At 41.1% G+C, this 246,626-nt stretch overlaps 8 protein-coding genes across 10 annotated transcripts; 3 read left to right on the top strand and 5 right to left on the bottom strand.

The window, feature by feature from the left end:
- Positions 1 to 3,453: 3,453 nt before the first annotated feature.
- Positions 3,454 to 16,576, top strand: POGLUT3 (protein O-glucosyltransferase 3; the record flags this gene model as incomplete). The annotated part of the gene is made up of 8 exons (XM_079549854.1): positions 3,454 to 3,643; positions 9,091 to 9,288; positions 10,603 to 10,889; positions 11,320 to 11,536; positions 13,244 to 13,440; positions 14,282 to 14,476; positions 15,508 to 15,612; positions 16,451 to 16,576. The coding sequence occupies 8 exons, from the start codon at positions 3,454 to 3,456 to the stop codon at positions 16,574 to 16,576; spliced, it is 1,515 nt and encodes a 504-aa protein (XP_079405980.1).
- A 25,245-nt stretch (positions 16,577 to 41,821) lies between these two features.
- Positions 41,822 to 94,631, bottom strand: LOC306957685 (serine-protein kinase ATM-like; the record flags this gene model as incomplete). The annotated part of the gene is made up of 44 exons (XM_079549057.1): positions 41,822 to 42,005; positions 42,133 to 42,269; positions 42,916 to 42,979; positions 43,185 to 43,299; positions 43,405 to 43,491; positions 44,492 to 44,657; positions 45,508 to 45,657; positions 46,833 to 46,949; positions 47,546 to 47,686; positions 48,987 to 49,069; positions 49,439 to 49,577; positions 51,225 to 51,338; positions 52,277 to 52,484; positions 53,194 to 53,411; positions 55,570 to 55,737; positions 57,022 to 57,256; positions 58,817 to 58,921; positions 61,859 to 61,947; positions 62,321 to 62,431; positions 62,560 to 62,665; positions 63,659 to 63,803; positions 65,533 to 65,707; positions 66,220 to 66,396; positions 67,008 to 67,149; positions 67,559 to 67,730; positions 69,068 to 69,163; positions 70,115 to 70,247; positions 70,530 to 70,694; positions 71,305 to 71,479; positions 71,942 to 72,037; positions 74,196 to 74,314; positions 75,242 to 75,485; positions 75,773 to 75,942; positions 76,675 to 76,851; positions 78,230 to 78,350; positions 80,444 to 80,599; positions 80,707 to 80,789; positions 81,160 to 81,359; positions 82,514 to 82,685; positions 83,567 to 83,656; positions 84,696 to 84,827; positions 86,648 to 86,873; positions 90,645 to 90,808; positions 94,521 to 94,631. 44 exons carry the CDS (start codon positions 94,629 to 94,631, stop codon positions 41,822 to 41,824), a joined length of 6,378 nt encoding a protein of 2,125 aa, XP_079405183.1.
- A 1,615-nt stretch (positions 94,632 to 96,246) lies between these two features.
- Positions 96,247 to 98,608, bottom strand: LOC306957598 (serine-protein kinase ATM-like; the record flags this gene model as incomplete). Its single annotated transcript, XM_079549047.1, has 3 exons — positions 96,247 to 96,385; positions 98,339 to 98,451; positions 98,537 to 98,608. 3 exons carry the CDS (start codon positions 98,606 to 98,608, stop codon positions 96,247 to 96,249), a joined length of 324 nt encoding a protein of 107 aa, XP_079405173.1.
- A 2,976-nt stretch (positions 98,609 to 101,584) lies between these two features.
- NPAT (nuclear protein, coactivator of histone transcription) lies at positions 101,585 to 119,181 on the top strand (the record flags this gene model as incomplete). The annotated part of the gene is made up of 18 exons (XM_079535033.1): positions 101,585 to 101,621; positions 104,576 to 104,694; positions 105,039 to 105,099; positions 106,268 to 106,340; positions 106,812 to 106,852; positions 107,902 to 108,132; positions 108,603 to 108,687; positions 108,949 to 109,081; positions 109,692 to 109,783; positions 109,867 to 109,954; positions 110,985 to 111,081; positions 111,546 to 111,677; positions 112,418 to 114,118; positions 115,238 to 115,353; positions 115,453 to 115,561; positions 116,593 to 116,650; positions 117,064 to 118,219; positions 119,104 to 119,181. 18 exons carry the CDS (start codon positions 101,585 to 101,587, stop codon positions 119,179 to 119,181), a joined length of 4,407 nt encoding a protein of 1,468 aa, XP_079391159.1.
- Positions 119,182 to 122,068: 2,887 nt separating this feature from the next.
- ACAT1 (acetyl-CoA acetyltransferase 1) lies at positions 122,069 to 133,804 on the bottom strand (the record flags this gene model as incomplete). 2 transcript variants are annotated; one of them, XM_079549684.1, is made up of 12 exons in its annotated part: positions 122,069 to 122,189; positions 123,412 to 123,569; positions 124,213 to 124,277; positions 124,691 to 124,804; positions 125,430 to 125,525; positions 126,323 to 126,473; positions 127,436 to 127,579; positions 129,828 to 129,928; positions 130,460 to 130,555; positions 131,450 to 131,567; positions 133,325 to 133,372; positions 133,751 to 133,804. In XM_079549684.1, 12 exons carry the CDS (start codon positions 133,802 to 133,804, stop codon positions 122,069 to 122,071), a joined length of 1,266 nt encoding a protein of 421 aa, XP_079405810.1. The 2 variants fall into 2 exon arrangements, with proteins under 2 accessions (XP_079405810.1, XP_079405811.1); XM_079549685.1 differs by lacking the exons at positions 133,325 to 133,372; positions 133,751 to 133,804 and having other exon boundaries at positions 122,069 to 122,206; positions 123,408 to 123,569; positions 131,450 to 131,561.
- An 8,369-nt stretch (positions 133,805 to 142,173) lies between these two features.
- Positions 142,174 to 170,263, bottom strand: CUL5 (cullin 5; the record flags this gene model as incomplete). Its single annotated transcript, XM_079549073.1, has 19 exons — positions 142,174 to 142,368; positions 143,553 to 143,676; positions 144,615 to 144,733; positions 145,428 to 145,589; positions 145,706 to 145,881; positions 146,601 to 146,724; positions 147,348 to 147,479; positions 147,965 to 148,097; positions 150,538 to 150,602; positions 151,202 to 151,309; positions 152,009 to 152,139; positions 155,284 to 155,377; positions 156,547 to 156,627; positions 156,704 to 156,849; positions 157,476 to 157,617; positions 160,345 to 160,521; positions 161,781 to 161,880; positions 164,250 to 164,359; positions 170,240 to 170,263. 19 exons carry the CDS (start codon positions 170,261 to 170,263, stop codon positions 142,174 to 142,176), a joined length of 2,343 nt encoding a protein of 780 aa, XP_079405199.1.
- A 12,042-nt stretch (positions 170,264 to 182,305) lies between these two features.
- On the bottom strand, positions 182,306 to 189,665 carry RAB39A (RAB39A, member RAS oncogene family; the record flags this gene model as incomplete). Its single annotated transcript, XM_079538705.1, has 2 exons — positions 182,306 to 182,732; positions 189,343 to 189,665. The coding sequence occupies 2 exons, from the start codon at positions 189,663 to 189,665 to the stop codon at positions 182,306 to 182,308; spliced, it is 750 nt and encodes a 249-aa protein (XP_079394831.1).
- Positions 189,666 to 206,873: 17,208 nt separating this feature from the next.
- SLC35F2 (solute carrier family 35 member F2) lies at positions 206,874 to 224,521 on the top strand (the record flags this gene model as incomplete). Of its 2 annotated transcripts, none has more annotated exons than XM_079547778.1 (8): positions 206,874 to 206,923; positions 212,003 to 212,178; positions 212,716 to 212,843; positions 217,921 to 218,080; positions 219,297 to 219,453; positions 220,243 to 220,295; positions 220,928 to 221,082; positions 224,303 to 224,521. In XM_079547778.1, exons 2-8 carry the CDS (start codon positions 212,034 to 212,036, stop codon positions 224,519 to 224,521), a joined length of 1,017 nt encoding a protein of 338 aa, XP_079403904.1. In that variant the 5' UTR covers positions 206,874 to 206,923; positions 212,003 to 212,033. The 2 variants fall into 2 exon arrangements, with proteins under 2 accessions (XP_079403904.1, XP_079403903.1); XM_079547777.1 differs by lacking the exon at positions 206,874 to 206,923 and adding an exon at positions 207,805 to 207,937.
- Between the last annotated feature and the right edge of the window lie 22,105 nt (positions 224,522 to 246,626).

Raw genomic sequence — 246,626 nt, 5'->3', positions numbered from 1 at the left:
TCCCTCCCAACCTAAGCTGTTCTGTGATTTTATTATTGTTGGCAGACTGCTGCTGGTTCCAGTTGCAGAGGTTTACAAGGGTGAACCATTGGTCTGTCACACCACTGTAGGCAAGATGGCTGGAAGGCGGCAGGCCCTGCATCACACACACCGGGATGTGATGCTGCTGAGATGCACATCTTTGCCTGCTGTGGTGCTGGCTTGCAGCACTCAGCAGCTGATGAGCTTGTCAGTTACCAACTGCCTTTAGTCTCCTGCCATTCGATGAGTCTCTGGTATACTCTTTTCCAACAGCAATAGTATTTTTACAGGAGACACGTTAATGCCTTAGAGAGCCATACGCCTGTAGCTCACCTTTAGGAGACGATACTCCAGGTGGAGCCAAGAGTGGTGTTTGATGAGTACTTTTACAAGGCAATGAGATCCATGTGAAAAACACTTCAGCCAGAATTAGACCTTGCTGGAGACTGCCTGCCACGTGCAGCGTGATGGTGTGTGAGACTCACTGCTGACTGTGAACTTTAATTACTACAGCCAGCCCATGTGGTACCCAAGCTCAGTGACACCATCCCTCAGCCTGGTTTCGTAAGGAAACACAGTTTCTGTGCTACAGTTGTGTTTATGTCTTTATCTTGCTACTCCCTTTACATCACTCATATTGCCAGAAGACCTCTGAACTAACCAACAAATCCATGACACTGGAAGGAAGGGTCAGAAAGCCCGTGGTTTCATCACAGCAGTGCTGAGGCTGGGATGGAGTTCAGGTCTCTGGCTCAGTCTCCTGCTCACAGAAGCTCAGCTTTGAGGTCAGACCATGCTGCTCAGGGCAACGTCCAGCTCAGGCTTGAAACCTCCATGGATGGAGACAGTACTGCCTTTCTGGGCAGCCTCAGCCAGTGTGTCCCTGTGGGGAAAAAGCTTCTTATATCTGGGTCAGTCAAACATCTCATTTGGTTTATGCTTGTTGTCTCTCATCCTCTTGTCCTGCACCGCTGTGAAGAGCCTATGAAAGCACCCTTCCAGAGAAAAGTCCCTGCTCCAGGCTGAATTACCTACCTCCTCCAGCCTCTCCTCATAGGGCAGGAGCTCCAGCCCCACCATCTCAGTGGTCTCACTTGAATTTGATCCAAGTAATTGATTTCTTGCACTGGGGAGCCCAGAAGTAGCTGCAGCATCCAGAAGCACCCAGCAAGTGCAGAGTTGAGGGGATGACCACTTCCCTCAGTCTCTCATCACACTGCTGTTGGCTGTTACTGCTGCGAGGACTGACTACTGGCCCATGCCCCACTCACTGCCCACTGGGGCCCCAGGGCCTTTCCCTCAGAACTGTTTATGGTCAGTCACTCCAAGTCTGTACCAGCACAAGCATACCTTCATCACAGTCAAGGCACCAGGAGGCTCTGACCCTTTCTCTGGACCTCTCCTCACCCTGCCCACAGATCAGGATCCCATTTAAGCCCACCCAGGGCCATTAGTCCCTGACACAGGGACACCGTAGGATGTCGATTTCCAGCTCCCCACTGCCCTGCTGTACCTGGCCACGTGCCTAGCCAACTCAGGCCCCATTTTTATGCAGGCTGATGTGGCCCAGCCTTGGCCCAGCACTGTTTCCATGGCCCTGCAGCTGTCCTAAGGCTGGGTCTGACTCTGGTTCACCTCACCAGGCCTGGTCTTGATCTACAGATTGATGTCCGTACAAGGAGCCTGCCCTAGTTACCAGGCCTGATGAGCATCAGGGAGGGATGCCATGCCATTGCTGTCATTCCCAAGGAGCAGCCTACTCTTGTCACTCTCTGACACCCAGATGCAGGACTCTGTAGGATGTTCCAGCTGGTACCACCAGCCTGCCTAGGTCCCTTGGGATGGCATGCCCTGAACATGCCAACTGGTCCCAGGGTTTGGTGTCATCTGCAGACTCACTGACAGAGCATGCCATCATCCCATCCTCAGCCAGGTCCCTGTGGGACTGCTTGTTACCAGCCCCCAGGTAGAGATGACTCATCAACCTCAGCCTCGTAGACCAAACAAGCATCTGGACAAATTTTTAACCACCCGGACCATAACATCCTAACTTGGATACAAGACCATTATGTTAGCTAGTAAAGTCTTTGCTAATCTGAGGACCTCAAGTTGTGCCAGGGAAGCTTCAGGTTGGATATGAGGAAAAAATTCTTCTCAGAGTGGTGAGGCACTGGCACAGGCTGCCCAGGGAGGTGGTGGAGTTGAGGTGTTCAAGAAATGTGGAGATGAGGCACTGAGGGACATGGTTAGTGGGCATGGAGGGGATGGGTTGGGTATATGATCTTAACGGTCTTTCCAACCTTAATGATTCCATGAAATGCAAGGTAAATGGCATGTGCTTCTTAGCCTCACCCTCAGCCCCAGCCATTCCATTGCAGAGGTGGTTGGGTTGGACGGGCATGGTTTGCCCTCGGTGAGTACACACTGACTGCTGCCAGCCACCAGCTCTGCCCAGAAATGTCGTGGAGAGGGAAAGGAAAGCAGCAAGCAGGGAGGGACTGGTTGGCCAATAAGCAAATAACTCCAAATTAACACTGTGCGTGTTTTCTCTTGCCCGCTGGGACCGTCATATTTGGTATTCTGCTGGAGGTCTGTGGTTACCTGGGGTGAGAGAGCTTGGGAGACCAGAAACAAAAGCAAGGAGGAAACCAGGCTCAATAACTCCACTTCCAAAGAACCTGTTTGTCATGGTCTGTATGCATGGAGACTTGAGGTTCATGATATTCAAAAACAAGCAGCATTCATTTGTGCTCTCATTGTTTTGTATCTGAAAAATCCAGTCTGGCACGGAAGCTTCGTTTACCTTCCTTACAGTCTTATGAGCCCCACATCCACCGGCACCTTCACTTCCTCACAGAATCATAGAACGGTTTGGGTTGGAAGGAACCTTTAAGATCATCGAGTTCCAACCCATGCTATGGGCAGGGACACCTCCCTGTAGATCAGGTTGCTCACAGCCCCAGGGAAGCGCAGACGCTTCTGGTAAAAAACATACAACTTTAGGAGACAAACCATCAGGGGTGTTTCCCGTTTCCATCATGGTAAACTTACAGCACTGCTTTGTTTTGTGAAACTTTTAATTTTCTAGACAGCATTGCCACTTCCCCTTCCACCGCTGACGGGACCAACCGCAGCACGCAGAGGGCAGGAGCCCAGGGCACGCTCCGGCTCTGCCCTGCGGCTGACTTACAAACAACATCGGCAACGCGTTGCCGGGGAAAACAGACAGCTGCTTCTTCCGGGAGCCCCGGCTCGGGGCGGGCTGCGCTGCCACTCAGCCGAGGGCCTCGCCCGGCCCCGGCCCCCTCGGGCCGCCCCGCAGGGCGGGGGGAGCGGGCGGCGATCTCCCGCGGGGAGCGGGCGCGGGGCCCGCCCGGCCGCGCAGGCCCGGAGGAGGCCGCGGCCCCGGCCCCGCTCCAGCGCGGCGCGGCCATGGGCAGCCGGGGCTGCGCGCTGCTGCTGCTGGGTGCCGCTCTGCCGCTGCTGGGCTCGGCCGCCGTCAGTCCCGAGCGGAGCGTGGCGTGGGGCCCCGGGCTGGAAGCGGGGCTCGCACTGCCCGTGCGCTACTTCTACATCCAGGCGGTCAGCGCGACGGGACGCAACTTCTCCCGCTCTCCCCCAGGTACCGTGCGTGTGCTCGGGGCTGCGCTGCGGGCTGCGCGCCCTGCCCGGGCCGGCGGATCCGCGAGGAAGCGGTCGGAGCCGCTCGCAGTCTCGTCCCGTCCCCTCCCTTCCCCGCCTCGCTGCGCCGCCCGGCCGGGACCCGCAGCGCTGCTCGTCGCGCAGTTCTCGGCAGTGCTGGAGCCCAGCACGGGAATCGCGGTGCCCCGTGCACAAGTGCTAAAGCATTCTCCTCGCCCCTGCACACGCTAAGCTCGCTTCGGCTTTCTGCTCCAGCAGGCTCAGCGCTTCCGCTGTTCCACCGCTGCAAGGAGTGCTTGCCATCTCCCATTTGCTCAACCGCGGGGCGTGAGTTTTGCTGGCCGAATGCTTGCTGCCTTCAAGTTAACCTTCTCCTGAGGGCTGTCATTTAGGCTAAAAGCACTTCTGCATCTCGGGTTCCATAGTAAAGATACCTGAGATGATGACCAAACAGGGTTGAGGTGCTAGTCTGTACAGGGCAGAGCTAATTGACATTCATGGCCTCTCGAAGCCGTGCAGGAGCCTAGTTCTGCTCTTGGTAACCGCGTGTCAGAAGGCTGCTGCTTGGGAGGTCAAGGAATAGGCCAAGTAATTGAAAACAGCTAGCGTTTACCTGAAGTTTTCTCTCATGGCTGATGGTAGCACACAGCGCAAGAGCTGTGCCTTCAGCCCCACAGCAACCCAGGCCCCCAGCTCTGGCCCCTCTCTGGCTCCTGTAGCAGCATGGTGCTGGACTGCAGTGCGACTCTGGAGCAGCGCCGCAGGACCACACACTGACTGCCAGACCAGGGCTGGTCTCAGCCGTGCAGGACTTGAACAGCAGTTCCTAAAGGTAAAAGGTGCACAGCTCTGCTTGCTCTCCCTGCAAGTATGAGTGCTGCGAGAGAAGCAGCATTGAGAACTTTGTTTTGCCCTCTGTAGCCTGTGTTTATACTAAGGCTGTAGGGCCGGGTTCCACGCATGCTGTGGGCCTGCAGCCACCAGTCCCAGTGTGTGCGGGATGGCTGCGGGGAGCAGCAGTGCCAGCCCCACAGCGCTGCCAAGGGGCTCTAAGGAGAGCACCACGGATCCAGTAACACTGTGATGGTGCCAGTGGCCACATTCCAGTGCAAGAGCACTGTTTAGTGTACTCATGGGTTGCAACTTTCAGTTTTCAAATGAATTTTAATGTTCAAGTTCTATTGTATCTATCAAGTTCTATCTGTGTCTATCTAAAATGTCAGTCAGTATTATAATTATAATACTTACCAAGGCATTTCTTTTCAATATGAGCAAAATACTTCTCAGAATATCCCTACTGGGATAAATCTGCATCATCATCTCCATTGCATAAGCAACAGTACTGTGACCAGAGTGCTGCAGGTGAGGCTTCCCATCTGTAAAACTAAGCTATTGAATTGTGTTTTGCGTGGATTAGAATTTCGGTCAAGCTCAGTATTGGGGCCCAATATGACGCGAAAGACGATCAGTAGATTTCAAATGCTCATATTCTTTGGAATATCAAGTCTAATCACAACAACTAATGTGTGCTGTTGCATACAACACAATGATTTCAACTTGCAGCCTGCAAACTCTTTGAGCTGTCCTTTCAGGAAGTTGTCAAATGATGCAGAATTCACTCTTTCCCTGGAAAGAATTCCAAAGATAATAATAATTTAAAAAATCACTGCTGAAATCACAACTTTCAATGTATACTCTGTGGATTCTTCTTTGGATATGTGGGTCATAGAATTACAGCACAGTTTGGGTTGGAAGGGACCTTAAAGCCAACTCAGTTCCAACTGCCAGCCACAGGCAGGGCTGCAGCCCGCCAGGTCAGGCTGCCCAGGGCTCCACCCAACAGGCCTTGAGCACCTCCAAGGACGGGGCATACCTCCTGTGCAAGATATACCAAAGGAATAAAACCTGCAGAAAAGAATTTTCATCATCTGATTTACTGTAAGTATCCTATTTTAGTTGTGTCCACATCTTAGATTCTCTTCAGGATAGGAGGTTTTTTTCCTTAAAATGCTGCCCCAAACAGGTTTTCAGGGTAAAATGAAAGTACTGGTGGTAAGGATTCAACAAGGACACATTTTTCTTGTATCAACTCTTTCGATTGAGAAAAAGAGAAAAATGTAAGTGGAAGTACCCTGCAATTAAAAAGAGAAAAATCAGCAAAAAACTGTTATAGTTCAGTAAAGCAATGAAGTACTTAGAGGCATCAGCCCCATAGTGTAATGAATACTGTAAATCAAAAACAGAAATCTTATTGCCACCAGTGCATAATTTCTATTCAGTACTCAATCTCTTACCCCCCTCCCTTCTTTTGAGTGAGACTGGCTTTTTCCTTTCCCAGTGAGCTTTGTTATCAGGTCACCATTCCCTTATCAAATGCTTGCTGCATCTAAACCACGAGCAGCTAAAAATGATGTATGCTTTGGGGCAGATTTGCACGTCCTCATTGACCATCCGGTATATAACCAGCACAGAACAAAAACACTCACAGGTATTTCCTGTTCATGGGGATGAGGAGATCGAGCCAAGTAGTACTTCACTCATGATTTCTCAGTATTGACTCATTTTTATGATAACTGCAAACTTTGTTTTCTCTGGTAGTCAGTTAAAATGTTTTCTAAAAAGGGCAGAAAAGAGGCAAAGACATAAAACCAACAGAAAACGTTTTTTTCTGTGATTCTACTTCATGGCTTGCTCTGGATTTCAAGGGTTTTTCATCCAAGTAATACTTTGTGATAGTCATAATGAGAGGATGCCCAGCTTGGGGCATCTGCCTTTAAGGAAGTTGGAAAAGGTGGATGTGACTGGTAGTAGTGTGTATGCAGAGATGTCTGTTACTCATGGGATCTAGCCAAACTCAAAAAGGCAAAGATTCTCATACTAAGACCTCTGGCAGTGTTCAGATAAATCTCTGTGTTTTTAATATCAAATGTTTCATTGCACAACTTAATTTTGCACAGGTCGAAGATGAGCTGAAGGATACATTTAGAAAGAACTTGGCTACTGAAAAATTACTGCCCTGGGATTCTTTTGTTGGAACAAATACCAGCACGTTAAAATGTAGTTTAAGCAGCCATGGAAAACGTCTTCTAAAGGCTACTAAAATTATGTGTACAAGTTGTGATTTTTAAAGCCCCGTTGTTAGAAGTTTATAGAAGGGGAAAAGACAGTAAGTTCAAAAAATATTTCCCTGTACTCTCATCGTTCTTACTACCTTGCACTATGCATACCCGGCTTGGGGCAGCAAGACAAAAGAAACTGAGAAGACCTTTGGTTTAAAGGCTGATTTATGGTCCATGATCATACAGACATTCTTAAATTGATCAGTGCAGTTCTACTATGTGTCGTGTCAGAATGTAACTAGAAGCTAGATATCAAAAATACTTGAAAAGAAACTGTATTTTTCTTCTTTGATAATGAGGCAGTTCGCAGATGCAAATCATCTGTACTGCAGTACTGAATCAAACTGTGGCGCTCCCAAATTGTGAGTCAGTCTGTATGAGTTCTGCTCACATAGCTACAAGCTGCAGGGATCCAAGGCTGTGACAGACATATAGATTTAAACCAGTATAACATTCAGATAAATTGTTCTGGAGTTTAAGTCTGTCTGAGCTCCTTGATCTACTTGCCCAAGGAAATTTCACACTGCATAACTTCACTGCTAATTTATTTCAGCTTGCCACTTAAGCAAGAAGGGAGTTGGCCTCTGGCCCTTCCTCTGAGGAGTGGACGGAGTATCTGGGGCAACCCTACTGTTTGTCTATTTCTCAGAAGAGACAAATGCAATTTTGGAAGCCACTGTGGGTGGATAAATGAGGGCTTTTTGTGATGGAGCTGCCTGCTACCAAAGACACAAGATTCAGCGTTCCTTAATCTGTGGTAGTGCTGCTCACCACACTGACATTCCAAGAAAGATTGAGTGCTTACTTCATAATGATTTTATTTCCTCAGTGTGTTGTTAAATGAAGATATCCTGACTTGGTTTTTGGTATGTTTAGCTGACATGGACTTTGAATAATAAGAAAACTGAGGGATGATTACAAATAATTTATATCTTATATTCTTCCATTTGAATGCAAAGCAGAGGAGTGTGTTCATTCTTGAGATATTCTTCTGCTGGGAGACGTTGACCATATGCTAATTCATAGAGGGATCCACTCCGACACCTGAAAGAATCTGGGCTACTCAGGGTAACTGTTGTGAGGAACCATGACATCTGTTGGCAGCAGACACACAGCTGGAATCACAGGGATTCAGCCTAATTTGATGTGTGGACTCTTGCATGTGAACCGATTCCGTTCAGTTACAAGATCTAATGCTCTAAGAAAGACATGATTGATCATTAAGTGACTGTTGTACTTACATCCCACATCAGTGCACTATTTGTGGATGTAAATTATAGTCAGATAAGGAATGTATAGAAATAAATGTAACATCTCAGTCTTTGAATGCTGTTGGGACATACTTAGATTTTAGTAACAGCTTGATTTTACTTGGAATTTTTCAATTTATTTTCTTTCTGTATGCTAATTTGTGGCAATAGTCATTGCACGTATTTGGTTTGCAATGATTAAATCATCAAATGCTGAAAATAAACTGTCCTCCCCTTTTTTGAAGAACACCACTGGCAATGCTCATGTGTGGCAGTAACAGAGGGAAGTAACAGGTTTATCTTTATGTGTGCTCGTGTTGTCCACAAAATGTTCCATGCCCAGTTAAAAAGTGAGGGGGCATTAATGATGAAATGCTGGTGATTTTTAAGCACAGGTCAGACAGATGTCCAAGAAACATCTCTGCTATCACCCTCTTATCCCTGCTTTTCAGTAGCTGGAACTTTAGATATGCAAGACAGACAGCTGCAGCCCAAAGGTGAACAATTTGTATCTGACTCCTGCATGCTACAGCTACCTTTCCACAGGCTGGCAAGTATTCCTTTCTCCTATGCTCTTTTAGCTTGCTTTTCTCTCTCTCTTATTCTAGAGAAGATGATTGTTCTTCAGAACACTAACTGGAAAACATAAGATTAAACCTAATCTTCAAAATCGTAAAAACCACAAATTTCAAAATAGAATAGAATCATAGAATTGCTGAAGTTGGAAAAGACCTTCAAGATCATCAAGTCCAACCACAACCTAACCATGCTACCCTAACTGTTAGCCTTTCTTTCTGTGTTGTAATCATTTTTAACTTTTTATCTTCATCTACAGGTTTCCATTTTTTAGGCATGTCATGATCAAGAGAAATGGCTAGAATGGCATTCTGTCACTGGAGATGAACTTTACCAACTTGGTATAATCAAAAAATTTCTAGTGCAGAATTTAATTAAATGCTACGGATTTCATCCAGTTGAAGTTTGCTCTCACCTTATTTCATACATGGGATTCTAGTCACTTAAAGTGCTTTTATCTGTTTTTATTTTCCTACTTCCAGGAAGAACACAATTTAAAGTGGTAATTAAAGCACTTTCTCCAAAAGAGATCACCAGAATTTACACTCCTCACCCTCTGGATAGAAATGATGGCACATTTCTTATGCGGTATCGGATGTATGGGAGTGTCAGAAAAGGGCTAAAGATTGAGATACTTTATGGTGATAAGCATGTAGCTCAATCTCCTTACATTTTGAAAGGTAATTTTTTAAAATATATATAATGTAATGTAGCTGCAGAAATGCTGTGGGCTAATTTACTGCTAGAAGTGAGAGATTAGAGGTTTGGTTGCTCATATTCATATAGTGTCATCACAAATGTTCCCTTCATACAGCGAATAAGCAGTGACAATCTTTTTCACTGCCAAGTTACAGGATGTACACGTCGATTTTGGCTTCTGATGTTAAGTCTCTGTGTCTGGACACCTCGTCTTCACTCTTGCAACCAGAAATGGATTTCTCCAAATTTTCTAAGAGGAAAAAGAGAGGAATGGTACTTTTACCTTTTTTCAATCAGCAATTCACTTAAGCATTTTGTGATTTTAATCTGAAGTAGAAATTAATACCTGCAAAAGTGAGGATTTTGTGTTGTTCCCAATACTTCATAATGTATATGTCTCTCCATGATTTCTAAATGCTGTGATGCTTCATGAAAACAAAGATAATATTTCTGTAGCTAGGCTAATGTTTAACTTTTTTCTCATAGCACAGTTTAATTCAATGCAGGTCTGTACAGTTATGCAAGAGGTATTTAAAATCAGGGAAGATAAGGCAAATTTCTCTCATTCCAGATCTGCTTCTTTAACTTACCTCTGTCTCAAAAACAGATCTGTTCAGCAAATAAAGGGATAATGAAGTTACTTTCCTGGAAAGTCTTGTTTCTTTTTAGCACTTGTTCTTCTAACCAGAATTTGGCTATGTTTTATTTTTGTAAAATGTCTTAAGTACAAACTTTGGAACACTTTCAAGCTGAAATCAAACTGTCCTGAATCCTGCAGGTAGCGGTTTGTCTTCCTTATGCTGATGCGTGTTTACCGGCAGCCGTGATACTGTGACACAGGACAGAACGTGTTTTGAGTAGAAATCCATAAAGTAAGGGCTTTTATTTCATGCTCTGTGCGGCTCCTGTGTAAGCAGTCCTACTTCAAAAAGATAGAAAGGAAGGCTGGTGGTGCATCGATGGAAGTACCTTGTGGCCAGATGAAACTGCTGTGTCAAAGCTCGGATTTAGACAAAAATTGAAACACCTGTGCCTTAGTTGCAGACAAATAGATCAATTCTATTCTCTCTGGCTGGCAGGCAGCACAAGAATGGAGTTTCATTTGGCAGAGGATTTTTGCCCTCAACAAGTAACAAAAAATCAACTGTTTTCGTTTCTGAAATGGATGTTGTAGTTTTGTTGTTTCTAAAAAACTTCAAGCTGCTCTGATTTCTAGATTCCTGTGCCTGTTTGTTTGGGGAATTATGATTGATTTAGAAGCACAAATATAGACTCTCAGTGCTTTTTTTCTGCAGGACCTGTTTATCATGAATATTGCGACTGCCCTGAAGAAGACCCTGAGATCTGGCAGAATGTATTCTCTTGCCCATCCCAGGAGCCTCAGATTACAAAGGACTTCATTCCCTTTCCCACCATTGATCTGCAGCGAATGTTTAAAGAAATCCCATCAAAGTTCAGTCAAACAAGAGGTGCTATTGTTCATTACACTATTCTCAATAATCGCATCTACCGTCGTTCCTTAGGGAAATACACAGACTTCAAAATGTTCTCTGATGAAATGTTGCTGTCACTGGCAAGAAAGGTATCAGTTTTGATAATTTATGCAAAACTATAAATCATACTGCAATGTAACAGCACTGTATGTATTGTTATAACTTCAGATTTGTCATTGGTGTAGTGACATTTAATTTTTTTTTTATCAAGATGACAGTATCTCTGTAGGAATCATGCTAGAACTAATGTGTGGGATCAGAGTTTGGTGTTAATTAAATTGATAGAAAATCTGTAGGAGCTAAGACTCAACCCTGTAGACTTCCTGACCTCTGAAAGTTCTGTTCATACTTATTTGCTGGACAAAAATTTGAAATTAGAATCTTAAGATCATCTGAATCTGTAAAATCTTTGTTTATTATTGATTCTTCATCACATGAGAGCTGAGGGTTCTACTTAAGAGTGGCAAAGAGCAGTGTAATTATACCTGTGTTATTATACTTTCTTGGGCATACATTTAGGTTCATCTCCCCAATGTGGAGTTTTATCTTAATGTTGGAGATTGGCCAGTTGAGTACCGAAAAGCCAATGATACGCCTGGGCCTATTCCCATCATCTCATGGTGCGGCTCTGTGGATTCGAGAGACATCATCCTTCCAACATATGACATAACCCATTCAACTCTTGAAACCCTCCGTGGTGTCACAAATGATCTCCTTTCTATTCAAGGAAATACGGGTAAGTTAGAAGTTGGATTTAAAAAAGAGAGTTTTAGTTCTGTCAAAGAAGGAAGCTGCCTTTAAATAATGTTTGTTATAATCTTTAGTACACAAGTGTCTTGGGAGGTCTCTTAATAGGAACAGTGTCGTTTTCACAGAGCCTGAACCTTCCAACACTGCTACAAAGCAGGTGATTAATACAGATTTAGAGCCAAAATGTAAGAAGTCCAGTTCATGCTAATGGTGAATTTTAACTTAACAGTATCCAGAAGATAGCTGCTGAAATTGGCAAACTAGTACTGTGCTGCAGCCTCTTACAACTAAAAAAATTGTATAAAAATAGCTCAGAATGGGATATTCTGAATTGTTTTTCTAGCTTCAAGGGAAAAGTCAGCTGTACGGACAGGGTCTTTTTCCCCAAGACATTCGTGAATTCTTAGGGATGATGCAGTTGACATGAACAATAGTTAAGGAGTAAAACTCCTTAACTCCTATGAGGAGTTGTTTCTTTTTATTTGGATAGTTCATGGTCTTTTCTTTGTGACTTCATTTTTAAATTAGTCGATTTGGTTAGTTACATTATCAGTTTGAAGCAATCTGTGTTTACTGATTTAGTACGGCTGTTCTTCCAGTTACATGATGGTCCTACTCTACTCTGGTGTGCCTTTAAAGAAAGTCCCAGCAGAATAATGAAGGATATGTATTTAGTGTTTTTAAAAGAAAGAAGGAAGCAGATAGGAAGTTTTCCAGGCTTTACTAAATATCTTGAGGACACAGTATAGACATTTTTTTCCTTTGTAAATCATCAAGTGACTTCTCAAAGACCTAACTGGATTGCTGGGTGACAAAAGTGGATTTCTCTAAAGAAAGTTTTGTTACTGTGACAGTCTTTAGAGACAAATAATTACTTCAATTATTATTTTACTTACCTAATTTGATTATAACTTCTTATGTAGAAGAAGAGCTCTTGGAATGAGTCCAGAGGAGGACCACTAAGATGATCAGAAGGCTGGAGCACCTCTCTGATGAGGAAAGGTTGAGGGATTGGGCTTGTTTAGCTTGGAGAAGAGAAGGATCAAGGGAGACCTCATTGTGGCCTTCAGTAACTTGAAGGGAGCTTATAAACAGGAGGGGGAACGGCTGTTTACATGGGTGGACAGTGATAGGACAAGGGGGAATGGTCTTAAGCTGAGACAGGAAGGTTTAGGTTAGATATTAGGAGGAAGATTTCCACTCAGAGGGTGGTGACACACTGGAACAGGTTGCCCAAGGAGGCTGTGGATGCCCCATCCCTGGAGGCATTCAAGGCCAGGCTGGATGTGGCTCTGGGCAGCCTGGTCTGGTGGTTGGCAGCCCTGAACATAGCAGGGGGTTGAAACTCAAATGATCTTTGTGGTCCTTTTCAACCCAGGCCATTCTGTGATTCCTTGATTGTATCATATAGCTTTCAAGATATTTGCAATATTGTCAAGTGTAAAAGCAGTTCTCCACTTTCCTTTTTAAAAGTTTTTCAGTTTTCCAACCAAAAAATTCAAACCAGGACTGGGAGTTTAAGCACTGTGATTAATAAGTGATTATGTGTTGACTGTTAACTGAGAAATCATGCCTGTTTTTCCTTGTCTCTAAGTGTAATATCACTGCTATAACAAGTTCCTGTTCATAGCACTAACCATTTCGTAACTGTCTCATTACTGTTCACTTTCATCTTATCACTCAATGCTCATAGGCCCATTCTGGGACAACAAAACAGAACAAGCTTTATTTAGAGGTCGAGACAGCCGAGAAGAACGTCTCTATCTTGTCAAGTTATCCAAGGAAAATCCAGAACTACTGGATGCTGGAATAACAGGGTATTTCTTCTTCAGAGAGAAAGAAAAGGAGTTGGGAAAGGTTCCACTGATGGGCTTCTTTGACTTCTTCAAGGTAGTAAGCAAATTATAGTCTCAGATTAACTTTGCACTCAGATTCTTACTGAGTAATAAAACAAGGCTTACTTTGGCTAATTCTACTCAGTAAATGAAATAATTGTGCTGATCTGGGAACACTGGTTCTTGCAGGGTAGCTAGACCATTCATAATCAAGGTCATTGCCACTACCCTTTCTTCACGGAGTCCCTTTGATACTCCATACTTGATAGAGTTCTTCAAGATTATTTTTTAAATAAATTGAGAAATTAGTTTGCTCACCATCAGGATTTTTACTTGGAGTAAGTAAAACAATGAAAAAAAACAATGGACACAACCTGTGTATAAAAAGTAAAGGGGACAGAGTTCTGTAAAAAGTAATTACAATACATGGCAACAGAGATTCTGTTCCAGAGATCAATGTATCACAAGTGCTGGAACAGCCAAGGGTATCTGGCAGAGCAATGTACTCGTGGTTGCTCTTAGAATAATGTTTTAATTATTCTGTATAGTTTTAAGTGAGAATAAATTTACTCTTTTGAAGAGTAGGTCAATATTAATTCACTTACAGCTCTACTCCTTGTTCTGCCAAAGGACACTTAAATAGAATAATACACATCAGGAAAAGTCCATGTGACACCAAGGTTCTTGACTGTAAGTCTTGGGCTGAAAACAAATCTTCTTATCTTAATGTTACCAGAACACCATGAAACTGCATCTGCGTTACACTAACGCAGGCTTAAAGATGAGAACTAGTAAACACAACTGTGTCTTGCCTAGAGGAGGAACTTTTGTGTAGCCAGTGTTCCTATTCTGTTGCAAAATGTTTCACTTTTTGTTTCCCTCTCTTCACATTGCAGTACAAATATCAGGTGAATGTTGATGGGACTGTAGCAGCTTACAGGTTTCCATACCTCTTGCTGGGTGACAGCCTAGTACTGAAGCAAGATTCCCAATACTATGAACATTTTTATACTGTATTGAAACCATGGAAACATTATGTTCCAGTTAAGAGAAGCTTAGAGGACTTGCTAGAGAAAATAAAATGGGCTAAGGTAAGTTACATTACAAACTCAATAAATGAATGCATTACAGTTTATCTTAGTTCTCTTTTTTATCTTAGTACTCTTCTCCAGGTACATATTTTGCATGAGCTCTCTGCTGAGATCCTGGGATAAAAGAAGTACATTTTGTTGTTACTGGGGGGAGGTGAAGGCCATAAGTCAAGTAACTATCTCTATTCAGGGATATACTTGCAAATTAATTTTAGGTATGTGTAGAAGGGTTTTTGTGAGTCAAAGCCTTTGTATAATGACTAATGTGAGTACTTTTCAAAGAAACGCCCAGAATCCTACTTAATTAGTTCTATCACTTTTTTCAGGTTCTGACTAGAACAGAAGTTATTGCATGTTTATTCGAATGTACAAAAGAATCACTGCTCTGTATAATCACTGCTCAGAATAACAGGTTGGCATTCTGTGTGACTGAAAATGCCATTTGTATTTTAAGCTTAACTATTAGGTTAAAAACACGGAAAAAAAATTCTTTTCTGACAGTGCTTCATAAAGAATCAGAAGAGAATACTGCAAACTTTGAAATGCACACCTACAAAACTTGAGAGCAAGTACATAAGTTGAAATGCATACACTGGCATTACACACATCACTTTTAAATGTAAGTCAAACAGACATTTCTAAAGGGAAAACTTTAAATTGCACTACATAGAAGAGGCTACAGCTGCTTGTCTTCTGTGTAACTAATACACGTGGGAGATGTCGGAGCTGCTTTTGAAGAGGCTTGTGGCTTTAGCAAAACAGTGGAGCAACAGTCAACTTTGTTTTCAAAACTGTTCGGTTGCCCATGAGAGGTGTCAGCGATAGCCCTGAGCTACCAATGGGAACCATAAAAGCAATCCAGGATTTAAAAAAAAACACCCAAATTTAAACAGTGTCCCTTTGCAGCGTACCAGCAATTGTAAAGAATCAGGTTTGAATAGTCCCTTTGATAAAATTACTTATGCCAGCAAGGCTTCAAGGAGCTCACTGATTGTTCTGGTATCTGTTGCTGTTTCTTCTCAATTTTCTAGGAAAACGATGAAGAAGCACAAAAAATTGCTAAAGAAGGACAGTCGGTGGCAAGAGAATTACTTCAGCCTCACAGACTTTACTGCTACTACTACAAAGTGCTGCGGGTTAGTGCAATTGCTTGTTTTATTACCTTTCCTCAACTGCTACCGCTACTGATGCTACGCATTTCATATTCAGTCCTTACCTCAAGAGCAGGCATCGTTTATGTTATTCACAGGAGATCGGTGTAAAGAACTTTGCTAAAACCTGTTATTAAAGAGGCAGCCTGTTCTAATAGTTGTTTTGCACAATGACAGATTCATTTAATTTTTTTGCCCCCCTCCTCCCAGTCAGATCTGTTTTCAGTGTCACTTGCTATATGGTTTCTAATAGAGGTAGGACATAATCTGCACACAGCTTTCCTTCCTTTTTTCATTTGTATTTGTCCCCTCACTCGCTTCTCTGCTGTATTACATGACACTGAATACAGGGAAAAGAAATTCTGGAAATACAGCTTGTGGAGTGGTGAGGCATGAGTGTAGAGTTACTGGTTCCCTAGCAGATGCAAATCTCCAGTGAAACTTAAGTTTCTGCTCTTTGGAAGTACTAATTGCTTTTTCCTCCTTTGCTGTACGGAGTTAGAGCTCAGTTTCAGTGGTCATGGGTTGACACAACGTTTGGCATTGTTCAGTGTTATCTGCATGAAGTGGTTAGACACACAAATAATGACAATATTCAAATTGACATTAATCATAGGATATGGGAAAACATTAAAAGGTTTTCAGAGGCAATGTAGCCTATTAGTAGGTGTGTTAAAAAGACACCTTGTAAACAGATTGTAAACAGTGACATAGGGACTGTGGATTAAGGCAAGCTTTTCAGTGGAAGGGAGGAGGAAAATTCTGTCTCATGAATTACACCTTGGTGCTTTCAGCGTTCTTAAATGTTGTTTACATATTTCAGAAATATGCCGAACGCCAAGCCAGCGAACCTGAAATACGGGATGGAATGGAACTTGTACCTCAGCCTGATGACAGAGACTCAGTGTGCAGCTGCCACAGGAAAAAGCCTTTAAGGGAAGATCTATAACTGTACCGGATGGAGAAAATCACCCACTTACAATGCAAGAATTCAAATAGGATTTAAGCTGTGAAATCTAAGACACTTAGGCACTAGCAGACAGTCTTAGTTATGTATTCTTATTGTATTTACATATCCTTTTTCACACTGACTCTGGTCTGCAGCGTTGGTTCCCACAGTTTTGTCTCCATGACCTCCACCAGGCAGATACTGAGCCTGTAATGGGGAGCATTCAGGGGACTTGGTTTATGTATTGCATCATCACAGAAGAAGAGTGGAGTGCTGCTCATGATCCAGATGGGACCCAGATACCAAAGTTTTGTGAGGAACCAGTCATCCAAAAGAGATCTCCCATGAGTCAGGGCAAGTTAATCTAAAGGAGCATTTGCAACATTCTAAAGCAGTGTTATGATTTCTTCATAAAGTTTACCTCAGTTTTAGATTATTTCTTGTATACAAAACAATTTTCTAACTAGACGAAGAAGAGTAATATTTGAGATTTACAGATATCAAATCTGGTGTTGCTTTGAGATCATTTTGTGGTATATGACGTAATAGAATAGAGAACACGACTTAATCCTTAACAGTTTCAGTGGAAAACTGAGAGGAGGGGGAAAGCTCAGAATAGTATTTTTGTAAGCACAGAATTGTGAAATCAAAGGAGTTGGAAGGGACCTCTGGAGATCATCTAGTTCAACACCTCCCTACTAAACCAGGTCCTAGAGTTGACTGCATACAGTTGCTGTGAATCACCAAAATTAAATTCTACTCTAGATTGTGTAGCTATCACAACCATCACAGCTGTGCTCTGAATGCCAACACACCACTCTGAAGTTCTATTCCATGCTATTGACCGTGTCTCTGAATATAGGTACCGACCCATAGAAGGATTTAGAAACTTCAGGGACAGGGAAATATTAGTACAGTTACGGTCTACACTATTCTAAGCTACCTGAGTATTCATACATCTGAAATTTGTTAGTTTTAAACTACTTTGGTTTTACTTTGCTGTAGGGTTAAAGATGTCACTGTGTTTTTCACTTGGTTACATGAAATTTTCCTATGCCTAAGTCCTCAAATGGAGCTTATCCATTTTTCTGAATTTAGATAAAACCTACCTAATGTGAGAGCAATGAATTCAGTGGACAGCAGATAAGCTACCACTGTTTTGGTAGAAAAACCTATGCTGCATTTTCTCTGTAACAATCAAGGGGTTAGAGCCCATACTGAGCAGTGGGGAAGATAACTTTGTTCTCCTTGATTTGATTCGAAGATGAATTTCCAAAAAGTGCCTTAGGTCCAGACTGCAGACGAGTTCTTCAAGTCTTCCACTGAAGTTGTGAAGCCACCAAGATAATGATAGAAAATTCATAGGGCCTGAAGGAGCTGACAGTACTGCAGAGGTAAAATTCTACCTTCAGGTGGGATGAAGGAAGGATCCTTGTCCTAGATGCTGCTCCCATTGGCTCTGCCGATATTTACCCAAGAAACTGTCTTTTTCAGAGTGTATGTAAACAGTCTTGGAAGGAGAGACCAATGCCAAACCTTCCCACTCCTGCCATGGAGTTCACTGACCAACAAGTAATGTCTGGCTTTCAGACTCAAAGTCAGCTTGTAGATTTCTGGTAAAAATCCATTCAAAGTTGGTACATTAAACATTAAATTCAGATTACTTCTGAAATGTGGAGCTTTGAAAAGCAGCAAATGTTGACAGGAGAACAAATACATATGAAGCAAACCATGAGTTCAACTGGGCTGAAATCATCCAAGCAAGGTAAGCCAAAAGCCTCCTGCATCACCAAGCCCAACACCTCTCACCTCATTTGTAAGTTTTCTCCCAGGAGGAAAACACAAAGATATTTGGTGCTTGCACAGTGACCAAACTGCAGTAAGAAAACACAGATTTTCAGGTTGCCTCAGCTTTCTAACTGTGGCATCTGTGTTCTTCCTACTCAGCTACACTCATATAACGCCTTACTTGAATACCTAATTCTCCTTGTGCAAAAAGGAGTGGAAACATGATTGTGGACTTATCTAATTGCTTAGATGGCTGGAATTCAGTGCTGTACACTTCATACGGGTTTCATTTTTGCATATGACAACACTGCCAGTTACTCTCATAAAATACATGAAAAAAAATCTGTACTAGAATGAGTTTTTCTGCATGCTAAATGTAGAAAGACTCTCAGGTTTCTAAAGAAACTGTTCCTTGGTTGTTTGTTGCACTATTCTGGTTAAGAAAAATGGAAACATCTTGTTCTACCCATCAACATATTGTTCTAGTTCTAACACCGTTATAAATAGTGGTTGTATTTTTATTTGGAGTGGCAATCAGTTCTAGGACTTCATCCTATAAATATATGCTCAGCTCATCTGACAGAAAATTTCTGCATCAAAACTCAGAAACACAGTGCCATTGCTAAGGTGACACTCAAAACTGGTATGTGCTTCTCTTCCCTTCTCTCTCTCTTTACAGTCATTTTTATTGTACTATATGATCTGAGATGATCCATTATCTGCATTTTTTATTCATCACGATTTATGAAGTGTGCTCAGGAAAGGCAATTATGCATACCAGACAGCTGAAGCAAGAAAAATTTCCCCTTGCACACACATATTTCAAACTAAAAATCCCCAAATGATCTGTTTATATTCTAAAAAACATGAGGGAGTGGAAGGAGTCATGATACATCCGTTAGGGATCTTTGCAAACACCTGTGTAGGAAAACTTGCCTGGCTTGAAACATGAGTATTTCAAACTGGAAGAAGAAGCAGATGAAACCTACGTGGTCATGAATATTTTTTAAAAAGGTGAATATTTTGTCCTCCTTTTTTTTTCCCTCAAAGACAGGGGAAAAAAATCTTCTAAGTTCTCCCCCAAAAAGAACTCCCTTCAAAGCTGAGACAAGTTTTTGACAGAATGACTTAAAGATGTTTTATAGCTTACAGGCAAGCAATACCCTAACAAATATGAATACATTCATCTTGTCAAAAAACAGTACAGACATGACAGGGTAGAACTTTCATTAAATGTGCTCCCTCATTTGAGAAAATCTGGTGCAATTTATAGCTAGTGATCTTCCAAAGATAAAGGAAGGTACGGCCTCTCTTGTTTTCATTGGTGGTATTGTATGCAATTTCAACTGTAATGATGAGCAATCACAGCAATTGCCCCTCCAGGCCAGAAAGAAGTCAGATCTATTTTAGTTTGATGACAGGATTGTATTTACTGGCCTGGTGTTACAGGAATTGCTAAATATTCAGTAAAACCTGTTCATACAAGTAAAGTGTAACACAGATGTTGCACGGTATTTTAAGCTGCATATATACACTAGATTTTCTGCTATTCTCTAATAGTTCTTGAACAGCAATGAGTAAATATCTATTACACCTCACAGTAGCTTCATACAGTGAATACTCCAGAAAATTCATCCTTTTATACTGTCCTAATACATCTAAACACCCACATTTGGAAATACCCAACATCAATTTCATTTCGAAATGAGAACCAGTAAATCACCATCTGTTGACCATAGCTGAAATATAAATTCAGCACATTTTTAGACTGTTTTTTAAGATTTCCCTCGAGATAACTAATATATTAGTTTCGTGAAAGTGTTGTTCCAGATCCGCCTTGTAGATTAATAAAAGCCCTATGATCAAAGTTTGCCTGATGGAATGTTAGATTCAAGCATCCATCCTGGGAAGCTGACGCCCGACTTTCATTACATTAGAAAGTAAATTATTTAGTTAGGGAGGAGAGCTGATAGGGAAAACATACATCACCTGTTTGAGCACGTTTGAGAAGCTTGCAAAGAAATGATAATAACAAAAAGAAGCATTACATAAACCTAGGATATTATCAGCTCCTTTGCAGCTTCAGGTTTTCAAAAGTGTTCTGAAAGGGCAGTGATGGAGTACAAGACATTTTATGAGTACGTTTTAATTCACCAGATTTAAACACTAGTATATGTCTGATTTTTTTCAGCATTTTAATGAGATTTGTGTTTCAAGTGGTTGATAATGTAAGAAAAACTGTACCGTGGATGGTTATGGCACTCATTTTGTATTTTGCTGTCAGAATAAGGGTAAAGGAATTATTTTGCGTATCTGTTTGAATCATAGAAATATAGAATGACCTGGGTTGAAAAGGACCACAAAGATCATTTGAGTTTCAACCCCCTGCTATGTTCAGGGCTGCCAACCACCAGACCAGGCTGCCCAGAGCCACATCCAGCCTGGCCTTGAATGCCTCCAGGGATGGGGCATCCACAGCCTCCTTGGGCAACCTGTTCCAGTGTGTCACCACCCTCTGAGTGGAAATCTTCCTCCTAATATCTAACCTAAACCTTCCTGTCTCAGCTTAAGACCATTCCCCCTTGTCCTATCACTGTCCACCCATGTAAACAGCCATTCCCCCTCCTGTTTATATGCTCCCTTCAAGTTACTGAAGGCCACAATGAGGTCTCCCTTGATCCTTCTCTTCTCCAAGCTAAACAAGCCCAATCCCTCAACCTTTCCTCATCAGAGAGGTGCTCCAGCCCTCTGATCATCTTAGTGCCCTCCTCTGGACACACTCCAAGAGCTCCACGTCCTTCCTGTGCTGCCCCAGTCCTGGACGCAGTGCTGCAGCTGTGGCCTCACAAAGCTGAGTAGAGGGGGACAATCACCTCCCTCTCCTGCTGGCCACCCCTTTTTTAACACAGCCCAGAACACAGTTGGCCTTCTGGGCTGCAAGGTCACACCGCTGGCTCATGTCCAGCTCCTTGTCCACCAGGACCCCCAAGTCCTTCTCCGCAGGGCTGCTCAAGGACTTCAAAGGAAGTCAATTAAAGGCAGTACAGATCATGCAGATATGTGCAGGACAACCAAGGAACCCAGCCAGCATGGGTTCATGAGGTCGTGCCTGACCAACCTCATCTCCTATGGCTAAGTGACCCATCTGGTGGATGAGGGAATGGTCTCAAGGGGTGTTTCCCGGGGGTTGGTTCTGGGACCAGTCTTGTTTAATTGATAATCTGGATGAGGGGACTGAGAACACACTCAGTAAGTTAGCAGATAGCACCAAGTGTGCAGGAAGTGTCAATCTGCCTGGGATTAAGAATCTCTGCCCTACAGAGAGATGTGGACAGGCTGGATTGATGGGCTGAGGCCAATTGTATGAGGCACAATGAGAATAAGGGCCAGGTCATGCACTCTAGTCACAAGAACCCCGTGCAAGCCTACACTCTTGGGGCAGAGTGGCTAGAAAGCTGCATGGTGGAAAAGGGGTTGTTAGCTGACAGCTGGCTGAACATGAGCCAGCAGTGTGCCCAGGTGGTCAAGAAGGCCAATGGCATCCTGGATTGTATGAGCAATAGTGCAGGCAGCAGGAGTGGGGCGGGGAGGGGATCGTCCCTCTATTCTCAGCTCTGGTGAGGCTGCACCTCGAGTACTGTGTTCAGTTTGGGCCCCTCACTACAGGAAAGGCATTGAAGTGCCAGAGCATGTTCAGAGAAGGGCTGTGAAGGGTCTGGAGCGCAAGTCTTACAGGGAAGCTGAAGAAACTTGGATTGTTGAGCCTGAAGAAGAGGAGGTTCAGGGGAACCTTATCGCTACCTGTAGCTGCCTGAATGGAGGTTGAGGTGAGATGGTCTCTTCTTCCACATAACAGTGACAGGATAAGAGGTAATGGCTTTAAGCTGCACCATGGGAGGTTCAGGTTGGATATTAAGAAAAATTACTTCTCAGAAAGAGTTGTGAGGGTTGAAACAGGCTGCCCAGGGATGTGATGGAGTCACCGCCCCTGGAGGTGTTCAAGAAACATGAAGATGTGGCACTGAGGGACATGGTTTAGTGGGCGTGGTGGTGACAGGTGGATATTTGGACTAGATCATCTTGGAGGTAAATATTTGGCAATACTTAAATGTGAGTACTACAGATGTAAGATGCAGAATAATTCAAAGTATTTCTTATGAAATAGTATCTAAATTCTAATTATCTACAAGAAAGGAAATGTTTCTGTGAAAAAAAAGTGAGAAAGACCTTCCCAAAGATCCAAAAAACATGATTGGTTTGTTGTTTTTTTTTTTCTGACTATTAGCAGTAGCATTTATGTAGTGAATCATTCATTGAAATGAAGACAGGGGCTATTACTACTTACTCTGCTCCAAGATAGTACCTTTCACTCAGCATTGTTCCATTCTAGCGACAGAAATACATATAGCAATTGGATCTTTTGTTTCAAAATGAACAAATCCACAGGAAATTTGCCTCTTCCCTGTAAAACTTAATATAATCAACTCAGACAGGCAATCTGTCTGCTGAAGATCCCAAGAAAGTCTCCTCTAGGGAGAGTTACTGCCTTATTTCTGTTCACGCACCAAAGTGAAATGAGATCTTTGTGAAGTCCTACATGAACTCACAGCTGTATACTCTGTTGCCAAAGTCAACCATATACTTGAATTTGATGAGCAGTAGGTGCTCTCTCCTTTCCAGCCACAAGACAAATTACTGCAAAAAATTATTCTGCTCATAAGTGAACATCTTCCTTTTCTAGGAACTGTGGCCTACTGTCAAATGTGTTTGTTACAGTGGTTTAATATAAATTACACCCAGCTTTGATGACACACACTAATGTGTAATAGCTGCCAAACCGGATCTGTTAAGTAGGTTACTAGATGCAGTTGACATAGTTCCTTGATGGATTATCTTGTTAAGGAAGCCATTATAAAATCACTTCATATGGGGAGTACAAGCAATATACACATAGAAAGGTCAGTTTCTAATCCCATTAGAGTAAATGGCATAGAATTTTTGCTAAGTGCATTTATATTTGTAAAAAAAAATAAGGTCTGCAAAGTTACATGCTCCAATGAAGACTTTGAGTGAAAAGAATTTAAATAGAGAAGTGAAAAAAGTGGCACCGATATCTTCGCATTTGAGATGCAGGGCATCTTCTGGCCACACAGCATCCTATCTCTAATGACTTAGTACCTTGTGAAGCCGTCCCCCAAACTAATTCCCTTGAATCACTCCATCATTTGTCAACAGTAGACGACACCCTAAAGAAGTAAGAAGTTACATACAAGCTAATAAAGTATTAAAATTTCTTTCCTGTAGCTCAGCAATTTCACTAGAAATATTTTCTGATAAAATAAATACATTCTGTTTGAGTGCAAAGACTTAAAGTGGGCTGCCTAAGAAAGAAGACTGAACAAATTTGGACTGTCTTTCACGTAAGAAAGACTGTAATTCAATTGATTCAAAATGTATAAAGTTTTTTTCTCTTGCTTGAAAAAATAATTAGTTCATGAAGAAAAATTCTCCACTGACCGCTGAAACAAACTTTCATTTGAAATTATGAGCGAAGAAACAAATCCTGAACGGTAGGCTGTCAAATTACATTCTGACTTCAGAAGAACATTCCTGGCATAGGGCTCACGAACACTTGCTCTGCTAGCACCTCAAGACCTAACAGCCATGGCAACTCCCCTGGCATTTCACTATTCCCAAGCAGAATTCACTCACAGAAGAGAAACTATCTCCTGCGCTTTCAGCTGGGTTAGCACCTAGTAGGGGTCCTCTCCATTCTTTGAATGAATGTCACATGCTTATAATACATCTATAGCAACACATTTGTATAATAATGTACATATGTTTATATTCTTCCTGTATCATCAAATTAATATATGTCTGGATTCAGCTTTGCATTTTAATTTAATATGAAATTACACATAATTACTTTCTGCAGTACTGATGAAAGCCTCTGTCAAGATCTGGCTCTTCAAACTGGCCTGAGCACCTTCTGAAAGATATCTTGTGAGTCAGCAAACTTGGATCTTCTTTCAAAGAGAATTCTGTAACTGGCACAGCTTTTTGATCACTGTTTCAAAGTCTCGGTCTTAAAATCAAGTTATAATGACATCAGTAAATCTAGGATGGGTTTTTCCAGTCCTTTATGTCTTCTTCACTCAAGGACTTTGAAGCTTACTAAATAAAAGACAATAACTTAGCTGAAACTATCTATCTCCTGGCTTAACCAGAGCATGTATTCTTTGCTTCTGTGTCTGATTATGACAGCACTAACTATATTTTAAAGATTTATTTTTAAATATATTTCTTACATTTTGCACTTGGTGAATATAAAGGTTAATATGCTTTATGATGAGATGGATTAACAAATCAAAATTAAATAAAGTCTCTAGTTCATCTGACGAATTTTAAAATCTCTATTACAGTCTGAATACAGAAGTGATCTATCAGGTCTTCATGTTGTTGACAAAGAAGGTCAAAGTAGTGTGTAAGTTGCTACAATATTTAACTGATGATGAGATGAACTGTGCTATCCAGAAATAAAGGGACTGATGAGGTGATCTGATAACCTCTGATTTATGCAAAATGAGATTCTGAGTTGGAACCGAAGAGATGGACATGGTGTGAAAATATAAAGGCACATACAGACAGTTTCAAAAGAGCTGGTGCAGGCAGTTCCATTTCCCTGCTCTCTGAGCCCTGTCAGGCAGCTGCCCCAGGGTGCTGTTAAGACTTTCCCAGCTGGTGCATGTTGGGCCCACTCTTCCCTTCTTGCGTCTTAAGGAAATAAAGCTCTTTCTTCTTATTCTCCGCTTACAGTCCTGAGAGAAATTGGTACTACTGCAAGCTCGACCTTTAATTTGAAACAAGCGAATAAAGCTCTTACCTCCCCTGCTGGAAACCACTGTTCCTACAGGCTGAGTGCCAGGGAGGGAAGCTTTACCCAACAACAGGACACTGAAGTGGGCAAGCAGAGGCGTCGGGGCTCGCAGCCCCCAACCCCAGAGCAGGGGGCACAGAGAGTCATGGAGAGAATGGAAGGAATCTCCTCGACTGCCCCGGGGAGCAGGGTGGAAGGAGAGGGAACAGAGGTGTGCACATGGGAATCCTTTCCCAGTGCTTCTAACTGGCCTTAATGAAGGAAGCACTTTGTAATGTAGGGGCATGACTTTCTGCTTCTAGAAATACCTTTCCAACATAGTAAGGAGGTAGAAGCAAACACTGTGTAGAAAGAAATGAGTTCAGAAAGGCAGTGTGGCACTGGGATAACTTTCCATACTCTTAATTAAGCTTATTAAGAATTTTGGAGGAAGTATTGTGTCTGACAAACAAGAATCAGAGAATCGAATCATCAAGGTTGGAAAGACTGCCAGGATCATCTGCTCAGCCATCAGCCCATGCCTGTGACCGCTCAAGGCCATGTCCCTCAGTGCCACATCCACACGTTCCTTCAATGCCTTTAAAGACAGTGACTCCATCACCTCCCTTGACAGCCCGTGACAATGCCTCAACACTCTTTCTGAGAATAATTTTTTCCTAATATCCCACCTGAACCTCCTCTAGTGCAACTTAAGGCCATTGTTTTTTATCCTACCACTGTTACCTTCAGAAGAGCAGGAGAGGCCGACTGTCACCTCACCACAACCTCCTTTCAGGCAGGTGTGGGGAGCAATGAAGTCTCCCCTGAGCCTCCTCTTCTTCAAACTGAACAATTGCAGCTCCCTCAATTGCTCTCACAAGTCTTATGGGTGAGTAGAGGGATAATCCTGTGATTTTTCTATAAATGTTGAACTTTTGATATAGTACAGACACTTTTAAAAGAACCTTCTTTTGTATACTCAAAACAACAGCTAGAGATGAAAGCTGGAAGCCCCTGATTTAAATTCCAGCTTTCCCTCTTAGAGTATTTTTCATGCATTTGTTGTTTCTGTTTTTGTATACGGCAGAATTACAATCACATTTTATTAAGGAAGCAAAGTGAGTGTGAAGATAAAATAAATGTGTTGACTGAAATTGTGCCTGAGAGGAGATATTTTGATGGATGGTGACAAGCAATGCCCCAGGTCTCAGCAAGGTTGGTCACCAACAAGGAATACTCAGCATGCACGTCATCCAATTAGCATTTGGGAATAGTTTTCTGTAGTTATTTTTCCATCTTTTTCTACAGAAATATTTACACGTAGTAAAAAATCCTTTTTCCTTGCATAAATTTCTTGATCTATTGGGTTTTTCCCCTCACAAAATGAAACTTATATAAGTATCATCACTTATAAGCTTGTTCTTCACTCACCAAAATGCGTGATCTCATTCACAATAATGGAAACTCCGTTTATGCATCAAAAAAGGAAGAGACCATAAGTAGTTTAATTACAGCCCATTATTAATTGTATTGAGGCAGAAATGGTGATAGCTTTTTCTTTTAACCAGCGGCTGTGTTCTTTGTGTTACTACAGAGATCATAGAAGGTACATTCTATTTCTATGAGAATCGTAGTTGGAATATTTGGACTCCCAGAAGTCCTTATAACTCATGGATATTGTGCCACTGATCATGCAGATTTGCCCATTACTGGATATCTTTTCAGCTTGGTTTTTACATCCATCAGGAAATTTCTTGGTTTTCAATTTAAGCTTTTGCTGTTGTTGTTCTTTTTGCTTAGCTTTATTGCTGGTTTTAATCATATTTTATATTTTTCTTTAGCTCTTTTATGCACTATACCGAGGAAGATGTATACCAATTATGCTACCAGTAAATCTGTATATTATTCTTATGTTTCTATTTCAATCCTTCTGCTTGTTTTCAGAAAAGATGCACTCCTGCTGTGATTAGTTTGTGTGATATAAACCTCAGCCATCAGATGTGACTGCAGACAGGATCAGCACCACATCCAGCCCTATTTAACATAAGTCAGATTTGATTAAAAAGTGTGATAGGATTTTTTGTTCCTTTATGGGTAGGTAATCTGCTTTTTTGGTTTTTACTTCACTCTTGGCTACCAGCTTAATCTATGAAAAATAGCTCCTATGTCTAGGCAGTCTAAGCAGTAGACCTGATGATACATCTTGGGCAAGAAAAGAAGATTTTGAGCACCGTCCTGCTTTGTGAGTAAGGCTCTACTGTCCCAACCTTGATGAAAGATGAACTCCTGGAAACAGCTGCCTATTGTGAGTGTCCCTTCTGTTCATGGAAGAGCAGGTTCCCAAGTGGGTGTGTTTTACATGTCCTAATTACGATTGTCTCAATTTTTCAGATAAAATGAAGTCAGTGAAATGCTTACAAGGTTTTCCTTGTCTCTTACTGGATGAGATTGTTCTAGTTAATAGTTCGTTTATTCATGTTTCTTTACTGTCCTGTTGCTCAGTAACAGTTCAAAGACACTAAAGAAATGGTTTACAAAGACACTTGGAACTGCACATCATGTGTGTACCCAAACAACTTTGTTTGTACATGTTGTCATGGTGGAAGCCCATGGTAATGACTTGCTTGCAGTTAGGAACAAGCCTTAAAAAGTCATTATTTTGTTTCACTTTGTGTCAGCTTCTAACAGTGACAAGTACAGCAGGCATTAGATCAACTTACTGAATTGTTGGTAGCTGTGGGACAGAATACACTGAGCATATCTCCTGGTGAGAACTGTCTGGAATTGCTTACTCTGTCTTTGATTTTGATTTACCTACCATAGATTAGTTCTATGGCAGATCTCGAGGACCTTGCAGAATTACAAAATGCCTTTGGTTTTAGCATTATATCCACTGCTCAGAACTCACTGACAAGGAACAAGGAAGAGAAGAAACCAACTGCAAGCTCAGACTGCTTACGGTAATGTACTGCTCAGATGTGCTTCAGAACTACCCACTGTTCCATCAACAGACACAGGTTAGGAGTGTGTTGCACACCCTGCTGTCTGTGGTGGAACACCTGCTGTGGTATGGCCAGCTGTAGAGGGACAGCCCATGTCAGGACCCTCAAGAGTTCTGGAGGTACTGGAAGAAAATGTATCTTCAGGCACCGTGAGAAGTTGATGTTGGCTAGGAAGGGACTCCAGGAAGGATTTGGATATGATGGTCATATCTTAAGAAATAATAAAGAGGATGTTGGATAGGATTAAAACCACATTTGGAGTAGTTCTGCAGATCTAAACTGGAGAACTGAGTTTTACCCAGTTATTTTTTTCAGAACAACTGTGGTAAGTTGAGGGATTTGGGTATTTTGATATAACGGAACTAGTAGGCTCTACAGGAACAGATCCTTGTGTTCTGAAGTGCACTGACCCTCAGAGATAAGAGCTGCACTTAGTGCTGTGTTGCTGCTCAAGTTGCTCAGTACAGTGCAGAGCTGGGCACTTCTTTTGCTGTGCGGTGTTGTAAAACAAGGCTCTTTACAGTAATATAAATTAAACAATGTTTTTGATTGTCCCCAGTCTTCTCAAAGTCATGCAGTCATGGATGCGTTGTGGAGATGAAAGCAGCTGGAACTATGATCCACAGGAAACAAAGTTGAGCATCAAAGTAAAAACATAAAAAGCTGTCTTAGAAGTAAGTACAACAGGCTGGAACTCGTTTCTTGTGAGCCACTTGAAAGTTGTTAGAGAATATAAATATATTTGTGGGCCAGGTTGACTTCCTTTGCGTATTCCTGAGAGACCATCAATGCGTATTCTTTAAGCAGCTTTGTCTGCTTGCTAGGAGCCTCATTATGTGTTGCATATTTTCTACTGTCTCTAGCAAAGGACCCAAACCTGATTAAGAGTCTGTTTCTGCAAGTACTACCCTGTAGTTGAAATAGAGTAACCATAGTAGCATGCTGTTTCTGAGTTAGTTTCTCAGTAGGATGGAAGCACTGCAGGTTAGTGGTTTTCAACATAGTTTTCAACTGATGGACAGCTTTGCCAGGTGTTGCAGCAAGTGCTCTCCTCAAATTTAGACAAGGTACTTGAAGCATCATTTTGCAGTACTTGGTATTCATGGTGTTTTCATTTTGGATGCACAAAATCGCTACAGAATGAAAGCTAAATGTCTATTTGCATGAATTAACTGATTTCAGCTGAAAAAGACAAGGTGGATGGAACTAGATTCCCGAATCCACAATCCCTGCAGTGCTGAGCGTTTTTCCATCTTTCCAACTCAGAGATCCTTGGGCAACCCCAGCAACTCACTGTTAGGGCAGCACATGGAGCTGAGACATACTTAATAGAGTCATAGAATCATAGAATTGTAAATCATAGAATGGCTTAGGTTGAAAGGAATATGAAAGCCCCTCCAGTTCCAACCCTCCTGCCATGGGCAGAGCTGCCCCCTCTGCCAGAGCCCCATTCAACCTGGCCTTGAGCTCTTCCAGGGATGGGTCACCCACAGCTGTCTGAGCAGCTGTGCCAGTGCCTCACCACCCTCTGAGTAAAGAAATTTTTCCTCATATCTAATCTAAATCTCCCTTCTTCTAGTTTAAAACCATTTCCCTTGTGCTATCACTATTTGCCTGTGTAAAATGTCTCCTCTCCCCCTCGTGTTTATATGCTCCGTTCAAAGTACTGGAAGGCCACAATGAGGTCTCCCCTGAGCCTTCTCTTCTCCAAGCTAAACAAGCCCAGTTCCCTCAGCCTTTCCTCACAGGAGAGGTGCTCCAGCCCTCTGACCATCTTAGTGGCCTCCTCTGGACCCAATCCAACAGCTCCTCATCCATTCTGTGCTGGGGGCCCCAGGCCTGGATGCAGTACTCTAGATGGAGTCTCCTTGGCTTAGCATCTGAGCATTGCTCACCTACAGCTATAACAGTGGTGTGTTATCAGTGCACAGATCCAAAACACAGCACAATCCTAGCTAGGAAGAAGAAAATGTATGCCAGCTGAAACCAGGATACTGTTTCGGACTTCCTCCTCATTTATCATCGCCTTAGGAATAAAACATCATTAACGTGCATCACATCAATAATGGAACATCAGACACTATTCATTTTTCTGATCAAGTTGTAGTGAATAGGCCAGGGTGGCAAATCAATTTATTGTGTACAAGATAATCTCATTTAGTAAGAGCACGGAATTAACAGCACCAGCTTTTTTCTCGTTTACAACGTGATGGAATCATGGCAAAACATAAAGAGGAAAAATATGATTTGAACTTGTTGTATCCTGTCAGTTTATCTTGTATTACTTGTGGTATACTTACAGGAACATCTAATGATTTTACATTTCTTTTCCAAGGGATGAGGGAAGTAGATGTGATTACCTTTCATTAAAATAATTTCCATCAGGAAACACTGAGTCTCAGTACTGGGAGATAACACGTGGTGTATTTATCAGTGACTCCTCCAGTTTTCAACCTGCTCCCCATTTATATCACAAAGTGTTCTAAAACACGCAAGGAAAACCCTGGGATAAGAAGATAGCTGGAGCTTTTCAATATCTTTCTGTTTAGAGAAAAAATGATGACGGAATCAAGATCTCTAGTGCTTTCTGGCACCATGACAGATAGACCAGTGCTTGCTGGTTGATTACAGTGATTTTGCCAAAAGATGCATTGAATCAGATGATTGCAGTTACACAGTGAATTGCCAGAAGTTCAATTGTTTTAAAGAAGTGCAGAGGATATGTTATTGATCTGACTGCCTGAAATACGTACAGATGCCTCCCCTCTAATCCATTGAAGAAATACATTATGAATTCCCATATATATTGAATTTTTTCACAAGTTTATTAGAAAATCTCAGTGTTTTGTGTGTTTTGAAGAATATATCTGTTCAATGAAAGGAAACTGGATCATGTTCTAATGTAAATATTACTGTACTCAAAGATTTTGTGTAACATATTCACTCAGAGCTGTCACGTGTCTGCCAAAGCCCAGTGGACTCTGCAAAATGGCAGCTGTTGCAAGAGGAGATTTTTTGAAAGAGCTGGAAGAATGCTGGCAGCGTCTGTTCAAATGTATTGACAGTGACTTTTGGGTCTTCTTTCTGTCAGAGTTAGTAGAGAAAAGCAAGCTATTTTTTCCCCAGTGTCTGTTTTTCCTCACGTTTTCCCGCATGCCGTTTGGGACACATTCTGTGAAAAAAGTTGCCATGGATGAGATTTTGTAACTTATTGAAGGAAAATTCCATGCGCCATCTTGTGCAGTGAGCTGCAGAGTCAGATAGAAGGACCTGTGAATGGCACAACTTTTGTGCCAGTCCCAATGTGACGCTCATTTCTGAAGTTCACTCCAGACACAGGTGGTGCTCATCTTTAAGGAAATAAGCACATACTAATCGCCTTTATCATGACTTTTACTGAGAAACTGTTTCACACCACAGGCAAGTCACATAGGCAATTATGCCATGCACACTGCTCTATAGCAATATGTAGGCTGCATCCCATGCCCTTAACAGTCCTTTGCAGTGTGTTTTTAAATGTACCGCTGTTGCAGTCACCAAGATTGTTTATCTATAGTTTTGAATTACTCTGAAGGTTAGTACCTTTATTTAAAGACACAAAATTTTATTAGCATTTGGGATAACATAGTAAGATTTTCATTTATTGTTTTTTCCTGTTGGTATGGTTTTGTTAATCAAGGTTGTAATACAACAATATATGAACTTAAATAAATGTTATAGTTAGCTTATTTTGTTCTTGATTGTATTTTTTGAAGAACACTGGGCAATCTCGTAAGAGCAAACGTGGAACTTTTGTTCTCTGTACATTTACTGCTCTCAGTAGTAGGAGATGTGTGTCATCTTGCATGTGGTAAAATGGGTCACAAAGGCCAGGCATCCATTTGTAGGATTGAGCTTATGAATCTTTCATAAAAAACACCTGCTCCCTACTATTGCACAATGATAAATCACCTTGATACAGTAAAAAACCTGTAGCCTTCCACAAAAGGATACCCTAATTTTCTTCCTGATAAAACATTCTTTGGGAAATTTTAATTAGTTTATGGGAAGGCTTTGGAAGACCAATAGCGAAATAATGAGTTCTTCATAAAATGGATCTGTTGAATGCATTGCAGAAGCCAGCGTTCAAAGTAAGTGACTTACATTATATACTGGGCATGCTGTGACAGCCTCTTCCTCCAGCTAAGAAATCCATTAAATTCCTCAGTGTACAGATCACTTGGTTACAGAGACATTCGTACCTATAAAGATTAGTTGGGCAGCACAACGGAATAGAAATTAAAAAATATTTTCTCTTTTTATGCCATCAGATTAATTTATTAGCATGATTTTACATACATCCCTTTTTTAAGCGTTGTCTAATTGAAAGCAGCTTCAAGTGTGCCTTCAATCAAGCGATGAGTAACTCTTTTACAACAGAAGAATACAAAAAGACCCCTCAGCTACATCTGTAATGAGGCTTTGAAATCATCAGGACGAGGACTGAAGGAAGGAGTTGGCCAGGACAGAAGGAACGGTGCAAACATGGAACCCACAAGCTTACTTCTGTGTTCCATGCAATGTAAACCTTGCTAATTTGGAACTAAATGATGACGGGACACTGTTGCTTTATGTTATCAGTGCATATCCTGAGGAGAGCCGCAGTCTCAAAGGCCTTTGTTATCTTTCCCCATGTAAGATCTACCTTCACACAATACCTCATCTATTGCCATCGCCTTGCGAGACCTGGTGTGTAAATGACAGAACTCAGATGAACAGATAAGAGATGGTTATAAACAGTTGGTGTGTCACATGGCGGATTGCAGCCACAGTGCTTTTCACAGACCTAAATAAAAAGATTAAAAAGTGGTTTAATTACACTGGTAGGACTGCTATGTGCTGATAGGGCATCAGTCAGCTCTCTGTGTGTTTGGCATAGCCGAGGGGCTCTTCCGTGCGTGATGTAATAGGTATTGAGCAACGTCCAGGTGTGTGCACACATCACCGACTGATCGGAGTAGTGAGTCAATACAACACAGCAAAACAAAATCAAAGAGCCAGATGCTGTTCTCACTGACACTTACATAATTGAAAATGAGGTAATTTAGGATTCATGCTGCTGTCTGGGACAACAAAAGCCCAACAAACTGTGCTTAAAAGCCAAGCGTAGTCTCATCTTATGAGAAATATTATTTAACATCTGAGCAATATTAGGTAAAAAGGAGAGCAGTGTTAGCTGGTTAGGTGTTTAGTCTTAAGGACAGTTTATTCCAGCTTCATGTCTGTAACAGAAAAGGCATCCTCTCTTGATTTGACTATTTTTCATTTGATTATTTTTAAAGCAGTTAAAAGATTTGTAGCAGGTAGTAGTAGTGCTTGTTTAAAACCTAAACACCTTGACTTGCATTTCCAGTCTGCTGTTTAGCTTTCCAGTTTCTTAGTTACAGGGTGACCCACATCAGCTCCCAGATTCCAAACCGTAGCAGAATAGAAACTCTTCTTCCCTTTCTTCTAAGAGCAGCATCCCGTAAGTCTCCACATGAGGACCAAATGTGGCACTGATGAGTCCACGTGTTCTCTGAGGAAGATTTTTAAAAAATCAATACAAATTCTATGTGGTAGGTTTCATAGAATCATAGAATGGCCTGGGTTGAAAAGGACCTCAATGATCATTTAGTTTCAACCCCCTGCTATGTGCAGGGTCACCAACCACCAGACCAGGCTGCCCAGAGCCACATCCAGCCTGGCCTTGAATGCCTCCAGGGATGGGGCATCCTCAGCCTCCTTGGGCAACCTGTTCCAGTGCGTCACCACCCTCTGTGTGAAAAACTTCCTCCTAGGGTTTGCTGGTCTTTGTTTCTATTTTCTGCTTCATTGTGATGTGAAGCATAATTATGAATGAGCTGCCATGATAGCAGCTGACTAAAGAAGAACTGCCTGCCCAAAAAAGCACAGCTCAGCCACTTTGTAGTGAGCTCTGCTGCTTAGAAGCGTGTGTGACAGTGGGATCTAGATTTGCTTTATATCGTATTTGTACTATTTTTCCTCTTCAGAGCAAATTTCCTCAGAGCACAGCACAGAGGTTCCATGCAGAGGATTGTGTGTCAGCACTCAAACTTCATTCTGTAAGCTGAAAAAGTTATTACAAAGTGATTCTTAATTGTAGCACTGAGCACTGCCAGGAATTTGTATCTTCATCTGTTCCCTGCTGTTCTCAGTTCAGCGTGAGGAGGAGCTGTTCTGCTGCACTCAGCGCCACTCTGGGGAAGAGGAAGCCTAAGGAGGGCAACTGTCCGAAGGGCTGGCTCACAGCCTGCAAGAGCTGTGTAATTCACCTTGGATTTGGTTCTAACTAAAGTCTGTCTGTACTGCTAAACGAAAAAGGGGATGAGAAGCATGCCACAAGTTAAGCAAGCAACGTCCCTGATTCTCCAAAGTGCTTCATAACTATCTAATGCCTGCACTTCTTGCCAGCACCACCTTGCTCTCCCCGAGCAATACTTCACCTTAGTTTGCAAGATCATTCATTCCTAGAGCACCGTCTGAAAGGGAGGTGGGTAGAACTGCAGGGGGTTTTGCTCCTCCCAACCCCACACTGCCCCAACACGCTTTACATCCTTGAACAGCCGCAGATAACCTTGTGTTACATCCTGTTTGTGCAACACAGTATCCAGTGTCACTCTAAAACAGCCTCTGTAAGTCTTTCTGCAACAGGGGGCTACTTCAGAAATGGACCGAGCTCCTTGAGCAATGGGCCTAAGGCAATAATGCACATGGCACCCAGCAGAGAGCCAGACACCAACCCATCCTTGGTCTGAATGTCTGCTAGACAAAAAGTAAATTCAGACCCATGCGATGGCAAGCAGAGAAAGACACTAATGAGGCTGGCTAGATATTACTTCATGTATTTATGTCTGACTTTGTTTTAAAATTTTAATCATATAAACTGATATTAATTCCACATTAAAGATCTGCATAATGTAAGAGTTATTTCAGATACCTTGGCAAGCTTCATGGAATGACAATTTTAAACGAGGAGTACCAGTTTAGTCCTGAAGTGCCAAACACCTGAACGCAGCTCAGGAGCACAATAAGGTTCTTCTCTCCATGTCAGCACTTGATTTGGGAATTCCCCATGGGAAGTACTTACATAGCAAAGACTCTCCTGCTGACAAGTGGTCCTAAATGGACCCCCATGGCAGCTCAGGAGGCCTAGTATTAAGTGGGGAGGTTGGTGGCCCTGCATGTGGAAGGGGGTTGGAGATTCATGATCTCTGAGCTCTCTTCCAACTCTGGCCATTCTGTGATTCTGAGGCACACTGAGACCTGAGTGCTGACACTACAGCTCTCTGCCTGTGAACATTTCAGTTAAGCTTCCTGATAAATTCCCTCAGAGAACAACGGAGGTGGAGTGTGCATGCTGCAAGCACAGCCATTGCACAGCTATGGATGTACATTCACGTTGTCCTTTGACTGAGTGCATGCACATTTAGTTATTATTGGGCCAAAATAAACAGTGGATTATTCAAATGTAAGCTCGTGGGTACAGTGTCTGAAAGGTTTCTGGAAATTTCAGCTAAGCACAAGTACTTTATCTACTTTATCTTTTGTTTCTTTTCATATAGCCTGCAGTTGGTACAGAGCACTTCTGGATAAAGGTTTCAAAGCTGTCATTCTTTAGTTGCCCCACAGACCTGAGAAACCCCTACAAATATATTCCTTGTCTTCTATAAATGAAAATCCATCTCTGGGGGAAATCTGACGAATGCTATCACAGATAGAAGAAGATTTGGGACACAGTAAGTAGAAGCAAAGCAGTTCTTCTTATGGAAGTCTTAACACCTTCAGGGAGAACCTAAAAGATCCGTGTCCAGGTGAAAAACAAAATCACATAAAATCATTAATCTTCTCTCCCTCTATTGAGGTTACACATGCTGTAAAAATGCTATAATCATTAAAACAAACCAGGAATCCTAAGTCCGTGGGCTTATATGAGGGGCAGGTGAGAACTAAAGAAAGTAAAATCTGTTAGTATAGATAATTCTTTAAATGATTTTTTAAAGATGTAAATATTGTAAGTAGGTACCCAGGTAATACAACTGTGCTCACATACTGCACATGGGAAAACCAGGCAACCTCCCACTGCCCACCTGCACCAGAATCACCGTGGTGCGGCTTCCACGCACCTTAGGGAGCGGCCATTTTGGCACTTCAGGTGTGGACATCTCCAGCATCTCCAGCATCACAGAACTTTCCCAAATATTAAGAAATTAACCTCATGTGAATGAAAAATCCATTCCATCACGTTGCTGAGGGCACTGCAGGCTGAAGAACCTTTTATGTTCAATCTGTCCAGCTTTCCATAAAACGAGTTCCAGCTGCGACTCAGAAACACCACTACATTTAGGGAAATAGCTTTACTCCTTTGACACCTTTACTTCACTTCCAGAGCACGTGATTTCCTATCTTTAAGTTCAGTTTTCTCTGCTTTTGGGAAAGGAAACACTGGGGGGTTGAGTGGGAATGAAAAACGGGCTTTGTGTCAACAAATGAAGATACTGAGAAGTTTCTACAAGCCAAATACCTGTTCTCTATGGCAGAATTTTCCTGTACTGGTCTGTAGAATAGTGCTTTGGCAACAGAGAGTTGGTTTCTCAATAACCAGCACTCAGGATACGTGGTTTAGGACAGTCAGACTGCATAGCACCCATCACTGGGAATTGGAAGACTTTCTTCTGCAGCTATTAGAAAAGCACTCAGCCTCTCTCCCCACCCCTTCCTTCTCCCAGCATAATGCAAAGAAAAGCCCCAAACACCTGCCTGTCTGTGACAAACACAGCCAAATTCTGACACTCAATATCTAGGAACAGTCAGGCACCACTGGGCATCCTCACACTGCTTCAGCCCCAAAGTGGCAGGAAGGTGCATCACTGCCAAGGAGTCCTCGCAAGAGCACAAGACTTCCTCACAGCTCAATCCCCAAACCTCTATGTGGGGACCAAGGAGGTAAATCCCTCCCCACTGTAAGGGCAGAGCAAGTCCGACAGTGCCTCCTTAGACTGAATGAATACAAGTCTATGGGGCCGGATGGCGTGCACCCCAGGGTCCTGAAGGAGCTGGCTGAGGTGGTTGCCGAGCCGCTCTCCATCATATTTGAGAAGTCGTGGCTGTCAGGTGAGGTCCCGGACGACTGGAGGAAGGGTCACGTCACTCCCATATACAAGAAGGGGAGCAGGGAGGACCCAGGGAACTACAGGCCGGTGAGTCTCACCTCCGTGCCTGGGAAGATCATGGAACAGATCCTCCTGGACAACATGCTCGATCACATAAAGAATGAGCATGTGATCCGAGACAGCCAGCACGGCTTCACCAAAGGAAGGTCATGCCTAACTAATCTTGTGGCCTTCTATGATGGAGTGACGGCATTGGTGGACGAAGGGAAGGCGACCGATGTCATTTACCTGGACCTGAGCAAGGCCTTTGACATGGTCCCCCACCACATCCTCATCTCCAAATTGGAGGGAAGTGGATTTGATGGGTGGACGACCCGATGGATAAGCAATTGGTTGAAAGGCCGCAGACAGAGGGTGGTGGTCAATGGCTCTATGTCCAGGTGGAGGCCGGTAACAAGTGGTGTCCTCCAAGGGTCTGTCTTGGGACCGGTGCTCTTTAACATCTTTATTAATGACATCGATGAGGGAATTGAGTGCACCCTCAGCAAGTTTGCTGACGACACCAAGCTGAGTGGTGCGGTTGATACGGTGGAAGGAAGGGATGCCATTCAGAGGGACCTCGACAGGCTGGAAAGCTGGGCTCGGGTGAACCTAATGAGGTTCAACACGGCAAAGTGCAAGGTTTTGCATTTGGGCCGGAAGAACCCCAGGCACCCGTACAGGCTGGGAGGAGTGGTCCTTGAGAGCAGCTCGGCAGAGAAGGACCTGGGGGTCCTGATGGACGAGAGACTTAACATGAGCCAGCAGTGCGCTCTGGCAGCTCAAAAGGCAAATGGGATCCTGGGCTCCATCAGGAGAGGGGTGGTCAGCAGGGACAGGGAGGTGATTGTCCCTCTCTACTCGGCTCTTGTGAGGCCCCATCTGGAGTACTGTGTCCAGGCGTGGAGCCCTCAGTACAAGAAAGACAGGGAGCTGTTGGAGAGGGTCCCGAGGAGAGCCACAAAGATGATCAGGGGGCTGGAGCACCTCACAGAATCACAGAATTGTAGGGGTTGGAAAGGAGCTCCAGAGATCGAGTCCAACCCCACCTCCCCTATGAGGACAGGATGAGGGAGTTGGGCTTGTTCAGCCTGGAGAAGAGAAGGCTGCGGGGCAACCTCATTGCAGCCTATCAATACCTGAAGGGAACCTACACCCAGGAGGGGAGAAAACTCTTCAAAAGGGCTGACAATAGCAGGACTAGGGGAAATGGATCCAAGTTGAAGGAGGGAAGATTTAGGTTGGATGTTAGGGGGAAGTTCTTTACAAGGAGAGTGGTTAGGCCCTGGAACGGGCTGCCCAGGGAGGTTGTGGATGCCCCGTCCTTGGATGTGTTCAAGGCCAGGTTGGATGGGGTCCTGGGCAGCCTGGTCTAAATGTGTATGTTTGGTGGCCCTGCTAGGCAGGGGGGTTGGGACTACATGATCCTTGAGGTCCCTTCCAAGCCGGGTGATTCTGTGATTCTGTGAATCCTAACAGATGAACTGATTCAAAAGGAGGATCTTTTATAGGTATTTGCATTTCCTTGGTCCCTGCAAATATGAAGCCTAACATTTTAGTGAGCTCAAGAAGCAGCAGTGATGTAATGGGTGTATTTTATTGTATAATCAAGATGCTATAATCGCAATATAGTTGTTTAATCAACAGATATCAAGATGTTGTAATCACAATATAATCGAGAGAATCAAGCAAGGTAGACAATGATCACAAAAGAGAATAAGTGGAAGAGCTTACCCTTCGGCTGAGCTCACCAGAAGACACCAAGAGAGGGGATCTCCAGAAGAGATCCTTCCCCTCTGGTAGCCAGCTCTTAAATAGGTCTAGGAGGGGTGGAGCCTGGCTCCACCCCTTCCGGCAGCACAGGTGAATTGCCTTCACCTGTGCTCCTCTGGCTGACTCATGGCTCGCCTCAGGTGATTAATCAGAGGTTCAGGCCGTGACTCAGCACTTCCCATACACTTACAAATTCAGAGTTTCATAGTAACAAACAATAGTGACCTAACTAATTCAGTTACTGCAGAAATTACATTCAGTTTTCTTTATCCATAGGAACAAGCCCTATTTCCACTCACACAGATGGACATCCTGTTTTTTTCTAAATAGGATGCAGCTCCCCATGCAACCAGTTTGATGCGATTCCTATCCACAGAACGTTGACAGTGGAAAGTTTCAGTCAGGTTGTATCTTCCAAACTGCATCACCTGCTGACATCCACAGCATTGCACTGCATGCGGCTGAGGATATTTGTCCAACAGAAGTTACATCAGAAGTGGCCAATTTTAAGCAGACAGCTGTCTTCAACAAATCAATATCCATTGCAAACTTCACCTCCATATCAGATCACTGCTCATTTTTCTTAGAAATGACCTCTTCTAAATGTGTTTCACATTACTAAGACAATTTCCAGGAAAAAAAATAATACCAAAATGCAGCATAATGTGTCCTCCTGGGTCTGTAGCTTACTAAGATAGTAAATGCATGAGGCTCTCAACTAGCAGTCTGCCTTATCTTCAGAAGAAACATTTCTGCCAATGGTTACGTTGTTCAGAATTAAAGAGCATTTCTACCCAGGTTTCCCTTTTTCTACTCTTATACAAGGAAACTGTATACTTACAGACAATACAGTTTTGGAAACTATTCACTAATTTTGATGTTTAAAAATTAACGAATTACTGGAACAAAAATAATTAGCACAGTCTTTGTGGGTTACCATTGGTTATATGAGGCTTTGCAGAGGTAGCATGCCAATTTAGACACTAAACAGCAAGCTAACAGCACTGCAGAGTATTATTTCCTCTGAAGTTAGACTTTCCATAGACAATTGAATTAATATTAATGGTTTCAGTGTTTGTTTCAAATAATGAGGCTAAATTGCAGCCCAGCAAGATGAAAGTATTCCCTTTCAAGTGGAGCATCTGTAACTCATGAAGGAAGGACAGGATCTGCCAAACACTTTCATGCAATATTCATTTCAATCGGTGAGAGTGTATTTCACTTATTAAAAAATAAAAAAGCCAAAGAACTTCCTCTGTCAGAAGCATGAGAAAGAAACTTCAGGAAACAGGACAGGATTTTTTTAATCCCTGCTTAACAGTAAAAACTGTCCAAGCGTTTGTTATTCAGTCTTTTCCTAAGTTCCATTTCCAGAGAGCAAACAGCTGCACCCCAGCAGAGCGCCGTCACTCCTCAGTGAAAGGCACAGGGCACTTTTGGTTCCAAGGATCAACACAGCTTTATGTCAGCATCATGAAAACAAACGATTCCTCTCACTCTGTTAACATTAACATATAAAGCAAAGACACAGCGTCAAAATTGTGAGAAAACACAATTCAGTGAAACGTAGATTAGACCAGAAATTCGTTGCCTATGCTGCTGTAAAAACGTGCCAAGTGTAAAGTAGGAGAATGTGAGAGTACTTTGTTCATAATTTTAAACATAGGGATGATTTGGAAAACTTTATTAGATGTATGAATGAGATTTTTATTTGAGGAGATTCTTCTGTTATCAGCATGCACTGATGAGCCTTTTTATTTCCTTTTATTTCAGAAGCAGCAATGTTGTCTGTAAAAATGAGTACAATTACTATTGCTTTTTGTACTCAAAACATAACATCAGTGTTCCTGAAGGTACTCCAGATACAGAATGACTGTCTCAGAGGGACATCTTGTACACCAGTGTAGAGCCAGTCTCTTTTATCACAAGAGTTAGTTACAAAAACAAATATATATACACATATATTTTACAGTATTATAGTAACACTATAGCAAAATAGAAAACAAGTGATTTATAAAAATAAAATACAAGCATAATTTCACCAGGAAAAAAGCGGCAGTATTACACTTGGCTCAAGGGTCATATCCCATTTAACTAAGCTAAGAAAAATATCCTGAATTTCCAGCTTGTTAAACAGGAAGTTCTCTTGTTTTCGGTTGCACTTCTGCCAACTACCACTGTGGCATTATCTTTAATGTACGTTCCCTTCCCCTCACTCCTGAAATGTACTCCAGACACTTATTTCATCATGCCTGCTTTTCAGATTGTCCATTCTGCACAGCCATGTTACTATGCCAAATTATTACCTGCAAGACTCGATATCAATCAGTAAGACAAGTGATGATCCTCAGGCTTTAAGAACATTATGCATGAGCAAAGTCCCTGCAAGCCACAGAAAACAGCAAAGCACTGCTTGCTTTTAGGCTGTATTGCAAACATAAGTGGAGGAAGAAAATGTTTTCTTGATAACAAGTTAATGAAAAAAACCACCCAAAGCCATCCACCTAATACCGATACATATAAACATTTACAGTTCACCTGATCCAATGTTTAATATGCAAATAGAAATTTGAAATGCTAAGACATTTGCTGCTGAAAAATAATCTCTTCCAAAAACACACTGGATCCTTCCAAGTCACACCCAGGGTTTCCAGCCAGGAAAGAGGCGGCTCAGGTTTTTAGGGTCCATGGCCTGCTGTATCAGCAGGTTCACCTGCCCTCCCACTCTGAGCACCGTTCCTTCTTCAACGCCCTTCAGCTTCTCCTGAAGTCTCATCAGAACGCGCTCAGCCACCTTGTTAAAGCTCTGGTCATCACTGCTGGCAGAAAAAAGGGAAACCAGCACTAGACACGGATCCTGAACAGAACGAGCAATGCTGATCTATAGAACTGTAAAGCACAGCAACAGTGCAGTTGGCAGATCAAAAAGAAAAGTAAATCTGGCACCTGGCTTTCCTTTTACATGCTCGTGGATCAGCACTGAGAGTAGAGCTCATGTCAGCCTCGTCCTCTGGTCTCTGCTGCAGATATAAAGCTTTCAAAGGGTTCATGGTCCAGTCAAAAAGGGGATCATAGAGCAGCACCTATGTCATAAACAAGCATTCACTTAATTTCAGCTGTTAATTATGTCTAGTTCAGTGCTCTAGAAGGAAGGGAAACATTCAGTTGACGCTCATGCTAACTATAATATCCATACTGACTTACTGGGGGGAGGGGAAAAAATTGCTTAGCAGACAATGCAGCAATAAAACCACATCTAATCATGCCAAGTTCTTCATACTCGACTCAGTTTTGACATTCAGTCCCATCGTAACAACAAAGAGGTCTTTTTTCGTATTTTTCTAAGCACTGAATATCATCATTAATTTTGGGTGCACAGTATAGGCTGCTTAAGGGTTTAATTCTTTTCTTTGTGACTTATGCAAAGAGTATCTACTTCAGTTAGCAGCACTCGTGCAAAGAACACAGCTCTGTGCCTTTAAGACAGTCACAGGTATTTTAGATACAGGAGAGGGAAATCTGTTTGTCTGAAACAGTCCCCAAAGAAAATGCAGATTAGCTTGGGCTTGATTTTACTGAATTAGCATGAATTAAGAAATCTGACCAACTATACTAAGTGCAAATTCAAGAAAACAAACAAAAAACACGTAAGTATTTGGTACAGCAATCTGTTCAAAGACCAGAGATTGAAGATACTGTGGCAGTTTGCTCTTGGAAAAAAACAGTTACCTCCACAATAGTCAGCAAAGCTTCCTGAGAATTTCTCATGACAGCCATTGTTTTCTCACAGCATCTAGAAAATATTTTACTGTATTATTTAACAGTTACATCAATAACAGTGTGTGATTTAGAGAGCAGCACTTAGATTTGGATATCATCAATAGAAATTTAGGTCTCCCCTCAAGCACTGGGACTATTTAACATAAAACAACCAGAGTGCCTGAACTACTCTGCTGCCTTCTTGTGACCACACAGTGGTGCAATACAAGACCACTCACCTTCTGAAGACTCCTTCTACTCCAGTAATGCCCATTCCATCCACAATGTCCCTGGTTAATCTAAATGGAACAGTCTCTGGTGTGGGAAGGATTTTACCTTGCTCAAAAGCAACTCCTAAAATAAAGATCAAATATATGTTAAAAAAAACAAAAAAAACAAAAAAAACACCAAACACAGCTACAAAAAGAAAAATAAGGATTCTCTTATCTTTCCACTTACCCAAATCTATATGCACCAGTTCTGCAGTTTGTTCATCTATCAGGATATTCTGAACATGTCTGTCTCCAAGTCCAAGGATGTAGCCAACTGAAAGAAAAAGGCAAGTTTGAAACCCTAAGTACACACCATAAAAACCAGGGAAGATTTTACTGAACACTATTAGAATCACTTTAACACATGTAAACAAATTGAGACTAATTCTTCCCCCATGTTCCACTAAAGAGCAAATGCACTTCACAAAATTCCTACAAAATTCTGTCATTTAAATTCTGTTAAACTGTAGATTTACTTAATTTTTCAGCAAAAAAAGAGAGTGTTTCATTGATTCATAGAACGCCTTGGACTGGAAGAGACCTCAGAGATCTTCTAGGTCCCCTCCTGCAGGCAGGTTTGCCAATCACTAAATCAGGCACCAGCTGAGGCTGCCCAGGGCCCCATCCTACTTGGCCTTGAGCACCTCCAGGAATGGGGCACCCACAGCTCTCTGAGCAGCTCTGAGTGCCAGTGCCTCACTGCCCTCTCAGTTCCCCAGGCATCTGATTTAAATCTCCCTTAAACGTACAAGCAATATGCTAGTATCTAAAGCAGGGTATATTGCAACGTATGCAATATGCTAACAAATATATTCCAGAGATTTAATACTGAACTGAGTCACCCAGAAGTAATGCAGAACTTCTGTACATACACTTCCTTACTGAGACAGAGAAATCAAAGAAAAATGCCAGATTTGAAATCAGCGTTTCAGTCACTCCTAACGACAGCACTACAAGGAAATTAAAATATTAAAACATTTTAGGATACAGACGAAGTGAAAAAACCCTTAAAGCACAACAATAGAATTATTGTTTAAAAAGGACCTGAACCTAAACACATAAATACTCTATAAAACAAAAGAAGAAAGAGGAGAGGGGGGAAGAATCAGCAGCTTTAGTTAGAAAAATAGTGCCGGTGCTCTTGCTGGCATTTTTGCCACCTCCAACTCCCCTTTTCTGACACGTGACAAGACCAGAAGTGTCATTACCTCCAAAGTGGTAAAACTTTCTCCTTCCACAATCTAAAAAGCCAGGTTAATAGATCAGTGTGATACCTATAGAAGATGTAGCCACGCTGCGAGTGTACGCCAATCGCTTCTCAAACCACACAGCTGGGTCCCGGAATTTTTCCATGCAGAAATAACGAAACACAGGTTGAAAATTGTCACAGACCTTCATGAAGATGTTGTATTTCTCTTCAGAATGTTTCTTTTGTGCATCCTTTAAACACACAAAAAATGTTTTCTGTGTGATCAATTGATTTGGAAGGAAATATGTTCCTTTTCTTTATCCTTTTCCCCACCCCTCAAATGCTGTTCCCACCCCCTTCTCTGAGCTGTGAATGAATGTCTTTTAACAGCAAGTGTTAACACACCCAGCTGTCTGATTTACTGAGCAATTAAGGAACTGGACCTTTTTATGGCAACTAAGACAGTAATTCATCTAAACTTCATTCTAAAATCATATTCTTGTACTCAGGTATTTTGCTTTATTCCTAAAAATAAAGTATTTCTCAATGCAATGAGAAATATGGTGACTATCAGCTAATTCAGGGTAACTTCATATTGAATCTTGTGGGTCTCTGCAACGATTATTTTGAAATTCCAGTATATTTACATTCTAGAAAACATTTCACTTCTTCACAGAATCACAGAATGGCACAGGGGTTGGAAGGGACCTCAAGGATCACGAATCTCCAACCCCTGTTGCCCCACATGCAGGACCACCAACCTCCCCATTTAGTACTAGACCAGGCTGCCCAGGGCCCCATCCAACCTGGCCCTGAACACCTCCAGGGACGGGGCATCCACACTGTCTCTGGGCAGCCTGTTCCAGCACCTCACCACTCTCACAGTACAGTTCTTGTAGATTCAGTCATATTCAGTTCTTTCTTACAACAGGAATTCATTCAGCAATTTTGATTTTGCAATAATTCTTCCCAAGCTGCATGCAGAACAGTCTGAAGATCTATTTGAACCATGCCACAGGTCACATTCGTTATTACACGTCAAAAGCATAAAGGAACCCTCTTGGAATGGCAGAGAATTTTTCTTTAATTATTTTGACTCACCATCATTATCTTCTGGCACTGCAAATCGGAGTAATCGTGAGGCCTGTATCTCTTGTGGGCTCCCTTGTCAGCGTTCACAAGGAACTCCCCAATGGGGGTTGTTCCTGTGCACCACTCGAGCACACCGCTCCTCTGAGAAAGGGGAACTACCTGCACAGACAAAACCGGTGCTGCATGGGGGAGAGTTAAACACACACTCACACACACGTCTCCACAACCATGCATCCTGCAGAGCAGGGTGGATGGATATTCGCATTTGTTTAAAGATACACAAAACCAAACCGTACAGCAGACCACAACATATGATCTTAATACACAGGTGATATAAAAAAGTCATATACAATGAACACCAAGCTTTTCTAGCAAATACCTGCACATTTTTTTCTTAGCCCAGAGAACCCTCTACTACATACTTCAGTACAACTTAATTATTCTGCCCAGTTTCCCTGTTTGGACTAGTGTTCTAGAACACAGAATGGGCTTTGAGAACCAACAGTCTGCTGGCCTCAGAGAAACAGCTCTGGCCTGTTCCCTTCAGTCTTCTTTCCTTATGGAAGTCTCTTCATCTCATTATACAATCCCGCCTTTCTTCCTCTCTGTTCCTGTTCCTTTTTAAACACGTAAAACCACACATCTTTATTGAAAATTATTTTAAAATGTGCATCAAACTCCACCTATGAACTCCTGGACTACGCTGGCACTTCAGATACCTTTCCTTAGAGATTCTGGAATGCACAATTCTCACTTGTCAAAGACAAGAACTTCAACTTTTAGAGTACTTACTCAGGGCTCACCTCCACAGCTATTGCTGTAATCCCCAACATACAAAAAAGGAAAAGGAGAAGAAAATTTCTGTTGAAATGCTCTTTCTGCATTTACACTTAGAATTTTTTGCCATTCTCAATTCCAACAGAAACAGATCAGCAATTCAAATCCCGCAGGAACAGATTCCAGACAGAATTTCTGGATTCTACTGCAAGGAACACTGCACAACTAAAATTAACAAGAATTCATTAAAGAACTTGTATGCTCATGTTTAATAACTTACAATTCAAAGGCTGCAAATGACTTAATTTCAGTCATAAGTTCATACAAAGAAAGCTTTGAACAGTATCTCTATATACAGTGAGCAGCAGCTTTTTAAGGGTTGGAAAAAAATGGTCTGTGATAACAAATTTATTCCACGCTTTAAGGCACAGAGCCAGTTTTCACAACACACAAATAAATACAGTTTTATATTATCCTAGGGTCAAAAAGAGGAGACAATACACTTTATCATGTATCAGCAGTATTTTTTCTCTGCTGCAGCAGTGGCCCAGGGTTACCTTGTATCTTCGGATGGTTAATTTTCTCTTCCGCGTTTCAGTGTTCTGCTGGAGCAATGCGTTACACATCTGGAAAACCTGCTGCATAACAGCATCTTGCCTCAGATCATCACGGCCCTTTTGCATAAATAGGAAAAAAAGCGCACTTTTTCCAGCATCCAACTTCCTGTTCTGCCACTCAGAATATCATTAACTTGACAAGCTGCCTTTTTCTTTTCACAAATGCTATTCAATTAAGGTTTCAAACAACCTACGTACCTTAAGGTATCCTTTTGTTTTATTTTTTTTTTTTTACAAAAGTTGCCTTGTTCTCTGTTTGTAGCAATCTGACATGCAGACAGAGAGCATCAGTTGGTACTGCTATTGTGAGAATACAATGCATGCCTGGAGACTCCCATCTCTCCTTAAAACTTTTATGATTATCTAACTTTGAACCGCCAATCAGAATTCTCACAGCAGCTCCTGAATGTTTACAAGGCATCGGGGCCAGGCAGAAACCAACTGAGTTCACTGAGAAACTGTTCATATATAGGTAGGTGATATTTACAAAAATATTGTATGTTACAAGGTATTTTGTGATTTCCTTTACTAAAGCATCATTGAACAGGGAAAACTGAACTGTGTAAAGTTTGCTTATGGCACACAAGTGATACTATAGAAAAATAATCCGACAATTTAAAAATTGCCACTACAACAGAGTGGACAGAGCCTACCTTCACCAGCTGCCTTCTTTCTTTACCATCTGATCCTATACAATTGATTCTTTTTGGCAGATTCAGACCTCCTGCTAAGTGAAATTCTGGCTTAAAAGACCTTACTGTCACCAAATTTTCATATCTTCCTGTGGGATCCACCTGAAATTATAAATTGGCTTAACATCAATAGAAATAATACCTGCATTTGCCTCAGAGAAAACATTAATGAGATGTTTGCAAACCACATTTTAAATATTATTGTAAGTGTTCTGTCATTTACAATGATAATATCCTTAAAAGCTACAAAAATATGCTGAGCAAAGGCATGAGAGTAGTTCCTGCTTGCTTGCCTCACTGGTAGAGGGGATGTGGGGCTGTAGACTTCTCAACAAACAATGACACAACTTCATCTTGTGCCAACAAGCATTCTGCCAGAAATTATTCATGTGTGGTCGGAGGACATTAACCTTACACTGGGCTGCAAATGGGCCTCATCTATGATTCTCAAACTGTCCATATCTGTATGACCTGTCTCTTCAACCACCCTACATTTCCTTGTGCCACAAAGCAACCCTACTCAGTTAGCTGTAAGAAACGTTGTTTACATTACAGAGCACCTATTATTTCAAATCATTTGAACAGGGGAAGAATAAAAATGAAGAAAATAACAATTTCACCCTACAGATGAGCAACACGTGGGACCAAGCGGGCCCTACAAACAAGTGTGACTTAGTGTGAGTGGCAGTTTCACGCCTCTGAAGTCAAAGAGCCTAAAACAGTTCCCTTGCCTACCTGTTCAGCTGTATAGACACAGCCAGGGGGACTTCAACACAGGGAAGATCAGCTTCAAAATTTAAATTTTAGATGGCTGGCTCAAAAAGCAATTACATACTCCCGAAACTGCTAGGCTTCCTGGGTAAAGGAAATATGCCCACATGTTTGGACACCTAAGGATAAGTGCCAGTACATCCACCTATTTATGCTAAGGAGAATGGATCATTCACCATTACTGAATGCTAAAGCACATAAACTAGTCCCTTAGGAACAGCAGAAGAGGCAGACCTATTACACCTCACACCTTTCTGAACATTGAATGCTGCCCTAAAACTCTGAGCTAGCACCTACAAAATAAGAGATTCAGATTCCCAGATCTTCTCTGTGGTGTAGGGATCTCATCACCCCTTTAGATGATCAAAGACTAACCAGTGGCAAAATCATTTTCATAAAAGAAACCCCTATCTAGTAAAGCTAAGAACTTTGGGTCAAGGTCTTCTAAGGGCCTTCTAATGAGAAGGATCTCAGCTGGCATCTCCCACCTCACAGGGAAGTAATCCAGGTAAACTGACCTGTAAAGATCTCCAGAATGTGATAAAGAGATACACAGTCTGACTGTCATAAAAACTTGAAGGTAATCCTAAGATACAATATTGTAGCATATAATTATTTCAATTTCAATCACCTTAATTTCCATGGTAGGAACAACAACATCCTCCAGGTTCTTCAGTTTAATAATTGGCTGGTCAGCTGGAATACTTATTCCTCCTGTAATTAAATGGAATTCATACCTTTATACTTAGAATTATAAACATACATTCACGAAAAGCAGTTTACACTGCTTTTGGGACCCAAAATCCCACTGCATACTTCTGAGCTGATGAAGATGACCACAGCACAACTGGAGTTTTCTGGAGTTTAATACTCACAAAGTCGAAATCTTACAGTGTAAGCAATGCCTACAACCTTTAATCCAAGCTAAATTCTACATTTAAAAAAAGCAGGGCAAAATGTTAGCACACTACCTCCTTTAACAAAGTATCAGTATCTAGATTTTTTTTGTTGCTGAAAAACATGTGTAACACATATCTTCACTACTGAAAATGAAAACCATCAAATCATTTTTTCATGACTTACCTCTTTGGGCTCTCCATGGAGTAGCATCTACATTTGCTAACATGATGTAAGCATCACAAAGCGCTTCTACATCTCTAACCATGTGAGCTCTCCTTTTTCTTATGATGTTGATTATATTTCTAGCTGCCTCCATTCGGTCCTTAAATATAAAAATAGAAAAGTATAAAAATCAGGTATTGCAAATGACACTTTGTTCAACTAAAGATGCATAATAGCAAGCAGTTACTTAAGTACAATTGAGATCCATTGTATGAAAACATAGAAAATTGCAGTAACTGACAGCTCTGTTGATATGAGCTTTTTATCTCTCAGATAAAGAGAAAAATTGAATATTACTGTGGGCAGAAATGGAGCAAGTCTGTCCAGTCAGAGTGCAAGAAAACGACAAAAATTCTTCAGAAAAAAAGGGACAGGTGGTTTTGGATGTTCTTTCCTCATATTCCTGCTTCCATTGCTTACTCCCAAATGAAGTAGAAGCCTGAATACAAGGGAAGAAATATGACCACATGTCCCTTCTGTACCTAATGTTGTCAGACTTAGTTCAGTTTAGAACAGGCCTACTCCGAATGGTGGGATAACAAAAGAAAAAACAGCCACATACAAATGTGGTGAAAATTTGTATCAGGAGAGGGGTAGGAGGGTAATGACAAACAATTGTTACAGTGAAGAGGGAGAGAAAGGGCATTAATCCAGACATGAGTTGGTTCCACAGGCAGGTACCAATAAAAATTAAGTAATCACAAAATTATTATGAAGCTGCAGTTCAGCATTACATATCACCATGGCTTTTAACATTAACATCATATAAAGAAACAAAAGCACACTACATAAGGTTGAACACTTTGAATAGATGTTACCACTTAATGCTCCTTTCAGTATCAACTTTCAACAACAGATGTGCTCAAGCCCCTACTTAAATAACAAGTAAAGGACATTTATCACAAAATGCTATGCAATAACTGGGGGGTATCTATTGCAGGAAATGTTAACCTTGCTTTATTCAGCTTGAGTAATAGCCTATTTCAACAGTAGTAATCACTTCATATACAAAGAAAGTTCTACTGTCACAAAAAAAAAAAACAAAACAAAAAAAAACACCTTTTTTTCCTCTCAAATTTTCTTAACAAAAGTCAGCTGCTGAGCTCTACAACAAAATATTCATTAAAACAAATAACAGAGATATTTATTACAAGACTGAATGTGATTAATAGAATTTTTCACAGTTACCACATCAAGCTGTGAAATTTCTTTTGGTGCATTTTTAATTAACTTATTTATTCTTTTTGCATCTGTTTTTGTCAGGAGTTCATCTTTGTTAGCATTTGCCAAGGCCAGTATTATAAACAAAGTGTGATGTGGGTGATCCAGTGAAATCCTGGACATCAGCTGTCAGGGAAAAACAAGAAGATTCCATTATTGAAAAGCATATGGGAGAAAGAAAAATTAATTAATTAACAGCATTAGTTTTTTAAGCTTCTAACACTCTCCATGAGAAATAAAGAATAGGAATCACTTAGACATTACCTCCACAATGGTAATACATTCATAATGCATTTCTATATCTGCATAGGACTAGTTTTATACAACAACAAAACCAACGATGTAACAATGTAAAAATCCCAATCTTCTCCCTCCTTGATCCCTCCATGCATCACTCATTTCAATCAGCACTTATCATGTCCATAACTCATTGGACTATGACTGCACAAAGGAAGATGCATATTGTTTAGGAGAATGTACCACTACATCTATCAAAGTATCTTCAGAAACAAAAATGATGAATTACATTATTCAGAACTTCATGAAATCCTAGACCTCCCATCATCTTGGTTCCCATTCGAGCAGCCAGCTGGTACATCAGAGGCAAAAACTTGTAAGAAGGGATTTTCTCTGCATTTTTCTGTAGTGGAGAAAATTCAGTTAAAAAGTTGCATTAAACACCAAAAAGTATCATAATCATAAAATACCAGGGAAGGGGGAGACATCCTGGTTTTGTTTGTTATATTTAAACAGAGTAATCATTGCTGTGTGACCAAATGGCAATCCAGCGAGCATCACAGCACCTTGGTTCATGTTCCTAGGCCTTGGTGACCAACAGTTCTTGCTGTTCTATTAGAGCAGAGCTTAGACATATTAATTCAGAATACCCTCAAATCTAGATTCACTAATTAAAAAACAAAAACAACAAAAAAATAAAACCTTACAATCTAGCTTAAGACAATAAATAATTGGGTGTTAAAAGTACAATTAAAGGAAAACTTACTATTCTCCAAAGTTAATTATAAGACAAAATGAAGCAACAAATTCCATAGACCTGTTACAAATTCAGATCATTCATGTAAGAACAAAAAGACATCCTGCATCACTGCAGAAATTACAGAACCAACCAGAGAATGAAAACCTTAATAATCCTTGGTTACTGTGTTTTACAGAGAGCCTAAAAGAACATCCTTTCACGCAGAAGAGTGTACAATACATATCTCTAGAACAACATACTCACAGATGATGAAGAAAGACATTCGTAGTAAACAAGGAATGTAAAGAGCAACACTGGAAACAGTGAAGGATCATGAATACATTTCATCCTACAGACATGTCAACTTAAAATGCTTCATTAAATTGAAATAAAATTAAAATGCAGTGAGAATGACAGCTGTCACTGATAAGCAACTCACTGATGAGCAATAATGACCAGAAAAGGCAGGTCTTGATGAAAAAGGTAAGGAAATACAAAGAAAAGCATACAGCACAGCACAATTCATCTTCTAGAAACAGGAGCAGAAGAAAGATGGATAATGAATGTAAAAGCATCCTCAGGAAAAACAGCAGGAGACGTACCTTCATCATCTCATTGACTCTGTCAACTCCAGAATTTTCAAGCCATAGGGAACACAGTCGGAAGATCCACATGTCATGTTCCTCTCCACTGAGCAAACAGCTGATGTAGTTCTCCACTGCTTTACATAAGAAACGCTGACGATCCTCAGTTAGGGCATGGATGGCACATTCATCCAGCTCAAGCTCTCTCTGAACCTTCACTGTATATCTATGTGAAGAAACATTATTTTTAAACAAGAAATTACTTCTCAATTAACTGACTGGGCTGTCCCTAGATCTGCTGCTTACCAATTTCATTTTTTTTAAACTTGTTTCATATGTACAAGCACAATGAAATAAACATCTATGAAATGAAATGGTGGAAGCTATTCCTATGGTGCATCTCCAAACAAACCCATCACTCTAAGTAAATACTTACTGTCTTTTCTCTTTTAATGATTTAATCTCAATCTTGGTATAAATGTGAATATCCAGTACAAATCATTTGCGTAAGAATTTCACTTTCCAACTGTTGAAGTTCAGATTTCACCACCTGCTTGCAACTGCTCTCACTTATTCTTTTAATAGTTCTACATTAAGATGAATTCTAAACTTTCACCAAATGTTTGATAGGAAAAAAGTGACAAACTCACTTATTTTTACTGTCAGATGGGGAATAAATGAATTCTGGCTCATGATCATTCGTACTTTTTAACTGTTGCAAAGCTCCTTGGCTTAGTTTTGGCCCTCACCAACCAGAACTTTCCTAGACAATGTCCAAGCCCAGTTCAGTAACTACAGGTAACGAGGATTACGGATTCAGCCATTGCTGTAGAGATGAGAGCCATGCTGTACCACTTGCCCAGACAGATAGAGAACTAGTAAAGATGAAACCTTTAATGGCTCTGTAGTAACCACCTCTCAGTTTGAATGCTCACCTATTGGTCTGAACTCTACGCTCCCTCAGGAGGCCAACCTCCTCCTTGGCCTTCTTCAGTAATGCCTGCTTATTTTCAAACTCTGAGGATTTCATGTAATTCTCAATTCGCTGGTACTGATTATCAGAGAAACGAGCCAAAGACAGGAAAGCCTTTGTCTTTCCTTTCTTCAGTTCATCGCTGTTGTCTCCGTGGTGGCTTGCAGCAATTTCCACAGCCTGAAAGTGAAGTTACAATAACGGTAAGGCTGATAGTTGGCTACTGGACGATACCTGACCAAACTACTACAACAGAATGGAAGGGACTCCTGGAAGTCATCTTACCAAATCCTTCAAGCAGGGTTCAAGCAGGGCTACTTGCTTGTCTGAACTAATTGTGTTACTTAAGGATGCTTCTGATGAATATATATAAATACAAAATAAAACCTATCAGGCTACTTTTGTAATACAACCTATTTTTAGAGTAGCTAGGCATAAAGTTTTACAACCTTGTATCAAGACATGGTAAGAAAAAATAGAAAAATAGTCAAAAAGGGCAAAAAAGGAAGGGAATTGTATGTGAAAGGCACTGATACAAATTACCAGAGTGATGAAACAATGTAGAAAGTGAAAGAGAAAAGCAGCTACATACAGTTTTCACAGATTAGAAATAAAGAAAAGTGGGCAAATTAGACACATTAACAAAAACATTTCTGCTGTGGCTAAGAGTTTTTTTAGATGTCTGTACTTCGAAGCATGAGTGCAAGATTTTCCAGCACCTGGGATGAAACTGCTACAAATACAATCCCCATACAGTACATATGACCAAGCCAATGATCAGACCCTGAAGGTGAAAAGATGAGAATGGGGTGGAAGGAAAAAGGCAAACATTATAAGTCATTATCACTTCTAAGCCAATACTAATAGATATTTCACTGTAAATTCTAAAAACCATATTGTGAATACTTCATATGATTACAGTGTTACATAATGCTACCTGAAACTACAAGGTTTGTTGTTTTTGGTTTTTTTTTTTGTTTTTTGTTTTTTGTTTTTTTTTTTAACTAAGAAACTGTAGTTTTGACCCCTCAAAAATAAAGGTTGAATTGTAAAATGTACTTGACATTGTAACAAAATATTCTACAACAGCATTTATCCCAAAGACTGAGCATTTCAAAGACTGAATGCACCTTCTCTAAGTATTTCTGCATGATGACTGTAGGGTTTTCCAAACATGTTTCTGCTAACCAGGTTCCACATAGCCTCAGACACTCTGTATACATCAATTTCAGGTGAGGATCATTCTTCACCTTTACGAAAGCAAATTTGGGGAGAAAAAAAAAGAAAACAAGACATCAAATGAAAAAACACGGACGTATTAGGTAGGCAATTTATAAAGCTTTTAACTCCTCTAAACATAATTCAGTCACTTAGGTCTATTACATGCAATGCATCCACACTGCCACTTACTCTCCACATGCATAGGAGTCAATAATTTGAATCACATAAGAACAGTACATACTTTAAAATATCTGACAAATTGAACAATGAAAAGCACAACAATAATAATGAAAATGAACAAAAACAAAATAAATTCAGAACTGTTTCCAGAACAGTTATTTCTAAAATACCCATTTAATTTGAACAATCACTGTGAACAGTGTAGGAATGATCAGGTATTGTGATAACTATATGTGATCATTACATTTTTCAGGCAGACATGTGTATGGAAAATTGGTTAAAAAGTGCTCTGAAAAGATGATGGAGTAGATTTCCAATGGACTTCCCTGCAGATTGTAAGCTCAGCTTTAATTCCACAGCAGGACAAGTTTCCAAAATATGTGCATAGGACACATATTAAAGACCACCTGCGTGAGGTGACAACACTGACTGTAACAAGCTGATGAATATCACAGACTATATATCCACACAATAAGGACAAAGGATAAAACAAAGGATGAAATCTTTGTCTTGTAACAGAAGATGTACAGTATTCCCAACATAATATACTTAAACAGTTTTGCTTGGACATTATTGCATTTAATAACTGGCACAGAACAAGAAGATACACTTCTATCAGACAGCATTGTACAAAACATGATAATTTGCTTTAATCAAGGGAAATTGATATTGATATCTGACTTTAAATAGCTATAAATCTCGCAGTGGTGGCACTGGAAGTTGAACTATGAATTCTGACACTTGCCACTCCTATGGATTCCCTCTGAAATCCCTTGTTACAATTTGCTAGCACAGATTTTTTTTTGCTTTCACACATCCTGAGACTGAAAAGAACATTTTATAACATTGCAGATGGCCTTTTTATTTTATTCCAAGAGAAAACCACAGATACGATTTTAAATAATTTCCTTTAGATCTCACATTACACAGCACATACCTGAAACCAATTTGCATCTAATTTTTTTATCAACTCTTTCAGAATATTCAGTGCAAGGCTCTCTTCCTTTTTAGCCCAGAAAACCTGAGCTTCTTCTAGCTGCCATTCAGAAACTCCATATTGTGTGGGGTTGTGTTGTTTGATCTGAAACATAGCTCTTTCTGGAAGCTGGGAAAAAAAACAGTTAATCAACAATTCTTTAAGTCAAATACATGGATTTTTGTTTTGCTTCTACACTTCATCTTAATTTGTTCTGTATGTGCAGCATATTCTATCTAATGCTAAGTATACATTTCGATGAAAGAGATGAAAGAGATGAAGCAATCTTTCCACAGACTTGAACAAAATCCCAATTTGCAACAAAAACAGAATTGAACTTCACAAACCCCCACATGAAATATCAACGTGAACCTTTTAAACGTCACACAGCTTGAAAGGCCCAAAAGTATGTCCCCAAACTTATACATGACCTACAGCACTGAAAAGATTGGAATGGCAGTGTTTTCAGAAACACACTGGCTCAGCATGTCAGAACCTTTTAAACCTCCCCAGATATAACACCTCAATTTTAATATATTTTTTTTCTATAATTAAAAATCAAAGTAAAAAACATGAACTCCTATTTAGGCTCATACAGGACACTCCTCAGCATAGTGTTAGTAGCTGGGTAGGCTAGAGATTTTAAAAAACATTAAGAAGGTAATTTCCCAAACAATTCTAGAGGCACTGAGTAAACTGCTCTATTTTATGAAGTCAAAGACTTCTACTAATTAAGTCATTATTCACTGATAGATCAAGAAACGTTCTGAAAGCAAATTTTAATGTACTTCCTCATACCAGTAAATCATCTTCACAGGTTATACATTTAGCTGGAACTATTTCCTACAGAAATTTCCTACATTCAAGGATAGGGATGCTCTATAAGTTATGGTTGAGTTACTATTCCAGATGCATTAGCTAGAATGAGCCAGAGTTTTCAGCATGAGCAGCTGCAGAAACCATTACTGCAAATCCCACTAGGCCATTCACAGAGATATTTCACACAGTACAATGGTGCTGCCAGGATATAAATCCCCAAAGATAACACTGTAGAAACAGAAGCAATAGACTTCTTTCAGCAGTCTTAATGTGGAAAACCAGAACAATATTGTGCAAGTGAAAAATGGATATAGAAAACTCTACAAAAGAAAAGTAGTAGAGTCATAGGAAAATTCTTTGATAAAAATTTCATTTTAATATTATCTTCTTCAGCAAGTGGCTTATGACTGCGAGCAAAAGTTAAAAAATATGCCAATAAATACACTGAATAAGTTCCACATTTTTTAAGTCTCCAAAAAGTCAATTCATTGAAAAAATTTAGAATACAGTTTAATGCTGTTGAAAAATCAAGTTATTTATTTTACAAACTGGAAAACTACACATCCATCACTAACTTTTCCTGGAATTTGTTACCTGGGTATTATTAGCAGTTCTTGCCAATTTAGAGAGCTCCATGAGATGTTTGGTGAGAATGTCTTTAATACATTCTCTTTTGGCACTTTCATGCTCCTTTTCAAGCAAGATCTCCAAAATTACAGTGCGCAGAGCCATGACAGGTTCCTGGAAATGGAAGTCACTGTCCTCAAGAAGCTGGGACTGTCTCTGCCATTTCGAATAAATATCATTCAGTTGTTGAGTTGTAGCAGGTCTGCAGTCATTACCAAAATGGAAAAGACCTGTTATTAATTCTTGTTCTGAATATTTGTGAGATGCAAGACGAGTAACAAAAGTAAACTAGAGAGGCACTTCACAATCTACAGTTCAAAACCAAGAAACAGCCCAGAGAATCCCATTGTAAACAATGTTGATGAAGTTGTCTTGAAAACCATCAGCAAAGGGAATCACATGCACACAGTCACTGGACTACTTGAAGAACTCCCATTTTGCTCTACAGGTCACATACTGATTAAAATAAGAATAAATCCGAATTCTGTGGCACTGTAGCAGTATAGGTTTTCATTGTATGTATGATTTTTTAAGTTCATTAAGCGCAAATACAAAGGTTCTTAGTAATCCTGACACACTAACTCACAGTAGAACGCCTGTAAAACAACCAAACTGATACAACTACAGCAGAAGAAAGTGTGATATTAATTGGCCCTATTAAAAAGCAATGTTAAGTATCTGGAATGCTGATTGCAATACTGGTTCTTGACAAAAGCGATTCGGATTGAAGCAATTTTCAATAGAATCACAGGGAGAGAATATTCAGTTATTTCAGCAGACAAGAAATTAGGAGGCCGGCTGCTGCCCTGAGGTGCACCAGGGAGCTCAAAACAAAGGAAACTGATTACAATACAATATTGGCACAGTACCAAACAGCTAAAACTAGACCACAAAAAAATTTCGGTCTGGAAACAGAAAGCATCTGTATTTGTGCTCCCATTCTTAAGCTAACATCCATAACTTTTTAAGGTGGAGTGTGAAAAGTTTAGTAATAAAATTTGCTAAGGTTATTTTAAGCTGTGTACTAGATCTGATTATCAAAATCCAGAAAACTGAAAAAGCAGTACAAAACAATGCTTTAAAGATACCTGGAAAATAGTGGACCTATATTTTCCAGCTCTCCAATGAGCTGTAATCTGCAAAGACTTGGATATAATGTATACACAGACTCGAGACTGCCTTTGCACAGCTCTTCCACTTCATTCACCCTATGGATGTAACAGAGAAATAGCAATATTTTTTAAAATTGGTAATAGTTTTCAATATCTACAAAGAATTCCAAATAACCATGACATAATTTCCATGCAGTGAGCAGAAATTAAACAGCAAATATAATTTTGTAGTACTTTTAAGTTAAGAAAAAAAGCAAAAAAGTTTGACAATAAATGAAAATATGATAAATATAAACGAAGCATATGGAATAGCTGACCTGAAAAAAAAAAAAAAAACAGTCAGAATCTAGATCTATTCAAGAGGACTGCTATATAAGGGATGAATAACATTGGAAAAATATCTCTAATTAACACTCAAATTACATATGCACAAATTAAAAAACAGAAATTAATTTACAGTCCAGAACAGCTAATTTTATTCTGTGAATGAGTATTAATTGATACCCACAAAACTCTGTAATAGTTTTTATAAAGATCCTGTGACTACAAACAAACACACGTGCACACACACACATGCACGTATACTCTCTCCATCTCCTTCTGTAACAACAGAATGTTGACACAACTGGTTTTTTTTGCTTTGTTTTTACCTGGCAACCTTAAGAGTGTCATAAAAGGTAGAAAATTCTTTATCTCGTAAGGATTGAAGAGCATCATACAATGATTCATGGTACCCTGATCCACCAGTCTCATTCCTTAAAAAAACAAAACAAAAACAACATAAAATTAGGGGGAAATCTATGTAAAGGAGTCAACTTTGTCTCTATGATTTTATGAGAACATTATCTGGCTGGATGAGCTCCTGTTTCACATTCCAAAAAATTATAATGCAACCTTCTCAATTTCAAAGAAAAAACAGAGTTCATATTATATTCACAGTACTATACAAAACTGGGAAAGCCTGATTAACCAAAGGGCTGCACAGCCAACCCAGAGTGACCTCTACAGACTGCAGAAGTGAGCTGACAAAAACTGTATGAAGTTCAACAAGGAGAAGTGCAGAGTCCTGCACCTGTAGAGAGCAACCCCAGGCTCCAGGACTCACTGGAGAATGCTCAGCTGGAAAGCAGCTCTGCAGAAAAGGGCCTGGGGATCTTGGTGCACACCAAGCTGAACATGAGGCAATGACGTGCCCTTGCGATTGAGAAGAACAGAGGTATTCTCCACTGCATTAGGCAAAAGTAACACCAGCAGGTCAACGGCAGTGATACTTCTCTATTCAGTGTTTGGTGCCTGCACCTGGAGTACTGTGTCCAATTGTGCAAGAGAAACATGGACATACTGGAAGAAGTCCAACAAAGGGCCACTAAGATGATGAAGGAACTGGTGCACCTGAAGATTCACCTCCCTGAGCCTCCTTTGCTCTAGGCTAAATAATCCCAATTTCCTCAGCTGTTTCTCATAAGACTTGTTCTCTAGATTCTTCACAGCTTCACTGCCCCTCTTTCAACACCCTCCAACAACAGGGAACGGCTGTTTACAAGGGTGGATAGTGATAGGGGGAATGGTCTTAAGCTGAGACAGGGGAGGTTTAGGTTAGATATTAGGAGGAAGTTTTTCACTCAGAGGGTGGTGATGCAGTGGAACAGGTTGCCCAAGGAGGTTGTGGATGCCCCATCCCTGGAGGCATTCAAGGCCAGGCTGGATGTGGCTCTGGGCAGCCTGGTCTGGTGGTTGGCAGCCCTGCACATAGCAGGGGGTTGAAACTCGATGATCATTGGGGTCCTTTTCAACCCACACCTTTCTAGGATTCTGTGAAAAGGACAATCACTTCCCTGGTTTTACTGGCCACACTATTTCTGATACAAGCCAGGATGCAATTAGCCTTCATGGCATGAAGGGAGGGATTGTTCCTTAAAATCAAGTAGCCATGAATCAAGATTTGTTTCCTTTTTTCTTCTTGATAACATTTCAAGGCTTAGTGATTAGTATCTTTCCAATCAGTTTACAAACTAAAAAAAAAAAAAAAGTGCATATCTCTCTTACACAATTAAGACATCTGCTCTCTGCGTAAAAATAAAAAATTTCACTTCACTTAAGAAGAATGTTAAGAGATATGAACAGACAGGAAGTAACTACAGTTAATATAAAATGAAGTACATATAAAATACGTCTAAGTGAGAATGATGGCATTTTAGTTCAATGATTAAAATAAAGTAGGTGATCTCCATCACTGAAATTATAATCTAATGTCTTCTGTTTGCTTGGAACTGAAACCACTGTCTTTCAGTCAAGAAACTGAAAAAATAAGTTGGTTTACTTGACAGATGAGATGCTGTCCCACTGCATATTCCTCCATGCTGCCTGGTAGCGTATTTCCTGTAGTTCTGCGCACCACTCAGTGTTTTCACGTTCCAGTCCTTTTAAATACATGGAAAGAGTGTGGCAAAGCCCAAAATTCTGCAAAGCCTGCAATTAACAAAGTTAATGAACTTCGTTTTTCCTCCTCTGACAATATGAATTGCTTCTTTTTTTTAAAGGATTTGTTTTACCTTTGGTAACAAAGAAACCTTTGCTGGTAAGGCAGAACCATAAACATTTCTCAACTCAGCACAAAAAGCTTTTAATAAGACAGCTATTAATCACATTATCAACACCTGCAAACTTGGAAAATGGTTTATTACTACTGTCACTGGGAGTCTTTGAAATAAAATTTTCATGATGTGTTTGAAATGAACCATCTGTTCACGTTCCTCCATTCCATTATTCCTGTGTAGTAAGCCAAAATTCACTTCACTGTTTTTTCCTGGGGAAGAAGTTTCCTACAACTGTTTAATTCCTATCCACTTGAAGGCCATGATGATATTATAATTGTGATCACTTATCCACATTATATGCTTAGCCAGTATGAATTGGCTAATACTGTGGAAGTTTAATAGTGATACTAAATAGTTATAAAATAACACAGGAAAGCGTAATGCAGACATTTATGTTACTACAGAAGTGGTGCAAACATTTTTAGGACAAAAAAAGCAAAACATATTTTAAGTCATCAAAACAAGACAACATCAATTCCATTTATTGATTTCATACAAAATACAATTTTCAATAAGATGGTAGCCATAATGTAGAGGTTTAAAGAATCAGATGGAAATTACTACCAATTACTTTTTATATTCCATCATTTTAAGAGCTGCCCAAAATTTGTATAAAATAAAATATATTTTGAAATGCTTCACAAAGTTCATGATCCAAGATAGAGATTATCTATCTTGGTCACTCACTTGGGTGAGTGACAAAAGGACAGTAAGTGTGGTTGTTTTCAGGACAAACACTGATTTGTCTTACATTATATAGTTTGGCTACCTATAAAGACAGAGGATCTCAATCACCAAAGAGGTCTCTTTAAGTCATAAAACAACCTTGTTTTTTAGTATGAATGACCAAATACAGTGGATATCAATTCCTACATTCATTTCCTGCTAAAAAATAAAATTACCTCTATTATCCCTGCTTGGCGAGTAGATGGAGAGAGGGCTGCCTCAAGGTCATATGTTAGAAGGGCTTTATCCCATACTGCTTCATGCTCATATGTTCTTATCCTATTGTAAGTTAAAGTTTTAAATTTAAGTTCCTTACTGAGAAATGAAACCAATGACTTCAAGGAACATAAGATCATTAACAAATTATACCGTGCTAATGGCTGTAACATTCTTCCTCCACCACAACCATAGAGACTGTCAGGCTCTCCAATACTTTTGTATATGTCCATGAGAAGGTCCTAAAAAGTACACCATAAAATAAAGAGTTACCTTTCTTAAAAGTAGTTCAAGTGAACTTTATACATACCACATACATTCATAAACACAGGTCCCTTCCATGTAACATGTTGTTACCATTGCTTAATTTTCTGTTATGCAATATCTCAGTAATACCATGACTAAAAGAGAAGTTTGCAGCATAGCAAAGCTTGAAACTAGGTAAAGCTCTAGAATAATGAACTAAGGAAAAAAGTATCCTCAACTAGGATTTTATTAAGTAAGATTTGTATGAGATTATACTTCTGCCGTTACTACAGCTAGCTACACCAGCTCACTGATTTGTAATTAGCATTTCTCTATGACAAAACAAAAATGCTCTATGTGGCTGCTTACCACCATAAGGTCAAAGTCTGCTTTGCTGTCATTGAAAATTTGCCACCTAGCGAGCGTTTCATGTGAACAAACACTGCATTTAACATGTCTGTCAAGGCCATTGAGTTCACTCTGAGAACAGGTAGAATTTTCAAACATAGTTTTTCAAGTTCAACGAGACCGGCTGTTAGCTCAGATGAGACTTACTACTAACTATGTTTATATAAAAGGCCCAAAGATTATTAAGCACACATATGTACCTGTAAACTTATGCCAGTTTCTTTACTTTTTTCATTCAAAATAGCAATCGTTGATTTTTCACTTTCTTCTTCAAATGTCAAACTTTTAGCTGCTTTAAAAGAAGACCTACAAGAAATGTTTGAACTGGTAAATTTCATACAAAGAATTAAAGAAACGATAAAAGAACATGTCAGAATTAAGGCATGTGTATGAAATGCAAGACCACTTACGTTATCTTTCCAGGTTATTCAAAACAGCTCTTACCAGAATAGGAAAATAGATCAACTGAATTTAGAAGATTTCAGCATCAGGGGTGGTTTTTTTTTTTTGCTTGGTTGGTTGTTCTTTTCTTTTCTTTTCTTTTCTTTTCTTTTCTTTTCTTTTCTTTTCTTTTCTTTTCTTTTCGGGAAGTACATAATGTCTAATTTTTATTAAATCAAATTGATAATTTGCTTTTCTGATTGCCTGAAGCAAGAATGCTCTCCTCAGTGAAAGAGTAAAAACAATCATAGAATCCCTTAAAACCATACTCTTGTTACATGTTCTCTGACTTGGGGTTATCTGTGGGCAGAACCAAGCTAGTAAATTAGTTCCATATTTGGATCTTGCTATGGCAGAAGTCAAAGATAATTGTGCATTATGTAAGAAAGCTCCCTCTACATGGATCAGTATAGGATCATTTCTACACTAGAAATTATGAAGTTAAAACTACATAATTCTGGACATAGTTCTGTAGTTTTTTTCTCCTCTTGCTTCAGTTTTGGATATAATTGAACCACTGGTACACTACTAATTACTAGAAAGAAAACCTGAAAAGTGTTCCATTAGAAAAGTAAGATGAAGTTCAGTATTAGCTTTAGCCAACTTCCTCCAGAACACACAAACATTTCCTGCTTAATAATTACAATTACCATGATTGTGAGTGCACCACATCTAGCAAACTTGCAAGGTTGGGATCACTTTGAAGCACTGGCAGAGATATTTTAAATGTCAGTACAAAAGCCTGAACATTTATTTTAAAGCTTCAGTGACTTTTCATGTAATAAAACAATACTGGAACATATGAAACGTGATCAATTTTACTAAACAGTTCAAGAAACCACATTTCTCAAGGCTTACCTTTCTTGCTGTTTGTCTATGTTTATCTTGTCTGCGTAGATTTCTGCATAGAGCAGGGCTGTGAAGTGAGCAGCACAAGACTGTGCTGCTACAGCAACCTCAAGATAATTCAGATCTAGCCAGAAGCTGTCAGCAAAAACTGTACCTGAAACAGATCTGATTTTTAAAAAAAAGACTTTAATACTACTGCAAGAGGCCTTCTCTCTAACATTAAACAAAATAAATCCAGCTCAACTATAAAATCTTCCAAAGGCTAACATTACCTTAGTCCCCAAATCCCAACCTGATATCACAAAAAGTTTATCATATCAAAAGTTTTCAGAAAACTCTTTCAGCATAGTTAATGCTGTTTAAGGCTAGCCAGTTTATTCCATAACAAATATAAGGCCATTACTAAATCTGTATTCTTTTAAGAAACTTCTTTACCAGATTTTTCATTCTTAATCTAGACCATCAACAGACCTTAAGACATAATTAAAGCTGAGCAATATTTTGGAAAGCCGTACGTCACCTTTTTTGCCTCCTTAAGTAATCAACAACAGCAAGCATGGTTCGTCGAGATACTTTATCCAAACTTCTAAGAACATGGGTTTCTTGCTCTAGGATATATATTTCAAAAGAGAGAAAACAATGAACTTGCTTCAGAAGTGTCCTTTACATTGCTTTTATTGTCTTATCAAGATCATTTGCATAGAATCACATTTGAAGAGACCTCTATCATTTTTTCACTCCTGTCCCTGAACTAACTGGAAGTTTATAAAAATTTGTTGCCTGTGTTCAAAAACATCCAAGGATACTGATCTAGTCCTTATGGCCATGCTAGGCAGAATCTTTAAGAAGAACCTTAAATATACATACTATTATTAAGCTAATTTACAGAAATCTTAGTGTAAACTGAAGCCTTCCCTTCACCTCTCCAGCAACCTGAAGCTTGTGTGACTTGCCTGTAAATACACGGTACAGACTCATTTCTTTAATGAAGGAGGAAGTTGAAAGACATGGCAGAGTAGCTACTGACCAAACAAAGAACATTAACATGAAATCACTGTGTTTGTGTCAAGTAAGGGCCAGGCTCAGCTAAGAGAAATACATGACTTCAGATCTTGAAAATCAGTTCAGTCATATTAGATCATTCCCACAGTCTAATAATGGAGTTCTTTTTAGACAGATTTCTGCTCACTGCAAACACAATCTAATTTGAAAGGACAGTCATCAGCCTGAGTAGAAGGTACATTACAGTGAGACAGAGCAATTCCAAGTTACATCCCCAGGCTAAAAGACTAATAAATCTCAGTCTATTTCAATCTACCAAAACAGTACTTTCTTTCAATTGGAACTTACTGCCTTACTCAAACTCAGCTACAGTTCTTTTGGATTACAGCTTCCTTTCAATCTGCTGGAATGGAAAAGGCCTCTTTATGGAAAAGGCCTCTTTAAAGTATAGGGAGACCGACAGCAACATCAGGTAGATGTTCAAGCAAGAGTTAACGTTTACCTAAGGGGAAAATCTAAGAGAAAATTGCCTTTATTCATATTTTTTTGAGGAAGGCAGAAAATTAACTGCCATCTAGTAATTTTAAGACACAGTTCAAGTTTTAATGTAGCAGTTTATCATATCTGAATTCAGGAAGTAATAAACATTACTCAACTGAGAATAAGGAAAGCAGCTATAGAGAAGAAACAACTTGGGTCCTGCCAATGAAAAAGCTTCAAAATCACAGATATCTCTACTGATCAAATAATTGGACAAAAGTTTTTAGAATTCTGTCTGCCTACAAGTGTGCATCATGTATTTGAAGTCAGAAGACGGTAACTTTTTCAAGACTAGAATTCCTCTTTCAGATGAAAAAAATATATATATATTGCGACATTACCTGAGTCAGAATTTGGTGGTGTAGCAGATCTACTAGATGAGGCAAATCTGCAACAGGCAGTAAAAAACTTCCGTACGTGAACCGACAGAGTATTTCGCCAAGATTCGTTTGAATCATGAAGAAGGATATCATGAATCAGGTATGGAAGCAAAGTTTGACTCAAGTCCGTTTTCACCTAGAGTATAATTATGCACAGCAGTTGCTAAGAAAAGGAACCATAAGCCCATTTTTCTCAGGTTATAACCAAACTCAAGAGCCTAAATGGCTGTTCTTTCTTACTGAAAACCGAAATGTATTGATTCAGACACAAGACAGAAAACTATTTAAAACAAACACAAAATCCTTAAGAAAGAATAGGAAGTGTACAAAAATGTGTAACCCTCTATAGGGTTATACTACCCTTCTGTTAATATAATCATGTAGAGGTGATCTGATTATAATTCTCTCCCAAATATATATATAATATATAATATATATATAATATATATATAATATATATATAATTCTTCTCTCTCTGTATCTCAAGAATATATTTAATGAGTATCTGCAGCATCTGATCATATAATATCCAATTTACTGTTAAGCGAAAGTAGCAATATAATAGAAATTAGTATTTGATATCTAGTTGATTAATCACATAATTTTGTGCATCACTGCCCACAGAGGTCTGTGTATCATTTAGCTCACCTCACACAGTGGCTTCATTAACTGGAGAACTTCATTTTGTACGCCTCCACTGTCCAGTACTGAACGGGTTAAGTTCTTGATCCAGGTTTCGTGACTTTCTCCCAGAGGAATCCACAGGTTTGTATCATCCAAAGCTTCTGAAGAAGCCTCTGAATTGTTTGTTGGCATTGCCAAAACCTAGAAGGAAAAAATATATGTTGCAAATATAAATAAATGCATCATTTAAAAGGAAATTCTGCCATCTGCAGAGGTTAAAACATTAAATGTGGACTGTGCATGAATCCATTGATCAACTTCTCTCATGCAAATGTAAAATTACACAAGAAAATCTGAAATAAAACTTAATGATAACACAAAAAAAATAAAACGCCAATGATAACACCAACAAGGCCATATTAGACGCCACATTTACACAACTACAATAACACAACCTTTTTTCTGACCTACTTCCCACCAAACTTCTGTGTCAAACAATGGAATCCTGAGAAAGAACGTATTAGGTTACAAAGTAGGTAATCAGAAAATGTCTGTCTAGTGATGAAAGCATGCAGCTTTCTAACATCAAATTGGCAATTTCCTGCATAAAGTAATTCCAAATGCTAAAATAGAAATGAAAAACAGGCAGTGTACAAAAGCAACAGCATTTGCAATCAGACAGATGAAAAAAGACAGGCCCTGGATTCAATAAAATCCATTAAAAAAAATACTGACATTTGCTTTCTTTTATACTTATTTCTATGCTTTCTCTACCATTATATCATATACATAAAGTGTGTCAAAAGAAGTACCTTCTTCTTGGACATTCTGAAAGGTTGTAGATAGATTAACATGGGATCACCTTTATTTTTATAAACTTCCCAAAATTCACTGCCAGAATTGGTGGCTAGTATGTTTTTCAAACAGGAAACAGCAGCAGATCTAACATCAATACTGGAAGAATAACACAGAGAATATTATGATTAATAATTTCTTTTGGCTGTTTTACTTTCGAAGTCACCTTTGTAAGTATGCAAGTCAAAGAATTCCATAATCTAGCAACACATATGTCTAATGAGAAAAAGGTTGTGAATAGGGTATGTCATCCCTTATTTTGCTTTAAAGCAAAGCCTCAGTATTTACACTACCTTCTTCTAACCTCTTCTGCACAAAAGAGATTCTAACTAAAGAATCTTTACTAGACAATTTCTGGCTTGACTGAATAAGTAATGTGAGCCTTGAGGAAGCACATGACTGGGTACCAGCAGGCACAAACCAAATGCATTTGCATATGCAAACAATATACAGCTGCATGGCCCCTATTAAACTTCGAACTAAAAAAGCACTAAATAAATACACTCACCAATTATCTGTTAAAGCAGTATTTATTTGTGTTAACATTATGAAGACCCACTGAAGCTTTCTATCTTCAAGCAAGTCCACTGCTTTAGAATCCAGTGCGTTTTCAGCATGCTGAAGAGCTATGGTGGAGAAATCCATGGGACCTATTTCTCCCAAGCAACTTCCAACCGCCTCTGCAATGAAGGTAATTTTGTATTCTTACATACACTAAAACAAGCATCACCCTAAAAAGTTGTGACAACTCAATCAGTATAAACCATTCCCAGAGCTGAGATTACCATGGGATAAAAGCTGCATTTATAAATAATCACTTGATAAGCTGTATGATTAAAATCAAGTGTATAAGTGTTTAAGACTAATCAATAACACAGTTGTGTTTCCTAATTCAATTTTCTGACATGGCTCTGAATTTTCTTTAAATTCTGGATTTTGTTTGAATCAGACATAGATTTTTTTTTTTTTTTTTTTGCTTGTGTCCAAATTACTAAGGGCAAAAGGTCAGAATCACAGCCAGCAGGAGAACCCAATTTTCATTCCCAAAGAGGATGATAAACACATGATAGAAGCCTGTAATCACAGTAAGAATTACTACCTGTATTTTACTTAAAAGTGATGCATCAATGTGCACGACTGCATAGAAGGAAAAAAATGACCCTGAAGACGTTGACAAAATTAAAAGGGATATTAATTTGCATTACAAAGGAACAAAATGTATTTCTTGCTCTTTCCTTCATACTCATCATGCTTCTTGAAAACACTTCCATCTTCTACAACACTGCTTTTAACAATCAGAGCAAATAAAGAAAAAACTGAAGGTATAGGATTGCATTTAACAAATCATCTGAGGAAAGATGGCGCAGGGGAAGCTGAAAGATACAGCTAGCAGAGGTGCTGAAGAATGCTGTATGGTACTGAAGTAAATGTGAGCTGCAATTACCTGGCATTCATCACTTGTTAGTCTTTTAGACTAAAATATACATCAAGACAAAAGTTCTGACTATATGTGTACAGAGCTGTTTTACACATCAAAACTGAGGAAACACCCCTTTCATGGAGGTAAGTCCCACTGGAAAAAGAGGGGATTTGGATTTTAGCTTCAAAAAGTCAAAATGCTTTTGGTGCTAATTTAAATGGTGAGGATCATTGTAGTGATACACGAGAGGCTTTAAAATGGACAACAACTGTTTTAATTTTCACTAAAATATGCCTTCCATATTTTCAGTTAAGTTCTCTTCCATCCTTCTTGCTGTTTTCAGTCTACTAATTAACCCATATACAGGCAGATGTCTCTTGAGCATAGAAGAGACTAAGATCAAAACTGCTCAGAGTTGACATCATTCGTCAAAGCTGTTACAAACAGTGACAGAAAATAAGATACACCATTCTAACAAGGGAGACTTCCAACAACTAAGGCAGAATAGTAGTGGGAAGAAATGTTGAGAACTGCTGAAGTTTCAAATCTTGGCTTGCAATGACAGCCCTAGGAGATCTGTGGGACTAACAAACTTACCCAGCACTGCTTTTTCACCTGCATGATTAACTGCCATCTTTGACAGCTGCAGTAAGCTCACCACGAGCTTCACCATTACAGAATCTTCTGGTTTTTCTATCATTCGTACAGAAAAATAAAACAACAAAAACATTAAAATGTCATTTCTCTTGTATAACTGCTGTCAGATAACTTAAACTGGTCTTGTACTGAAACAAGCGTTAACAGTTACTCCCTATTCAGCTTCCTCATACCATTCAGCACTTCAAAGACCTACGTGTTACTACTCAATCACTTTCCAAACTTACAAGGCCTAGATCCTAGATTATTCAGGCTCTGCTGTGATGCAAGAAAGCTTGCATCACAGCATGATGCTTGTTCCATGAAAGTTCCATGTTCCATGAAAGCTTGTTATCCTATTACTCCCTTTTCAAGCAGAATTTTGAGACTGAAATAGTAAATTATACTCAAGATGTAGAGACATAACAACACTAAGAGAGACTACTGTTCTTCCTCAAATTTTACTCTGCCTTTATCTACAGTGAATAACATCAGCTTTTTTTAAATGTTCCAGTGAATCAGTAAAACAAGTAGATGAAGACTTGATGTAGAAAAGAAAAATGAAACGACCTTATTACAAACATCTGAAATCCAAAACAAAAAAGAACTGGGACTGTATTGAGAGCTGAAACAGAACACTGGGACATGGCAAGATTCAACTAAACTAAATCCAGTCATTTTAAACAATTTATGCTGTACGCTACCCCAGTCATTCACAATCATATGTGATCCCACTCCAAGAGCTGGATGGGCATTTTACCCTGTTAGTCACATAACACTTCATTTAATATTCATAATACACTCTGCAAGAGGTGTTTCAGATTCTGCATCAATAATCTATGCCATTCTATTTCATATGTGAAATTATAATGAAGTTACATTGTTAAATATACAAAAACTAGGACAAATAATTCACTATCAAATTAGAATAGAGTTCTATTAAAACGCTTCTAAAACCAGACACAAAAGAAACAAAACCCATCATCAGATATCATCAGTTATCTGTACCCTGAAAAATCTTCAGGAGGTCCTTCATCTGATCCTTATATTGTTCCAACTGTTTACGTAAATCATACAGTCCTTCAAGTCGTGTTGAGGGCAGTGAATCACAAACACTAACTGAGAGAAAGCGATTAATTTCCTGAAAAACAACATTTTGTTATAAGTACATTCAACATACAATAAAAGCTATAAGTAAAGGAATGCTTCTCAGCAGTCCACAATATGGAGATTAATGCATGCAAGGTAAGGATGGAGACCTACAGTCTCTTACAGTTTCTGAAACAGGCAGTAAAAAAAATAAAAAAAAGTCACATCTAATTTAGATCTGTCTCAACTATATAGACAGCTCAAAAACTACTTTTCTTTCTAAAGTTTGTATTGAAAAACTACTGTCATGAGATATAATTTAAAATGTAGTTACCTCCAAAAGAGAATATGGCCCTTTACTGTATTTTATCTTCAGTTGAGTCGTTCGCAGCTCTTCAAAAGCAGGGTATTCAGGAAAAGGATCTAAGCGTTTGATTGCTTGGTAGAGATATTCATTATCTTTATTGTCTATCACCAGGTACTTCAACAAGCCTAAGACCTGAACATAAAAAACAAAAGAAAAAAAAAGTTAAGCAATTTTGAGCCATAGCTCTTATCTAGGTTATAAAGTCTGCATTTCCCTCAGATCCAATAAACTGCAAACTGTACAAAAAACTGCTAAGATAATTTATTTACATTATTAAAAACTGTAAAATTTTTAGAGGCATGGGGAAATCACACATACTCTGAAAAGAAGTTTTTGCTATTGCCTGTTGCCTAACTGACATCAAAGAATTTATTACCACAGCCTGATCTTTTATCCTGCCTTTTGATTATGCTGATTTCAAGTATTGGTCAGCACAATCATCACAGCATTGGCTATGTTTCAGCAACACACTGCATCCAAGCAGTCATTCTGATCTCACTGTGTCACAGAATCAGTAACCTGAAATCCTGAGAAAAGCCTAAAAATAATGATTTACTGCCCAAACCACTGAGTTCTGGCAGAATGTTTCATAATAAATCTATAACTTAAATAAATACTTGCATGCTGGACAACATAATCCTTCGAGAAAATGCTATTTTGTGCTTTACTCTCTAACTACTCACTACCTACATAAATGACAACGGACAAAGGATAAATACAAACAACAGCAACTCAAACCTACCTGTGGCTGAATCTTAGGCTGGTCCACAGCAAGAGGTATCAGTGTTCCTACAATAACGTGAAGGTGGCTCTCCAGAGCATCATTGCAACACGTAACTGCTGTGTGGCAAACACGCTGAAGAAGATCACAACAGAGTGAAAAGCTGCGCACGGATACATCTCTAAAGACAGGGGGTCTGCCACAGGAAACAAAAAGTGAAATTAAAGAAACACAAATTGTCATTGTCTCAAGTATTAACCTATTATGAAACAGGGACAAAGAGAGGAAGAGGAGCAATACAACTAATCTTCATGGGAACAACTGATTCTGAACTTAATTCAATCAGCTCTAACGATTTAGCTCAGGAGACACCTGGGAACCGAAACTCACAGAAGTCGACTGACTCACTTTAGTAAATGGAGTAAAGTGCAAGCAGAAGAATACATAATCAAAAGGAAAAATAATAATAATAAAAAGGCTTTCAATTATTTGTCAGAAGTTTTAATCTTAAATTCCAAAATTGTCAAAGAAAAGCAGTGTAAGTTTGGGAAATTTCAATTCTTTCTACAAATGAATTAACATCTAAGAATCATACAGATACAAAAGATTACAAGAACAAGAAAGCACAGATACAACATAGTGTGATTGTCACACTTACCTGCTGCTGATGTGGTGAATCAGGGTATAAATCACATCTCGGATGACAAAAGCCCACGCTCCTCCTAAACCATCTTTTATTTCTTTGAGTAACAGACTAACAAAGAAGTGATAAATTATAAGAACTCTGTGCTTCTTGTATATATTGTTTGTATCTGATGCATGCTTACAAAGGGCTAGCAGAATTTTCTGGAAAGAATCCTAGAAATAAACAGAACTATGAGTAAAAAGATTATTCATAATGCCAATAGAAATATACTTTATAGCAAGAAAAAATTAAGTGAGATATATATATATATATATATATATATATATGTATATGTATATAGATACACACACACATACATACACATATATATAAACTAATTCCACTGGTTGGCAGTACTAATTTCTATGTTCATATGTTTTAGATAAACGCACTTCAGAAAGTTGTCTTCTTTATCTTATTTTTAGATTGTTTATGGATTGGCAAAGTAAGCTGAGCTTTTGCAACATATGCAGTAAAACAGTACAATCTCTAAGAAGACGCATTTCTGAGGAACTATGCTAGAAGACAGGAAGATTTTTAAGATTTACTGCAAGGGATGTGTAATTCTATATGCCTTCCTATCTACTATTAACAATAAAAAAAATCAAATGTCTAAAAATATGACTATTTCATTTTCATTAAGAGAAGCTAATTTTTATATTTCAATTGTAGACAATAACTAGATACAACTGTCCAAAAATAATTACTTTAGAATGTTCTTCAGACATATGCCAAAGAAATAATTTGCATCTAAATAGTGTCTGGTATGCATGCATTTCCCCAACCTTCAAAACAACTCCAGTTATTCATTACTGTATATGTACTATACAATACAATTCAACTTCAACCCTGGAATTTCAGTAAGGTTATCATGTCCCTGTACTGAGGACTTCTTTTCAGAAGCAGCACAGACAAGTTCCTAAGATTGGATTTTTCCTCAAATATACATAGTGAAAAAGTCTAGTTAAACTAAAAAGTATCCAAAAGAAGAGTTTTATACTGTTAAGGAAAAATTAGACATCATGACATACTTACAGGACTTTTAGAAAGAACTGCAATGAGACTTTTTAGTTTGCTTTTATGACAGTTGCTAATGTGGTCCAAGGTTGCCTTAATCACATAAGAAGGAAAATGAGGAGGATTAGGAACAGGATCCAATTCCCTGAGTGAGCAAACAAGAGATGTTTGGGTTTTTTTTCCAATAATCAATTCCCATGTGTTAAATGAAATAAACCTCATGGAATAGCTGGGTAACTTCTAGAAGCTCTTCTCTGCTTTCAGTAAGTCAGAAGCTCCAAAAACACTTCTTATTTTGAACCGTCCTGTTGCACCTGTATGGCAGCTTTCTACATCTCCTTTTTTTTCATTAGTCTTATCTACGGTACTTTGTAGGAAAATTTAATTGCAAGTCATGGGGTGAAGCTTCTGCATTTCTAGTTCTGGGAACAATTTACCTGAAAAAGAAGGAACTGGGAATCTTTTAAAAGTAAAAAAACCCCACTCCAAATTGGGGGGGGGGGAGGAAAGAAAAAAAAAACAAAAACAAAAAAAAACACCCACAAAAACCAAACAATAAAAGGCTCATAAAAATGAAGAAATTTTTGACATTTGATTACTGCTATTAGCTAGGAATTAATTTATTTGGCATAGCTTAAGCAATTTCTTTACCAAAAGCAAGAGCAGCCACTGAGGGAGCTCCTAAGAAAAGATCAGCTTTCACTTCTCACTAGCTACTAAACATTTAGACCTCTACAGGAAGGACATTAAAAGCTGAGTAATTTTACAGAGCGTAAAATTCTACATGGTCCAAGATAGAACTGATCTAAACAGACACTGCCATAGTCCTGACTTCATCAACATACAACGAAATTCTCTTGCCTGCTTATTCATTCTTTCAATTAGCTGAAATATTACGCAGAAATTCTCCTTACTGCTCTTGGGGAATAACTACCGGGAAATTACGCACACAATATATCATTGCAACTGAAAATAAAGTCCTTTAATTCTCAACTTTAAAGTTATCATGGAAACATAGAATTACCAAGGCTGGAAAAGACCTCCAAGATTATCCAGTCCAATTGTCCACTGTCACCTGCTTTTACCTCACTAAATCAGGTCCATCAGTACAACAACTAAATGTTTCTTGAACACAAAACACGTGAAGGGCATATTTTAATGCACAAAATTATATGAATATACAGCATTTTAAAAATCTGTAAGTACGTACCTAACATATTTACTTAGATGAGATCCCTCTTCTGCCTTAGCATTAGGTGGTTCATGTAAAGTCATCAGAAGTTCAACCACAATCTCTGATAAATTATTATGAGATAAATTGTCGATTTGCTAGAGGGGAAAAGCAGTGTTTTAGAAAGAAAAAAGCAGTTAAAGTAATTTAACATTTCTTTAGCAGCAGAGGAAGTATTTTCTTGTGTGGATTCCCTATTTGTTAAAATATCCAAGACATACAATTTATTCAGAAACAACTATCGGTCAGGTCTCATTTATGACAGCCAAAGGTAGAACAGTTAACTTTCACTCTGGATTTTACAGAATCACAGAATTGCAGGCATTGGAAGGGACTTCAAGAGATCATAGAATCACAGAATCACAGAATGGCCCACATTGAAAAGGACCACAATGTTGATCTAGTTTCAACCCCCTGCTATGTGCAGGTCGCCAACCACCAGACCAGGCTGCCCAGACCCCCTGCTAAAGCAGCTTCCCTACAATTGGTCGCATAGGTAGACATCCAGACAGGTCTTGAAAATCTCCATAGAAGGAGACTGCACAACCTCTCTGGGCAACCTTTCTTTGGGGAAAAAAAAATAAAAATTAAAAATAATAATAATAATAAAATAAAATAAAATAATAATAATGATGTTTTACTACAGGTTCTGAATACAGAGCCTGCCTCTGGGGAAGAAGAAGGATCTTCTTCTGAAGTATGAAAACATTTTAAGAGGAAAATATGATGTAGGTAAAGAGATGCGTAACAGATGAATTCAAGGTGGTTTAGTTTTTCAATTTTAAATAAATAAATAGATAGAGAAATAGATAAATAAATAAATACACTTCAAACCCACTGAAAGATTCTATTGAATATATACTTGAAAAATTTGGGATACAAATTCAGGTTGTTTGCTTTTATCATAGCAAAAATCTTCTACCTTTAAACCTGAACTATCTGCATTTTTACAGAATGTATAAAAACTTATTTCAAGTCTGTTCGAAGTCATGCAACTCAATTTACACATTTAAAACAGATACCTGTTTCCCTAAGCAGTTTTCATCCTTGAGCACATCGTAGACTTTAGAAGCTGTCTCTCTTTGCTCTGCTACTTCCCTCTGACCGTGGCTTTCATAGGCAAAATGTGGGAGGATGTTCACAAGTATCTTGGGAAAACAGTCTGCCAGAACTTGCCTCCAGTCTTCTCCAATCTTGCTACCAAGTGATTTCACATCTTCAAACTGACTTCTAATCACCAGGTGTGGAACCAAAACTTTATAACAAGACCTACATGCAGCAGATACATTTTCAAAATCTCCCTGAAATTACACTTTTGAAAAAATCTCAAGCACAATATAGCAACTATCATTCCTCTACTGGATCCCTCCATAACTAGACTTGTAATAAATGTCTTCCTACTGCTATACAAAAAATCCTTGCAGAATTACTACAGTATGCAATATACTCAGAATACAAGCTGTCAGCACCTTTTCCAACAATAAATGTAACTGCATTTAGAAATACAAAATCCTCTGTCATAATCTAGATAAACTGCTTTTGTATAGAAAAAGTACCTGTAAAATTCCTCAAGACCATTATAGTTCAGAAGAACATAAGGAAAGGCAGACAGGCTATATCCACTGTCCTTTATTTTCAGCCACTCCACCACCAAATAGTCCAAGTGTGATGTCATGAAGTCTTCTATATTCTTATAGCCAAAAATGTCAGACACTTTCTTCAAAACCTGTGCATTAAGCAAGATTATAAAGTAGAATGCAGCATGATATTATGGCATTCTGAAAGCATTACACCTCCATGTCCTTCCCCTGCTTCTGAATGCATATTTGTGCAACTCAGTTCCTATTTAGCATGGGCTATTTTTACTTTTTTTTTTTTTTAATTGCTGTACCTCTGAAGGAGGCAATAAGGAACTGCATCTACACTGTGAGAAGTAGTGTGCAAAAAAAAGGACAAAGCAGTATACATTATGCTGGATAAAGACTGCACATAGAAGTGGTAATGAATAGGAAAGATGGGAGAAAATGGAGAGAACAGATGCGCAGAAAAACAACCAGAGTGATAAACTGCAGTAGAAATACTGACAATTTCAGTACATCTTTGTGACAGCAACACAAGAATTCCAAGACACAAACCTTCTTCTAATACACTGCATTTTCTTTATGTATTTTCCATTTTGGAAAACTCACTTTACTTTCACTGGATAGAAAGATTTGCTTAAATGATGCTAAAATCTTTAATGTACAAAAATCTAGTTGTATTTCAGACCTGTGCTTCTAAGGTAGATCACTATACAGATAATTAGATATTACTACACATTTTTTCAGATTTATCATGTTAGTCATAGACTGCATTAGAAAATTTAACAACTTCCAACGCTAACAAAAGCATTTTATACCATTACAATACTGCTTTGCTTAATTTACAACCTAAATACAAAATGAAATTTTTTACTTGCCTTTTTCACAAGGTGAGGTTCTAATCCATTCTCTTTCACAGACTGGCAAATAGCAAACAAAGCTTGCTTTTCACATACAGGACTGCAGCACAGAACCATGGTTATAAGCATCAGCAAAACTGCTTTCCTATTACATTGTTTGTCCAAAACGTCTTCAGGATTTGCATCACCACTGAACTTCAAATAAGAAATAATGACAAAATTATAAAAATGCTGTTAAAGAAATCTCCAAATTAATAAATGAGGATACATAACTTAAAATGAAGGGCACTGACATAAATGCTTCTGAAAATCTTGCCTTGGTAGCTTAAGAATTACTTTCCCTAGCTGCCTGCTGCACTCCTTAACCAGTAGTTCCTGTCTCCAGCATCTCAGCACACATGCTTGTACCTCATATACTCCAGTTCATATTTAAACATCAGCAATTCAAAATAAGGCAACATACTGTACAGAGAAAAGACTGAAGCACTAAGTCTCCTTTTGCTTATCTGCAAAATTTACTGCCTCCAAAACAGACACTGCAGCAGGAGTTTCCTTGCCTTTTGTTTTTTAATAATTTCCCTACAAATAACATGTATATTACCATGTAAGAAAAAACACAAACAACCGATGCACGCCGGAACTGTTTTGTTATTCAAACACAGTTCTTCATTCCTAATGCACAGGGTTGGCAAGTGACACACACTGAATAAAAGCAACATGAAACAGCAAGCCAAGAACAGGAGATAATGAGAGATGACAGCAAGCTGAGGCGACAGAGGCAAAAGAAAAATTAGATGAAACAATGACAGCTTGGAGCAATGGAGAGCTGGTGGTGAGTGTACAAAGAGGTTGAATGAGATGACTGAGGGATAAACCCTCCACAGCAAGTCCAAGATATAGGACGGCAAGTCAAGCCAACAGAGAGAGAAAGCACAATCAAGGGATAACATGCAGAAAGATGGCAGAGCAACAGACAAACACAATATGGAAAATGTAGATGGTTTGGCATGATAGCAACTATGAGAGAAAAGTAAAAGACGCTAATAATAAAAATAATAGTTAATGGAATTCCATAGTAACATACACCACTGTATTTCCAGTTTCTACAATTGAATTTTCTTCTGAATATTTTATTTTTTTAAGCAAATTTTCATTTTGTGGAAATCACTGCTCTAGTACCACTGGAAATATGATCTAACTGAAATCTACAGGTTTTTTTAATACTACTTCACAATTTGAATTTACTTTGCCTCCTATTCACTATTTGTGTTTTCTAGAATATTATGGCTCCCTTTCTCTTTGATTCTTAAGTGTTACAGTAGTGAAAACTGCAACAACAAATAGTATCACAGAGTCTGGAACATACACTGAATGAGTCTAGAAACTTGTCATGTGGGCTAAAAAGCAAATACCTATATGTATAAACGACTTCTTGCCTACCACCATTTCACCACCTCAGATTATCATACATCTGGAAGAATTAATATTCTCAGAAAACTAAACACATCTATTTCAGAAATTAGCTTATTCATAACCTGAAAATTTGGCAAAACTAATGACTAGGTCTCGTTACCGGATTTCCCATTCCTTCCTGAACTCTGAGATACAAATTCTCAAAAGCCTTTTGCTGGAGCTTCAAGGGAAGAGGTTTTGACAATCCAGAAGAATCTCTCTGTTTCACATCTTGAAACAAACTTTAAAAAAAAATAATAGATTTATTAGCATAATATTTCATTTAGTTTATTTACAGCATACAACGCATAATTAGATTTTGCTTTTCTGAATGTTCTAATATTTTTCTTAACTTTCTTATACAGCAATCCTTCCATTCTATCCCTCAAACATTATCAGTAACAGTAAGAACATCTGCTGGGCCTAAATGATGGTGAAAAGCTTGAAAAGCAAGTTTCCTAGTGTCAGTCAACGAAGGAATCCAAACTTCAGTTGCCTGCCACAATGGAACACCCCACGTCATGAAGTATGTTGGAAATACATTTACTGAACAGATTTATATGTATAAAGAGATTCTCAAATAATTCTTAAATTCTTACTTCCATTTGCAACAAAAATTGCAACACAACAGTGGACTGGACCAAAAGGAATTCTAGCCACTTCTAAACAAATGAGCACAGATACCTAAGGAAGACTATCACATACTTGCCTTAAACATATAATTCCCCCGAATATATGGTAATATTTGACCACAGGGGGGTCTATGCAGATCATGAATTAGAGGCTGTATTTAGTATCCCTTAATAATATCCCGTTTCATGAATTTTTGAACCTCTGTAAACTTCTGCCATCCAGACATACTTGGGATAGCTGAATGTTGCACGAAGATGTAAACAATATATCCTTAGAATCTTGAATGTGTTAGTTCTACTTGATGTCCTCTACTCTTTAAACCGGAAAAGACTGCCAAATTTAATTTTGTTCCACTTTCGTAGTTTTGTAATACCTCCTGCAATTCATCTCTGCTGGGGCAGAAGTGTTCCAATTTGTACAGTGAACAGATGTATGTAAAATATTTCTTACTTCTGAACATTCCTTCTAAACTACTTCCATTATTTTTGAGATATGGAGAAAAAGCTGCACATGCTATTCAAAATACCATCTACCCTTTGAAGTAATTTTTATGTTAAAGAATGTAATCTATTTCTAAACTATTTCATATTTGAGTTTTGCATAACAAATCCAGAGTAAAATTTACAATTATATACACATTTTTATTTATATGCACAAATATATACACACACACACAGGCAACAGAGACAACATTTGAACACCTTAATGAATTAACTTGGTAGGCTTCTATTTCCCTCAAGATCAAAGCCCCAAGACTACTGAAAACAGTAGCTATACAGAAGCAGAAGTAAGACCCAGTTAAGTGAAATTCACTGTTACAAACAACAAGAAAAAAAAATCTACATCATCACCTGGTAATTGACTTTGCAGCAAGAATAGAAACTTGATGGTGACTATCTGCGAGAAAATGTGGGAAAACCTCACTCACAGGAAGATCTTCATTTTTTACATTAAGGAGAGCCCACTTTGAATAAGGATCAGCCTGAAGAAAATACACAGAAGTCTTACAATGAAATGTAAACTGATACATGCAAAAAAATCTCTAGATACTGCCTTCAAGTACATCTTAAATTATATACTTCACATGTTAAAATGTTTCAGTAAAACTGGGATTACCTCAAGCAGGGCTTTCATGCAGTTTAAAAGTGCCACTCTTACTGGTGCCGTGCATCTCTTTCCTTGAGCTAATTTCCTGAAATGGGAAACATTTGAATAACTGAAAAAGCTGCCAATAATTTTTAGTAAAAGTCTAACAAGTTTCTTTCTGCTGCTGGTAGTTCACTACTTTGTGCTCAATAGTTATTTTGGCAGAATTTGATGATTTTATTGGTAATCTACAATTATAAATGATACTCATTTATGGTTGCTGAAGGTATCACTTGTAGCTACTCATCCAATTTAGATATGGCACTCAGGGACATAGTTCAGTGGACATCACTGTGATGGGCTGATGGTTGTACTAGATAGACTTAGAGGTCTTTTCCAACCTTAATGATTCTATGAATTCAGAGCACATTCTTTGTTAAATACAACTGTCCTAAGGATTATAAAACTTTTAGATACAACTGATGCAGAAATTATGAAAAGTTAGACTCTGGATAAACAAAATGCATGTGGATTCATAGGATACCAACAGCAAGATACACAACAGCACTACACAACACTACATCACAGACTTCTACATTAAATAGATAAAACATACCAAAAGGCTCCAACAACTGTCAAAAATCGCTCTTGTGCAATCCTTGTCTCTTCACTATGTGCACTGGACTGGGCCAAATTTACTACTATAGGTAGCAAATTATTTAGAATTTCTTTGCACACATCTTGGTCTCGGCGGTACAAAGAACATACATCACTGTGAAAGTAAGAAAACAGAAAAACTTGAACCACTCAGCAGCCCCCAAATCCTCTAGCTGTTGAACTACAATGACTCTAATGCATGCTAAATAGTTTCTCTCTTACGAAAGAGGTGTAAGAAGCTTAAGAACTTCATCTACAGGCAGGAGGTTTTCTTCAACAGGGAGCTCCTTCAAGAGCAACAAGTACTGGGGAACAACAAAAAAAAAAGGAAAAGAATTAGGTAAAAAACAAAAACTATTACACACTTCTAGTAACTCTTGTACAAAATCCTGGAGTATGGATAAGTAATGTCAGCTCTTACATGCTAGAACCTGATCATCATTATCTATTTAACAAGTAATTAAATATAAACATCTTGCTTTTGTCATTATCAACTTTTAATTTTCTAGCTTACAACAAATTCTAACTGCTCTTCCCCCCATACCAGCAAACTTCAAAGTATCAGAATATTTTAAGGTTTTCTCAGGCAACTGAAGACAGGAGAAAGGCCATCGAGAATATACAACTTAAAAATCAGTACAAGAGCAGAAGTTCTGTAAAAAATCTTACACTCACCATGTGCAGATGCAGTGGCTTAGTGCTATCAAAGATGCTGCCATCAATGAGCATTAACAGCTTCCTTTGTATATCAGAGGCTCGGAAGCTCACTGTCTGAATTTGGACAGTAGTTGCACAAACACATAAGAATCTCAGAATTTCAAGGTGAAGTAAATCCTGCTTTGTCAACTGTTCTTCAGCTAATGGGCTCACAGCACCTGAAAAGGAGACATGCATGTAAGAAACGCCTCTACAAGGTTAATAAAATAACTTAATAAAATTGGATATCTTTATGAAACTAATTTGAGTTCTCCAATACACAGAGAACTAGCAACCTTTAAGTTTTCTTTGTCATTGAGCAGATGACTGCATCAGTAACTAGCTTCTTGAATGTTTCCTAACTCCAAGCTCCCCACCATAAATCAGAGGCTTTCAATGTTATGAGACCATACATTTTCCAATCAGCACTACAAAGAACACAGCAGAACCATCTGTAGCTGTGTATTGTGTTGTTAGCCATTATTCAGGATATATTTTAAACCACAGACTCGAAACTTCCCTAACACTGAAATTATGACAACTGCCACTATATTAATATCTGCAACCTAACAGAAATGGCTACAACTATCATTTTTCTGTAGAAAATGCAGAGTTCTAACTTTGTGCAAACCCAAGCTCTTTAGAACTATTTACTGAATTTCTGGAGAAGATATTTCTAAAGCCAGGATGGGAAAGAGAGATCAGCTCTTTGGCAGAAATGTAACATCACAATTTCTTTCTTCAATAATAAAACAGAAAACACAGTTCTGATTAGAAACCAAGGTATGTATAATTTTAATAAGAAATTAAAACAGAATAGAACATCAGTAGGTCTTAAAAGCAATAAACACCTGCCCAGAGGACACACAAATTCATTCTCTTCCTCCTACAGGTCTAGAAGTGCAAGAAAGCTGATCCTGCCAAGAATTACTAATCAGGAAAAGGAGAGAGGTGAAATAGGACTACTTTTGAAGAAAATGAAGCACAATCTAATGACAGAGAGAGGTAGTACTTTCTCTTTTCTTCTTTTCCAAAACAACTGTCTGACGTTGGACAAGTTAACTAGTTTCCTATATCTTACTGCTGATTAAAATATAAAATAAACTTTCCCTTTCCTGATGACCTAAAATACCTTCTTAATATATTTATAACCCTAAAGAAGTAAAAAATAATTACTGCTAAGAAAGCCTCTGGTTCAACTACTACCTGACTTAAAGTAGCACAATTTGACAATTACTGTCGCTGAAGGAAAGAACAACTTGCCAAAACAAGGGCGGGGGTGAGGAGTTTCCTACATTTTTTGCCAACTTTTTTGGACACAGAGAAAGCTTACCTGTTATATTTTGCATCTCACCAGACTCATTTGTATCACTGATGTCAGTCACTGAATGATCATCAAAAAGATTATCAGATATCTGGTTATCTGCTTCCATCATACTCTCCTCAGGGTCATTCCCCACTAGGTCCACTTCTCCTAATTCACTTGGTTTTCCAGTAAAAGTCATCTGAAAAAAATATCACATCACTTTAAAGTTGGCTTTTAATGACACGACACAGGCATAAAGTAATGAAAGACAGTACAATTTCCCAGTTAATTCAAACAGATGAAGAAAAAAAAGGGATACAGTGAAGTGAAGATTTCACGCCCTGCGGTAAGCCTGTCTTACAGCATATGAGATGTTTGATTTGAACTATTCTCTTTAGGACACAAGCTTTCTGACACAGAAGCTCATCTTCGTGCTTTAGATGGTGCCAGTGACAGTCAGTATTTGAAAAAGAATCCTACAGAATATGCACAAACTTCTCACCATACCTCATAATTACACAGAAAGGAAGGCAGAGGACCTTTTTGAAAACACAGTAATTACTACTTCCTCCACTAGATGAAAGTGAAAAGAAGATTCTTAGCTCCCCTTCACCTGAAAAACAAAGCAATTTCCCTACTTCAACCTGACTACAGCACTATTCACAAAAACCAGAAATTTCAAGAGGTGTACTAAATGCAGTGATGCACCACCCTACCACTTTTGTCACTGAGAAAGGAGAGAGAGTGAAAATTAAAAGACATAATATCAGTATCTTCAATAAAAACACCTTTATAGTGTTTTAAGGCACATAAATACATGGAACTATAAAATAAAAAGAAGCTTTTAAAATTTGAACTTGCATTAAAGTTAAATGCCATGTGTTACAGTAACTTGTGTTCAAAATATACAAGTGCTAAACAAAAATGTTTCCAGTTAGAAATCTCCACAGAACTCAATGCATTTTAGTTTGTTTTTTCAATAATTAGTATCTCATTTTCTTTGCCTCCTAATTACTACACTGCAACATATATTCCTCTCATAGAAGAGCACACATTTAAAAATGCAGAGAATGTACTTACCAGATTTTTGCAGATATCCAGAAGATCATTAATAAATTTTGATGTTAACAAACGCAGGAATAAATTAGACACCATCTTATTAGCACTGTTCTGTAAGAAAATAAGATGTATAAATAAGTTAATTCTCTTTTTTCAAGTACCATACATGTGATATCCAACTTTTTGATCTCATTAATGAAGAAAGAAGCACACATTACTTTATGAGCTTTACCTTGGTACAATTGCATAAACACTTTGTACACTGTGTTATCAAAGTTCTCAGTGAGCTGAGCTGGGCGTCTTCATTTAGTTTTCTGCTTGAGTTAGAAATGCTTTCTCCAACGTAATGAATGAGGGACTAGTAAAAATACAGCAGTTAAAATACATCAGTTAAATTCCTTTATATGTTGGCAGATACACAGCACACACATAAGGATGCAAAGGATGGGATTCATGATTCTTGTGCATCATTCTTACAGCTTTGATACTTAGAGCCTGCATTAGCTGAGTATGGGCACATTTTTTGCTCTTTTCATTTTAACTATGTTTCACTCATCCTGCTACAGAAATGACAAAGAGATAGCACAAACCTGTCTGAAACATTCAGCACAAAAGAAAAATACCTCTTCATAACGTAAAGTTTTAGATTTTCGTATTTGAGAAACCACCAGATAATAACAAAAACTGTCAAAAACAAAAACAAAAACTAACAAAAACAAAATACCAATAGCTGTCTTCATATTGACATAAAAGTCAGGTGATCTTCAAAATACCCCTGCATAAAAGACCTATAGAAGAGATGATTTTTGTTATCCTAAATGATCCTTTGTCTGCATCACCACAATTATTTTACCTTTTTAAAGGGGATTATACAGAAAAGTATCAATATTTAGAATTCTTTCCACTGTAAAACCGATATATTGATAAATTAATAGAAGTTCATTGACTGCTCATTTTAACCAACAGTCATATTTAAACCTTTCTCAAATGTTTTTTTATTTTTTATTATTTTTTATTTATTATTTTTTATTTTTTAAGCAGAATTGAGGGGAAATACCAAGTGTGCTGACATGAACAGAACTTTAAAATGATTTCATACTTAATGTTTTTTTTCCACTTTAAGTTGCTCCCAACCAGGGTTGCTGCTTACCTTAGCTTTCTGAAACAACTCTGATTTACATGCATCCTCTTCTGTAAATACACCAGTGTAGCAATAGCAGCCAAGAACACCAATCAAGAGACTGACACATCGGACAAGGTGTTCCACAGCAACAAGTTTAGACTAAATCAAATACACAGTGTAAGTACCAGCGGTTCAATACAAAACATTTCCAACAGAACACAGAATTCTTTAGTCTCTTTTTAACACTTGTGTATATATCTCATATAAATATTTCATCAGAATTAACAAAGCTTTGCATACTAGTGTTTGGCATCTTGCAGTTGCCTTATCTCCACAACAAGTCCTTTTGGCCTCCCATGTTAATATTCTCTGCATGTTCCTTGGCCCTTATGCTTCTCTCTTTCACAGTTATTTCTCCCACTCCTTTATGTTCCATAATCATAATGCTTTCATCACTCACATGTTCTGCTTAGCCGTTTTACCTTTTACTAGGATAACAATAGCCTAGTCAGGAACTGCAACACATTCCTACCACTGGCTCTTACTATCTTAGAAAGTTTGTAAGTTCTTCTTTCTTCTTAGCACCCATCTTCTCAACAAATAAATGTCACAGAGGGTTGTGTATGCATGCAAGCCTACTGGCAAAAGTATTTTGGAGAACTATTTTACTTACCTAAATTATTTGAATCAAAGGAGGAGAAACAACAAACAAATATTTTTAATTTCTCCAGAACAGAAACCTAAGAGGATTGATACGACATTCTTGAAAAGCGGGTATCTAAAAAAGGTGAGTAAACGCATGCGTACATGTGTACACACCACTTTTACACATGGAAACCCAAGAATAAGTTTTACAACACTCAACTGAAGTGCCTCCTTTCAGGCCTCAGCACTGCCTCTTTTATCTCACCAAATACTACAGGACCTTGACATTGAGTTGCAAGGGCACAGCACTGTATCAAAATCAAAACTGGTCTGTAAAAGAAACTAGAAGTTTAAAAAAGTTTGTTGCTTTTCTTTTCATCAATTTTTCACCACTGTGTGTTGGTTCTTCCACACATCCTGATTTTTCTGCAAACAAGACATTCTGCTGTTTCAAGAAGTGGAAACTACAAAATGAATTGCAGCATAATTCAGGTTCAAAAAGACCTCAGGAGGTCTCCAGTCCAGTCTCCTACTCACAGCAGCTCAGAGCTGAGGCCAGACCAGGCTGCTCAGTGCCTCACCCAGTCAGGGCTTGAAAAACTCCCAGGACAGATACTACACAAACTCTCGAGGCAAGTTGTGCCCTGCCTCACAGTCCTTATGCAGGTAACATTTTCCATGTATCCAGTCTGAACTTCTTTCAGTTTAGGCCTGCAGTGCATCACTGTGAAGAGTCTGGATGTGTCTTCTAGGTAACACCAAGCGCCTCTACAGCCCCACCTCTGCCCCAGGCTGAACAAGCCCAGCTCCCTCTTCATCTCCTCAGAACCAAGTGCCCTTGATTACCTCAGCAGCCTCTACTGAACAGACCAAGTATCTGTCTTGTTCCAGAAGGCCCAAAACTGGATGTAGTATTCCAAACACTTATGTGCTCTTCAAGTACACTTCTACACTGCTTTTTTTTTTTTTTTTAAATACAAAATCTATTTGAGACCTCTATGACTCAAGCTATCTTTGCAGATAGGGGGCATGGGGACATTAAAGGGGAACAGAAGTTGAAGCAAATGTTTTGAAACACTTCAAAAAACAAGCTAACAATGATTAATGTAGCAACTTTACACACACTTCCTCTACATACTTTTGGAAACCATGGATATTTTGCCAGCGATATAAAGAAAAAAAAAAATCTCCATTTCATAGTACTGAAAACAGCTTTAAAATCCTTGCAGTTCATATTTGGCAGTAAAATGAGTGAAAAATCCATCTGCTTTCCCTTGAAAACATAATGTTTGAGGGCACTACTATGAGGATGTAACAGTTATGTTCTAACTTACCTTAGGAGCATAGTTACTTAAAAGCTTTTCTGACATTGCTAAGAGACAGCACTCCAGTGTTTCCCTAAGACTTTGGTTGATGACAAGTCTTGAACCAGTCACATTTTTATCTGCAACATTTACTGCAAAGTTAGTGAAAATATCCATTTCATCAAACGTTGTCTGCAGATACAGCTCTTCAACATCCCAAAAACTGTTTTCTTCTTTCCCCTGTAAGTGCTGCACACTTAAAGAGGAGAGATTGGTTTTACTTTAGCAGCCAGTATATGACGTAGAAGCCTTTAAAGATATTAATTAAATGCAAGAAATAAACAAAACCAAAATAAAATACTTTAACGCCTTGCATTCCCTAATTCGCTTGATCTTTAATCTCTGAGATTACTTTCACTGTAGAACAGGTACAACTTTATCTCTGCCTTAAGAAACCATAATGGAAAACAATGTTTGAACATACACTGTAAGTTCTACTGCAGTTCACATTCCAGCATCTGTTTATGTTAAGATGGCTGATGTCAACCTACTGCAAATAACTGGAACACATATTCATAAAAACCCTGAAAATAACAGCTTTAAATTCTACACATAAAAGTCTTCTCTTTCATTACAAGTTACATACACTTTAATTTCATTAAGACAAAACTGGATATTGTCCAGGAACTTTATCAGTGAAAGATGTAATAGCCTTCACAAAATGACTCCAAGGAACTCAAGGAGCTTGTGACTAAGGCCACATATGTAGGTGGAGTAGTACGAGGACATGTGGGAAGTAATCACCTAACCTTTACAGATTTTCTGATCATGAGAATTCCTAGGATACATGTCTTCCTCTAGAATGGAAGGTTATATATATTCATGATTGTTAACACATTTTTATAAAGTTAAAAATTATTTGAAAAAATATAACAGTAATACCTAATGGAGTTATGTGTAAAGAACCAAATATTTAGTTGTGTTGGTGAAGAGAGAAATTATTCCTTGTAAGATATTTTGCACAGTACTCGAAGCTTTGACTTTGTTGGCAAGAGATTATTTCAACATCTGTTTACAGCATCTTATAAATTCAAAAGCTTTATTATGATTTATAAATATGTTGTGCATAAAGACAAAATAACTCAAGGAACTAATGCATTTTTCATTGCCTCTGCTTGCTTAAGTATTTACAGAGATTGATTTAAAAACATACCATTTAGCATCATTTTGGAAAAACGTCATGGCAGCTCTACTGTTCTTCATTGTAAGGCTCACAAGAATTTTTTGTAATGTAAGATGAGGGAAATCACTGGAAAAAAAAAAGAAAATTCTGCATTTTCATCAAATCAGAGATGTTCTTGCAATCCTGAAGAGTGCACAAACACTAACCAGATTCACTGCATACCTTCAAAGAAGCTTAAGCTTTCACTTAAAATTTCTAACACATACTTTGTACATCTGCTACACTATGGACAGATGACTGTATTATGCCCCTGAGATGATATCCTCCAGCAAGTATAAAAACCCCTCAAACTCTTCTAATGCATTACCTTCACACAATCCTGCACATCCACTTTTCCCTGGACACTCTTCTGCATTAAAAAATGAACTTAAATATACAAATATGCCACAGAGGCTTTACCTGCAGAGCACAGGAGGCAATTCCGAACATTCTTCTATTTCTTCCTCCAAATTGCAAGGAAGTACCCATTTGATTATTGCATCCTTTAAGACAGAATCCAAATTTCTTTCACAGTTATTCTGTTCCAATCCTACATCCAAATTTTCTGGCACTGAATAAACAGACATCACTAATGCTAAGCAACATACTGCAGAACTGCAACAGAAGAAGAATGTGGCATTTTTGAGAAAAAAAAAAAAAAAACAAAACACAAAACAAGATGGTATTTCTTGATTAGCACTCTAGAGCAAAGTCAGTATTTCTGCATGTCTGGAGAGTATCAAGTGCACAAATAACTTAATAAGCACGCATACTAGAAAACTCCTTTATTACAACTTGCATTTTCAAAAATCATGTTTTCATGTTACAGGTATATTGTAAAGATTGTTTCAGGACAATGATTTCAGAATCCAAATATATTTAGAAGATACTTTTTAACTTTTAAAAAAAAATCAACCACATCTCTTCCAATTAGATTTTATATTTTTAGGCAGATTTAATATTTAAAGATGCTTGACTCCCCTATTCCATCTCTGCTTTTAGACTATGCATGTATTTATATCAGTTTCAAATGCTTAAAACACCAATGTAGATAGTTCTCAACAATTGCAGCCACAACAACAACATTTTGAATAATTGAGTGATTTTGGTTATATAGTAAAAAGCAATGTGAATCAGACACAAAATATTATTGCTTCTCATTTTACCTTGAAGGCTTGCATGCCGGTCCTGAAAATATCTTCCAGAGTTCTTTATCTGTCACAACAAGATTCCCTTGAATCATAGCTCCAAGTAATCCAAAGATCTCTGTTTCAATATGCTGAAAACTTATACTACGAATAGTAAGAGACCAAATCTTTGACCATGTCCTCTGGAGCTCTAACTTGTGGGTGCTCTTCAAATCAGTTTTCTGATTTTGGCACAAAGCTACCTCTGTAAGACACTTCAGCACATAGGGAGTCCTTTCTCCTCGTCGCTGATGAGGCAGTAACTGGTGCAGGATACTGAGCATCGGAGGTAGCTCACAGTTAGGAAAACTCATGGGATATTTTGATAGTAATCGAGCTGTAATCTGTAACCTTAGAAACACAATGTGAAGCATGTAGTATGAAACATGAAAATTTGTGTCTTCAAAAGTAAATGAATAATGTATTCTTTGATTGTCATTACATTTTCCAGCAGTTCTACAGCTTTTACTTTTAGTGTCTGCCTGTCTAGCCTTACTATCAATAAAAGTTTCTTACAAGCTGACTTCTCTGGTTTCTGACCATGAGGTAGGAACATTTCAGACAAGAATATTACTTTTGCCCTTCTGCTGGACTAACCTGTCATGCACTCTGATCCAGGAAGTGACTTCAAGGGTGAAACATACATAAAAATGACATCCATGCAGATAAGAAAAATAAAATTCATCAAATGAACAAAATTTTAAGCTGGAATGGTAAGTTTTGGAAGAGTCTTGCTCATAGCAATGAATGCAACTCTACAGTACTCAACAGTATTTCTTGGAGACTGCTACCTCTTTCTACTCAGAATGGTGTGCTGACCTTCAGTCAGATCCTAAACAGTCACTTCGTCTCAACACTGAGCAATGAATAATGCACACCCACCACCTCAGTTCAGAGCCCAATTCACATGCAACTATACTGTTCTAATATCTTGTACAGCAATTGCCAAGAAAAGACAGAAAGAAAGGGAGGAACAGTAATAGCAAAACCATTCAATGTAATCTATTGAATATTTAAAAAATGAACTTTCTTGAGCTTAGGACTACAGTTGTTAAGCTCTGGAAAAACCTAGCCATTGTCTTTTAACAACCTCCTGTCTTCCTCCTATGCTCTCTGCTACAGCTTCCTTCTCCCATGGCAGCCAACAGAGGAATATGTGAACCTCCACCTCCATTTTAGATGCCTCTCATGTCAACCATAATTTCTCTTTACTGGTGTACAATCTAAGAAACCAGGCACTGCACTTTAAGTGTTTTTAGGCAACGTATTAAGGCAAACAGTATAAACTAGCTTAGAGTAGCCAAACTGTTCATGGTTGCTGTTCAATTACACAGTCAGCTTAAGGCAGTAAATCTCAACTTCATTCCCTAATCCTCATGGGCTGTATGACACATACAACATATACTTGAAGACTGGCATAAAAGATAGGTAAAAAAAATAAGAGGCATTAATACTTTATACACTGTAACGCAATTTAACAGACCGCATTTGTAATTTCTTAGGAAACCAAAAATACCAAGTTTTTAAAGCCAGACAACCAGAACCACTACTCATTACTTTCCAACAACTAATCTGAAAGCACAGAGTATCCAGGAAAACAATGTAAGGATGTTATTACCAAGGTACGACATGAAAATCCTTCTGTGATCTTTGCAGGTTGTCCCGAATTACCTCCCAGCCGAGCTCAATCCTCCTGCGCTTGCTGGGTAGTGCATCATCACCTGACTGTGTAACGGTGTACGACTGGGTAATTTCCAGAACTTTGGTATCCTCTGTAAACACCTTCATGAAAAGCAATTAAGTACACAAATTAAAGAAGGTATTTACAGGAAAACTGAACTGTCAAATTGAACCAGTCTTTTTTTTTTTTTTTTTTTTTTTTTTCTTAAACCAGGTTTAAAGACTCCATAAGTAGTATTATATGTTATTATTTACTATAATTGAACTTATACTTACGTTCTAATAAGCAACACTAGTGAAATCTAGTACAAATTAGGAATTCAATCACTTATAAACTGCACAAAGGCTATAAACTAACACACCAAAAAGTACTAATACTTCAGTAAATGATCTTGAGGAATTGTTGAAAGCTACATTACTTTAAAAAGCAAAATTTATGACGTAAGTATACACATCATATTCAGTTAAAAATATGTTACCTGATGACAAATATCAGCCATTAACTCAATCAAACTTTCCTTTACAGCAACAGAACGTGAGCTTGAAGAATACTTTCCTCTACTACCTATCATATTTATTTCATTCACCAGCAGATCAAACAGGTTATGTAGAATACTTTGCCACTTTGCTGAGTTATATGCACCTGCAGATGCAAAAACAATGAAAAGATAACAACATATGTGCCATCCACTTGATACAATATATAAGCCTACCTACAGGATACAAAATACAGCCAAAATCTCTGTAGAGCATACAAACCTTGCCAACAAATGCAGACTGACAGAATAACCCTTATAATGTGGAATGAAGTAAAAAAGTGAAAGGAAGTTAAAAGATACTTTAATCACTGTGTAAACTAATAAGCACAGAGAAGAATTTTGAAATATACAATTATTTGCCTAACTGGAAGGAGTAAAACTACATGCAATGAGCAAGTTTGGAGTAACTATAAATTCTTTGCTGACTGTAGTCAGAAGGAACCACCTCCAAAAAAAGCGCTGCTGTCACTGCAATAGGCCACGACAGGCAAACACAAATTACTGAGTGATGTTCTCTGACCAGTGTTATACACTGAGTCAGACTTAAACTACAGCAGTCATTTCCTAATAGTCATGAACATATTAGAATGCATATGGCAATCTAAACTCCATTTAAGCTAACATTCTTCTTATCTAAAGACTTTAGGCTTTACTCAGTAATTAGTATAACCTCCTTGTGAGAACAATCAAACTTTACAGGACTTAATACAATTGATATCCTTTTTGTGTATGCAGTTCAAAAACTCATTTTCAGTGAAATCTACAGTAGAAAACCGCTGGCAAGCCATCATCTTTTCCATTAATATTTGCAAGACTCAGTAACAGAACTCAGAAAGTTAGCACTATAATTTGAGCAATCACATACAGAGAGTTTTTAATTGTACCTTTTTCCTGAGACTTTGCACCCTTTGGATGATGAATATGAACTTGGAGAAGAAATAACTCAATTATTGATTCCTTCAAGGAATCTTTTGGCCTATATTGAGTCCATATATAAAGCGCGGTAGGCAAAATTTCTTCCCCAATTTTACAAATCCGTTTGCGACAGTTTACAGCAAATGTATTAAAGAAGATATTCATTGCTGCAATAATGTGATCCAGGCCTGCAGTATTTCTCTCCTGCCTGCAATACAAACCAAACATTCCAACTTCAGAAGAAATTGTCACATTTCTTTTCAAGACAATTGTTAAAATGTAAATACTAGCATGCAGTTCTATTCTGAATATTATTTGCCCAGCAAATGTGAAAGTTATGAGTGAGGAGTTTATTAAAACAGCACTCTAAAACAGAACGAGGAAATAAATCTGAAGAATTATTTGCTTTTACTCGAGGTTAATCCCAAATACTTCAAATAGATATTATCTAAAATCAGGAATTAGCATAACAAACAAGCACTTGCAACATACCTCACATACTGCATTGCTGTTGAAAAAAAGCTGAACACATCAGATCTCAACTCATCAGTTTGGAAGCAATATCCCCTCATCAGTGTGTGAATTATCCTGGCCACCAAGACTCTATTCATCTTCCCAGAAGGTGTGAGGTAAAATTTTCCATACAGTATCAGCAGATCTACACATACATGATGTGGATATGTCACAAATACACAATTATGTACAGATACACATATATTTAAGAGTACATAAAACACTTGAAACAAAATATTACATTAAATATATAGAAGTCATCATTTTCAATTCAGCTGTGTGTCATTATTCACCGAAGTTAACCAGGAGGGAAAAAAAAACCAACAAAGGAGAAACCATATGTAGTCTTCTGCACTGAGAGTAAAGTTAGATTCATTCTGAGCTGGAATGCAACCTGCTTTGTGGCTACAGCCACACAGCCAACTTCCCTTAACTACTACATTCTCCTACTCTACATGGACTGCTCAGCCTGGTGGGCTCCATTTGTTGTGAAATACACAATAACAGCTCTCTGAAACAACTTATAGTTACATACACGCTCACAAAGAATATGGTGTAGCAGAAACAGACAAACAGATTAGAACAGTTGGTGCTTAGGCTCCCCATATTTCCATTAGATAGAGCACAGATCGTTCTCTCCAGTCACCAGAACCACGCATCTATGCTTTGCACTCATTTAAGAAGGTTCCTGAGGGAAAGGCCTCTTCCAAAAATGTTTGCTTTCTTCTCTCTTGGCTGATTTAAGAATCCCTACCCATCTCTTTTATCAGCATCCTGCAAATAACAGCAGCACATTACCAATCCAGCCATTATCATCAGTTTAACATGTCAAATACACACGCTGATTACTATTTGATTTATGCCACCCACAAGTACATGATAGTATCCACTGCGAAGATCCAGAAGAAAGGTCAGTCCCACAATCTCAGCAGCTATTCTGGCAGGACACCTTAGATGAACAGATACCCACTTCTCAGGCCTACTCAGAAAAAAAATATAAGTAGAATGATCTGGGAATCCCAGCTGCAGTGACTGCTTTGCTCACGGTTATGCTCTGAGCTCCTACAACCTTTGGGATGCAGAATGACCAATTACCACAACGTTTTTCAGTGAAGGGGTTACCACTGGGACCTTCTGTCATGATCTGGCCCCATATTTCCATCACCCTTGAGTGAACTTCAGGAGTCTGTTAATTTGTTCACTAGAGTGACTATCACCTAGAAGAGCCTGACAACCCCCAACTCTACTGGTGAGCAGGTTGTCACAGTTTGGAGTGACTGAGCTCTCGACAGACAGGTAAGATCCAGACTTCTGAGGAATTCTCTTAAAATTTCTTTTAAATACACTGTTTGGCTGACATTGATAAGATTCCTGAACTGTGGAGAAGCCAGCTCAGGACAATTATAAAGGCTAGTGTTCCATTGTCATGCAGGCCTGGGTAAATTTATGGGCAACTTGGCTCCTTCAGGACTCCTAACGCCACCTTCACTTGGGCATTATTAACTCTGGCCTCCTATTCAAAAGGGATACAAACACATTCTTCCCTAGTGGGCATAAGGCTGTTTGCAGACTCAGGTGACTCTGTGTATCATGTAATCAGATCATATCCCTGCATTACTGTGCTGCATCTAATGAAATTATGCAGAGCCTAAGCACCAGCTGTCTGTTTGCCTTTTTCTGCTGCACCAAATTCTTTATCAATATGTATGTAACTCACAACAGTAGAATCCATTTCCCTTATCTGCCTTCTTTGTTATCTGTCTACAACCCTATAGGCTTATTGTCTCATGCCCTATCTGCCTCTATCTAGATCCCTATCTTCAGTTCTAACCTTCTCAAGTCCTTACTTGCAGCTTGCCAGCCCCTTTGTCTTCTCCAGCTACCTCAATGGCTCCTAGCCTTAGGTAGCTTCCTCGTACAGTTCCAGCTTCTCTTTCAACTTCCAATTCTACTTCCATGGCCAAACGGTACCTACTTCTTTAATTTCTCAGATCCCACTCTCAGTCTTTCCAGTTTTCCAATCACATCTACCATCCAGAACTGCTCTAGATCAGTCTCTTTGCTTCGTCAGCCTCATGCAGGACTTTTTGCCTCTTTTCACTCCCAGTATCATTAGACTCTTTTTCTGAATCCTTTGCAAGTTTACTTTCATTTCAGAGTTAAGCAACTCTCTTCAAGATACCAGAGTATTTTCTCATAAAACACTTCTCAAAAATCAAACTAACTCCAAAGCACAACACCATGCAAATACAGTATCTTTATGCTTTGCTTCTACACTTCCTTCAGAACTACGCATGCAACATTCAACAAACTGGACTGTAGAACTTCTAATATCTTTTTCCTCCCACCAAATCACTGTGCTATTACATAAACAAATGTAAACAGTTAAAAGAAGAAAACCAACTCTGTTCCAGCTGAAACTAGGACAAAAATGCACATACTTCTCCACGCTAAATAAATTAACTTCTAAGAAAGTCAAATTCAACCCTCTGAAAAGTGGAAAACTATGTTTGAATTTTCAGTCGTGGTTCAGGTTGCATGCTGTGTCTTTACTCCTTCATCTATTTTTGTCTGTGTAAACGTGGAACTTCTTAGTCTTTTCTTTATATGCAGCATATAACATATGTGCTTATAACAAGAGTGAATCAATGTTTTTTTAAGATCTTCATGAATGAACAAAGCTAGGATAAAAAACAGTAGTGCATTAACTATAACAAAACTCTACCAGTCAGTACCCAATAACTTTAAATAAATGCACACCAACACCAGTGTTACAGTGGCTACTTCCAGCACACACTTTCCATGGATTCTTTACACCTGATAAGTTCTTTATAGATGTTAAACCCTGTGGAGAACACGCACATGCAGCTACATGTTTCAGCAAGCAATAGACAAACATAATTTAATAAAGGTTTGTGTAGTACTTCACACAACAGGGTGCTGCAGGAAAAGTATCAAGCAATTAAAATGCCCCTAAGCATACTTATGTACTAGGAAAAGACACTCCTAGTGAAACCTGAAAATATTACCTGGCCATTGCTGCTGGGATATCTCACACCAGTACTTCCTTACTGAGAGGATATCTTTTAGGAGTATACTACTGCAGTCAGATCCATAAGCAGCACAACTTGCTGGATCTTTTATAATATGCACGACATAGTTCAGAAGTTCCTGACATTCCAGTCTGGGTCCTCCTATGTAGAAAAAAAACCATGAGACTCCAATTAACTCACAGCATGCCAAATAAATCTGGAATTATTTAAATATAAAATGAAAATAACAGACTTTACTTAAAACTATGGTTCAGAAACAGTATTGTTAGGAAACATCTTATTGTTTCTAAGAATGAAAACAGTTATGTGAGAGGAGATAATATATCACTGATAAGCACACTGAATTACTGTCAAAAAGGAGAGAGAAGGAGCACAGAGAATGGATTCACATGAAGATATTTAAATCATAAACTTCTGGGAATGACCAGGATGAACTCCACTCTGGTAACTTACCTTGAGTAAAACATGAAAGGTTAAAGCAAAGCACTGAAACAAAACAATAATTATAAATGAATATTTACTACTTACTTCGATTAGCACGCCTGATAAAATATTTGACTAAACTGCCAATCTCCTGCATCCTTTTTTGTTTGGAAGTCTGGGTTGAAGCAGATGCATTTGGTTTTGTCAGTCTGAGGTTTTCCATTTCCTTCTGGAAATATTTCTTCAGAACACTTCAAAAAAAACAAAAGAGATATGGATCAATGAACTGGAAATTTATGACTCGAGTAAAACAAGCTGAACTTTTAAACCAGAACATCAGTGCTTAACCTTTTCATAGAATCATAAGGGTTGGAAACAACCAAGATCATCTAATCCAACCATTCACCTACCACCAATATTCCCTCTAAACCATGTCCCTTTGTACCACATCTCCACGTGTCTTCAACACCTCTAGGGATAGTGACTCCACCACCCCCCTGGGCAGCCCATTCCAGCACCTGACTGCTCTTAAGGAAATGTTTCCTAATATCCAGCTTGAATACCACAATTCTGATTCTTAAAATGTAAAACCAACTGAAATATACAACAGCCTAAACATGATGGAAATAGCTGTTAGTTTGTAAGATAACCCAGCAGCAACTTGCATAGAAAACAAACTTCCCTATAAAATATGCATGATGTTAAACAAAAAATGCAGAATTAGAGAAGGTGCAATACAAAGGCTTTTTATTTATGATGCAACATTATACCACAAAATAATAAATACTCTATACTGTTTGTCCCTTCAAATCCTACTTCCGAATCATGTGAAATTAACATACAGCATGATGAATAAAAAAACATTTTCACTGGTTTTATCACTGGCAATTAGTGTAGAATTTCTGGCCCCTTCTGACCCTTTATATTCACTTTAAAGACCAGTTTTGTGTTCCTTTCACATTTATAATATGCTATTGGCTATCTCAAAAGCAACACACAAAACGTATCAAAGACTTTTCACGATATTTTCAGTACAGCTGTGAAACAAGAATTATTCAAAAGATATCCAATTAAAACATAATGGAGAGCCACCCAAACACCAGCCTACAAAAACTTCAGATGTACTTTTGACAAGAAAATAACACTGGGCCCAACTGCTCTAAGAATTCACCATACACCCGCTGTATGGGAACTGCTGAATCACAGCCTGAACCTTTGATTGACCACCTGAGGCAAGCAATGAGTCAGCCCTGGGAGCACAGGTGAAGGCAATTCACCTCTGCTACCAGAAGGGGTGGAGCCTTGCTCCACCTCTCCCAGACCCCACTTAAGAGCTGACTACCACTAGGAAAAGATCTTGTTTGGAGATTGCTTCTCTTGGAGTCTTCTCAGTGAACCCAGAACAGGGGTAAGCTTTCCATCCATTCTTTTTTAGCGTGATAACTTGGAGTACAGCCAAATGACCAGGATGCAGATCCACAGTCTCCACGGGGTGACCAGCGTGTTGTAGGTTAGCGGTTTGGTGATGGCAATGTACCTGTCAATACTGATGCATGCCAAAGAGGCCATGGAGACGCTCTTCAGCACCGATACCTTTGTAGAAGGTTATTAGCCTACCTTTCTTATATATTTCTTAATTATAACATCCATATATTCATTATTATAAACCCTTTCTGCTGGCCTTATAGTACACCTAAGGCACATTATTTCAAGGGTGGGTCTCTATGAACTTCACAGCACAAGTTCCTTCATTCACAAGCCACAGTCCTTCTATTGTGTCTTGAAGAATTCAGCAACACAAAAAATTTTCACAAGCAATCTACATACATACTATAAATTGCAAACTAGATGCACAGAATAATTTTCAATAAACAAGAACAATCCATTTTTTCAAGAACAATGACCATCTAGTTAACAATCAATTTTCTTAGCAGTTAGGGCTACTGCATCTTTCATGCATGCTAAATACTGCGCGAAGCCATTTAATGAATTTTTAGTTGTTCTTACATTTTCTTCCTTTAGAAGCTGATATGAGTTGTTACTCCTTCACAAACTGAAAAGAAGTCTGAATCCATTTGCAGAAAGGTAAGTATTGAATCAAGTCTGATAAACTAGTGATGTGCCAGAGAACTGTAACCACCCACAAACTGAAAAAGCTGTGCTTTCCTCCAAACAAGAAAGAAAACTACCTGAACACAGCATCCCAGTTGAGTTGGTTTCCTCTCCTAGAATCGGAATTCCGATCCAGCTGGAGAACTGTTTCAGGATCACGGAGGAGTCGCTTGAAATTTTCAATTTCATTCTGAGAAAGTATATCAAAGAAAAAAATACTTATTAATGACTCCCCTCCTTAGCTGAGACATACATACCAGAAGAAAGATTGTTACCCTTCGTTCTGTAGCTCTCTCATTTTCAAGGCGACGACAACACATAAGCAGATTATGCAATGCAAGACTCATGGTTCACTTTAACAACCGTACCTGTAGATGAGAGAAGAAGAGGAAGAAGAAAAAAAAACAAAACAAAACAAAAAAAAAACAAAACAAAAACAAACAAACAAAAAAAAAAAACAGAGTAAGACCTTTTCTAATATACTGTCAGACCCAATTCTGACAGTTAAAAAATTGGGAATACAATATATTGAACAACTATAGTGTTACTTCATTCCTCTGTGGGCTAGTCTTATGGTTCACAAGACTGGAGGCCAGAATCTGATGTTAAGAATTGTCAATTTTCACAGAAAAAGTCCTAGACAGTAACAGCAAAGATTGCTTTCGCATCTCTCTGATTTCCTTTCTTCTTATGAGTAATAACAGAGCGGAGAGTTGACCAGATAATATTGAGTGAAATACCATTGGCAACAGGATTAGAATGACACAGACAATCAAACAGCACTATTTTTTTTTTTTTTTTTTTTTTTTTTTTTTCAGCAGCTAGTTGTTACCAAAAGCACTCTTAACATCACGCTGCTGAGAGATGGTAGCACCACGAAAACTCCCTCTCTTCCCCTCTAATATCCTTCATGTTCTTGGGTATGCACTAGCATACCAACTAGCTCTTTTGGGCTCCTCACACCAACGGATGCCTGAGTACCAATCACGTGGGGAAACAACTTTTTTCCTTTTATGACTACTCAAAGTATGCACCATCTCCTTTAAAAGAGATGGCATTTGCTTGACTTTGCATTTCTGCTTTCCAGAAGATTATGCTGATACAGATCAGGAAATGGAACCATATACAGTTTTTATGCTTCTCCTTTAGGTGACACTGGACATACGCTGCTGAGGATGCAATAAGACGATGCATACCACTGCCTACTGAATACTGAGGTGGGAATACAGAAATACCCATTTAGACAAATAAGGCAATTATAGTAGCAGTCAGATCTGCTGTATTTATCTTCCTCTGCTTCAGCCACCAGCCGGGACTAAGGCTGTTCAGAAAGACATGGTGACCAACTGGGAACAAACGAATAGCTTGGATTGGAAGAGACTTCAAAGATTACTGAGCTCCAACTCTCTTCCTGAGCTAAAGGCTCAGACCGTGATGCAGTACTGTAGATGGTGCCTTACAAAGGCAGAGCAGAAGGGGACAGTCCTCTCCCTGCTGCCACCCCTCTGTTGATACAGTCTAGGATGCTGGTAGTCTTCCAGGCTGCATGTGCACACTGCTGGCATGAGCCCAGCTTTTCGTACCTCAGGACCCCTTAGTCTTTCTCCAGAGGGCTCTTTCAGTGTGTTCTTCTCCTTGTCTGTATGCATGCGTATTCAAGATTGCAAATGCAGCACGTGGCCTTGTTAAACCTCATTAGTTGTCATGGGCTCACTTTTCAAACCTGTGTAGGTCCTCTGGGTGGCATCCCTCCCTTCTTTCGTGCCAACTGCATCACTCAACTCAGTTTGGTGTCATCAGCAAACTGCTGAGGGTGCATTGCATCCCATCATCTAAGTCACCAAGCATGGCTGGTCTCCACCTGGACATAGGGCTGCTGACCACACCCCACTGGCTGTGTCCATCCAACCAACTCTCTATCCACTGAATGCTCCAGCCTTCAAACCCATATTTCTCATATTCAGAGATAAAGATGTGGTGCGGGACCACATCAATGCACAAGCTGAGATAGACGACATCAGTTGCCTTCCTTTGTCCACCATTGCTGTCACTCCATCACAGAAGGCCACCAGATTGGTGAGGCACCATCTGCCCTCAGGAAGCCGTGCCTTCTCCACTCATCGGCTCCTCAACATGAGTAGAAAGCAACAAGTAATTTTCAGAACACTAATGGCTTCTAAAACATCGAGGGGCTGTGCCATAGGAACAACCGCAAAGCATCTCTAAGCCTGAATCCCTGCACTGCTCTTCCTGCTGTCACTCCTCCAGGCACCCCAGCGCGGCTACCAAAGCCACACGAAAGCACAGCCAAACACCCTGCAGCTGTTCTCTGCTCGCAGTAACCTCAACTGCCGTCCCCTCCTCCAATGGCTCCACCACAGAATCACAGAATGGCCAGGGTTGGAAGGGACCTCAAGGATCATGAAGCTCCAAATCCTCTGCCACATGCAGGGCCACCAACCTCCCCATTTAATACTAGACCAGGCTGCCCAGGGCCCCATCCAACCTGGCCTTGAACACCTCCAGGGACGGGGCATCCACAGCCTCTCTGGGCAGCCTGTTCCAGCACCTCACCACTCTCTCTGGAAAGAATTTCCCCCTGACATCCAACCTAAATCTCCCCTCCCTCAACTTAAAACCATTTCCCCTTGTTCTGCTGTTATATACCCTTTCAAAGAGTTGATTCCCTTCCTGTTTGTAGGCTCCCTTTAGGTACTGAAAGGCTGCAATGAGGTCACCCTGCAGCCCTCTTTTCTCCAGGCTGAACAAACCAGCTCCCTCAGCCTGTCTTCATAGGAGAGGTGCTCCAGTCCCCTGATCATCTTCTTGACCTTCCTCTGGACCCTCTCCGACAGCTCCCTGTTTTTTTTGTACTGGGGGCTCCAGACCTGGACGCAGTACTGCAGATGGGGCCTCACAAAAGCAGAGTAGAGGGGGACAATCACCTCCCTGTCCCTGCTGGCCACCCCCCTTCTGATGGAGCCCACCAAGGGCTCCACCAAGCCCCATACCACGCGTGTGGCCCGCCGCCCTCCCGCGCCCCCCGCCGCGCGTGCCCCTCACCTCGGGGCGGGGACTGAGGGCCGCGGGGCACCACGCGCGCAACGTCCGCCCCGGGCTCCGCCGCACAGCGCTGGGAGCGGCGTGCAAGGCGGGCGGGCGGACCTGGAAGCGGATACTCGGGCCGCGGCGGGTTCCGGCGGAAGGGGCCGGGCGCGGCGCCGCTCGGCGGAGTTTCCGCGCCTTCCCCTCGGTGGCGGGGCGGTCGCGCTACCCCTCGGGGAGTCGTGCCCGTCTGCCCGGCCCCCGCCCGCCTCGCCGCTATGCTGCTGCCGTCAGACGTGGCCCGGTTGGTGCTGGGTGAGTGAAGGAAGAAGGCAGGAGGGAGAGCTCGGGCGCGGAGCCCGGGGCCGTACCCCGCCTCTTCGGCCGCTTCCACGGCGCTCCCGGCCCGCCTGGGGCTGTCACTGCGCTGCCCGAGGGCCGCGGGTGGCTGAGCCGGGGACGGGCGGGGCGGCTTTGGGCGGGCAGGCAGCTAACGGGCGGGGCGGTAGGGCGTCGGAACCGACCCGAAATAGCTGATGGCGGCGGGTGAAGGTGAAGGTTCTGCTGCCCTCCCTTCCCCTCCCCGTGTGTGCCGGTGTGAGAGCTCAGCCCCTGTGCAAAGGGTGTTTTCAGGACTGAGGCGGCAGAGCGAACTGTTTAAATGACCGCGTCGTTTGGTTAATGCCGAAGATGAGAGCAAACGAGGTGAGGGCTGTGGTTTCTTTGAGGGCAGTGGGGCATCAGAGCAGCTTCTCAGAGAGCTGCGGGTGCCTCATCCCTGAGGTGCTCAAGGTCAGGTTGGATGGGGCTCTGGGCAGCCTCAGAGTGGGGCAGTCCTGTGCGTGGCAGGGGTTGGGGCTGGGTGGGCTTGAAGGTCCCTTCCAACCCAACACGTTCTGTGATATGACAGAGCAGGTGAGCAGTGTCAGTGAGCAAGTCACTGAGGTTTTCTGGCACTTTCCTTTGTATTTTCCTTCAGTTATCCATCATTCTCCTGACCTAGAGCCATTAAGGTTGTGTCTTCAGTGTTCCTCCCGCACGGTTTAGTTTAAATTCCACCCGAAATGTGCATTGCTGCTATCTTGAGAACTGAGGCCATGAGGATGGGTTGTATCTATTCTGGCAAAGCAACAGAAGGTTTCAGGAAACTCTATGCATTTTGAAAGGAGATTTGAAACGACCCAAGGAACATGAAGATTTCTCCCTGAGCTTTGCTGTAGCAAGTTGGTTGAGTTACAGATTCCTGGGCTGACAGCTTATCTGTCAGGCTCTCAGACACTCTCAATAGAAAATCTTGGCTACATCCTACATACGAGGGATGGTCCATCCCAGCTTGTGTTGGCTGTGGCACAGTGCATGCATCATGTGCACTGAGCTGAGCAGCTCAAGGTGTGGAGCGGGTGTTCCCTGTAGTGAGCTCTGCTCCCCATTAGGGATTCCTCCTCCATGAGGCATCGCTGAGCTGTGAGCTGGTAAACAGGCTGACAGTGCAGTGCTTCCAGCTGAGGATTTGTTTTCTCTGGCTTTCTGGTGATGTGAAGGTTGGTGGTGATTGAGTTGATAAACAAGGGTAACATGTAAGATAAGCTCACCCAGAGGAAAACTTGTAACAAAATGTATATTTTTCTAAAGAACATGAGCGTCAATTAATACTATGAGTTAAGTTTTTACATTTCTTAAGTAGAGCAAAATTAGGAATCATTCCTAGTTCAGAAGGAACTCAACATTTTTTGCTTTAATTTAGTTTTGGCAGTGTTGAAGATTGTGTAATATTACATAATTATTAAATACACGCACGAGCAGGTAAGTTACATTACCCAGAGAATATTGATTCAGCCATTTCTGAAGGTTGGTAGGCCTTACTTTGCAGGAGGTTCGCAAGCATTCAGTCATCTGATGTGGTGATGTAGTAATAGATTCAAGAAACATTGCACCTTTTAATGTGTCTACATGATTTGGATGGGAAGAACAGCCATACCAGTGCAGATCCAAGCCCTATCTGCCTAATACCTTGCCCTCAATCCTGGCCAACCATGGGTGGAAATAAGACCAGCATATAATTATATTTTCCCAAAACACACTTATGGCTTTTAGCAAGTTAATGGTTTGAGTGTTTTCTAGCAAAATGCGGGTGAAGAATGAAATTTAGTGGCCCTTTCATTTCCACAGTGCCACCACCACTATTTGTCAGGTAAGCCAGCTCCTGCATCCCGATTGCACCCACAGTGGTTATTCCCAGACTTCAAAATGTGCTTATTATTTGGAAACCAGAGTGTGGGCTTTTTGTGTCTGGGATGTGGTGCCCTTTCCGGATATGTTTGGATCTGCTAGAAGATGTTTGTCTTCACGCAGATTTCAAGTCAGCATTTTTCTATAGGCAACATTGACCTGAGGCAGTCCATTTGCAGGTTCCACGTAAATCCGTATGCTGTTGTATATATAACCTTCATTGTGTAATTAGGTTTGTATTTTAATGCTTCTTGAAAATATTTCATGTTCAGTTCTGTTACAGACTAGAAAGGAAAGGCATTTTCCTTTGTGGCTCTTTGTTCTCAGCTCCTTTATTCAGATTGAGCTCTTTTTATCTTTTAGTGTTATAGCAGTTGACAATCAAAGCAAGACTTGAGAAGCTTGATGAAAGCAGACTGTATTTGTAATTTTGGAAAAGCAGATTTTTTCAGCATGCATCCTATTATGGTAGCTGTCAAGTCCTGGGGTGTATGGGGTGTGCAGATGGCACCTCATGCATCTGTTCCAAATGAAAATCACAGGAATCGAGTGAGGAGAATGTTTTTATTTTGTCAACTTTTATGCAATGTATTTGTGGAAAAAAGTTAGAAACACTGTTCTATCAATTGCACGTTCTACCTGTTTTAGAACAGGATGTGTGCACAGAGTTGCACAGTATTCCTTCTAACAGGGAATTCCTCTAGAAGTCCTTTTAACTATCAAACTACGCTGTTTAGTCTGTGTGAGTTTCGTGTGCTGATCTCTTGAGCCAAGGATCGGAAGTTGCCAGTAGGTGCCCCCTTCCAGCCTTGAGTTGTTTGTAACACGGTGGAGTATCAGCCATGTTTGGTGTCCTCTCTGGTTTTAAAGGAATATTTTGCAAGATGTATGTTCTTTTGAACTAACTCTGCATCCTCATTCAGCATAGAAATCCTTAGCAAGTGGCTCACCACGGTACACAGCTGTTTGTGTTAATGCTTTGATGTCCACTCAGGAGAAGAAATGTATGAAATATAATGGTTTTATCTGATTTGTTGCAGGGTATTTACAACAGGAAAAGCTTCTAGCTACCTGCCGTGAATTTATTTTAGAAAGCTCTGATTTGAAGGAATATGCAGAGCACTGTACAGAGGATGGGTTCATTCCAGCCTGCTTGCTGGTGAGTTTGTTTTCTGAACAGTAAGGTAAATTGTGTTCCACCAATGGTAAAGAATATTAAGGTTTTTCAATGATTGCTTCTGAAATGCTGCTTAAAATGTTGTGAAGATGAGTTGAGGATGTGCAGGTCTGACTGCAGATCATTCACTTCAAATTTTGTGTTCATTGTTGCATTCTGTGACATCGGTTGCACTCTACGTGGTTTGAGATGGCTCAGCACCAACAGCTGAGGGTCAGTAGTGTTAGTCTTCTGAAGAGCTGCTTAAATGCGATGTGATACAGCAGATGAAGAGTAAGTTGTTAGAGAAGATTCTAAAATCAGTGTGTTTTTCTTTTTTTTTTCAGTCCCTGTGTGGAAAAAACTTGACAACTATTCTTAATGAATATGTAGCCATGAAAACAAAAGGTAAAGCTTCAGAGCAAAGCTCTTTCAAAATTTTTCCTATTTCTCTGTTGTGAACTTCCTTAAGGAGAGAAAATTTCTCCACCTGTGCTTGGATTTAGTGCAACTTTGTCTGTGCTGGAAGATTTCCCCATTACCTAGACAGCTATAAATTAGAACACTGTTTAGTGAGCAGGTTGTCTTTGGAGTTTCCATACTAGGTATTCTGACTTCATGTTTGAGTGAAGCACGAAGATACAATAAAGTGTGCAGAATGTGTAGGGTTGTGTTTTTTAAGTTGTGCTGTTTCCTGTGAGATAAAAGCCAAGAAGAATCCTGTGGTGTGAAGTGTTTGTTGTCTGGTTTTTAGAACTGATTAAAATAAGTCTGAATAAATTAATATTTTATATGAATAGTAGAAAGAGAGTTAGAGCTTTTCTTGTTCAAAGTTTAAAAGCAATTACTGAGCTTGTGCATGTTGCTTAGTCTAAACACTTCTTATACATGTTGCATGATCAGACTGTAGTAGTGTTTAGATCCAATTTAAGAAATGTCACATTTGGATTACTTTTTAAATATTGGTCTTTTCATGCTGTGTTTAATAGGAATGCTAGCTTAGGCAGAAACGTACTTCTTTCATAGCAGTTTCACGTTGGCACCTTGAAAATAGTATGTATGAGTGCTTGCTTCCTTTCATTTATACTTGAATGTTCTGTACTTCGAGTAGCAAATGGTTTTACTTGTTTGTGCACAAAATAAAGCCTGAATTACAGAGGGCCATATGCCACATTACAATCTTCAAAATCATCCAAGTGGTTTGGGAACACAAGTCCCACTTTCAGAACTGAGGAAGTTAATTTAGGTTAGCGTGTGTTTGCCCAGGTACCAAAACCATATGCAGGCTATGTTGGGAAATACTGTCTTGAACATCTTTCCCACAGTTTCATTTAGGCTTCTAAAACTGAGAACTGCTTCCATGACGAGTGTGTATTTGTATCAAATCAAGTTCTTTAAATTAGGAGTTGGGGCTCTCTAATTAGCAGAATACTGAGAAGACAAGTAGATAACTATGGTTAAATGATGCTTGAATCATCCCATCATAATTAGGTTGACTGTGATTTTACTTTTCTCTATGTGTTACTTGTTGTAGGCACTTAAAATGTGTTTCTTATTTTGTTATGGTTTGCTCTAGAAACAACAAACGAAGTTCCAGCAATGATGTCATCTCTGTGGAAAAAATTAGACTATACACTTTCTCAGATAAGGTAATGCAGTTCTGCAATCAAAAAAGTAAATTGTGCCATAAGATTGAGACCCTGTGTTGCTCAGCTCTCCTTATCATTGAATGAGAATGCTTTTGCTATCTATTGCCTCTGAAAGATGGTGAGAGAGAGAGGTATGGAGAGCTGGTAGTTTTGCAGACATTTCAAGATAATGCCCTCCTTATCTGCTGTTATGGTTTTATATGTGGCTTTCCAGTCATAAGGCAATACATTATGAGTCATATAGAATCTGAAACCATTGTGGTTACTTGATCAAAAACCCAACACATTCTTCATCTGAAGAATCTGTGGCCATTGTTTAGAAGTGTAAAAATAAAAATCAATAGAAAAAAACTTTGTGAAGAAATGCTTAACTGTGAGCAGACTGATGTTAGCTGTATGATGCCATCACGATGCATAGTTGAGTGCTTCCAGTGTGCTCCATTCATTTATGTCACCTGCTTTATTTTCTAGGAGCATGCAAGGCTCCACGGGGTTTTCTGCTAATCAGAGGAGTAAGTATCTGAACCATTCATATGGGATCAGTTGACTTTATGTTCTAATGATCTGTTTTGGTGAAAAACAAGGGAATGCTGCAGCAAGCAGTAACTCAGCCTTACTCTTACAATATTGCCAAATCTCTACTGCAGTAGTTTTTAGCATGTGACTGCTCTCTTCAGCACAGCCTGTGGTTTACTGTGATGGTCAGGAGACCAAAAAGAAAAGTTGTGCCTTTTGCAGGTGACTCGAAGTGTCAATACAGTGTTTTCTTATCTGCTGAAATCTTTTTTTTTCCCTTTAATGCCGTTCAAATGTCTAAAAACTGCTGCTTGAATCCTGAAGCGGTTCACAGAGGAACTGAAAACGTAACCAGTCTTATTACGATGTGTTTCCAATGAATGACAGTTTTAAAGATTATTTTCATATGAACATGTATCAAGCAAAATATATTGTTCTTCCTAACAAAGAGACACTTGTTCTGTCGAGAATTGTTTCTTCCATTGCAAAAACTGCTGAGAGAACTTTTAAAGGCAAAGTTATTTAACTTGAAAATACATTTTTTACTTTGTAGCACTATTGAGTAACCTGTATGAGAAAAGGGAACATGAAATATAGATAATAATTATTTTTGGATCTGAGATTCACTGGATTGGATGGCATTCTGTTGTTTGAATTTGCCAGGTTTGGTATGATAAAGAAATACAAGAAATAGCCTTGTCTTTGCTATTCCAGCCAAGGTCAGTTATGAGTTGCATTTTACATAGTGAAATGTCATTTTGGTATGATTTGTTCCTGTTAGTGTTTAAGCAGTGGTATGAGTGTGGTTACAGTGTCAGTGTAAGTTGTCTGTATTTGAATTCTTTTGGTTCAAACCTGTAATGCAGAAGACAAAGATGAGTGGTGCTTACTTGTTGAGTTTCATAAACCAGTTGTTGAAGCACAGAAGAGTTCCAATGAAACACCTGTAATTAGGTCTAAAATTACTATATTCAAAGACTGCTTCTTTTTAAGCATCCTTTTTAAGATGGTTTATCATATATTTTCTTGTCTTTGCTATCTCTAGCACGTACAAGAAGTGGAATTGTAGAAATGAAACGACAGAGAATGCTTCAGCAATCAGCTCCTCCAAATTCAGGACTGTTATCTGTAGCCCCTCAGCCAGGACCACAGTATCCCTCTTCTACCGTATCTCCTCAAGTTATCCACAAGCCAACAATAAATCAGAGTATATCACAGGCAAGACTGAATACGTTGTTTGTTCACCAGCCACAAGCCCAAGAAAACAAGATCGGCAGTAAGTGACCCTGTTTTTTCTTTAAAACATTTATGTCTGTGGAAGGTCTGGATATAGGTGAATATCTTCTAGAATTCGGACTAATTGTCTGCTACTGAAAAAGTTTTAGAGAATTTCAAACTCTTCATAACAGTTAAAGTGATTAAAATAAATGGAGTGCCAAAAGAGAAATGGCTCTTGCAAACTTGCTGGCTTAACATCGGTTCAGAGATGAAGTGCATCAATTTGTCATTATTTGATTGTGTGTAATTACACTCTCCCAAGGCACTTGTAGCAGAGAAAACAAATTTTTTCTCAGGTTTCTCCTCTTTAAAAGGAGTGCTTCTCATTCTCATGATAATACAAAACTATTTTTGATTAATTCCATGGAGTTGATTGGTATGTAATAAATAATGTGAATATTTCTATATTGCCCTGGAGTGTCAATGGAAAAAATATTTATGTTATTGTCTCTTTCTGCCTTTATAAAGCAGGAGATTTCATACACATTCAAGTTCCAGCATCACAAGAACGAAAGCTTCACTCAAACTTGCTTTCTCCAGGAAGGAGAAAAAGGTGATCACTTCTTTTAGATCATGTGGAGATTTTCCAGTGTTGTAATCCTTAGCATAAGTGAAAGGCAGTTTGCCACAGTGTGTGTATATTTCTAACTTTTCTGAAGTCAGACACAATGTATGCATAAGAGATAATGAAGCGAGTGTTAGATTTTGTTGTATTTCCAGTATGTGGTTAATTTTATGTTGATTATGATCTTTCATTTGCTAAGAAGGAAGTATTTGATTTAGTGAACATGACAAATTGCCTGGAATGTTTCAGTGAATCTCAAAAGAGGAAAAGTGTGGCAACATCTGGACCTCCTGCAGGAAGTAAAAGTTCTCAAGATCCTGATGAAGTAATAATAGAAAAAGAAAGTGAGCCACTTGAAGAGTTTATAGATGGTAACTTCCCAGTGAGTATACAATTATGGAAGGTATTTACATTTAAGAACCAACTTCAGACTAAAGAGAACTACATTTTTGTGTTGTTTGTTGTAGGAATTACAGAAATTAACTTCTGAAGCTAAATGTATTGTTTATATTTGAACTTGCTCTGTATATTGAGCTTGTGAGGATAGCATGTTTAGGCAGAGTTTTGGTGGTGTTTTTTTTTTCCTTGATCTACTGACTTTGCTAAGACACGTGTGAGCTGTTAGAATACTGTTATTTTTTTTAGCAAAGGAAAACCAGAAAGCAAAATAAGCCTTGCTGTACTTCAGGAGAGCAGAGAGAGCGATGCTTATGATGTTTTTCATAGAGATGTTGTTCAGTCATAGATGGCCTGTCCTGATGGACAGTAAAGATACTGCAGTCAGAGGTAAGTCAGCTTATTCAGAAAGAGGAGGAGTTTGTAACAGCTACACAAGAAGTAGTTGAAGTAGAGCTTGTCATCAGTGTCTGTTGTATCAGGGAGTGTTGTGTATATTGAATTGATTGTTTGATTTTACAAGTTGGAAATTTATGCTTCTTTTTTGTTGATAATAAAAAATAAAAAGCTGACTGCTTTAAAATTCTACTTTCTAGCAATTGATTATTGAAAATGCCAGAGAAAAGATCCTGAGCAACAAATCTCTTCAGGAAAAGCTAGCTGAGAACATTAACAAAATCCTGGGCAGGTAATAGAAGGAACCTCTAAATTTCATCTGTACGCTTATTTGATTTATTTTTGAGTTCTGAACTAATAACTGTTCTGTTCCAGTGATGGCAATGTCACTCAGGCACCTAAACAGGCAGAAAGTGGCCCAGCAGAACAGGAGACTTCAATTGATGAAATCCTTGGACTTCAGGTGGGTCTGGTTTGTACTTTTTACATTTTTGAAGATCAGGTACATCAGAATGGTCAGTAATGGAGACTTTGCTGAACCTGTGCCTACCTTTAATCTGGCATTGTCCTCCTCTCCTCATTCTCCTTCCCCTCTCTATGAAAGACAGCTGAGTCCATCTAATGGGTAACTTCTACCCAAGGCACAGTCCCACAACTTCCCTTTACAATCATCATCTCTTACCTATTTGGTGAGCTGGTTCAAGGTCTGAACCAACAGATCTTTTGCTGGAGTTAAGTTTTAGCCAGTTTAACGCTCTGAATTCATTCTTCACTGTGCCGGGCAGTGGAAGCTGCAGCAGGATTGCAAGGCAGGGAAGTGGGACCACTTCTGGCATATCAGAGTGTTACAGAGAACTTAGAAGATCTCCTGGAGGTCATGGCATGTATTTGAATTCTTGAAAAGGCACTGAATGCCCCACTCATCTTCTTCTTGGGCTGCTACCAAAGAAGTCAGCCTGGAGCAGGAACCTTAGATCAGTGTCCTGTGCAGCTGTGCCTCCTAGCTGCCTGCCACAGAAAAGTAGTCATGTTGTAGAACAAAACGAGTAGATTAAAGGAAACTGTCTTTTGCATAGTGTTGTCTTACAGATGTTTGCAAAAACAGGAAAATCAAAAGTTAGTTTGGGGATTTTTTGCCTGTGGTTGGCTAGTGCAGTCTTACAGTATTCACACAGTCTATATGAGCTTCCACTGTACCCTGAAATTCAGTCTTTCTTAACAAATGCTTGTCATTATTTAGAGAGTATCCCAGCATGCATGTGAGGGCTGTAATGTGTGCCAGAAATGTTGGGATTTTGCAGGGCTCTATTTCTTCAGTTGTTAATATTTTTTACAGACCCGAAATGCGTGGCAGAAACATTTCCTATGTTTGTCTTCATGTTTATGTGATGAACAGAAGTAACAGAAGTGAAAATAAGATGGAAACGATTCTTACCCGTTTTTCTTCGAGCTGTGAAAGCAATTGTCTAACAGTTCTGCATGTCTTGTCGTAGGGTGAAATTCATATGTCGGAAGAGGCTATACAGGACATTCTGGAACAGACAGAATCAGATCCAGCTTTTCAGGCACTCTTTGACTTGTTTGATTATGGTAGGGTATATTGTTCCAAATTGTACCATTGTTATAAAACAGCAAGAATTATGATATTGTTTTCAAACATTCCTTGAGGAAGCAAAGCTAGCTCAGCAGACCTCTTTTGCATGAGAAATAGACTGTATGGCATCTGTGTCCTGTGACTTGGAATTGGATTCTGGCAAACATGACTGTAAAGTACTGAGGATTCATTTGGCTGAAACTTTAGACTCTTCTGATATAAGGGATGATAGCTCATGTCTGTTTTTCAATTCTTTTGTGTTATTTTTCTATTTGATCAGGAATATCCTTGCATAAAATATGTTTCTGTTGCTGGATTTATTATGAGTACAGAGTTTTTGATGTGTTTAGGATAGTATTTCTTGAACTTGAAATCTATATGATTCATTTAAAATGCATTACTTACATTTGTATTTAAAATAATACATTTAATCATTCAGCATACTCTATTTTGAAAATAGGGAAGAACAAGGTAAACAAGAATTTGCCTGTTGGTATTTCTGGTCAGAGTGGGGTAGAAAACACAATCCTGGTGGATGCGGATAACCTGGAAACACTTGAAAGTTCTTTAGGAACAGAAGAAACTAGTAAGTGTAGGTTTTGTTGTCTTTTGTTGTCTGTTTGTGGTTCTTTTTCCCTCTAAAATTCCTTCTAATCTGTTCATTTTTTTCATGATGAAAGTATCTCCAGACAGTTAAATTGTTAATATTTTTGGTGCTGATACGTCCTCTGATGTTTACCTTGTATTGTCGTGTGGATGCACTTAGTGTGTAAGAAAGTTTCAGGCTATTAAACTTTTGCAAGTAATGTTGCTAAGCTCCTGTATGAAAGCGGAATATCTGCAAAACTTTTCTCATTCAGAACAGAGATTCTATGCAAATTTTCACTGTAGAGCACATAAAGATAATGTTTTACATCTAACCTTACTACTCTTTTCTATCTATTCTGTATTGTGTTGGTTAATTGATCCCCAAAATAGCCTTACTCTGGACAAAAGGTTTGTCTGCCCCATTCTTAACAACTGTCAGTCAGTAGCAGGTATTGAAAAAAAGTCAAGCAATCTTTATCCTGAAGTATTCTATGAGCAACTGACCTCTTATGTGTATGCTCATTATTTATGCTTAGACTGAATTAACAAGTTGTCCAATCTGTGTAATCTAAGTGTATTTTGCATGTACTCTCCACACAACTTGAAAGTAAGGATGAGTAGTGTTATTCCTACTTCATTTTATGTGGATCAGTTTTCCACTTAAGTGATTAGTTCACTCTAAAACCCTGTACAATTACCATTCTTTGTAATAACTGTGGAACCAATTTAGTCTCTGTTTTACAGGTGATAATTCGAGAGAAGTGCTGTCCTGTAAAGGTTTTCAGTTGGAAGAAACGCCGTGCGCCGTGAAGAATCCCATTAATGATGACGATATGGCAAAGAAAAATGCAACCAATGACCAACTGAATGGAAATTGTAGGCTAAGGAAGGAGGCTGACGTACTTAAAGCCATTACCCATGAACATATTGATGAGCTGGAAATTGCTTTTGACTCTGTGCCTGTTCTGACTGAATCTAACAAGAGGCAAATTTCTGATAGCGAACGTCATGAACACTGTCAAGATTCTTATGGTAAAAAAGACTCGTCCACACTAGTACCTGGAAGTGAAAAATGTATGGAAATTGAAAAAGATACACTAAGTCATAGTGCTCAAAGTAGTCCTAATTTGGAATGTGTTCATTCTGGTAGTCCGCAGATTCCTTTGGTTTCACTGGAAGAGGGTTGTAGAGCTGGTGAGAACAGAACACGGCCTGCAAGTAAATGTCACTTTTCACCACACACGTCGATACCTGAAAAAACACTCGCTAAAAGCCCTCCTGATGGAAGCCCTGTCCACAGTGCCCTGCTGAGAAAAAATAATACATCAATTTCTAGCCCATCAGCAGATTCGGGAAAAGAACAGGCTGTAACAAATGGTACAGCTCCGTTACTTAATATTTCACAGGAGAACTTGAGCCACCATACTGACCAGCAAGATCAGAGTGCGCAGTCAGACTGTGCTGCAAAATCCACAGTGAATATATCAGATCTTGGCAAAACCGAGTTGCAGCTTGAAGCTGCTGGTACTTCTAAGAAAACACAGTCAGATGATCAGCATGCACTTGATAACCCTAAGAAAGACTTTAACCTCCCTTCAGGACTATCGAACTCAGAGGGAGCACAAGTGGAAGTGCAAGAAATGCAAGAAACTTCATCTTCTGCAAAAGCAGATACTGATAACATGTATTTCTCTTCTGGTAATGATGCATGTACAGGAATTTCTGTAGTATCCACTGAAAATAACCTTACTACATCTGAAACGTGCCGCTCTCCTCTCCCAGAAACTGCTTCTTCAACAGATGAATTGAGTACTGAAGCCAAAAGCACAAGCGGTGCATCTTCCAGTAGTCAACCAATGGATGTTGATCCTTCTAATATCATGTCCCTCAAGATCATCATCAGCGATGATCCGTTTATTTCGTCAGACACGGAGTTAAATAATGCTGTTTCCAGCATCACAGGAGAAAATTTGCCAACGATAATATTGTCATCTCCAGCCAAATCCCCCAGCAAAACTGCAGGCCTGTCCAAGTGTCTGACTTCAGAAGACACAGAGAAAAGTGCAGAGTCAGCTTTGGCAGAGCAGAATCTCCTTGTGCTCCGACCTAAGGATCCTGTGGTCACCGCAGTTAACACTCAGAATGAGGACTGTACTGTTTTTTCAGTTGCAAGCACAAGTAATCTTTCCAAGGAAGGAGGTTTTATTCAGTTGATGCCGGCAACAAGCACAGCTTTTGGCAGTACAAACAACCTGTATATAGCCACCTGTGTGACTGACCCAGCTGCCTTAGGCACGGCTGTAACTCCTTCCAACGTGGTTGTGCTGCCCGGCAGCTCTATGCCTCTTGCTACCCAAGCACCAGCAGTCCAGCAATTACGGACTCCTCCTAGATCCAGCAGTACATTTGCAGGAAACCAGGCTATCTCCCCAAGCTTCCCACAAGGTAATTTCACTATTTCACAAATGATGTTGTGTTTCATTCTTTCATAAAAGTGACCTGAATTTTTAAACGTTGCTCTTTCTGCCCCTTGAAACCAGGAACTCGTGAGCATGTTAATTGCTGCTAAAATTAAATAAAAGCCATGGAGAGGCCCTGTCTGCTATGCGTGGTAATTCTGTGTGATAGAATGCAAACAATAGGTACTTCCACTAAGCATCAAAAAGAACTATTTGATGTTGGTATTTCTGCCTTTAATTCAAAGTTCAAGACTTAGGATAGCTACGTTCTACTACTTCATTTAATTTTGAACCATTTCTCAAAAAAAGGAAAAGTATTGGATTAAAGGAGCCTATCAAAACTAATGATAACACCTGTTTTCTAGTTGAAATGTATAATAAGGACCATGAAGATTTTCAAAAAAGGCAGAGATTTTCCTGCCAAAGGTTTGGCTGTACACAATTCTAAGAAATTCTGTCTTGAAGCTTTTATTTTCACTTCCACATGTATGTATGTCGCTCTGAATGTAATGCCTCTATTTCCATGGAAACTACAACAGATAGAAAGAGCACTACTTGGTAGAGCAAATTCTCAGCTACAAAGCACTATTTTCAGCACAGTCACTGCCATTAGCTCTGCACTTTTGCTGGCAATGAAAAAGAGTCTGGATGTCACACTTACAAAAGTCTGCTCCAGCAGATGTGATCAGCTGTTTTACTGCTGCTGTGACCATGGACTGTGTTGTTGCTAGGAAAAAGTTGCTGCCCACATGGTCCACTTTTCACTGTGCTCACAGCCACTGTTGGTCTCTGTAAACATTCAGCAGGTGTTGATGAATTTCCATTGGTGACATCTTTTCCACATGTGGGAATTCAGTGGCAAACCTTTGATCCATACACACTCCCATGTCAGATGCCATTGTGTCAGACTGCCCCTCTGCTGCCAGCTGTCACACAGCAACAAAATGCCACGGGATATTGGTGGAAAGGTTCAATATCTACTGCAGTACCACCAGCATCCACCTCTGACTTTGTGGGCCAACATCGTAAAATAGGAGGCATTACTTCTGGAGCAGCCCTTTCATTTTTGTTTCTATACAATTGTAATACTTTGATGTGTTTTTAGGTTCTGCTATTATTATCACATCTCCAGTGCAGCCTGTTTTGCAAGGAATGGTGGGAATGATTCCTCTCTCAGTAGTGGGACAAAACGGGAATTCCTTCTCAGCGCCTGCCCGCCAGGTAGCCTGTCACAATTCAGTCTGTCTCTTTTCAAAATTAAAGCTCAAGTGATAAGATTTCTTCTGCTAAACTGTAACTGAATATTTTGATTCTTTTAAGGTTTTGCATATGCCTGTAGCTAATCCAGTGTGCAACAGAAATGTCCCAAAACTTCCCATCCCACCCAAATCACAAAAGATTCCTGGAGCAAGAAACAAGACCAATGCAGGTATTCACTTTGCATTCTTGAGGAGGGCAGAATACATGTGAAGGTTCTAAAGATGTATGAGTTCTGCGTAATAAATGCCCTGGGAAGAGTAAAGGGAAGCTGTCTGTCCATGTGTGGAGCTCCAGTACAGGAGGGATGTGGAGCTCTTGGAGGGAGTCCTGAGGAGGGTCACAAAGATAGAGCTCCTCTCCTATGAAGACAGGTTGAGGTAACTGGGCTTGTTCAGCTTGCAGAAGAGAAGGCTCTGGGGAGAACTCATTGTGGCCTTTCAGTACTTGAAGGAAGCTTACAAACAGGAAGGGGACCTACTTCTTAACACTGATAGTGACAGGATGAGGAGGAACGGCTTTAAACTAAAAGAGGAGATAAACTAAAAGAGGAAATTTAGGTTAGATGTTAGGATTACATTTTTCACTTGTAGGCACAGCTGCCCAGAGAAGCTGTGGGTTCCCCATCCCTGGAGGAGCTCAAGGATGGGTTGGATGGGATTCTGGGCGGCCTCAGCTGGTGGGGGCAGCCCTGCCCATAGCACAGGTTTGGAACTGAATGATCTTTAAGGTCCCTCCAACCTAAGCCTTTCTGTGATTCTATGACAACTTGTGCATTAGCCAATCTACCTTTTTTAAAAAAAGCCGTGGGCTTAAGCATAAAAATGAAATAGAATGAAGCTGCAAATTAAGAAGAAACTGAGGATGGTGCAGTTAGTCTGCTTTCTGGTTCTCTGGGTGACCAAGAGAGCTCTCTGTAGTTACTTCCCTTCTACTTGGAAATTTTGGCTGTGCATTTCTAAGTCCATCTCTATTGGTTTTGTCTTGCCAGACATCTGCTACCCACATGTAGATAGCAGGTTTCTTGGTCATGCTCTTTGCTAATTTGTTAATCCGTATATTTTAAAGTAAATGAAAAATTTGCAGGGCTTTCTCACTAGATTTTATTGATTCTCTACCAGCTAAAATGTCATTGCACTAATTGTGAGATAATGTACTCCAAATAGGAGTAGTAGTCTACCAATGCTTTATCTCTTGTTCTAGGAAAACCGGTACCGAGCGTATCCGAAACGTCAAACCATATAAATGCTCGAGCACAAAGGTAAGAAGTACCAGGCATTCAAAGCTGCTTGCCTTCTCCTGCCATGAATTTCTTCGTTCAGCATTGCCTAGGAGGAAGGCAGCTTTTTGAACAGTGGCATAAGTAGGATCCCCCATCTCTTTTCCCAGGTCGAAGAGTGGCAGCCTCCCTAATTGTTGTTACAGGCTCCATTTGCTACCTTATTGTCATCCCTTCTGGCCTCTGAACTTTCTGCAGTCGTTATTCCCTATTCTCAGTATTTTGTGTGTTGATAACATTTATTTATAGATTGAAGAGAGTTGAGGAAGTCAAAATGAGATGATATCATTTTGATAATTCAGCTTTCTGTTAATTTTAACTGTCTCCAGACAGCTGAGCTGAAATTATGCAGTAAGAACAAGTATGTTTCTGAAGTATTTTCACCTCTTTTTCAGGACTGGAAATTCAGACAAGCTCATCACTGCAGAGCTAGGAAGGAAAGCGGAGGAGAACTTGCCTGCTGCACCAGCAGAGAGCACAAGCTCAAATTCGAGACAAAGTGAAAGTCACAGGAGAGTGCTTTGCTTTGATAATATCCTACCTGCTGCAGGTGGAAACAGCCAAGCACAGACTGTGAAGAGTTTGCCCCAAAAAGAAAGAAACGAAAACTCTTCGTTTGCTGTTGATTCGGCACCATCCTCTGCCAAAGCACAGGCAGCAAAGCGAGAGAAAGATAAAACGTTGCCTAGAATTCTCTGTAAGCCAGAAGTTGCTGGCAACAGAAGCACAGCTGTGAAGGAGCCGCAGCCCGAGCGGAAGGTTGTAACGGCAGGGCTTCCCTCAGATCCCTTCCACAAGGCTACAGCAAATAAAGAAAACGAACTGCGAAGAGATAGTGATGAAAAACAGAAGAACCAGGACACTGCCAAACTGTCCAATGGCCAGCAGAGTGTTAGCTTATGGAATGAGAAGACGGTTGCTTCGGTGCAAGAACTAAACAAGAAGCAAGGGTCACTGTCAAATGGGAACAGCAAATCTTCACCACCTGTTTCTCTGTCTTCAAAGGAGCCAAAGCGAGAAGCAGCTAAAGTTTCCAGCCAAGGCCTTTGCCTGTCAAGTCCGTTCACCAAGCAGTGTGTGGAAATGTTGCAGGACATTCAGTGGCACAGCCCTAGCGGTAAAACAGTTGAAAACGGCGAATTGCCAGTACCCCGTACCCCGTCTGGAGTTGGAGACAGGCACACAGATGACACCGCAGATAGCGTACGAACCCCAACCTGCCGGCGATTCAACGAGGACAGTGCAACCCCTAGAATCATGGTCCCTCCTGCCACACCAGACCTGCCTGCCTGCAGCCCTGCTAGCGAAACTGGCAGCGAGAACAGCGTCAGTATGGCTGCCCACACGCTGATGATCCTCTCCCGGGCTGCTATTGCGAGGACTAGCACTGCAACTCCTCTGAAGGACAACACCCAGCAGTTCAGGTCTTTAAGGAGCACGGTAAAGAAAAGGAAACTAGAGGACTTGAATGAGGGTGAGAGAAATTCTCGTTCCACAAATAGGAAAGACCTCCAAAGCTCTCCAACGCCATCAAAAAAGAAGAAAATAAAGGTAAGTACAGACACTATTGAAATCATGAATGTATTAAACATGTATATTGTTTATAATGGTTCAGAGGTATTAGTCCAAATCCCTGACATCCTATTTATGTTTGTCGGTTGCTAACACTGCCTCTTGGCCTGTTCTGAACTAAGTTCTCTTAAGATGAATGAACTCTTCAGATACTCATAGAATCACAAGGTTGGAAAGGACCTACAAGATCATCTAGTCCAACCGACTCCTATCGACTGTCCAGTCATACCTATGAAAATCAAATGATTTCCTTTAAAAAATGAATGAGTTTGTAAATTCTAACTTCAACTTAAATTTCTAGATTGAATTTAGAAATTGGGCCAAATTAGACTATGGCTTTCTAAAATCCAAACTGTTCTTGCATCCTTATTTACTGCTAGGACAAGCCTACATTTGGTGTATTCTCCCACTTTGTAGCCCAGAGAACCTTGCCTTTGACTTGCGGGTTTGGCAGATAGCAAAGGTGTGAGACAAAAAGGTGATGTATGTCAGCAACCAAAAAGGAGGCACAGTATAACTTTGTTACAACTAAGCATGGCAGTCACATAGTCCTGACATATTCTAAGTGAAAAGCAATCAGTAACTCATCCTGCAGGTTCCCAGGGCTGAGAGGTGTGCCTGTTGGAAGTGGGGGAGGGTGCTGCTAAAGTTGAGAGCTGAATTCCTGCCCACAGGCACACGGTTTGTACGTTACAGGTATACAGATGTCTGTATGCACTTTGGTATCTGATTTCTGAGTGAGCTTTGTGGAGTTCTTTCTGCAAAGCAAATGGAAGGATGAGAGAAGACGGAATGCTTCCAGACTGCTTTGGTACCCCCAGCTTCTCAGTATCTAACACAAGTGTTCATTTCTTCTCCTACAGAAAAAGAAGCTCCCAAATTCTTTTCCAGCAGGAATGGATGTGGACAAGTTCTTGTTATCTTTGCATTATGATGAATGAAAGAAGGTGAACTGTGACAATATAGAGCTAGGGATCGTTATTGCTGAGGTTTTGCATGAGAAATTAGTTCTGAAGGGTGAGTTGCACTTTCAGTGCACTGAAGTTTCACTTTATAGCAAAATCATGCTGTTTCTGAAGCAGGTTGCTAAGTGTAAATATTGAGTTGGTATATGTTTATTTTTGGAAAAGCACTTGCGTAATTATAGAGCCATTTAATTTGCAAAGTTGTAAATTTGTATAAATGTAATGTTAAGAAGTTGTATGTTTCCCATTATACCCCGTTGTCTGTGCTCTGCTGCATTCTCTGTTACCCATGGGAACTGCTTCGTCCCTTCGCACAGCAGTTGTACATTTGAAGGCGGCGTTTGTAGTTCACTGCTCTGAGCCCTGGCTGGTTAACCTCCAGCTTCCCCCCTTGCTGAACCCCACAGGAATTTCACCTTTGGCTTTGACTGGTTTGGACTCAAAGTCTTTTCTCCTGGAACCATCAGACCTGTGTTGTAAGGCTTTGAGAGAACGAACAGAAATACCCAGTAACAAAACAGAAGGGAAAAAAAACAAAAAAAAACCCCAAAACCCACCCAAAGCATTTCTAATCTCTTGGTTTTCCCAACCAGGCACTGAGATAGAAGGATTTCAATTTGTGTAGGCCTCACATGTTTACAGGGTTTGTTACACAGGATGTCTTTGATGCAAAATTACTTCCAGTGTAAATACTTAAATTGTAGCCCCAGCCAGACAAGGATTTCAAGTGCTCTACTGCAGAGGTAAATTCTTTCATCCATCATTTGTACTGTTGAGAAAGCAGTTGTTAGTATTACTTATCCTTTAGTAAGACACAGTAAAATTTGCACCTCATCTTTCTGTTTAACGTAGGACTTGCTGTAGTTACAGAAACTCTTCAGGAGAAGAGCAGCTCAACCTGCATTTTACGTATTAACATTAGCATGGGAGCAAACGAGCACCCTCATCCTTGCTCCAATAGTGCAGAATGCTCTCTTTTGGTGTCCTCCTGGGTTCTCAAGTTATTGAGGTCTTAAACAATGCAAGTTTTCCTGTGAGAGAGCTGTACAGCAACAGGGCAATGTTTCAGATAGTATACAAGGATTCCTAAGGAACCAATATTATGCAGTAGATGTTTATATTAAACCCATCCAATAACTGAATACTGCATAGCATTTACAGCTTAAATAAATATTTTTGTTTTAATAACAAGTGTGTCTTGTTTAATGTTTTGTTTGTCAGCCAAGCAGTTTGGTGGATATTGTATAGATGTGTTACGGTGGTATAGATATCAGTCATTTTTTGTAGACAGAACTGAGTATTAAACACTGGATTCTAATAGCACTAATTCGTAGAATAGAACCATAGAATGGCCTGGGGTGAAAAGGACCACAATTATCATCTAGTTTCAACCCCCTGCTATGTGCAGGGTCACCAACCACCAGACCAGGCTGCCCAGAGCCACATGCAGCCTGGCCTTGAATGCCTCCAGGGATGGGGCATCCACAACCTTCCAGGGTGAAATTGCCAGGGGCCAGAGCAGGAAAGCCAAAAAGATGTTTGCTGCAAGCCAACCTTTCATGCTTGATAGTACTGAATGCTGATGTGTGATATTTTTAAGCAATTTATTTGCCACTTATTTAAGGCAGAGTGTTGCCCTTCCATAGGGCAGCCAGTATTCTCTGTGCTTCACTTTCAGTGCACGTAATGTGGCAGTGCTGAAGCCATGAATTATCAGTGTGCTTAGTTATGCTTTCAAGCAAAAAGTTTCCAAGCTGCTGTGGTTGGGGCAGGTGTTATTCAGAAGAACAGATAACAAAGTGTGGATGAAGGTTACTTTTCTCCTTTCTGTGTAGCATTTAAAGCCACTGCATGTTTGCTTCCTTTTCAAGTATGTTCCTTGGCAGAGAAAAAGAAAGAACACCACAAAACCAGCACCCCTCACAGCCAAGCCAAGGTATTTATTCCCCTTCCTTAGTGTAAGCAAATTTAAAGGCAATCATCTGGTAAAGGTGACTTCCTGCTGAAACATATGCTAAGGTAAGAAAGCAGCTGTCTTAGCTGTCTTAGCATCTCAGCTAAGAAATGGGGGAGTGTCTGAGTGTTTTTCTTCTGCAAAAGGCTTTGGGATTAGAACATGTGGGTGGAACAGCCTATTTCTGCCCTCTGGCAAAAAGCATTTAAGAAACTGCATCTATCTCACTGTAGTCCTGAACAAGATTCACTCTGCAGGAAGGTATTTTCCTGTTTCCCCACTTACAAAATAAATGCTGAACTCAGTTTCCCTGAAGTCATAACTGTGAGCTCCTGAGTGCAGCCAGCCACAGGGCAGGGTTATTGAAGGAGGGAACGGCGCTGGCACAAGTGCAGGCCTGAACCTGCCTTGTTCTGAGCAGTGGCAGAAGCGTCCACCACAGGTGGTCACGTGAGCAAAACAGGAGAAGCAGCACTTTGATGTGAGGCCACCCTTAGCTGTGCTCTGTCAGTACCTGCAGTTCTAAGTCAGTCACACCACCCTGGCTCCCAGCCTACTTTCCACTGTCAGGTCGTAGGAGCACTGCAGGAAGCTGTGTGACTTAAAGAACTCAGTGGCACTTGAGAAACCACAAGTGAGAGGAGCCACAGGTAACATCAACATTCTTTATTGTCAGCTCTTGATACATTATCATGATTTCACATTTTTCGTTTGTACTGTATAAAAACTTGTGTTGAGTCAAAGGTATAAAAGCCCAGTTGTCTGTATCAATAATCAATGATGTTTTTGGAAGTTTTAGAATAGCTGCTGGGGAATTCACCCACTCACTGATTAGAGGTAACAGCTGCTGCTCATCGCTTTGATCACAGATTTTTTAAGGCTTTTTGTTTTTCCAGCAACTGCTTGGGCCTACAGCTTCTCTATCAATATTGCAGAAGCACCTCCTCCTCCATTGCAAATTCCTGCAAGACCATACTGCCCCTGTTTCAGTGCATGGACCATGTGAACAACAATTCTTGCTCCAGACATTCTAGATAAAAGAAAAAAAACATTTACATCTTAGTTTGAAGATTCTGAATTTGACTTGCACAAGATTGCTGGCAGAATACAGCACCGATTCCCTGGAAGGAAACAAAAACAAGAGCACAGAACCCGTAGAAGATCAAACAACCCCTTTCTTCTACATTTAGAAACAACACAGGTTCCTTTTCTCCACGTACAGTACTTAAAAAGAAGAGATTTAATGTGTGCACGGCCACTGCTGTTTTCTGGTAAAGGAAATCACCTCTAAGTACTCTGTGCAACAAAGTATTGATTATTAGAGCTCTTTCAAAGAAGGTAATTAATACTAAATCTCTTCCACTAAGAAACAAATCAATGCTAATTATTCCAGCTACAACAACTTGCAGTAATGTAATATGGTGCACTGATCTGGCTCCTGCAAAATCAGACATCTACATTCTGTCCTTTTTAGGGACAAAGGTCGTATTTCTTTATCAGAGCTGATGTTATGAAGGAGATAACAGCATATCTTGAGGGATTATGGCTTGACTACAGCTTTGCCAGCAAACTTCTGCATGATGAAGTACTGGTTCTTCATGTACAATGCAGTTACTTATCTCTATTTAGTAAATTGGAAGGGGATTTGTCCTCCTGGACGTTGCAGCACGCTCACCCTTAAGGAGGATTACTGGGATGTACTTAAGCCACAGCACATTGCAGCTGCTGGGGAACACAGCAGGGAACTTCACTTCCGTAACCTGAGGAAAGAACTCCAGAGCAAACATCCCCCAGACCACCCCGATCTGCTGCATTAGGTGACCACAGTGTTTTAGATCTGCTGTCGGGAGTGCTTTGACAAGGCTTGGAATTTGACATTGCTGATAGGAGGAAAAATCTTCACACCATAGCTTATGCTATTTTCGTTAAGTTTACCTGTAAGTTTTACTAGTTTAACTGGTTGATTATTTATTGTTGCTTATTCAGTGATATTAGTGATTTATTTTAATTTGTGGCACCAAGCAAGCTTTCCATAACAGCAGGTGAAAACTACCTGCGATAAGACGAATGGGATGATGCTTTTTTCAAGGTACCCTGAGATGTAACACCTGAATTCAGTCAGCACAGACCTCATACTGAATTTCTATCAGCTTTCCTACTTGCACTAAATTTGAAGACGGAATCAAATACATCAGTAGCATGTAGAAAAAAAGTGCCTCTGTGCAGCCAAAAAAGAATGCTTGTTTACATACCCTATGGGATGCCCAAGAGAGACAGCGCCGCCATTGATATTTACTTTTTCTGGATCAATACCCAGCATTTTAATATTGGCCAGCACCACAACACTGAAGGCTTCATTGATTTCCCACATTGCAATGTCTTCTTTTTTCAGGCCTGTCTCACTTAGAATCTAGAAATGGTAATAAACGTGATTATTGCTATGAAAGAACTAGGAAGCTAAAGTATTTTATAGAAATAATTAAGTCTCCTGTGAAGTCAAACTGCAGACACCAAGTTCCTATGCTGTATGCCAAGCAGGAGATCAGAGCTCACATTCCAGAAGCACTTTGTCAGATGGGGAAAAAACAAAAAAGGGCTTCTGGAGCACAAATTCGAGTTTCTCACAAAAGCAAAAATGGAGATTACTCTATCCCAAGAATACATTTTCATCACAATTCTACTAAGTGCACATCATCACCACACACTGCACACTGACACAGTGCTGCATACAGTTGCATTTAGTTCCTCTCTGGGGTGGTCTGTATCTGTATTTTGTTTTATTTATTTATTTTGCATTTTAGTCATAAATGCTTGAAAACTTCAGAAGTGAAAACAAGGCTAAAAGTTGGTGAGAGCAGAGTAAAACAAGGTGCTCTCAGAATACGTATGAAGTCTGTCTCTCTAAAATCTGCACTAGCCTCAATCCTCTGCAAAACCTATTTAATTTCAGCGGTAGAGGAAGGTACACTGAGGGATGGAGCAGTGCTGAGGAAGTTTGCTTCCAAAAAAGAAAGAAAGAAAGTCTTCTGAAAAAGAAGCTGTTTTATTCCTACCTTGGGAACAGCATGTGCAGGTGCAATGGGAAAGTCAATAGGATCAACAGCAGCATCTGCAAAAGCTGTGCAAACATTAAAAAAAAAAAAAAAAAAATCATAAAAGCTGTTGTTTAAATACCTCTTGTTTTTACCTTATTTTCATTTATGCAAGCAGCAAACCCAGGTAAGAGAAAAATTCTGAGTGTAAGGTTGCTGATGATAATATACATAAAACTCAGTGCCTTAAGTGCACAACATCACAGTATTTTCAGATGTTTAGAATTATTCCACATGCAAACTGTATGGTCAAAAGCCTGCTGCCATGACATGTGACATTTCCAAGGCCACACTGAGGAGATGCAGTCGTAACGCCTACAGCCACGCGTCCTCTGCTCCATGCACGAAGGACAACGGGACTAGCAGGACTGCCAGTCAGACTGCACCATCAGAATATTTTCCACTTCCCTATTCAAAGATGAGAAAAGAAAAACCTTACCAACTATCCGTGCCAGTGGTTTAACTTTCAGTCTCTTGGCTGCCTCTGTAGTCATCAGAACCAAAGCAGCTGCTCCATCATTCAGAGTACTGGCATTGGCAGCTGTAACTGTTCCTAGAAAAGGTAACGTGTTTTAACAGAGGGGGAGATGAGAGAGCTCAGGTAGATCCTGTAGACCCTTCAGCCTTACAAGGTCTCAGCGTAACAGCTGTTGCACTGAGAGAATCAGTGTTTGTTTGTTTGTTTGTTTGTAAATACTTGTTTAATCAAACCAATTCATCACATGTATTCATAAGCTACATCTGAACAGCAGTTCAGACCATGCCTTCTGCACCGGCAGCGCTGTCAGCATTAACACAGAACTCCAGCACAAACGTGTGCTGCAATGCCAGCTTTGCTTTGGCCAGCTGGTGCTACAGGTGCACGGAAGCAACAGGGCATGATGTGCAGGCACACCAGGAGCTTATAGCTGTGGTGACCAAGGCCAGCTATTTCAGTCTTCAATGTAAATGCACAAAACAGAGGTTTTCACTGCTGTGCAGGTTCTTCTCATTCTATGACATTTTGTGCTGCTGTGACACCAAGCTCGGACTTCTTGGTAGGATCTTTCTTTAGCAGGCATTGAAAAAGGTCATAGATTACTGCTGTGTATTCAAGCTCTGGTAAACAGCACTGTTCACTCTGATAGAGCATTCTTGCACTTAGTAAAAAAATAAGCACTTGATTTAACAATATTTACCATTTTCTTTCTGGAAAACAGCTTTCAGCTTTGGAACTTTATTAAAATCAACCCGCTTGTACTCCTCATCTTCTGTCACTTCTGTGTCTGGCTTTCCTGAAATTCAGAACTGGTTTAGTTTTATGTGTGCAGTCCTTTCTCAAACACTCTTAACATAGTACATGGATTAAATGTTCTCTAACTTAAACAACTTATTTCAGTAAAAAATGTAAACTTTCTTTCATTTTCATTCATTTTTGGCATGCATAAGTAATTCATAGAATCACAGAATGGCCTGGGTTGAAAGGGACCACAGTGATCATCTAGTTTCAACCCCCCTGCTCTGTGAGGGTCACCAACCACCAGACCAGGCTGCCCAGGGCCACATCCAGCCTGGCCTTGAATGCCTCCAGGGATGGGGCATCCACAGCCTCCTTGGGCAACCTGTTCCAGTGTGTCACCACCCTCTGTGTGAAAAACTTCCTCCTAAACTCCTTGATGTCATTTATTCACAGCAGATTATTTATACTTCTTGATGAGCAAATGAAAGGGACCAAGAGCAGATCTTTAAGGTAATTCACAGAGAGATTCAAACACATCATCAATTTGTTCCACCTGAATTTAGTACACAGTCATCTCCTTGAAGAAGTTACAGCATGTAACATTAAAGGAAAAGAAACAGATAAGCAGATACAGACAACTGACTGCCGTTAGCAAGAAGTCTGCATAGCAGTAAATTCTTTGCATCTGAGGTACAAATCATAGAATCATAGAATCATATCTCACAAACACGTGTGTGAGCGTGCACACTCCTGAGATATGTATGCCTAAATAGCATAACTCGCACTGAGCGCAGACCCTGTCACAGCTTTCAAAGGAGAAACAGCCCATTTCATCACACCCTTCCACAATACCTTTTTTTGAGACAGTGACAGGAACGATTTCTTTTTTGAGAATTCCTGAATCCCACGCTGCTTTGCTCTTAGTGTAAGAGCCTATGGCATACGTGTCTTGCTCCTCTCGTGAAATAGTGAACTTCTTTGCCGTATTCTCAGCACAGTTGCCCTTGGAGAAAAACAGACACGTCACACTTGGGGTTCCAGGAGATGCAAATGAGAAACGTAACTGAAAAACCAGCATTTTCAGAACTGAATGTGACTGACATTTGGTGTTTGTTTCTGATTTGCACAGTCATGACCAACCAGAAACTTCTGCCTTTGGAATACCAACTTCACATTCAGTACATGTGTTCTGAATGCAGGTCATGACGCTGCGAAGGAAGGCACACTCCACACAAGGGGTTCTTCCAAGTTAAACAACTGCATGCAGAAGTTCTAAAGGCTGACTTCTCCAGAGTCTAGAGAACACACAGAACAGCGTGTTTGCATCATCTTACTGGTGTTCTTATGCTGTTCTTAGCTTGTCTACTCCAAAAAGCCTCTCAACCGAAAGCTATTTCAGTTGAAATGCATGAGAGGTGTTCAGCCAACAGTATAGGTAGAGTGCACTCTACTGATAAAGAATAAAGCATGCACAGAAGCACTGAAAACAGTCATTATCCTTTCAAACTGTTCCCTCCTGATGCTTGTTCTTCACTATCTCCATACCAGGTTAGCATTTTTCTGAATCCTCCCTCACTTTGCACTGTTTTGTCCAGTGTATCATGCTGATGAGCTAAGCATATCAGCTGACTCAAACCTTATAACAGAAGATATGGGATACGTACACTGGGGGAGGGAAAATAAGAACCAATCTGCCAAAGCAGAAGTGGCCATCCTCAAAGGCATCGTGCAACCTGACTGCTCCCACCCACTGAGACAGCAAAACCCACCCACAGGTGGAAGAAATCCCCTTGTCTCTTTTAACCCCTGCTCTAAGCTACTCAGACTTCAATGAGAAAGAAATATGAACACACATTTCCCACCCCATTCCAGCCCTCCATCTAGTCTCTCCATTAAGGTACGTTACTCATTTCCAGCTGCGTGAGGCCAACAGTTGATACTTCAGAACTCTGCAGGAATATTTACCATATGGATATGGTTATAAACGTCTGTAAGTCCATCTTTCACAATCAGATCTTCCAGATTAACTCCTCCATAAGGCGTTGATCCTCTGCTCATTGTATAGGGAACGTTGGACATGCTCTCCATTCCACCAGCAACCATTACATCCTGCTCAAACAAAAGCTGAGGTTATCAATAACGCCGCGTGTTCTACATGACTTCATCCAGGAACTGATGCTAAGAAAATACTGAGTGGACACTTCGTATTTCCAGCCACTCTTGGAGGAAAAGGAATAAAAGACTTCTTTATTCATTTTAAAAGCAAACAGTTGGGACAACAGCTGAAGAAAGCTAACCCATGCGGACAGAACACCAGACTTCTGTCTGGTGCATCACTTTGGAAAGCTGCAAGAGCCATGTCAGCCTCTTGTGCTTCTAATTCAAAAGCTCCCAAGATCACATTGCAGATTTTATTTTAAACACTTCATTTTTCTCTATATTTCTCATTTGTTCTTCATAAGCAGCTCCACAGCAGTCAGAATCTAAGAGAGCCAATGAAAGACCGAGGTTTAGAATTATCTGAAGCTTCACACAACATTGTTACATCTCACGTGTAAAGAGAAGACTTACAGTGAGGGTTTATCATCTGAAGGCACCAGCAGTTCTATGAGGGATGTTAACAAAAAGTCACCACTGAACTTGAATTAGGCTGAATCACCATTTACATTTGGCATTTACAAATAAATCTGCTTCTCAAGCTGAGGCAGAAGAAACAAAAAAGCAAAGCTACAAGGACCATAAGCACACCTACTGTCCCCAGGCTGTAAACCACAAAATGCTCAGTGTTCTGCATCTTGGGATGTAAAGAGCAGCTGTCCTTAATGGCATGGCTTTTTTGAGATATGATGAATAATCATAGGAAAAATGCAAACACAGCAGCATTATTCTTGGAGAGCTCAGTAATTGTTGTTAATACAACCACAAAAGATATTTTACATGAAAATAGTAGTAACTAGGTCTTTCAATTCAGGCTTGGAAAAAGAATGGCTAAGTTCAGAAAAGATTATAAAGTAAATCCAGGAATAGCAGCGTGCAGTAACAAGGAAAACAATACCAAGAAAGCTGGAAATAAACTAGCAAGGCAGTAAACTGGAAAGGCAGCTGAGATATGGCAGTGATAGACAGGAGGAACAGGAGTTCCTGGCATTTCAACTCCATCAGGCAAAGAACTTGGAATTAAGGCAACTGTTTATATAGTCCTTAATGTACACAGACTCAAGCCTCTGGGAGCTGTCATGCACTCACACCACAAATACTCCCAACCCACAGCCAAGAAGAAACAACAAAACCCATCCAAAAAAGCCACAGCATGGAGCTCTGAGAGCACACCGAGCAGCACCAGCATGTGCTGAGCCAGGCAGCACTGCATGCTTGATGGGCTGAGCTGAAAAGTCCACTCCTCTTCAGAGCACGCAGCAAATAAACCCAGAGCGTGAGCAATCCAATGGACTCAGCAGATGTCAGCCACTAAATCCAAGCAGAGCTGTTTGCACAGAAGTGCTGGACCTGATTCAAAGTCCAGTGAAAAGCCTTGCACCGAGCTCAGCAGGCACTGGGTGAAGTGTCATTCTCTGCATAGCAAGGCCTAAGCAATAAGTGGTTGCCCAACCCCTATTTTCACATGGGGGATGAGAAAAATCAAATATTTTACTCTTGCTCTTGGGTAAACAAGATATATAATTATTAAGTACAATTCCCACTAATGGGCCATTGATTTTGTAAACTAAAAATATACCTTGAACTGCCAATATCTTTACTTCAGAGAATCTTACAATACAGTGGACAGAGATGAGTAATTCTCCTTCATCCAGCTCTTGAATGAAAACACAATTCAGCAACAACAGATATTTTCAGCCTCTTTGAGAGCAACAGAAAAGCATGAGACATCTTTAACACATTTAGAAACAACACCGCTTTAACACATTAATGTACCTCATTTAAGTGACCAAAATATGTGAAAGACAAGATAAGATCTCTCCCAACAAGCACTAAGTTTAGAAAAAAATTCTGGATTTTTTTCAGATGAAAAAGCCTGAAAAATTCCCTAAATTTTACAGGAAAGGAGGTAGAAAGGACTTATATAAAAGTAAATCCACCTTATTTGCTCAGCTCTGAAAGTAAATCTGACAATTTCCACACTACAATGCCTTTCCTTGTCTGCTTCAAACCAAAACGTATTTAAATTACTGTAAAAAAAAAAAAAAATCAAGGTTGTGTAACCTTAACAAACCTCACTGATTAGCTTCATTACTGCAAGTCAAAACATATCCAAAATCCAAGACCACAGCCACCACAGGACAGGATCCACAAGGCCAGCTGTGTGTCCCTTCCATAGAGCAGCACTGACACCACATACCTGGCTGCCACACATCAGGCTCTGGGCTGCCATCATGATCGATTTCATTCCTGAGGCGCAGACCTTGTTGACAGTCGTAGTATCAGTGGAGATGGGTAAACCTGAGTCAGGTAAGTTGTACAAACAATTGCATTATCTAAAGGGAGAACATTAGATTGGTGTTTCAACAATATTTCACATGCGATCAATTCTACTTAAGCCAGTGTCCAGCTCAGGCAGTTTATCCACCCTCACCCCTCGTTACTGTCTTTGGAGACTGCTGCTGCTTCTACCCTTCAGACAACAGACTCAAGTGGTAAGGTGAGAAGCAAGTAAAGAATTGGTCAACGAAGATAATTCAGAACATCTATCATCAGTATGACATGGTTTCAGGCTCTCCAGGTTCTACAAAGGCTGTAGGCAATAACATCCATTGTGCACACGACAAGTGATTGCTGAGCACAAAGCCCACTTACACTACTCCACCACAGAGCGAGCCTTTGGCCCGCATGGGAACAAGTGTGCAGCCTGTCCTGAAGGGAGGCTGGGCACCTCCCTGCTCTAACTCACAGCTCAGTCATCTCCAGTAGCATTAGCAGCTGTCCATGTGAAGAAAAAACCACCTTTAAACCCAGAATCGACACAATGCGTACCTGCACCCAGGACCGCCTGTCTTGCTGGAGCTTGTCCTTGTCCAGCCTGCAAGACATTACCCATATACACTTCTTTCACTTCTTCTGCAGGGATACCTAGAAAACAAACGTGATTTGATTGTGGAGTCTTCGCACAGCAGATGAAATTATCTGTTATGAACCTTCCTATTAAAGTTTCTTATAGAAAAGAGACAAAACCTATCACGTCCAACCTGTGTGCTAAAAGCATTCCAGATCTCCATCCTCATATTCATAGGGCACACTGAACTGGGGACCTCACATGAGAATTCCCTCACCAGCTCTCAGAACAAGTCTTCCAAGTCCCACCAGTCACCTGATCAACAAAACTGCTATGGATGGTTGAACGTACAGAACTTTCTACCTGTGACAACAATGTCCAAAGAAACAGCTCTGTTTGCTTAATGCAGAGAGCCGCCAGCTGCCCCAGACAGAAGAGGTGTGCTCTCTCTCCTCTGCTGCCCATGCAACAGTCCTGGTGTTCCACTTATTGTAATATGCTGTTTCAAGATGCCTAAGAAAATTAACCCTCCTCTCCTCCAAAGTGATTTTTTGGCCAACTTAAAGCTACAGACAGGCTCACAAGGGTGTCAGAGGAGTACTGCGTAAAAATGGGCAGGGAAAGGAAGGACCCTTGGTTTCAGCAACAAGCAGCCTTCATATCAGTTTAGGTGTGTCGTAAACCTACGCCCCAGACAAGCAATCAGCATGTTCTGTGCAAGCGGGAACATCACAGATACTCCCAAGTAACAGCCTGCTCTTAGAAGCAACATTTACATGTGGAAGCAGAGTCCAACAGGCAGGTTTATTTAAATATCATTTACAGATTAAAGCCTTAAAAGTGCTATGGGGGAGGGGGGAGGAACACCAACAGAAAAGCCTGTTTTACCAAGCAACTTCAAACCAGAACACACAGACTGATAGCGTTCAGAGCTGTATGAGGTTTTCTCATGCAAACAGATTTACATGTACCTGCTCTGTCAATTGCTCCTTTAATTGCAATGGAACCCAGTTTAGTAGCCGGCAATGATGAAAGAGAGCCTTGGAAAGATCCAATGGGTGTCCTTGCAGCACTTGCTATCACCACTTCCTAAGAGAACAAGCATGGAGTAAAAGTCACAGCATCTTTACACACGCACACATACCCCAAAGTTTATCCTTGTACTCTTTCATTCATGTCACAGCTCCCTTTTCATTCAGTAAGCAGCACAGAGCACCAAAACTATCTCCATTGGTGCATACAGCACGAAGAACAAAGACAAGGAATTTGGGACCTGTGCACCATTGCAGGGCTATGACCTTGTTGGGATGACAGAGTGTGATGGGATGGCTCTGAGGACTGCAGTGATACAGGCTCCTTAGGAAGGACAGGCTGGGCAGATGAGGTGGAGCTGCTCTTTATATGAGGGAACAGTTGGAATGAGTGGAGCTCTGCTTTGGGAAGGTGATGCCTGAAGCAATCCCGGGCCTGGAGGGAAGAAGGGCCCAAGTTGGGAAAGGCCAAGCTACTAAATGCCTCCTTCACATCAGCCTTCACCAACAAGGCTGCCCTTTGGGAATCCCTGGTCCTAGAGGCCAGGCTAAAAGGCTGCAGCAAGGAAGATGCACCTTTGGTGGAAATGAATCAGGTCAAGGAATACTTGAACCAGATGGACACCCCTAAGCTCATAGGCCCTGATGAGTCATGCTGAACCAACTTGATAAACTTTTGTGATGAAATCATGAGCCTGATGGATGTGATGGGAACAGTAAATACTGTCTACATGAACTTCAGTGAGGTGTTTGACACCATCCCTCTTAAGGTCCCCATAGAGAAGCTGGTGATGTACGAGCTGGATGGGCAGACAGTTGGGTCAATAAAGGCTAAAAGGCTGGGAGCAGAAAGTGGCGATCAGCGGCACGAAGTCCAACCGGAGATCAGCAAGCAGCCTCTGCTTGGCACCAATGAGGCCACACGAGAAATGCTGGGTCCAGTTCTTGGTCTCCCAGTATGAGAGACATGGAAAGAGACTGGTGAAAGGCCACAAAAGTGGTTAAGGGACTGGAATTTCCAGCACTGCTCAGTCTGGAAGCTCGGGAGTATCTCAACAAGTACAAGCATCTGAAGGGAGGGTACAAAGAGGAGCCAAGCTCTTTTCAGTGGCGCTCAGTGCCAGGATAAGAAGCAATGGACACAAACTGGAACACAGAAGGTTTCCACTGAACACCAGGAAGCACTTCTGCACTCGCACAGGTTGCCCAGAGGTTGTAAAGACTCCTTAGAGAGAAGTTATCTGGAAATCATCCTAAGATACATGCTCTACATGACCTGGCCTGAGAAATCTCCCTTCGGCCAAGTTTTTAACTCAGTTGCAATGATGTATAAAGGCATCATACCAAATGCCAGGGAGTTAAATATTGTTGTACTGACATGGTCTGTACATCACAGAAGGTACTGTCACTACAATTTAATGAACATTTACTCTACACTTACTGAGTTAAAAGCTCAGGCCTTGGAAGACCAAGCATCTTACCAGGCTTTGCCAGAACACCACCAGATTACAGATGTGTAAGCTGTAGTTTAAGCCCTGCTGTGACATTCAACTTCACATCTGGTAGTCTCTCAAAACAGATTTCGTATTAAATCTGGCTTAAATGTTACATCACTACGTCTACCTACCAACCCTGTCAGAGCAGCACAGGGGCCTGGCAGCAGAAAGATGAGTGTTTTAGATCTCTGTGTGCCCTGGACAGCCGGACAGCTCTTGAGAAGAGCCAGCAAATATCTCCAGCTGCAGCAGAAGGCAGACAAAGCCTTAAGTAGCAGACATGGCAGTGACCTGCAGTTCCGCGGAACGTCACACTTACATTCAATGTGCGCTGCGACGCGTAGCCGCGGCTCGCGTACTTCAGAGCCTGAAAAATAAACACACCCTCGGAATTTCACAGCAACGAAGCCAACGCCGCCAAGAGAAATAAAGGCAAAGCCGTTTACTCAGCAGCTCGGCGCAGCGCCGCGGCTCACAGCGCTGACCGCCACACGGACGAGGCGACGCCCGCAGATGACGGCCGGACGGCGGTCGCGGCACAGCGCGGCACGGCGCGGCACGGCTCTCTCCCCGCCCGCCCAGCTCCGAGCGCACACGCGGCACTGCCGCCGCGGCCGCCCCACCCCGTGCCGCAGCCCGCCCGGTGACCTTGGCCGGGCCGCCGCAGCCCCGCGCCGTGCCGGCCGTGTAAAGGGAAGGAACGAGGAAGGCTCCCTCCGGTTCAGCGCCGCCCGCCCCGTCTCACCCGCAGCGGCCCGGCCGCCGCGCACCACCGACCCAGCATCGCCACCGCCGCCATCCTGCCGCCAGCCGTCACCTTCACCGCCGCCCCTCCAGCAGCCTATAGGCGGCCGCGCGCCGTCCCCTCCCCTCTTCCCATTGGTGAATGGGCTGAAGGCGGGACTAATTCTTGCCCTGCTATTGGCTGAGCTCGAAGCCGGCCCGCGCTGTCACACGCCGCCTCCCTGCCCTGCCTTGCCCTGCCCTCGCTCCGCGGCCGGGCCGGGCAGTGAACGGCAGCGGGAGTCGTGTGGTGCTGCGGACCCTTCGCACACCCCTTCGCACGCCCCTTCTCAGCTCCATGGTAGGCATTTCTTAATTTCTAGGTGTCCGAAAGCCTCCGGACAAGAGGTGAGAGCCGGTTGGGACGAGCACAGGCCGCAGGTGTTTGCTGCGTTGCTTCGCTGGTAGCGGGGGCCTGGGGAGCCTCGGCAGGGAGAGCGCAGGGTCTGTACGAACCACATAGTCATAGAATCATAGAACAGCTCAGGTTGGAAAGGACCTTAAAGATCATCGATTCCAACCACAACCTGACCATACTGCCCTAACTCTAACAACCATCCATTAAATCATGTCCCTGTGCACCACATCCAAATGGTTTTTAAACACATCCAACACAGGGATGGTGACTCATCAGGGATGGTCATCAGGGATGGTGACCTCCCTGGGCAGCCTATTCCAGTGCTTCACAACCCTTTCTGTAAAGAAGTTTTTCCTGACATCCAACCTAAACTTACCCTGGCACAACTTGAGGCCATTTCCCCTCGTCCTGTCACCTGTCACCAGTGAGAAGAGACCAGCCCCTCTCTCACTGTAAGCACCTTACAGGTATTGGGAGAGAGCAGTAAGGTTTCCCCTCATCCTCCTTTTCCCCAGCCTGAACAGCCCCAGTTCCTTCAGTCTCTCCTCATAGGCCATATTCTCCAAGCCCTTCACAAGCCTTGTTGCCCTTCTTTGGACCTGCTCCAGCACCTCCATGTCCTTTCTGTACTGAGGTGCCCAAAACTGAACACAGCACTTGAGGTGGTGCAGGGGCTGGCAGGTACTGATTCAGGAAGAACTGAAGATGTTAACCTGAAAGTGTATGTGAGCACCATACAAGAAAGACAACTGTAATACATTTGGAATACTGTGCCCAGTTCTGGGCTCCACAGTTGGAAATGGACAGAGAACCTCTGGAGAGAATCCAGGGGACAGCAGCAGAGATGTTCGGAGCCTGGAGCATCTCCCTTAGGAGGAAAGGATGAGAGACTGGGGGCTGGTCAGCCTGAGGAGGGATCTTATCAATGCTTATGAATATCTAAAGGGTGGGAGTTAAATGGATGGATGGGGCTAATCTTTCTTCATTAACGCCCAGCAACGGAACAAGGGACAATGGGCACAAACTGCAACATAGGCAATTCCATAAAATGTGAGGAAGAACTTCTGTGAGGGTGACAGAGCTCTGGAACAGCCTGCCCAGAAAGCTTGTGGAGGCTCCTTCTCTGGAGGGATTCAAAACCCACCTGGATGCTTTCCCGTGTGACCTGCTGTAGGAACCTGCTGTAGCAGGGGTTGGACTGGGTGATCTCAGAGCTCCCTCCCAGTCCCTATGATTCTGTGATGAGGCACAGATGTGTCAGATCCAGGCTGGGAGCCCTGAGCCATGCTGCTGCACCCACACCTCCAGCCCACGTGCAGATCCCATCTGTGGAGAGGTTCCCCAGCACTTTGGTCCTTAGAGCTCCTACAGGATTGTCTGCCAATAAAACAATTCTAGTCATTTATCAAGGCACTGTTTTTGTGGGGATCTGGCTTTGCATCTGTAGAGATCGTATGCCTGTGCAGGTATCCTTGAAGCAGCACTGTGAATGCACACTGGAACCATTTCTACACACAGTGCAATTTCCACAAAGAAATCCTCAGGAGAGGCACTCAGTCTGTTCCTTTCTCCTCCTGTGCCACAGCCCACTGGGATTCTGCCAGCTGTGCCAAACGTAACACACTGGGGTCAGCACTGATGTTGCCACACCTGGAAGAGCTCTTGGACTCCCAGACATATTGATTAAAATACCATTTATTGGCATTTGCACAAGAAAAAAGGAGGGTGCAGATAATCCCATGTCCCTTAAGATGCTGGGAACCCCAAGCTGTACAGACACCTCCAACCCAGGGCAGGACAGGTGTTTTTGAAGTAACATAAGGTCAAAAGTGAGTCTCAAGCTGCAGAACTCTAGCACGTGAGAAGCCACGTGAAGAAAAAAGAAACATCTCTTCCCAGAATATGTATTTCAGAATACAAAGCTTTTAACATCAAAAAACACAGGAAGAACTTTCAACGGGCCAAACAAATAAATAATCCATCCAAATCAGCTCCCCCGTGTGCCATGTGCTGCCACGTGCCTGGGGATGCAGCTGGGTGCAGCGTCTCTGCTGGCAGCTTGGGCTGCACTTTTCCCTGAGAAGCAGAAGGGTAAATAAACAGAATGTTTACATACAGGCCCCCTGCCCTGATCCCACATGGAGGCACAGGACCACGTCCTTGCCGGCTGCCACCTGGCCCAGCCCAGCAGGCATCACACCGTGGGGAGGGAGAAAAGCCTTTTGCCTGTGGGATGTCAGCGGCCGCAGGGATAGGGCAGGAGACAGCAGGCATCGGCAAAGGTGCTCTGCTGGGTGCTCTCCAGCATTTTATGGCTTTGGTCCTGTGAAACTCACACATCCCCCTTCTTCCTCCCCCTGTACCTGTTGCTTTCACCAGTCAGCTTATTATTCCCTTTTTTTCCCCCTCCGTTTTCCCTTAACTCTTTTCTTCTTGGAGAGCTTTAAGATTTTTTAGGATAATTTATATTTAGAAGAATTCAAGAAGAGAGAGTTCAATAGAGACTGCACAGAACAGCACAACTGCCCAGTGCTTGAGGCTGAGCAGGAGAGCCACAGTGCTCTGGATTTCCTGACCACATATCTTCACTGTTTAGTAATGGCAGAGGGTATGTCCTGCCTTCAATGCATCTGTTAGACATGTATTTATCTAATACACAACTGCATCTCCAGCAACCCCTAGAGACAACCCATGTTTCAGCATTTTAAGCCAATCTGCTGGTTTTTATTAAGTACTCCCCAGTGCTGATGTTGCAGGGCTTCAAAAATAGTTCTTGACTCTCTGCCTTTCTACTTCCAAAACATCCATGGTTGTATTCTCTAGGCCATAGCCCTAGTTTCCTCACTTCTATGGCAGTTTGCTTTCCATGCCAGCACTGGATGTTGCCACGTAAAGCAAAGACAAAGATAAAGCTCACTAAGAACCCTGGCACCAAGACTGGCCGCAGTGATGGGCAATGCAGCACAGGCAGAAGCTGTTTCATACCCCAGTTCCCCCAGAAGTGACAGCAGAATGGCATCTGCCCCGGGGGACTTTGAGACACCCAGCATGCCTGCCTGGTGCAGTGAGCCCTGCTTGCTTGCTGAATTTGTTCCTGCAGCTCCCTGCTGCTGAAGGGAGGTGTGCCACTTCCCTGAATGTCTTCAGTAGTAGAAATCGATACATAGCGAATCCTGAGCTGTACAATGATGTTAGACCTTGGTCTTCACAATAGAAGTGCACAGAAGAAGACAGCACACTGCCTTCTTTAATTCTTTTACCACTTCACACCAGTAATGTCTATAATGTCCTAACTTCAGTGTTGGTAATTTCAGATTTCAGTCTTTCACTCTACTGAAATGGAGCACGCTGTGCTCCTTCCCTCAGCTCAGGAAGTGAGTCCGGTGCCCACAGCACAGCTGAGCAGATGGAAGCAGCAGCAGAGCACGCGCTCTCCAACCACTCCCCTCCTGCACACTGCTCAGATGGCACTTGGTGCAGCGCACAGCACCCAGCTCACGTCACCAAGCAGATCTCCACTGCTAAAACGACTGAAATGATAAGCAGGCACCCTGCCTGTGCACTGCTCAAGGATGTTGCCGTGTTAAGCAAAGACGAACATAAAGCCAGGTTCTAGGTTTATCAGAAGAATGAAGAAGCTTTGAAGCCTTCCACATTTAGGCCACTGATCATGCCTAAGCTGTGACCACACAAAGTCATTGTGAAAGCTCTGCCGATAGCAACTGCCAGGTCGATAATTGCCATGCTTGCTGAAGAGTCAATCAAAGAAACTATTTATTCCACTCAAACAAACCTTTGCATGTACCAGAAAGCACAAAACACTGGGTTTCACTGGTGCACTAAGAGAAAAAAAGGAGCTGAGAAGTAAGAATAAAACTCCCATTGAAATAGAAGGACAATCAGAGAAGAGAAGCCATCACAGAAGCACAGCTTGGAGCAGCCAAGTTCCCACACTGCTTGGAGCAGAATGAGGCTATTAAGGAGCCTATAAACAGGAGGGGAGTCAACTCTTTGAAAGGGTAGATAACAGCAGGACAAGGGGAAATGGTTTGAAGTAGAAGGAGGGAAGATTTAGGTTGGATGTCAGGGGGAAATTCTTTACAGAGAGAGTGGTGAGGTGCTGGAACAGGCTGCCCAGAGAGGTTGTGGATGCCCCGTCCCTGGAGGTGTTTCAAGGCCAGGTTGGATGGGGCCCTGGGCAGCCTGGTCTAGTATTAAATGGGGAGGTTGGTGGCCCTGCATGTGGGGCGTGGGGGGAGGGTTGGAGATTCATGATCCTTGAGGTCCCTTCCAACCTGGGCCATTCTGTGATTCTGTGAGCCAGTCCCAGCAACATGGTGACGGCACCAGCAATGATCAGTGATGGCCATTTTAAGTCATTGCAGAGACTTCAGTACCTGAAGGCCCTGACAAGAAAGGAGCTGTAAGTCTTTATGCGCCTTTCCTCCCTCACCCCACTTTGCCTTTTTGCTTTTTATTTCCTAAACTGACACTGATCAAAATAGACTTTGAGACTCGGAATCCAGCCACTTCCAGCTACTGGTGTTTTTTAGGAGCGGCGCCTGAAAGAGACCAAAACCTTTAGCAGGAGAAAAAGACCAAAATATCTTGCTAACATGCGTAGTCTTTTATATTACATTTTTATTTTGCAAGAAAATAAATTATACAACTTAAAAAATAAAATTCAAAAATTAAGCAGTACATCAAAATAGTTCAGCTGGACTGCCATACAGAAACTACCACCATTCCAAACTGTACAGCGTTATCGCCTCGGTAGTGGCACACATTCAAAATTGTAAATACCATACGCAGATAGATATTACAACTCAGGAACTCAAGTTTGCTCAACACTCCAGACTACATATAGTGTATATGACAGGAAAGCTTTCGTGTATTGTTTATTTCACAAATCTGACCTCAAAGAATTACAAAGGTAGCATCCCAGTCATTTCGATGAAAATAGAAAACAGTTTGAGATAGCAAATCTTTCTGTAAAACTATCAAATCTTTTTGCCAATTGTATTTTTAAAATGCGCACTTTACAGGACAATGGCATCCCAATGCAAATCAATGCAACGTGTGAACATTCAATACGTTTAGGTTAAGTTTATAAAGGTGATAACAGGAAAGTCACATTTCCTTTTGGAAACGCAATTGCATTACAGTCATAACACATGAATGAAAGATGAACAAAAATAGGAGCTAGGAACACCAACTGTGGAAAGAGGAAAATGGAAGACTTCAAAATTGAAACTGAGATCCTCATCACGTTGTTGGGACAGAGAAAGTTTTAACAGTATTCCTTAATTAAACCCATTAAGAGCGATTTCCCCCCTTGTCTACAACAGGTTTTCTCCATAGCCGTTCACCGTGGCAGTGTGTGGCAACATGCTTCTCAGATGCAGCACCTCTTTTAAGCAAGGTCTTTGGACATATGAATTCATAGCTAAGAACTGTAGCCTTAAAAGTGCGTTGTTGCCATATTGCAAATGAAGAATAGTTCATTTTCATTCAGAGCTGAACTCTGCCATCCTCAAAAGAACATTCAGCCCAGCTACCTCCCTGTGCCCCAGCTGATAGGAGTTCTAAATGCATACTGGTGAAAGTGACCTGATGAAGGATGCTAAACACGATTCTGCATCTTTAACAAATTTGCTGGTGTGATTCTCAGATTTAATAAAAAACCAACATCCATTTTCAGCATATATTTAAAGAAAAATGACCATGTTGTAGGCACATTACCAAGTGTATTTCCACATCCCAGGTGTTGAGAAGGTACATAGGTAACTTTGAGGTTATATTATTTCATACTATTAGTTGAGGGAAAACTGTTAGATTTTAACACTCTGCTGCTTTCTGCACGCGCTCCAACTTCCTGAATGATTGCATGTAAGATGCTCTCAACTCCTCTCAACCTAAGTCAATGGCTTCAGAAGCTGCACTGCCCCCTCACAGTGCTCCGTCTGTGTGTTCCTCTGTGCTTAAGGGCTGGAATTTCTTATGGTGGAGGCTGTGCTCAGGCTGTCATGTTTTAGAGCTCTGGGTTGTCAGTTTCTCCCAGCTATCTCAACTGAGCACTCGTTGCTTGTAATTTACCTTCCATATACCAAAACGCCCGTAGCACAAGGATTTTATTAGAATTTTGTTTTCTACCATTTGAATGGTTTTAGTGGCTAACTACACAGAGCACCACTTGCTTTTGATTCTAAATAGCAACACCACAGGGGAAGAAAAAAGATGCGGTATTTTTGAAGAGCATCAACTGTTTTTAATCAATAAAAGCATCGAGCTTAATTTGTAGTTTGTAAACACTACTTTGCCAGGTCTCGGCGTCTCTACATCTCTTCTTGTTCGTGAAACCTCCAGTACTGCAAATTCCTCAGTCAAACAGAGGACCAAGCACACACCACACGCAGGCAGTCACGATGGCAAGTACATTAGTAAGCAGACCAAGCAGCTGGTTTAAGGGGGCAAACAGCCACTCCTGCAGCGAGTTTGCTTTTAAACTGCTCTTATTTCACCCTTTACTGCAACCATGTAAAAATAAAATCCTCCTTTCAATGGAAGGTTTTCCTTTCTGACTAAGGTCAATCCTATCCTCTACCCTCTTTCAATCATTTGAGAAGACCTTGAGATATTGTACTTGACTGGTAAATTAAAAAAATGCACACTTGCAATTTATATACGAATATTCATACAGAACTGAGTAAGGCTCAACTTACCTTTTATCCCAAGACAGGCACTCTGCTCCAGTGAGTCCTATTACAGCCCAGGACATGCAGGGGCATTTCAGAGCAGCAGAGAGGCAAGCATTGCCAAACAACTACTTCAGATGATTGACAACAGAAGAGGCAACATTAAGAAATTGGAATTCCTGGTGTGTCCTTGGCACTCTCTCCACATACATCACACAGGGCGTTTTTCCTAAGCTTTTTACCATTTCTGTTAGAACTGCATTTCCCATTCTGACAGTTTCAAAGATGTTGACTTTCAAGGAACAGAAGAGCCAATATGTGATTAACCTTACATCTATACATACAGAGAGAGCTACCAGTGAGGAATTAATACAGGAATCTTTGAGTGTTATCTTCTGAGAATTTGGGTATCAATTTCTCTTTAATGCGCTTACATGTACGTCATATTTAAATACCTGGAATACAAATATTAAATGTACACGGAAATACATTTAATATTTTTGTTTGAATAACAGACCTATCTATGGAAACTGTTTTTATAGTGGAATATCATTCAAGAAAGCTTTGCCTTCTCAAAGAGGATTGTACCAAATCATCTGTCTAAATAAAGTAACAAATAATGTATATCCACTTCTTTACAGAAAGCAATTTAAAAACAATGCTCTCTTGCTTAAAGGAAAGTATCACCCATGAGTTGGAATTATTTTTATGTCACTTATGTGTCAAATATTAAAATCCAGTTACTAGATTGAAGCACTGCTCTAGCCAACAGATTTTAATGAAAACAAATATGTATCAGTTTGTGAGGCATGTGTCTCTCAAATGTTATTACAAAAAGGATCAAAGGTGGACAGTACATGACTCTGTTGATCCAAAACACAAAAGTGAAAGTGCTACTTCTAGTCCTAATTGCATTAAAAAAAAAAAAAAAAAAAAAAAAAACAACAACAAAAACCAAAACAAAACTAGTAGCAGTTCCTCAGTGCATGAATATTTGAATATTTTTCCTTTGTGCAAGTACTGGTCATCTAAAAACCCAAACCTGTATTCTTCCTGGTGGGTGTAAGTCAAATCTACTTTTAAAAGTTCACAATGGGCTCTTCATGAATGCAAGTTTCCCACAAAACAGCATGCTGTTAAAAGTGTGCAACATGAAGGGAATGCCATCATGCTAGCTGAATGAGATTGGCAAAATAGAGTCCTCTTTAAGGTAAGGCAGGGATTTTAATACGTAATGAAAGTCAAAACAGGTCCTTTGCAGCACAAACTGTTGCAGCTGTCTGTCCAAGCACCCTTCCATTTGTGTTCTCAGCATCTCACAGAGTCCTCACGTTATGCCATATATATGAAAGTGTTGATATCCGACTCATCTCTTCTGATATATTTGTGCTCTATAAGCCATTCAATTTGCTCTTTTATCATTTTCTTTTGTGGTAAGAACATGTTTTTCAATATTTCTACCAGTTCAGTCTGAAGCTGGGCATTAGTAATTTTCTTCCTCATTTTCATTATTTGGATGATAGCCTCCTGGTGGGGAATGAGAGAAAAAACATTCTGAAATGTCTGGTGGAAATGGCAAAGCAAACACAGCATTAACAGGGGACCCTCGGTACAGCAAGGCAGCAAACAAATGCATATTCTTCCTCAATAATCAAATATAAGAACTATTTTGCCACCGTAAGTACTGCACTTAAGACACCTCAATTAAAACGAGGCAAGGCCAACATCTGCTCTTGCTTACATATTCCTGAAGTGAGGGCCAAACCTTAACCCACTTGAAAAAGACACCCTCTGAATACACTTTCCTATGCTGAATTCACCTTTGTGAATTACAGCCAGTTGCCCATGTTCACTATCACGATTAAACTTCAGAATAAAACAGTACGAAGATCTACTGGGAGTTTCTATTCCTTATGCTTACGAGAAAGAACAAAGTAAATCAAGAATGCTGAAAAAGAAAACAAACAACACAATCAGAACACTCTTTACTTGCAAGGTCAAACCATGGAGTTCGTTGTCTTCCAGGTTGTGGCCAAGAACCTGATAGACTCAAACCAAAGGAAACTGTGTACAAAAGGCTAATTTAGGGTATGTTCAAAGCATGATGGAAGTTATAAATCCATGAAGTAAATGGCTTTGAATTTGTCAGTAAACAGGTATTAACTGTAAGCCACAATTCCTAAGCCTAAGCAGATACTGAACTATCTTCACAAAGAAGGTGATACAGTGACAGAATGGAAAACTGGCAAGATGCACAAGCAATACAACTTGAGTCAATGGTGAATCTGCAGAATTTGACATCTAGAGTGTGAGTTAGTCACTAAAACCTGGTGTTTTTTCACCTGCTCATCCTCTGAGCAGAAGTCAGGGTGATCTGAGACAAACCTTGTGAAATACAAGCTTAGTGTCAGAGTAGCACTTACAAGGTGTTCTCATTTGGTAAGCACATGCAGGCATTAACCCTTTGGCTAAAAGAACGGCCAGGGTGTTAAGAGAGGTGAGACACTTTATGGGTTGGCTGTCCTGGAGTTTAATCTGGCTGTGACTACAAGCACACATGCACACAGAATGAGCTCCTCACAAAGTATCAGAACCATACCGAAGAAGCCCAAGTGGGATTAAAAAGCACTCATTTCATTCATCAACAACAGGAGGCTGTGATAACACAACGAAAGAAAAAGAACTGTAACATTCCTCTGACACACACTTACCTGGGTTCGTAATATCCTTAGCTGGACTATTCCTTCATTCTCCTCTTCTCGCATTCTCTCTGTAGTAAGTTGCAATCGACCAATCAAATTTATCTTGCCCCTTTTCTGAACTTTAGCATTTTTTCTGAAAAAGTTGTATTGTATAAAAATAAGGCAAAGATACATTTTCAACTAAGGAATTCCTACTAAAGTTAAATTACAGCAGCAAGGAGAACCATTGTGTATCAGACATTTATAAGACTAGAAGCATTGCAGGATTGGGATACTGGCTGACAAATCCAAATTGAATGCCAATTCCTCCACACAAAAACCCCACCACCAATATACTAATGTTACAACAAAATTCATCAGCTGAAACTGATAGCTCTCAAAACTGAGAAGTTACCAGCACTATTTTAAAGAATAGATGTCTAGAGAAACATATTTCAGTTTAGTTACATAAAACTAGGGTTCTTCAAAGGAGTTTTTACAACAAAGTTCAGGAAACGGGACTAGTTCATTTTTCATCACAAGAAGTGTCTGTACAGCATAAAAAAATAGAGGGAAAAAACAGACATCATAGCAGACATGGCAAAAAGCTGATGGCATTCTTCACTGGTCACCCCCAACACTTCTGTGCAGCCTGTCTCTTCTGTCATGTGTTCACATCATTTCCCAAAGCTTGTGATCCTGACGACAGGAACAAATGAACCACCATGTCCCTGAGCAAGAAACTAAGCCCCAGCAGCAGTAGACTTGGCATTTTCCTACATAAAACCTCATGGACTCATTAGCAACGGGAAGATGGCAGAGCCTCCAATTCTGCACCTCATCCCCAGGCATTTAAGAAATTTAACTTCACAGAAATCAGAACTATACAAACACTTGTCTGAAGGGGCCGCTGGAGGTCATCTGCTTCAACCACCTGTCTGAAGCACAACTATCACTAAAAGTGAAATGATTATAGGACAGCAAAGGCTGTGTCTAGCTGAATCTTGAGAACTTCCAAGGACGAAGGTTAACGTGAATTCCTTTAACTATAAAAAAGCACATAGTTATTTTCATTTTCAAGCATCATCTTACATTAAACTGAACTCCTGGTTCACCGAGAAGAGGGTTCCTTCTGTAAAGTCTTTGGGTGAATTGACTTGAGGTTCATACAATAAAACCTGACGTTTCAGCTTTGGAAATGCTACAAGAGACTACAGAGAAAAAGGGGGGAAAAAAGAATGAAAATAAAACACAAGACTTTCTAAATGGAAACAAGTACTCTTTAAGAACATCACTCACTGCTGTGCAGACTGTTGTGGAGGAACCACACAGCCTTGTTCAAAGGTGCCAGCGGGCAACACAAAGTCACCAGTGAAATCAAGGATGAAGCATAGCTTACCAAATCTCTTTCTGAAATGAGTTACCAGAAGTAAAATAATAAAAAGAAAAAACGCACAAACTCACGGCTACAGAAGTAGCGTGTGGTGCTGCCTGATGTACATTATTTCTCTTTTCTTTTGTGAGCTGAATTATTAAAAGACTGATAGAGCAAATGCATTATTTTTAAGCAACATACATTTATCAAGAGTTCCTAGAATTAGACCAGTCCCACTCCACAAACCACAATCCCAACTGTGTGCTTTATGCTGTATATGGCCAGAAAGATCTTGCTGTTTTCAAAAGCTTACGTTACGTAATTCCAAGCATAGAGAACATGTTAATGTAAAGGCTGTGTGTGCTTAACAGTAGTACAAGAAGCCAGCTTCACAATCGATTAATTAAGAAAAAAGGCGTTCACACTTTGAAGTATTGAAGTATTATCTGACAGCACTTTAAAAATATTAATTCCGTACTTCAGAGTACAAAAACTCAGGAAGAAATCTGTTTCAAAAGAAAGTAAAATACCCATAAAGTCCTCCTAAGTTCTGCATCAGGGAGTTCAGTTGCCAGTTTAAGATTTTCAAAGCTGATCTTCTCTCTGGGTCTTTGGTTCCATGCAAACAGCACAGCTAGCTGAAATGTTGTTACCTCCAAGTCATACTGGCCAACCTCATTCTTAAATGTTATCTGTGAACAGAATGACAATTTTCCTTGAAAGGCTTTCTGGATAACAAGCTTTCTTGCTACCATAAACACACAAAGTACTGCCACTCAGACTGAAGCACCAAGAAGTATACACTTACAATTCCATTGGACATGAGGTGGTGCCAGTGCAGTTTTCTACCACTGTGATTCTTTTTATAAAATTCTTCAACTTCTGGGATGAGATCTTCTAATTCCGTGGGCAGTGAGACAAACACTTTTTCAGAACTACGGGACCAGGCACCAGCATTCAAAATTTTAATATTCACAGAGTCAGCTGCAAGACAATACTGGATTATATGAAACTGCAGGTGTAACAGGCAGACAAACAGAATGCATTCTTCTCCTGTTCTAAATACAACTGGGAGTGACTGATTTTCCAGAAACAGCAAGGTGCCCACCCATTAACGCACTCCATTTATGGACCACTGGCTTTCTGTCAGCAATACTGATTGAAACCTTAGCTTTTTTGTCTTCCCTCTGCAGAGCTCCTTAAGCAGTGATGCAGCTCTACAGCTGATGTTGGTAAGCACCTCTCAAGGGGTTTCAGCAGCAGCAGGCCCAAGGTTGGATGTTCTGTCTTTCTCATCAGTGAAATTTAATCTCAGAAATGCAATTTGAACTCTTAACAGTGTGCATCAGTCTCTCCTACTGGCAGGTAAGGGAAGAGTGCAGTATAAAGCACTCATGAAGAATGACAGGGGCATAAAGAAGGGGACAGTTAAAGCATTCCCCTGCTTGGAGGTGGATTCAAGCCCTACCTGGAATTTAGCTACAGTTAGGGAGCCCATATCTAGAAGATAGACCCAATAACTTCCAGAACGATATAGCTCAAGAGTCAACTGTAAGAAAAGCAAAGTACAGACGTTCCAATCTAGGGGTAGCAGTGCTCCGAAGACCGTTCAACCTGCAGTTGATATAATTTTAACTCAAGGCTCAACAGGATTTTTTAGCTGCACAAGAAATTAAAACCACTAAATCATATGAAAACAATACCTGGTAAAGCAAGTTTATTATTTTTGTGCATTTCTTTGAAGGCCTGGTTCAAGTCTTCAGATACTTTGATATCCTGGAACATTCTAGCCAACTTGTTTACATAGTCTGCTGGCATACCTACTTCCTGTGTAAACAAACAGAACACTGAACTATGACAGAGGCAACTAAGAATAATAATAAACTCAAAAAAGAGAGAAGAGCGGTGAGGTACATAGACAGCATCACTTCACTGTAACAAATTTTATGTGATACGAAGGAGTTCTTTTGCATGTATCACAAGTAGTTTCCCTTAAGAGTATATGATGATTCTTTTAAAGAAATCCATGTGCTTAAGAATGTATGCATGCATTAAGGAATAAATGAATGAAGGCATTCAAGTAATATTCTAATTTACATAAAATTTCACAATTAGACCAAAAGTCTAATTGTGAAATTATTTACATGCTTAAACAACAAGTACACTGCATTTTGCTCATTTGCACGGGGAAAATATGGTTTACAGATACACAAAATATTTTAAAAACTATAATTATCACTCTTAGGATCAACATTCCTCTTAATAAAAGCTCAGCTGTTTTACTTTCACAAAGTTTCATAATAAAATGGAAGTGTAAGATGACCTGCACAGCCTGCTATTTAAAACAGAACTTGCTGAAGCAAGGAATAGGAATTAAAGCATTTAAGAATGAGAATTACTAGCACACACAACAGGAACAGCCGAGCACAGAAGGACAACAGGCTACTCACCCGGAGCCACTCCACCATGTTCTCCTCAATTTCACTATCAGCTGATATATCCAATATCAGGCGTCTTGTTAAGTGAGCTTTGTGATATCGCATGAAAACATCTTTATTCTGTACGTATTTAAGTACCAAAAGCTGTCAAAAAAGATTTTAGTATATTTATTTGCACCATTAGGCAAATCTTTAAATGCCCATCTAATGCCCCCGTAGACTACGAAGTAGAAAAGGCTACTTTTGGGTGACTGAAGAGGACCCATGCTGTGCTATCACAGCCACCAGCTATCAAGCTTTTATAACGTCGCACCTTCACATTGTTCCTTTGTGAGCCATCAGGAACTTCTCTTAGATCACAGAAGACATTAATATGAAGCACCCTGTGTTGTTTTCTACACTAACCTTCACTACCGTCAGCATATTAATTTGGTGAAGACAACAAAGAGGTATGAAACTCCGCATGGGCAGTAAGATACAAACACACATGCATCGTGATACAAAACTCGTTCCCTACTGCTGCACTTCACATAACTATTTTCCAAGATCAAGGCCTTGACCCACATGAGGAAATACACCAACCAAATTCATTCTTCAGACTAATCAAGTAGAAGAAAGCAAGAACATACCACTTCTTTAAGCTTTGCTTCAATTTCTTCAGAGGTTAATTTTTTGCTTAGTGGTGTTTTTCTTAGCAACATGTCACAGTAATTAGCAAGAAGCTCAGGGCATTTGGATTCAGGCTGTGTTTTCAATCCAACACTAAATAAAGAAAGAACAACATATCTTCAAACTGAAGAGAATCCTGTTATTCTGGAGCAGTCACACTGTGAACAAGACAGACCAAGCACTCCCCTTGGCAGGGCCATAGTGGAACAAGGGAATACAACACTAATGAAAAACTAGGGACAACTCCCTTTTCCTCTTGGAAGAATAAATACTATTAAGCATTTTCAGACAGCTTTTACAGCTTGATCATTCCAACTGCTTTTCATTTTAGAACTTTCTAAGTACAATTATATTCAAACTGTAGTTTTAATCAAGTAAATGATAGTGAGGATTCCAGCAAAAACTTAACAGATATTTCACTCATCAGTATGGCCTCTTGACAACTCTCAAGAACAACTTCCTGCAGTGCCCAGGAGGCAAAAGCTGACACACGTATCATGTAGCAACACAATGAAATTATTTCATAAGAGGCAGAAACAGGAGGCTAACAGCTGGCAGATTAAATAGTTTGACGGTTAACAAGGAGATACTACAGTATACAGACTGAGGTTCTTCAAAAGGCCTGCGATCACAAGGTTGCATTCTGAACCTGTAACCTACTCTTGAATAAAATTATTCCTAGTGTCAGGTGGCACCAACTTGATTTCTAGTCTCAAATTGTTGCCCAACGTTCTCTGTAATGGATTCCCTTGGAAAAATAAAGGCAGTGAGCAAGACTGCAGTTAAGAAGCCTTGGGGATGTTCAGGAATCCGGTGCTCTTGCTCATTCCCTCACCCTTGCTTGCTATCTACAGTAGATAAATGCTAAAAGAGACTGTATACATAGGGAACTTGAAAGAGCTTAGGAAGAAGAATGCTGAACAGAAGACCACTGCCATCACAGTGGTCACTAAGAGATCACTAGGTATATTTAGCTTTTAGGAGTCAAATACAGGCACTGATTTGCATACTCCCATGGGAAATCTAAACACAGACATAGAAAAAAGTCCATCTTGCCTACATCTTTACAAAGTATGCAAAGCAGGGATCCAGTCCGTTGTGAGGGTGTTCTTCCAGTAATAAAACCAGCAAGGCTAATCTCCGTCCCACATTACTATTAGTCCAAAAGCAAACAGTGTTAAGAAGCACATGTCATCTAGACACAGCCCTGAGCAGCCCTGCTTCAGCAGAGCTTGGGCCAGAAGGATCCAGAGCTCCCTGCTGACCTCAACCATTCTCTGACTCTCTGTACAAAAATACTGAACAGACTTCAATACCTATGCTACTCCCAACTCACAGGTGCTAAATAATAAACTCTGAGAAGTATAGTTTCATTATGCCTTTCCCCTAAGAGAAAGATAAATTGATGACTATTTATCGGGAAGAATGAGACATGATAAACTGGAAATAGGAAAAATACAGGCTTTACCCATACTAATAAAAGTGCAGAGAATCATTTCAACTTGTACAGGTGTCTTGTGAGACAGCAGACATTTTATTTTATCCATGGCTCCTAGAAAGCGCAGACTGGCTTGCCAGAGAATGCACATAATTTTGTGCACCCTGCAAATGTTCCATAAAACAGACAAATGCTCAGTTTATAAGGAAATTCTAGGAAATAAATAAAAAGCACCTCTGAAACTCATATTGGCATTTTTTAAAAAATAATCTCAACACCAGAAACTGTAAGAATGCAGTAACTCGTGCTCTAGCCAACACGAGATCAATATGGATCCATGTCTCCTGTTGCCTGGCTTTTCCAAAGTGGGAACTGTCTCTTTCAGTCTTCTGCTGCGTCTTCTATCTACCCGTGCTCCTATTTTCACAAAAGGCATAGGAACTGGAGATATGTGCCCCTCAGCTAACTTCAGTAAGATTGGACAAACCAGTTTAGTTGCAGCTGCCAGCCTCTGGTTCTGTAGTGTCAGACTACAAACGACACATAAGCAATCCCAACCACCGTAAGTTAAATGCTAACAATCATCTGACTGACTTCTATCTCCTCCAGGCTGAACTAGCAGAGTTGCCCCCATCAGCATCATTTTCCTCTCAAGTGCATGTCAGCTTAATCTTCTACTGAAAGATGTTTAAGCTAACCTGGTTAATTTTACACTGCAACCAAGAAAGAAAACCCGCACACGTCACACTCAAAGCATTACCCAGTACTTTTACTGGAGTTTGGCAGTTCTACAGCTCAGTTTTTTGGAAGCAATAATCCAGGAAAGCGTTCCTAAATTCAACTAACAAACGGATTCATTACTACAAAACAAAAGATTCACAATTACTACAAACAAAGCTGTTTAAATAAACTGCTATTCGCTGATCTGCTCCCACACGAAACGCATCTCAACAGGGCTGGATAATCCATCTGAAATTTTATAAGAAGAGAAGGCACTTTTAAATGCAGTGTTACCTCTTGAAGACATTTAAAAACAGAAGCTCTGTCTCGAACAATTTAATTACCCTGACTCACATTCAAGTTCAAATGGCTTACCCCTTTTGCTTCAATGGCAATTCAAGTTTAAATATTGTAGCATCATTCACAACTGCTTTGTATGCCTAAAATAAATAAACACAGATAGTCAGAGCTTCAATTTCTCTTCTCACTATGTGAATCACAAAAGTTTTATCCTGCCTTTTTAGGTTATCACAGGAAGAAATTAATTCAGTTCTATTGGTTCAAAGATTGCAGATTTGATTTTCAATATGAGAGATCAAATCCTGTGACTCAGTTTTCCATTAACTGCTGTTTTACGTTCTCTTTTTTTTCCTTAACACACCACCTTAAGCAACAACTTAAAAAAGGGATGGAATTGCGTGGAACGGGTTCCATATCTGAAACTGTATGACTACACCCAAACACAATAAATTCTAAACATAAATATATCACTGAATCAATATTAAAATTTAAAGGTGCTCAAAAACAGAATCTTCCGATCAACAATTTTTCAAAGCTACACACAAATGAAACTTGATGCATTATTACACAACCAATTCAGAACAAATCAGTTGTTAGTAAGTTACACCAACTTTTAGTTCACATACTTATCAGAGTAGAGCAATTTCTAGATTTAGCAGCATGTGCTCACAAGACATCATAATATTGTTTTTAACAATTCTTAAAAAGCTGAAAACAAGTGGTGAGTAGAAGCACATACCTTATCTCTTGCAGTAAGAAATCTTGGATCATCCTGAAAAGCTTCTTTAACCAATTTACTAAATCGATTAAACAGTGTAAGCAATTGCTCTACATACTTCTCAGAATCCTGAAGTTAAAACAGGCAACAATCAAATTAAAAAGCAGATTTCACAGAAGTTAGCATGAGCTTAATTCTCTCATCTATAATCCCATAGTCTCCCTAGGGCTCCAGGACTACAAAGGAGAATTTTATTTTTATTCCCTGTACTCAAGGGTTTTACAGCATTGTAAACCTCAACACAGACTTTAAGGATCATGTTTCCTATATACAACAATAAACACAGAGAGAAAAAATACAAGTTTTAAATACTGTATAATACCTTCCAAATGAAAAAAAATGCTTTCAGAGATCAAGAAAATGAACATCCCAATTGCTGAAAATACCCAGGCTTTCCAGACCCTGAGAAAAACATTATAAGAAGCTGGAAAAGACTGGTAGAAAGCAAACCTTATAAAATTTCCACACTTAGAGCCATATCTGGATTGGTAGTTGAAAGTATATCTCAAATTTCATCAGGAAGTTAGAACTTTGAGAAAACTAATTATGCCTTTTTAATCCTGGCACATAATTAAGTAACCTGTGCACTTATCACTTAAAGAAACAATTGAAAATGTAAAGAGTTGAAAATAAAAAATATTTCTAAGGATACTGCAAAGTTCTATGCTTAGAAAGACCAAGAATCTTCAAAAACCATTTCCACTCATGTGTGACCTACAATTACAGCATTTAACTGCCAGCTTTGTTTTTTAAAAGCAAGTCACTTACAGTAGTAATAGTTTCAGCAGCTGCTACCATATCCGCAAGTCCAGCACTAACAATATGTTCCTCCAAGTCTTTCAGCATGGGCTCTATCCCGTTTGGAACTTTATCCATCAATGAAAACATTAAATGCAATTCTGAAAGATACAAATACTGATAAAGTCACTGGTCAAAAACCTTTCTTAAAAAGTAACAAGAACAAAACACAGAATTGCTGCACTTTTACTTAAGGGTATCTCAAGTAGGAAACTGACAGTGTAAGAACAGATAATTCACTTCATCTATTAAGAAGTAAAAATGCTTTGAAGACTAATAGGCCTGACCCCACAAGGATGTTCCTCTGAAGTTGAAATATCTGTTGTAAGGAAACACTTACTTATGCACCTAATATAAAATTGAATTTAAAAAAATACAATGAAGTCAGCAGCAATTTCAATTAAATCCAGGTTCAGCATAAATGCCTTAATGCCCAGCAAAAATGGTCCTCTTTCAGCTGGAAGCCTACAAGAGTTTGTGTATGAAATCATATGGATTCAAGACTTCTCTTCCTAAATTAAATCCAAACAGAGCTCACTTTGTGTGCCTTCAAGTATGATCTACAATGTTTCATCTAAGTGTACCAAAGTCTCAGGCAGTTTAACTGACCAGGATAAACAGCACTTTCTCCTTTCCTTTTCCCCAGAGAGTTCTTCTGAAAGTTACCAGCTTGAAAACTTGAAAAACTCGTACAGTTTATCTTCTTTTTGTGAAGTTATTTCAACATTACAAAAAGATTAATATTTACTGAGCCAGCAATAATCACCCCCAGAAAGCTGTTCACAGCAAAACACCTGGGTTAAGATAATTTTAGAGTCCACAGAGAGTTAGACTAAACATAGCCAAGTTCTCTGCTTAATGAAGGAGAACAAACTGGTGGTGGATTCCGAATCTTTTTTGGATGGAAAACAGATGACAGATTTGCTTAGTTTCTCGATGTCGCATCTACAGAAAAGGGAGCCAGAAATAAGATGTTCTGCTTATGTTTTCTCCTTTGCAATGCTTCTGTCAGCAACATCTGCAGGATCCTATCACCACAGAAGATGACATGTTACTTTTATATCCCAACAAATGCTGCAGAACCACACAGGAAAGCCAAAAACCTCTCAGAACGTCACAGCACAAATGAAGGAATGAAAACCACCAACAACCTTCAAGAAAAGCTTGCACTGCAACTAGAGACAACTTGGAGTGGGCTAACCAATAGGATTTCAGAAATCAGGAAAAAACTAAGTCAAAGTTGCCAGTGCAATTCAGATGTGCTGTAGGTGGTGGCAACACTGCACTACTCAGGGCAAATCCAAAAAGCTCACTCAACTTTTATTTGATCTTTTCATCTCTACTTTAAAACAAGGTGGGAGCAGGGAACAGACATGAGAGAAGAAAAGGGTGGGAAGGAAAAGATATATCAAAGGGCACCACTTTCTGTTTCTGTAAGACAGTGATGGTATGAATAAGCTGATGGCAAAAAAAATAAAAGGCAGTGGTCTCTTGTAAAAGAATGTCTGAGAAAGAAGACTGCAGAGTCTTCAAAGACAGATTTCAAATCTAGAAGAAAAAGGAATATTTTAATGAAGCATTCCTCTCCGAATGCATGCATTATGAAAACAAAAGGTAAAAGAACACATTGTCGTTGTTGGAGGCAAGCAAACAACTTCCACAGAATTTAGGCCTCCCATCCTTAATCCTATAAGCAAACAAAAAGACACTAAAATGATTCTGAAGCATTTGCAAGTCATGACATCTTGGATATATTTTAGGCAGAAAACATCATGTGTTGCTTCCTTTGCAGGGCATGTAAATATCCAATACTTAACAGAGCATTTTACATCAATGCCCAGCTCACAGCCACAAACCCAGCTCCTCTGTGTCTGACGTTGTTCATTAAAGATAAAAATTAAGATGTTTTTTGAGGCAATTAACATCAGAAAGGCATATGCACAAGTGAAGAATATAGCAAAGGACACTATCAGATTTATGTATATGTTACTATGTATAGTTCTAGTCTTTAAATGTTTAATCATCTGCACTTGCATGCTTCACTAAGGCATTTTAAACAGCATAACTTAGGTCTAGGAAAAAAAAGGAAAAAAAAAGAAGAGATGCTTGAGCTCTTATACAGCAAACATAAACAGAAGTACTTTGTAACCAGGCAGCAATACTGGGCAGAGGTAGCCAAAACCAAAAAGGACTGTGGGAAAAATTCAACAAGTTTCTAAAGAAAAATGCTTTGGATACTGTAGATGAAATCATCTGGAGCTCTTCATTTAGATAAACCACCTGCATCTCCCAAAGGCTGTAACCTATACTCACATTAAGCTGGTGGCTTTCTAGATTTAGCTTTGGATTACTGCCAGAAATCACACTGCTACACAAGCAGATTGGCACGACATAGCTTGGGAGGACAAATATTCTCTGAAATGCTACCTTTAGAAATATTTCCTACACTATTTTAAGTTACAAAAAAAGTGTTTTCACCTTTACATTATACAGATACTAAAAATACTGTCTGCAGGACATTGAACCTTTAAAAAAGTAATTACCATGTGATTTTGGCTCGATTTATGACTTTCTGAGGATTTGTCTAGTTCATTTTCTCATACAGGACTAGCTCAAAACTTTTGAACACTAACCTCCCAATTTCTGGCAGCAAAGCTAGAATGCCTTTTTAAAACTTCAAAAAGGCACAGAGCTAACATGCATTATTCAGTCACAAACAATTGCAGAGATTTGGTTCACTGACCTATTGATCCTGCAACAATAACCAGAATAAGAAAAATATCCCTGCTTCGCAGAAAAAAAGCTTTGAAAAGAGATGCTTCACTTTTTTTGGAGGTGGGGGGGGGGGGAGATGAGACATCGTGACACTGTGCATCTGAACTACTCAAATCAAGAAATGACACACATGCAAAATTAGTCGACATGAAGAAAATAAGCGGTAGGAAAAACAAGGAAAATATAAATAAATATTAAATAAAAAGAGTAATAAAGTATTCATTTAATTCAAGTAAGATTAGAGCTGTTCTGTCATTCAAGTTAGGGTACTGTATCTACAGATTTCAGAAGTGTGACTAAAAACCACCACCAACAATCATTTTTGTGGGACAAGTTCCCTACACGGAGTAACATTCTATTCGTGAGACACTGCCACTATCTATTAAAAACAGTAATTCGATCTACCAGCAGATCTATTTTTATGCAGTCAGCGCTGAGTTCATCTCGCACTGCTCTGAGGCTTCACTTACTTTCTGTTTCATTTCGTTTGATCATGCCTTGGCATTCGGCTAAAATGGTCTCTTTAAAAGATGTCACCAGGGCATTGACGCAGCACTCCATCAGCTGAAACGAAGCAAACACAGAATTAGCTCATCTAGCCTTGAAAGTCTCATCAGCCTCAAGTTTCCTGTGACACAAAATCTAGGCTGTTCTCAACACGTATGCTGTATAAAATAATTAATAATATAAAGCAATTCATTAATTCTCAAAAGTACGTGTACTTTCAGGAAAGTCTATGCATGAAACTGTATTTCTTTAAAATGTGTAGGATAGCAAATGTGATAAGAACACTTCCAAGCTAGCAATCAGCTTGATATTTCTACTGCCTTTTTCCCCTCAAGGGAGCCATCGCTTCTGGAACACCAACTACCCTACTTAGTTTCCAAGTATACATCCAAGAGCTAAGAATAGTTCTCATTCCAGCACACCCTATTTGGACCAGGCTGGGTGGCTTGAACAAGGCACTACAGCTAGACCTAGCACAGAAACTGCTTGTACATGTCCAGACCATTTCTCTTTTGTCAGCCTCTTTATACAAGTTATAGCTATGTAAAATGAATGATTTATAGCTTAACACAAGACATAAAATAAATTTTCATCAACTGCAGTAAATTCAGATTTAAAGGGTATTTATTTAAAATAACCTGTTTCCTGAACTGATTCCAACATAGGCAATTATGAACTACTCACTGCAGTTAAATCTTCCTCCAGAGTCTGAACTGTGTGAAATATTGCTCAACTGGGGGGAAAGGGTCACGAGCAGAACGTACTAAATGGCCATATTTCAGCCTAAGAGGAAATCTAGAACAGTTTTAATGAAATTTTCATTGCTCCTTCTGATTGCAGTGAGCAGTAACATTTTCAGGTACTCTAAATGAGCCTTGAGACGCCCTTCACTCACTAGACTGCATACTTATTTTCATCCTCATCCACTGTTAAGCATAGAAAAAATCCTGACTCAAAATGAAAGAGCAAAAATACATTTGGACAAAAAAACTGCTCTTTAATTTGAACTATAATCTATATTTACAATTAAAATATCTGTAGAAATTTGTAAAGTGCCAGATTATAAATACAGATTTTCACAAGAAAAGAATACAGTGGATAATTCTTACAAAAGAAAACATTTTCGTAACAACTTATTGCACTGTAACACACAGAAATGACAACTCATGGCTAATAATAATATATAAAACATAGGATATGGCAATTTTTCTACACAATGTACTTACTGCTTCCACAGAGTTACATTCACGTCTTGTTTCTAAATATCGTAGTGCTCTTTTCTCTTCTTCCTTTAGTTTAGCATCTGCCTGTGCAGAAGTAGAACAGCCATCATTTTAAGCACCAACATTTCCAGAACAAAATTACAGCAGAATTTTTACTTACATATTTCATATAATTCTGTACACCATTTTGTTGTAAATAAGAGGGAGCTTGTGTTCTATAAAACCTCTCCGTTGAATCCAAATATGCCTTTTCAAAGTTATCTCGATAAATCTGAAGTTTATCTTCAGGATTAGAACAAAGGTTAACTGCAAAGAGAAAGTCTAAACTTAATTCCTGGAAATTCGTGTGGCTAACAATAAGTAAATCTCTCTCAGTGAAGTAAGTTTTATATTTAAAGGTTGCAGTGAACAATTTGATGTATCCTGCAAAGGTGCTCTGAATTCAAGGTAACCAATCGTCCAATCTTTGCTCCAAAAGACTTAAATTAACTGCAGACAACCAGAAAAACAGGCTGCAGGGCTTTGAAGAAAAGGCAGGTAATGCCGAAATGGACAGAGGTTTTGTTTTGCAAAGGAGGAAAACGAGTGGCAGTCTTAGATGCAGCCAGCTTAGTGCTTCTTCAAACTGCCTGAAGAATCACAAGCAGTATGGAAAGTTGCGCTGGTGTAAGGTTATTTCTGCAACCTTGAAACATCAAGCAGTTTGCTCCTTAAAGATACTGATTTTTACAGAAAATGATACATAGCAAAATCACTTAGAAGTTAAAGATACCTTGAACATAATTTAATTGGTATCTCATATCAATAATGACAAAATCCAAACAAAACACTGGGATAACCATTCCAACCCTACCAGCACATCTGCCAACTTCTACAATGAAAAATTCATTTACTTTAGTAAGGAGGCAAAAGAGATCACGTGCAAGACATACCATATGATTCTCGAACTCCAATAACAAGCTGAGAGTCAAAAGCTTCTCCTAGTCTTTCAGCATGAACTAACTTCATTGCACTGTCCTGAAGTCTATTTTTTATATTTGAAAATATGGATTCATTCCATGTATCCAGCATGAGCTGCATGTTAGGAAGAAAAAAAAATCCTGTCAGAAAGGTGCATGCAGATCTGAGTTTGTACAAAGAAATACAAGATATCAAACAGAAATAAAGCAAATGAGAATGCAGTTTTCAGGTTATATAACAACTTGCTCTTCCATGTCACAGAGGTAATATTCAGCTTATATGCTAAGCTTACTTTATAAACTGGACAGCGAGGGGATGCAGCGATCATTTGATTCAGATATTGTATCATTCTGTATTTTTCCTGTATAACTTCTATAGTGCTATTTCTGTATTTTACAGTTTTGAACAATCAGCCAAGTATCGTTCCCAGCACTGGGATGTGTCAGGAGTTGCAATCCTAGGGGTACCTTTGAGTCAAACACAGTTGAGCATTTGGCTGGCTCAGTCTCCACAACAACTACAACTCAACATGGCACTTACATAAAGGAAAAAAAAAAGAAAAGATGTTTTTGGATTGCATTTCTCCAACATGAACGTTCAACATGCAAGCAAAGTATATTCATCATGTATCTTCAAACATGGCAATAACTACTCTGAATGCTCTTTAAGCACACCAATGACACTGCACTGACAGTGGAAAGGAGGTTTGAATTGTGAAATATACAGATTTAAACTTTGCCTCACAGTTGTAAACAAGCTTACAGAAAATGAGATTAGGAAGACTTGATACTGCTATAAGGCAAAGTGAATGGTAAGATTACATGGGCCTCCATTCCTGCTTTGTACCTTTTAGATTTTAACACAGCAAGGCAGATATCCTTTTCAGAGAGTTAAGGCGGCCTTTCTTTATTCTAAATTCTCTATTTTCTCAATTTCAGCTAAACTTGCATTTCAATCTGTATGGCTTAAAACATTGCAATGCTTGAAAAACAAAGCTGTATTTGATTATGCTTCCTCAATTACTTTTTCATTATCTTAACATCATTAATACACATGTTATAGTTGCACTGTATGATCACAGAATGGGTTTACAAGAGCTGAAATGAGTAACAGAGAAGAAAACAGGGAGAATGTCAACCAACGTCAAAGGCACAGCTTTGTCATGGTCAAGCTGTTTTTAGACATTGTGGATAGAAAATAATTTGATGGAGATATTTGAAGCAAAATATGCAGATTGTTCTGTGTGAGTACATAAAGAACTTTCCAAGAATGGGAAAAGTTTTCAAAGGTGCTTTGTAGAAACTTATGGGAAATGATGCCAGGTAATTGCTTTCAGCAGTAAGTATGAAATAAGATAGTTTGGAGACTGGGTTTTGATGACTCAATCATGACATGGACTTAACTGAACTGCATGTGAGAGACAGACATCAGTTTCAGTCCTGAACAGTATCTGAACTGGTAGTCACCAGTATTTTATTATTTGCCCTGCCCCACCTCGCCTTTTCTTTCATTTCTTAGTCTCCTGCCATACAGCAGAGTTCAAGTCTGCCACATCTTGGAGAGCCTACTGAGATCACATGCTTTTTCTAACAAACACTCAAAACAAACAAGGTAACTTGAGGTGGTGATTTCTCTCTGTTGCTGTTCCTGCTTCTTTTCCTTCTAAAGCAGGTTACATGTCACAACAAGTGGTTGGGAAAAAAAAGTCACCCCAGGTAGCCCATTTGAGCTCATTTATTCTTCCTGTCCATATCAGGAAAGTTAAAATGATCTTCAATACCAAAAGACTGTTAACGAAACTGCATTTCGCTATCTATACTTTCTGTGATGGAAAAAGATAACAAATGACATTAAACTGAAGAACTTACCACTCTACAACTGATACGCTTTGTTTTTCTTGCAGTAAAAGATAAAAGCAACTTCAAGGACATTTATTTATGGGACTCAGAACACTAAGAGCTCTGCACTCAAAACCCCTACACATTCCTTACCATTCTGATTTAGAGCCAGAGAATGGTTTGTGTTGGAACCAACCAAAAAGACAACCTAGTTCCTCCCGTGGGCAAGGACACTTTCCACCAGACCAGGCTGCTAAGAGTGTCATCCACCTGGCCTCCACCACCTCCAGGGATGGGGCATCTACCGCTCTCTAGGCAGCCTGTGCTTCCCAATATGAAATCTAAATCTCCCCTCTTTTAGTTTCAAGCCAATACGCCTCAACTGATCACCACATTCCCTGACCTCTTCAACATGAAACGATGTATGAAATAAGATTTTGCCTGTACAAAACTTTTACTGATGTGACTGACAGCCTGTAGGAAATACAGGAGACTTTGAGATCAACAGCTGTATTTAACTTGAGATGACAGTGTTCATCTATAAAAGACAGAGATGTACCCCAGTTAAGATCCTGCCCTAGGGAAATAAACTAGGGGTAGAAACGACGCACTTGTGTAAATGGAGGTGAGTATACTATATAACATATGCAAGTATATAAAGAGTAGGGGTGAGTTTACAATTGCCCCTCCACTGGGATTTAAATTAAAAAACAAACAAACAATTTATAACATTAAAAAATTAATAAATCTATCAAACAAAAACTTTAATAACCCTAATAAGCTGTTTTAATCACTTGAACAAAGCCAAAGCAAAACAAGAATTAAGTTGCCACAGAGATGAAAATGAAAGTCTCACACTTGTTTTGACCCTCATACTCGAAGCAAAGCGATACATCGCGTAACACCCTTGGTGCAATTTCATCTTCAGTACAGAGCACCTTTCCTAGCCTTATCCAAGGCAGAACAGAGCGTGCAGCAGAACTCTTGAACACCTATCACTTACCTTTCGGACAATGCTGTCTTCTACATTAGATTTCTTGTTGCTGCCCTGTTTGCCCATTAAAGTGATCTCTAACTGACAAAACGGCTTGGGCAAAATATCACACTGTGTGAAGAACTTGCGCCACTCCACTATGTATGCTTTTAGCAAAGCTGTATCATCTTGATGACTCAGCACTCTCTGGAGGCAGGGAAAGAAGAGGAGGTAATTTATAAACAGACAAACAAAGGTACATTGACTTTGCTTATACTGAAAATACAAAATAAAAGTTACAGCAGAATGTCTACATACGTAAGTGCCAATTAGTTCAGAGCGGCGGTTATCAACCCGTGGCACATGGACCTTCTCTAAACAGTAAAAGGTGACAGCAGTGGAGCTGTCAGTACGTTCCCAACCGAACCACTTTCTGTTAAGCCATTTGCGAGCCAAAAAACTTAAAACCTTTGGCCCTATTGGCCTGTATTAGCACAACTACACCGACAGAAGGGCACCAACCTGTAAGAATTGTGTTATATTATGCAGAGCAGTAAAGTTTAATTTAATGCATTTACAAGGCTCTCATTAGGCCCAGACAGCTAGTTAACTTGTATATTTTAGTAATGCCTGGGAGCACAGTACAATGCCTATCATAAGGCCTAAAGCAATGCCTCTAGAACAACAGCTCACACAGACCATACTGAAGGCCCAGCTCAGCACAGCATTTATGCATGCGTGCTAGCAAGCTGAAGGGACTGAAATAAAAGAAATCAATATGTATATAAGGCTTCAAGCATAAGAAATTGCTTTCCTTTGAACAAAGCTGCAGTGGTGCAAATCTCTTCACTAAAGAAAGATTTTAAAGACATTTTTCTTCTTCACAAGCCTTTATAATGTAATTTATTAAAGTAGTAATTATAAAATTAAGAAAAAAAATCTTGCTGCATCTTTTGCTACACATTTTAAAAACAGAAGCTTCCCTTGAATCTACTGATGACTTTGATTATTTGTGGGGAGTCCATAAAACTAGACAGCAAATCTTGCTGAGCCAACAGAACAGATGTTTCTAATGTGCCATACACTGGATGTATTTTAAAGCCATTGATGAATACATCAGCACACCACTGAAGCCAGACAAAAAGTATTTTCCAGGCAGTAATTTCTTATAGTAAATTTTGCCTCAAGAAATGTTCAAGTGGAAGAAAATTCCATAAGTACTGCTGGACAAACAAAAATAGTGCTTTAAAAAAAACAACACTGCCTACAATGAAACAATGAGCCACAGCAAGTGCTTAAGGCTGTCTTCTGTTTTTCAAGAGAAGTTCACATAGTAATTACAATCTCTGGAATATCACAGCATTTCAGGCAAAAAAGAAATGCATTTAGATCCAAAGAAAGTCAGAACTGTTGGGTAATTTTTTTCTAATAATACGAATAGAAGTCATGAAATATTAAGAACTTACTGCTTGTGCTTGCTTAATAAAATCAAGGATGTCTTCCTTCAGAGCCTGATGGATTTTTGCTGGACCTTTGTCATCCCACAGGCAAACTGCATGCACGTCTCTAGAAAACAATTTATTCACCTTTTAGTAACCATCACTCAAACCCTAATTCTCTGATGTACGAGGCAGAAGCAGTCATAATTTTAGCATATACAAGAAGAAAAAAAATATGCATTTTGTTTATCACTTAAAAAAAAAAAATAAGTGGTTAGACTGCACAACACAAACAGGAAAATGTGTTTGGAGAAGAAACTGAAGCTTTAAGAAAGCACAGGAAGCAGTAACAGCAACCTGCCTAGGAAAGGATTGTGCTGAAGGAGATTTAAAGAACACGTAGAAGTCAATTCTGCTTCCACCACCTATCCAATAATCCCACTGCATTAAGGACAACTTTTTAAAGCTTTTCTTTGACAAAGATGGAAATTACGTGCCAACAGAAGCACTGCTACTCAGCCCACAGTCATTCTACATACTCTAAGATGCAGCATCCACTCAGAGTTCCACGATCCACGCACTACAACATCCTTCCACTGCAAAGGAAACCAACCTTGCTTTTGAGAGATTTGAGATCGGGTAATTTCAAGATTTAACTGGTTTAGTAAGATCACAAACATTTCATGACAGTGGAAGCACGTTAAAGTGCAGCTCAACTGCAGAAAAGCTCCCAAGTAGCATCACAAAGCAAAACGCTGCTAATCAATTTCAATCAACATTCAAACACATTCCTGTTCTTCCTAGCTGACAGTTCAACAAGCGTAACTTAACTTCTATTTCCTTTTTATATTAAAGACTAAAAAAGGCAAGTTGCACTCCTCAACTATAGCATCATATATAATGCGGCCTACCAAGCTTTTTTAAACTCATTACCTCCCTCTGTATTTTCTTCCTCCTTTCAGTAACAAGGCCAAGCCTTTGCAGGTAAGAAACTACATAATCTACAGGATGGCTTTGTTCCTATTAATTCAACACAGCTATTCCAATACAAAAGCAACTTTATTAGTTTAACTGAAAAGACAAAATGTCTGAAACTGAAAACACAAAATGCACGATAAAAAGCTCCTTTTACACAGAACAAGAGTGCCGGCCAAGAATTTACAAAGGTCTAGCTAACCTGTGGGACTTACATAGATTTCACAGACAAAAAGTGTTAATGAACTTAGAATGCCATCAGTTCATAACCAAAGTAAAAAGCAGTGCTGGAAGATCATACACAAAGCTCAGGCAGAAGACACATCTTCCATACTTTTCTTAAAAAGCTTAACAAAATCACTGTCCAAAAATAGAAACCTAGAAGAGCAGGCTCTTTTCCTTCAATATACTTATTTTTGCCATAAAGGCACTTAAGTATGATCCAACATTTCAGCAAACCAGCAAAATAATAAAGGAAAAATTTCAATACTCATGTAGAATTACTGACCTAATTATTAAAAAAAATGAAAGCAATGATTCAGGACTGAATTTGTAACTTAACTACGCCATGTTTCTGGCAACTCCTATGGCTGTGACATCATGAGATATTAAAACTCATTGCATGATAAACTACCTTTCTGTTTGGTTGGCAGAAAAGCATGACAGGTGCAGTAAGATGGCTCTAAGAAGAATCACTGCACTGTTCTTACTGAAAAGAGCAATAAAGATGCAGTCTGGAAGACAAATCATTTCAAATTAAACAAAATTTAGTGAGTGATTTTAAAAAGCAGAAGAAGAAAGTGCAGCACTAAGCAACTGAAGCATTTGAGGGAAAACAACTCCATGTTGAGACCAAGACAATTTTAAATAAACTTTTGATATGTAGGTTATAACTCACCTCCTTACTACGCTGACAAAGGTGACATGATGTATTTCAAGAAAAAAAGAAATCAGCAACAGGAAGTAAATTCAGGATTTTTGGAGGGAGGAAAATGCAATGATGTTTTTACCTCGAGAGAGCAATCCGCTTCTCTCAGATTTTTAGAAAGTACAGTGATGCAAACAATGTCTGAAAAATGCTATATGTTCAATTATTCAATTCAATTATTCAAATTATACCAGTTTATCTGCATTATCCTTTTACTTCAGTAGCATTTTTAAGTTACTTTAGAAGAAAAGCATTTAAATCAGAATAATGAACTGCCCTCGAGAACCTACTGTCCAAGCAGCAAACAACAATGTCTCTCTAACAAAACCTTTGTGAGCAGGTAGAAGGCTTATTTACTACTGTTGGCTGAAGGCAAATTTCTGCTGTTCTTCCTCCACCTTATCTGCAAAGATCTGAATCTCAATAAAACAGTACTTCTGTACATTTATTCTGAAGTAGGCACACCTAATAAAGTGTAAGCTAGCACTTCTGTCCCGTGTGCTCCCATGCCACCGGCACGGTCTGACTTCTCTATCAGCAGAACCACAGATAGCCCTACTGCAGAGAAGGATGCAGAATGCTGAAGTACTTACGAGAACAGATCAAACCACTGCTGTTTCGTGACGGACTCCTGACGAAGAAGTTTCAGAACGATAGGGCGCATGAAATCCCATTTGTCTTCAAATTGAAGCGAACCTTTATTCTAAAAGGAAGAAAGTAATGTACTGTTAGTAAAATAAATTATTATAGGAATTACCTTTAAGAACTGCAGTTTCCATGGTTAGCACAAAACTACCTTCCTGTCAGAGCTATCTCAGGCAACCTGGCATTTAAGCAACAACCCCACAGCTGAACAAAGCTTTTTGCAGTAACTATTATTTCCAAAAGCAGCAGAAGCAGCTAACCAGCTTCTGCCTTAACGCACCGCACAACACAACATGTTCTGGAAAATGTCCTTCACCTGTGAGAGCAGTTATACATGGACAACATGAGTGCCACTCAGCTGCACCGCTGCAGCCAAGATACACAACAACAGCCACGAGGCACAGCTGCAAACCTGGCTGGAATAAATGACTGCAACCAATGCAGCAGCGAGGAACCAGGAGTACCTGTGGGTGCTGCCACGTATCTTCTTCTCTACTGGGCATCTGGTATGAACAGCACAAAGAGGGAAGCAGAGGAACGTAGGAGCTGCTGTATCACAGCCCCCTCCTATGGCTTAACTGCCCCCAGGCAATTAGCCAACATTACAGATGGTGCAATTAAGAATAATTCATGCCAAAAAAATCTAATCCCAGGTGAATTTTTTCAAACTCGCTATATCATTGAAGAGGAAAGCTAACGAATCCAAGAGCTCCCATCTCATTCTGACTGTCCCAAAAAACCTCTCTCACTGTAGTATACAGGCAGACTGCCATTACTGGAAAAACAGAACAAAACCACTTTAAGAGAGAAACGAGTTTCACTGCACACATTGTAAACTTATTTGCTTACTGCTCCACATCTTAAAAAGAAAATCTGCAATTAAAAAAATGAGTTGGTTGGGAGCTGTGACAGGAGACTGTTGGTTATCTCCACTGCTAAGTCTGCTTTTGAACAGGTCATTGTCTTGGCTAGTCATACTACATGTGACACAATTCACTTCAAACACAGCACATAATACAGTCCAACTATTTGAAATTCTGACAAGCACACTGTTCTCCACTAGCAGCCCTTCAGAGAAATAAGCACAAGCAGCATGCCACATTCTTGAAGTCATCTCCTTCTGAATAACATGTACATGGAAATTTAAAAATACATTTGTTGTTTAATATTCAGAATGAGCACAGTTCAGAACCTGTGTCCCCTGCAGCTCCCATGTCTCGGCTTTACATGATAGAAGTGCAGCAGGCACCACAGTAACTCTAGCAGCACCATGTCGCCACTGCAATGGCTTCAGAACAAGAGTCTCAAGCAAGCAGCCCCTGTCCAAGTTCAGAATCCTTTCAACACATAAGAAAATATTGTACACTGCTTGTGAAATTCAGAGAGACGGTTTTGCCCACTGGTATCTTCTCCTGTAAAAAAAAAATAACTTGAGTGCCTCATCTTTGAACACCCAAGAACAGAACACACGCTGCCCCAGATAGGCCTGGCTTTACAATTACTTCCCAAACTTTGATGGCTTTCTCTCATCTTCCCTATTCCTCAGAAAGCGATTAGCTTCTTCCTGCAGACATTTCTGTTCCCAGTCCCCCTTTGCGGGTTAAAAAACTTGAAAGATGAGCTGCTGTAGAGTTACAAGTTCCAGAAAAGGCATTATCAAATGAGTAAAACCAGCTTCCTCCAAAGTTTCCCTTTGGAGCAAAGCTTCAGATCCCATATGTTTTCTGCTAGAGGTAAAAAGCTTGTGCTGCATTTCAGCCCTGAACACAGCAGAAGACAAAAGAATAAAAATGAATGCTATACCTTTGCCAGCATTTCACTATAAAACATGGATGAAGAAAACCTTTGTTTCCATGAAGCACTATCTGTGACATTTATACCCCAACTTCCCAGCACACACTAAGAATCATAGAATGGTTTGGGTTGGAAGGGACCTCAGGGACCACACAGTACCAAGCCCTGCACAGGCAGGGACACTTCCTTCTACACCAGGCTGCTCACAGCCCCATCCAGCCCAGCCTGGAGCCACAGCTCCAAGGGAGGGTAAGCAGGAAGGCAAGCGGCACCTCTAACTAAAAGTTACACCACACACACTTCTCTGAAAGCACAAATGAGGACTGATGGCCATACCCTGGCTCCATGACCACTCCTGGAGTTTAAAATTTAATGCGTTTCAAAAGTCACTTCGCTACATGTACTCAGGGAGATTTAAAGCTCCATTTTAACACAACTTCACTTGAAAAGTATACAATGTCACTACTATATATTGAAATACACTACAGCTTTACTCTTCCTATTCCTCTCTTCACTGAATAAACACTTATATGCAACATTTCACAATGGCAGGCAAAAAATTTTCCAGACCGTGTTGGTAGATATTACATAGAATTAGTAAAATAACACAAATAATGCAAACAGAGCAGGTGCACCAACAGCTCTCCTGACTTGGGTCCTACTGCATAACACAAATCTCCTCTCCATAACTGCAAGCAAGGTGAAGAGAATCACAGCAGGAGGAGGCACGGAGTACAGAGTGAGAGCCTAAATAAACGTGGAACGCACCAGGAGCCAGCCTGGGGATGGGGGAGAGCGAGGCTCCCAGGCCAGGCAGGTCCCAGCAGCCTCCATGCTGCTGTCCCTCTGTACTTTGAAACATTCACTCGGCCACCCAGTGCTTTTTACTGTGTACATTTACTAGTTTAGGCCACACAAAATTGCAGTTCTGATCTCCACCAGATGCACTGTACAGTACTGTGAAAAAGCAGCATCCTCCATCACTGAGCACACTTCAATATGTCTGTGCTTTTACTACTGAGCTGTTTTCAGACACTGTATTAAGGCTAATTCAAAAGGGATGAGGTAAGACAGATGAGGTCCTAGCCTACAATAAGCAGGAGAATTCCCATTCTGATTGCTCTCTGCTTCTGGCAGCTCTATATATCAGTGAGATGATCATAGCAAAGTCACTACACAAAGCAGAAAGACAGCCGTGGGGAAAGCTCTGCTGCGTAACTGAGTGGAATGCAGCATTCACCACAAGCTGCTCTAATTGGAAATAGGCAGGATAAACTAAACATATCTGGAGATATTTTCTTTACATTGAATAACTAGAAAACTGCAGAAATGCTTCCATTTTTAAGTGGCATAGCAATAAGACCCACAAAACACAGCTGAAACAAACGAAAGGTAGATCATGGTTCTTAAGTCTACAGCAAACCTGCTATTTGCTTTGCTGCTTCCCCCCTAACACCAGGCTCAGACTGCAATTCAACTTGCTTGCACCAACTTCTGCATTTGCTGCCACCTCCAGCAGCTCCAATAAGGCCTACAGAAGCATGGAGACCAGCTCACGTGGCTACAGCTACAGGTTTCCTCTGCACTGTGATAAGCTGAGCCGCTTTGTGTTCCAGGAGCTGCAGAGAAACCCGTGTGCCTTCACATCACAAATCGTCACTGCAAAGCCAACAGCGGACACTCCAACACATGCCCTGAGAAATTAATTTACCTTTCGCAATTATGAAAGCTGCACCAGCACAGCTGAAGTGATGCCCTGTGAAGTGAAGAGAGGCTATCAGGCATTGATTCAGCCAGGATTCATTAGTAGAATGAGAAAGGAGTATTTCACTTCATTTTCTCAAGTATGCAGAAGGTTGAGACAAGACGGGGAAAAACAGAAAACTCTCAGTTCCTGTTTATCCTAGCGAAACTGAGACCCACCTAAACCTGACATGGGTCTGATTACTGTTAGGGCTTTGTTGTTTTGCTTTTAATGCCAAAAAATCTTGTATGTTTTTACTATGCAGAGGACAGTGCTTTCTTCTGAATTGCATTTCATCAGCATAAGGCACTGTCAATCGGCAAAAACCTGCAATCAACAGCTCGCTGCAATGGGAGCACACTGAGCATCACGGCTGGGGAACAAAAGCCCTTATCTAGTCACAATTATCTTATTGGTTTAGTGTGTCATTATGAATAAAGCCAAATCACTGTATGACCTTCTCTTTCACGAGGTAGCGGTCATAGTTCATTGTCTTTAGAAAACTCCCTAATTAGTAAGATATATGGCTTAGAAAATACTGCCAGGTGCTCTAAACACCTATGTAGCATTTTTCCAGAAACACACTGTGCACGTGTATCTTTCTGTCCATTTAAAATGCTAATGATTTAAAGGCCAACTGCAGAGATGCCACTACACCAACAAAACGGCTTCAGATCAGTGAAAGCCATCTCACAAAAGCAAGGCCTTTGACTTTATTTGCTCTTACTGTACACTTATCCTTTCAAAACGGCTGAAGAGGAATGCTGACAGATCTCACAGGCCTGTTTCTTCTAGCTACAATAAGCTATACAGCCATGTCTTGTCAGAGCACACGTTGGCCTTTCCTGAGATCCTCAGAAGTACTGCAAAGCAGTGGACTAAAGCAATAACAAGCAGAATTGCCTGAGCTTTGTCCAAGCTCTAAAACAATGCTCTCCTAAAGAAATCCCATTTTGTCTCTATAGCTGTGAGTGGGACACGAAGCTTTTCTCCAGCAGACCTGAATTCTTCCATTTGAGATTTTTAGTTCAGTCTTACCAGCTTTAATATCTAGATAACCAGTTATGGGGGGGGGGGGGGGGGGGGGTGAGGGGGGTGCAGGAGGGGGAGAAAAGGTAATTGAACAAGGAAGGGAAGATTTAGGTTGGATGTGAGGGGGAAGTTCTTTACAGAGAGAGAGTGGTGAGGTGCTGGAACAGGCTGCCCAGACAGGTTGTGAATGCCCCGTCCCTGGAGGTGTTCAAGGCCAGATTGGATGGGGCCCTGGGAGCCTGGTCTAGTATTAAACGGGAAGGGTGGTGGCCCTGCCTGTGGGCAGGGGGGTTGGAGATTCATGGTCCTTGAGGTCCCTTCCAAACCTGGCCATTCTGTGAATGAAGATTCATTTTAACTACATGTCAATTTCAATAGCTTTTTATATATATGAGCATGTGTGTATGCTTGCGTGCTTATTTTTAGAAGTGAAACCTTTTTTGGACACAAGGAAGACATGAGGTTATTGATTATTTCTTTTTCCTTCTCACTGAGTGTCTCAGAACAGCTTCAGGGCAAACCCATACACGCAGCATAGGTCTGGTAGCTGAAATGCAAGTAGCACCTCTTCAGAACCACATTGAAGTATAACACACAGAACTGGCCACACGTATACGTCCATTTTATACTGCTACCTGATACAAGTAACCAAACCTGGCAGCCTTCTGAAGGCCTCATACCCCGATCAGGCCGGCGTCCCAAAGCACACCAGCAGCAGCTGTGCGGGGCAGGCCGGCTCCGGGCACGCTGGCACAGCCCTGGAGGCCACAAAGGGCCGAGTCCCCGCGCACACCGCACACTCAGGAGGCGCAGCCCCTGGCCGGGCCACGGCCCGTCACAGCCACAACTTCTGCGCAAACTTGGCTCTCTTCGGGGTGACTGACATCTGCCACCAAACACCGGGAAGGAGCCTGCGAACATCTGAGCCCACAGCAGAGCCGATTAAAGGCCTCGAGGAGTTTTTCCTTCGCAGCAAAGCGCGGTTAGCAAAAAAGAAAACGCCAGAACGCGCCGACAACCCGACCGCCGACACCTGCTCGCGGCGAAGGCGTTCCCCAACTCTTTGTTCAACTCACAACTCTTTTCCCGCACCGCGGGGTTCCCCGAAATAAACAAAGGCCCGACCCAGTCCGGCAGCGCGAAGCGGGGTCCCCGCGCGGCTGTGTGAGACGTGAGCGGGAGGCCACGGCCGGCCGGGCCGCACGCCGAGCCTGCAGCCGCACAGCCGAGGCCGGGCCCGGGCCGCCCCCTCGCCCGGGGCGCAGCGCCGCGGCCTGCCCGTGCCACCTCCCGCAGGCCCGGCCGGTGCGGGGCGGCCCCGGAGCCCGGCCCCGGCCGCCTCACCCCGCGCGCGGGCCCCGCTCTCACCTTTAAGAGATTAGACGTCGCCATGATCTCCCCCCGCGGGGCCTCCCCGCCGACGGCGGCTCCTCTCCCCGGGCTGGACTCGGCTCGGCTCTCCCCCGGCCGCCGCCGCTTTACATGGCCGCGGGCCGCCCGCCCGCCCGGCCCGACCCGCGGCGGCGGCAGCAGTAGCAGCGGCCGCGGCTCCGGGTTCCCCTGCCCGGAGGCGAGACCGGCACCGTGCTCGGAGCGCTCGGCGGCGCGACCGGCTGGCTCCTCCGCACGCAGCCGCCCCTCAGAGCCTCATGGCGGCGTCCGCCCAGGAGGCGCTCGGCAGCAGCCCCGGCTCCATGGAAGGGGCCGGCCCACATGATGCGGCGCCGCCGAGCCGGCCCCGCCGCCAAGCGCGGAGGGAGGCCCGGGCGGGAGCTCCGCCTGCAGCGCCCCCTGGCGGCCGCCGCCGCCCCCCTCGAGCGCAGCCCGACCTGAAGGCGCTCGGTGGGGGTGGTCGCCTTTCTTCGTGAACGCTTTTGACTTCACGGTTTTTCTGTTCGATAAGACACGTGTGGTTTTAGGCACCTTCTGGGTGGGGTTTTTCAGCGTGTGGCTATAGAAGGCATCATTTTAGTTTTCTGTTTAAAAAGGTATCCTTCATCCAAAACGTGTCTTAAGGAAAGCATTTCAATTTTCCTCTGGCCTTGGGATTCCTGTCGTCTCAGCCCTGCCACCAGCACACCATGTGCAGCAGCACCCACCCACCGTGCACAGAGGCGGGTGCTTGGATGGTTGTAGCCCCGCTGAGCCGAAGTGCGGCTGATGTTGTTCCTCTCCACCTAGCAGAAGTTGGAAAGAGAACTGGACAGGCTTGAGAAGTTGACCTACAATGACGTCAACAAGGCCAAGTGCAAAGTGCTGCACCTGGACTGGGGACATCCCAGTTAGGAGTACAGATTGGGAAAGTACTCATTGACAGCAGCTCTGTGGAGGACTTGGGGATCCCGGTGGACAAAAAGCTGCACATGATCCAGCAGTGTGTGCTCACAGCCCAGAAGGCCACCAGCATCCTGGGCTGCATCAGCAGAGGGTTGGCAGCAGGAGAGGGGGGGGGGACTGTCCTTCTCTACTCTGTCCTTGTGAGGCCCCATCTGGAATACTACTCCTGGGCGTTGGAGGACTCGGTACAGGAAAGATGTGGACCTGATGGATCGGGTCCAGAGGAGAGCCACAGAGATGAGCAGAGGGCTGGAGCACCTCTCCTGTGAAGCAAAGTTGAGGGATTTGGGTTTGTTTAGCTTGGAGAAGAGAGGGCTCCGGGGAGACCTCATTGCGGCCTTCCAGTACTTGAAGGGAGCTCATATGTGGGAGGAAGACTGACTTTTCGCATGGGAGGATAGCAATAGCAATAGAATAAGAGGGAATGGCTTTAAACTAAAAAAAGGAGAGATTTAGGTTAACTGTCAGAAGAAATTCTTTACTCAGAGTATGGTGAGGCACTGACACAGGCTGACCAGAGAGCTGCGGGTGCCTCATCCCTGCAGGTGCTCAGTGCCAGGTTGAATGGGACCATGGGCAGCCTCAGCTGCTGGGCGGCAACCAGCCCATGGTGGGGGGTTGAACTGGATGGGCTTGAAGGTTTCTTCTAACCCAAACCATTCTGAGCATGTTCCAGTGTTTGACCACTCTCACAGTGGTCTTTTTTTCCTATTGCCCTGTCTGAACCTCCCCTGGTGCAGCTCTGTGCTCTCAGAAGCAGAGCCCTACACCTCCCTCTGCTTCCCCAGCTCAGGGGGCTGCAGGGAGCATTGAGATCACCACTTGGCCTCCTCTTCTCCAGACTGGACACCTGAATGTCCTCAGCCTCTCCTCGCAGAACATGCCTCCAGTCCTGTTACCTGTTGTGTTACCCCCCTCTGGATGCATTCAAGCACCTTAACATCCTTTTCATATTTTGGAATCCAGTATCACACACAGTACTCAGGGTGAGGCCACACCAACACTAAATACAGCAGAAGAATCACCTCTTCTGACCAGCTGGTCATGTTATGTTTAATGACCCCCAAAAGGTGGTTTGCCCCTTAGCTGCCAGGGCACACTGCTGGCTTGTGCTGAGCTGCTGTCACCAGCACCCCCAGGTCCCTTCTGGCTGAGCTGCTCCCCAGCCACTCTGCTCCAGTCTGCCAGTGTCCAGTGTTATCCATCCTGGGTGCAGCACGCAGCATTTTCCTTTGTTGAACTTTGTGCCATTGCTGATTATCCAACGGCCCCAGCCTACCCAAATCCTTCTATAAGGCCTCTTGTCCCTCCTCCATTCCTTCATTTCTATCATTTTTTTCCTCAGCTACCAGGAGAAACACTGATGACTTTCTAATTGTCCGTCTGGAAGGGCAGTGGCATAATGAGAGGCTCACAGCCACCACTGGGGTCAGTACACAGGGCAAGAAGTGCCCTAGATACAGCCTTAGGCATCAAGCACTGGGCCTCTCTCCTGCCTTCTAACAACTACAGCTCTGTTCTCTAAGGGGTCTACCTCTCATGGGGAAATGGGGAGGATAGTGCTTTCTGAGCCTTTTCTGGGGCATACAGTAGAGGATATGATTTGAAGATAAATTTGTACTGTAAGGCATAGAGACCCTAAGGCGTTACCTCTATAGAAAAGCTATAAGAAAGCATTCAACAAATCTGTGCTCTCTGAAAATTTAGGTAATGTTGACTAAATAAGGCCCGCAGCCTTATTAAATTAATAAATAGTCTAATTAAGGCCTTCTCTTAACTGAGAAGTAACACAGAGGTACTGGAAAGTTTCTCATTTGACAAAATTTCCAGTTTCAGAATGTTTCAATTAGTCTTTAATTTTTTGTTCTTTGCTGTTATATAGAATAAATGTAACTTTCATTAAAATATATATGCAGTATTCATTGTATATATAAAGCATGCAATTATGCAATTGTATGTATCATATACAATGAGATAATACAGATGGAAGTGTATTACACACTGTCCCTTGTGTACGTATTTCACAGCAGTGCTGATATTATGAGGTCTCTGGCAAGATCAGTAGAATGTGTGCATTGTATGTGTGCGTCAGCCACAGCATGAGTGCTGCTTTACAGGTGTCTGTGAACCAGAGAAGCTGAGATACAGGCAGGTATTCCGTAGGCTGTGATATGGAGGCAGACATTTCTGGCCACTACTCCATGAACTGGTTTATCTTCTTTTCCTCAAGCTTTTTTAAAATGAGACTGTTTCCGATTATTTGAGATTTGGTTTTCCTTTCAGTTTCTATCACTTCTCTTAATTTTTAAGTGCATGCTTGGTAATAATGCCACTATTTGGTGATGTTTTTTAACTATTTTGTAAAAGAAATTAAATCATTTACCCAGAAAAAAAGTAAATAAACCCACAGAAATTTGCCAGAAATAGTACACCATAGAGAACTTCCTCTCGGTTCTCTTTGATGCAAAGCTTAGAGTACAAAACCATGATGCAAATCACTAGAATTTCATAACTGCATATTTTGCTTAGACAGCGTTTGAGCTGAATGAATTTGGGATGTTCCATAGCATTAAGTTTTAAAGTGATTTATTCCATAATGGTACTTGTCTGTTATAAAATATACAAGGCCAAGATGTCCTTTATCATATTATTTACCCTTGTTTATTTATTTTTTAAAGCCATGTTTGTTTCTTTAAGGAGGCTGTGGATGCCCCATCCCTGCAGGCATTCAGGGCCAGGCTGGATGTGGCTCTGGGCAGCCTGGTCTGATGGTTGGCAACCCTGCACATAGCAGGGGGATTGAAACTAGATGATCATTGTGGTCCTTTTCAATCCAGACCATTCTATGATAAGCTATGATATGATCTTTAAGCCTTAGCAGGGTGTCTAGATGGAAACAGAAAGCTCAGTGGTGTGACAGGGGCTGGGGCATGGGCAGGATCCTGCTATTCCTCTCCCACTTCCCTTTCCATCCACCACCCTGATGGATTTCTCCATGTTTGCACTTTTAATGCAAACTTACTTGCACAAAAATGTAAGTACACATGACATAACAGCAGTTAAGTACTTTCCGTGGTCTTGTTTGTTGCAGGCAACCTTAGAAGTCCTACAGCCACTGCAGTAACATTCATGCGCTCAGCCTGGAAGGAGTGGTGATGAAAGTACAAGTACTGAACACTGTACTCTGCCCTGATCCGCTCCGCTCCCATGCAGTAGCTGTGAGTGGTGCCAGCCTAGGAATAAAGAACATTTGAACAACACTCGAACAACTGATTTTGCACAACTTGATCAGCGACTGACGGTAGGAAAAAATTCTTTGTTCGGAGTGCAGTGAAGCACTGGCACAGCTGCCCAGAGAGTCTGTGAATACCCATCCCTGGAGAGGCTCAGTGCCAGATAGGATGGGGATCTGGGCAGCCTGAGCTTGAGCAGGACAGCCCTGCCCATAGCAGGGGGCTGGGGACTGATCTTCAAGGTCTCCTCCAACTGCAGCCATTCTATTATTTTATGATAACTAAGAAGCTCTGAGACAAGAGGAGAACAGTACTTCTAACTGATATTAAAAATAATGATTATTTCATTTCACATGCCTTACATAAAGATAGATTTTTTAATTTTTTTTATTATTTTTTTTTTCCTTGAAGATCTGTACATTATTTTCTGGGAAATAAAGACATCTCTGAGCCTCATGGTTTTGCATCATGGCATTTTAGTGCCACTTTGGGGCAGTTTGAAAGTAAAAAGTGTTACATAATCCTATCTCATTTGCTTTAATTCTACTGCAAATGGACTATTACTACATTCTGAGGGTAATGAAGATATTAGTTTATGATTAGTATATGGTGCTACAATGGTCTACAGTTTTATATACTTTGCACGGATTGTAAAATACGGAGTGAATGACATTTAATCCAAGAGCTATTTGTGGGTTCAGAATGATTTGCTAGTGATAGCTCACTAAGATTTGGCTGATCAGTGAAATGAATAACCTGCATAATATCCTAGATGGCTTGGAGTGAATTGAGCCCAGGGGCAAACCTGCTGACTCTGAGCTGCATCAGAGAGAAATACGCACTGCTATGCTCCCATCTAATTCCCTGAAACATATTTTCTTCTAATTTTCACTTAGTCTACAATGGAAATAAGCATTTGATGGGTGATTAGTCAGTTTTATTCTCCTCTCCACTCAAACTAGATCTACTCAGTAAGGATAATAGATCTTACATTCTTTCCTTCAGCAGGAAAGTGTCATTGATTGCTGCAGTGGACAGTCACGATCCTTAGCATGACCTATGCCATGGCAGTCTCTGAAGACAGCTCTTTTAAAGTGGTGAGGACAGACAGACACCTGCACCCACAGCTGAAAAAAAGAAGTACCATCACATGGAATTTCCTCTGTGTTTCTACTTTAACAACAAAGGAAACACTTTTATTTCTGGTGTTTACTATTTGGGCTTTCAATGTCGCCTTTCAGCTGATTACAGTAGCGTTCTGGAAAAATTGCCTGCCTTGTGGGAGTTGAGATGACTTAACATTGTTTAAGATCTTGGTATCATCTCAGCACCACCACAATCACCTGTCCTGTGCATTTCTCAATGAACCATTCATTCTTATGCTGACATCGTCCTTTAGATTAAATAACTCTGTCCCTGATGTTCGTTATTCTCTGATACACTGTTAGACAACAGCTCCTTCACATCTTACTCAGTGGAAACCTTTGTGCTTTCTGTTGTGAGTCCCAGCGAGGACCAGGTGGAGTGCTGCAGAGCAGCTATCTGCAGAACCTGTGGGAGGGCTTTGCCAAGGAAGAGATGGGGAGAAGCACACAGTGTGCACTAGACAAAACGTGGCCATTGCTCCACGCCCAGGCACAGAGCTGCAGAGCACTGCTGCAGAGAGTTACAGCTGGTCTACTTTTTCCTCTCCTATCCTTTTATTGGATTGGATGCTATCCAACACTTTACTGTTTATGCTCAGTGTACTCAGGGAGTTAGAATTTGTGAAGCGTGGTGGTACATAAGAGGGTATAATATGAAAAGTTGCTATTTCATATGGTGCTTTTCTGACACTTGCTTACACATGGAACTCTGTTTCAGCACTCAGTGAGCTCTGTCTGTCCTTCGTTTTAAAGATTCTCTGGGAAGCAGACACTGTTTCCACTGAGAAATGGCTAGAGAAATAAATGGAGTTGCTATTTCAGTAGTCTGACTAACTGGAACAGAGATTTGTGGCTTCTAAGCTTCTGCCTTGATGTAACGAGCAAGTTTCATTGTGTTTAACATTGACCAGACATAAGGGAAATGACAGAAATGATCTGCATGGAGGAGGCTTTTTTTTTTTCTTCCCTGAATAATAAACAGTAATTATTTTCAAATACGAAATCAATGTAAAATGTGACTAAGTAGCTGAACTATGTGATAGGACAAAGGGAAATGGTTTCAAACTTAAAGAGTGAAGATTTAGGTTGGATACAAGGAAAAAGTCTTCCATGGTGAAGGTGGTGAGGCACTGGAACAGGTGGCCCAGAGTGGTGGAGAATGCCTGTTCCCTGGACACACTTTCAAGGCTCTGAGAACCTGGTTGAGCTACAGATGCCCCTGTTCACTGCGGGGGAGCAGGACTAGATGGCCTTTAAACGTCCCTTGCAACTCTGAGGATTCTATGATTCTGTTTGCTTGGCATTGAAAATAAAACTGAGAGCCCTTACAAGTGCAGTAGAACAGTGCAGCCCTGGCAGCTTTTTATTACTAGGATTATGACGGAACTATTTTCCTTAATTTCTCCCTTTAGTCTTAGTACCTCAGTACTTACTTTAAAAATCGTAGTTGTTGTTCTTGCCCTATTGACTGTCCTACCTTAGAGCCAAATACAACTTCTGGTGTTCCTTCCTGTAAAGAAGACCTGCAGGGGAATGGGAAGAAGTCTGCCAGATGGGTGCAGTGTCTCACTGACTGGCACCCAGCCACTCCCAGTGTCTGACTGGTCCCAGGGGAGCAGTAGATTTCTGGATTTCCTGTTCCAGTGGCTGCTTGTAGGAGCAACAGCTCCAAGGAGAAGAGTTGCTGAGAGGAGCTCTGTGAGTACAGACAGCTCTTCCACATTGCTGCTTAGAAAATTATTTTTGAGATCTCAGAATCAATGTAGTTTTCTTTACACATAGGCTGCATTCCCAGCAATTAAGTATTGTGCAAAGCAGATTGTCTCCAGAAACCTGTACAACCTCATAGTCTTGATGTTACACTGTGTTGGCATGTCTTCAGTCACATTACTTTCATAAGATCTGCACATACTCTGGAACATGATAAACAGTTCTGCCATGCTCAGAAGTAAAATCCAGCTTTTCCACACCCGTATTTGCTTCACAGAGGAGAAAATACTGCTGAGTGAAATGACATCATAGGTAGGGAGATGGTTTACAGACGAAAGCCTCAAGCAACTTGTCACTAAACCCAGGCCTTGAATTACTGCTGGAAATGGGCTGGGATGTAAATACATGCATCCATACTCATTTTTCTCTCTGAGTTCAGAAAGATGATTTTTTTTTTTTTTATCAAGTCCTTCCAGTTTTAATTCCATTCAATGATATTATTATTAATCTTAAGAAATGTAGAGCTTTTGGAACAGGTACAGAGGAGGGCCACCAAGGTGATCAGAGGGCTGGAGCTCCTCTCCTGTGAGGAAAGATTGAGGGAACTGGGCTTGTTTAACTTGGAGAAGAGAAGGATCAAGGGAGACCTCATTGTGGCCTTCCAGTACTTGAAGGGAGCTTATAAACAGGAGGGGGAACAGCTGTTTACATGGGTGGATAGTGATGGGAAAAGGGGGAATGGTCTTAAGCTGAGACAGGAGGTTTAGGTTAGATATTAGGAGGAAGTTTTTCACTCAGAGGGTGGTGTCACACTGGAACAGGTTGCCCAAGGAGGCTGTGGATGCCCCATCCCTGGAGTCATTCAAGGCCAGGTTGGATGTGGCTCTGGGCAGCCTGGTCTGGTGGTTGGTGACCGTGCACATAGCAGGGGGTTGAAATTAATGATCTTTGAGGTCCTTTTCAACCCAGGCCATTCTGTGATTCTATGATTGATCTATGAAATCAATCTATGAAATACAGGCATTGTAAATAGTGCTGCATACAGCTAAAATTTGCAAAGTATTATTAGAAATAATAGAGTTGTATATTTTACAGATTCCTCTTGTAGAGTTATAATTCCAATAACTTATATAAAAGATTGTCTTTGGACTCTGAGAAAGGAGCAGTGCAAACACTAGCTATAGACAATTGTGGTTTGATGCGTGATTATTTCTTAAACAGCCCAGCACATTTGTGGTTAGCAGTCCTCCCCCTTCCATCCCCATGCAGAGAACCTCAGCCCTCCTTTATTTTCAGTGTGAAAAGAGGCTTCTGAGGTGGCTGTGCCAGGGTGAAAAGCAAGGCTGGAGACTTGGAGGAGATGATGTTGCTTGCTTGGGTCTACAGCTAGGGGAAAATTGCTTCCCCAGATGTTAGTTAAGTAAAGAGAGAGCAAGGAAGCATGTACAGTGAGGGAGCTGAAACGCTGGGACTGAAGTGCCTGTGAGCATTGTGGATCCACACATCTTTGCTCTAAGACAAGCAGTTTGGGTACCAGGTGCAGGTTGGCTGTAGCACAGGGGGTCTCAGCACAGCAACTCTGTGTATTTGGCTGCTCCATCAAGCCTCTGCTCTTTTCTATGAGCACAAGGGAAGCCACCAGGAATTTAATCATATACAGTAGGCTTGAATCAGTAGGTAAATTCCATCGTGAAGGCATAAATGAACACTATGAATGCAAGTTACTTCTAAATGTTTTTCCTTACCTTTAAAGGGTTGACTCTTAAAGTGTGTAGCTATTCTATGTTTTCTACACAGGACAGAATTATAAGCAAGCTAAAATATCAGAAGAATTCATGTGTAAAGTATTTAAATGAGCAGAGGAAGACTTCTTCTTCATCAAACTTAAAGCAATGAAGCTAAACATTTGAGAAGATAAAAATAGTATATCTATTCATCTGCTGGGTCTGTGAATCCACAAATTCCTATTTTAAGAGGCTTTGCCTTTTCCTAGCTAGATTAACCAAACTTCAGTTTGTAAAAGGGTTTTGTTGTTGTTTTGTTTGGTTGCCAAAAGAGATTTCTTTAATTTCTGGAAATTTCATTCTGGTACTAATGGGAAGCATCATATTGTTCCTTCCTTGAGGGAAAAAATAAATAAATGCACTGAACTATAATCTCTTCTACAACGTATTCAAGCAGTTACTTACATAGTTATTGCAAAGCCTATGAATGCAAAAGGACATATTTCAGCAAGTAACCTGTTTATCAGACATTTTCATTAAGTGCAAGTGTGTAGTGAGAAGGTGCAGTATTGGTTTAATACATCATCAAGATAGACAACATTTGAATGTACATGTTAATCTACATTTTTAGGAATTACAAATAAGACCACTATGTGCACAGTACTTTAAAAAGCAGTGAATTTCTTTTCTCGTTGCACTGGCAATGCCAGCACCTTACACAGTTGAATCTGGTTAAAATTCCACTCCCACTGCAATAAATGTGATACTAGAGGTACAACATTCACAGCTGAGATCATTAAGGCTCTGTTCTGATGACTGTTTATTTCTCTGTGCATACTTCCTCTCCCCTCACCCCTTCTCCCTATTCCTTCCCTGCCAGCCCCACATATGCAGATATTTTTTGACATTGAATGAAAAGCTCAGAGTATTCAGGAAGAAAAGTTTAAAGTAAAGGTTTTAACTTGAAAGTAATGTGAAATGTAGATTTGTAACAACAGCAATACCTGGTAGTTATATAGCTGTTTTCATCTCTGATTATTTTTGGTACGGCAGAAAAAAGCAGTATCCACATCCCATGGTGCTAAACACTCTACAACAGATATCACACACGGAAAAGAGCCGAGACCAGAGATCACACAGTCAGATTGGGTCTCAAAGGTCCTTGCGAATGCCAGGAAGAATGATTATCTCAATTTTTGAGATACAGATGAGGCACAGAAAATGCAAACGCCTTGCTCAGAAACACACAGTGACCCAGAAGTAGGCTTTGAGTCTATTGACTCCTAAGCCTCTGATTTATTCACTGGTCCATTCTGTATTCTTAAGCAGCCAAGAAATCTTTTGAGATATACAACATGGGTCTGGTACAATAGGGTAATCAGTATCAAATGCACACAACCTGATTCTTCACTCGCTTTCGGCATCTGTAGTCATTTACATTTACTTAAAGAGTGCCTGAACTGCCCTCAAACGAAAATGGAACTGCTGTAAATGACTAAAAAGTGTAGTTTAATAGAGAATCAGACTCACAGCAATTGCTGTGTGGCATGGTGTGACTAGAATTAGCTAACTGTTTTAATTGCTCATGAATTAAGGCTGATCCCTGTTTATATTAAGGCCTCTGTACCCTTCTATGACAGTATAACTGGGCCTCAGTGCAAGTAAGACTCAGGCTATTGAAAAATTAACCTTTCAGTTCCTTTTTAAGTCAATAATTTTAGTGGCCCTAAATGAATAAATTAACTGGAATCAAACAATTTGCATTACTATTTACAAAAGGATTGCTAAAAGACTTAAAGTAATCTGAAGGAAAATTGATTCTATGTTTGTTGAAGAAAAAATTAAGATTAGATAAACTTGTTCTGGTGTCAAAAACAGAGAACTGTAGCCTGATATATCTTCATATGAAGATAACTGACTTAATGTTCAGAGGTTATGAGTATGCCCAGATAAACTGTGGATGCTTATCAACTCTGGAGATCAAGTCATCTTATTATAGCGCTAGAGATAAAAAAACACATAGACTTATTTGGTATTTAAGTGCTACACATATAGGGCATAGTTTGTGTAAAGCTACTGTAAGTTATATTCAGAGAAGTAGTAGGAAGGTGACCTCAAGCTCAGCAAAATGCTACACGACCACAGATTTTTCCTATTATTATTGTTATTAAAAGCTACTGTGTGTTGCTCTCTTAGAATAGTGCTTCTCCAGCTTTCTGTTTGTAGCCAAGTATTAACTCAGAAATCCTTTCCTCTTCAAACACTCTAACAATTTTGGCTTTAAAACTTTTATTTACATTTACTGGCTGAGACCAAACTAATCCTTACTCTGCTAAAATTCAGACCCTGGAACCCCACGGGTTGCAGCACTTTAACATTTATTTTTACTTCTAGATAGAAGTAGTTCTATTTTTTAAAGCTAATATGGAACGTACTTGTGTAAATTAACATAATTCTTTAGGTATCGGTGTGGCTGTGATCATCATCCAGCTGAGGACTTGGCTTCCAAAATGGAACTCAAGTAGTTGTGTAACCTGTTTTGTACAGGACTCAAAAAGCAGCTGGATCGCATGTGAACAATGAAACGTTTAGTTTCATTGGAAATTCAGAAAATATTCAATAGTAAATTTCATTGTTAAATTTCATTGCTTCTATTCCCCTTTTCGATATACAAATAAATCTCCTTTTCTAAAACATTCTTTTTCTTTAGTAAGGCTTGTATTCATAGTCATATCAAAAGTCATATCCATGCTATTGGAACATTCTTTCAACTTGCTTTATTTAGTTATTGTTCTTATGAAATTCTACAATGCACTAAACTTTAATGTTGATAAGCAATGTTGCACTTGAGTAAAGAATTGCATTAAAAAAGTATAAGGTGTGATATTTTCCTGTTCAAAACTTAGGCAGAATGAATGAAAGTAAAAAGCTCGTCTCATCCTCACCTAGCAAGGCTTGTTTTTAAACTATACTCAAAATACAGAGCCCAAGAGAGGATGTTGTCTTAATGATTATTGCCCTTTCAATGTGTCTCGCTATAGGATTAATGTTTCCTTTAGCAATATATAATTTCTTTTCCTGAAGACCACACAGTAATTGTACTCTCTAAAAGAAAAAAAATTTAAAATTCTATGAAGTTATGAATTAGATGGAAGGATACAAAAGCAAGTTACCATTCTGTGATTCAGCTATGTCATGATCTAATATTGTTTCAGAATTATTATTCTGGCTTTAGGTTGGCGTCATCTTCTGAACACCTGATGTGCTCTTTGGCATGCTACAAATTCAGCAGATGCACTGTCTTCTGGGCTTTACAGCTTCCTCTGATGAATGTACAACATTTGGAACAAAGCCACTCTTAACACCTTCCCATCCATCTTGTATTGTGATTTCTCCTTTTTTCACAAGTTCATAGATGTCTCGTGTCAGAATTGTAAAGGACTCTTCGACATTTGTGGCATCTTTTGCTGAGGTTTCTATGTATTTCATACCACAGTCAGATGACAGTTTTTCTGCTTCTTCTCTTGTAACCTCACGCTGTGACACTAAGTCACATTTATGTCCAACTAACAGAAATACAATCTGAAAGGGCTGCACGTGCATTTTTGCTTCTTCCAGCCAGTCTTTCACATGTTCAAAAGATCGTCGATTGGTGATGTCGAAGACCAGCAAGCCGCCGACTGAATTGCGATAGTAAGATCGTGTTATTGATCTGCAGAGAAAAAAACAAGGAACAGAAAAGGGAAATTAAAATACATCTTCACTTCATTTGGAAACAGGATACTTTTCCACAGGGCAGTTTTGTTAAATCTATTGTAAGTTTATGAAATATCTTTGCTGTTTTTGAAATTAATTGGAATTTATTAACTTTTCCACACTTAAATGCTCATTTTTCATTTTTTCTTATATGCAAAAGTCACTTTCTAAACATTCTTGAAGGCAACATTTTGGGTGCCAATTTTGAATGCTGAGTATTCTGAAAACACTCTTTGTTAGCAAACTGTTGCACGTGTTCACAAAATAATACTTACATATATTTTGTCAAATGCTTGTTAGCTTTAACCTCCGACTCATCCAGTTTCACACAAACATTCGTTTATCTTCGTTCTAATCGGTTATTTCAAAATAAAATATTTAGGCTAATGTCCACAAACCTGAATCCTTTTGTATTCCTTATGGACAAATTGTTTGATCACAAGAACTGTACAGGTAATCCCTGTTATTTGTGCTTGCAGAGGTCATCAGGTAACATACTAAGAAAGGAAATTCCCCAGCAGCACTACACAAAATTGGCTGAGCTGGGCACAAACTTTTTACAGCATGGACAAAACAAATTCTGCTTCCAGCAGATCTTTCATGTGAAGGTTGAAAAGCTCTTTATTAATTGCATTTACTCTTTTTTTGGCAGGAAACTCCCAAGAGTAGTGATGTTTTCTACTTTTCAGCTCACTCTGTTCCAGACCATTCACTAGAATTAATTTTGGAAGGAGATCCTTTCTCTGAAAAGATTTTGAATATGTTCTAGAAGGGAAAAAAAAAAGATTTTAGGTCTCTAATCACCTTAGGAAAAGGTGAGAAGAGACATTTTAAAGAACATGATTGGCTACCTAGGACTGGACACAAACATTAGTTACATAAACATACAGCAAGGTGTATGTGTACATTTTTCCAACTGAAATGGGACAGAAAATCTATATGGACAGTCATTTTTGAAATAATAATATATTCAAGAATGAACCATTTTATCGTATGATTACAGAGAGAATGCAGCTCCAGAACATTTTGAGTTGGGATTAACTCTACACAACAACAAATATCTTCCATTAAAGGAGCTCCCTCTGATTTTCAGTTAATCACATCTCACGTAGCGTTTTCTAACAGTTTGAACACTGAAGTGTAATTAGGAGCAGTAGTCACGTTACAGATAGGTAAGTGCACAGATAAGGCTTAGATTTCTCAACATAACTTCATTTAGTCACAGCAAACTGCATTTGCAATTGTTTTATTTAGGTAATAGGGAGTAATTGTTTTCCAAATATTTCAGAAAGATCTTTTCTGCATTCCCAGCAACAGTCCATGGAGCAGGTCTGCAAAGAGTCTGAATGTGAACACAACACGAGCTTACCCTCAGATGGATTCCAACAGCCTGGATATGAAAAGTGACCATAAATGAAGGGTGTTGTATTTTGTGAAGTATTGAATAAAGATACCACAAAGATCAGTTTCAGGTTTTCTTAATTGGTTTTTGTTGGTGGGTTTGGTTTTTTTTTTTTTTTTTTTTGGCAGTAGAGAAGTTGCAAACATAGATGAGTAAATCCAAATAACTCAGGTGATTTTAGAGAAAAAATGCATGACAAAAATGGGATCTGGTTTGGAACAGTGGAAAGCAAACTAACCAATTTTAAAGAAAAATATAACATGGTATAACATTTATGCTATAGAAATGTATGAGCAGTTGAAGCAAAATTAGTAAGTGAAGTAAAAAAAAAAACTGAAAAAGCAACGCATTATCTACTGAGCATTTTTATGTGGAGTTATGTTGTATCACGTGTTGCTGTGTTGATGTGTTTTAAAAAGGTATTCCTCAGCAAACTTTATCTGATGACTGAAAGAAAAACACTCAATACGAGGCACTTTTCTCCTACAGCATAAGCACCATCTCAGTGATCATAAAGACCAGGAAACAAGGATTTCTGACTTGGCTACAGCACTGCAGACTGGAAAAGAGAAAACTTGATGGAGATGTGACAGAGGTATAAAAAATCATGAGTGCCCCAGACAGAGCAGATAAATATCCACAGTTAAGGCTTCAAGTACAAAAGCCCAGGGTTGCCAAATGTAGCTAAGAGTCAGATTTGAAAGAAATAAACAAACAGAAAAAAGGGCTCTCCAAGCAACAGCTGGTGGGCTTGTAGAACTGCTTGGGAAAGATGTTATGAATGCAAAAAGCTATCTGTATTCCACAGCAGACTGAACAAGCACTGAACAAGAGGCTGATGGGGTTTAGTAAACAGACAAACTGCATCACTCAGGAAATCCCTCAAATTGAGTACAGTCTAGCAGAGCACTCCGGAGAATTCAAAGACTCTATCAGAAACAAGGTACCAAGCACAGACCTTAGACAAAACCAGACTGGCCCTCTCTGTTCTTTCACAAGCAGAGAATCCACTGACATCATTATACTCTTTGGTAAATGCTGAAAGATCAGATTCTAAAAGCAAGCTGAAGTTTTTAACTCCATTACTTGTCATTTTCTTAGAAGAATAAACCTCATGGTCCTTCAGGATCTCCAGGTCCTCCAAGTTCTTCAGGTCAGGATGAGGAGCTGGTGACAAGTGAAGTTTGATGTTACCCAGCTTACACATTAAGGATGTTCAAATTTCCATTGCTCCAGTTATTTCCATGCCGATCCTAAATTATGCTAGAAATAACCTCTTCCCATGTACAGAGCATTTTGATTCAGCTACTTACACATCTTAAAACTAGCATTGTGGAAGGGAATGTGTTACTGGCAGCACCATAATTCATTTTCTGTGGGAAGGGAGGGAGAGGAGAGTATTTCCTTTAGCAGACTGAAAGCCTTCAGCTAGGGACAGGGTGGGATCAGGGTGAAAAAGTAATGCTGAAACAGCAGCCTTCCTTCTAAAATGGGGAAGATGGCAACGGTGTAAGTAAGGATGTCCCTTACTGCAGACCCTTCAGAGGAGATGCTGGCTGGAAGTGGGAAGCAGAACTAGCTGTGTATTAGGAACCTGGCAGATCTGCCTGTGACTTTGACTGAAGGTAGACTGAACCCTTCAGCCCAGCCCTGCCTCTGTCTTTATGCACGTGTCTTATCTTTCTGCCTAAAGCTCTTTGTTTTTCTTCTGCTGTTTGAGCCTGCCACTGCTGCCTTTTCTCCCTGCTTTTCTGTCATGGGAGACTCTGAACCCTCCCTTCTCAAGGCCGTAGTTAATGGATGTGCCCAAACCAGCCTGTCTGTGTGTGCCTTTGTGAGAGGAGCAAGCTGATATTGTTTCTGAAGAGAGCCTGCCTTCTTCCTGTGCACTAAGTGAAGGGAAGCAGCTTTCCTGCTCCGTAGAGCTGAATGGGGATTTGTGTGGCTGCACACTCCTCGCATCGCATCGGCCTGTTCATGATGGGTGTGTGCTACAGTGCATGTTAAATGCCTAACTAATTATATCATCTTTATCTGATAGGAACAAAAATCGATACAAGCATTATTGAAAAGGCAATTCTTGTTTTCTCCCCTCCTCCTTGTACATAACATACAGGTTACAAAGTCCCTTGTAACTCGGAACAGCGCTCCCATGCCATTGTTAAATATGGATGGCCACCGAGTAATTTTCTTTCTGAAAATCAATTAGAAGATGTATTAATCACATCAGCCTATGACTTTAGGATGACTTTAATTCAGTCACAGTGTTTCTTCTCATTATGATCCTACTGATCTTTACCAGATGAACCAAACTTTTTCTAAAAGCTTTATCTAATTTTGAATTACTTTTATTCCAGGACTAAAGACTACACTGCAATGGTAGTAAGTTTGAAAATACATGTAGCTTCCTCAGGAAGAAGAAAAAGGATAATTTTATTTTCAAGGAATGTATTAGAAACAGAATGTTTCTAGTTAATATAATGGTATACTAAAAAGTGAGTTAATTTAACTGAAGAATGCCCATAGTAGTATGTCTCTAATTTCCTGAAATAAACTCTCACTCTTTGCAGCACTGCCTTGTAAACTCAGTTCCATTATTTAAATTAACTGTGTTGCATTTAAATACAGAAAAAAAACAAACAAATCACAGCAAAGCAGATGTGACACACATTGACCAAAGCAGTGGGCTGCTCTAAATAACGGCTAACCTCCCTCAAAAGAACCTTAAGAAGAGCCGGGTGAATCCCTGATTTACTTTTGTCTCCCTGACAGACCCGAGGACTAACCAAGTCTGCAGGTGCTTTGCAATAAACTGTTGGAGGCACTGATCATCTTGTTGTCTGTATGGCAGCTGGCATAATGGGAGCTTCTGTTTAGTGATGCCTCACTGCTATCAAAGTATATGCCATAAGTAACTGCACTAGCAGAGCAATATAGGAAAACTGTCCAACACCAGCATTTGCAGTTTGCTTACCCTTCTTGCGGAAGCATTAAGAATTACTGCATGTGATCAGTAATGCAAACAATGTGTGTTAAGGATTATTTCTAAGAATATGCATGAAATCCAGTTCAAATACAGTGGAATCAGTTAACTAGATGCAGGTAAGAACTTTTCCAAAAGAATTTCCCCAAGAAAATAAGTGTTGTATTTCAGGAGGGTGTGATGGCAGGTGTGTCCCCCCTCACTTGTCCCTGGGCGTCCCGATGTCCCAAGAGGTGGGCATTGTTACACAGCCGGCTTTTGGCACTGCACACAGGGAATTCCACAGGGGCTTTTCAGACAGGTTTTGCCCCCATCTGAAGTACCAGCACAAGTGAACCAGAGCAGAACTGGGAATCTGAACTGCAGGCTGCTTTGCATTCCACAGAATTAGGTTACTTCTCAGAATAATTAGTTCTTCCCCAAGACAATCCTTGCTTGTGATCTGCACTCTTCTCCATCAGCAGAGAACAGAATATGCAAGTTTTTAACTTGTAGTGTATAATTTAGTAAAATATTTATAGTTTTCTTGAGCAAGCATAAAACAGACTTCACAATAAATGCTATGGCATTTGCTACAACAACTGACAAGAAGCTCCTAGCAGAAAAACAAACACAGATGTTTAAAACTGCTCCCTCCAGTTTGTAACTGCTAGGTATTAAAAAAACACAGATGTACACCAGAGGTAGATGTTAAAGCAGCTGAGTGCATGACTCATCACTGCATATCCCCCGAGCATTCACAGTGGCTATCATCTGAGTTAAAATGTATGCTAAACCCCGTATTGGCATTCTTTTCAGCCAAGTGCCTTGTCATTGGCCATCCCGGCTATTTGTCAGCAAATTCAAAATGAAGAGATTACACTTCCTTAGTCACTTGTTTACAAGTATTTCACGTTCTTTGTTGGAAAGCACTGAGGATGAAAAATGCTAAGAGCTTGCCATGATCACCGTCATTTCTTTACTGACCCTTCAGAGTCCTGCCCGCCCAGAGACATGTAAGCCTGTGACTCATGCCTGCCTGAGAAAGTTTTTTTGTTTCACTGTAGTGCTTGAACAAAAGGGTTTGCATCCCCTGGCAAGAGGCTGAAATCCCACCTCCACCGGAGTGCCAGCATCTGCACAACTGTTGCAGAGGAAGACAGAGAACAGAAAGGGCTCTGTTCTCATCAGTGAGAGACCTGTTCCAACCCTATTGCTAAACCCCATAACAAGAGTGTGGGTTAAGCATGTATCAGGATAGTTGGGCTATCTTCTAGCTTGAATTCACATCTACTGAACCCTAGATCCAAACTAAAACCCATGTAAAAATTACTGCCTGTTTTTGACAGAGAGGAGAAAAAAAAAAAAGAATTTGGCTCTCAGTGCAGCATTTCACTGAAAATGACCAGAGCATCAGTGAAGGCTCCTAGCAGCCATCTGTGCCAGGCAGGTGCAGAAGGCAGAAGAAACCCTGGGAAGGGACTGTCCCTTGCTGCCCTGCGGCTTTGGCAGTGCCAGGGCTGCACTGGTGCTCACAGTGCTGCGGTGCTGTAGAAGGAGCAAAGCAGGAAGGTGGCCTGGCCTCTCCAGTTTGCATGGGAAGGAGCAGAAATGCAGTAGGAAGGGCGAGTTCTGATGACAACGTAAGAAATGGAAAGTGGGGATCACTAGCTGGAAGACGGAAAAGATGCTGGGGAGGGTTTGCTGTGCTAGGTTCAGGACTTTAGGGCAAACCTAGTAGAGTGAACTGTGAGGGAAAGAACAGCTGAGAAGGGGAAGGTTGCAGAAGGAGGAAGCTAAGAGGGGAATCAATGGGCAGTAGGATGAGAGCAATGGTAAGCAATAGGGTGAGGGTAGAAGTAGGTGGTGGGGTGAAAACGATGGTGGGCAGTGTCGTGAAAGTGATAGTGGGCAGTGGAGTGGGAGTGACAGTGGGCAATGGGGTGAAGGTGATGGTGGGCACTGGGGTGAGAATGACGGTTTGCAGTGGGGTGGGAGTGACGGGCAGCAGGGTGGGGACACAGGCGGGCGGCAGACAGGGATCTCTGGGGTACAGCAGCCGAGAGGCGGGGAGTGAAACGGGCCGGGGGAACGGCAATGCATCCGGGGCAGTGTGGAGGGACGGGAGCACGGCGCCGGGGCCAGGGGCTGCGGCGCTGGGCGTGCCGGAGGCCGGCGGCCGACGACGGCGACATCCCCTACCTGAAGCGCTCCTGCCCCGCCGTATCCCAGAGCTGCAGCTTGACCCTCTTGCCAGGCTCGATCTCCACCAGCCGAGAGAAGAAGTCTACCCCCACGGTGGGGTCGGAGTGCAGCGGCCCGGGGAAGCGGCCCTCGGTGAAGCGGTGCAGGAGGCACGACTTGCCCACGGTGGAGTCGCCCAGCACGATCAGCCGGAACTGGTAGATCCAAATCGCCGCGTCCATGGCGGCCCCGGCCTCGCCCGGCTTGGCCTCGGGCTTCTCGCGGGGGCTCCTCCGCGGCCGGTGCCTGCACCGCGCTCCGATCGCCCCAACGCCCGGCATGGGCGCGGCGGAGGGCGCGCGGGGCCCGGCCGGGGGCAGGCGGAAGGACCGGGGGAGTTCCGAGACGCGCGGGCGGAGGCCGCGTCCCCCCGCCCCGCTCCCGGGGCTCCCGACGGCCGCCCGCGCTCGGCGGGGCGGGGCGGGGCGGGGCGGGAGGGCGGCGGCCCCCGCGGGCGCTGTCCCTTCAGCACCGCGCCGCCGCGCCGGGCCCGCCCTCAGCCGGCCGCGCTGCTGCGGCGGCGGGGCCGGGCCGACCGCCGGGGCCTCCCAGCCGCGGGGTGTTGCCGCCCGCCGGGCCCGCCCCGCCGCGCGGGAGCCGAGGGAGGCGGCGAGCCTTTCCGACGGCGGCTGCGTGGGAGGGGTCGGTGGGCTGCAGGTCTCGAGGACGGGGTGGGAAACGGGATCGTGTGGGCGCGGGGGAAAGGAGGGGCGGCCGGCTGGGAGCCGGCCAGGGATGCGGAAGAAGGAGGAAGGGGAGGAGGGAGAGTGGGCTTGGGGGGAGGGACAGGGAGACGGAGAGTCAGCGGGCAGGACGTCCGCGAGAGAGCTGCTAACCGGCCTCAGAAATGATGGGCGCGGGAGACGAGAGGGACGTGCAGCAAACTGCGCTCAGCGGGCCGCTGTGAAGCGCCTGCACCTTGTGGCAGAGCGGTACCGCGGTGTAGGTGCCCACCTGGGAAATTCCTTTGCCTCCGGGAACTTCGGCTCAGCACCATGTTGTGATAAATGTGCTGAGAGTGTCTTCTCTCTTACTTCTGCTAATGCCTCGGGACCGCACGGGACAGCAGACGTCAACGAGGTGTTGCTGGGGGTGACTGGGTGTGCGCAGCCCGGAGCACAGCAGGCTGAGGGGAGGCTTCAGGACATGTTCAGGGAGCCCAGAACAGCAGCAAGCAGGCAGCTAGCGACGGGCACTTTGTTCAGGCAAAGGCAGGCAGAGCAGATGGGCAGTGGTTTCTTTCATGCAGCTGGCTGTTTTCCTCTGTTATTTCAGTCACAGATGCAACTATCACGATAACTGTTCTTGGTGGGTGAGGGCGTATTTGAACCTATGCTTCTCTTGTGACTCCATGGGACAGGTTTCTTGTACCCTGACTGGTTTGTTACTCTGATGCGTTAAGCAGTGACAAGTGTGAGACTACATAAGGACAACACAACGCAGGCTTAGGTGTTCTGTGCAGCTCCACGGTGTGGAGGAGTGGCCCTTGGGCAGGTCTCACATCAGAAGAGAGCTTTGCATGTAGCAGTCATATCAGGGTCTACAGCTCCAAACTGAGCTGACATGGGTGTGCAGTGCAGCCAGCACTGGGACACTCCAACACACAACCCAGCTAATAAAAAGGTGATGCTAGCGGGGTTTATCTCTCTGTGCTCTCTGAGCTGAAGTCGTGGATACTGCCTGCTCCAGAACCCTATATCTCTGAAGACCTTCGGGGCCGGCCAGTTCATCCCCAGGACTCCTGAGCCTGTGTGCCCATGTGCACCTGTGGGTCTGTGCGTGCCCACATGTGTCTGAATCCTTCATGTTTCTGCCCTCTACTTCCATCAGCTACTCATGTGAAAAATAAATTGAACGTGGCTTGTGCTAGCAGAGTTGCTCCGTTTGAGTAACACTTAAAATAAAGCTTTGCTAACCTATATCAGTGAACTTCAGCGTGGTAAAATTATACCTGGAATTGCAGGTTAAGGTGTGATGTGTTTACAGGACATTCCTAGCAATCCTTTCTGCGTGTTTTGGCAGAAGTGGCACTTGGATGCAAGAACTATTTGCTTGTGAAAGAGAGGCATGAGGTATGTGCTATCAGCAGCATGATTCCCATTGTGTAGCACCCGGGCCCTGCCTGGATTACATCCCAGCTGACACCACCAGGCCTTGAGGCTCAGACTGCACGCCCTGGTGAGGAGGCACAAGAGGTTGTTGTCCTCTGCAGACAAGACTGGAAGAACCTCACACCTATGAGTTGCACAGCTCGCTTCATTCCTACACATGGAAAAAGTCAGCTTGTCTACAGTTGAGCTAAATGTGTTTCTATTTGCAGGCTTCCAAGGTCCAGCTATAAACCAGCTGTAGGAGGATAGAAATTCACATATATCCAAACCACAATCTTATATCTTCATCTGGGACCTTTTGAACGCCAGATGTGAAATGCTACCTAAGAAACCCGTGTTATGTTTGATATGGAGTGGACAAAGTGGGTGAATTTTATCTCCAAACCATGCAGTTTTTGTTAGTTTGACAGAGTGCAGAGGTGCTGACAGCATACAGCCTGTCACAGAGATCTCTGACCAGCAGCTGAAAAAAGAAGTAGAAATTGTTTTGATTTGAGGAGCTGAAACAGCTAAAGCAGAGAGGTTAAAGCAGCAACTTGAGCCCGACCTTCTTTCGATTTCCACCATTATGGCATTGACAGCTTGAGTCTGATCTTCCCAAGGTGAATCAGACCTAAATTCTGGGAAATAATAATAAAAACACCTACCTCTAAGTCTACTGCATTATTAGATAGGTGGCTGCATGAAAGTATAACTGAGAACCCTGTGGCCTATAAGTTACTGGCTTCTTTTCACCTTTACTGACTTTACGTGGACTTCCTAACTTTCTTTGATGTGGGTAGGTCATCGTGGATCACAGAGGTCAGGAAACTGCTGAACAACAGGCGCATGTCATACAGAGACTTTGGGAGACACAAACCATGGTAATCAATATTCAACCCTGGTTTGGGACTGAGAAACTGCTTCCCAAAGAGCCTAAGAGAAATGAGGCACCAATAAGACAGCAGGCTCGTACGTATGGCCTAGGTTATCAGTCTGGAGGCCCTCACAGCTGCTGATTTCATCAGAGAAATGCTCACTATGATACGCCGTTGGAAGATGCTGTCAGCTCTCCCTCTCTCACAATAGAGCAGTACTAGAGATGGGATACTTCCTACTAATGACAATGATTCACCTTCTCCTTCAGTGCCATGGAGCCAGATGGGTTTCACACAGTAATGGAAAGGACATTTCTTAAACCATGACATTCTTTGCTGTTTCTTCACTGATTTCTTTGATGCACGCATAGAAGTTTAATAGCTGAGTAGTGCAATAGCACTATGCTGATATGTTCAGTCTGCCCTAAAATCTCTTAAGTGCTGCTGAGTCACTCTGAAGTTAACATAAACTTCAGCTATGGTTTATGGAACTTTCTGCTCTCGGTAAGAAGCAGATAGAAATATCCTGAAGTAATTAATTAAGAGAAAAAAAAAGTATTAGAAGATGATGCATAAAACTAGGGAGTTCTAAGGAGTGAAAGAAAACACAAACCCAGGCCAATGGTACACTGAGCAAATATTCACCTGACAATATGTTGAAAAAACCTGTTCACTTTTGCACTATGAATATAGGGACAGTTCTGCAGTAGCTGCTGAGCAGGTCTATGCCTGCCTGCATCAGTGGAAACTGGGATTAAGTGCTAGGAGTGCTGAATGCTGATGAGGACAAAGCTGCATACAACCACTCTTATTAGTGTAAACTAATACATTTTCTCAGTGTCACTGAATTTGCTTACAAGAGACTCAGTGGCAAAGAGCATTTCTTCTAGTTGGTAATGCTGACGCCGATTCAAGCAGCCTCTTGTCTGACTTGCTTGCTGTGCACCTCTTCTCAAAACTATGATTAAGGCTGTGGCAATCATACTGTTCAGATTCTGTTTTAAATGACACTGGCTGTAGGATAGTTTCTGGCTGCAATGAAAAAAACCAACAAATTGTAAGATCAGAACCTCAAGTCTTATGCCCCTCTAACATTGAAGATGATGTTAAAAATGTGCTTTTAAAAGAAAAGTTATGAAAAGTACCCTCAGGCATGGAAGTATCAAAAAAGAAGTAAAGATGATGTACTGCTAGCAACTTGTGTTCTGGTAAGTTAGAGAAATACACTTTTGACGGATGATTGTTGAACCCCTATCAAAGTCATAGGGAATGACGTAAGAAATATCAATGTAGCCATATTTAGTGTGCTACAGTGGTATCTGCACGTCGAGAAGTGGGGCTGAGGAAACCACATCCAGGTTTTCTGTGTGAGATCACAGAGGCAGCCTTTGCAGGACTGGAAACTACCTGTAAGCTTCTGGACTTAAACAATTCTGCTCAGTCTGTGTAACCATAACATTTTCCTTTAACCTTCTTCTGTTCTGTAGGGCTCAGCAACTCACAGGTAAATTAAAAGCTAAATGAAAACAAGAACTTTTGTTGAAGCCTGATTAAATTTCACAGTTTGTGTGTAATGAGAGCACTGCTTTATTTTATATCTCCAGCAATTTCAGATGTCTTTTCTCTATGTTGGTTTGTGTGCAGCTCTCATGACTGTGTTACCAGAATGCCAACATGTCTCTGCTTGGAAGATACAGACACAGATTGCATATTCTTCAGCTTTGATACAGCTCCAGCTTCAGACTTCAGAACAGAGAGCAGCTTGCCTGGAAATAACAAAGAAAAGCCAAAGACTTATGGAACACTATGAGTGGCAAATTCTCATTAGGGATGTGTTAGCAGGAACTGAGGTGGTTGAGAAAAAAACTAATGTGTCATAAAACCTTCATCAAATAAAGGGAAATATGTTGGGAAAAAAAAACTGTATTTATTGCTTAACACAATCTTGGTTTGTTATATGTTACTGGAAGTTGGGTTTTTTTTTGTTTGTTTTGTTTTCTGTTTTTTTTTTTTTTTTTTTTTTTTTTTTTTTGCAGGAAAATGTAGTAGGAGTCATAAGCTTATTTCAATTTATGGTATTATTAATGATTTCCTATGTACATTTCACAATTAATTCTCTTAGGATATGTCCTTGTCTGATTAAGGTGAAGATGTTCCTTGTGCTGTTCACATAGATGTGTACAAACATTGCGGGGGAAGGGAAGCTGCACCACTGAATAATCAAAATCCATGGGTCCTACATATACATATGTATATATTCATATTCATATATACATATCATCACAGATCTGCTTGAGGCATTTTAATGGCTCTGCGAAATGGATGCAAGTGAAACAACCCCTCAGCAGAATGAACTCATGGAAGTAGTCAGTAAAGAACAGAAACACCCAGACAGAGATAGGAACACTTCTAACTTCTCGAACCCAATCTTCCAGAGGGCACTACATCATAATTTCAAAGAGATGCCTGGGAACTAAAAGTCGTGGCTCTTAACATTATAGCCTGGGAACTACGTGTTTGCTTAATGAATGTTTTATAACTGGTAAGTTGCTTCACAGCTTGCCAACTATCAGGCCATTCCTGTTCACACAAATAAACTGCCTGTACCTGATCCACAAGCCCATCATCTGTCCCACTGGATGCCTCTCTTTGCCAACCATCTCCTCCCTCAAAATCTTGTTAGTGTTATACTCAGTGCAGTTGCTACCAGCCTGATGTTTTCTGTGTCTAGATCAGCCTTACAGCAACAATGACACTTTCTTCCTAAGTGTCTGTTTACTGCATTTATAGCAGCATCTATCTCCACAGTCTTGTCATTCTAGACATCATAGTTACTGAAGTACAGTTAATTCAATAAAGTATTAGGAAAACACGGGAATATCCAATCTACTCTTCCAAAGTACTGAACAGAACTCATGCACTTTGGCCTTGAGATGCCAGGATGGGGCCAGAGGAAGCAGTGTGTGGGTACAGTGCTCAGCCTGGTGCTGGGCCACAGGGAGATATGCTTGCCAGGGGTACATCCTCATTTTCTTTAATTGTTGTTTTAATTAATAACTCATATTTATATGGAGTTATATTATATCTGACACATGACAATTTATTCTACTATGAAATAAGTGAAGTATTCTCATGCTTTTTTCTTTGTCATTTGCCAGTCTTACATTTCATTCACGTTTTCCATTTGTCATTTGGAATGACTCCTTGTGGGATTCCACACATTTTTCTGTATGATGAAGTCCGCCTCCTACATCTTCTGTTTGGGAAATGCCAGTGCATGAAACAATGCAGATTTCAGCTAACAAAGAATGTTCTTTGTCTCAGCGTTGTGCTATAGAACCTGTGAGTGTGTTGGTCAAAGTTATTACTATCTTCTTTAGCACTGCATTGCTGAAGGAACCCTACAATTTATTGCTCCCTCTCATGATTTTCTGTTTTTCTCAGATACTCAGCTTTGCCCCAGATGCATTCTGATAATTTCTGAAGAGGAATATTAGCTATAATTGCCTTCCCAATGTCTCTGTCCTATCCTGTGACTCTCCTTGTGCTTTATACCATTGCAAGCTTCACAAAGTACAGAGAAGACAATGATACGTGAATGTAGTTGCTGAGCCAGGATGGGAAGATAACTCTCCCTGCACTTTTTACAAAAATTAAACAAAAAGAACTTCCATGTCGTTTAGGTGTCATTGAATTTCACCTACCTGGAAGAATTGCCCAGGCAAATGAGGCATGAATATACCTGCTGAGCTTGAAGCGACCAGATTAAGCCAGTAAAGTCTGATAACACAACTAATGTTTATTTTCTTGTAAATTATTTGAGAGGACGGTTGGAGGGTTTACTGAAGCTGCAGCGGCAACTGATAATTTGCTCCGGGCTGGAGAACTTGAAAGAGACTGGGCCTCAAGCCGCATGTTTAGTAAAACCACAGCTGGTTTATACTGATGATCTAATACAAAACATAATACACAGCTTTAGATGCTAGCCCAGTGAGGAGACCACTGCATGTGGTCAGTTGATAGAATGTAGAAGCTGAAGCGCACGGAGAACTGCTACATACCAGAGTATGCCAACCAGAATGAGTGACCTGCTCCTCTGGGATTACTGATAATGGAGTGGTTAAACTAGACTGATGGAGTGAATCTCTGAGCTGTGTATGACGTGTATGCTTGCTGAACAGGAATCATTATCCATCTGCTACACTCACCCTTCCAAGTAGACTAATACATCTAGGTAGTTTATCACCAAGTACAGAACCACACCACCCAATATCCCTGTGACCAATAGAGGAACAGGGTAAATTACGGGCAACTTTCTTTCCAAAAAATTGACAACTGTTCTGCATCCTTACTTCTAGGGCAAAGGCTTGTCTTAGGCTTTGGAACTGCAAGTAAATCCCAGGGTCTTGCACCCAAAAGCCAGCCCCTGTGCTGACAGTTGGAGCTTCACCTTGTTGGCACTGGAGGATCAAGTACCTCCAAGGCAGGAAGCCCTCCCACCCCCATGGGAATTCCCAGGCTTTCCACATTGTTGACAAACCCAGAAGATCCTCCTACAGATGGCTATTTTTAAGGTTTTTCCATTTGTAAAAGTCACACTCTCATTTTTCTGAAGATCCCAAATCTAAGATTGGGTATATGATCCCAAAGGGAGATCAGCCTATAAAAAGAAGAATAAATAAACTAATGAGAGGCCCTGCAAAAGACAACAAATTAATAAAATTCATTTAGTTAAAGCATGATCAACCACTTGCCCCTAACAACAGAGTGGTTTTGGTGTGCTCAGGGAAATAGCTAGCCAAGATAGCACAGACAGCTGTGCAAACAACCCAGCGATCACTGTGGATTGCAAAAAACATCCTAAATGACTGGAGCAACCAGACAGTGACAGCAAATCAGAAAGAAATGGCTTTATCATCAACAACATATTCTTTAACCAACTCTGTAACTAAGAACACTGCAGGGTACCAGAGTAACTGGATGTTTCTGAAAAAAGACTATGGGGAGGGAAGACCCATGATCAGGATCCAGGATCATCTGCGCAACTTCTGGGGAACACAAGAAGCAGAACAGAGGCCAACTCAATCTCATGACCCCTTGTCAGTGCAATATACAGCACAGCAGGAAGCACCCCACTGACTCTCACAATCTCTCCAGGATTACACCATCACTTCCACAGGATGAGGAGCTTGTGAAAGAAACCACAAATCCAACCCACGCAGCTCCTATCCCTGGCTGCACTATAGCACAGGGATGTCATGTAGCTTATAAAATTGTATATATATGTGTATTGAACATAATTGGCAAGGATATATATATATACATTTTTTAGGCAGGGCTGAAGTGAGCCCTCTGTGGAAAGAGGTCAGGGGTACTCTGTGCAGGACACAGCTGCTTCCAGCTGGCTCCAGGGACTGTCACACACAGGTGAGTCCATCAGCCAAGCTGGTGGCAGCTCTAAGCCCATCTGATGGGTTTCTGGTGTGAAAGATGTATTTAAGAAAGGGTGGAAAGTGCCAGGGCAAAAGTAAAAAACAAAACAAAACAGGCTGGAGCAGGAGAAAGAAGACCATGACATGAGAGACATGACTCTAAAAGAACTGCTGCTGATGGAGAAGCCACCATGCACTGATCCCAGCCTCCTGCACTGCCTGACATCTCTCTGAAAGGACTGAGAGGCATGGAAGATGGGAGAACAAAAAGTGAGGGGAGATGTGTGTAGAGGGAAGCAGGATTGTTTTTCTGAAGGGTCTGCATGCCCTTGCAGAACCAACTCTCAGTGGCTCCTTGCAGGAAGGAAGGATTTCACTTTCACTACCCTTTCTGAATCATTCTGTTACCATCAGGGATGTTTTTGTCCCTTCAAACTAAACTGTTCTGGTTCAGAAAATACACGGACAAGCCTTTTTTTCAGTGAAGCCTCTTCAAGTTCTGCTCCCAGTCCCAGGGACGAATCTGAATGATCTCAGGGGTGAAAATGAAAACTATTATCAACAGGTGAAATCCTCACACTAACATCTGTCTGAGGTTTCTCAAAGACCACTTGAACATCTTTGTTCTCAGCATTTCAGCTCTTATGGCCCAGAAATTGTTTGGGTTCACAAGGAAAAAAGATCGTTGTTGGAATCAAAGATTTGTAGGGGTTCTCAGCGCTCAAATCCTGTAATGCTGCTGCTCACATCCTATGACAGGTTTGACACAATACACTGACACTCATGGGTGCATAGCTCTCTTTTTTTCGGCGACATTACAACGGGCTGAAGGAAAGGCAGCTCCTTGCCTGATATATCAGATGAGCGGCACTACCCACCAGGTGGCAGTGGGAGACAGGGTAAGTCCGGCCTGTGGAGCTGCTGAGGTGAGACTGAAAATGCTTTTGCCTGAACATGACCTCTGGTTAGAAAGATGCTGAGCTGTCCAGATGGAAAGAAACTGATGCAACAGGAAGCTCTGGAAACAGGGCAGATACAAGGGTGAACTATGCAGGAGAGGGTCGTGGCCTGCCCTTCAGCCACAACCAGCGAAACTGCTTTTCCTTGCTCAGCACATACGCCATGGCCTGGCATGCTGAGCGACTGTGATGCATGCTGAGGAAATGGCTCTTTACCCTTTAAAAACCAATCATTACAAATCAAGTGATTAATATTTAGCATTAGCTACACTTGAACATTTTATACCGACACCAGAATAACAGATGGAGCATTTTAACAGAGGAGCATTTGCTGCTTTTCACACGTTCGCTGTCATTATTACATGCGCACGCGCCCGCCTCCCTCCTGAGCGCGGGCTGACGAAGGCGGGCCGCGGAAAAGGCGGCGCGTTGGCGCGCTCGCGCTCTTCGCCCCTCCCCCGTCGCTGAGCGATGTGGTAAAGGCTTCATCTGAGCGCCAGGGGGCGCCCGCTGCTGCCACGAATGGAGCGCAGAGCCTCCTCCGTAGGGGAAGAGGAGGCGGTGCTGAAAGTCCGTCCTGAAGTTCAAGGAAGAGGTTTTAAAAATAAACATTTTCACACACAGTGGTAGAAAAAGCCCATTTCATGCCTGCCAAAGACTACACGTCACCTTCAAGCATGTTCTGTTTAGCCTATAGGTGTCCAACCTTTTGGCTTTTCTGTGCTGTATTGAGTGAAGAGGAATTGTCATAGGCTGCATATAAATATGTATTATATACTTCATGTATGTAGGTAACAAAACTTTTTTTTTTTTTTTTTTTAATTAAAACTGAAGAATAAGGGGAAAAAATAAACCATAAAACTAGTGGGCTATTTGGCCTAACACCAAAACTGGTGAAACTAACACCTCGGTTCTCAGTGAGCTCTGATGGTGCTCAACAGAGATCTCTGATGGAAGCTTGGTCTTCCAGTGCTTCATTCTTGAAAGAGGAAATGCAGTGACATGAATAAAGCAGGGTTGTGAAGTAAGAGGTATTTTCTCTGGTAAGACAAGGCTCTTAAGAGTCTGGTAAAGAGACAGGATCAGATTTTTCTTTGAGTTGAATATCTACATTCAATCTGAAAGTTCACAGGTAATGTATTTATGTCAACTGAAAATGGAGACACAAATATACAAAAAAATTAGTGATTTTCTAGCAATCTTGAAACCTATTCTCAGATTCCATTATCAGAATGGAAAGTGGGGCTGCATTTTTTTTTTGCTGTTCACAGGACTGTGTTTAGCCAACATATCAAAATGTGTGAAATGATTTGCCATAACCGGAGCTTGCCATAAGTTTCATTTTGAACACTATTATGGTTTGAAAGACAGCATAAATTGATTTTCCCCTTTAAGACCTATGTTTAACTCATTTAAATGAGTGTCCAAATCCACCAAAAATGATAAATCTGTGAGCCATTTTTCATCTTCAAGTTCTGGTGCAGATTTTGTAGCAAAGGATTTAGTGGTATCAGTGGGCTGAGTAGTAATGGAGGACTAAGGGATGCTGGTGGGTCAAGTGGCTGGGCATATGTGCCTGAAAAATTTGTAAGCTGAAGAGGCATCACACAGATCAAACAAACAAGCAAACAAGCACAACAAAACTGAACATAATGAACTGGACAGACACAAAAAATGACAACTTTCATGAAATAGTCATTTTGTAGTAAAATTCCTGTAAATCAGTCTAGACATTCATTTTCTTCTCTCACAGATGCAATAGAAAGTATTTATCTTGTATAGTATATTGCATACTCAAACAGAATGGCAAAGCAATAATCACAGCATGCTGCTACATGGACATTCAGTCTTGGACATCTAACTTGTAGTGTGCATGACTGATGGCCAGGAGCATAAGGAAAAGTTCTATGAAGAAAATGAACAAAGTTCTAGTCAATGTTGGAAGTTGAATATCTTTGGATAAGACTACTGAATTTCATAGAGCACTTCTATATTACAGTGTTTTAAATCAGATAAAATTCTGAACCAGGGAGTGCACCTCACCATGGAACAGATGAGCTTTTGGACAGCAACACAGTTTATTTTGTAAAACCTCTCCTCCTAACAAATCTCCAAGAATAATTCCTTCTTCATTAATTTGGTTTTCAGTATAATATTGATTTTACTAATGTGTTTATATGAAGACTGAGAGATAAAGAGAATTTTGTGATCAATTTCAGTTCTAGAAATAGGAAAAGGAATGCCTAAAGCAACCTGATTACATATCTTAATAGAAACATATAGGAAAGCATGCCAGCACATAAAGTACTTAACATTTTGCTAACATGGCAGCTAAGTTTTGCTTCAATGTCTGGAAGAGTCATATTTTCTGAGACTCCTATTGACCAAAACAAAAACAAAACAAAACAAAAAACAACTCAGCCCTGCTCATTTTGTGTTCTTCTACGTATTATTCTAAATATTAATGATATATTACATTGTAGATACAAAATGTCTTCCAATATCTTCCAAGTGGTGAAAGTTCAGCTAAATTAATGTTATGTTAAAGGTGCAGCTCACATCATTTACTCATTAGTAGAATGTCTTGCCAAGATTAAAACAAAGAGTGGAATGTGGTTCAACAAGTCTGGTTGACACCTAATTTCTTTAACTTTTGTTCTACTTTCATGAAATGTTTTCTGCTCTCTCTTCACTTAAAGTCTTTAAATGAACTTCAAGAAAGTGGACTTCAAGAAAGACTTCGGGACTTCCAAAAAATTTTCAAAATAAAAATATCAAACCTAAAATCCAATTATAAGAGAACAGGCTTATATTTACAACAAAATCTTTGAATACTTAACACTGAAATTGAATGTTCTTGAGAAAACATTTTTTTTTTTCCTAATAGAATTGATGATCGTGTTATTTGAATAGATGTTTTTTTCAAGTAGGCAATATGAAAAAGAATGGGTTTTGCATATGCAGGATGTTAGAGATGTTAGATGCATCTGTCCAGGCAAAACTGGTAAAAAATGAGACCTTCAGTTCGGGTGGGTGATTGTTACAAGTGCCCCAGGACCTTCTCCTACTGATAAGGTAAATACCTGCACTAAATCAGATGTGCTGAGAGGGAGACAGACGGGTTGTTTAACAATCATGTTCCAGCCGGAGACATTACTGAGAGAGAGGAACCTTGGATCGGGGGCTCCGCTTCAGTCCCTACCATCCAGCTCCACTAGCAGGATACAAAGACAGGTACAAAGCTCTTGCAGCTATAGGTGTTCCTGACTCCCAAGATCTCCATGAAGAAACCACCACCCGTGGCCTGCAGTGGGTACTGTAAAAATGAATGTGGGGTGCTAGCAGTTGGTAACTCCCTGCAAAGAGGCACTGACACTTCCCTCTGCTGGACTGACAGGGAGTCTTAAGAGTTCTGCTGCTTCCCGGGAGCCAGGATCTGGGACGTTACTGGAAGGATGCTCCACTGTATCAAGAGCACAGACTACTATTGCCTGTAGCTCTTCCATGTGGGTACAAATGATGCTGGAAGGTGGAATGTGAGAAGAATCAAAGAAAACTACAAAGCTCTGGGAGCACAAGTGAAAAACACTAGAGCCCAGGTTATCTTCTCTTCCATTTTACCAGATGGAGAAAAGAGGGAAGCCAGGAAAATACGCATAATACATGTCAGCTCATGGCTATGAGGCTGGTGCTGTTGTGAGGGTTAGGGGGTTTATAATAATGAGACCTTCTGTGAAGATTATAATCAGTTAGGGAGGGATGGAATCCACCTGTCTAGAAGAGGCAGACCAATTTTTGGGAACAGGCTGGCTAAGCTAGTGAGGTGTGCTTTAAACTGAACGAATCAGGGAGCAGGGTCCATAATGGCAATTCTCATGCCATTGCAATTGACAGGAGAATAAGCTACGACAACTGTAAGAGCAATAAATGTTCTTTAGCTGCTTCCAGTGACAAAATCAGAAGGCCAGCCACCTTAAGAGTATGTATGCCTATGTGAAATCTTCTTGTATTCCTCTAGGTATACCTACACCATTTTCTTCCCTAAAGTGCCTGTATATTAATGCATACAGCATGGGAAATAAACAAGAAGAAGCAGAGATCTGTGTGTTATCACAGGCCGCAATCTCATTGCAAACACGATGACATGGTGGTACAGCTCGTATGACTGCAACAGGAAAGACAGGCTAGCAAGGCGAGGTGGTGGAGCTGCCATCTGTGTTACTGTGAGGGTACTTATAAGTTGGGGCAGGAGCTCAGAGAGTTGTGAAATCTCCAACCTTGGACATATTCAAGTTTAACTGGATGTCGTCCTGAACTGCCTGTTCTAGCTGACCCTGCTTTGAGCTGGGAGATGAACCAAATAACCTCCAAAGATTCTTTCCAACCTAAATTATTCTGTGGTTCTAATTGTATATATAAATATATTTTAATAAAAAATACTTTGAAAGGCACATTCATCAGGCTGGAGCCCATGGCAGGGGGGTTGGAACTAGTTGGTCTTTAAGGTCCCTGCCAGCCTAAGCAATTCTATGATTCCGTGATTCCTGAATAAAGTGCAACCCAGTCTGCAAACAGAAAACTCTAGGCTGTGTCTTTTCAAGCACTATTTCCATAGTCATTAAAGTGATCAACTTAAAAAAAAATAATAAAATCCAAACTAGTTTATTTAGTCCAAAGAACAGAAGCTGTGTATTGGAGAGGTCATATTATAGGCTGCAGTTGCACAGATGGAAGTGTTAAATGTTATTCCATGCAGACATCAGAAAAATGTACTTCTAAGAAGTCAACGAAATCTGTCAGAGGACTGAGGAGGAGTTTTCTTCATTTCTGGGACAGAGTGTTTGGAACAAAGTCATGCTATCAACATGTTCTAAGAAGATGCAAATGTTGATGATCCTTGGGCATTGTTATGTCTGCCTTTCCAGTGAGGCTATAATCTCCATCTGCCCTTTGGCTCTTCTAATGTCATTTATGACAGTGCCAGGGCTGGAGGACTGAACACTGGAGGCAGTTGTGTTTGAATGTGACGCCAAGTGACCTTTGAGATCTTGCTGACTATGACTGAAATTAATGTTCATGTTGGTTTACTCAGGCCTCTAAGGCACTATGTCTGCCACAAAAACTGATTTTTTTCCTGGGTCACACCTCAGATGAACAGGCCAGCCCCAGCCCACTGATGTCATTGGAGGTGAATGCTTGGCTTCCGGGTTATTTTCTTGTTACTTCTGCTCCTACAGAACATCTGTTTCAGGGCCCGATTGTCCAACTAAAGGCAGCTGTGTTGCAAACATAAATGAAGGACTGTCTTCTCATTTTCAGCCTAAAATTAATAAACTAAAATACACATGCTTTTTCTTTACTACCAATCTAATTTATTTTGAAAAGTTTATTTCATTTTCCAGAGTTTGTTCTCAGTGCATTTTTTAACAGCAGCTTTGTCCACGTCAGCATCATTTACTAGTAAAATAAGCCATACTCTCATGGTCTCCTGCGAATCTTTTTGCATTTTTTGTACATTTGTCTTGAACATGACTAACTAGCATGTGCACCATGTTTCAGAATCTATTCAGATACATGTCTTGATTTCAGCTTATCACAGAGTTTCAGCATCACAGGATGGCTGAGGTTGGAATGGACCTCTGGAGGTACCTGTCCCAGCCCCTAGTCCAGCAGGGACACCCAGAGCAGGGTGCCCAGGCCCACATCCAGGCGGCTTTGGAAGATCTCCAAGGAAACTCCACAGCCTCCGGGCAGCCCGTGCCAATGCTCTGCCAACCGCACAGCACAGCAGTGCTCCTGCTGTTCATAGAGAGACAACTGGGTGCCACTTTGTGCCCATTGCCATTGTGTGCCCTTTGTGCTGCTGCTAGACATTTCTAGCTCATGGCCATTCTGAGAACAGCAAGAACTTCTTTGTCTTAGTTCCTAATTGTTTCCAAATAATGAGCATATGCTACAAGTATTTGTTACTATTTTCCAGATAAGTGGTATCATGTTTTGTAGAGACGAATTTAATCTCAGTCCTACTACTCAAGCTCCCAAGGTTGCACAGTTCTTCCAAACAGCTTTCAAGCATTTTTTAACTGGCTTTTGACTTGGAAAAGTAAGAAGACAATCATGAAGCAGCAGACGAAATCTGCGTTCTATGTTGTTCTATTGTTTGAAATGCATATCCTGATTTGGGTGGTTAGTCTTTATTTGTTTCTAAGAGAAAATAAGTTATGGTGAAGAAATAGTGTAAATTAATGAAAAATTAGAAATGTTACATGTGCAATTGTTGAACTAAAAAATAAAATGATGTATTTCAAAATAAAGCAAAAATTTCTATTAAAATTTCTGAAAAAATTCTTCAACTTTTTACCATAAAAAGCATGGAAAATTACTGCTACTCTAAGACTATATTATAGTGCAGAAAATAAATTTCTTTGTAGGCAGTAATCTTTGTATTAAGCACTCTTAAAGATCTATAGTAAAAAATGTAGAAATCATAATTTGACCACGAAGGACCTCTAGTGGTATAAATACTTTCAATAAAAAAAATCCTCACAGTTCTGCTTGCTTGAAATTCTGTTTGGAATCACTTCAGCAGTTTCAGATTAAGTTCACCCATGACATTTTGTTTTTCCTTTTGTAGATAAAGTAAAAGCAGAAAGCAGTAATAGTTGTCTGTGTGTGCAGTATAGCATTTCACTTTACTTAGAGCAGATGCTGTCAACATAAAAATTATTTGTTTTTTACCATTACAGACATTACAAAAATAGCATAGAGGAAGAGTTGATCTACTGCAGACACTGAGCAGATGAAGATAGGAGATAGGGCTGTGTCTCATGTGTATGGCTGTGCTAATACTTTTATACCTTCTCTAAACAAAAGCAGTCTCCATCGGTGAGGCAGCAGGAGGGAGCTGTACCACCAGCTCCTGGGCTGCATGGAAGGTGTCCTTGGAGCCACCAGCATGGCTCAAGGCAGCCGTACGGCTGACATCCCAGAATGTGCAGTTGTGGTCACACCTGAGGCGAACACAGAATCGCAGTAAAAGCAGGAGCCTGAAGCAGGACTGCCTTAACGCAAAGTCACGTTTAGATATCTCAGGTTTTTCTGCGTTCATGGCTGTGCTTATCCACAGGCCATAAAACCTTCCACAGGTAGCAAAGTTTATCACACTGTGAATTGAACTTAGTCCCAAAGTCTAACAAATGTACCTGTGAGACACAGCCCACCTAGGCTGATTCCAAGAGAAGAGCTTGACTGGAGGCAAAAGGCAGCAGAGACTCATTTCCCACCTCTGGAGAATCAGCAGATCGCAGATGAGAGAATAGACTGCAACTGTGGAGAGCAGTTGAGACAACATACGCAATGTCTGCTACTTCTGCTTCGGCCCCGCTATCTTATTTGTATTCTAAATTATGTTTCCGCATGACCAGCGTTACCTGACTCATAACTATCACAGCACTGAAGCTAATCTTCACAGACTGATTTCTTGTGGGAGTTGTAGCAGAACCTCTTTTTCACTCATTTTTATTAGGAACCTCGGGTTTGAATCCATCACCCGTGATGCAGGCAGGGTGTCATCAGAAGTCAGCCACTAAAACATGGTGCAAAACGCCACCGGCTCCTCCGGGTGAGCTGCGTGCTTTTTGCTAGGATGTGGGTGGCGGCATCCGGGCTCGATACATCCTTAGGGTGGCACTCGTCGCCAAAGGTGGAGACCGAAGGCCTGGAGGAGCTCAAGGCCGTATAGAAATCTGGGAAAAATCAAAGGGTGAAGGTCTGGGGCAACCACTGGGACTGAAGAAGGATGGGGCTCGGGAAGCCCCACGACAGTCAGGCCAGGCCCACCGCCCCGGCGGGGCCGAGCTCGCTACGGCAGCGAGGCACCGGGAGCTCCCGGCCGAGTCATGCCCCTCCCGGGGGCGGCCCCTCGGCGGGCACAAAGCTCCGCTGGGCGCGAAGCGGCGGCTCCTCCCTTCCTCCGCTCGCAGCTGGGCCGCGTTACCGCGGCGCTCGCTCCGTTCCCGCGCGGCGGGCGCAGGGTTGAGGCAGCGCCGCGCTATGGAGGCCGAGGGAGCCGAGGATGCCGCTCGGGCCGCCGCTGGGGCCGAGGCGGCGCCGCCGCCCGGGACCGCCGCTGCTGCTCCGCGCCGGCTGCTGGCGCTGCTGGGCGACAAGCTGTGCACCTGGTGAGCGCGCGGCCCGCTGCTTCCACGTGGAGCCGGGCTCGCGTCCTGGAGAACGGGCTCGGTAGCGTGGCCGGGCTGCGCTGTGCTCGTGCCGATGGGCTGGGAGCTCTGGGCGGGGAGGTGAGGGCGGGAACGGGAACCGAGGGTCCGGGAATCTCGTGTGCGGAGCCGGAGGTGTGCCGGGTTGCGGGGCTATGGGTGTCATCTCACGTGTCCGCTGATGCACCGTGATTTATTTGTTTATTTTTAATCTTAGCAATTCTGGCTTAGTATTTTTTTTTCTTCTGTTTTCGTCTCTGTCAACTTCGCGGCAAAGAAGGAAAGGGAAACAGGAGGGAAGAAGGTAACAGAACCAAATAGCTGACAGTGCGGAGTCTAGAAGGACTTCCCTTCCTCTCGTCTCTGGAATCAGCTCGGGGCTGAGTCCCACTGATGTATATCGCTTAGCGCGGCAGCGCTGGTGAAGCGCGGAAAAACTGGCGGAAAGCAAGCGGTGCAGGCATGGCACGTGTCCCTGCGCTAGTCAGCGCTGCCTTAGTGAGTGCAGATGGCCTCCTGCCCCCAGCCCTCGGGAGTTTCCGTTCACTTACAAATTCAGTTTGCGTCTGAGGGAGAAAATAAAGAAGTGTCAATTTAAAAAGCTTTTTTGTGGGCTCCGGACGTGCTTTCAGGTAAGCACTACACCGGGCATTCCCTGCTAACAAGGAAGCGCTGGCTCCTGCCAGCATCGTGCTTACAATCCAGAGTGTGATGGCAGGGATGTGCGGGGATTTGTGCTGGTCAAGTACAGACCTATTCTGAAGTGTGAAACCTGCCTCTCTTTTTCTGGTTACAAGTTTTCTGTTCCTCCTGCATTTCAGGAGTGCCCCAAAATACAAGATGGAACTAGCAGGAAGTGCTCAGTAATCTCACAGGTACTGGTGTTGCCAGATGTTGCCAGAGGGCTGTATTGTTTAGTCTGGGTGCTGCTTCAAAGAAAATAGAGCTCTGGCTGTCTTCTCCAAAGGCTTCTCTGTTGCTACTGAATTTTTAATTTTTTTTTCCAGGTGTTTGGAGGCTCTGCCACTTGAGATTTAGAGGCCAGAGTTATACAAACGTTTAATGTATACAGTAGACTAAATGGACTTTGTTGTTTTTCCACTCCAGTTGGTTGCCTTTTACAAATTAATTGATCTCCGTTTCAAAGCAGAACACTGAAACACTGAAAAGGTTGACCTGGAAAAACCTTTTTCTCCTCATAATAATGAAGTAGCTTCATCTTGCACTTGTGTTTCCTGTACCAATTCACATAACTATGCGAGGTTGTTCAAACAAAGTGGTCTCTCTTCTTTCTGTTTCCCTCATTTGGGAAGGGTTCAGTAGCTGAAGCTGAAATGTGAGTAAATGCTCTGTTTGAGGTTGCCAGGCTTGACCTGTTGGTGTTTAACTGGTGACATCAATAAAATTTTTAATTTTGGAAGAGTGGTGTTTTTTTTTTTTTTTTTTTTTTTTTTTTTTTTTTTTTTTTTTTTTTTTTGTGAGGAAGAAGATCACATGAAAATTACAGAGTTTATTAAAATAATAACCAATAAAACCGTTAACAGTGGGCCTATTAGAGGTTCTTGAACTTTCTAATCTATGAACTGAGTATGTTTTTAATGTTTTGATATGCTCTTCCTCTGTGTTTCACCCGGAGCCACAGAGCCACCAGCCCAGTGTTCTCAAGATGCTGAAGGCTGTATGCCAAGTGGCTGGACCAGCAGTGGCCATGGAACACATTGTGCCAAGTTCTCACTTGTTCCAAAAATGTCTCTCAGCTCTTATAGGAATAGTCAGATAGGATGTATGGCCTGATGGTATATCAGTTCGGTTTGGTGATCTTAGACTGTTATTTCCAACCTAAATCAGCCTTGATTCTAAAGGGAGAGATGAAATGATAACTCAATAGCCACTTGCTAAGCGGTTTAAAAAAGCCAAAACAAAAACAAGCAAACAAAAAACCCCCAATAATTTTGGCAACAACAAAAAAAACCCCACACCACCAACAAAAAACAAACTTATAACTAAAAGGCTGTCTCAGACCACTTTGTGTCATCAGAGTCCAGAATGATTTAGTCCTTACCAATGCATTAAAAAAGAAAGACCAATTTCTAGCATGGAAGAGTTAATTATTAATAATGTTTAAAAAACAAAAACAACACGATGAATTATTAAGAATCACATTAATCAATAGCTGTATCATGAAGTGAATGGAAACAGATGTCTTGCATGCATTTTTCTGATAAGAAGTTGTCTTGCAAAATGTAACCAATAGGATTTAAGTTTTACTCTGAAATTTGGCAGAGGGCAAAGCACTTTGGGTAAGGTTGATTTGGGTAAGGTTAATTTGCTGTGTAAATTTGGTGGGCACTGAACTCATACAGCACAAGGAAAGCACTTGAGCACATGTTCCATGTGGGTAGCCTTACCGTGTTGAACTGCTGCTTTGAGCACTGGGAATGTGCTCTTGGTTTCTTGGTTTGAAGAAACTCACTTTGGCATGAAAATCTGTGAGTAGGAGAAAAATAAAGAGAGTGAGGCAGAGACACAGCCTTGCATCCGCCTTCAGTGCTGCAGAAGGGAATGCAGTAGGAGTGCCTTGGCATACATTAACCACATGGCAATCGCTGATGTGGCAGCCACCAAGCGAGCAGCTCTGCAGGTTCTGGGCCTGCTGCTCTTCCCACTGTAACAATGGGAGAACATAATTTCCTGAGTGCTTCAAGCTGGAGAAACTTAGTTGTTAGGATAGCTGAGGGTCAGCCCTATTGAGAACCAGGCTGGTTTTGGTAACTGGTGGTTGAAGCTGATCAGTCATTAGCAGATGTGTCAGCAGATTTTCTTCTTGCCAGGTTATTATCCAGTGTGCCAAAATGCTGCGTATGGAGACCTCTGCTCTAGAGAAGTGCAGGTGTTTGGGAGATGTGAGGGCTGCCTCTTGCAGAGCCTGTGAGAGTGTTGACCATCTTGACTCAGCTGAGGCCCATGTTGAACAGGCCCAGACCTGCAGGGTGCTCCTGCCTGTGCTGCTGGAACCATGTTTCCCATTGCTCCTGTTCACCATGTTATTCCTCCTCCATACTGTAGTGAGACTTCTCCTCATTGCCTATGGGGTGGCAACAGGAGAGCTGGGAGCAGTGTTCAGCTTCCTGGAGGGAGGAGGGAAATCTCATCTTTGAAAATTTAGCTGGCCTGTGTTATGTTCTGAATGGTGCCGGGTGGCTTGAGTTCTTCAGGTGAACGTAAAAAGACATTTCTGCATCAGTCAGAAGGAATGGCCAGGATGTGTGCCAGATCTTTGCTCATATGTTTACCAAGTGATACAGTCAGATCTTTGCCAGAATAAAAAGTAATCCAGTATTACGGAAGTAGAGTAGCTTCACAGATTTTTTTTGCTTTTTATTTCTTTTTGTCAGCAGTCGCTCCTTATGTAGGTGTGCTTTACAGCAGCGTGTACAGTTAATTCTGTGCTACGAAGTAGCTATGAAAAAATTCTAGCTGAAACATGGGAAACACGGTCTCTCCTTACTTCAGCATTGAAAGTGCTGAAGATGAAACTGCTTGTTCAAGCACCAGAATGAGGCATTCACACTTGACAGTCTTACAAGGTTGTCACAAGATAAACTGACAGTGTGGATGTGCACCATTACTGGGGTGCTCAAGGCGAGCTATAGCAGAATGTAGTACTTGTCTGTCTTGGAAGTAAAGTACCGCTGGGCTCACAGAGATTTGCTGTCTCATCTAAGAGGGTTTGGAGAAAAATGTGTTTAGCAGCAGTTAAAGTCAGGTGAACTCTGAGATCAGGCTGAACTGAAAATGAATTTCAATTCAAACTGCAGCAACTGCAGCAAATTTCAGCGCAAAGAAGTCATGTTGCATCCAAAGGGAGGCATGGTTTGAGTTGGCTTTGACTCCCCAGAGCACACCCTTCTTGTAGATGACATTGGCAGCTGGATTGCACGTTGTAGCTGGATCACACTGTAGCTGGATTGCGCATCATAGCTGGGTTAGCTGGTGATTACTACATTCAAGTGACACGTTAGAAAAAAAACAAGTGGTATTACTTTCTGGTAGTGTATCTGGAATGACTTGCCTTGTGTTGTCAGTGGAGGGCTGTGGGCACAGGGTAGATGTAGAATCCTAATGAGATGCTCTTTCCTTTCTTAATTACTCCATAGGAACAAATTTGCTGCGTTGTGCAGCCAGATAAATTGTCATTGGTAGTCTTCAGAGTAAACAAATTTAGAGGTGGACAAACCCATGCAGGCAATGCAGCACTGAGGTGATCTCGCTGTACATTGCTTGTGAGTGTGCAAGCAGTAAGGTGGTAGGACTCTGCATAGCTTCAGTGGCAGGAAAAGGATATACAGCAAGCTTTGCATGGCTTTCTGTGTAGGGACATGAAGGTTAGTCACTTCATACTATGGGAGGAACTGCTATTGAAAGAGCATGAGATTTTCTTTTCCCCTAGCTGTGAATTGCACTTTAGAAGATAGCGTGATTGTTGGCACAGATGTGCTCTTAACTCCATCATCAGCTGCACCAGAATGTAATCAATTGTAGCAGAAAAAATCCACAGTAAGTATTGATGTTTTTGTATTTCCATAGCACTGCTCATCTTAGGGACTCAACTCACTTGCAAAGGCTCAAATCTTCTGAGATAATTGTTGTGCCACTCTTCACACAGCAGATTCCTGATGACCAAAGTTGAGATGAGGCAGTGGAGAACAGGAGGTGTAACTCAGAATGCGCGTGTCAAAATGTGATGAGAATAGATCATTGGGCTGAGCCTGCCCAGCTGAGTTGAGTGGAGATGCTTGCAGCATACTGCAGTCTTTATTAGCTGATTTGGACCAGCCTTACCAATTTTTGCTGGCTGTTGTGTGGTCGAGACCTTCAGTATAGACACAATGCTGCTTGCTGGTGAAGTGAAAGAACATCAATAGGCAGTAAAAAAAAAAAAAAAAGTATCAATCTATAAAATGGCTTTTTCCCTGTAAAATAATTAATGAATTGGAATGTTTAATTCTAAGCTTACTTTGTTGTCTTTCATATTTACAGGCATATTTTGAAAACAATCCTCCTGGGCCAGATGCTGTCCTTGTTTATCTGTGGGACTGCTGTTACAAGCCAGTACCTGGCAGAACAGTACCAAGTCAATACTCCAATGTTTCAAAGTTTTATCAACTATTCTTTACTTCTTCTAGTTTATACAACAATGCTGGCATTTAGGACTGGTATGTAAAATGTGGGATGAAAGAATCTGCTTCCTTTTTTTTTTTTTCCCCACAGTTTGAAATTACAGAACTTACTCAATACTTGGCCTAGTTTTTGTAAAGATCCTGCTGAAATTACCGCCATGCAATAACACATGGGAGTGAATTGCATTGTTAAATGTGCATGTAACTTGCTTTCACTTCATATTTGTTTTATATTGTTCTTTTTTATTTCAAGTCCTGTGTCGTATTAGGGGAAAATTGGCATTGTAAAAAAAATTCTTAGCAAGAGTCTGTTTAATATGGTTGCTATACTGTATTAATTTACTCTTTAAACATTCTAGTTTATATATGTATATATATCTTTGAAACAGTGTCTCTGCTTTTCACCATTTCTATGGTCTTCTCTCTGGCTATATTGTACTTTTGTTATACTTTCCTTAAGCAGAGGCAACCCAAATTCAGCATCACAGTATTGCTTACACTTCTTAAAAGAAAGATTCCTGTGCAGTATTTGATTGGAAAGAAACACACTGACTGCTGCTCTTTTCTAAACAGGCGGTGACAGTCTTCTTCAAATTCTGAAGCAGAGGTGGTGGAAGTATATTTTTTTGGGACTGGCTGATGTTGAGGCCAATTACATGATTGTAAAAGCCTACCAATACACGACTCTCACGAGTGTTCAGGTAAGGACTATCTCTATTTTGAGCTGCTGCTTTGATTGCGGTTTTGGACTCATTTCTGAAATGAGATTCATAGGACAGACATGGAAGCTATTTAAACCTGAAAAAGCCTTTCAGGATCTATTTTCTCTGCAGTACAGAGAAGAGCATTCTGCAACATTTCCAGGAAGCAGAGAAAATTGGCTGATATTATCCATTGCCAACTCTTGAGTTGAACTCTAATTATTTTGATAGAAAGCACTTCTAAGAGTTTGCTGACAGCCACTCAGGGTTTTTTTTTCATGACACAGTGTAAAGATTTTGGACCAGATAACACTGGCTCAGCTTGAGCTCTGAGTATGATGGGAGTGAGGTAGATCAGCCTGGAAGCAGTGGGAAGCTTTGCAAGATGTAACCCCACGTGTGAGGACATATTGGAAGTCAGCTGGTGTTTCTGAGCATGCAGTGAAGAGCCAGTGCTATGGCTTTTGGCTGTGGCAATTCAGAACTCTCTCTATGAGATGGGAGGGAGGTCAGTATGCCAAAATATCAGTCAATATTCATGTCCTCAGGAGTGCCAGTGCTTGATACTTCATTGCTGCACTGGGACACATTTGTTCTAAAATAACAGCAAGACTGTGGTGGCAGTTTTTGCCACGCTCCACAGACATGAACTATGTCTGCCAGGACAAGGGAGGGGACAGTGCAGAAGCAAGAATGGAGGGTGGCAGCCTATGCCTGCTTTTAACAGTGGTGAACCTGTGGATCAGGTCCTGGCCCCATTTACCTAAATAAAGGCATAATATATCATACAAAATCAGCTGTTAGTTGAAAAGGAATGTGTAGGTATCACTGTTCTTGAGTCAAAGTAACAAAAGTTAATATTTAAAAGAAATATCTATAAAGCAATGAACACCTGTGGTGTAGGCTTCCTTTAGAGAGCTGTGGTAGTGTTTTCTTGTACTGTTGAAGGAACAGTAATGTGCCTTAGGGGTTATTCTTGTCGCATTGCCACTTCATAATTAGGTATTATGGCTCATTAAGTCTTTAATTTACTTACAAATAATGCCTCAGAAATTACAGACTTAAGAATGGTATGTTTCAGGCTCAAGATCAGGCTAAGCTGATCATTGAGATGCTGTTTGATCATACACTTTACAGCTGAAAAAGCCGGGACTTTGATCCTTCTCAGAAGTGGTGAAGTGTTCCCACGATATCTTTCATAGTCAGAAGAAAGAGTAGATACAGTGGGTCATCGAGTCCAATTGCCAGATTCAAACATTTACTAGATGTGCATGTGAGAACCTCCAGACTGCTGCTTCAAGTGCCAGTTCAGTAACTGTGAATTTACTGTAACTACCAGCTGCAGTCAGGTTTCTTGCACATTTTCTGAAGTCACGGGGTTGAAATGGGATTCAAGACAAAAAAGCCTGCAGTTTACTCCCATGCAAAGCATTTGCTGTCAGCAGCCAGCACCTTCTGCAGTTACATTAGAATCTGTGGTTCCGAGCCTCTGGCTTCAGTAGTGGCTGTAAGTGGAAGCTCAGAGTGTGTAAGAGCAAAGCAGGAGTATTCAAGACTTTCCTGAATACAGTTTAATTACTATAAAAATGGTGGCTGGCTGGAGCTTTCCCTTAGCTTTATCTTTTTGTTTAAATGTAGGTTTCCGCTCAGCAAGGGACTTCCATGTGTTTTCACACAAACACAGGAAAAAAACCAAACCACTTGGTTTTCCTTTAGTTATGAAATGCTAGCATTGCAGGGAGGGGTTGGAAAAATTTTTAGAGATAATATCAGGATGGCAACTTCCCTTTCTCTGTAAATACAGAAAAAGACTTTGGTGCACAGCTGGAACTCCTGCTGGGCTGTGGCTGAGACTTCCTCAGTGCTGGTGTGCTCCAGGCTGGAGAGAGGACGTGGCTGTATTGCTGTCTGACCATGTATTTCATAGCAAAACTAGAAGTGGTGCAGCTATGGTTTTGTGTTGCCAAAGTTATTAGGCACAACTAGCATTTTCTCTGTTGATAATTCAGGTGGAGAAATTTTATAGGTAGAATATCAGTTTGTGGAAGAGTATGAACCTTCACAGGAGAAAATCCAGGCTGGAAGCTTGGCTTTCAGCAGGAACCTGCCTGTTGGGAACCATGGGGGAGAGTGTGCAGGCTAAGCTGCTTAGCTTTAGTGCTGGAGCCAGCAGCTATAACAAACCAGTGACCTCCTGCAGTCCATGATAATTGATTAACCATGTATTAAAACATCTTTTAATGATTTACTCACTCTACCCTTAAAACCTTCCTATGAGCAGTGTGGCCAAAACCTGGCTTGGGTCAAAACACTCATAAATCAAATCAAGATGTTACTGTTTTTTTTTCCCTCCTGTGTGAAAATACAGGCTGGAATTGAGTAAGGTGAGTTTGCTGAGGCTCTACTGACAGTAGTAGTCAGTACCACAGTACTGCCATAAATGTCATAAAGTCTGAATAAATAAACTTCATTCTTTTAAACAGTTCTACTGACACAATTCATTGTGATGGTGTTTCTGCTGTGCACCTCTGTAATCTTGATCCTGTGCAGGTGAGAGCGTTTTCTACCAAAGAGCTCTGTAATGTGGTAGATGAAAAACAGGCGAGATCAGTACATGGAAATCAGATACGTTTTTTCTGAGTGTAACTGCCCCTGAAACAGATTGCCAGCGTGTGTTCTTCATCATTTGATGACTGGATGTGATGGCTGCAAGTCCACTAACAGGGATGCTGCAGCTCTACAACATGTTATTGGTCTGGATGCAGCAATTTCCTATCTGATGTTACCAAAAGAGATCATGGCTGATTATTTACTTCTTCCTTACATCAATTTTTCTTTTTTTTCCCCCAAAGGTTTTGATTCCATTCTCTGTTTGAGTTGGAAAACAGCTTGGAAGTTAGAAAGCTGCATGGTAACATCTCAATAAACAGGGAAGCAAAAGCTTACTTATTAACAGAGATGTCTACTCTTGGGGAGATGTGTGTGAAAACATTTTTTTAATTAGTATTTTTGTAGTATTTCTTCACAAAGAAATTCCTATTTCAGAGAAGTCTTTGTTTAAGACTGTGCTTTCAAATACATTTCAGAATTGATTCAGAACAGAAGTGGAAAATCTTGATTCATGAGAGCTGAACTGTACTTGTTGGTGAAACAGATAAATGACTCTTCTTGATACTTGTCAAAAAAGTCAAAGTAGGGGGAAGTGCCAGAAAATCACAGGGCTTTTTGTTGTCGTTGAGTTTGTTTGTTTCTTTGTTTTGTGTTTCGAGCCCAGACAAAAGGTGAGATAAAGTGCAGAAACAGAGTGAAGTTGCCCTGAAATACATGATAGGATGTATTACAACTTGTGTGGTTCTGAGGTCTGATGATACAGCCTGGGCAAACGCCTGTTCCTTTATGCAGACCTCTCAAGCTGGACAAGCTGGAAACAGTCCAAAGAACAGAGACAAATAGGTGGAAGGATTAGAGAGCGCTATTAGGGTTTAATCTGTAACAACCTCTTTCATGCTGTACTGGTAAGGCTTTAATATTTGTAGCTATGAAAGTTCAAGCTTGCAAGGCTTTATTGAGTCTGTTTTGTTAAAATCCTTATGGGCAGTGGCTGAACTAATGAGCACAAGAGTATGGTGGTAGGTAGAAGCTGGCAAAAGCTGACCATGGAAGGACTGCTGGCTCTTGCCTTTATTCGTAATGCCTCAGCCATGGCTGCAGTGACGTGGACCCCATCCTTTGCATTGATTTTAGGAAGCCAGGTTTTAAGGGTTTAAGACTAATTTGTGAACAGGCTTTGGAAGGCTAACTACATGTTCTGCTGTAAACTGGTCTCTAAAGTACAGCACTCAACTGAGGCAGGTCTGAAAATCCACTTCATTTTTCTATAGTCAAATTAGGAAACAATGTCTATTTTGTTAATTAAATATTGAACCAATTATGATTAGCTGAATGTTCTTGATATTAGTTGGTTATCCTGGAACATTATGTCCATTTAATGCTGCTACCCATTTTTCTGCATTAAATATACAGCTAACTCTTGCTTATTTTTTTCCACTGCGACAAGGGAGAAATGAGTATAGCACAAGTGAGGCAAAGGTGTGTAAGATTTTAGGAACACACAGGGAGGAAGTAATGAAGAAAGAAAACAGAAGCCAGTGTCACTGCTTGCCATGGAGTGCAGACATCCTTGAACTTAAAATCTGCTCAGGGCAATTTCTGCAAACACATCCAAAATGCTTCTGTGCTCCTGCTTTTGTGTGTGTTTGCTGTTGTGGCACGGACAAATCACAGAATTACCTGTTTCTGACTGAGAGTCAGCTTTAGCAGAGTAATGAACTGAAAAAGCATTGAATTGTACATAATTTTAGGAAGCTGGGAGGTTGAGAAGCTGACTTAAGGAAGCTGCTTTTCTCATCTTGTTCTCCTTTCACTGATTTTGCACATGCTTTTCAGCACCTTACAATGCTTTTTGGTAAGATCCACTTGAAGACAAAAAGGAAAGGAAAAGAGAAGAAAAGGAAAGAAGAGAAAAGGAAAGGAAAGAAAAAACCTGCAGATTTTTGCCTTATTTGCCTTGCCTTATTTTTGCCTTGGTGTAACATTGGATCATCTGTATCCTTCAGCACTTTTGGACTTTAGCACTGTGTAAATGCATCCCAAACTTTAATCACAGATTTGAGGAGTGAAAGATGAGCTAGACAAAACATGGAGGGGTAAAAAAGGGAGTCAGTGAACAACCTCCTTGTACTGGTGTCACAGGAAGCGGCGTGGCTTCAGTGCAATGTCCTAGCACTAATTTGTGAAGCTGCAGGAATTTATTAGATCCATCACTGCAGGTGTTTCCAGATCAGTGAGTTTTTTCCTAGAGGCAATGCCCACCAGCCTCTCCTCACTTTTGAAATGCATTTTATGATAAGATGTGGGTGTGATCCCTCCTGCACTGAAATGAATCCACAAGGGTTGTTTTGTGTCTTTCAGTAACATCTGGTTGTGATGGAAAATAAAATCCTGAGCATTTGTTTTCAGGATAGAGAAATCCAGATTTGGAGTAGCCTTCTAATCAAAATCATTTCTGTGCACACAGCTACTGGATTGTTTTGGGATTCCTGTGCTGATGGCTCTGTCCTGGTTCATTCTCCGTGCAAGGTACCGGCTGATCCATTTCATTGCGGTTGCTGTCTGCTTGCTGGGTGTCGGAACGATGGTGGGTGCTGACATTTTGGCAGGGAGGCAGGACAGTGAAGGTAAGGAATTCTGTATTGTGCAGGGAAAAATGGGGTCGTGGCTTCCACAGTGGGCTAACTTGCAAAGGAGGAAGAGAAGCAAATGCAGGGGGAAGGGTGTAGCTTTCTTTTAAAAATGAAGAAAACACATTGCTATTTGAATTTCTTCTCCAAGAAGGCCCTTTTAACTGGGGTTAAAAGGGAAACACTGGTGCTACATTTCATTCATTGCTGTTTATCAGACCTGATGAAAAGACTTATTCCTGAAGGCTTGTTCATTTCATATGTGAGATGGTCTGAGAAAAGATGCCTTCTCTCCCTACAGACTTCATCTTATTTGCACTCTGTCAGCCTATGAGCAGACTTTTCTAGTGTGCAGTTTTCTATGTGCGTAAAAAGCAGGATAGGAAACTGTTGTTACCATGATCAGGCAGTGTACGGCTAAGCCTTGTTGGCATTATTGTGGGACCTCTGCTTTAGGTAAGGTAGAAAGATAAATTCAGGTTAAGCTTTAATTCTGTGTGACACAAATATCTTGGCCCTAAGGGAGACAAATGCTCTTTACCTGCAGGGCACCTGAGCATTACTCAGTGACTTGCTTGTTGTTACTGTTGGTTGCCTTCATATTGCAGATCTATCTTTGCAGTGATCGCCAACTGGCTTAGGGAAGGAAGTTTGAAATCAATTCAAGGTTTTAAACAACAGCAATTGCCTTGCAGAATGGCTGATCCGTGATGGCATTTATTGATAACGGTTGTATTACAGGGAGTCCCACTCGCATGGTACACACACATCACAGCATGACACGTGTGCCACCCATCTACAGTACCTACTTTAGATCTGCCATAAACCTGAAACTCAGTCCAGGTGCCACTCAAATGAACAGATGCATTTTTGCCTTACAGCAAAATCAGGGGTGATACTCAGAAAAGTGTAGAGCATCTCTAATCTGTACTTTTCTCCAGTTTTTCTGCCTAATGTTGGCAGAAGCAGGACTGGACCACACTGTACAGCAGTGGCTTGGTAAGTGTCATGCTCAGCTCCTTCCAGATTATGCCAGAGGTATGAGCAGTTAGCAGAGTCAGCCAGCAACCTGCTTGCACACAGACATTTCCTTACCCCCTGCTTGCTAAGAAAATAGATACTAGAGATACATTTGCTTGTCTATTTAAGGAAAGTTGTTTTTAAAAAAGTATTTGCAGCATTGCCCTTATTGTGGATTAATATTTCTGTACAGGAAGTGACGTGGTGATTGGAGATGTCTTAGTTCTTCTGGGTGCTTCTTTGTATGCCATATCTAATGTGAGTGAGGAATACATTGTGAAAAATCTGAGCAGAGTCGAGTTTCTAGGAATGGTGGGCTTGTTTGGGACTATTATCAGCGGTCTGCAGCTGTAAGGATCTAATATTTATTTTAAAACTAATTAAGACTATTCTACAGATGATTGCTTGTCTTCAATGAAATTACGTTGTTAAATTAATTCTTTGTTGCCTGTCCATTTGGCCTACATGGGACTCCTATTTGAATTTTATTTTTGTGGCTGGTCAGCATTCACTTTACATCCTTTTTGTTTGTTCTGCTGTTACTACAGCAATTCTAAAGCTCAACTCCTGCAACTGAATAGGTATGATACTTGGCTTTATTTTGAATTTGGTTGACCTTCATGAGGACATGCAGTACACTGAGGACTGCTTGCAGGAACGTATTTCTTAATGGCTTTTCCCTGTGGAAAGGTTTAGGAGGTAATCGTTAGAGGTCTTCTGTATTAAACTTTGGTTTAAAATAAAGCCATGGATACTCTTACAAATAACCCTAACAGACCACATGCACTTAAGCCTAACTAATTAATTTTATGTTCTTAATTTCTCATCATTATAGTTAATGATTTCCTCAAGTGGTGTATGAAATGAAAGTAAATCTCTGAAGGATGAAAAAGTCTGAGAAGAAGGCATAAGAATTAAATAAAAGTGCTCTTCACTTTCAGGCACTTTAGTTTTCGAGTCTTTTTTCAGGCTTTTTAGATGTTGGAGTTAGTGCCATTCAAAAACATTTTAAACATAAATTAAAGGATTGCAAATCAAAATGTTTCTTATATATTCTGCTCATTAACTTCTCTACTTAAACCAAGTAGGTGTGTTTGTTTATTCCTTTTTTACTTGTTATATCTTTTCTCTAATTTTAGAGCCATTCTGGAGCAAAAGGATATAATGAAAATTCAGTGGAACTGGAAAATAGGTATGTGTGTAGCAAAAGGATGTTTCAGAACACTGAAAAAATGATAATCATTTAGATTTGACATGCTGATGTTTTCATTTGCTTTCTCTGAATTTTAAGCAACATTCTTATTATATTGTCACAAATTTATTTTCTGTAAACTTTGAAGCACTCAGCAAAGACACAAGGTGTGCAGCATTGAACGTGGAAATTTGAGTTCAGATTTTGCGTTTTCCTTATAAAAGTCCAACTCACTTAATTACAAACATGTTTGGCCTTGGAAATTTGCAAGAACATTTTTCTGTTGTCCTTCCTACGTGAAATACTGGGAGGACTGGTTTTGTGACTCATTTCGATCTCAACAGAACTGCACATTATTAGGAAATGTGATTCTAAATGTCTTCAGACAGCTGCTGTGTTACGTAGGGAAGAACAAGCACAATCTTGCATAGATACAATCATCTTTGCAATAGTGGGTGGTCTTGGAAAATAAGTATTTTGTTGCTTTTTTCTTAAATTTACATTTCCTTATATTTTAGCAGTCCTTATTCTGAAAGATAACCGTGTAGAGTTTTGAAACATCTGAAGAATGTCAGTGATCTGTAAGATTATTATTCTCTGCCTTAGAAGTAAATTGCCATTTTGTTTTTCAGCATTACTGTTCATAGTATTTGCCCTTTGTATGTTTGGGCTGTACAGCTTCATGCCAGTGGTGATTAAAGTTACGAGTGCAACCTCGGTCAACTTGGGCATTCTTACTGCAGACCTCTACAGTCTTTTCTTTGGACTCTTCTTGTTTTACTATAAAGTAAGTAATTTCTCTCACTACAGTTAATGTTTTTATTCCAAAAATATAGATAAAACATTTTATGAGCCCTTGAACGATTGTTTGCAGTTGTAAATTTCTGTATCAGTCATCATTGACAGATGTCAGTCAGGACTCACAGTTAATTACCTAGCATTGCATCATTAGGCAGTTAAGTGATTTTTTAGAAACAATTTCATGCTTCATGGGCTGTGTATTCATTGAGAGATAATAATAATTTCCCAAGGTAAATGGTAGAGTTTTTGCCATACTCCCTGTGCGGAGCTCTGTGGTTGATTTGGTTCATCTCTGCAAGCATCCAAAGAAAGGGTTTGCATCTGACTGTTCTGAAAGAGTAGCAGTTTGGCTTGATCTCCATAAATCAACATTTTCTTTTAAAAACGTAATGTGTTCATTACAAACATAACAAGGAGAGGACTCGAGTTCTTAGCACTGCTGAGGAGTAACTAAAGGAATTGAAAAAAAGCAAAACAAGCAGATAAATGTATTATTCTGATTGCTGTCCAAAAGGCAATTACATTTTCTGCTCTCTGAAATACTTTTTGTAATGCTTGTTCAAGCTTATTGACAGTGCTGAAAATGTTTCATCCCACCCAACACTTTCCATCCAGAATCATTGTGGGAACATAGCAAATTACAGCGATTGGAGTAATTAAATCAGTTGCTCAGTGACTAGAGGGGCTCAATGAGAAGCTTGTGAACTTTGCTTAAATTACTTAATTTGTATGTGGTTACTTTCTCTTCAGCATTATGGACAACCAGTTTTGGAATGGTAGGACCCAGTGACAACTAGATGTTAATTTTCAAGGGGACTCTTACCTCAGTTTTCCTCTATGTTTTGGGTTCCAAAATTTGCTCCAAACTGCTCAAAACTACAGAGCATCCATCGTAAATGAGTATAGAAAATGAACTGTACTTACATTTTAAGAATTAAAAATATCCTTTCAAAGTCACTTCCAAAAATATATTTTGGAAAGTACAAATTTGTACCTGTGTTTAGAAGCAATGAAGTAGCCAAAAAAGGGAGCGATAATAATGCCACAGCCCTCAAGAGATGTCACCTGTGGCCTTCAAACATTTGTGTTGAATAAACTCCTTTACAGAGAGTATACTGAAAATGCAGGTGCTGGATGGAGTTACAGTCCTCCGGTAATACCTCAAGTATTCTTTCAGCTTGGTATTGAATAAGGAGATATGACCTATATGGACTAAAATCAGAATCTGCTCAAGGATGGGTTAATTCTCAACAGTCTCTGGAATCATCAGCATCAAGTGCAGCCACTTCTTTGTGCACGCTGTGAGAGGGGTCTGGCAGTGACTGAATTTCCCACCACAAGCGTATGGTGACATTCAGTCACATCCTTAGATTCTACCCTGGAAAAGCTCTGCAGATGCTGTGACACAGACTGAAGGAGAAGAGCAGATATCACAAGGTCAGGGTGCTTTAGCTTGCTTTTCTGTTTGTGTGGTGATTTCCAGGGATTCCCTAGTCAAGTGATTACCAGCTAGGATTTGGAGTGACTTAATTTTGGTTCCCTCTGTCTCTTTTGGATCAATCTTCTGCTATTTCAGCTCCATTCACTTCATCCAGCTTTGCTGCTTGACTAATATAACATGTTTTTCAAGGAAATATTAGGAAGCTGATGAGATTCCTGGCCTGCATTAGAAATAGTGTGGCCAGCAGGAGCAGGAAGGTAATCATCCCCCTTTACTCAGCACTGGTGAGGCTGCACCTCCAGTATATGTGTTCAGTCTTGGGCTCCTCACTACAGGAAAGATGTTCAGGTCCTGGAGCATGTCCAGAGAAGGGCAACAAAACTGGTGAGGGGTCTGGAGCACAAACCTTATGAGGAGCGGCTGAGGGAGCTGGGATTGTTCAGTCTGGAGAAGAGGAGGCTCAGGGGAGACCTCATTGCACTGTACAACTTCCTGAAGGGAGGTTGTGGTGAAGAGGGATTTGGCCTCTTCTCCCAGGCAACGAGCAGGACATGGGGAAATGGCCACAAGTTGTACCAGAGGAGGTTTAGGTTGGACATAAGGAAGAACCTTTTCTCTCAGAGAGTGGTCAGGCACTGGAATGGCTGCCCAGGGAGGTGGTGGAGTCGCCGTCCCTGGCAGTGTTCAAGAGGCAGCTGGACGACGTGCTGTGTGACATGGTTTAGTGCTAGTGGTGGCAATGGTGATGAGGAGACGGTTGGACTAGATGATCTTGTAGGTCATTTCCAACCTTGTGATTCTATGATTCTATGATTTGGGTACGTTTTGGAGTTTGGCAGGCTGTGTTGAAAGTAGAAAGTATTGCAACCTACCGTAGGGAACCTGCTTTAGCAGGGAGTTGGACTAGATGATCTCCAGAGGTCCCTTCCAACTGCTACAATTCTGTAGTTCTCTGAAGATGCGCTATGTCCATCATCCCACTTCTTAATCTGTGGTTTGGCAGTGGCAATGCAGAAGATCTTAACAAACTTGATGAAAAAGTGTTCTTGGCTGCATATAACTTCAGCACTTTGTATTACTGAATCTGATATATGAAGAAAGCATTTATTTTCCTTTCAAGATAGATGAATCTTGGCAGTTGTTAGACTTTGAGTGGGCAAGTGAGTGATAGTGAATCAAATGTGTGACGTACCTCAGCAGTCTGTGACCTTATCTCACACACTAACTCCTCACTTGCAGTAAAGCACCCAGACACCCACCTTGTAGAAGGTGCCACGGTCATCCTCTCTTCAAGGACTTGCTGAATGTAGGGAGGAAACCAGTTTTGGTTCCACTTGGCTCTGCAGATGGTTGAGCTGTGCAGAGAGCCAGATGCTCTGGTGAATTGCAGGAGGGAGACGTTCATTTCTTGTCAGGAGGTAAAATACTTGTGATAACTGAAATTCTCTGGGGAGCAGTGTTCTAGCCTTCACATGTATAAAAGCTTCCCTTAGGTATCACCACAGTTAGGGCCATTTATTCTTTCTGTTGAAAATCATAGATATTCCCTGCCCAACAGTACTGAGGAGGAGGTGCAGAGGAAAACAGCAGCTTATTGGTAAATAGAGTTGGTGAATTTTGATTTCCAGACTTGAGTATAGAGCATGATGATCAAGTTTATTAATATATGTCTAAGAGAAAGGGTGGCTTTTGCCTTCTTAAAAGAAGGTAGTGTTTGCACCTTTTTGCATGACAAAAGACTTAACACATCTTTTTCCTCTGCCAGTTTTCAGGTCTTTATATCCTGTCCTTTGTCATCATCATGGTGGGCTTCATCCTGTATTGCTCAACTCCAACTCAGACTGCAGAGCCCACCACCGTGCCACAGCCACGCAGTGCTGGCTTGGACAATGCTGCTCTGAAGCTTGATGAAAATGACAGCGAAACGCCAGCTCTAACTGTACAGTTTACGAGAGGAGAATCCGTGGTGGTCAGCACTGATTGAAAAATGGCAGCATTTCAAAACAGAGCTTTTATTTTATTGCCAAAATTTCCTTCAAATATTAATCTGGAGAACTGTTCTACTGCCAGAGCGTATGTTGTACTGGGCTGTTTTTAATGCACTGAATAAACTTTTTAAGGCCAGATCCTCAGTTAGTGAAACTATATTGATTTTCTCCTGCAGAGAATCTGGCCCTTGAAGAAGACAGAGTAATATTTATGTGGAGTCTCTACAAGGTGAGAGACTGTTATTTTTAAATGCTTAATTAGCTTAGCAGCAAATGCTTGGGGAGAAAAACTAAGCCAAAGAAAGTACTCAGGTCACTAAATGGAGTAGATGTGCTTTATATTTCATTAGGGACCTAAATCTGCAAGGTGCCATCTGAGGGCTGCTGGTTCCCACATCTCAGTGCCAGGAACCCTCGGTGTCTTGCAGGAGCATGGGATCTCATGGGATCTGGTGCTGTAAGACATGTTATGTGCACACACCTTCCACGTGCTGATGGACCTTATTTGTCCACTGGAGGCATTTGCGTCTTACATTCCAGCTAATGTTTGTCTCTTCATATTGCTGCATTCTTTGTTGCAGCTGGGGCTGCAGCAGAGAACAAGTATTTTATTTTCTATTTTATTTGTAAGGGCGGCTTGTATATGTGTGTTTGTAATTTTTTCTCTCAGTAGCTTGCTGTTTGGTGCGCTCCTACTAGGTGGAGACAAAATCAGTACTCTGTTCCATAAGAACTGATTTTATTTCTTCTGGATGAGACAGCAAAAAGAAGTTTGAATTGAAGTTCACTTCTTGGCAAAGTTCTCTCTGAGATGGGACACATTTATGCAGAAAGATTTGAATACAAGAGGCATTTCATAAAACAGTTTAAGGCTTTAGCCAATCCTCATTGCAACAGTAATGATATAGTCTTCATAATTAGATTAGATGCTTTCAGGAGATTCATTGGTAATTTTCTTCCCTGTCTTTATATTTTCAGTAAAATGATTAAAATACTTGAAGCTGCAATTTTAACATCAGTAAAATAATGTAAGGATCTTTTTTTGTATAAATCTTCACAGTTCAGGTGTGCAAAGTAACAATGAATAAAGTTTTCAGCAGCTGAAGAGTTGGCTCTCAATTTATTTTTTAAGCTCAAATTTCTTCTAGTGCTTAAACTTATTTCATTTTCTTTACCCAATGATTTCTTTAATGACAAAATTTTATGATAATGAGTAAACATGTCAATTCCTGAAGATACTGATAATCAAATGACACAGACCATGTGCTTTTGGTGTAGTTCATTTGAGTGAAATGTTTAATAAAAAATCTCACTCCATTTTATTCAGCAACAGCAAAACATTCAGCTCATACTAAAGCAACAGACATCACCTTTTTACTGAGTGTTTGGTGCATGGGAGGGTAAAGAGATACTGATGTTTTTGTGAAAAGCATTTAGGCTTGGTTATCTCTTGCTTTACAGTTTGGGTTAGATTCTGGTGATAGATGAAGGCACCTCAGTTGGTGCATCTGTAGATATCTGTACATCAGAAGGTGGACAGAAAGCTAAAGATCAGGTGAGGAAAAGTCTGGTGGCAGTGGATACCTGGGAGAGGCTGTCTGGGTGAAGTAGTTCTCTGTACCTAACTTTTGATGCCTACATTCTGGATTTAAATGCCACCCACTGCTACCTGTGTCATAAGTTAACTATGTGCAGTTATAAAACAAATGGCAAGTAAAACTTACAGAATCATTAATGTTGAAAAGACCTTTGAGATCATTTGTCCAACCATCAACCCATCCCCACCATGCCCCCTAACCACATCTCTCAGTGCCACATCTCCGTGTTTCCTGAACACCTCCAGGGTCTGTGACTCCACCACCCCCCTGGGCAGCCTGTGCCACTGCCTCACCACCTCGTGAGAGGAAATGGTTCCTTATTTTCAACCAGAACCTCCCCTGCCGCGACTTAAGCCATTGCCTCTTGTCCTATTGAATCTATTGGTGAATGTTCCAAAACTGCAGAGCTTTTGGCCTAGGGTGGGATTTAGCTCCTAGATGTAGCTGGCTATATATTTTGTGTAAAAGATTTCCTGGGGTCCTGTCGAAAGGCACCGTATGCAGTCTGTGGCATCTGTAGGGCCTAGCAGATAGGAGCCAGTGTTGAGAGGAGGCCTCTGGCCTGGAGCAGTATGTGGAGGCCAGGTGACACATCCCAGGTTCTGCAGGACAGCACTGTAAGCCTTTCCTCAGGCTGCTGATGCTTCCCTGATGACTGTTCTGTGCCACGTGTGATCTCTAAGTATTTAATGTTGACACAGCTGGAATTGGGTGCGGTGAATGCCAGGTGAAGCAAGCCTGCGGCCCAACCTGCTGCATTTTCTTTCTGTGGTCGCTGGGTGGCATTTCAGTATCTGGAGTTTGCTGAAGCAGCTTTATGTCTGGTGGTGAGATGGGCTGTGTATGCAGCATGTGCCTTCAGCCAGGCTGGCAGCAGTGAGCTGAAAGTGTGCTAACCTTGGAAAAGGAAAAGTAAGTTAGCTCTTAAGTTGCCAGCGTCTAATATATATTCTAATATTTCCCTTTGCAAGAAGACCAGGGGGAAGATTTTCCCTGCGTGTCAAAAGACAGACCTCAAAGGGGATGCTGTGCCACCAAGTTGTCTCAGCAGCCCCACCAGAGACCCAGCTGGTGTCCCTTAGTGGCTGAGTGGCAGAGCTGAGCCAGAGGGGGTGTGACAGCTTCCACAGGGGAAAGCTTACCTTACTGATGAAGAAGCAGCTGAGTTCCACTGTCCTAAAACAGTGTATATCCTTGGCTTCTTAGTGTTCAGCTGGTGGCTGCCATGCTCCCAACTTGCATTTTGGGCGAATATATGGAAATAATAACACACCTAGAAATGTAACGTACTCCACTCTGACAAGCGTGATCTTTGCTACGTGGCAGTGATGGTACAGGAGAACCATCTAATTAAAACAGCTTGGTGTGTGCAGTACAAATAGAGCATCATCCAAACTGAAGTAATGAAATGTGTCAGTTTCTGCAGCAGTGCTACTCAGTATTCAGAGTGGAGCAAGCCCATGGTCTGGGTGCACAGGTGTTTTTGCAGCTGTGATCAGAGAGATCTTACCTAATCTGAGAACATCTTTTAGAGTGATTTCCACGCAAGAGGTGGAAATCACGCTAGGGAGAAAAAGGCACAACTTTCTCTTTTCCTCATTGCTCACTCATTTTGTGCTGGGGCAGTGTCTGGCCACAAGTGATTGTGGCATCCTACCATTTTTTACTGCCTACTGTCTGGATGAAGAACTATGAGATATGCTTTAGTAGCTTGTGATAGCAATAGTAATGGGAGCACGGTTGGACTAGATAATCTTGCAGGTTGTTTCCAGCCTTGTGATTCTACGATTTTACAGTCAAGAAAAAGAGTTTTATCAAGAAAAAAGAAGTGATTGCACTTGCTGCGTTGCCTGTGTGTGTCCATGTGACAGAACATATATTTGAAGCCTAGATTTGCAATGTCCAAAGCAAAAGGCACTGAACCCTGGAGCCTGCTCTCCATGAGATAGCTGCTAGACTGTCCACTGTCTGTCCTGTGGTTGGGAAGGAAGCAGGTACAGGCTCTTTGAGAAAGACTTACTGCTTAAGAGTGTAAGTGATAGCTACATTGCTCCTGAGGAAGTAAATATTCAGTTAATGAATCACAGATGACAGATCATCTGGAGCTTCTAAGAGAAGGTGCATGGAAGTTTCTTTCATGTGTATCTTGTTAATAGTGGAATAAGCTGGAGAAATAATGCAGTTGTCACTTGTGTTAAACCGAAATATTTCAATAAAAATGTGTGACATCCAGCCTTCCTCCGCAGTTTGGTTACAAGGACATCAAAAATTATTTGGCATCAGAATGTCGTGATGTATTGGAAAAGGAGGAATTAGTGCAGCAGTAATTGAATGGTGACATTATCTGCACTAGAATTTGAGGGAGACGATGAGCTTTTGGACATCAGCTATTTTAAGGTTTTTGACCTTTCATACATCACACACATTCAGTTCTATATGATGTGATGTCTGGGACAAGCATATCAGTTCTTGTCAGCAGCATTCATTCTCATGTTACGTATTGTGTGCTTTTTCATTGAGTTATAAATATCTGTCTTGTAAATATCCATTTCAGTCAATTTAAGAAGTTTGACAGAGAGAAGCAGCACAAGTTACGAGATCAGTCATGAGCAATTTTGGACTAGCAGACAGAAGATTCCTAAATAGCCAAAGCGAAGTCTCCTGGGTCTGTCTTGGTCTTTCACCAAAATATTTAAGTTACTGACAACTTTAGAGTTAGATCTGATGAGAATCTGATGAGCTGTGATTTTTAACTACACCTAAACAGGCATTTATCGGACAAACAGCGTTGGAGGTGTCAGAGCCTGATCATCCTGATTTACAGTCCTTGGAGGGATTGATGCAGCTCTCCTATAGAGATGCAAATATTTCCTTATCAGAAGTTCTTATTTAGGGTGTCTAGTTTTGGGTAGAACCAACCCATTCTCACAGGTGTTAGCATCTGTAGTAATGGATTATCCAAGGAAGGGAATTAACCATTTATGGGGAAGCCAAGAGAAAGATGAGCTTAGCAGCTATGGGAAGCCCATAGCAAGTTCAGCAGGATTTGTGTGCACCCTTCACTCCTCTCTAGATACAATTTAATTTTTCTCTTGTATAAGAGTGTTCAAAACTGCAAGTTGTGGATTTTTATAGGAAAGAGCCAAAGGAAAATTCTTTCTTGTACAACAGAGGTCTAAACATTGCAACTGGTTGTTTCAGAATAAAATTTATTTTAGTTAAGCTGTAGCATCTCTTCAAAGTCTTGATATTACATTCCCAAATACTCAATTCTGGAAGTGGCAGAGTTGAATTTTTTGTGAGCTGTGTTTTGGTCATAAAAAGAATGAAGAGCTCTCTGGGAGTAAGCAGCCTCTGGGAGCAGGTTCCCATGCCCTTCAACACTGATGTATTTTTGTTAAACCACCAGCTGGGAACAGTTGTGATTTTTTCATCTAAGATGTAGGACCTGGGGTCAGTATTGGCAAACTCAAGCTCGTGACATCACTGTATTCAAAATAAACTTCTCTGCCTCATCTCCAGCTGATCTCTTTGGCTGTTGGTACCAGCGGCAGAACTTGCACAACAAGGCTGAGCAATCACTGCAGCTACAGCTGATAACTAAGGGGAAACTGAGATGGAAAACCTTTGCACCTGGCTGATTGGTGGGTCAGAGCACAGAGCTCAAAGCCGGGAGTAAGGCTGCTTACAGCCTGGCACACATCCCACCCGTAGATAGATGTAGATAGGTCTGTAGATCTGTAGGTAGATAGGCCAGGTGAAATGCACTCTTCATATTCCCCCCTGCTGTGCCACCTCATGCCTTACCTTCTCCACCCATCTGAAATGCAGCTTGTCTTGGATGTGAGAATATCTCTATCTTTATGCCAGCAGAAAGCAGTGAGATCATAGAATGGCTTGGGTTGGAAAGGGCATTTAAGATCATCTGGTTCCAAATCCCCTGCTACACCTCCCTCTAGACAGGTTGCTCACAGCCCCATCCAGCCTGGCCTTAATTGCTTCCAGGGCAGGGGCATCCACAGCCTATCTGGGCAACCTGTTCCAGTATCTCACTGCCCTCACAGTAAAGAATTTCTTCCTAATATCTAGTCTAAATCTCCCCACTACCAGTTTAAAGCCATTTCCCCTGTCCTGTTGCTAAATGCCTGTATAAAGAGTCCCTCCCCTATAATCATCATAGATCATGGAGTCGTAGAATATCCCAAGATGGAAGGGATGCAAAGGATCTTCAAGTCCAGCTTCTGGCTCCACAGAGAATCCAATATGCTGTGGAGAATAAAAAGAATGAGATATCTGAATAAAGCAGGACCGCTGCATGAATGTTCCAGAAGGCAAAAGCAGAGAAACTAAAGGGATAGTGAAGATGCCTCCACAACCAGCCCATCTCTGGAGTGAGCAACTCCCAAAACACAGCTCAAGCCCCCTTCTCTATAATGTTTGAATAATTATTTGCATCAGGTGTCGCTGGTTGGTTGGGATTGTTTTTTTTTTTTTGCCAAATTTTTAAAGCAAAAAATGTATTTAACTTCTATGTCTCCAAAGACATGTAAGATCTGTGAATAGCTAGTTGAAATGTTGTAATAAAGGTATACTTTGCTCCCCAAAATCCCACTGTCAGAGCATTGGGAGTACTTTGAGGGAGCAGGCAATGAATACTGAAGCTGTATTACAGATGACTTCCCAAGAAGGCATTACAAAAGATGGCTAAGAAAAATAATGGAGACGTATTATTGTACAAAATGAAACTGTTCTGTTTATTTAAGAATGTCAGAGTATCTTTATAGAAATACCAAGGCTTATTTTGTATTGAGGGCTGGGAACAGAGCAATATCTCCAGAATTACGGGTCACTGAAAGTTTATGTAAACAGCAACTCTAGGAGAATTCTTGGTGCTATGACAGTCAAGGACGATGTTGCTGCTTTTCATCTATCTACATCATATCCTGGGTATTTTGGTCAGCAGCAGAGCACTCTGACAGGGAGACGTGCATCTTCCAGTAGACTGCAATGTAACTCAACTGCACGTAACCAAAGAGATAGTTGGAAACAATTTAAATGTGGTCTGCACATGAGCATGGATGCTCCTCAGTCCTCCAGAAAAGATTCGTGTTGCTTTAGCTCATTATTCCTGTTGTTTAAGGAACGCGATATCCGTACACAGATGTTTGTAACAAAGTACAGAATGTTTTAGATTCCTCAAACTATTGAGCTACTACAACGCTCTATCCTAGAAAAACTAACCAAAATCATGCCAAAAATTAGAAATTACTAAAAAAGCTTGCTTGGAGTAGAAAGCCAACCAACCTTAAACAAGCCCCCGCTTCATTTTGTGATGATAATATGCATATGTGCATAATATTTGTGCCCTGAAAAAATCAGTCAGTACTTAAAAGCTGAGCCAGTGCAGGATAATACCAGCATTCTTGCTTTGGTGAATTATTCACAGCAGAGCTCCTTCAAATCAATCGTGAGGAGACTGCTATGCTCCTTCAAGCTAAAAAGTCTCTGTAATTTGTCTCCCTCTGCCTTTCGTGCCAGTGCCTCCCGGACTTCCCTGAAGAAATTACTTTCATTTAATAAAGTTTATATGTTGCATGTGTTAAAAAAAAGAGATATCCTGCTGGGTAATCCTATCTCTTGTAACATCTGTAAATTAATTTATTTTTTGAGAGCAAGAATGATTTATAGCTCACAACAAATCTAAAGAAGCATGACTAAATTAAGGGGAGCATTCAGGCAGCTGGAATGCAATTACAGCTTAAATGCACATGCCGTGTTAATGCGATATTAAGGTTATGAATTTTGTCAAACAGGATTCAGTGTGCACAAAGATCTGGTGCCTTCCTCCCTGTGATATTTGTCTAGTTGTGCAAACATAAGAAATGTCTGCATTATTGAGAATCAATCAGGGGCTACATATGGCTTTCATGTGTCCATACACTAGATGCCTTCTTATCTCGGAGCTGCACCAACTTGCAAATGGTGACACATGCTGTGTTCAGCAGGAGAGATTTGGCTTTTATTCTGCTTGTTTTCCTTAATCTGAGGCATCAGGCAGGAAGGATCTGCTTGCTCTCCTTGCACCAGAACACTGCTGTGCCCACAGCAGCCCTGGCAGGAGCCACAAGGCCTGGCCCCAGCTGGGACACTCAGTGAGAGGATTCTCTCCAGGTCTCAGCTTTCAATTGAGGGTCATCTGTCAAAGTCAGATGTCCCTCAGGCTTTGCAGTTGGTGGCCACTGCAGCATTTGGGCTGTTGTTTGGCATGGGTCCTCCCACCAAACTGGCCTGTGGGAATGGATTGAAGGTTTGATGCCCAAAATCACCTTTATGTCCCAGCTGAAGCAGGGCCCAGACTCACTGTTGTAGTCTGCTATGAAATCCACAGGAGATAAGTTTACTGTATGGGATATTTTAAAAATCTTAAAACTTTAATCACAAATATTTGCAGGAGTTCCCCAAATAAAAACAAAAATTTTAAAGTGTCCCTTTCGGCTGCTGCTCTCGCAGGTGGGTAGCTGCAGTGGGAAAGGCAGAGGGGAGGTCCATGCAATTGGTTGTGGGGCCACATCAGCCCTCTGTCCTACAGATGTGGAGGTGCTCCTGGATCTGGTAGGCTGTCCCAGAGCCAATCACTTATGGCTGTATAAGTACGTACCATATCTTACAAACCAAATACTGATAACTAAAAGAGGTAGATTTGGGTTCCCAAGCAAATGGCACAGCAAGGCCCAGACCCATATAGCTGAGCATTTTAATGTCCAGTGGAATGGCTGCACTGCCACTGCCTGCAGGGAATGGTTGTAGCCCATGCTAAGCCCTGACCTGCCCCAGGAATGGAATGGAAGAGCTAAAACCATGCCAGCAGCCAAGACAGAATCTCTGGTACACATGGCTGCAGGACAAAGCCTGAGCTTGTGCCTTGGTCTGTTGAGTTTTTTGCACAGATGGAGGCTGCAGCTTCAGCCAGAGCTGAGAGTTTGCATCTACGAAGAGAACAGCATTGCCATGTTCACTGTCAGTAGTACATGGAGGGCTCTGGGAAACACAAAAGCACACCAAATTAAGCCTCTGCTTTGTATTCGATTGCAGCACAGTGTTGTTGTGACATTTCAGAAGACCCCACCCACAGTCCAGGTGCCTTTTAAGCATCCTTTGCTCCCCTCTGCTGCATGGTTTCTGCAGTGAATCATTTGGGTTCCAGGAACCTGCACATACTTCATCCTGGAAGCAACAATGATGAGTGTTAGTGCAAGATTCATTAATGCAAGTGTGATGGCAGCTTCTTAAATGTCTGGCCCAAGTGCATACCTGGTCCTACTTTCTTTCAGTGAGGTCTGTTTTTAGTAGAGGACAGTCAGACAGTTTGCAGAGCATGCATTCCCATCCCTTAATGCTACTCTGCAAGTTCTGTTGTGTGTACTGTGATGGGACGCAGTGGTTGGGGTGGCTGCTTCAGAGGCTCTAGTGAGCTGCTGTGACTACTGCTAATTGAACATGATTGGAGAAAATCTTGCACCAAACCATCTGGGTTATCTTAAAGGTGTTTTCAAAATTCCTGCCTATTTCAAGGTGTCTATTTTCTCTACTTTCCCTACGTTACAGTGCCTTCATAGATTTTCTGATAGTGCTTGAATGACTGCTGAGAAAAAATGTATTACATTGAGGGAAGATAATGATTTATCCAAACATGAAAGACATTTCAAAAGACAAAATACTCCGGCCCAGAGACTTAACCTAAAGGCTCCATTACCAGAATTATGATCTACTAAGAGCTGGCAACTTTTTTAAAGAAAAGAACCTTTCATCTCAGTACTGAAAGAAAAGAATTTGCAGAACTGCTACTTTTTGTTTCTGCCGAAAGCGTACAAAAGTCTTTTAGAAGTGTTATAAGGCTGCTGACAGAATTTAGGGGCAAGTTTGTTGGTAACGCTATGAAGTCTTTCACAGGGACTGTCTCAGTTTGTCCCTAGTTCAGTTAGCAGAAGTGACAGATCAGTGATATTTTATTAAAATGGTCCAATATTCAGTTTTTATTGTAAATTGGGGATGTTGTATGTTGGATTACTTGTTACTGGGTCAACATGTAGACTCAGGGAGGAGTTCCTGTGAAGTTTGTGCTCTACAACCTGTAGACAACGCTGATGGGTCAATGTCCCTGAAGCCAACCCTTTCACACTCTTTCCATAGGAAGGGAAGAGAGAGCGGATGACAGCTGCCATTTAATTTCTGTCAGTGAAGGACTGACCTAAGGATGCTTTTGCTGGATACATTTTGGTCTCATTGCTGGTCGCATTCACTGATGTTGACTAAAATTAACGTGTGTGTGCTGCTCTCCCCTTTTCCCGACAGCAAATCCTGCCTACACATACTGGCTGAGCAAGCAGGGGCATCTGGGGTTGCTCAAGACATTATGGTCAGGCAGTGGGTTGAGGAGTGAGTGGCCATGAGTGGCCTCATGGAGGAGCATCAAGGACACAGTGCATGCCTTTATTCCCACCACCTTCTGCCTTTACTGCTGAATGCCACACAGACAAGAGCTGTTTGCAAGAACACTGTGGTGGGATGGATCCATCCAGGGTCACCCACCCAAGCCACTGCTCCCGCAGCCAGACCTGGGACTGTGCCATGCACAGACGCGCCTGGAGGCTTACGAGCATCTTGGTATGAACGTGAACATGGTGCTGTTGAACACCTGGCCATCCTGTTGCTGAAATGTAATCCTGCCTATGTCAGGGATAGGAAGGGCTAATTAAAAGTCTTAATTATGAAGGCGACACATTCCTGTGCATGCTCTGATGCTTGCAATGAGGACAGAGACTCACAGCAACCAGTGCCCCACAACTGCATTTGCAGGAGCTCACAGGGTTCCAGCTCTGCATAGCCCTTGGTCCAGCCTAGTGTGGAGATGCAGCAGGACTATATCCTTCTGGGGCTTCCTCCCCTCCAATTAAGTTTCTGCATACTGTGACCTCTGTCTCACTATAGTAAGATGATCCTCTGACAGGGGATTCAGCTGGAAATTAATTAGTGGAAGCAAAACACTGTGAATGCATACAGTGCTAGATTTTTATTCTAATGACCTAGTTAATAATTTCACTTCTTCAAGCAAAGAAGGAAAGCAGTGTGAATTTCAGTGCTTTGATCATGCTGTGACATTTTAATAACAACTTGCTAAGATAAAGGTCTGTAGTGTTATGTAATAGCAATCTGAAGGTCTTACAGTAGTTTGGAAAGAGCCCCATTTGATAGGTGGACCAGTCACCTGTAAAAGACCTGTGTGCCACTACAACACTGCTGAAGGGAGGCTGGCATGTTTCACTGGTGCATACAGGACCATGATCCAGAGCAGGAAAATGCCCCCTCTTGCACCATGCTCAACTGAGGCAGAACATGCCCAGAAAACCGCGCTTCTGCACTAGGGACTAGCAACACTGCAGTTTTATATGCTTATTATTTTCATCATTAATCACAGAATTGTAGGGGTTGGAAGGGACCTCCAGAGATCATTGAGTCCAACCCCCTGAAAATGTATCCAGACTTTATCTACTTAATAGAGAACTTCACCATTTGCTAGTGACATTCAATATTCTTTTTTTTTTTAAATTTTGAAATGGCTTAATTGATTGAAGGCCATGTTGCAGTGATAGGTCTGCAGGCAAGCAGACTGTTCTGGGTGTCTGACGAAGCTGTGGGAATCGACAGGAGCTCTTCCTTCTCATTTTGAAACCAAGAGCACATACCTACGAGGATATAATGAGCTTCACCACTTACAATAGTACTTACGTGAACTCATTCAACATAAACAGCAGAGCACAGGAGCTCCAGCATACCAATGCCCTGCATTTGTGTTCAGTGCTGGAATCTGTGCTAAGCAGATAATTGCAGAAACAATGGATACCTGCATTCAGTACAACAGATTTCATGATTTCATCTGCAGGTTTGCTGCAGTAATGGGAGGCACTTTAATTCAGGTATTTTAAAAGTGGTTATTTTATTGTGTTGGCACAAAGGCAAGGATGTAGGAAGGTTTTTCCATGACTGGGACCCCACTTATAAGCTAGCAGTTACCACTTTTTTTAACCTTAAGGAAGATTTTTTTATTATTATTATTCTGTACTTCATTTTTCTCAGTTTCCTTTAATATGAGCCTTTTATTATTATCATTATTTTTATTTATTTTTTTTAAGGGAAAGTGTTCAGTTCAGGCAATGGGACTCCTACTCTTACCAAGCTGCATCAACGAACAGCACAGAAATAACAGTGATGGATCAGCTCAGAACTGTTGGAAGCAGAGGGCATGAGGCTCACAACAAAAGTTGCTCCTGGCCAAGTAGGATCATTCTTTGAAGAGTGAGCTTTGAGAGGTATTCAACTCATAAAGCTGGCACCAGAGCTGTGGCATTTGTGTCCTCTGCTTGGTGGGAGGTTGAGACTGGAATGCTTCAGATTCCTTGCAGTGCCCTGTCATCAGCTGGTTGGAAACCTTAAATCTTTCCAAATAGACAAACAATTGGAAAAACTTTGTCACATTTCCATGAATTTAAAAATACCATTCTAATTACCTGCAGCCTTGTGATTGGCTCCACAAACAGGGATAGTAGTCATTTGTTAGATGCCATCAGCCTTGATACCCATAAGCTCTTCCTAAATGGAAGAGAACTATAATAAGGAGAGTGATGCACTACAACTACTGTCAGTTTTCTCAGCAGTGCCTTGCAGTGCCCTGAATAACCACTTTTTGTATTATTTAGTTTGGAAATAGTATCAATTACTGCCTCGGACCATCTCTGTCTATGCTCGCACATTGCTGACAGCAGCGTTACGGAGCCAAATTTCTGGCATTTGTAAACAGCTGACATTAGCTGGTCAAACACTGAGCAGATTTGTTTTCAGTGACTTTGCTGTGCTCTGTTTTATCGATAGATTTTCCTCCTCAGGAGTGCTGCCTTGCTGACAGCAGACTTTAGTTAAAAGTCCCTGTCTGGAGAAAGACTTTCAACTGCAAAGGTGTTAGACTATTTTCAAAGCTTTTTTTTTTCATCAGAGATAAGATCTGTGCTTGCCTACAATCAACATCTTGGAAGCAATGTAAACAAAACAGAAGCCATCAACAATCTGCATTAATATTTTAAAATGGTGTTCAATTATTTATGGCAAAGCTTCAGAGTATTCTTTATAGAAAACTTCAGTGTAAAAGAGTCGCCTTGAGTTACATTTCTTCCTGATCAGTACTGCACCACTGGGAACAGTTTTTAGGGCTTTTATTTATCAGAGAACATTGGCAACATTTAGTTAACTTAGAAGAAATACATTAAAGCCACTTTGTATAGTGGGGTTGTGGCATCATTCACTTGCTGTTTGTGGATGCAGACGTTGGCACAGGCTTATTGGGTTACAGCCCGCAATACACACAGGCACAAAGGAGGTGCCTGAAGTGCAGGTTTACTCAGAAAGCATGGAAATAAGCTATTTTATTACATCTTCTCCAGTAACACAGTGGATCTGCTGCAGCCTGAAGAACCGTGATGACGGCCACTTCCCGAGGAGCTGAGCCAAGAGGCTGCGTCACAGGACTGTTAGGTGGCTGAGGAAAGTCATTTGATCTTCCAAACTCATGTTTCTCAGGTATTAGAGGGGCATAGGAAGATATCAGTTTCTTCTGTAAATGCTTCTGAAGGTAGAAATGAGATGTAACTTATGAGCATGATTGGCATAAGGGCAATCAAGCAATAAGAGCTTAATGGTAGTACAGATTTGCAGGAGATAAAAGTTGTTTCCTCAGAAACACTCCTCTGACCACCAACATCTCTGGTCTGGATGCTTACCCTGCCTCTCCACATTAATTTCCCCCTTTCTGCAAAAGGATCTTAGCTTTTCTGCAATCACAGCATTGAATTGAGATATATAATTCCACATCAGTGGACTATGTGAGAATCTCAGATTTATTGAGGAAGAAGATGCTAAATGCTCACTGATGTATCAGCAGATCATTGCTAAATCTAGAAGATCATCTTCTCAATGTCCAGACTGGTGTTCTCTTGCACAGCTCTGGTGTCCTTTGCCTGCTGCAGAAGTGTGCAGATGTGTCATCTTTTGATGACTTCTGTGTTACCATATGAAGTGTGTGGTGCTCTAAGTCCTGTTCTCAGGGAAAGCATCATAAGCACCATGATAGTTAGGTTAAAAAGGCAGAAGCACAGGCAGATTCACTGCTTATCTATTGGTGTAGACAGTGCACAGAAAAAGAAAAAAAGAAAAAAAGATATTAATAGAGATTAGTGTAGACTTACACAGTAGTTCAACTAAAGGGAGTGAATTTCATCGTTTCTGCTGGGAGTTCATCTTCTCTTTGGCTATGTTAGCCTGTTCCTGCTGGGCATTGCTTTTATCTTTGACTCAAAGAACGCTTCTGAAGAAGTTTCCTTGGCAATTTTTAAACTTGAAACTATCTCATAATCTAAGGCATTTCAAAGGGGAAAAAGAGATTCTGGACCAACCTGCAAGGAAGCTATCACACTGCCTCTGAAAAATGAGTGTTCTCCTATATGTGAAACAGAAGAGCACTGAAGAGCAGAAAAGAAGCCCAACCCTCAAGTTCCAGTTTTATAGACAATAGGAGCCAAGTCAGTGTACTTGGAAACAAATACACTGTTTGGAGACAAGTTATTTAGCACTAATCTAGCAATTAATAAGCACTAACTTGCAAAGAATTGGCTGCAGGATCAAACCCAGAGTTGTGCTCCCCCAGGGGTCAATGTTGTGACCAATACTCCTTAATATCTTCATCAATAACATTGATAGTGGGATCAAGTGCTCTCTCAGCAAGTTTGAGGATGACACCAAGCTGTGTGATGCAGTTGACGTGCTGAAGGGATGAATTGCCATCCAGAGACACCTAGATAGGCTTGAGCAGTGGGCCCAGTGGGCAAGACTCACTATCAATGCAAGATGAGAGATGAAAAAGGGTTGAGAACAGCCCTGCTGAAAAGGACTTGGAAGTACTGGTGAGTGGCAAGCTAGAATGAACAGCAGTGCACTCTTGCAGCCAATAAAGCCAACCATATCCTGGTCTGCATCAAAAGCAGTGCAGCCAGCAGGGCAAGGGAGGTGATCCTGCCCCTCTGCTCCATGATGCTGAGGCCTCACTTGGAGTACTGCGTCCAGATGTGCGGTCCTCAGTACAGTCCTCAGGAGAGACATGAGACATGGAGCTGTTGGAGTGCATCCAGAGGAGGACCACAGAAATGACCCAAGGGATGGAACAACTCCCTGCAAGGACAGGCTGGGAACTGGGGCTATTCAGCCTGGAGAAGAGGAGGCTCTGAGGTGACCTGACAGCGGCCTTTTGGTATCTAAAGGGGCAATACAAGAAAGAAGAGGACAGATTTTTTTAGCAGAATCTGTTAGGACAAGGCAAAATAGTTTTAAACTCCAAGGGGGAAGATTTAGGCTGGATATAAAGAAAAAGTTCTTTACAGTGCGGTTGGTGAGGCACTTGCACAGGTGAATGCCCTATCCCTGAAGACACTCAAGGTGAGGCTGTATGGGGCTCTGAACAACCTGATCTAGCTGTGGATGTCCCTGTTCACTGCAGGTGAGTTGGACTACGTGACCCTTAAATGTCCCTTCCCACTCTAAGGATTCTATAATTCTACGATTCTAATTCTTGTGATTTTTTACACCTGTGGGTTCTGGCGACCTGAACAGCGCACTGCTGTTCATTCTAGCTTGGGGTCTTGCCTTTTCAAAAGAGTAATTTTCTTGCTCTTGTGCTTGCTGAAGAACTGTGATCCAAAGGAATAATAATGGTTTAACTCAAAAAAGATCTATATTTGCCTCTCTTTGAAGAAAATTATTTGTTTGGTTTTGGGAGGAACTGACCTATGGTATTTAAATGTTTGGAGCTAGCGGGACTAACTCAATCTCTTATTTCTGTGCTTAAAACTTTCACAGGCTCTCTGCAATCACAGTACTGACGACACGCAGGGACCTGAGTCTTCCCTATTTGTGCAGGAATTCACAGTAGTGGCACATCCTTGACCTTGGTGTTTTGAGAGCAGAATGAGAAGAAAAACAAAGCTAATCTCCAGCTCTGATTGTATGGTGATTTTACTGGCTTGGAGACCTCCTCGTGATCCAGGGAAGTAAATTCCTGCAAGTGCAGAGGGCTGGACCTGATGACCTGAAGGTTTCTTCATGTCTCGAATGGAGATCCAGCTCTTCTAGCAGCAAGCCTACTTTGTATGTAGCAAATAAAAAGTTTCTCATGTTGTTTTCAGTGCCAGATAGTAGAATGAAGGACAATCATTTGTCATTTTGCAGATAACTTATTTTGGTGATACCGAATGAGTACTGTTAGGATTATTGCCACATAAAATATCACTATAGTATCATACTTAGGCATTAAAAGATCCAAAGTTATTGAGCTGGCTTTTGTTTCTCACATGGAAGGCCCACAGAGAGACTTGGTTTGGTATTGAAGTCCATTTAGGTAAACTGAGTATGTATGTGAGCACTTAGATGCTTCTACTGCACATGGCAAATTGATTAGCACTACCATAGCTCTTCCAGAGTAGCACTCTTTGTCAACACTCCCAAATAAAAATCACCATATCCATACATACAAGTGCAGGGAGGGACAATTGTCTGTTTATTCAGTTTATTCACCTTGTGCTTGTGCCAGTTCACAGCAGTTTTCTGCATGTGTGAATTTGTTTCAGAAGTTCTCATCATCTATGGTACCAGTTTTTAACCCAGTGCTGCTACTCTGTATCCAGCAGACATCCACACACATCCACCTCAGTTCCTGGGGCACTTTCTTGTCATCTTGTGAGAGAGAGCCTGATTATATTAAAAAAGCGTACGAGGGCATTAGCACAACCACACTGCAGCATTCCTGCAAGAAACCATTGCCTCTCTCCATTTCATCAAGCTTGAGCGGAGGAGGGGAGGTGTCTGTAGCTCGGCTGAGCTGTTGCAGAACATGGTGCAGATGTTCAGGTTGTAAATTAGTTTTCATCTACATTAACCGTTGTGTGCATCTCTGGCTTTCCTCTAAACTGCAGAAGTTAGAGCAATTAGTCTGATTAAGTACATGACTGCTGAGCAGCCAGTATAGACTCTAATAAAGCACATATGCTTTTTCATTAGAACGATTTTCATAATGTAATTCTATGAAGGCTTGTTTTCATTCACTGAGCTTCACATTAATTGTTAACAGAAAGCAGAACAAGAGTTTTAATGTTAAGGGCTTCCTCACTGTCTTTTTGCTGTAAGAAACTCACACCAAAATACAGGGAGATAGCACACATTTGGATATACCTCAGCGCAGACTTGCTTCCCATGTTAGAAAGCATTCTGAAGAGGGCTGTAGATGGGGAAGGCAAAGTGTGTGAGAAGCGGCTGAGAGCTCTGGGTGTGCTGAGCCCAGAGCAGAGCAGGCTGAGGGGAGGCCTCATGGAAGCCCCACAGGGCGGTGGGCATGGAGCAGCCTGCCCAGGGCAGTGGGCACGGCCCCGAGTGCTGGAGCTCAGGGTGCGTTTGGCCAGCGCTCTCAGACACTGGGTTTGCATTCTGGGTGTTCCTGTGTGGAGCCATGGGTTGGACTCCATGGTTCTTGTGGGTCTCTTCCAATTCAGGACATACAGAGAGGGCCCTCAGTGGTGGATTTCTCTTGTTCGTCACCACAGTCTAGCCCTGCACTCCTTGGGATCGTTCTGGAAGTGTGGTAGGTGCTCAGATGGGGCAGAAAAGGCTGTCCTGAAGATCAGGACTGATAAAACAGAGCAAAACAAGAAATGATATGAGGGATATTATCAATACACATCAGGTGAGTTGCGTATTTTCCAGATATTTGAATGTACAGGTTTTCTCTGCTTAGTGATTTGAATGAAGCATGGTATATTCAGTTGTGCCAGTAGAAAAGCATTATTTCCCAGTCCCACAACCAGAAGCATCTTTAGACTTCTTTTGTTCCCTCATTCATTTATTTGCATCAAATAACTTCTCTATATTCCATGTTCCATATATTTTTATTCTGGCATACATAGATTTAAATTCTTTGTGTTAGGAATGTTGTTATTTAACTGCTCAGCACTTTTTCAAGTGGTGTTCTGATCTTCAGATATGACCTGACAAAATATAATGATGAAAATTGTTGCAGTAAAATATAATGATAAAATGCCTTTCAAAGGGCACATGTGGAAATTGCTTTTCAGGTGTTGTGAAGAACTTTTATTTACCAAATGGTTGAGAGACTTTATAAATTAGAGATAGCCATTAAGATTTTGAATTTATTCTCATGTACTTGAGAACGTAAGGGGATTCCTGTCCATAAATCTGCAGTGCTCATTTAAGAAGATGACAATCATGTGTGATTCAAGTGATTTACGATATGCAAAAGCAGCAAATCACAAAGCCGCAGCAGTCAATAACAGCAGTCAGGGGACAAGGAACAGTAGTTAAAAATGTGTTTCTGCAAAACATGTCTAATATGAATGATGAGTATTAATAAATATCACTGGCTTAATGCAAATAAATATCACGTTAATAAATCTCACATTCTGCTGATGAGTGCTTCATATTTTAAATACAGTCTTTCTTTCCCGCTGTTGTCTTAGCTGTTGGGATGGATTTTTAGCCATGGCCTACCAGGATATGTGCTTGGCCGCCTTGAGTCTCTACAAAGCGGTGGAAGCAAGAAGAAAAAGTTGGAGGAGCACCGAACCCCAGCTCCTGATATCAGGAGATCTCTGAACAGGGTCAGATAATGCTTTCAGCTGTGCTCCCTGATGAAAAGCTGGTGACAGCCTTTGTGAGAGTCCTATTCATTATTGATTTCCGTGGTTCAGCTTCCATGAAAGTCCTGGCAGCGTAGTGGGGCTTTTCTTACCCAGGAGGTGTGTTATAACCCCAAGGGTAGGAAATTAATAAAAGTTATAACTAAAAAAAATAGAAAATCAAAGACATTCAGCTATAACCAGAAATCCTGCAAACACGCTCTGAAAAAACATGTTGGCAGCAGCTGAAAAACCCGAAAACTTGAAACCTGCAGTGAAGTGATGGGAGCCATGGGCCCTGTAAGTGCTCCCTGCTGGCATCAGGTGGGCAGTGAGGCAGGACCAGCAGGGTCCAAGCACGACTGCTGAGTGAAAGTGCCCCACGTTTTGCCAGAGTTGTGTGGATGGCATGGGCTTGGGTTAGGAGAGTGGGAAAAAGAGGATACAAATGTCCCCCAAAATGGACCCACATTACACACACAGACAGCTCTGTATGTTGAGGAGCCTGGGAAGGGAACAGGCTGCAGAGATGTCCAGCTGATAATGAAACTCTAGAAATCAAAAATAAAGCAGACATAGGCATAGATTTCTCCTCTTTTGCCACTGCTCTTTCTCACTTTGCTTTACTAACCCTTAGGATATGTTTTGTAAAGCCATTTTTAGGCCACAATCCTTTTTAGATGAATTTTCTTTCCCTCTCAATAAGTGAAACCTAAAAAAGGCGAAAGACATCTTGTAGATCTCCTTAAGTGGAAAACACCCTTGAAGTATGCCTGGTAGTGATCTCATGAGCAGCTGTCAGTCCTGGCAGGCAGCAGCAGTCCAGGACTTGCTATTCTTAGACCAAGAAAGCATAAGTAGGTCAAGTTACAATTGGTTCTTGTAAACACCATCCTCACTAAAACCAGACATTGATCCAAGGTCAGAAATGTGCAATATGCTGAATCACAGAGATAAAACAAATGGGGGATTTAGTCTCTAGGTACACATTCTTTTGGTTCATCACCATTTTTACCAAATGTGTTGCGACCTGTACGCTGCATGTGGTTTGAGACCTCTCTGTGGTGGGGAGATGCCATGAGTCTTCCCCTGGCCCGGCAGAAACAAGACAGCAGTACAGCTTAGAGATGCCTTTTTATTTACGTATCCTGTGGTAAAGTGAAGTAGTTAATGAGACTAAAAAGGAAGTTGCAACTTGATATTTCTTCACACTTCCTAATGAAACCCAGGGTATGTGTGAGCAGGGTAGCTGTAGGCACAGTGCTGCGGACCTGTTTTTCAGACCTGAGATCAATGCATAGATTGTGCTGGTCCAAGCAGGTTTCTGACTCCTGGAAATGAAGCTCTTTGGCTCATGCTTGTTCCCAGCCAGCCCCAGCTGCCCACAGGCCCTATAAACTGGTAGGAGTGACCCTGCTGACTAAGAATTTCAGCTCCCATTCTTCCCTTTCGTCTGCACCAAGTTGAATCTTCAGGGAGCAGGACATCAGTGAGTAACCAAAGGGCCACCAGGAGGTGCAGGTGCTTAGAATGGGGCTTCTCCTTGGTGCCTCCTTAATTCCCGTCTTCTCTGAACCCATTTATGAACTTTGGAGCTACTCACATCTAGTTGAAATCACACCAACCAGCAATGCACAGCTTTTGTGGTGCTGTTGGCTGGAAGTAATTTCCTGGGAAGGAGGGACGGTGCTGGGCAGCTGGGATGGACCTGCAGGACTCTGCCTTGCCGTACTCCTGCCTCCTTCCAAGGGTGACTGTGCTTCCGCCAGCGCCCTCAGTGCTTCATGACACCTTAGTGTGGCCTCAGCTCTCCCAGAGCCACCCCAACTGCCTCTGTCTTTCCTTCTCTTTCTTCTCTGTGGCGGAAACATCCAAACATGGAAGGAGGTCATCTGTCAGCTAAAAGGAAGCATTGGGCTAAAATGTGGTTTGTAAATCTGATGCAGATTGCAGTCCTGCATTTATTTATTTTTAATTGCTCGATTTTATTCTCAGTTTTATTTGCTTTGTGGGCTGGCATTATAGATTTGTTTCTACTCTTATTCCACACAGGTATTATATTACAGCCCAGGGACCTCCTCCACATTCAGCTGAGTGCTGCCTAATTATAGCTCAAGCTGGCCTTTACACAAGCATAACACCTTTTTAAATAGCATTCTTCTCTATCAATTTTCTCTTGCAAATGTTGAAGGTGTGCTACAGTTGCTTACAGTTACTTTGATGGGGAACTGGGGCCAAAACATCTTCAGCAACATCAAGCTCACCTTGAGAGTGAGAAAAAGTTCTGTGCTTCATTGCTGTGCAGCAGAATGAGGTTTCTAGACAAGCTGGTAGGCAGGGCAGCACGAGGAGGCTGATCTGTGAACTTCCAGCATAAAAGACTGAGTCTGAAACATGCTTTGCTGAGTCTGAAATAAAGGATTGCCTTCATTTTGAGGCTGAGTCAGTGGATTGCTTACATTTCTTGCCCTTCTTAAAAGAGATTGAAAATGTAACGGTTGTAATCTCATTGTCAGTCAAAGAACAGTTAAATCTTTAATAAACTGGGTTTTTAGTTGGGATAGACTTGCCAATACATGTGATTTACAATGATGATCACAGCGTGTTTGAATTCCTCCTTGCAGCTCCATCACATGAAGTCACTTTAACAAACAAGAAAACTCCACTTCAACTGAAAAGCAAATATGCATCTACTGTAGTTAGAAGAGCTTGAAAATAGGACTCCTAGGGCATGAAACTATCAAGCAAATGACCTCCTGCCCCAGCAGTTGGTGTTTCACCTTTCAAGTCTTTCAGGTTCTAAACAAGGGGCAGCAATAATAACGCTGGGAAGTTCACAGGTTGCTTCTGGCTGCACTGCAGCTTTTAGTGTGCAAATAAAACTGTACTTATATATAGCTGAAACAAGGTTCAGCAGCAGCTTAGGAAGGTCCTACCTTTACATCTGAGTACACCTTTGTATTAGCTAGGCTGTTGAAGATCTCTGTGATGGGAACCTTCAGGAGGCTGACAGATCAGGCCAACCTTAAACTCTTCAGTTAAACTGCCTGTTAATTCATTCATTAGCAATACACTTCCTAATGGGCAATTCTTACACAATATTAACCATCATTACTACATGGAGAAAACTCTTAGTCCTTTACAATCATAGCCTAAATTAGCTGTGATGGCACAGCACCAAGGAGCTAATAGTTCGGAAGTGGTTCCTCATCACTCAGAGTCACCAAGATCAGGTTTGAGAGTAGGAGAATTTGGGGCTCTTGTTTATTCCTAATGTTTTTATACTGCTGCCCCTCTCCAAAAAGGGGCTTTGCTCCTATACTGCTTATCTCATTTGCTTTTGCCTTGCTATTAATGCTGCTTGTCCTACCTATTCCTAGGTCCTTGTGATTGTCTTGTACGCTGTTGTTTATTACACCATTTTATCATTCATGATGAAGGCACAGTAATATCAATTATATCCTGACCAGTGCACTTCTGTACATGCCACAGGCCCCTATCTTGTCTGTGCTGTACTATATGGATATGATTTAACCTGAACGTTTAATTATGCCCTTCTATAACTGAGGTAGTAAAGAAGCTGAGAGCGAAGTAGATATGACAGTAATTAAAAAACAGAAACACAAAACACATCAGAATCCAAAGACTCACAAAGAAAAAAAGAATTGAGGAGAGGCTAAATCAATTAGAAACCATGAACAGATTTTTTGTTAGCAATTTCA

This window comes from Tetrao urogallus (assembly GCF_951394365.1).
Source record: "Tetrao urogallus genome assembly, chromosome: 1".
NCBI classification, from domain to species: domain Eukaryota; kingdom Metazoa; phylum Chordata; class Aves; order Galliformes; family Phasianidae; genus Tetrao; species Tetrao urogallus.
Note: the sequence above shows the minus strand (reverse complement) of the source record. Positions and strands in the feature narration are given on the sequence as shown.